This window comes from Stegostoma tigrinum, chromosome 22, assembly GCF_030684315.1.
Source record: "Stegostoma tigrinum isolate sSteTig4 chromosome 22, sSteTig4.hap1, whole genome shotgun sequence".
NCBI classification, from domain to species: domain Eukaryota; kingdom Metazoa; phylum Chordata; class Chondrichthyes; order Orectolobiformes; family Stegostomatidae; genus Stegostoma; species Stegostoma tigrinum.
In genome coordinates, this window is record NC_081375.1 from 52786643 (window position 1) to 53075000 (window position 288358).

General features: G+C 44.4%; 5 protein-coding genes across 9 annotated transcripts in view; 1 reads left to right on the forward strand and 4 right to left on the reverse strand.

Annotated features, from left to right (window-relative positions):
• Positions 1 to 3182: 3182 nt before the first annotated feature.
• pik3cg (phosphatidylinositol-4,5-bisphosphate 3-kinase, catalytic subunit gamma) lies at positions 3183 to 39203 on the reverse strand. Of its 3 annotated transcripts, none has more exons than XM_048555227.2 (11): positions 39065 to 39203; positions 32211 to 34238; positions 27463 to 27528; positions 27126 to 27351; positions 22550 to 22653; positions 16893 to 17039; positions 14922 to 15012; positions 14371 to 14501; positions 12335 to 12446; positions 7354 to 7511; positions 3183 to 5589 (listed from the first exon to the last, which is right to left on the reverse strand). In XM_048555227.2, exons 2-11 carry the CDS (start codon positions 34224 to 34226, stop codon positions 5308 to 5310), a joined length of 3333 nt encoding a protein of 1110 aa, XP_048411184.1. In that variant the 5' UTR covers positions 34227 to 34238; positions 39065 to 39203; the 3' UTR covers positions 3183 to 5307. The 3 variants fall into 3 exon arrangements, with proteins under 3 accessions (XP_048411184.1, XP_048411183.1, XP_048411186.1); XM_048555226.2 differs by having other exon boundaries at positions 32211 to 34241; XM_048555229.2 differs by lacking the exon at positions 39065 to 39203 and adding an exon at positions 38686 to 38736.
• A 13027-nt stretch (positions 39204 to 52230) lies between these two features.
• Positions 52231 to 99756, reverse strand: acox1 (acyl-CoA oxidase 1, palmitoyl). Of its 3 annotated transcripts, none has more exons than XM_048555159.2 (14): positions 99593 to 99756; positions 90063 to 90222; positions 77968 to 78128; positions 74697 to 74804; positions 73428 to 73547; positions 70063 to 70178; positions 68589 to 68758; positions 65340 to 65502; positions 63139 to 63329; positions 61685 to 61861; positions 59053 to 59158; positions 58263 to 58406; positions 56335 to 56541; positions 52231 to 55339 (listed from the first exon to the last, which is right to left on the reverse strand). In XM_048555159.2, exons 1-14 carry the CDS (start codon positions 99735 to 99737, stop codon positions 55289 to 55291), a joined length of 2019 nt encoding a protein of 672 aa, XP_048411116.1. In that variant the 5' UTR covers positions 99738 to 99756; the 3' UTR covers positions 52231 to 55288. The 3 variants fall into 3 exon arrangements, with proteins under 3 accessions (XP_048411116.1, XP_048411117.1, XP_048411118.1); XM_048555160.2 differs by lacking the exon at positions 77968 to 78128 and adding an exon at positions 80923 to 81083; XM_048555161.2 differs by lacking the exon at positions 99593 to 99756 and adding an exon at positions 80923 to 81083 and having other exon boundaries at positions 90063 to 90176.
• Positions 99757 to 113457: 13701 nt separating this feature from the next.
• evpla (envoplakin a) lies at positions 113458 to 185135 on the reverse strand. Its single transcript, XM_048554839.2, has 22 exons — positions 184802 to 185135; positions 159485 to 159572; positions 157124 to 157278; positions 154013 to 154136; positions 151306 to 151437; positions 149483 to 149524; positions 148022 to 148183; positions 146661 to 146768; positions 145493 to 145588; positions 142203 to 142328; positions 140998 to 141144; positions 135448 to 135602; positions 133282 to 133424; positions 132629 to 132804; positions 131378 to 131556; positions 130336 to 130474; positions 126660 to 126853; positions 124991 to 125141; positions 123921 to 124004; positions 122113 to 122223; positions 119686 to 119778; positions 113458 to 117257 (listed from the first exon to the last, which is right to left on the reverse strand). The coding sequence occupies exons 1-22, from the start codon at positions 184852 to 184854 to the stop codon at positions 113787 to 113789; spliced, it is 6129 nt and encodes a 2042-aa protein (XP_048410796.2). The 5' UTR covers positions 184855 to 185135; the 3' UTR covers positions 113458 to 113786.
• Positions 185136 to 208541: 23406 nt separating this feature from the next.
• srp68 (signal recognition particle 68) lies at positions 208542 to 260607 on the reverse strand. Its single transcript, XM_048554841.2, has 16 exons — positions 260482 to 260607; positions 259729 to 259795; positions 257835 to 257948; positions 255936 to 256131; positions 249243 to 249325; positions 246972 to 247081; positions 244903 to 244973; positions 243881 to 244021; positions 230638 to 230736; positions 226021 to 226091; positions 224582 to 224735; positions 222289 to 222383; positions 216517 to 216646; positions 214892 to 214967; positions 212471 to 212523; positions 208542 to 210412 (listed from the first exon to the last, which is right to left on the reverse strand). The coding sequence occupies exons 1-16, from the start codon at positions 260570 to 260572 to the stop codon at positions 210185 to 210187; spliced, it is 1779 nt and encodes a 592-aa protein (XP_048410798.2). The 5' UTR covers positions 260573 to 260607; the 3' UTR covers positions 208542 to 210184.
• Positions 260608 to 287951: 27344 nt separating this feature from the next.
• LOC125463741 (galanin receptor 2a-like) overlaps positions 287952 to 288358 on the forward strand; it is a 21426-nt gene continuing 21019 nt past the window's right edge. Inside the window, exon 1 of the mRNA XM_048555375.2 lies at positions 287952 to 288358. This exon is cut by the window's right edge and continues 843 nt beyond it. The gene's annotated coding sequence lies outside the window, so the exon portion shown is untranslated.

Sequence of the window (288358 nt, forward strand, 5' to 3'; positions counted from 1 at the left end):
ATGCATTCACCACTGATAATGGGAACTGCAGATCCTGGAGAATCCAAGATAACAAAGTGTGGAGCTGGATGAACACAGCAGGTCAAGCAGCATCTCAGGAGCGCAAAAGCTGACACTTTGGGCCTCGACGCTTCATCAGAGAGCTGTCAATGCCAGAGTTTAAAAACCAGGTGGGAAAACACACCGGCGCTTCATCAGAGACTGCACTGTTACCAAGCATGGTAACGAAACGTCTGTGATACTTTTTTTTTATTTATTCATTCACGGGATGAGGGCATCACTGGCCAGGCAACATTTATTGCCCATCCCTAATTGCCCAGAGGGTAGTTAAGAGTCAACTGCATTTGCTGTGGGTGTGGAGTCACATGCAGCCAAACCAGGTAAGGAAGGCAGTTTTCTTCCCTGAAGGGCATTAGTGAACCAGATGGGTTTTTCCCAACAATCGACAATGGATTCATGCTCAGCTTTAGACTTTTAATTCCAGATATTTATTGAATTCAAATTCCACCATTTGCCGTGGTGGGATTCGAACCCAGGTCCTCAGAATGTTCCCTGGGTCTCTGGACAGCACAGCAATAATACCATTAGACCATTGCCTCCCCGTAATTATGTTTTAATAACCATCCTCTCAACCTCCCCTGTCATCTTCAATGTCTTATGCATGTATATGCCCAAGTTCCTTTGATCCTGCACCCTTCTTAGAGTTGTAATCTTTCTATTGTCACTCCATGTTCTTCCTTCCAAAACTTATCACATCAGACATTTTCATGTTGAATTTCACCTGCCACCTATCCATCCATTCTCCAAACTTACATCTCTTTGCAGTTGCTACAGTGTCCTCCTCACAGTTTACAATTTTTCCAAGTTTTATATTATCTGCAGATTTTGAAGTTGTGCCCTGTACACCATGTTTAGATCATGAATGGAATGTCATTACAAATGAAAAGCATCCCATAACCATTATTTTCTAATCCTGTAACTCAGCCAAGTTTGTATCTGTGTTATAATCCACCCTTGTTAATTTTGTCCCAGATTATTATTTCCCACCATTGAAATTAAATTGATTGGTATTTACTTGCTGGTTTATCCTTACACCTCTCCAATGTCCATCTTTGGGGATCATGGACCGTGTCATGATCTTTAAGTTTTCTACACTTCTCGGCGTTCTTTTATTTGTTGTGCATTCAGTTGTTTTATTGGTTCGACTAAAACTCATTTGGCTAGTTGATTAGAATGTAGAATCAAACCAACAACAAAGATTCCAGATATTTATTGAATTCAAATTCCACCATTTGCCGTGGTGGGATTCAAACCCAGGTCTAACAGAGGGAGATGCTTATTGTGCTTTGTGAACAATAGTTTCTTTCCTTGATTGCTCTCTCCAAGGGCAGGTTTATTAATTTATTGTCACACGTATCAGAGTACAGTGAAAAGCTTTATTTATGAGAAGTTCAGGTAACTCATAGTAAGCAAGAATGCACTGCTCGCAGGTTGTTTAAAAAAAAACTTAGACAGAGGCATACAGGTTATGTTGCACAGGGTGTGCGCTAGGCTACAGAGTCACTTTAATAACAGCCATGAAGAAGCTCTTCCTGAACCTGTTGATGCGTGAGTTCAGGCTTCTGTATCTTCTGCCTGATGGAAGAGGTTGTTGGAGATCATTACTGAGGTGTGATGGATCTTTGATGTTGGCAACCTTTCTGCAGCTAAGATCAATGGAGTCTGTGGGTGGAGCGTTGGCTTCTCTGATGATCTGGGCTGTGTCCACCACCATCTGTGGTTTCTTATGGTCCTGGGCAGAGCAGTTGCTATACCAGGCCATTATGTACCCGGACAGTATGCTTTCAATGGTGCATCTGTCAAAGTTGGTGAGGATTCCTATGGACATGCCAAATTTCCTGGGCTGCCTGAGGAAGTAGAGGCATCGTTGTGCCTACTTGACTGTAGCATCTGCGTGGGAAGTCCAAGACATCATCGGTTATCGTCACTCCCAGAAATGTGATGCTCTCTGCCCTCTCAACCTCAGTTCCGTTGATGTAGATGGGGGCATGTTCGCCTCCTTTCTTTCTGAAGTCAATGATCAGTTCTTTAGTTTTCCCGACATTGAGAGAGAGGCTGTTCTCATTGCACCATTTCCCCAAGCCTTCTGTGTTTTGATATCCATCCTATTATGGTGGTGGTGTCAGTGAACTTGTAGGTGGCGTTCATTTGGAATTTGGCAACACAGCCGTGGATGTACAGGGAGTACAGTAGGGGGCTGAGAACGCATTCTTTTGGCGGGGGCAGGGGAGGTGTTCTAGTGTTGAGTGTTATCTTCTAGGAGGTGCAGTTACCTATCTTCACTGTTTATGGTCTGTAGGTCAGGAAGCTGAGGATCCGTTTGTAGAGGGCAGAGTCAGAGCCAAGACCAACGTCTCGGAGTTTTGGGCTCAGTTTGGAGAGGATCATGGTGTTGAAGGTGGAGCTGTAGTCAATGAGCAGGAGTCTGATGTAGATGGCCTTCTTGTCCGATATTCCAGGAATGAGTGCAGGGCTAGGGATTTGGCGTCTGCTGTGGACCTGTTATGTTGGTAGACAAATTGTAGGGGATTGAGGTGGGTTGAGAGACTGGAGTTGACGTATGCTATGACCAGCCTGTCGAAGTACTTCATGATTACTGAGATCAGAACCACTGGGTGGTCATCATTAAGGCACATTGCACGTGCTTTCTTATATACCAGGATGAGAGTGAATGTGGATGGGAATGTATATTGGGCTTATAATCATATCTGCCAAGATCTTAAGTGGGGGAGCAGGGTGGGGGAACCAAATAATCTACTCGTTGTTCCTTCGTACACAATTTGCTTACCATATACAACAATGAAATAACAACCCAGAAAGTGAGGTTAGTCGAGTGATAAATATTGGCCAGAAGATCAGGGAGACTTCTTCAAAATAGAACAGATGGGCCTCATTTTAACATCTCAAGCAAAAATCAGGAACACACATTGGGAGATGACAAGAAGACAGAATTAGCAGAAAATCAGGAGCTGCTTTTGATTTCCTGTTAGGTGTTCCCAAAGGCCGCACACCGACTATCTCAGACATCACAACAGGTTTTGCATAACAACTAAATACATTCTACTCCTTACATTTTCATCTTTCACTCATTACAAAGTAATACAACATATTTTAAAGCTGCTTTTATTTTTGGTTCATATTCTAACATATTTGCATAATTATTAAGGGAGGTCAATATTTATATTCTTAAAGACTTGCTAAATATTACTAATTGCTTTGGAGAATGAGGCATTGTGACAGAATCAAACTGGTCATTGTGCCACCTGATTCTAGGCAAACATGGCCCTAAATTGTTGATGGATTGTCCCCATTTTCAAGATTTGAAGGTTCATTACAAAGGAGGCATGTAGCAACTTACTGTGACTAGGGTGCAGAAAATGGGGGAGGAAAACACTCTGAAAGGCCCTGCAACCATTCTCCAGGGCTGCTGAAAACAACCCTGTGGGAAACAAGTTACTGTCTTTCTATTTCACCACATGCCTGTAGTAATTTTATTTTCTTTAAGACCATCAAAATATTGTCCATATTTTTCTGAAAGTATGGTTTTCTTTATACTTTCTTGGGTTGTAGGCATCACTGACATTTGTTACCCATCCCTAATTGCTGTTGAACAGATTGGCTTGTTAGACAATTGCAGAGGCCTGTTAAAAATTATCTGTGTTGCTGTGAGTTTGGTGTGGCGTGTAGGTCACACCAGGTAAGGGTGGCAGGTTTTCTTTTCTAAAGAACATTAATGAAGTAGATGGTTTTTATAACAAGCATTTATTGCGGTCTCCATTCTGAAACTTGTTTTATATTCCAGATTTATAATTTAAATTCCACCAAGTGGGATTTGAAAATGTGTCCCAAGAACATGAGCTTGACTTCTGAATCGAGTCCACTGACGTCACCGTTACTGTCTCACCGTCATGATTAAAAGAAATAGTCATAGAATCCCTACAGTGTGGAAACAGGTCCTTTGGCCCAACAAGTCTATACCAACCCTTGGAGCATCCCACCCAAACCCATTCCCCTATAACCCACCAAATCTACAGACCCCTGAACACTATGGGCAATTTTAGCTTAGCCAATCCACCCTAACCTGCACATCTTTGGACTGTGGGAGGAAACCAGAGCACTCAGAGAAAACCCACGCAGACATGGGGAGAATGTGCAAACTCCACACAGACAGTCACCCGAGCGTGGAATTGAACCCAGGTCCCTGGTGCTGTGAGGCAGCAGTGCTAACCATTGAGCCACCGTGCTGAACTTTTCCCAGGGGGTTCTCATTGTCTTATGTAACTTTGGAAGCCTTGGTCATACATGAACATCTATCAAAATTAAGGCAGGGAAGAGCGAGAAGTCCCAAATTATGGACTGGGTGACAATATTGCAAAATTGATTGACCCAACAAGGTACCTGAGTGCAGCATTCAGAATGGAGTTTAGAATGTGAGTGGATTGTGCAACGCTGGCCCACACTAAAGCAGCCTTGGGTTATGGCCAGTGGGTGGAGAATCAGGAAATATGTGCAAGTCTGCCATACTGGCACACTGTATCAGCACTGAAAGCTACGTGCAACTTGGGAAGCTGTGCAGGCATGTAAATTTAAACTGGCGGGTTTCCACCAAGGCCACGTAATCTCAGTAAAAATGGGTGACCAGTGGCTGCAAGAGAGCGGTGTCCCCCATAGCCAGTCTAATCACTACTTAAAACACAAGTTGGAGAATTGCTGCTGCTGGGGCCATTCAAAGCAAGGGTGTTTCCGTGGTGATGGGAGGGAGGGTTGGAAAAAAGAGAGATCACGTTTTGTGTGTTCATCTGCTAGTGAGAGTCTGGAGCTAAATGGATTTTGAGTCATTAAGGTTCCCGCTTTTTTTTGTGGCAGTCACGGAACAATAAACTGTCTAAAACAGATCTTCACTTGAGTCAGAGCAAAATTGCAAGCTTGCTTCTGTAACAATCACCACAGACTTCAGCAAGTGAATAATCCCTCTGTGTGAAGGGAAACTTACATTTGCATAATGTTGAGGGCTGAAATTGTTTCAGCCTTTCAAAGAGGAAATATCTTGCAGCTGAACGTGTTGGTCAGTGCTTTTGCTTTTTTTTTGGAAATAGTAATGCATTTCAAGTTTGGTTGAGGCAAAAAATAAGCTAGGTTCTGAGCTATTTCTGACTGGACAAACTGCTCTATGAATACTCTAGATGCCAGAGAGAAATGTGTTCCCACTTCCATGTCCTTCATTCTCCGTCTTGCCACTTTGAGCAGCTATGCAGAGTGTTTCTCAACCCCCTGTTTTATCCCAAGTACAAGGTGCAGGAACCAGTTGAACTGTACAGTCCATCCCTTGTCCCGACAGATCTCGATTTGATCCAGGAAGTGCTTCTTAGCCTCTTCCTCACTCTTGCCAACAGTCAGTGTCTCGCGAATGTATTCAATGTCCTCTTTGCTGGTTAATTGTGGCATCCCTGTCATCACCATCATGGAGAAGAGTATAATCAACAGGTTGGTGTGATGGCGGAGTGCAAGATAGGCCTTGACACAAATATCCTATGGAAAGAAATGAAATACACATCTATCTTCTCTTTTCCATTAAGGCTGCGTTTAACAGAAAATTCACTCTGTTGGTCACTGCTGGGCCTCAATACACAAAGGAGCAGGCAATTGCTTTAATTGTCATGCACAATTGTGCAGTGGTAATGTCCATGCCTCTGGGCACACTCACATGCAACTGGCCCCAGAGGTGTGTGTTCAAACCAATTGACTTAAAAAAAAATTAAACTGAATCCAGACACTCGGTTCTTTTCCTGGGGTTCAAAATATTTTTTAAAATGTCAGCAGGATTTCGAATAGGATTGATATGCTGTATTGTGAGGAACAGCACAAAAGCAACAAATGTTGGAAGGTCTAGTTTTTGTCACTGTCTGTTTAAAAAGCCTCCCAGAATGTGTCCAGAATCTCTCATCCGTCACTGCACAGAAAACTGAATTTGAAATTCATCCATAGATACTACTGCTGTGCTGTTGCAAATCCAAATGGTTACAGATCTTGGATGAGTTTTGTATTTGCCGAGTAATATATCTGTACTTTGCTGTTCAATAATTTCCACACTCCCTATTATAAGGAGGCCTTTTAATGTGTAGGAAACAAGGTGTAGGGCTGGATGAACACAGCAGGCCAAGCAGCATCAGAGGAGCAGGAAGGCTAACATCGGAACTGTTTGGTATTTATATTTATAGTTTGGTTCAGTGACACAGTCAAAGATGCTTTGTAGTAGCTCTTTCGGATAAAGTTTGAGTTCAAAATTTATAGGGATATTAGAATAGGCTATCAAAAGCTTGACCAAAGTGGTATGAAGTTAGAAGTCACAGACAAAAAGTTACAGTCTAACAGGTTTATTTGAAATCACAAGATTTTGGAGCATAGCTCCTTTGTCAGGTGAAGTGAGAGAGAAGCACATAAAACGTAGAATTTATGCGCAGAGAGCTCAAAAAAACCATACAAATGGTGTCAACTACAAAAACAAAGTTGCGGGAAAAGCTCAGCAGGTCTGGAAGTGTTTTGGTTCTTTCAGTTTTCATACAAATGGTGCGAGTGGAGTGCCGAATAATAACTTTTTTGTATTTACCTCTCTGCCTGATTTAATTGGATTATAGATCATCTCTTCACTTGTTATCCTGCAGTTGACTCCCTACACCGTCTATCACTTCAGATCACCTGCAGGGACTTAATATGCAGCACTCTGCTCACACCATTTGTAAGGCCTTTAGACCTCTCTGCCCTGGTCTCACCCTGCTATTAATTCTGTGCCTGTGTGCTTCTCTGTCACTTCACCTCACAAAGGAGCTATACTCCGAAAGCTCGAGGTTTCAAATAAATTGGACTGTAACTTGGTGTCTTGTGACTTCTGACTTTGTCCACCCCAGTCCAGCACCAACACTCCGCAAAGTGACATGATACCTTAAACAACGGAGCAAGGGGAGAAGAATTTCAGAGCTGAGGCTCTGATGGCTGAAGTCATGGTCATCAATGTCAGAGCGAATCAACTGAGGATGCTTCAGAGATCAGAGTTGAAGAAACAAGAGTTCCTGTTGGGAAGTAAGATGGGAGAAGGTCACCGAGATGGGGGAAGGGAGAGCCACAAAGGGCATGAGAAGGGAATTTTAAAACTGAGACACTGTTAGAAGGGCTGCAAGTCAAGAGCAATAAGCACAGAAGTGTTGGGAGAATGGGAGTTGGTGTGAGCTGGATGTGGGCAGTAGGCCAGGAGAGTCACTGTAATCTGTTATGTGATACAGCACTAGATTCACATACCTGAAATTTCTGGAAGTGTTGGCTTGTCTTCTTGCCAGATGTACCCATCACAAAGAGAAAGTCAGGAGTCAAAACAAAGGGCACTCTCTCTTTATTGATTCCCAGGAAGCTTTTATAGTTCCCAAGAATATGACCAAAATCAATATGGAAAAGATTTCCTGAATGGAACAAAGCAGAAACTTGTCATTTTTCCTACTGGTGCAAGTGTTCATCATACTCTCATGACTATTAATGAGGCTGTCAAACAAACCGGCAGGAAGATCAGTAACTAAATAACAATGATTTTAGAAGATTAGCAAAAGAACCACAGAAAGATAAGAATTGTTTTGAGCAACAAGAACATTCTTGAATGCATTGACAGACTGGTAGAAACATGCAATCATAATTTTCGGAAGGGATTTGGATAAATACCAAAAAGATCAAATTTGCAGAGCTAACTGGAAACAGTAGGACTAAATACTTAGCCAAATACCTTGTGCCAAATGACTTCCTTCGGTTACGCCTGACTCTTTCTACTCACAATGCCAGTACAATGATGATATCATCAGTGCTGCTTCAATCTCTTGTCCAGAATAGAAAAAAACGATGAATATCGCTTCTAATTTCCATTTTGCTCTCACCTTCATCTGGTTCATCTCTGACTCCTCCCTTCCCTTACTTGACATCACAGTTTCCATTTCTGGAGACAGGCTCACCATCAATATACACTACAAATTAGCCGACTCTCACAGTTATCTCAACTATACATCCTCACCTCCTGTTTTCTATAAAAACTCCAGCCTATTCTCCCAGTTTCTCCATCTTTGTTACATCTGTTCCGATAATGCCACCTTCTATAGCAGGGCCTCAGTAATGTCCACCTTTTTTCTCATCCAAGGAATTCCCACTACTGTGGTTGACAGAACTCTTAGTTGTGTCCGACCCATTTCCCACACGTCTGCCCTTGCCCCTTCTCTTCCCTCCCACAACACTGATAGGATCCCCTCGTCCTCACTTTTCACCCCATCAGAATTCACATCCAGCGGAATATTAGCCATCATTGCTTCCAAGCCCCCTTGCCCCTCTGACTGGGATGCCGGGACCAGACACATTCCCTTCTCCTACCTTGTCAGCATTCTGAAGGGGCCGCTTATTTGCTCAAGGATAGGCCAGTGAGCAAATGGTTTGAATCTTTTGGTCAAGATGGGATGGATTGGGAAGTTGATGGCTTAGTAGTACTGTTCTAGTTTATTAATCTGGAGATCAAGGTGATGGTCTGCAGACATAGGTTTATAACCTGCCATGGCTGATTCTTAATTCTAGATTTTTATTGACTTCAGAGTCTAATGATGACTCTGAAATTGTTGCCAGCAAATGCCCATCTCATTCACTAATGCCCTTTAGGGAAGGGAGCAATGTCCTTACCTGGTCTGGCCTATGTTTGATGCCAAACATACAGCACTGTGATTGACTCTTACCTGCTACCCCCCTCCCTCCCATGGCATGCAGGGATGGGCAATAACGCTGGCTTTGCCAGTGACATCCACATGCTGTGAATAAATAATCAAAAAATTCAAAAATGAAGGAAAAGATGGCATGCATTCATTTAAAGGCCACCGTCTCCCTGTTATTTCAGAGTATAAACAATAGGAGCAGGAGTGAGAGACTGACCCTTTAAGGCTGCTTTGCTATTTACTAAAATTATGTGTTACCTTCTACCTAAACATCACCATCCCACACAATCCCATATACTGTCAGACATACAGTTCTTAGGAGTAAAGAATTCTAAACATTGGCGATCCATTTCATGGGAGAAGTTTCTCCTTATCTGACTGGTTAATCTCATAATCTGAGACAATGACCTCCCCCAAACTCTAGATTTACCAACTGGGGAGAACACCGTCCCAGTTTCACTGTCCCTCTAGGGATTTTGCATGTTTTAATGTGATTAGTTGACAGCATCATCAATGTGCTTAGAGGTTTGTTCTCCTGCTCCTGAAAGCTATCTATGTTGCTGCTTAGTCACAAATATCATGTTATGATTTCCATATCTACCCTGCACTACTTTTCGCACGCATTTCTCACTTTGTTTCCACTGTAGTCTGTCATATCTTTCACACTCATTAATTAGCTCATGGAACAGTGCTGCCTGACATTTCTCATTTTCCACAGTTCTGCTTCTTTTAGGCCTGTGACCTACTCTAAGGTTCATCATAGTTTTGTGGGCAGCAGTAGCCCTGTTATACCACAACACTCAACAGCAGCATGTTTCTGGAATGAGCAAATTTACAGCTTTTAAGAAAATTTCTATATGTTAAATAGGCAATTTTCAGCAATTTTCAGTTCATCCACTCCACCTATCTGGACTCCATTTTCTCCCCTTTGGTCCAGGAACTCCCTACCTACGTCCGTGACACCACCCACGCCCTCCACCTCCTCCAGGACTTCCAATTCCCTGGCCCCGAACACCTCATCTTCACCATGGACGTCCAGTCCCTATACACCTGCATTCCGCATGCAGATGGCCTCAAGGCCCTCTGCTTCTTCCTGTCCCGCAGGCCTGACCAGTCCCCCTCCACCGACACCCTCATCCGCCTAGCCGAACTCGTCCTCACCCTCAACAACTTCTCTTTTGACTCCTCCCACTTCCTACAGACTAAGGGGGTGGCCATGGGCACCCGCATGGGCCCCAGCTATGCCTGCCTCTTTGTAGGTTACGTGGAACAGTCCCTCTTCCGCACCTACACAGGCCCCAAACCCCACCTCTTCCTCCGGTACATTGATGACTTTATCGGCGCCGCCTCTTGCTCCCCAGAGGAGCTCAAACAGTTCATCCACTTCACCAACACCTTCCACCCCAACCTTCAGATCACCTGGGCCATCTCCAGCACATCCCTCACCTTCCTGGACCTCTCAGTCTCCATCTCAGGCAACCAGCTTGTAACTGATGTCCATTTCAAGCCCACCGACTCCCACAGCTACCTAGAATACAACTCCTCCCACCCACCCTCCTGCAAAAATTCCATCCCCTATTCCCAATTCCTCCGCCTCCGCCGCATCTGCTCCCACGATAAGACATTCCACTCCCGCACATCCCAGATGTCCAAGTTCTTCAAGGACCGCAATTTTCCACCCACAGGGATCGAGAACGCCCTTGACCGCGTCTCCCGTATTTCCCGCAACACATCCCTCACACCCCGCCCCCGCCACAACCGCCCAAAGAGGATCCCCCTCGCTCTCACGCACCACCCCACCAACCTCCGGATACAACGCATCATCCTCCGACACTTCCGCCATCTACAATCCGACCCCACCACCCACGACATTTTTCCATCCCCACCCCTGTCTGCTTTCCGGAGAGACCACTCTCTCCGTGACTCCCTTGTTCGCTCCACACTGCCCTCCAACCCCACCACACCCGGCACCTTCCTCTGCAACCGCAGGAAATGCTACACTTGCCCCCACACCTCCTCCCTCACCCCTATCCCAGGCCCCAAGATGACATTCCACATTAAGCAGAGGTTCACCTGCACATCTGCCAATGTGGTATACTGCATCCACTGTACCCGGTGTGGCTTCCTCTACATTGGGGAAACCAAGCGGAGGCTTGGGGACCGCTTTGCAGAACACCTCCGCTCAGTTCGCAACAAACAACTGCACCTCCCAGCCGCAAACCATTTCCACTCCCCCTCCCATTCTTTAGATGACATGTCCATCATGGGCCTCCTGCAGTGCCACAATGATGCCACCCGAAGGTTGCAGGAACAGCAACTCATATTCCGCCTGGGAACCCTGCAGCCTAATGGTATCAATGTGGACTTCACCAGTTTCAAAATCTCCCCTTCCCCCACCGCATCCCTAAACCAGCCCAGTTCGTCCCCTCCCCCCACTGCACCACACAACCAGCCCAGCTCTTCCCCTCCACCCACTGCATCCCAAAACTAGTCCAACCTGTCTCTGCCTCCCTAACCTGTTCTTCTTCTCACCCATCCCTTCCTCCCACCCCAAGCCGCACCTCCATCTCCTACCTACTAACCTCATCCCACCTCCTTGACCTGTCCATCTTCCCTGGACTGACCTATCCCCTCCCTACCTCCCCACCTACACCCTCTCCACCTATCTTCTTTTCTCTCCATCTTCGGTCCGCCTCCCCCCTCTCTCCCTATTTATTCCAGAACCCTCACCCCATCCCCCTCTCTGATGAAGAGTCTAGGCCCGAAACGTCAGCTTTTGTGCTCCTGAGATGCTGCTTGGCCTGCTGTGTTCATCCAGCCTCACATTTTATTATCTTGAATTTTCAGTAAATTTGTGTTCCGAGGACAGAGGGCAGACATGTTACAGTGGAGTGCATTAGCGTGAACCTTATCCTATGTTCCAGATGTCCCCCCACACAAACTTTCACAAGGTTAATTTCCCTATTTCTGTCTTACTAGCCCAGGATTGACTGAAACAAATTGACGCGTCAGGAAAGGTTCACCATGGAGCAGAGGTCAAGGGAGCTTTAACTGTTCAAAATTTTGTTGAATGTTTATAAAGTAATTAAATAATGGCTTGAATTGGCCTGATGATCTATAACCAAAGGATTGAGATTTAACATAATTGTCAAAAAAGCCAAAAGAGAGTTGAGGAGAACTTTCTTTTTTTTAAATTTTGCAATGAACTATGTTGAACTGGAATCAGCTACCTACCTCATAAAGGTACTGAATTCGATAGTAATTTTCAAAAGGAACTCAGATAAATACTTGAAGGAGGAAAAGACTTTATAAGACTGTGACATAAGAATTGGACAGTCTGACTTAATCGAATGCTCTATCAAAGAACAAACATGATGTGCCAAAACATTTCCTTCATTGCCTAATGTTTCTTCAAATCCTCTTTCTTCCAATGTTGCCTTGAAAAATCAGTGCAGATTGACAATGGAGTGGAGACGAGTGTGTCTTAGTATCAATGAAGCCTTCTGAAGAAAACATTTAAATCATCCTATTAGACACTTCAAACTCACCTGACTCTGTGATCATGATGTTGTCATTGTGCCTGTCTCCTATTCCCAGGATGTAGGTAGCAACACAATACCCAGCGCATGAGTAAACAAACCTTTCAACAGCTGACTGGAACTGCAACATCAAAGAAGAACGGTTTCAGTTTGCACAGCTGAGGAGGCATTTCTGACATTAAACACCACAACAAAAGAGGCCAACCAGTACAGTTACACCAAAAAGGGTCAAAGAATTGACACACATCATCCAAAAATAAACAGTGCCAGACAAAATGTTGGTAATGATTGCTTCAACAGTTAGATGTTGTGATGGCAGAGAAGGCAGCAGACATATAATTAATAAGGCAGAATGGATCCAAGAAGACCCATAGACAGCTCATTCTATCTGATGGTCATTTTATTCAAACTCTATGAAATATCAACTTTGACATTAAATTGCAGCCCATATGGTTTTGGTAAGGTACCAGATGCCTGTCTGGTATTCAGTACCATCACCAGTGCATTGATACAATACCGGGGATAACACAGTGTGGACCTGGAGGAACACAGCAGGCCAGGCAACTTCAGAGAAGCAGAAAATTTCAGGTCGGGACATTTCTTCAGAAAGAAAATGCCCATTTGGTTCCCAGGAAAGCTGTGAGTCTGACTGGTTTCTAGTGTTTTTGAGCAAATTCAGTAATTCTCTGCTGGTCTGACATTCTTGAAATACTACAGCAACCTGCCCGCTACCTGCAAACAGTTCAATTCCTGCCATTCAGTCTGCTAGCCATGAACCAGTCCATTAGCAGTGAGCTGGTCCAGTACCTGGTCAACAGACCTATGCAACTAGGCCTGAGCAGAAGATGTTATTTTAACTTGACCGTTGTTTGGACAGTTCCATATTATATTTACTGTGGCCAGCTAATGGGGTGGCTCAGTGGTCAGCACTGCTGCCTCACAGCTCCAGGGACCTGAGTTTGATTCTACCCGCCAGCAAATGACTGTGTGGAGTTTACACATTCTCCCTGTGTCTGCATGGGTTTCCTGCCGTAGTCCAAAGATGTGCAGGTTAGGTGAATTGGCCATGCTAAGTTGTCCTGCAGTATGTTGGGATGTGTAGGTTAGGTGGATAAGTCATGGGAAATGCAAGGTTATAGTGTTGGAGGGGTGTCATGTGTCCGGGTGGGATGCTGTTTGGAGAGTTGGTGTGGACTTGATGGGCCAAATGACCTGCTCCCATACTGCAGAGATTCTATGAGGTCAAACTGCCATTTAAAAAAGAAATAAGACTGCCAAGCAAGCCATTTTGTAGTTATTTTAATAACCCTGTTCTGACACACCTTTGAGGCAGATGAGACTTGAACTTGTACCTTCTGACTCAGAGGTGGGTATTGTACTGTTGCACCTGGTATTCCTAGGTGGTCTTCTATCCAAGTACTAACCAGACCTGAGTTTGATTAACTTCTGAGATCAGACATCATAAGGCATTTTTGGACATTTGTGAGACACATCCTGCTCAGGTGAGACTTGAACCCGGACCTTCTAGCCCAGAGGCAGGGAGACACCACAATGCCATAAGAGTCCTTGGGCAGCCATTTTGTCTTCTGCGCTTAACAATCATTCAACATGTAATGAACAAAATTTACTGTAGAGTCACTAACCAGCCAGAAAGAAATGATTGAATAAGTACCATAATTATTCTGTAATTGAAGAATAATTAATTGATCAAGTAGTTATCAAGGTTGGGAGCATAGTGATATCTGTCAATTTAAATGTATAAGCTCGCAGCAGCAAGCTTTGCTGTGGGAACAGGAGTAGTCAGGTACTGAGAATGAACGTGTACTTTGTCCTGCTCATCTGGGGCAGATGCATGGTAAACACAGCAGGGATTTGCATGAACCTAGATAAAATTATGAGCTGTCTTTTATTTTCCTTTGCAGAGCAGTGGACACAAGTTGTCAAATCCAATGAAATTAAGCCACTAGAGCAATATTGGTAATGCTAATTCAGGAGATTAAAAGGACAGATAACGTAAATCTCTTGTAAAAGTTTATATCATTTACCTTTTCTTCAATCGGGCACTTCTCTTTCAGCCAGTGATTCAACACTTCATCTTTAAATGCCCCGGTGTTGCCAACTGTGCTCTGCTGAATCTTAGCAATGGTTGTAGCATCTTTCACAATCTGAATCATTCCTGTAGAAGTCCAACAATACTTTGGATTTGTGATCTTGGACAGAATTACATGAAACTGCTAAGCCAGGTACCTGTGCCTCAGATGGGTTCACCATTGTATGGTGGTAATATTACCTTCGCATCAGTGACTGGGCTCAAATTAGACACAGGGTAAATGACTGGTAACTAAGTAATGACTGAGTCTACTACACAGCTGTCTTTGCACATAAAGCAAGAGATGCTAACACTATGAACCTTAAATAGGACACTACCATCACTAACTCCTTTTCCCACATGAACCATTGACGATCATTGCGAATTCATTTCCATTGTGGTGACTTTGAATCTTGGTCCCACAAGCCAGTATGTGAATCATCCAGTTTCTTCAGATTAAAGAATAGGTTTAGGTGCCAGAAGCTAAGGTGAAGATAATTTTCTTACCGATTTTGTTTCCTGTTGCAATACACCCATATGGCAAAAGACAAAGATCCAAAGATTCTATCTCCCAGATTGAGTCCATAATTAGAAGGATCTGTGGATAGATAAAATTATTGTTTCATTTATTATAATAGTATTCAAAGCAGTAGCTCCATGCAGCATCATGAAGCAATTGTCATTCCAATACTGTTCACTTCTCACACATTACCAAGCTTTGTAGAGATGCCTGCTAAATTGGATTACCCTTTATACTATGAACCAGGTATGTCATTGCCCCTGCACTATAACATATACGGTAAACTCCTTTGGATCAGCTTATACTCTAAACCACTTTGTTTTTTAGAATAGAGAAGCAGAGGTGGAAAACTAGTAAATGCTAGTCATCAGAAATTTGGGTATCCTGGATCATGAATCACAGACAGTTGGGATGTATGTATGGTAAAGAATTCATAAGGCATGTGGTATTTGAGGTTTTTATTGCAAATGGGGTTGGAATATGGGGTATAGGAGCACAACTATAGGGTAGTTATGTTGAACTTGTATCAGACACTGGTTTAGCCTCAGCTGGAGAACTGCATCCAGTTCTGGGCAATATACTTTTGGAGGGCTGTGAATGCAATGGACAGGAGACAGAAACGATTCACAAAAATGGTTCCAGGGATGAGAACATTGAATTTTGTAAATAGATCTGATAAAGGTGTTCAAAACCATAAGGGGCAGTAGGAACTGCAGATGCTGGAGAATCTGAGATAACAAGGTGTAGAGCTGGATGAACGCAGCAGGCCAAGCAGCATCAGAGAAGCAAGAAGGCTGATGTTTCGGGCCTAGACCCTTCTTCATTTCTGGAGAAGGGTCTAGGCCCGAAACATCAGCCTTCCTGCTCCTCTGATGCGGCTTGGCCTGCTGCGTTCATCCAGCTCTATACCTTGTTATCTCAAAACCATAAGGGGTCTGGACAGATGTGTTAATGAATTGAGAACAAGAGAACACAATTTTAAAGTAATTGGACAAAGTAAGTAGAAGTGACATGAGACTGTTTTACACAGCGAGTGGCTGGTGTCTGGAATACGCTACCCAGGAATGTGCTTGAGTCAGATAATTAAACAAGGCAATGGGATGGTTCTTTGAAAAGGGAACAATGTGCAAGTTTGCTGAAAGGAGGTGCGATAATGATACTAAGTAAACTGTTTATTTGGAGAACCAATGAAGGCAGAGTGAGCCAGATGGCTGCTTTGGATGCTGTAACAATTCTATGGTTCTGTCCCTCTAGTAGTTTCAATGAATGAGGGATTATCTCATAGAAATTTGTAAAATCCTTAGAGGCCATAACAGGGTACATGCTGAGAGACCAGTCCTGGCCTCTCCACCAAGGAAAACAATTTCACATTAATAGGGTGGTTACTTATGTAAGAACTAGGAGCAGGAGTTGGCAATCAAGCCTGCTCCAACATTTAGTATGATCATAGCTGATCATCTTGGTTATTAAAAATCTGTCTACCTTCTCCATAAATTTACTCAATGTCCCAGCGTCCACTGCACTCTGGGTCAGTTTTCTGTGATTCCACAGATTCACGACCCTGTAAGAAAAGTAATTTCTCCTCATCTCTGTTTTAAACCTGCTGACCCTTATCTATCTTGTGAAGAGCTTTATGATATTTTTATTATGTTGAAGCCATTAATGTGATTCATTTTAAAGTCAATTATCTGCATTAAATTCCACTAGCTTTTCTTTTGCCCCATGTACCCAGCACACTATTCAGACTTGTACATGACGATTCAAATGACATTACCACTAAGTCACCACCTTCCCCAAACGAGGAGTGTTAGGTAGATCTGTGAACCTTATACTGAAGACCACTGAAATGCAGACCATTTAAGTGATCAGCACTGTGCGTGAGGCCCTTACAGTGAAGAATGCTGAGTTACAGTACTGGACAGGATCTAAGATTCATAAAGAGTATTTCTGAGCATCACCTGGATGATCAGCATGTCCTGCCTCAGGTCATCTCCATGTTTAAAGATGATCCCAATGGTGTCCTTGGATACAGAGGTGAGGTCCGCACACTTGAACTCTAGCCACAGGGGTTTTTTCTTTGAAGGCATGACCTTACACTTATCCACCTGCAAAGCAGTTAACAGAAAGCCAAAGCCGAGTCAGGTGATCTCTCTCGTTTTGCATTCTGGCAGCAATTTTAGTGGATACACTGATTACACAGATCAATTTATTTACGACTTGGTTCTAACAGTGTGATGTAGAGCACAGTATATTAGAAGAGACTGGTATTTGGATACCTTAGCCAGCACTTAACCACATCCGTCACAAACTTGTCAAAAAATGTCACGGGTGACATGAGTTTTAAGTTCAAGCTTATTATTTAGTCCTCAAAATATTATTCAAAGTTGTAATTTCTGAAAGACAGATCATTTAAGTTTCTGTGTATAATAATCAACCCATTATAGTGAAACAGTGTACTTCTGACCAGAGAGAGAGTCATAATCAAATCAACCAGCCCTTTATTCAGAGATCCCTGTTTGGAAAATGTACCTGAGTGTGTGTGTAAGGCACTTTAATGAGGTGCCAGAGAATGGCTGACAACTGTGAACCAGTATATTTAACAGGTCAATATTCATGCGTTGAATTAGACAGCAAAAGACTTTCAGAGATTTACAAGGGTTTTATTGTACCTCTACAGTTTAGCACAAACACCGGTTTTCACCGTTCCCTTTCCAGAAGCTAACTCCCTGCTGGGAAAGAACTCAGTTCTTAAAAATAAATTAGTTTATTATATATAAATGACAAAGAAATAAAAACTGCCTAACAGGACTCTATAACAACCAGAAATATTTTTTAAAAAAATCAATATGGGGGAATCCAAGGGGACTAAATCAAAATAGTGTTGCAGGAGGAAATGTTACACCTATCTCCCATCTACCCCAAAAAACTGGTGGACATTCCGTGCTCCCTTTCTGAGGACACTCTGTCACAAACATATCCATTGGAAAAGAGGCAGACAGGCAGGAGTACGACCCTCCTCACATCCCACTGCTAGGATATATTCATGGCCAGTTTAGCCAGGCCAAGGCCCATGGAGAAGTACTCTGATCTACAGCATCCTTCCATATGGGGGACCCGAAGATCAAGAAAAATCCAACCTTGTTTCTTTTCAATTAACAAAACCCACCACCAATTTATCAAATCACCCAATTAATCAAAATTACAAGCACATGTAACAAAAACACAACATGTTATCAAAGGAAACAAGGGTGGGTATAACAGTATTTAAAAACAGCTTTTCTTAAATTTTATAAACTTGCCAGCTAGTTTTCTAATCACCAAATTAAAAAATTGCAAACAGTGTACACCAAATGGCAGTGTGGAAATAAGATGAAGCAAAAAGGTGGGAAAACAAGGAAGAGGTTACAATAAAATTATGGGGAGATATGGCACTCCATCCCGTGTGGTGCCCAACTCCCTTTTCTAAATGCCTCACGGTGAATTCTACCTGCTCTCTCCCCACCCAGGTGTGAAAGTAGCCACCAGAAGAGAGGCAGCCAGTTAGGGGAAAAAGCTCAGCTCCTTCCTTTATAAATAAAACCACCAACAATTAGACCAATTACCCAATTAACAAATAACAAATTACAAACACTGCTACCGGATGTAATATTGGCATTCATTTCAAGAAGGCTAGTATACAAGAGCAGAGATGTACTCATCTTATTGTCACAATAATAAAAATGACAGAAACCCTCCTAACATTTAAAAAGTATTTAGATGTGCTTTTGTGATGCCAAAGTATATAAGGGTCTCAGTCAAGTGCTTGAAAACAGTATTAGAATAGGTATATTTGACCAGTGTAAACCATAAAATGTAGGAGCAGGTTTAGGCCTTTCGGCCCATTGAGTCTGCTATACCGTTTGGTCATGGCTGATATGTTTCTCAACCTCATTCTCCTGCCTTCTCCATGTTACCCTTGATCTCCTTACTAATCAAGAACATATCTACCTCTGTCTTGCATACTCTCAATGACTTGGCCTCCACAGGCCTCTGCAGTCATGAGTTCCACAGATTCACCACCCTCTGGCTGAAGAAATTCCTCCTCATCTCATTTCCAAAGGGTCATCCCTTCACTCTGAGGCTGTCCCCTTGGGTCCGAGTAGAGATGTCTTTTCCACATCCATTCTATCCAGGCCTCTCAGTATTCTGTACATTACAATTAGATCCCGCCTCATCCCTCTAAACTCCATTAAGTACTGACCTAGAGTCCTCAATTGTTCCTCATATAGCAGGCCCTTCATTCTCAGGATCATTCTTGAAAACCTCTGGAGCTCTAAGGCCAGCACATCCTTCATTAGATATGGGACCCAAAACCACTCTAAATGCAGTCTGACCAGAGCCTTATACAGCCGCAGTAGTACATCTCAGCTTTTGCATTCTAGCCCTCTTGAAATGAATGCTAATATTACGTCTGTCTTCCTAACTGCCAAGTGAACTTGTATGTTAACCTTGAGAGCCCTGAACTATTACTCCTAAGTCCCTCCTTGCTTCAGATTGCCCAAGCCTTTCCTCATATAGAAAATAGTCTACCTCTCTATTCTTCCCACCAAAATTCACAACTTCACACTTTCCCACACCACATTCCATCTGCCTCTTCTTTGCCCACCATCCTAACCTGTCCAAGTCCTTCTGCAGCCTCCCCACTCTCTCAACACTACCTGTCCCTCCAACTATCTTTGTGTCATCTGCAAACTTAACAACAGTGCCCTCAGTTCCTTTGTCCAGATTGTTAATGTATAATGTGAATAGTTATGGTCCCCACACAGACCCAAGCAGAACTCCACAAGTCAGCAGCTGCTGCCCCGAGAAATACAGTCTGCCAATCCTCTATCCATGCCAGTACCTTGCCCCCAACACCATGGGCTCTTATCTTATGTAGCAGCCTCCTATCCAACACCTTGTCAAAGGTCTTCTGTAAATCTGAACAGATCATGTCCTCAGGTTCTCCTCTGTCTAATTTGCTTGTTACCTCCTGAACCATGACCTCCCGTTCATAAAGTTGTGCTGACCCAGCCCTATTTTGACATGCACTTCCAAGTGCTCCTCAAGCTCATCCTTAATAATGGATTTAAAATCTTACCAACAACTAAGGTCAGGCTAACCTGTCTATAATATCCTGTCTTCTGCCTCCCTCCCTTCTTAAACATTAGCCACTTTCTAGTCCTTCGGGACCCTCCCTGACGCCAATAATTCCTGAAAGATCACCACCAATGCCTCTACAATTTCTGCAGCTATCTCCTATGGGGTGTAGTCCATCAGGTCCAGGTGATTTACCCAGCTTCAGACTTTCCAGCTTCCCCAGCACCTTCTCCCTAGCGATGGTTATCACACTAACCTCTGCCCTGACTCTCTTGAAGTTCTGCTGTATTGCTGATATCTTCTACTTGAAAACTGATGCAAAATACCTGTTCAGTTCCTCCACCCTTTCTTTGTTCTCCATTACTGCTTCTCCAGCTTCGTCTTCCAGTGGTCCAACATCCACTCTTGCCTCTCTCTTACCTTTTATATCTCTAAAAACCTCTTGCAATCTTCTTTTATATTACTCACTAGCTTTACCCAGATTTCACCTTCTTCCCACTTATTGCTTTTTCAGTTAGACTCAATGGGTTGAAGGGCCTGTTCTGTGGTGTAGACCTCCCTGACGCCATAACTCAGCTCTTAGGCATTTTTAAAATCAACCACTGCAGTGATGTAATGACACCACTCTGGAGGAGGTGGGACTTGAACTCAGACCTTCTGGCACAGAGATAGTGACACTATCACTACACCACAAGGACTCAGCTTTTCTCTTCCTTTACCTTATATACAGAAGTGTTCTTACTCACAACTGAATCTCCCTTTTCCCATCACCAAATCACCTGTCTAACTGATTAGACAAATAACAAATTACAAGCATTGCTTGCCTGGATTTAGATTATTGCTTAGGGTAACAAGCCAGGGTCATCCATCTGAACCAGCAAATGCTTGGTGGAAACTATGGGGTTCTAGAACCTCAAGGGACAACAGCAGCTTACAAACCAGACACAAGGCATCCTCAATTCCCAGGGGCTGACTAAGAGTTAGAAGATAGGTGGAAGTTCTTTTGGGAAGATGGTTTGTGTTTTCCTAACAACACATAAGGAAGACAGTGGATAACACCTCATTTCCTCTTTCCTATAGTCACATTGCTCATTGTGAACTGCAAATGGCAGGTTCCAACAGGCAATTAAGGAGGCAGGCAACAAGGCAGGTTGGCTTTGGGGAAACTAGCAGAGGACGTGTCCTTGGGAGATGACCTCTGCTACAAACCAGCAATGCCCCTTAAAGAATGTCCTGACAGTGACAGAAAAAGTGACCAAGTTAAACACTCGTTTCTGCCATTCTCTAAAGGCAATCTTGCATACAGTTAGTGTGCAAGTTAGCAATTCCAAGGCTGGTTTGGCCAAAGGCTGAAAGCAGACACAAAATTGGTGTTGTGCTGTTAAAAAAATTACCTGGATTTAGTCTGGATATAGCTGGCAATTTTTAAAATAATTGCTGATTGTCACGTCCCCGCTGGTGCTGAAACCAGTGCTCATGAAATGCAATTTCTCTGGATCTGCATTTGAAGCCTGCACACACACTCTCTCTCTCTCTCTCTCTCAGACACACACTCTCTCTCTTACACACACACAATCTCTCTCTCACACACTCTCTCTATCAGTCATTCTCTCTCTCTCAGACACTCGCTCTCTCTCTCTGACACTGTCTCTCAGACACACACAATCTTCTCTCAGACACTCTCAGACACTCTCTCTCACACACACACTCTTTCTCAGACACACACAATCTCTCTCTCTCTCAGACAAACACTCTCTCTCTCACACACACTCTCTCTGATACGCTCTCTGACACACTCACTCTCTCTCAGACACACTGTCTCTCTCTCAGACACTCACACTCTCTCTCTCTCTCAGATACTCTGTCTCAGACACACACACAATCTCTCTCTCTCTGACACACTCCCTCTCTGACACTCTCTCTCTCTCTCAGACACTCTCTCTCTCTCTCAGACTCTCTCTCTGTCTCTCTCAGACACTCACACAAACACAGGGGGTGTGGTTTGCATTGAATTTAGAGAAGCCAGAACCTGGCAGAATAGCTCCTGGAATTTATCTCCAGTGAATTCTTGACAGAGTCTCCTGAATGTCCTCTTAGAAACACCACAGAAAAGTAGACACAACGAAGACTGAGGCAAATAGCTATTTAGTTCCACCACCATTTCTTCCTTCTCCATGACTACTTCTCCAGCCTCATTTTCCAGCGGTCCAACACTTATTTTCATTGCACCAAAATCTGCTGCAACAAGTCCTGGCAACCAAAATGCTGTGAAACGTATTATTGAGTACTAGCTGATCATTCAAACAGAAAGCAGCCCTTTGGCAATTCTCTGGGTGACAACCTCTAAAGCATGTTTCAATTTCTTTACCAAGATGGGATCTTGCATTAAACACAAGTTAAACTGACACTTCAGCTGCAGACCAAACTTTGGCCGTTGCGGAGGGTCTTCAGTATGTGAAATATCCAGTGGGAAGCACTAATGTAAAGTTTAACCTACCACAAGAGCACCTGCACGGAGGCCCGGGTCATATGGAACTCGGAAACATTCTGGGAAACCAGACGATTGTAGCTTCTCAAGTTTGTGTCTTAACTGCGAGATCGCTACAAATAAAACAGATTCAATCAGGGGAAAAGAAATACACATCAGACACTTCTCAGCTTTACTGTAAAAGCCATGAACTCAGAATTCCCATGTCAGGCATGGCCCAGCTGGTAGCACTCTCACTTCTGAAGCAGCATGATCAGAGATTGAGCGCCAAAGTCCAGGCCGACAACCCAGAGCAATGATAGAGCTCTCTGATGGACTGCTGCTTTGTCAAGGATGCTATCCCCATAACGAGACATTAATCCCAGGCCCAAGCTCCCACAGATAAACTGAAAACATCCAACAGCACTGTTTTGATCCAAAGCAGATAAGTTATACCTGGCTCACTAGTAAAAGCAACAGATTATCTGGTGAAGAGCTGGATGAACACAGCAGGCTAAGCAGCATCAGAGGAGCAGGAAGGCTGACGTTTCGGGACACATCAGCGTTCCTGCTCCTCTGATGCTGCTTGGCCTGCTGTGTTCATCCAGCTCCACACCTTGTTATCTCAGATTCTCCAGCATCTGCAGTTTCTGCTATCTCTGAAACAAGATTATATGGTGATTGCTACATTGCTATTTGTGGGAGCTTGCTGTATGCAAATTAGCTGCAATTTCCTGTATTACCACCGTGACTACAAATATTTAATGGGTTGTATAAAAAAAAAATCCTTTGGGACACCTCAAGATTGTGGAACTTTCTATAGAAAGCCAAGTCATTTTTTTCTTCCACTTCATAGCTATCACTTCTCATCACTGTTTTACACTGCGTGTATTCCAGTGCCTTGATATCTTTTTTTCTTTATTTGATACCCTGGTCAATATTCCAGGTATCTTTACTGCCTTCAGTCCAAGGTGACACTGATTTGAGAACCAGAGGAACCCACTGGATCAGTCTGTACCACTGTCAGACCTCACCTTCCTCTGCTGTTCCTTGTCCGCTAACTCCAGGATCCACCCATGCAATAGTGACCCCTTCTCTCCTTCACAGTTGTCTCTCTCTTTAAACCTGTATCTTCTACACCCTCACTCCCAACGTCAAAAACAAGAAGTTTTGATGGAATTTTTGAGTCGTAGAAATAAACAGTGGTGACATGAGAAAATTTCGTTCTGTGCAACAGGTAGTTAGGGTCCAGAACGCACTGCTGGAGAGTGTGGGGGAGGCAGATGTGTAATTGGTGCTTTCAAAGGACAATAGCACTTGAAAAGAGAACACATATGAGGCAAAGAAAGGGACTAGCAGAGCTGTTCTTCAGATTTGACAGGTTGATTGCTTTCCTCTGCACTGAAAACATTTTATGTTTGAGAATTGAAACCTTTCATTTAGCTGCTTCTGCTCCTCCCCACCACCCCCCAAACTTATTGAATCACACTTCCACAAATACCCTGGCACAGAACCCACATCTCTCTCTAGTTTCCTATTTCCCCCTGTGCTCCTCCAGTTAACTTTCTTCATGGAATCCAGTGTCTGCACCCATTCCCAACATATTCCAGATCAACAAACTTTCCTCCCTGGCCCTCTTCCTACCTGACAGTGTAAATTTCCTTCTCTCTTCAGATGTTGCCCTTCCTATTTGCAAAACTGCCGTCACTCCCTCCTCAAAATAAATCACTTTTGATGCCTCAGTCCTTGCAAATCATTATCCCATTTTCAACCTTCTTTTCCCCTCTAAAATCCGTGAACGTTGAAAGTTATGTTCAGCTTTCCCGCAAATCCATCAATGAAACTCTCCAATTGAATTTTCAGCTGACAGCCTCTGAAAGTGAATGTCACAGGGGGCATTCTGTCTGACTGTGACCATAATGTATTAGCCTTCCACAGGCTTCTCAACATATCTCTAGTCTCTGATTTGGTTGACCAAGCTAAATACTGCTAACACTTTTCCATTGCCTGGATCAGTAGGATTGTCCTTGCTTAACCTTGTTTCTTATCCTCAAATCCTTATTTCCTTCTGCCCAACAACATAGCTTCATTAGCACAGCTGCCTCAGCGGCAGAGATCTGGGTTCAATTCCACTCTCGAGCCACAGTCTGTGTGGAATTTGCACATTCACCCTGTGTCTCCGTGGGTTTCCTCCGGGTGCTTCAGTTTTATCCCACAGTCCAAAGACGTTAGGGGGATTGGCTGTGCTAATTGCCCGTAGTGCCCAGGGATGTGTAGGCTAGGTGGGTTAGGTATGGGAAAATGAAGCATTGCGGGGATGGAGAGGGTCTGGATGGGATGCTGTCAGAGAGACATTGGGGATTTGATGGGCCAAATAGCATGCTTCCACACTGTAGGGATTCTGTGATTCTATGACTCTCTCCTGTTCCTCACCTACATGCTGCTCCTCGGCCAGCTTCTGCATTTTTACTGCTAACACTTGCAGTTATTTCTCCACTGCCACTTTGAACCCATGGTTTTTTTTATTATTGTCAGAGTGACAGTCTTATATTCAGTCTTGAATGAGACACCATATCCTTCAGTTCAACATTTGCGAACATCAAAATCCCCTGCAACACACTTTGTGCCCTTGCCACTGATTTCACCTCCCTCCGGGTATGAGGACTATATATTTTTATTGGAATATAAACTGGAAAAATTGAAGTTTAGACTTCACTGCTTTCAGAGAATGAACCAGTTGTGTTTTTGAAGAATGTGGTTGAAAAGTGAACTGTCATATTCACTGACTAATAACAGGTCATGTAATTGTGGAGATAACACGGTGTGGAGCTGGATGAACACAGCAGGACAAGCAGCATCAGAGGAGCAGGAAAGCTGATGTTTTGGGCCTAGACCCTTCTTCAGAAATGGGGGAGGGCAAGGGGATTCTGAAATAAATAGGGAGTGAGTGGGAGGCGGATAGAAGATGGGTAGAGGAGAAGATAGGTGGAGAGGAGACAGACCGGTCAAAGAGGCGGGGATGGAGCCAGTAAAGGTGAGTGTAGGTGGGGAAGTAGGGAGGAGATAGCTCAGTCCAGGGAGGACAGACAGGTCAAGGGGGCGGGATGAGTTTAGTAGATAGGGGAGGTGGGTGTGCCTTGAGGTGGGAGGAGAGGATAGGTGGGAGGAAGGACAGGTTAGGGAGGTGGGGACAAGCTGGGCTGATTTTGGAATACAGTGGGGGGAGGGGAGATTTTGAAGCTGGTGAAATCCACATTTCTCTGAAATAACTTGTGGAGAAGCTAGCTTTGAGGGATTTGAGAGATAAACTGACACCAGGTCTCTTTGGGTTGAAAACTGCCTAGCAACAGCTTTTGGATAGTTAGGTTCCGATTCGTCACAGAACTCTAGAAAGCCTGCAAGTCAAGACTTACACTGTCTCTCTCTCTCTCTACCCTTTTGAGAGTGGAAAAGAAACATCACTAAAAACATTCTGAAAGGAAGAACTTTAACTCAAGCAAACTCCTAGGTCTAACTGACCAGATACCAAATTGAGGATTACCACCATCAGTAATACATCATCACCAGAATCCAAAACAAACTGTGAGAAAGGCATTTTCATTCGATCTCATAGTTTGGTCTCTTAATCCACAGAATTTCCTGCTTTTTATCTATGTTTTCCACCAAATCTATTTCTGCAGAGCTCTCTGTTTTGTTCATCCTGTGTATTAACGAATATGTGCGTGTTTGGATTAAAGTGAACACCATTTTGGCCTTTATATTAGTAATTATTTGCTTGACTCAGATCCCAACCGCTACCTTCAGCATTCACTGTATTCATTCCCAAGGCACAGTGGCAGCAACATGTACAAGATACACTACAGTAACTCAGCAACAATGCCCACCTAGAGGGACAAGGACAGCAGATACATGGGAACACTACCGACTGCAAGTTCTCCTCCAAGCCACTCACCATCCTGACTTGGAAATACATCACCGTTCCTTCACTGTCGCTGGGTCAAAATCCTGGAATTCCCTCCCTCATGGCACTGTGCGAATACCTGTATCAAATGGACTGCTGTAGTTCAAAAAGGTAGCTCACCACTACTTTCCCAAGGGACAATTACGGATAGATATTAAAGACTGGCCTTGCCGGCCATACTCACACCTCATGGGCAATTAAACCTGGAACTGCATTCGGGTGAAAGGCCAGAGTTTAACATTGTGCAGATTCTGCAAGAATATTTCAGAGCCTTTATCTTAATGTTAATCCAGAAACTGAAAGAGCATAAAACTGTTTGATCCAAAGTAGGTAGTAGGGTGCTGTGATCAAATATCAAATTTTAAAAGTTTGTTTACATATTGACAAATAATTTAAACATGGACCCATATGTACGATACAAACAGAAGTCATCCCTTAAAATTACTAGAATAATTCCCAGTAAAATCAGGAACCTTCCTCCAAGTCAATACAAGTCAGTTTAACTTTGCAAATTCCAGCCTCCAGGGGTATGATTGACGGAGGGGCCTGCAGTAGCCGTTTTCCCCCTTATGGCTGTGACTTTGTGACATTCCCCACCTCCTAGCACCATCCAGCCCTTTTGCAGCCAGACATTTATAAACATACCTTGAGCTGAAACATCATATTTGTCAGCAGTGACATTTTTTATCTCCAGCGTGACTTTGTGCAGGGCCTCCATCACCTTGACTTGCCTCATGAAATCCATCAGCATGGCTTTCCCACAGCCCCGGAGGTATGCTTCCAGGATGACAGCGTAGCGCTGGCGATAGTGCATCGACTCAGCCACTTCACTTCTCAGAAACCAGAACAGAAAATGGCCAGTTCGTTTACTCTAGCAGGGAGGCAAAAGGTTTGGCAGGGTTTTCAACATGAAAATAACCTACGTACATGCTTTTGGGCGTAGATTAATCAAAATGGCCTTCCAATCAACAAATATACTCACTCTTAAAGCTCGTTTGAGGAGGAATCGGGCTAGGGCACTGTCATGGTAAGGCTCGAACTTGACTGCCTGAAATCAGTTTGAAATAATACATGATAAGTGTGTGTTGAGGCACATTGCAACATAAATTGGCATTTTTTTGGATGCAGGCATCACTTGGTCAATATTTATTACCCATCCCTAGTTGCCCTGGAGAAAGTTCTGGTGATTGGCATTCTTGATCTGCTGTAGGTTGACCCACAAGGCCTTTAAGGAGGGAATTCCAGGATTCTGACCCAGTGACAGTGAAAGAACAGCAGCATATTTCCAAGTGAGGATGGTGAGTGGCTTGGAGTGGAACTTGCAGGGGGTGGTGTTCCCATGGATCTGCTGCCCCTTGTCCTTCTAAATGGAAATGGTTGCAGGTTTCACAAAATTTGACTGTGAGCTGAATAAGGGCATATTGGGACAGATGGTCAAAGATTTAGGTTTAAGGAGCAACTTAAAGGAAACATGAAAAGTAGATGAAGAGATCTTGAGGAGGATTTAGGGTTATGGAAACTGAAAGCATTACCATCAGTGGTTGAGGAAGAGTAGACTGTTGATACCCATGAGACCAGGTTTGGAAAAACATTAGGGTCTTTGCAGTGTTATAGGGTTGAAAGAGGTTAGAGACCCAGAAAGGCAGAAGGTCATGGTGGGATTTAAACTTTGATGAAAAATTTTAAATCAAAGCGTGGTGAACCATTAACACTGAATTCAGGGAGCTCAGGAACAAGGCTCAGCCAACAGAGATTTAGATGAGATAACAAAGTGTGGAACTGGATGAACAGAGCAGGCCAAATAACATCCAGCCCGCTGTGTTCATCCAGCTCCACACATTGTTATCTCGCATTCTCCAGCATCTGCAGTTCCCATTATCTCTGATACAAGAGATTTAGATGAACCCAAGTGTATTAAAGTCAGGTTGTGGGTATATTGAACAGTGTGTTATATTGAGGGTATGGTGTACGTAAGGGAGTATTTTACAGTGAGAGTGTTGGTGTATATCGGGAAATGTCTTATCGTGAAAGTGTGAGGTGTGTTTGAAACTGTGTAACAGTGAAGGTGTGGTTTTTATCAGGGAGTGTGGTATAATGAGGACATAATGTGTTATAGAGAAAGTGTGGGATTTATTGATTAGGGCGGCATGGGGCTCAGCGGTTAGCACTGCAGCCTCACAGCACCAGGGACCTGGGTTTGATCCCACCCTCGGGTGACTGTCTGTGTGGAATTTGCACATTCTCCCCGTGTCTGCACACGTTTCCTCTGGGTGCTTTGGTTTCCTCCCACAGTCCAAAGTTGTGCAGGCTAGGTGGACTGGCCATGGGAAATTGCCCGTAGTATTCTGGGATGTGTAGATTGCGTAGGTCAGGGTGGGATGCTCTGAGAGTCAGTGGGGACTTGTTGGGCCAAAGGACCTGTTTCCACCTTGTGGGGATTCAATGATCTGTGATTATACTAAGTTGAGTGAGCGGGCTTTATCAGAGGATGTGAAATACTGAGTGTGTGGGGTATGTAAGAGAGACTGTTGTAGTGAGTATGTGGGGTGTATCAGGGAGTGTGTTTTAGTGAGGGTGTGGGCTAAATCAGATTGTGTGTTGTAGTGACATTGTAAGAGTATTTGTGTGTGTGTATGATATAATAACGGTGTAGATTAGTTTGGAGTGTGTTACAGTCTGGGTGTGGGGTATATCAGAGAATGTGAAATACTGATTTTGTCAGACATATGAGAGAGTGTGTTGCAGTGTGGGTGTGAAGTATATTAGAGTGTGTGTTATAGTGAGGTTATCGGGTGTATTAGAGTGAGTGTTATAGTGAGGGTGGAGTATATCAGGGTGTGTGTTGGATGGGGTACATTTGGGAGAGTATTATGCCCTACACCATCACTGTAGGTGGAAGTGGTTATGGGTTTGAAATGTGCTGCCTGAGGATCTTTGGTGAATTTCTGCAGTGCATCTTGTAGATAGTACACACTGCTGCTACTGCGTGTCAGTGGAGGGAGTGGATGCTTGTGGATGTGATGCCAATCAAGTTGTCTGCTTTGTCCTGGATAGTGTCAAACCTTCTTGAGTGTTGTTGGGGCTGCACCCATCCAGGCAAGTGGGGAGTATTCCATCACACTCCTGACTTTTGCCTTGTAGATAGTGGACAGGCTTTGGGGAGTCAGGAGGTGAGTTACTCACCGCAGTGTTCCTACCCTCTGACCTGCTTTTGTAGCCACTGTATTAATGTGGTGAATCATGTTGAGTTTCTGGTCAGTAGTAACCTCAAGGATGTTGATAGCGGGGTATTCAGTGATAGTAATACCATTGAATGTTAAGAGACGATGGTTAGTCTGTCTCTTATTGGTGAAGGTCATAGCCTGGCATTTGTGTGGTGCAAATGTCACTTGCCACTTGTCAGCCCAAGCCTGGATATTGTCCAGATCCTGTTGCATTTGAACATGGACTGCTTCAGTATCTGAGGAGTCACGTATAGTGCTGAACATTGTGCAATCATCGACGAACATCCCCATGTCTGACCTTGTGATGGAGGGAAGGTCATTTATGAAAATACTTGGGCCTAAGACACTCGTGTGTTATTGGAAGGGTGTGGGCTATACCAAAGAGTGTTCTTTTGTGAGGGTATGGGGCATATCAAGGAGCGTTTTATACCGAAGATGTTGTATACATCGGGGGGGAAGAGTGTTATAGCGAGGGTATGGAGTATATCAGAGTGTGTTATAGTGAGGGTGTGGGACATCTCTGAACATATGTTATAGGGAGGGTGCGGGTTTATAACAGAGTGTATGTTACAATGAGGGTGTGAGTTTTTTTATGCAGAGTATGTTATGGTGAGAGTATGGGATATATCAGGGACTATGTTGTAGTCTGGGTGTGAGTATATCAGACTGTCTGTTATCGTGAGGTTTTGGGGCATATCAGTGTGTTTTATAGTGTGGGTGTGGGCTGTACCATGGTCGTGAAAATCAAAGGTTGTGGGATGTATGAGAGAGTGTGTTACAGCGAGGCTGTCAGCTATACCAGGGAGTGTGAAATATGGAAAATGTACTATGAATTGCATTGAGGGTGTGGGCTTAGTTTTTATTTCAAAATATACTTTATTTGTTGAAAATATGCAGTTCGGTTCTGTACAGTAGCATATCAAGGAAACAAATAAGCATTAGAGAGTAACTCTACCCTGAGGGCATGGGTTTATAGCAGAGCATGTGTTATAGTGAGGGCATTGGTGTTTATCAGAATGTGTATAAAAGTGAGGGTCTGAAGTAAAAACAGAATCCACTGGAAAATGTGGCAGCATCTGTAGAGAGAGGCAGTGTTAACATCGTGAGCCCAATGAATCATTTCCAAAATTCAAAAGAGCTGGATTATTTTTAAACTGTTGACAGAGGTAGAGGAGGAGCAAGCATAATAGTTTGTTTGGGTAGCCAAAGCAAACAACAAAGGGAGTGCTGGAGGTGGTAAAGGAGAGATAGAAATGGAAAGTAGGTGCAAGTGTTAAGTGTGAAAAGCAGAAAATTCGTCCACTTTGCTGACAGCAAAGCCAATGGGATGTAAACAAGATACAGCCAGAGGTGGGGTGGGGAAAAATGGAGTGTAGAGGTTATACTCTGAAGATGTGAAGTCAATATTGAGTCCTAGAGGATGTGAAGTACCTGACTGAATGTTTCATTGGAATCCTGCATCAGGGCCTGGATGGAAATGTCGTTATAACAGAAAATAGATTTAATGAGATGGTGAGAAATTGGACAGTCAGAGCCATTCCTATACACAATGCAGAGTGTTAAATTGGTTTTGCTTTCTCAATCCCAAGGGCAGGTATTAGCACAGCAGAGGTGTGGATGGACTGGTAATCCAGAGTCCTAGGCAAATACCTCGGGAATATGGCAGCTGGTAGAATTTCAACTCAATTAATAAAAGCCCGCATTATGAAGACAGCCTCTGTAATGGTGACCATGAAATATCATCCATTGCTGGAAACATCTGGTTTCCCAATGTTCTTCAAGGAGGGAAACCTGCCACCCTTTGCTGGTCTGGCCCACATGTGACTCCAAATCCATTATGCTTCACTGTCAAGCACCTTGTGAAATAGCTAAGCAAACCTTTCAGTTGAAGGGCCTAAGTGATGGGCGGTGAATGTCGGTGTTGCCAATGATGCCCCATCCAGTAAAAGAGTGGCAAAAATCTTCCTTTGTCCCTGTGTTTTATTCCTTACCATTCCTGTTTAACTGCAGTCTGAGAGCAGCTGGTCTCAGTTAAATTCCCACTTTGGTTAGATTGTGAATTCTGTCTCCAACATGAGGGAGATAGTCAAGGGAAAATTATCCTTATGTAATGGGTAGAACAACTGCTGGTAATTGAGATATGCAAAAGCATTTCAATTGTCTTTTATTTTGCCCAGGCCTGTCCCCAGGGTGCTGAAAAGTCTCTTTTCTTAAGTATGAAATTAATCAGGAATTCCCTTTGTGTATGACAGCTTTGTGTTGGGGTGATGGGTTGACGTGGGTGGGCGTTAACAATGAGCTCAATTCCAGGCTCACGCACCAAAGGACACTGTAACAATGAGGTGGATGAACCCTGGGTGCACCTCTCTCCTGCCAAGGGCTGCTACATCTACCTCTGGCTCATACCTGGTCACAAAGTGCTGATTGGTTTAGGTCCATATAAATCTCTTCATAGTCAGACCTACCACTTTCAATGCACCCCATGTACAAAGGAAGGTTATTTTACCTGGACCAACTGTAATAGATATCGCAGCACCTCGCTATTGTCCAGTGTCTCCAGCTTTTTAACAGCCAGCGCCCGAACATGCTCATTAGAAAATCGGCAATCCAGAAGCTGCATTGCAAGCCCCACATCCAAGGGGCTGCTGTTCCACATCTCCTGTCTGTCTAAAAGCTGCTGAGTTTTCAGGACCACCTCCTGCTGCCCCCATTTTACTGAGCTAAGAAACTTGGGGTAGGCCTTAGGCTGCCTCATGCACTCGTGCCTGAAATGCCACAGTAGTTCTTTGTCCTCAGTGCTCAGCGGGTTCAGGGGGTCAGTGCTGATGATCTCTTCGAACTGCTTGCGGAGCTGACTGTGCATCTCGTGGCCTGACCTCTCGGGCTCAGCGTTCTGGCTCTGACAACTTCGCGGGAGAGCGATTGGGTAATTGTATCGGTCCAGGAGAATGCAGATCGCCATGGAGTTCTCCTTGTCAGGGTTAGTCGCTGATGTCAGCTTGTCAGCCTCAATTGTCCCTTGTTCTTCACCTTTATCAGGAATTTTCCACATGTGGAGTACATACTCTCCTTGTCGGAGGAGCGATCGATGATCAATCACCAACAGGTTAACATAATACAGCATGTGGCTTTTGCTCTTGGTGTCCCAGGCATTATCATCTTGACACTGGAAGGTAGACTTCATACTTTGAACTGGTGCTTTACCACAGTAAACCTGAAGATTTAGTCGTGCCCCTCTGGGTAGGTCCTTAACTTTAATATCAAACTCAAGCCAAACATTCCATAGTACTTCCTCCGTAAATGCTTTTGTAAGGGTCCTTTGTTGGGAAAGCACCTGCTGCCCATGCAGAATACTCGCTTCAACAAAGACAGTCAGTTCTGTGTTCCGTGGGAGTACTGGAATGTCAATCCCAATAATCTTGACTCGGAATTTTCTGTCACAGTCCCAGAGGGATATGGTGAAGACTTTGTCATGATCTCGTCCCTCTAGAGTTAACTGCTGGTGCGATCCAGTGACCCCAGTGCAGTCATCCACAAGGGGCCACTCTTCCTTCTGCACTTCATCCAGAGCTGGGTCCGGGGGCAGGTCTAGGACAAAGTGGATTTCCTCGCCATTCTTCAGGCAGTTTCTTACCCAGTGGAAATCCTTGATGGGATTGTCACCAACGATGTAATCCTCCCTGCCACAGACCCGAAGGACAAAGTCCTCCTCGTTATGGTTCTCTGAGATTTCCAGTAGACCTTTCTTGTTGGCCATCTTTTTGAAGAAGTTCTTCAGAATGCTTTGTGGTGTCTCGTCAATAGAAACCTTTATCGTTAGGCTTGTTGTTCCCCTGTGAATAATGATGAATATGTTACTGTTACAGATCTTATTGAGCAGGTATTCAGGCAGAGGCTTCGAGATGATCCAAGGATCCATGGAGTAGAGCTGCGCGTCCCTGGTGGCTACCTCATTGAGCTGGGGGGTGATCAGCTTCCTCCGAGTGAATTCCAGCTCATCATCATGTACATTGCTCACATCAGTGACATCGTAACCAATCAGGTAATTCAAATCATTTTGCAACTGCAAGGATTCCTTTGAGGCTTCTGTTTTCTGGACCAAGTGAATCTTGCCGTTGTTCCGCTGCAGCGTTTTCCAGTAGTTGATGCAGTCTAGCGTTTGAATCACCTGGTGCTGGTCATAAATCTCGTACCACTGGCCCTTCTTCTGGTACATCAACCTGAACTGGTCAGGGCTGAGCTTCCTGTAGAAGTCCTGGCAGGCGCTGATCCCACCGGCTTTGACCCAAACTTTGGCCTTCAGTTGCTCCACTGTGTAATTACCAGCCACCTCCAGGCAGAGCTTCTCGTGCACATTGTTGAACTTGTTGCGTGTTGGGAGGACAAACTCAATGGCCAGCTGCTCCAGTGAATAGTACTGCATGGCCGTGCTTGTGTTGGCTCGCATCTTGCGCCTTCTCCTCCTGTTTTCCTCTCTCATGACAATGGGATACTGGTCATTGTCATTCTTTGGCTGGTCCATGCCAGGGGTAATCTGCTGAGGAAACACAGTGAACAAAAGTGTTGATATGATACAGCACTGAAGCACCAGCTGAGTTACTGGTGAGATCCTGAGTTCAAATATCATAGCTCTGTCAATAAAACAACAGCCCACGCGTTAACTTCTTATTCCAACTCATCGTCCTCCCCTCTTCAAAAGACACTGACCTATTCTGGCATAAATGAGTGTAGAACTGGAAAAGCACAGCCAATCAAACAGCAACTGAGGAGCGAGACTGACAAAGGGTTTTGACCCAAAACATTGACTTTCCTGCTCCTCGGATGCTGTCTGACCCTCTGTGCTTTTCCAGTTCCACATTCATTGATTTCAGCTTCCAGCATCTGCAGTCCATGCTGTCTCCAATTCACTGACCTATTCTGGGTTCATTTCCAAAAGACTTTCTTTCATCACATAGGGTTGATCTTGGTTTGGTGAGTAGCGCTCTTTCCTTGGAAGGAAAGGGCTATGGGTTAAGACCCAGTCCAGAGCCTTGAGCCTGTAACACAGGATGACGTAGCGAGGCAGTGCTGAGGGATTGTGGCATTAGCAGAGAAGCCTCTGTCAAATGAGGCTTGAAACTGAGACCCAGTCTCCCCTCAGATCACTGTAATGACCAAACAATACAATTTCAAAGAAATTGCTCGTGTTTATATATTATTATCATCCTGATCCAGGCCATAGTGTTTTGCTGATACTAGCTACTGCATTTCCTACCTTACATTGGTGACTCAGACTAGATCCCTTTATCGTGGGGAGACCTCAATGGATCCCTATATTGTGGGGAGAGCTCAGAGGATCCCTTCACTAAGAAAATCACACTGGATCTCTTGACCATTTCACTTTATCAGAATACTCGAGTTGCTGAAGTCATGTTAAAATGTGATCTTTGTTTTGTTTCTGTATTCATGGCCTTTACTAAACTCGAAGGTTTGTAGTTTGTCGCTGAGTTAAATGTTTGCTAGATTACTTGGTCACTAGGAAGTTACGGTTTGTCCGAGCTTGCTTTGCAAAGATTAGCTGCGAAGTTTTCTACATTGGGTGTAAATCACTTTGAGACATGTTAAAAGGTTCTATAAATGTATGTTATTCATTCAGTTATTACCTACTTGCTACACTGACCATTGGCAATCCCCTACACGGAAATTTTAGTATTTCGTAGATTTAGATAACTTATGTCTCTAGATTGTCATGCCAGGTGTTTATCCACTTCTTTTTTAAAACTAAACTCCAGTGGGCATGCCATTAATCTTTGTTCCTGGATCCACAACAAACACTCATCAACTCAGGCAGTATTAGCAGAGAGACAAACAGGACGAGTGTTTGAGCTTTCATCAGAACAGATGCAGTTCAATCTGTCCTGTGGCTGCATCGAGCCTGGGGAACGGGAAAGGGAAAGGGAGACACTCCAATCCCCAAACCCCCAGAAGTGGTTCAATGTTACATCCAATACCAGGAGACAGTGGTAATGTTGCTGGACTAGTAATCCAGAGCTCCATCCAAATGTTCTGGGGAAAAGGGTTCAGTTCTCAACATGGCAGATGGTGAAATTTTAATTCAATAAAAACCTGAAATAAGAAAGCTAGCCTGAGACGGGTGATCGTGTTGTTAAAAATCCATCAGTGTCACCAACGCCCTCTTCCATACTGATCTGGTCTTCATTTGAATGTAGACCCACAGCAATGTAGAGTCAAAATCTCACACAGCATGAAAACAGACCAACACATCCATGCTGACCAGGTTTCGCAAAGGAAACTAGTTCCATTTGCCTGTGTTTGGACCCTCAGTGTGGTTGACCGTTACCTGCCCTCTGGGCAATTAGAACATAGAGCAGTATGGCACAGTACAGGCCCTTCAGCCCACGATGTTGTGCCGACCTATTATCCTACTAAGATCAATCTACCCTGCGTACCCTACACTTTACTGTCCTCCATGTGCCTATCCAAGAGTCGCTGATAAGTCCCGAAAGTATCTGACTCCACTCCCACTGCTGGCAGCATATTGCACACACCCACCACTCTCTGCGTGAAGAACCTACCTCTGACATCTCCCCTACAGCTTCTGCCAATCACCTTAAAATTATGCCCCCTCATAACAGTCATTAGGGGTAGGCAATAAATGTTGGCCTAGCAGTGGTTCCCGTGTCTCATGAATGACTTTAATTTTAACAATTATAGTGCGGATAGATTGACTAAACAATCACATCTGCAGTACCCACCCCTTCCTGACCTGTCTGGTTGGTGCCTCTTCCTGATCATCTCCCAATGATAAAAAGGTGATACCACCAATTCTCACCTGAAGCCTGAGAACTCTCCCCTCTGGTGAATGCACCCTCTCAATGGCAAAGGGCTGGGAGAATACGTGCAGTAAAATCCAAATGCAGATGGGTTTTGAAAGATTCCAGTGTGATCATTGAGCATCAGCAAGCCTTTCCTTCCCTCAGGGGAGATTTGTTTACAAGGGTTGGTCATGCTTTGTTTGATTTGCATGGTGTCAAAATTCAGTAGGCACTGTGCACTGCTGCAAACTACCTAAACAGCCAGTGCCATCAAGAGACAAATATGCCTTTACTTTATTATCGTGACAAAGTATTTGTATGAAAACTTTCCAGCGTCTTTCCCACCCGCCCTTTCCTCCATCCTGTATCTGCTCCCATAAATATTGCCTTAGTTTAGAGGCTTCTATTTAAGAAAATGTTCCAACTCACATTTGCCAACTAGTTTTAGTAACTTTTTCTTTGGTCTGGCTGTAACACAAAGTCTCCATTTGACTGGGAATCACTTTCCAAACCAAAAGAAGCAGAAATGCAAATAGCAGAGTTTGTTTCCTTCATGTATGTGCACTCTCCCCGCACAGACACACAGATCTCTGCCTTTGATCCAGAGGTGCAGATTTGGTGAGAGGTTTAGGAATGTCATAGAATGTGCGCGATACTAGTAAACTGTGAGCAGCTACAACAACAACAATGTTTATTCACCAAGACCATCGTTTCCATTACTTTCCGGCATCCAGTTCTGAAGAGTCATATTAGACTCAAAATGTAAACTCTGTTTCTCCCTTCACCAGAGCTGCCAGACCTGCTGAATTTTTCCAGCACTTTGTTTTTATTTGGCTCGAATGTTTATTTGGAGGACCATCGGAAGATTTCCCATCTCCAATGAAACTCCACCTTCCCAGCTCTGTCAGTAAGCAGGACTGGTTGGTCTCCGATGCCCAGTGAATGACCGTGGGGCTACATGGTACTGAATTACCATCTCTCTCACACTGAGAGAAACAGAACTTCAATTTATATAGCGCCTTTCACAAACTCCTGTGTTTTCCACTGCAATTCACAGAGGAGGCCGCTCGGCCCATTACACCAGCAATATAAGTTTACTTTTAAATATAGTCACTGTTGTTATGTCAGTAAAACAGTGGCCACAAAGAATTCCACAAGCAACCTTGCGATAATGACCAGATAATCTTAATGGACAGCAGCTTAAGGCCAAACTCCAGGGAGAGCTCATCTGCTCTGAACAAATACATTGGGATCTTTCATGTCCACTGAAAGGGCACAATGGACCTTAGCTTAATATCTCACCTCAAAGACAAGCTCCTTCAACAGTGCGACACTCCTTCTGTTAACCACATTACAGCGTCAGACTGGATGATGTGCCGTGGCCCTACAATATGAGCCCACAATCTTGTGAATGTGACTAATTGAGCCACAGCTGGCCCCTTAAGATTGACTCATGTGATTGACCGAAACTTGGACTGACTGCTTATTCTTCCCATCCCACCCTGCACTGTCTTAAAGTCAGACATTCTGTTCACTCCCCACCTAAGACGGTACATTACTGGCCACTGCTTCAAGGTCATGGGAGAGCTGCCCTCACATGGAACGAAGACCCAATGTCCTCGAGACAGGAGGAACATAAAGAACTCCTCTGTTGTGTGAAAGGGTTCTGTGGGCTAGAAGTGGAATTTGGGAACTACCTGCTAAGGATTGGAATTTCCCCCAAGAGCGACTGACTGGAGCTTTATGAGAAACATTTTCAGGATGTGGCAAGACCATTGTTATTGTCCGCCTTGAATTGGCAGGAATAATGGCCTCCTCCTAGATCAATACCTCCAATTTTCACCGTAAAATGACCATAACCCATGCTGGTGACAGATATCACTTAATGGCATACGGCAGAAAATTCCAAGATTTTGATTCGAGCCTAACTCTTTCCACTGAAATAGAGGAGAATGCTGATGGGAAGGAGTCATGATGAGCTGTTCTCATCCCTGGCGAAGACTGAGAACAGCAACAGCAGAGGCCTTGTGCCTAGTTCCCCTCTCTCCCTCCAGCCCAGTTAAACACTAGGGAAATGAAATGGGGGGCAGGGGGAGAATCAAAATTAATTTGTATTACTCCCATCATTGCACAGATTTGAGAAGATGGCTCAAGGCAAACACTCACATTTCTCGGTGCACCTGGTTTCACGGTAGTGGATTACTTCAGTGATCCACCACAAGATCTGGAGGGCAAAACAAAGCACACACACACAGACACACACACATATACACAGACACAGACACATACACAGACACATACACATACACACACACACACACACACACACACAGACACAGACACATACACACACACACACACACACAGACACATACACACACAGACACATACACACACACACACACAGACACATACACACACACACACAGACACATACACACACACAGACAAAGTGCAAAACCACTCCTCGACTTCCCCATTTTGAAACTTCTTTTCCGCTCAAGTTTGGAGGAAATGAGGCACAGCTAGAATAAAGACAACTTACCTCTGTGTCATGGGTCTGTGAGGGTACAAGCTCTCCTTACTCGAAACTGTGATGGCCAAGCCATGTTCATGTCGCCCTGGCCCTCTCTGGATGGTTAAACAGCATCGGCACTTTGTGGAGTCTTCATGATCATCTTGTAGTAGCGCCACAGAGGAAGTGCTGCAGGAGGGCTCAGGAAATGAGAGCAAACCACAGACATCGCAAACATTTGCACTGAGTGAATTAGGACATAGGAATTGTTAGATTATAAAACACCAAGCTCCATATGATTTGTTATCTAACATCCTTTTCTAACGATTCATTCAAGGGATGTCAGCGTCACTTTGTTACCCATCCCTTGAGAAGGTGGTGGTAAGCCACTTTTCTTGAATCACTGTAGTCCACGTAGCCTAGTTACATCTGCAGTGCTTTAAATAGGACCTTCCGGATTTCAGGTGGCTTGGAGGGGACCTTGCAGTGGGTACGCATTCCTGTGCACCTGCTATTCCCGTTCTCCTGGATGGTCGAGGCCACAGATTTGGAAAGTGCCGCTGAAAGACCTTTGGAAAGTTGTGCATTGCATCTTGTGGATGGTACACGTTGCTGCCACTCTGCATCAGTAGCAGAGGGGGGCCAATGTTTCAGGTCTAGACGGCATGTCAAACAAGCCATCTGATCTCGATAATCCATCGAATCCCTACAGTGTGGAAACAGGCCCTTCAGCCAAACAACTCCACACCAACCCTCAGAACATCCGACCCGGACCCATTCCCCAAACTGACCTAATCGACACACCCCTGAACACTATGGACAGTTTCCCATGGCCAATCCACCTAGCCTGCACATTTTTGGACTGTGGGAGGAAACCGGAGCACCCAGAGGAAACCCACACAGACACATGGAGAATGTGCAAACTCCACACAGACAGTCACCCGAGACTGGAATCGAACCTGGGTCCCTGTTGCTGTGAGGTAGCAGCGCTAACCACTGAGCCACCGTGTTGTCATGCTTCTTCAGTGTTGTTTGTAATTGCACAAAGCAATGATTAATGGAGACCTTGGCTGATCACAGAGATCAACCTCATCAGTTCAGGGTGCAGAATATCCTTCGAGGGGAAAGAGAACAGCAGGAGGTCAGCGTACACAATGGAACCAATGACAGAGGAAGAGAAAAGGGCAGGTTCTGAGGAGAGAATACAGGAAAATAGGCAAGAGGTTAAAAGGAGGTCCTCGAGAGTAGTAATATCTGAATTTCTCCTACTGCCATGAGCAAGTGAGAGTAGGAATAGGAGGATGGAGCAGATGAATGTGTGGCTAAGGAGCTGGTGCATCAGAGAAGGATATACATTTTTGAAGCATTGGAATCTCTTCTCAGGAAGAAGTGTCCTGTATAAGAAGGATGGGTTATGACTGAATTGGAAGGGCACTGATATACTGCTGGGGGTGGGTGGGTTTGGGGGCGGATTTGCTAAAGCTACTCAGAGGAATTTAAGCTCATAACGTGGGGGAACCCAGGGAGATAGTGAGAAAAGGGATCAGTCTGAGGCTGGTGCAGGTGGGAAAGGAAGCAAGTTAAACAGTCAGGGCAGGCAGGAGCAAAGCAGAGAACCAGGTAGGACTGATAAATTAAACAGCATTTATTTCAATGTGAGAGGCCTGACAGGTAAGGCAGATGGACTCAGGGCATGGTTGGGAACATGGGACTGGGATATCATAGCAATTACAGAGACGTAGCTCAGGGATGGACAGGAGTGACAGCTTAATATTCCAAGATATGAATCCTTTAGGAAGGATAGAAAGGGGGCAAGGGAGGCATGGAGGTGTGGTGTTTTAAATTGTGGATAACATTATGGCCGTACTTAGGGAGGATATTCCAGGGAAATATGTCCAGTGAAGTTATTTGGGTGAAACTGAGAAATAAGAAAGGGATGATCAGCTTATTGGGATTGTACTACAGAGCCCACCACCAGCGCCACCCCCCCCACCCACCCTACTCCCAAAATAGTCAGCGGAAAATTAAGAAGCAAATTTGTAAGGAGATTGAAATTATCTATAAGTATAATAGGGTGGTAATGGTGTGGGATTTTAACTTTCCAAACATAGACCGGAACTGCCATAGGGTTAAGGGATCAAAGAGAGAGGAATTTGTTGATTGTGTAGGATGTACCTACTAGAGAAGGTGCAAAATGTGACCTACTCTGAGGGAATAAGGCAGGACAGGAGACTGAGGTGTCAGTGTGGGAGCACTTTAGGGTCAGTGACTATAATTCTATTAGTTTTAAAATAGTGATGGAAAAGGATAGATCGGATCAAAGTGTTGGAGTTCTAAATTGGAAGAAGGCCAATTTTGATGGTATTAGGCAAGAATTTTCAATGTTGTTTGGGGGCAGATATTTGCAGGTAAAGGGACAGTTGGGAAATGGGAGGCCTTCAAAACTGAGATAATGAGAGTCGGGAGACAATGCGTTCCTGTTAGAGTGAGGAGCAAGGCTGTTAGGTGTAGGGAATGCTGGATGACTACAGAAATTGAGGTTTTGGTTCAGGAAAAGAAGGAAGCACATGTCAGGTATAGGCAGCAGGGATTGAGTGAATCCCTAGAAGAGAAAAAGGGCAGTAGGAGTGTATTGCAGGCAATACATATACAGAAGAGTATACAAGTAGCAGGAATATACTTAAGAGGGAAATCAGTACGGCTAAAAGGGGACATGAGATATCTTTGACAAATAGGGTTAAGGAGAATCCGGAGAGATTCTACAAATATATTAAAGATAAAAAGGTAACTAGGGAGATAATAAGGCCTGCTAAAGATCAGCAAGGCCGTGTATGAGTCGAACTGTGGGAGATAGGTGAGACACTAAATGAGTATTCTGAGTCAGTGTTTACTGTGGAGAAGGATATGGAAACTAGAAAATGTGAGGCAATAAACAGTGATATCTTGAAAAATGACCATAATACAGAGGAGGAGGTGTTGGATGCCTTGAGATGCATGAAGGTGGATAAATCCCCAGGCTCTGATCAGGTGTAACTTAGAACTCTGTGGGAAGCTAGGGAAGAGATTGCTGGGGTCTTGCTGAGATATTTGTGTCATCAAGAGCCACAGGCAAGGTTCCAGAAGACTGGATGTTGGCTAATGTTTTAAGAAAGGTGGTAAGGAAAAGCCAGGGAACTATAGACCAATGACCCCGACATTGGTGGTGGGCAGGTTGTTGGAGGGGATTCTGACGGACAGGATTTACATACACCTGGAAAGGCATGGACTGATTAGGGATAGTCAACATGGCTTTATGCATGGGAAATCATGTCTCACTAACTTGATCGAGTGTTTTGAAGAAGTGATGAAGACAAGCAGTGGCTGTTGTCTACATGGACTTCAGTAATTCATTCAACAAGGTTTCTCATGGTAGATTGGTTAGCAGGGTTAGATCACATTGGAATCCAGGGACAACTAGCCATTTGGATACAAAATTGGCTTGAAGGTAGGAGACAGAGGGTAATGGTGGAGGGCTGCTTTTCAGACTGGAGGCCCGAGACCAGTGGTGTGCTGGAAGGATCGATGCTGGGTTCACTGTTTATTGTTATTTGTATAAATGATTTGGACGTGTACATAGGAGGTATGGTAGTAAATTTCCAGATGACACCAAAGTTAGTGATATCGTGAACACCAAAGGAGGTAGCCTGAGTACAATGGGACCTTGGGCTATATCGTGGCAAATGGAGTTTAATCTAGATGAATGTGAGGTGCTACATTTTAGATGAGCAAATGGTAAGGTTCTGGGGAGTGTTGTCAAACAAAGACACCTTGGAGTGCGATTCATGTTTCCTTGAAAGTGGGCTCCCATGTAGACAGGGTAGTGAAGAAGGCATTTGGTATGCTTGCCTTTATTGGTCAGCGCACTGAGTTTAGGAGTTGGGAGGGTCATGTTGTGGCCACTTTTGGAATACTGCATGCAATTCTGGTCTCCCTGCTATTGCAAGGATGTTGTGAAACTTGAGAGGATTCAGAAAAGATTCACATGGATGTTGCCAAAGTTGGACAATTTGAGCCATATTTAAGACATCAAGAATTAAAAGGGTCCTAAATGTTGTAATTGTACCCGTCTCTACTACTTCCTCTGGTAGCTCATTCTAAGCCCGCACCATCCTCTGCGTGAAAAAGTTGCCCCTCTAGTTTTGAATTCCCCACCCTGGGGAAAAACACCTTGGCTGTTGATCCTATCCATGCCCTCTTAATTTAAAAACCTCTATAAAGTCATCCCTTGGCCTCCGATGCTCCAGGGTAAATAGTCCCAGTCTGTTCAGCCTCCATGCTCAAGGAAGTATGAACCTGCACCTTGGCTACCATTAAGTGTTTAGGCCCTGCCCTGATTTGCCTTTCCAAAATGCAGCACCTCACATTTATCTAAATTAAACACCATCTAGCACTCCTCAGTCCATTGGCCCATCTGATCGAAATCCCATTGTACCCTGAGGTAACCTTCTTCCCTGTCTACCTCCGGTTTTGGTGTCATCTGCAAACTTACTAATCATACCTCCTATATTCGCATCCAAATATTTTATATAAATACTTGTTTAGTATCTCCCCTATCTCTGGAAGTTCCACACATAGGCAGCCTTTGCTGATCTTTAATGTGTCCTCTTCTCTCTGTAATTACTGTTTTGCCGTTAATGCAGAGCTGAAGTGAACTGGGAAAGGGGCAGCATTTATGCAATAGTTGCGGGATGGTGGTGGACGTAGAGTGCTGTGGGAGTAAAGATGTTGATAGTTCAGGTTAAGTGATCAGATTGTGAGAATGGCAGAGCAATGGTGTTTCTAACTGCCCAACTTGAGAGGGCAGACAGTTGAACTGGGGTTTGTGGGGTGGGGGGGTGGGGTTGGAGGGGAGGGGACAGGGTGACAGAGAATGTAACAAGGAAGGCTAAAAGAAAGGGAAGGATGGTTCACAATTTGAAGGCATTGAATTTTATGAAGTCCAGTAGGCTGTTAAGTGAGGTGAAGATGAGATGTTGTTCCTCCTGTTTGTGCTGTGGTTCACTGGAACACTGAAGCATCTTAAGCATGCAATCACTGGACCCAAAGGAATTCATTGCCCAAGAGGTATTTCGAAGATATTTGGGGGATTTGCTAACTATATATGCAAGTTTATTTCAATAAATATCATTCTGTCACTTTAAAGTGTGAGGATGATGCTTTGTTTTCAAATTCATTGAAAATATTGGCAGTATTGAAGTGAGTAAAGACTGTTGAACCTCTTCGAGAGAAGGAGAATTTCCAAGAAATATACCTGAAGCTCTGACATTAGTCAGTGTTGGTTGAAATGCCCCTCAATTCTTCTGCAGTGTTCTATTAAATGCACAATCTGCTTGAGGCTCTTCTGACAGTGAGTGAGTCAGGTCATCTTTAGAATTTCCCAAATAATGCAGTCCAAATTAACATTACTGTTTCACCAGCAACAAGCCATCCATTCCCTCAAGTCTGTTTTACCTGCTTCATTCTTTCTTTAAACTTATTCATGGGGTGTGGATGTCACTGGCTAGGCCAGTGTTTATTGTCCATCCCTAATTGCCCAGAGGGCAGTTAAGAGTCAACCACATTGCTGTGGGTCTGGAGTCACATGTAGGCCAGACCAGGTAAGGATAGCAGTTTCCTTCCCTAAAGGACGTTAGTGAAGCAGATAGGTTTTTCCCAACAATTGACATTGGATTCATGGCCATCATTAAACTCTTCATTCCAGCTCTTTTATCACTATCAGATTTTATGAAATTATTGCCGATCTACAGTTTTCTTCCAACTTCTTACAGTAAAATCTATCAATCATAACTTTAAAATTGTCCCAGCATTCAGACCACAGAACATAGAAAAGTATAGCACAGTACAGGCCCTTCGGCCCACAATGTTGTGCCGTGGATTAATCCTAATCCAAAATAAAATAACCTAACCTACATTCCCCTCAATTCACTGCTGTCCATGTGCATGTCCAGCAGTCGCTTAAATGTCACTAATGACTCTGCTTCCACGACTACCACTGGTAAACTATTCCATGCGCTCACAACTCTCTGGGTGAAGAACCTCCCTCTGACGTCTCCTCTATACCTTCCTCCTAACACCCTAAAACTATGACCCCTCGTGGCAGTCAATCCTGCCCTGGGGAAAAGTCTCTGGCTATCGACTCTATCCGTGCCTCTCATTACCTTGTACACCTCGATCAGGTCACCTCTCTTCCTCCTTCTCTCCAGAGAGAAAAGTCTGAGCTCAGTCAACCTCTCCTCGTAAGACAAGCCCTCCAGTCCAGGCAGCATCTTGGTAAACCTCCTTTGCACCCTCTCCAAAGCCTCCACATCTTTCCTATAATAGGGCGACCAGAACTGGACACAATATTCCAAGTGTGGTCTCATGTTGGAGGAGTGAAGTCTACTTTTTCACTAGCCTATGTAAAAAGGTGAGATCATTCTGTATGATTCAGCTCTAATGTTAAGATTGTCCTCTTAGGTTTTGGACTCCCCAGTTGAAGACACATGACCAATATAAAAATCATGGCGGTCATGGCGGAAGGAAGAAAAAGAGCAAGAGTAGCCCATTCAGCCCCTTGAGCTTGGTCCATCATTCAGTATGATCACATCTTATCTGATCTAGACCTCAACACATTCCTACTGCTTCCTCATATTGAATCATTTAGTTGAAACATTTATTGCATTCAAGGTAAAACTAGTGAAAGGTGTGTACCTTCACCAAACACATGTGGCGCCATTCGCATTAACTTAGCATAAGAAACAAAAGGTAACTTGAGAGTGTCAAACTTTCCTTTCCACTGCTGCTGTCCTGCACCAGGCTTTCTATCCCCTTCCATGCCTCTGCCAGAGTCCCACTCCATAAACCGAGACTCTGTTATAATTCACTGATCTGATCTCTACAGCTCATAGGAAGTGAATTTCAATGATTCAAAGTTCTCAGAGAAAGGTTTCCTCACGACCATCTTAAACGATGGTACACCTTATTCCAAAACAACGTCCCTTAATTCTAGATTCTCTGGCTGACGCTCAGTTCCGAGAGGCACGGTTTGATTTGTGATAGTCAACATTATGAGGGGTAGATCATGCCTCGCAAACCTTATTAAATTCTTTGAAGAGGTGACCAAACACATAGAGCAGTGGATGTGGTATACATGGATTTAAGTAAGGCATTTGATAAGGTTCCCCATGGTAGGCTCATGCAGAAAGTAAGGAGGTATGGGATAGGGGGAAATGTGGCAGATTGGATACAGATTTGGCTGTCCATTAGAAGACAAAGGGTGGTAGTGGACAGAAAACATTCAACATGGTGCTCAGTGACGAGTGGTGTGGCACAAGGATCTGTTCTGGGTCCTCTTCTATTTGTGATTATGGTAAATGATTTGGATGTGGGAGTGGAAGGGTGGATCAGTAAGTTCGCGGATGATACGAAGGTGGGTCGAGTTGTGGATTGTGCAGTGGGCTGTTCTGGGTTACAAAGGGACATTGATAGGATGCAGAGCTGGGCTGAGAAGTGGCAGATGGAGTTTAACCCTGAAAAGTGAGGTGATTCATTTTGGAAGGACAAACTTGAAAGCAAAAGACAGGGTTAATGGAAAGATTCTTGGCAGTGTGGAAGAGCAGAGTGAATTTGGGGTTCAAGTCCACAGTTCCCTGAAAGCTGCCACCCAGGTGGGTAGAGTTGTTAAGAAGGCATATGGTATGTTAGCTTTTATTAACAGGGGATTGTGTGTTAGCTTTTATTAACAGGGGATTGAGTTCAAGAGCCGTGAAGTTATGCTCCAGCTATACAAAAGCCTGGTTCGGCCACATCTGGAGTATTGTGTCCAGCTCTGGTCGCCTCATTACAGGAAAGATGTGGAAGCATTGGAAAAGGTGCAGAGGAATAGAGGGAAGGTCTTACAAGGTTGAGAGAGCTAGGGTTTTTCTCTTTAGAATGAAGAAAGCTGAATTGACTTGATAGAGATGTACAAAATGATCAGAGGTATAGATAGAGTGGACAGCCAGACTTTTTCTAGGGTGGAGGTAGCTATCACGAGGGGCATAGTTTTAAAGTGAGAGGAGGTAGATATCGGGGGGACGTCAGAGGTAGGTTCCTTACTCAGAACGGTTGGGGCGTGGAATGCATAGCTGGAGAGGGTAGTGGAGTCGGCCTCATTCGGGGCATTTAAGTGGCTATTAGATAGGCATATGGATGATAGTATAAGGAAATGGTGGAGGTGAGATACACCTTAGTATTAGGGTAAAAGTTAGGCACAACATCATGGGTCAAAGGGTCTGTAATGTGCTGTACTGTTCTATGTACTCATCCTGACAAGTAGAAACATCCCCTGTAAACACTTCCAAAACTTTGCACATAAAGTTCCAATAAAAAGAAACACCCCATATTCTTCTGAACCCCAGTAAGTATACACCCAATCTGCTCAACCTTTTCTGATATGATCCCTATATCTAAATGGGGCATCTCTGAACCTCCTCTAACATATGTACATCTCCTTTAAATAAGGAGGCCTTATCCAGGGCTTATAATGGTGCCCGTTCTTGGAAGGACCCGGTCATTTATAACTAGTCGAGGGTGCTCTTTCTTTGCATAGTGTTCACCTAGCACTGAATGAACACAAAAACCATGCTCAACAGTACATTTGCAGGATTCCTAATGCACTGACAAACTGCTAAGTCAATTGTCACCTTGGAATTATCTTGAATGATGAGTTGTTATGGCCTTGAGACTTCACATACATACTGCACATACATAACATCCAGTTAGATTTACCTATAGCCCATGTAACTGAGCATGGGATGTTTTCTGCACAGTCTGGGCTTCTATCCATTATCCTTCCAGGCCCTCTTCCTTGGATCACAGGGACAATAGGAACCCAGGGTGCAATTTCATGTTGGAAAACTGATGTGGTACAACACTAGCTTCACAACCCACGCCATTCTGTTCTCCACTGAAAATAATGTCTTATTCTATATGGGATGTAAAACTTGTATTTCATCCAATCGCGTTAATCAAATTCATAAATAGGAAATCAAATTTATTCCCTGGGCTTCACAACAGCAAGATGCCTTTAAATTTTCCATGAAAATACTCAACTGAGAAACTGTAGCCTGAGTAGGTGGTGGACTTGATTCTCAACCAGAACAGCTTTAGAAGTGTACTTTACCGCAGCACTGTACGTTCTTCCCATCTCTTCCCATCATTGAACCACTGTCCATTTCTCTGCTTGGCAGTGGAAATGAGGTGCTGAGCTAACACAACATAAATTATCTTTGATCTACAGAGCAATTAGGGAAACCCTGGAATATACTCACTTGCCTCTTCAATCTGTCCAGAAACTATTTAGTCTCATGGAAGAGTGAAGTACCTTAAAGGAATTAGTCAACAGTATTTGCTGATACATTTTTTTTGGGGGTAGGGGCACGGTTGGCATTCATCTTATTTAATTTTGCAATCAAGGCCCATGGCACATGGTCATATTACAATTATATATCAGGATGTTCGTCATGGATCTCAATCTCTTCCAGTTGTTTTTCTCGGAGTTCAAATTTTGCATTCTTCTTCTAATTCGAGTCTTTGTTGTATTCCACATTGACTGTGGTGCTAAACTCAGCAACTGCCCGTATTTGTTCATTGTCTTTATTGTAGTTAAACACTTATTTTTGCAATGCAATAACATTTCAATGGCACAAATTACTTCAAACTCAGAAGGTAGATGGTAAAGCTCTGTTTATGAAGGGCTAGCAGCAGAAAAAAACAGCACTTTGAATCTCAAGGGTTACCTCTGTCTCCCCACCAAGTACAAAGGACTCTGACCAGCTGGTTAAGTAGGTGTGTAAAAACACTGTTAGGGTTCAGTTTCACAGCATGGGTTTATACCAAAAATCACAATCAATTGAGTCCTCACCCTCTTGCGCCACCAGTGGTTTCCACTCACCATGCTCCCTGCACATCTCAGGCTAATTCATTCAAATGAAGGCAAGCAGTGTGATCATTGCAGAAAACATGGCACATCTATTTCCCGAGAGCGAGGCCAACAAATGTATCCAAGTTCTTATAATTTTCAGAGGTGCATTCCTCAGGATTGTTTTGAGATGTTGGCATCACTGGCTTGTTACTCATTCTTTCTGACAGCAAACCTTTTTCTTGAATCACAGCAGCCCATAGAGTCAGTTTGGAAACAGACCCTTCAGTCCAACTTGTCCATGCCAAACAGATATCCTATATAGATCTAGTCCCATTTGGCCCACGTCCACCTAAACTCTTGCTATTCATGAACTCATCCAGATGTCCACACACACACACACACACACACACACACACACACCATCTCTGTGAAAACGTTGCCCCTTAAAAATCTTTCCCCTCTGATCTTAAACCTATGCCCTCTAGTTTTGGACTCCCCTAACCCTGGGAAAATTACCTTGGCTATTCACCTTATCCATGCTCATCCTGATTTTATAAACTTCTATAAAGGCCACCCCTCAGCTTCCCACGTTCCAAGGAAAAAAAGCTGATGGCATGATAAGGAAAAACATTTTTGCATAACCAATGGTGAGGATCTGCAATGTGCTGCCAAAGACTGATAGAGACATCTTAGGAAGATTGTCAGTTGTATTGTTATTTTATTAGTCATAGATATATGTTAATGTTTTACAATATCTAGTGCCACTTGGAAACATGACAGATTACACTGGCAAATCCAGGACAGCGCATCAAGAAACATCATCTCCTCCCGAGGATGGAGAAAATTCCTAGGTGAAACACTTGTGCAGTTTAATCTTTAAAATCATATTTTTTAAAAACAAGAAAATTATTTCCAATACTAGTGCCTTACAGGTAGGCTCGTGACAATAGTTTTCTACATTGGTTGAACAGCACATGGATCTGGCTCACCTCAAACACTCCATCACATGGGCAAGACTTGACCAATCAGAGCCACAAAATTCCTCAGTTTGTAGTTAGACCTCTGGATTGCCCAATTTCACTAACCTGTATATTTCCACACTGCATGCCCACCATTTCCACTCCCAGTCTGTAGTCTATATTTGCAAAGTCACCAAGCCCCTCTCATTATAGGACGAAAAAAAATTTCTTTTGTTACAATAGTTAGATTTCTTTCCCACTTTGATGGTGTGTGCTGACCATTCACACTTCTGCATCATCTTTGAAAAAGAAATTGAGTGAGAAGCGCTGACAATGTCAGGGACTGTTCCTTCAATCCAACATTTATTATAGATATTATTGCTCAAAAACTGAATCAATTTAAAACGGTGCTCCTTAAGAAGAGATCATAAGCTCAGAGCAGCCCACAGAGAGACAGAACTGACTCAGCACTGAATGACAGAACACCAGACATTGATATCCTGTTGACAGTAACTCTCAGGAAAGTAAACGTCACCACAGTGCTACAGCCACCATAGGCTGCTCCCTCATTACAGACACATGACCAGTGGTGAGATTAACTAGAGGGTCATGATGCATCAGGCGAAGGTGAGAGGTTGACGTGGGTCCTTCACCATGACCTCAGCCAGTGACCCCACGAGGATACTGAAGATAGCACTAGAGAAGCCCTAACCAGCCAGGGTGTCAGCTTCTGCAGTCTGACCCCGAGGACGGAGACTCCAAATGATTTCAAAGCCCAGTGAACACAACAGAAATTAACCAACTTTAAATGATTTTAATGCATTAAAATGGGACAGAATCATCCCTCCATCATAAAGAGGTTAAGCTGAGCACCTGCAGCTTATTCAGTTCACACTTGTATTAGAGAATTACAATAAAATCTCCCACAGCAAACAGACATTTATGATTGTGCTGCTTTATCACACTCAACATGAAGAATCTAATGAAAATATACTTCTTTGTAGTAATTCATTCCGTAAGATTTAACTTCTCAGTACATTGTTTTCTTGTGGTAGTCCACACTTTAACTGTTGATTTGGAAGGCAAAAGAATTAGAATAGAGTCTATTAGAAAATAATATTTCATTTCAGAATTACAAAAGCAGTGAGCTTTAAGAGAAACTAAATGAAAAGAGACATCAAGAATGAAAGAAAGAACAAGAGGGAGAGGGGTTGGTGGGGAGGCCCGGAGGGAGCGCGAGCATGCGAGAGAAGGACAGACGGCACGCAAATCTCTCAGACTGCAAAGTAAATGAATGCCCTGGTATTAATTTTCTAGTGCGGCTTTTAGAATTAAGATTTTACATTCAATGATACACTCCCTCCACTAGTTAAAAACTGGGAACAGTGCCAATGGTCAAGGCAAATTCATTACATACCTTAAAAAAAGATTTACCTGTTTGTTATAGCTCAGTGCATGTTGAAAAACTGGATATTACATTTATTTTTAAAAATGCTTCCTTTTCCCTTCCTCTTGTATCCTGCCCAACCCTGACGTTTATTTCAAACTAGTTAAAGTCTACCATGGCACATTCAGCAAGAACATAATTGAGAGAGAGAAATCCGGGCAGACAGGCAGCCCGAGACCAGTGATATTAGAAACAGAACAGGACTGAGGTGTGGATCACCAAGTATGATCCATGCAATTACCTAGAGACAAAATTTAGCATCAATATCAGAAACTAATTCAAAATTACGCTATTGCACCTTCTACATGGTGAAGTGCTTAGGAAAAGTGACAAGCGACTGACACAATATAAACCGAAGCACAAACCATTTATGAACTGTCAACACCATAGGAATATCCCAGAACTAAGTTATTCAGGAGTAAAAGTTAATGGGGTTATGAAACCAATGTTTTTGTAACTGATACAGAGTATTGAGGTCGGTTGGCTCGCCGAGCTGGTTTGTTGTCCCGCAGACGTTTTGCTTGGTAACATCCTCAGTGCAGCCTCTGAAGAAGTGTCGATGTGTTTCCCCGCCTGGTTTTTAAACTCTGGGGTCCATTGCGATGGATTGCCTCACTTCCATTTTTCCTCCGTAGTAGAATGTATATGGGTCGAGTTCATTGTGTTTATTAATAACATGCTTCGTGGAGTGCCATGTTTCCAGGAATTCTCGTGCTTGTCATTGCCTAACCTGACCCAGGATCTTGGTGTTGTCCCAAATGGTGGTTCTCCTTGTCCATGTGGATTGAGATCAGTGAGTATTGGTCGTGTCGTTTTGTAGACAGTTGGTGTTCATGTTCTCTTGTTAGTTTCCAACCAGTTTGTCCGATGTAGTGTTTCTCTCAGTCTCTGCAGGGGATCTTGTAGATGACATTGGTCCTATCCATGGTGGGGAGTGGGTCTTTAGTTCGGGTGAGCAGTTGTCGTAGGGTTAATGTGGGCTTGTGTGCCACTCTGATGCCCTGCAGTCATAGAAGTCTTGTGGTGAGTTCTGACGTGTTCCTGATGTCGCGTAGTGTGATGAGTGTGTCGAGGCACGTGGAATCTTTCTGATGCTGTTCCTGTAGGCATTTCCTGACCTAGTTCTTTGGATATACGTTATCCTTGAACACTTGGAAGAGGTATTCCTCCTCCTCCTCCTCTTGGCGTAGTTCCATGTTGCTGCAGTGTGCTGTTGCCCTTTTAAATAGTGTTCACACACAGCTTCGTTTGTGTGTGCTGGGATAGTTACTATTGAAGCTCAGTATCTGGCTTGTGTGTGGGGCTTTTCAGTGCACTGCCGTTTTAAAAAGTGTTCGCACACAGCTTCAACAGTAACCCTCCAATTATGACCAATGTCATCTAAAAGGTCCCCTGCAGAGACTGTGAGAAACACTACATCGGACAAACAGGAAGGAAACTAACAAGAGAACATGAACACCAACTGGCTACAAAAACACACAACCAATACTCACTCATCTCAATCCACATGGACAAGGAGAACCACGACAACACCAAGATCGTGGGACAAGCTAGCGAGACAAGCACGAGAATTCCTGGAAGCATGGCAATCCAACTCAACCCCAAACACATTCCACTACGGAGGAAACCTGGAAGTGAGGCAATCCATTGCAATGGACCCCAGAGTTTAAAAATCAGGCGGGAAAACACAACGGCACTTCATCAGAGGCTGCACTGAGGATGTTACCCAACACGGTAACGAAACGTCTGCAGAACCAGCTCGGCGATCCAATCAACCTCAACACCCACGACCCAAGCTACAGATCTACTCCAAAGCCTTAGTGATACAGAGTATTACAAAACATGATATTTTGTGACTATATCTTTAAATGTGTGGCTCATAAGCTGGGGCCGTCGGCCCTGTTCTGAAAGTCACTTAACAGTAAGTCTGAGAGAGTTGATTGTTTGAGATCAAAGGAATGTCTTGGCTGATTAACTCAGAAGAAGGTGCAAGATATTCACGTCTGGAGGCAATGGCAGGAGCCTGAATCTCCCAAAGTTCTAGAAAGGTACTGATGGAACAGCTGTACTGCAACTGTCCATTTATTTTTAAGATGAAAGGGAGTTGGGCTCTTGACAATAGCCAACTAGTATTTCTACTTGCATACCAGGCTGAAACACTTCACACTGTCATTAGGAAATAGGCAAAGGAAGTCAAATTTTGAGCTTAGCTTACAGACCACCCTACAAGTCAAAAGCTTCAGACAGCAATTCTATACATTCAGTAGAGATTAAAGGCCATTTGACTTTACAAGCCATCACAGTAGGTGCAAACTGTCTCTAGCCAAAGGAACACATCCTGTGACATTCTAGGAGATTTGTTCTGGTGTGGCCAAGAAAAAAAATCATTAGAATCAGCTTTACTGTTGGTGAACTTTTGAAACTCTGGAAATTAAGGACAAACGGTCACTTGAAGCTACTCCTCAGTGAAACAGAAATATGGCAAACATTGGAATCTGGAAACAACTGTGCACTGATTGCTACAAAGACTGACTCTGGACAGTGTGATGGGTGTAAAGAGGAATGTCACTTTCTGATGTTTAAAATACAAGTTGCCTCCAGAAATAAAACAGTGTTTTAGTTAACAATTCTTTTTCTAATTATTTTAGTAGTCAAGGTTTTAAAACAGAATCTTAAGGTGCCAATCTCAGTTCTAATTGCTTTTCAAAAGCATTAATCTCTGCAGAGACTGTAATGCTGCATTGATAATAAAAAGTGAAATCAGTGATTTACAGACGCTAAAAGGAACTGGTATCAATTGTCCCATTTCTAAAGGTAACCTCACTTATTCAACATGATCACTGGCCCTTTAATCTTGACGGGCCAGCTAAGATTGCAACCAGCAGCTCAATCAGTCATAAAAATGTTCAGTGTGTGAAAGCATCTAAAGTGGCACCTGTACAATACAACCTTCAGCTTTAAAAAATGAACTAGTGGCTCAGGTATATGCATCTTTTGGATCCAAGTTGGATCAGGTGAGAGTTCTGTTGGCTGTGTCTTGTACTCTAAATTAGCGTGGTGTATTGAAAGTAGTTTGTTTGCAAATATTTGTGGTTTCGGAGTGACTCCTGTATTTTTTCCCAATGCAGGTTACCTCGGACTATGAATATACTGTGTTTTTGAAGTGAATCTCTTAAAACTTCAGCCACTTTACAAATTCAGTCTGGGCAGACAGCCAAATCAGACATGCCCCACTAAGTACAGCAAAAAAAATTGCAGGTTGTTGTCCCACTTTCCCACCAAGACAGGATAGCAGTGTACTGAAAACCTCAGCTGCAGGAGACTTGGATCATACCCTGTTTAAATCAAAGGGGTGAACAAAGCCCTGGAGCACAACTAACTAGTACAGACTCTCTCCGGCAATTAGCATTATTGCAAAATCCTTCATATCTGTAGTCAAATGGTCATCTAATCTGGCTGAAACAACATAAACCCAAAGCCTGAATCCCTGATTATGCCCCTCCTCTAAAAAGCCTAATGCTAACGGCAGACCAGTTTCTGATCTCCTTCCCTCCCAACACCAGTTTAGGAGCTTTTGTCTTGAACATTTCTGCTTTGTCTTTGGTGCTGGCATTTAGATTCACTCTCAACCTGCAAATACTGCAGCAGCTTTTGTCAAGAGCAAAATTTGAAAGTGGTTCCTCTTAAGTGCTGCAGCATCATGGCCCACACACTTTGTAAAGCTCCACAGAGATGCTGCCAAGCTCACGCAGGGTGTGGCAGATGCAAATGTGTGGTTTATATATTTCCAAATCCAGTTCCAAAGTCCTATGACACAACCATACTAGTACATACTATGAGGGCAGGGACAGGAAAATCCCCACAATAGTGGAAACTGTTAAAACAGCTACTTCAATTTCTTAGATGGACAACATTCAGTTACAACTTCACAACTTGGACTGCAAAGGTTTCAGGTATTTGTAGAAAGACTGGTGAACCTAGGAAGAAAACGAAACACATCATCAGTCCTTAGAAACCAGACTTCAAACTCTCTTTTGTTCACACAATCACTGGTGAATTCTCACTAATAACACTCAACACACTCCTAGCAAATCAAGAGCGTGGGGCCCGACTATAACTCCAACAGATAGATAAGACCTCAGGGCTGATGGTGCAGTGATGGTGCTCCTGCCTCTGACTCAGAGGCTTGGATTCCAGTCCCAGCTGCCACAAGAGGGTTGTGGCATTTCCAAACATTCCAAAATGAACTTTAAACTCACAGTCAGGAGTTATCCATACTGACAAATAGCATACCTATGTCATGGTCTCACAAATATTGAGCTTCCTATAATACACATGCAAGGAAACAGAATTCCACTCCATTGGTCTTTGGTGCATGGGATGGAATGGATCTGCATTTCAGTCAGGGGAAGGACGACTGGATGCCGAGTAAAAGTCCCTTTATGGAGGTTTACTGAGGGATTGTTCCCAAAGGCCACAGACAATAAGTGGACATTTGAGAGGCTTGCTTAAAAAAAAAGAATTAAAAGGTGGAGGTACAAGAAAACATTCTCACACTTACGCCAACTAGGACATGGAAATCTCAGCCACAAATTGTTGTTGAAGTCAAGTCCAAAGGAGAGTGGAATATTAAGGGGAAGAATGGGATTAGCCTACATGGCAGACGAAGACAGGCAATAACGTCCTGATGGGCTGAAACATTTATCATCCTGTCCCTGCAAAGGTTCTGGGAGTGCCAAATGACCGATTAAAAATCAATCTCCCACAACAGCCACGATGTTAACAGGTCCGAGTGGGACAGCCAACTAGAGTGGACTGGGTCTTAAAGCAGTGATGAGATGGCTGCCTCAATCTGGAGCTAAATTTAGACCAAGCCCCAATATGACAACCCACTGTTCTAACAACTATCAACCCCACCAATGGAGAAATTCCAATATGCCTGACTGATTATCACTTGCTAGGCTTAACTTACCTCAGTTTTATTTAGAGGAGATCTCTTTGCCCACTCAAACATGTGCTCATAAACATTCCCATCGTAACGCCCAAGCACTGATGCAAGAACTGCATCAGGGTAATCAAAGGCATCGACAAGAGCAACGGCATTGGGTCGGATCACAGCAAGTAGCTCCTTCACACGCTGGTGAACCTGGGAAATCTGCAGGTCATTCAGGATCCCAGCCTGCACAGGACAACAGCATGTTATAAACTGCTCGCCAGCACCGCCCTGGAGATAGAACACTGGCCAACTCTGCCTGTGGTCCGGCAAAAGCCTATGTTTCAGCTAGTTGCTCCCAGGCCAAGCTGACAAAACTTCCTCTGTTTAATAACATCCGAGTCTGGAATTTCACGTTGTTTGATGGTGAGGCAGCATCCGATCTGTCCCTCCAACAATATGTGGTCAACAGTCAGTAACAAACCTTCAGCAGCTTTACATTTAAAAGGAACTCAAAATTATGATAAATTTAGTTGGACTCAAAAATACTGCAGTGTCACAGAAGCGGACTGATCATAGAATTGGACAGTGTTCCCAAATGTTGGGAAAACAACCTAATAAGAATGGTGTTACAGCAGAAGAAGTGGGAGTTAGATAACAGATAATCAAACGCAAGGACAAAGGTGCAAGTGTCTCCTATTTTAAAGTCATGTATATACATTGATAGAAAATTGAATCAAAGTTGAATAACAAAACTACATTAATTGGGAAGCTCGGAGGTCAAATGAGGGTACTGGGGTTTCTTTGGAATCCAGGCTGCAGGATGAAATGTTGGAACTATACATATGGGGATTTAGAAGTTCGAGAGTTGACCCCATTGAAATAAATAACATTTGCGAGAGCTCAACAATGTAGAGAATTATGGGAAATTTTCCTTCATTGCGGAGTCTGGAACTGGGGCAGAGGCATGGGTTTGGAATAAGAGCTGCTCACAAGGTAAAGACAGACTTTTGATCAAAGGAATCAAAAACAATGGGGATTAGGCAGGGACATACACTGGTCAAGATCATATCGGCCATATTCTTATTGAAGTGACTGAGCAGTCTCAAGGGGACTAAATGGTGTTCTCCTGAGCCTGTTCCTTATGTTAAGACAGATATGGTACTAGCACTACTACTGGACAAAAGATGTAATAACAGCATGTCAACATTATGTAGGCATCTTCCAATATAAATATTGACAACTGAATCTGTAATAGAAAAGATGTTACAGATCCATATTTTAATGGGTCATATATATAGGATGGTGATGGTAATGGTAACGGTAACTGGAGCAAATGCTAAGATTTTCAATGAATATCAGAGCCCTGATAGCTCAGTCGGTAGCATCAGACTTTTTATTTGAGGGTCCAGGGTTCAAGTCCCTGTTTGGGTGCTGCTTTGGGGCAGCATGGTGGCTCAGTGGTGAGCGCTGCTGCCTCACAGTGGCAGGGACCCGGGTTCGATTCCAACTTCGGGCAACTGTGTGGAGTTTGCACATTCTCCCCACATCTGCGTGGGCTTCCTCCGGGTGCTCCAGTTTCCTCCCACAGTCCAAAAATGTGCATGCTAGGTGGACTGGCAATGCTAAATTACCCATAATGTTCAGGGATGTGTAGATTAGGTGAGTTATAGCGGGATGGGTCTGGGGGGGGGAATGCTTTGACGTTCGGAGTGGACTGGTTGGGCCAAAGGGCCTGTTTCCACACTGTCGGGATTCTATGAAAATTGGATCTCAATCTCTTGCTCCATTCTTATAGCATCTTCCCTCAGTTTTGGATTTTGCAAAAGGCATCATATTATCAACGAGATGTGATTCCAGCCCCTTTTAAGTTCCCAGAGAGACTGACATGCTGCACAATGACTCTCGTGGTGTTTGTAAAGTCCTTACAGCTATATAACCGAGGCTACGATTTAGCATCTACTCACGTGCAGGAAATCTCCGGAGTTCTTACTAATTCCATACAGTGCGTACATCAGGCACAGAGTGCTAAGGACATCATAGATCGCAGTGTCCGTGATCTCAGACAGCTTGGCTGCAAACAGCTTCACCACCACGTGGTGGCAATGAGCCTAAGGGAGGGGAGAACAGGAGCAATTAAACAAACACACACTGTGGAACAGCCTACACAAAAAGAAATAAGACACAGAACGTGAATAGACAAGAATAAAAGGATGGGGTTTCTGAACTTAAAGGGCAGTACAACCCTCCTTAAGCACAATGTGTAAGGGGTGCCACCACCTTGCCCTAAACACGTATTTAAACATACACTTCCAGTTCGTCCCCAATCAAATAACACCAATGAAAGCAAGCGCAAAGCAACCAGCGTTGTGCAGCTTGAGCATAGTGTTAGGCCTCAATACGTTCCTTACAATCATTATCCAGTCCGAAGTCTAACGTTTCACTCGGCAGTGACAAGCCTGACAGCTTCATGACACATCACCTCTCGGCTTCATAAAGCAATTGCCATCTTAAAATAAATGCATGGACAGTCTACAAAGTTCTGCTGCGATTCACAGTGTGCCAGGTACAGGCATCCTGATTCACATGAACCCAGAAGGAAGGGAGTCACAGTCCAGCATAAAGGAGGGGAAGCGGAAATTTACCTTTGAAAGAAAGAGAGGAATGTACTGGGTATGTGGAGACAGGTAAGGGAGGGAAGGTAAAATCAACTTTTCCTCAGAAGAGGCGGCATCCTTCTAAACAAGAGCGACTCACCCCTGATGCTCTGACCAGGTCAACAGACGTGCTGTTCCAGGCTTCCTCTTTATTCTTCCTGCGTCCCAGCTCCATGCGATAATTCCGTGCAGCTGCTTCAACCAGGCTGAGAAGCACAGGAGAGGGTTGAGTAAGATGAATGATTGCACAAGGCATCGACAGGCAGAATGTATAACAGATACTTTACAAGTCTAGAGTCTCAAGCCTGACCTCTGGATGCTGGAGGTGGTTAGGGAACAGTGTTAGCCCAACGAGGCAGAGATGAGTGTGTGAAACGAAGACAAACCGAGCACAGATTTTGCAAAAAAAAACTTCAAATTATACATTTCTCACAGGACAAAGCTGTCTTTCAGGATTGGTCAGATGCAACGTGGATTAAGTGAAGGGCCAGGGCCGATGGTGCTGGCCACACGTAAGCCAGGAGGGATTGACTGACATATTTTTACAATCATTCCCTTGCTTCAAGAGAAAAGGGAGCAATGGTAAAACAAAAATGGTCTTGTGATCAACCAAGATACTGGATAATGTATTTGCTGCTCACAATGGCATCTCCCTTACACTGGCAAGACCAAGTGCTTTGGGGAATACTTCCTCTCAGTCCAGAGGAAGGTTTATAGGAATGACTCCAAACTTCCAGTTGCTTGTGATTTTGATAAACCACTTTGCTCCCATTCTAAAATTTCCATCCTGGGCCTGTTATCGTATTCCTACTAAACACAATGTAAGCTGGAGGAACACCACCTCATTTCACCTTTAGACAGCGTTTCGGACTCAATATCGAGTTCCACTTCAGAATATCCACGTAGATGCTACCCGACCTACTCAGTTTCTCCAGAAGTCGAAGAACTTAGGATGGCCTCTGTTGGAGAAGGAAACTTTAGGAAAGATCTAATAAAAGTGTTAAAAAGCACAAGAGTGTGGATAGTGAGAAACCAGTTGCATTGTTGAAGAAATGAGTACAAGAGGATACAGATTGGCAAGAGTCAATGGTGATGGGAGAAAAAGGTTTTAACTGGTTAAGGTCTGGAATCCACAGAGCGTGATGGAGGCAGAGATAGTCTGAGTTTTCAAAGAGAGAGTTGGATAGTTATATGAAAAGGCAGAATGTGCATGGCTACAGGGTGAAGACAGAGAAGTGGCATGAGGTGTTAGCAGAACCAGGACAGAATGATGGGCCAAAAGGTGTGCTGTAACCACTCTGTTACTGAGGACTGAGTGACTGATGCAGAAATTGATGAAATGAGCTAAATCAGAGAGAGCCGGTATAGATCTGCAAATGTTAAGGCACGTGGGATAAACTTGTCTGAATGCCTTTAAGACGTTACCAAGTAGTGGATAAACAAGACCTATGGATGTTATTTATAGAAGCTGCTTCCAGATGGCAATCGGAAGGCGAACTAGATAGAGTTTTACAACAATTGACAGTGGCTGCATGACTGGCAGTAAGGTAACCTCTCTTTTAATTCCAGATTTTTATTGAATTCAGATTTCACTGTCTGCTGCGGTGGGATTTAAATGCTTTCCCAAGAACATTAGCGAGCAGGTCTGTATTACAAGCCCAGTGACAATACCAGAATGCTACTATCTGCCCTCAGTGATTTTCCAACAAACTGATTCACTGCAACAAATCTTGGCAAAACAGGAGTTGTGCAGAAGTCAGATCCTCTTTTTAAGACCTATAGGTGTGAAGCTGGAAAAGCACAACCAGTCAGACAGAAAATTCTTCATTAGGGCTGGGAATGGGGAGGGGACCCCAGAAATAAATAGAGAGAGGGAGGTGGGGGGAAGGGGAGGGGAGTTGGTGAAAGGTGGATGCAGGTAGGGGGTTATTTGATTGGTCCATGGGAAGGGTGCAACAGGTAAGTGAGTAGGAAGATGGACAGGTTAGGTCAGGTCAGGGAGGAGGAGGGCTGGACATGGGTTAAGGCTGGGGTGGAGGGATTGTGAAGCTGGTGAAGTCGAAGTTAAGGCCCCGGGCTATATTTTTCCAAGGCAAAATATCAGGTGTTGTTTTTCCAGTTTACGTTTGGCCTCACTCTGACAGTGGAGGTAGCCATAGACGTACATGTTGGGAAGGGGAATTCCATCCATTTTAATTCCCTCTTTGAACCTTCTGAAGTTTCAAACTCTAACTCAGTGTTCAGCCTTTCTCAGAGGGTCCCAGATGTCAGGCAACTACCCAATGGCAATGTATATTTCCCAGACAGGTTCCACATAATATGGCAGGGCTTCTGAGGGGCAGAAGAGGAGGGTAATCTCTGACTATCCAAAAAAAATGACAGCCAAAAAAAAAATGACAGCCAACAATTGGGCAAGAACACAAATCTATGGAATTGAGAACAGCCCTTTGATGCAGAAATGGAATTGGTTAAAACAGAAGAGGCAGAAAGCAGGAAGTTAAAGACTGGACTGGTGGTATCCTGCAGGAATTGGCACTGGGAGCTTGGTTTTCTGCCATATTGATCAACAATTCGGATGAACCAAAAAAATAAAAATAACATCTCAAAGGGCTCGTAAGTGACGATGCTCTGATCCTGGACCATCACTCCCCTACAAAAAGGGGCAACAAACACAGACAATCCAAATTGGAAAACCTGGCCAGATAACCAAAGTTCACCTCTGTGGTACTCACTTAGCTGCTCGCAGTTGGTATGCTTCCACCAGCCTGCTGATATCATTAATGTCCATCACCATTGGCCGACTGGCCACCTGCTGGGGCTGAATGTGGCCACACAGGTCATTCAGATACGCGACAGTGCCCGATAACTTCTGACCAGACTTGGCCTGGGTATAACTCTTGAATAAGTACCTGCAACGCACCACGAAGCAGATAATCTATCACTAGCAACTCGGATGAAGAAAGCAATAAGCGTCAAAATAGTGCAAAGGGAGAGAAAAACAAATTAGCAGAGCACTGGATCATACCATACAGGAGGTGGTCATTCGGCCTTCAATGCCGGTGTCAGCATTTGAAAGAGCTAACTAATAGCTCCATTCCTCAGCCCAGTGACATTCCTGCACAGTATCACCCTGGTGCCAAGCACAAGCTGATTCCTTACTGCTGGGTGTAGGAGCAGCACTCCTTTATGAAACAACATGAGTGCTGTAATCGTTAGGACAGTGGGCAACTGACTGCCTACACATCACATGCCCAATCACTGCAGCAGCCAGCTAAGATCACAGGGCAATGAGTGAAGACTGAAGAGTCAAGTGAAACAAAGCAGAACAGACTTCCAATTAGGACTCAGGTTGCAGTGTGCAGAGTGGCAGAGGGGGAAACAGGATGTGCAGTGATACTGGACACAATCCATACGTTCAAAACTGCAGACTGGCAAGTTGAGATGACTTGGCTTAGTAGAACAACAGGTCAAAATCAAATCTATGAGCAATTCTACAAGAATAAAAATCCTGTCACAAGGTGAAACTAAAGCTTCAAGTTTAAGCTCTGCCATTGGCTACTTCTTCCAGATGCTTAAGAACCTGACTGTGGCAATATGTAACAACTTCTCTCTAGAGATGCTGCCGTACACGCAAAGCTCCTCAAGCACTTGCTTATTCAAAAATCACATTGCTAACATCCTCAGTATCTTGCTTTTGATATATAGCAAAGCCCTGGCCCCGTGTTGCTCAAACCTGCACTGGGCTTCAATTGATCTGAAGATATCTCAAGTTACTGAGACCAAGCGATCATATTTTGACTTGGGATTTATCTGATAGCAAGACAACAACGCAGAACATCCCACAGTAGGGCATAACAAGATAAACCTGGGAATTACAAAACTGCAGGGAGGACTCAACTGCCTGAGTTATGGAGAACAATCAACTATCAGGAACAAGTATAGACAGTGCTTGAGGTACAGTGACAAATGAGATAATCTCATTACTCTCAACAACTCTCCAAGGCGTGAAGGTGGGATGAGGGTACAATTGCCGAGGAGATGGCACCAGTGGAGTGGAACACTTGCACAATTTTAAAAACTGCAGGATTGAGTGGGAGACTTGTATTTATATAATGCCATTCTCAACCCTGGCAATACACGAAGCACATGGTCCGGTACACTTCAGTCAGAGCAGCCGATTCCTTACCTTGCTGTCTGCAGCATCATGACAGTGTTCTCTCCTTCATACGTGCAGCTGGGTGAGAACGTGACGTAAATATCTGGGAGACCACTGGACCGTGAGTACCCATGACCACCACAAGCCATTCGACATTCCTCAATGCCAGCACTGGCCACCCAGCTGGTGAAAGCTTTCAAGCCCGCAGACAGAGCGTGGAGCTGGAATCAGACAATAACAATGAGCACAGCAATTGGAAAATTGCCAGAGTGCGGAAGGCAATCAAATACAAATTTGGGAGCCATAGAAATTACAAGCTCCTTAAAAAGGTCAGAGTTATCTCGGCATTGCATTCAGTGCTGAGAAGTTACTTTAGGAAGTGATCCAGGAAACAAACAGGCTACATTTAGTCAATGCTCCCTTTAATTTGGGTGTGTGCATTACTGCATTGTGATTTCAAAAGGAAGCAGAAAGTCAACTGATTGCAACTGAAATGAAAGGCAACAGCAGCTGTAATCTCAGTTAACAGTGGAACAGCACAAGGGACAGAAAGGTGAACTCCACTTCGTAACTATCAATTAGCAAAGACACTGCACACCCAATATCAACATATCCCTGGTACTGAGATAACAAGATGTAGAGCTGATGAACACAGCAGGTCAAAGAGCATCAGAGGAGCAGGAAGGCTGACATTTCCGTCCTAGACCCTTCTTCAGAAAAACCCTTCATTTTTCCGAAGAAGGGTCTAGTCCTGAAACGTCAGCCCACTTGCATCTCTGATGCTGCTTGACCTGCTGTGTTCATCCAGCTCTACACCTCGTCATCTCAGATTCTCCAGCATCTGCAGTTCCTACGATCTCTATCCCTGGTACTAACGGTCTGGTCAGCACTGTAGAGAAGATTTTGTATGGTCTTCCAGACATTGACTAAAACTGATATTTTGACATAGTCAGTACAGAGGGATCAGGTCAGCTCCTGATCAAACCTGTCATAGGAGGTTCTTAGCTTTATGCTCCACTGGCTCATAACATTATATATGTAGGTACTGGCATTATGGTTTGAGGGAGTGTACCCAAAGTCATTACGCTGCGCTGAGATGGGAAGAAATTCAGCCCTTTCAGTTTCGACCATCAATTTTCTCCTGTGGTCACTGGAGTCAGGGAGATGCAGCATGAACTGTGCTTAGGGTTTGAGCGATTAGAGGACGGACCAGAAAACTGAACTGAAAAATGACACTGGGGCTCCCACAATGGCATCTCAGGATGTGCCAAGGTTAGTAATTATTATCCATTCCTACTTGCCCTTCAGAAAGTGCATCTGAGCCACCTTCATGCACTGAAGTCCCTCTCTCATGCTCTATCCTCCTCCCTTCATACCAAACCCCAATATCACGCCCTAGTGGATCCAATTCCACTCATTCCCAAAGCCATCAGCCCACCACCACCACCCACAGCACACACACCCACCCCTCACCAGGCTAGACTCACCTTCTTTTGATGTCCACTTACATCAGTTACCTGTTGACAGCAGCTGTCAAAGTGCCTGTCTGGACTTTTAAATTTCAGAATACAGCAGCTGGCTGCTGCAAAAAAGGGGCATTACTTGCCTTCTTCTGGCAGTTCTATGCTAAGGAACACTTGAGAGAACAGAAATGCATCTGTTTGTTTTGAGGGGAGTCATGGTGAAGTAAGGGAATCCCTTCTTGAGCTTTTAAAAAATGGCCAAGTGGCAATCTGCATAGGATTACCACTTCCCCGAAAATCTGTGCATTGTTTAAGAACGTGGCTGAGGGGTCAATGAACATGGCACTGAGGCATGGGGCCAAAATTAAAGTTGAAGGACAGCGAGTGAAACAAAAATGCTACATCTGGCTGTGTGCCTCAAACAACCTCACCATCTAGACTCTCAAGATGCTATCAGAACTGGGGCAAGCTGCAAAGGGGAGTAACCTGCCATAAAGCTGTACCTTCCACAGAGGCTAGAACTGTGGGTAGAAGGTGAATTGGTAAGAAATCTTAACCAAGGTATCAAAAGTAATTTGCAATTCTCTGTAACTGTGCATTCTGTACTTATGCTCAAAGACAGCTTACAGCAGAACGGATCATTGGACACCAGAGAACATTCTGGAGTGAAGCCGAACCACTAAATACCTCACACAGAACTGTTACATCAGTGGCTAATGCAGCACAGTGATCAGAATAATATAGCTCCCCCACACCTCACCCCCATACCTCGGGTAACTGGCTGTAGTCTCCATCATTCATGTCTGCGGTAATACGATGGTATGTATCCCTCATGAAGTTTCCAACAAATCGGAAGGCGTAGGCTGTCACCAGCAGTGGAAACAGCTTGTACTGTTGAGTCTGGTAATCCAGTATCTGGGGTTCAGGATCACTAGCAAAACCAATCACAGGCAACTCAAAATCCAATTACAATGCAACGCACACAAAGTGAAGCCAAAGCAAATCAAGTAACTTCTTGTCCTTATTTCTCATTTTCACATCTTGTTTTCTTGGGCTTAGGTCAGCCCTCTCTATTGTCCCATCATTAACTAAATGAATTCAGCAAAGAATCACAAAATCATAAAATCCCTACCATGTGGAAGCAGGCTACTTGACACGTCAAATCCACAGCAACCGCCTAAACAGCATCCTACCCAGATCCACCCCTCCTATTCTATCCCTGTAACACTACATTTCCCATGGCCAATCCACCTAACCTACACATCTTTGTACTGAGGGGCCACCCAGAGGAAACCCACGCACACGTGGGGAGAATGTGCAAACTCCGCACAGACAGTTGCCTAAGGCTGGAATTAAATCCCAGTTCCTGGCACTGTGAGGCAGCAGTGCTAAGTGAGCACTGAGCCAATATGCCACTCCAAAGATATCAAGGATCCCACCCTTTTATCCTACAGTATAAACTATTGCGATCATTTGGCTTTCTTGCATTTATCCTGATGAGAGCAAAGTGAAACACCTTGACAACAGGCCTGTCTTTTCCTCAGGTTTGACATAACCAAGTGATTTGGTACATCAAATGTATTTGGAGCTTGGAGGCAAGGCAGGTAAATGTTGCCATGACACCGATCAGGTGTAATCTAAGTGCCTGGCAGAGAGGGCTTAAGGGGATGGATCCTACGATGTTCCTTTGATTACCTGCATAAAGGCAAGCTTAAATCAAAGCTTCAGCCCTCCACTAAATAATTTTTGTCAGATTTGTGCTCCTTGTAGATGTCCATTAGGGACCTTTACTCATCCCATTTCTCAAGTGAAGGTGCTACAAGAATAGCCTACTCATGATAATATCGATCCAAACCACAGAACGCTTCCACCCAACTAGTACAATAGTCTATTTCACAGCTGAGCAGGCTCAAACAAGATCTATACAATCTCAGAATGAATTATCATTAACGTTGTAAATTATTGAAGGACAGCTGAACATGGACAATTCAGTCTTTGGAGACCAAGTAAGATCAGGAACTATGAAACGTCTCTCCTGCAGGTTAAGTAGTAAAAGGCTATAAGGACCATCCCAGAATCTGCACAAAATGTGGTGAATCAAAATAGCAGAGACCATATAGTCAGTGAAGTAAACAGCACAGAAAAAGACCCTTCGGTCCAATTCATCCACACTGACCAGATATCCTAAGTAAATCTAATCCCATTTGCCAGCATTTCGTTCACATCCCTCTAAACCCTTCCTATTCATGTACCATCCAGATCCCTTTCAAATGTGGTAATTGTACCAGCCTTCACCACTTCTTCTGCCAGCCCATTCCATACATGCACCACCCTCTGCATGAAAACATTGCCCCTTAGGTCCCTTTTAAAATGATCCCCTCTCACTTCAAACCCATGACCTCCAGTTTTGGACTCCTCCACCCCAGAGAAAAGACCTTGTCTATTCACCCCATCCATGATTTTATAAACCTCTATAAGGTCAACCCTTAGCCTTCAACACTCCAGGGAAAACAGCCCAAGCCTACTCAGCCTCTCCCTATAACTCAAAAGTTCCAAACCTGGCAACATCCTTGTACATCTTTTCCGAATCTTTGAGTTTCACAACATCTTTCCTGTAGCAGACAGACCAGAATTGAACAGAGTATTCCGAAAGTGGCCTAACCAATATCCCATACTGGCACAGCATGACCACCCAACTCCTGCACTCAATGCACTGACCAATAAAGGCAAGTGTACCAAACACCTTCACTATCCTGTCTAGCTGCAACTCCACTTTCAAGAAAATGTGGACCTGCACTCCAAGTCTCATTGTTCAGCAACACTTCCGAGCACCTTACCATTAAGGGTATGAGTCCTGCCCTGATTTGCCTTCCCAAAAGGCAGCACCTCACATTTATCCAAATTAAACTCCATCTACCACTCCTCAGCCCACTGGCCCATCTGATCAAGGTCCTGTTGTACTGAGGTAACCTTCGTCACTGTCCACGACACCTCCAATTTTGGTGTCATCTGCAAACTTACTAATCGTACCTCCTACGTTCATATCCAAATCATTTATATAAATGACAATAAGCAGTGGACCCAGCATCCATCCCTGTGGCACACGCTGGTCACAGGCCTCCAGTCTGAAAAGCAACCCTCCACCACACTGTCTTTTACCTCCGAGCCAGTTCTAGATCCGCATAGGCATTGCACCCTCTGCTCTGTGTGATATAACCTTGCTAACCAGTCTACCATGAGGAACCTTGTCAAATGCCTTACTGAAGTCCATATAGATCACGTCTGAAGCTCTGCCTTCATCAATCCTCTGTTGCTTCTTCAAAAAAAACTCAATCAAGTTAGTGAGACACGATTCCCCACGCACAAAGCCATATTGACTTTCCCTAATCAGTCCTTGCCTTTCCAAATGTACATAAATCCTATCTCTCAGGATTCCCTCAGACAACCTGCCCACCACTGATGTCAGGCTCACTGGTCTATAGTTCCCTGGCTTTTCCTTACCACCTTTCATAAATAGCGGAACCATGTCAGAGAACCTCCAGTCTTCCGGCACCTCACCTGTGGCTATTGATGATACAAATAATTCAGGAAGGGGCCCAGGAATCAGTTCCCTTGATCCCCACAGAGTTCTAAGGTACACCTGCTCAGGTCCTGGAGATTTATCCACCTCTATGCATCTTAAGGCATCCAGCATTTCGTCCTCGTTAATATGGACACTTTTCAAGATATCACTGGTTATTTCCCCAAATTCTCTATCTTTCATATCTTTCTCTTTCTATCTAAACACAGATGCAAAATACTCATTTAATATCTCCCCTATCTCCTGCAGTTCCACATATAGGTGGCCTTGCTGATCCTAATGGGTCCTATTCTCCACCTAGTTACTCTTGTTCTGGGCAATGAATGTCGACACTCCGCACTATAGCTTTACACGGCGTGAGAGGATTGCAATATTGGAGTGTAACATACCCACACTGCTGCTCTCCCACACTCCCAAATACAAAGTGCAGGACTTACCCAGGTTTCAGCTCTGACTGGTGTCGGACTGCACTATATCGGATGGCGATTGTACATGCTTGAGATAACGCACGTGCCGCGTCTCCTACAATCATTGAGCGTATAAAGACCATCGTGCCATAGGTCAGCTTGTCACTGGGCGGTTTCATGTATGTCCCATCTGGCATCACCTTGAAAACCCAATAAAATCCATTAATTGCACGTGCATAGCTGTGATGCACCTCCAGCGGTGAGGTATGAGTCAGGCAATGAGTCTCAAGTTATGCACTTACAGTCTGCAACAAGTACTCCCAAATCAGTTAAAATTTTATTTTCAGGAGGATCCATCTCTCTTTGTTCTGTCTTCCTTGAAAGAGTGGTTCTCTTTAACAGCAGCATGGCATTATTCATTGTTCCTCTGAGTCTGGCAGTGAGGGGCAATGTCAACTTAATGTGAACTCTGTGCAGCTACTGGCCCTCGGCTGAGCATTACGGCACCTCTGATTCACTGCTGCATTGCTCTCAAAGTTAAATTGAGCTTCCTCTCTGCTACGCAATGCCCTCTCTATATCAGTATCATACCAACTATTACATGTTAGAGTGCAGCAAAACAACTTTAAAAATAACTGATTCATGGAATGTGGGCTTTGTTGGCTGAGTCAGTATTTGTTGCCCATTCTTAACTGACCTTGAGATGGCGATGGAGAGCTGCCTTCTTGAACTACATCAGTCTATTTGGTGTAGCTGTTCTCATAATATTGAGAGAGAAGAAAGAGGGGAGGGTGTGGATTGCTTGCTGTAGGATTCCCAGATTCTGACCTGCTCCTTGTACCCAGAGCATTTATGTGGCTAGTCTTGTTTGGGTTCTGGGCAATGATAACTCCCAGGATGTTGACAGTGGAGTATTCCGAGATGGCAACATCATTGAACGTTAAGAGGTGATGGTTAGATTGTCTCATGCTGGAGATGATCTGGATATTGTCATGGAGTCATTGCATTTGAACATGTATTGCTTAAGTATCAGAGTGACAAATGCTGAAGATTTTGCATTGATGGCAGCAACATCCCCACTTCAGACCTTATGGCAAGGGGAAGAGAAGAGTCATTGATGAAGCAGCTGAAGATGGTTGGGCCTAGGACACTACCCTGAGGAACTCCTGCAGAGATGTCCTGACCAACAATTATAACCATCTTCCTATGTGCCAGCTATGGTTCTAACCAGGGGATAATATCCCTTCTCTACACATCATTCACCCCTCCCCCTAATGCATTATCAACAGAAGCACTGTTATTAACACTAATTATTCCAAGTGGCTTTAACAATGTTAACAATTAATTCAGCTCCCTCAATGCACTAAGTTCTGCTTTTAATTATGACTGAGTTGGTAGTGGAATGCTCAAGACAGAAGATTCAATGAGCAGAGAGTAAGTAAGACAAATCCTACTCACGTTGTCAGTCTCTAAGCAATTCCACATCCAATGTCCACTATATTACCTTTGCATATCGCATCAGCATGTTTTCACGTGGTACACGAACATTCTCCAACTTCAGGTAACCATTGTCAACCTCATCATACCCAAACTTCGGTCCAATATCACCCACCACTACACCTGACGAACAGAGAGCAAGAGGGAGGTCAGTGAAATAACTACAACCAATCCAGACTCAGTGCATTCACTCATGGGGTATGAGTAGTTGTAGCACAAGGTCAGCGTTTATTGGCCATTGTCATCAGGAAAGTGAGCAGTCAGGAGTGGTTTGCTAAGCCATCATAAAGGCAGTTAAGAGTCAACCACATCAGTAAGAATGGCCACCTTTTCACACAAACATTAGGTAAACCAGGTGGACTTTTAAATGACAGTGGTTTCAATTAATTCTCCAGCTGCTTACTGGATCTGACTCATGTATTTCTGATAGGTTCACCGAATATTAGAGAAAAGAGGGTGCGGGTGGGCAACACAGTAGGGGCAGGACCTGACAGCCCACTGGGGGAGTGTGTGCGTGTGCGCGTAGGAAAGGAAGAGGAGTTGCAGAAGCCAGTAAAACGAGGAGTGAAAAAAAAAATGTGAATGAGAGGGGAGTGAAGAAAGGCTGTAAAGGATAAGTGTAAAAGAGGAGCAAAAGAGGGCTTTCAAATACACTAAGTAGTAACAATATCTAGGTATGAAAGAGTTAGAGACAATGGAAACAAAATCAGAAATGACAGTGGTGGTGAATTGATTTTTTTTGGGGGTGGGGGGTGGTGGTGAAGCTCAACATCATTAGTCAAAGTCTCTAGATTTCTGATGCAAACCAACAGGCCACCATTCTTCAAATAAACAGGCCAACATTTGAGTGATAATGGGAACTGCAGATGCTGGAGAATCCAAGATAATGAAATGAGAGGCTGGATGAACACAGCAGGCCAAGCAGCATCTCAGGAGCACAAAAGCTGACGTTTCGGGCCTAGACCCTTCATCAGAGAGGGGGATGGGGAGAGGGTTCTGGAATAAATAGGGAGAGAGGGGGAGGCGGACCGAAGATGGAGAGAAAAGAAGATAGGTGGAGAGGAGAGTATAGGTGGGGAGGTAGGGAGGGGATAGGTCAGTCCAGGGAAGACGGACAGGTCAAGGAGGTGGGATGAGGTTAGTAGGTAGGAGATGGAGGTGCGGCTTGGGGTAGGAGGAAGGGATGGGTGAGAAGAAGAACAGGTTAGGGAGGCAGAGACAGGTTGGACTGGTTTTGGGATGCAGTGGGTGGAGGGGAAGAGCTGGGCTGGTTGTGTGGTGCAGTGGGGAGAGGGGACGAACTGGGCTGGTTTTGGGATGCGGTGGGGGAAGGGGAGATTTTGAAGCTGGTGAAGTCCACATTGACACCATTGGGCTGCAGGGTTCCCAAGCGGAATATGAGTTGCTGTTCCTGCAACCTTCGGGTGGCATCATTGTGGCACTGCAGGAGGCCCATGATGGACATGTCATCTAAAGAATGGGAGGTGGAGTGGAAATGGAAATGGTTTGCGACTGGGAGGTGCAGTTGTTTATTGCGAACCGAGCGGAGGTGTTCTGCAAAGCGGTCCCCAAGCCTCCGCTTGGTTTCCCCAATGTAGAGGGAGCCACACAGAGTACAGTGGATGCAGTATACCACATTGGCAGATGTGCAGGTGAACCTCTGCTTAATGTGGAAAGTCATCTTGGGGCCTGGGAGAGGGGTGAGGGAGGCGGTGTGGGGGCAAGTGTAGCATTTCCTGCGGTTGCAGGGGAAGGTGCCAGGTGTGGTGGGGTTGGAGGGCAGTGTGGAGCAAACAAGGGAGTCATGGAGAGAGTGGTCTCTCTGGAAAGCAGACAGGGGTGGGCATGGAAAAATGTCTTGGGTGGTAGGGTCGGATTGTAGATGGCGGAAGTGTCGGAGGATGATGCGTTGTATCCGGAGGTTGGTGGGGTGGTGTGTGAGAACGAGGGGGATCCTCTTTGGGCGGTTGTGGCGGGGGCGGGGTGTGAGGGATGTGTTGCCAGAAATGTGGGAGACGCGGTCAAGGGCGTTCTCGACCACTGTAGGGGGAAGTTGCGGTCTTTGAAGAACTTGGACATCTGGGATGTGTGGGAGTGGAATGTCTTATCGTGGGAGCAGATGCGGCGGAGGCGGAGGAATTGGGAATAGGGGATGGAATTTTTGCAGGAGGGTGGGTGGGAGGAGGTATATTCTAGGTAGCTGTGGGAGTTGGTGGGCTTGAAATGGAGACTGAGAGGTCCAGGAAGGTGAGGGATGTGCTGGAGATGGCCCAGGTGAACTGAAGGTTGGGGTGGAAGGTGTTGGTGAAGTGGATGAACTGTTCGAGCTCCTCTGGGGAGCAAGAGGCGCCGCCGATACAGTCATCAATGTAACGAAGGAAGTGGTGGGGTTTGGGGCCTCTCCACCTATCTTCTTTTCTCTCCATCTTCGGTCCACCTCCCCCTCTCTCCCTATTTATTCCAGAACCCTCTCCCCATCCCCCTCTCTGAAGAAGGGTCTAGGCCCGAAACCTCAACTTTTGGGCTCCTGAGATGCTGCTGGGCCTGCTGTTTTCATCCAGCCTCACATTTCATTATCTAGGCCAACATTTGAGGTTGGGCCTGATAAAACACTCTAGATTGTTCACAGCCAATAGATCCAGAGAACTAAAGACAAAACGTCCCTGTATCTAATATGGGGCTGAAGAGCACACGGGGCCTAAGTGAGCACTGCCTCATGGGCTATCTGATAATACAAACAGCAGCTTGTGTTGATGGCTTCCTTCATAAGCCCAGGGAACCAGGAGAATTGCAGGACGATAATAGGTCCTTCTGGCTTCTCTGTTACTGTTCCGGTAGTTACGTGAAACAGCAATAAAGGAGTTGCTAATGAATCATAGCAATTAATCCACAGCAGTCCCAGACATAACATGTATGTTCGAAGTGAAGAGGAGCTTCCAGAGTGATTGATCCCAAGTCACAAGCTCATCTGAAGCTGGCACCACTTCATTTAGACACAAAGGTCTGGTGAATGGAGCACTGAAATTTGTTTTGGTATCGCTCGGCTTTACTGAATTATGGCAATAATTAGTGCAATTATGGTGCAAAAAACAAAGTAAAAACAGCTTGGAGTCTTAGTGACGAATATGAATTGAAACCTGCTCGAACTGCCACACAATTGAACATCATGGCTAGATTAAACTATAAATTGCTTGTTGCTGAATGATAGGAACAGGAGAGATCATTCAGCCTCTGGAGCCTGTTCTTCCAGTTAGTTAGCTGATTAGCACCTCAATTCCATTTGCCCACTCTTTATTCATGTTGGGTGAGGGACAGGCAGGGAAACATTTGGAGATAGCTCTGAATCACGACAAATTCCATCAAACTTCTTACCAGGCAGAGGTTCATGTGTGCCCATCTTGCGAATTGGTACAATGAAAGCATGCAGCCCTTTGCATTGACCTTGGGTATAGAGCTGAGCCAGGACAATAGCATGGTTTGAGGTCTTTCCCACTGCGCAAACAAAAAGCAAGGGTTAATGGTGAGTAACAGGTACAACACTCAAGACAGGACTCACTGACCCAGGAAAGAGGATGAAACTAAGCTGAAAATTAACTGCACAAAAAGGAGCTTACAGCACAAAATAAAGCCATTTGATCTACTGTTGTCTGTTAGTTCTTCGAAGAGCTTTCTCCCACTTAGCCCTGCAATCGTATCCACGTAAAGTTAAATATCCAAAACCAATAAATTATATTCCACCATCTTTATAGCTTTAGGTTCTAGTGTTTGATTCACTGCTTCTAAAAATGAACTGAAGATCTCAGCAACCTTACCATTTATTTTTTTCTTTCATGGACATGGGTGTCACAGACAAGACCAGGATTTGTTGTCCATCCCCAATTGTCCTTGAACTGAGTGTCTTGCCAGGCTATTTCAGAGGGTATTTAAGAGCTAAGCCACAATGCAGTAGTCTGGACTCACTAGGAAGTCAGATTTCCCTCTGATTGTCCTAAAACAAAACTATCTGTTGTGTTTGTCATGGTAACCATTCTTGGTAACAACTCTATATTTGTTTTATTAATTGAATTGAAATTCCACCAGTTACCATTTGAAGTTGAATCCATGTACCCTGAATTACTAATCCTGTGACAGGGTACCCACTCACCATCTCCTTAAGGTTATGAATATTACCCAAATTATAAAGCAAGTGAAGGGAATGGAAAGAAAAATGGCCATGAATAAATGGAAACAAAAACAGAAATTGCTGGAAAAGCTCAGGTCTGGCAGCACCTGTTGTCAGAAATTCCGAGTTAAGTTTCCAGGTCCAGTGACCCTTCCTCAGAACTCATGTTCTGATTTCTCTCCACAGATGCTGCCCGAACTGCTGAGTTTTTCCAGCAACTTGTTTTTGTTTCTCATTTCCAACATTCGCAGTTCTTTCGATTTTTGCCAGGTGCTTTCATATATTCCAATCAAAAACAGAGCAGTTCTGAGTGGACTTCTTCAAATATCAGTCTATCAAATGGGAGCCATGATTTCAACTGTACTGAACACTGCAACATCTTGGATATTTGCACCACCCTCTTGCTTCCTGTATTATAATGTAATGGTCCCCATTCCACACAGTGGCAAACATTACACCCGCCTTACGTGCTCACTTACATCCTCCAGGCCACCATTTGATTGAGGTCACAGTTGGGCTGTTCAACACAAACTCTTGAGTTGATGGGTCATAGGTTGCTGTTGTCTCCAAGCCTCGGATGAATGATCCTGAAAGGAACAGAGAAGCCAAAATGGCAGCCACTTGACTTGCGCAATTAGTGCGCACAATAACGCAGACCACTTTCCTTGTTGTGACAGGCATTTAAAAAAATCTTAGGATGTGGGATGAAAGTTAAAGATTGTCAGGAGGTTGTGAACCTTCGCCCCGACCAATGAGGTTTGTGTGGAATGACATCCTATACCACTTCAGAGAACCACTCAAGGTGGGTGGGAGCAGAGGTAAACCCAGAACGGGGTGGCAAGGCATTATTGAACTAGCCCTCATGCCAATTTGTAAACTACCAGGTCTGGTGTGTTGAGTTTCCTGACTTATCCTTGTGAAGTCAACTTAGACCACTTGCCAACTCAAACAGAAATGAACACTGCAGGTGTTGTGTACCTGAGCTGATGCTAGTAATGCACAAGACATCTACTTAACATTCCTGGCCATGTTAAAAGCACAGGATAAAGATGGAGGGGCAGAGAACTCACTGAGTAAAATTAAATGTGGTTCCCTTCTAGCATTTTAGTGAACAGCACTAATCCGTACACTTGCACAAACAGATGTAGCACTAAAAATAAAATCCTGCATTCTATTTGTCTAGGAAGTTTTCTGAATAGGATCTAATGGTCCAATATTCTGAGACTTTAATTCATTTGATGGGAATTGCATTAAGACTGTGGAGGACAGAAAGAGAACTATACCTGAAGCCTCTCCAAAAAAAAGTCAGCTCCACACTCAACAATACCTCTTCTGCAAATCTACCTTTAAAGAATTCTCTTTTGAATGTCTGATAATTGGGCTTGACTTCAGGGATGATGTTAACTTGGCCTCTGGTGCCTTGCCAGCTCCAGGGAACTGGGACAGAAGTTCGGCTTGGTGCAAGTCCATAGCAGAGAGCTGCCTGGGTGCCTGGTGTAGGAAGTGAACTTATCACAAACAGGGTCCAAATAGAAGGGCTGGCTGCACAATAGAGGGTTTCTAGAAATAATGACTTATGGTATGGTCTTCTGTTGGAAATTAGAAGATGGGGAGTCAATCTGTGGGAGTGTGCAATGGGTTTCAGAAGGAACATCAATAATTGCAAGAGAATGCCAGTGCAGGAAAAGGCAATGATAGGCTCAATAGCTGTTACTTGGACAATAAAATGATGCTCTGACCAAGCCATTCACTGCTGATAGAAAAAGTTCCCCCAGTGATGAGTTAAAGCCATTAAACTGCTCCCACTTCATAGTTAAAAAGTTTGCAGCTTACATCACCATATTGCCAAATGACACAAACAGAGAGGGCGGCTCTGGAGAGATTATCCACTGCCCCATACTGATTGGGAGGAGGAAGGTGAGAGAAAAACAAGGTGGCTCTTTGGACCACAATTGTTTCTTTAAATATGATAGCCCAATGGGTGTACCCAACAGCAATTACTATGTTAAAGACGCACACAATAAGCGCACTCAAAAATGCTTAACACTCTTGTGAACTCTAGTCTCAAACAGATTGAAATAATGACTGGGTTGAGAGGTGTCTCTCAAGGGGCCAAGGTGTGTCACCTAAAGATTACATTAAAACAGCAGTCAAACATAAACTGACTAGCATTAGCTGGTCAGTTATCCAACTGCAGACCTCAAAGGACTGTGCAAAATCACCCCACACCCAGGGAGAAGGTTTGTGGTATAACTAAATTACCATAGACAGAGAGGAAGTTCTGAGTGGTCTGGCAGGTTTACAGGCAGATAAATCTCAGGGTCAAATGAAATGTATCCCAGATCCTTGACTGAGACAGGGTAAACAGCAGGGGCACTTGTAAAAAAAAAAATTTCAATTCGCTCCTGGCCAAAGGAATTGCTGGGGCAACTGCAGGATATCCAATGTGGAATCATTATTCAAAAAGGGAACATGAGATAAACCAGGACTCTACATACTAGGTCAGTCTAACCTGCCGGGAAATCTACTGGAAGCAATTCAGGGACAGAATGAATCTGAATTTGGAAAGGCAAGGATTAAATCAAGAGCAGTTGGTATGGTATTGTTAAGATAAGGACATGTTTGACTATCTAGAATTAATTTTTTCCATGAGGTGACCAGGACTGTAGATGAGGACATGCTTTTGATGTAGTCTACTTGGATTTCAGCAAGATTTTTGATGAGGTTCCGCATGGGAGTCTGTTAGTGAGGATCCAATCGATCAATAGAAATTTGGCAAAGTGGAATCACAAGTGGCTGAATGACAGGAAATACAAGAGTGATGATTGAGGGTTTGTGCTTTGACTGGAAGTCTGCATCCATTGGGGGTCACACAGAGGTCAGTGTTGGAGCTTTTGCCATTCGTGGTTTATATAAATGATTTAGACTTGAATGAGAGAAGGCTGATCAGTGAGCTCACACTCAGTTCAAAAATTGGGGTGGTAAATAGTGAAGAGCATGGCCTTAGGTCGCAGAAGAATATAGATGTTGGGTCTGACGGGCTGATCAGTGGCAAATGGAATTAAATCTAGATAAATGGGAAGTGATACACTTCAGCAAGGCAAACAAGGAAAGGGAATACATCAGAAGTAGCGGGACCTTGGGAAGTGGTGAGGATCAGAGGAACCTTGGTGTGCAATCCCTTATTGTGTCAGAACAGGTGAATGAAGTAGCTCAGAAGATATATATTTTATTATTCGAGACAGAGTTTAAGATCAGTTTTAACGCTGGAACTGCATAACACGTTTGATAGGCCACAGCAGTTCTGAAACCCACACTATGGGATGGATATGATAACCCTGAAGATGAAGAGGAGGTTTAGAAGAATGTTGCTTGAGCAATTATGAGATTGGACAGATTGGAGTTGTTTTCCTTGGAGCAGAGGAGATAGAGGGGGAACATGATTGAAAATGTATAAAATTATGAGGGAAATAGGCAGGGTAGACAGAAAGAAACTTCTCCTCTTGATGGAGGGAAACGACCAGGGTGGGTACAGTTTGAAGGTAAGGGGCAAGAGTTTTACAGGAGAGGTGAGGAAAAGCTTTCCCACCCAGGTGGTGGGAATCTGGAGCTCATTGTAAGGCTGGAGGAGGCAGAAACTCTGCTGGAAAAGGGGATTAGAATATTTAGGTAGTTGTTTTTGACTAGCACAAATGTTCTGACAGGATAAAGGTCAGAATTAAACTCCAACTCTAAATTTCTGTACTATACCATGGCCCATCTCAGTTTGGGCATAGGTGCCAATGATCTGCAGGTTCCAAGCTGGCATGAAGAAACGATCCTGTTGTTCAGGGGTGGCCTGGTTGAGGATGGTGGGTAGGAACATGCCCAAGTGGAGATCTAGGGGTTCTGGCCGCCCACGATGCACATAGCTGTGAAAACACAGGCAGGATTGCAGGGCCAGGAATGAGAAAGGTAAGGGGTGAAGCCAGAGGAAGGAAAAGGGGTGCGGGGTGGGGTAGCCAGAGGATGGAAAGGGGGGAAAACAGAAAAAAATACAGGTTGCATGTGAGATTTGATTACCCCTTGCAGCTGCAGCAATTACTGATCAATTATGAAGAAATTATGAGTGCAGTAAGTATTGAATCCACATCAATCAGAAGGTAATCAAGCTCATTAATGATACTGAGATGATCAAGCAGCCATTTGTGCATTCGCTATGTTGCATTCTCGCAAAAATACACATTAGATGTTGTGTTCTCAATCTATTTGAGATCTGCAACCACCTCCTGGTTTACTCTTTCGGATGGAATCCTAGTTTTTCCTACGAAACCTGGATGTTAGCATGACCGCACTGTATACCTGTCATCAGCAGGGCAGCTTGCTAATGACTAACCACAGAAAACCACCACTGAATTGTGTTTTAAAAAAACTCAGTGATGAGCACTTTGATCACAGATACTGACTGGCATTACAAAGAGGCTTCAAATTTTCATTTTAACATACAAGACTTTGTAATGGAAAAGACAAATGTCAGCAATAGTAACTGCAGACAGAAAGGATAAATAACAGTTGCCAGAGGCCCTTTGACAGCATTAGTCAGTCGCTCTATCCAAGAGTCAATCGACATGGGGTATTTTCCATTTCTGAGGCTTTAGTGCTCCTGTTTCCAATAAAAACGAGCGATATCACACCACAACAGTTTTCATCAACTTTGGGTGTGTGAGAAATTACTGAGGCTGTACTCACAAACAAGAAAACAAGTGGCGGGAAACAGAACATCTTCAAAACATTATCAGAGATAATGGGGACTGCAGACGCTGGAGATTCCAAGATAATAAAATGTGAGGCTGGATGAACACAGCAGGCCAAGCAGCATCTCAGGAGCACAAAAGCTGACGTTTCGGGCCTAGACCCTTCATCAGAGAGGGGGATGGGGGGAGGGAACTGGAATAAATAGGGAGAGAGGGGGAGGCGGACCGAAGATGCACTCTCCATCTTCGGTCCGCCTCCCCCTCTCTCCCTATTTATTCCAGTTCCCTCCCCCCATCCCCCTCTCTGATGAAGGGTCTAGGCCCGAAACGTCAGCTTTTGTGCTCCTGAGATGCTGCTTGGCCTGCTGTGTTCATCCAGCCTCACATTTTATTATCTTCAAAACATTCACTTCTTTGAGCCATTTTAATGGGCATGTTCTCTTTAAATTTAGCAATAAAAATTGAGATGCGCAGTATACATGGCACCTTTCTTCTGTATCTGGTCACTGCATTAAGTAGGAGGCAGTAACAGTCTACGATGTGAGATGTACATTTGCAAACTCTCATGTCACCAGTTCTTCATATCCAGATGTACACAATGGCTGGATTAAATGTTTTTTAAAAAAAAGGAATGGGGGATACAGGAAACAGATCAGAGAAGGGCTTTTTTTGCATTCAGTTATCAGATCCAATTTAATAAAAGCAAAAGCTGGGATTTACGCATTGGTTCACATTGTAATGCCAGTGCTAAAACAAGCCAACCACTCGTTTTAGGCAGAGATAGTAAGAACTTCCAATGTTGGAGTCAGAGATAACACAGTATGGAGCTCGAGGAACACAGGAGGCTAGGCAGCATCAGAGGAGCAGGAAAGTTGACGTCTTGGATCAAGACTCTTCTTCAGAAAATTTCTGAAAAAGGGTCCCGGCCTGAAACATCAACTTTCCTGCTCCTCTGCTGCTGCCTGGCCTGCTGTGTTCCTCGAGCTCCACACTTGTCACTTGTTTTAGGTATTGTTGCCAACAATTACCACAAAGATAGCAAGTCAAAAGCATGCATTTAAAATGAAGCAAAATCATTTATTGGCCAGCAACTGAAACAAAATGGCAGGCACAATTGAGCACTGACAGAATTAGTCAACAGTCATTCATTACAATGGGGGAGGGGGGGGGTGGTGGTGGTGGTGGAGGAGTCGGTCTAGGAATAGGGAGAGAGGAGAGGGGATAGGGAAGCGAGAATGTAGGGTAATGCTTATAGAATACCAGGTTTACTACTGAAAACCTCAAGAGACTCTCCTTGGTGCCAGAATGAACATGGGTGAGCTGGACAGGGTAAAAATAAAAATTTAATATCTAAAAAGAGTTCTACAGTACATCAGGAGTACCATAGAGTGTGGGAACGGTGCACAGTAGCTGTTCCCAAACCATTTAAAACTTAAATTAAGCCTGCATTGTAGAAATCCTTAAGTGGCAGAGTTGAGTTTCAGTTTCATCAGAATTTGACAAAAAAGTTCATCAATAAACCAGATGGAGATTTTCTGCATTTTTGTTTTAAGATAGCTCCAGCCATAATTTCTCCTTAACCCACTTAGCTGGATATGCCAGCCCACATTTCGTAAAACATCTCTATCGCTCTTTGTACTACTTGCTTGCCCTCTGCTAACCTTGGATACATGCCTGGCTCACATCTCCACCAAAACAAGGGCCAGCAAGTTGTACTCAGAAGTGTGCAAGAATGATCTATCAGCTTTCTCCATCATCTTCCTTGCTGCAAGGTCTTTACCTTGACAGCAACGTCAGGATGAGGAAGTCACCACACATCAGGTACCAGCATTCCCTCCCACCACATGTACCTTTGCCTTTGAGGGCACCCACCATTTTGAAGGGACAACTTGTTGGCCATGGTTAGGTTCACAGTTTGTAGCAGGGGGATGTCATGTGATCAAATACCCAATCGTCTCTTGAGAACACTAACCGTGGCCCAGTTCTGTCTGGGCATAAGTGCCGATGATCTGCTGGGTGTAAGACGGGTGCAGCCATTTCTCTTTCTGCTCTGAAGTGCACTGATTCTCCAGGGTAGGTATGAACATAGCAAAGTGGAGGCCCAAGGGTTCTACTTTGGATTCCAGACAAGTTCTGTAGGGTATAATGAATAAGTGACACGGGATATTGACTCACTATGTTACACAATATTCATTGGCAATGGTGTTTTACATACACTGTTCTGACGGCAGCATTATGTAAATGTTCACAACCAAATTTTCAGAGGTCTCAGAAACCCATACTGTCAGTGTTCTACACCAGACGATGACGAAAATCACTGAGCTGTTAAGGGTATTGGGTGACAGAAAGAGCTTTGGCCAGGTTTGGATTCACAGGATTTGCAGTCAGGACCTTGTCTCCTTGGATGAAACCTCTTCAGTAAATGCGGACCTCCTTCACAGAAAGTTTATATACACATACACCAGTCGTGCAAAAGAAACAAAATACTTAACAGCTTCAATTGTATAGTTAAGACTGCATCTGAAATAGTTTGAGTGTTTTGGTCTCATCTCCGGAAAGATATTGCCACCAAAGAGAGATTGCAACAAAAAGTCAGTATTTTGTTCCCAGGGCTGCCCTATGAAGAGAGGTTGGAAATACTGGGATTGTGCTCTTTGGAGTTAGGGAGAATGAGGGATGATCTCAGTGAAATTTACAAACAAAAACTTAAAAAGGGACATTCAAAACAAATGCAGGTAAGATGTTTCCCTGGTTGGAAAATCTACAACCGGCAGGGAGGAGGGGAGACAATACAAAATAAAGGGGAATGCCGTGTCAGTCTGAGATGAGAAGAAATATTTTTCATTCAACGTGGTGAATCTTTGGAATTTTTCACCTTAGACGGCTATGGAATATCAGTCTTTGAATATACTTAATGTGGAGGTTGACAATGGTTTATCAATCATGTATGAGATGGTGTACGCAAAAGTGTTTGATCAGCCAAATCAGTCTTAAATCACAGGACAGATTCAATGGGCTGAATAGCCTACTCCTGTTTCTACATTGCTAACAGGCGCCGGACAAGACCGGCAAAGCCATGCACAGTTTCCTCTTTATTGAGCAATGGGTCCCATGTGAACTGCAGTCATCATAATCTCTCAACATAGAGCAGCCAGATTAGGAAAGGCTAGGGATGCATAAATGGGGCATTTTCAAGTAATATTTTCCATGGCTCATGGTGAGTGTAAGAATTCAGTGCTAGAGCCTCAGCTAAATACATCAGAGTCATTAATATAGATTGAAGAGACGAAGTACTATATCAGCAAGTTGAGATACAAAGGTTAGGAAAAGAAAGAGGACAGAGGCTACGAAGACATATAGACAGGCTCAGTGGAAGGCAAGATGGTGGAATTATTTACTTTGGTTCGAGTAACAGAAAAGCAGAATACTACTTTCTAAAATAAAAGATGCAAACTAAGTTGTGTTGATGCTCAAAGAGATCAGATTTGCTCATTTAAGAAACACAAAAAGTTGGCACACAGGAGCAATAGGTAATCTGGAAAGAAAATAACCTGTTGGTCTTGATTGCAAAGGGTTTGGAGTACAAGATCAAAAATGGCCAGCTATAATTGAATAGGTGGTCTCTGATGTGACCGCATCTGAAATACTTCGCGCAGTTTGGTCTTGACATTTAAGGAGAGGCACATGTGCATTAGAGGCACAACAGCAAAGGGTCATCAAGATTCGTTCCTGAGATGAAAGCGTTACGCTATAATGACAGGTTGAGCACTTGAGCTCGGAAGGAGAGTTGGCCTCATTGAAACACACCAGATTCTGAAAGGGCTTGACACAGTGATTGTCGCTAGTGGCCAGGGAATCTAAAACGCAGGTGCACAGTCTCAGGAAATGAGAAAGGTCATTTAGGGCTGAGATGAGGAATTACTTCACTCTATAGGTCCTGAATCTTTGGAATTCTCCAACCCAGAGGGTGTGAAAGATGCAACATTGTACATACTTGAGACTCAAACAGTGTGTGTTTTGGTCCCACAGAAATTCAAGGGATATGAATAGTTGGAAAAGTGAGGTTGAATCCCATGGTCAGCAATGACTGCAGATGACTGCGAATGACAGAACAGATTTAATGGACTGAATGATTTTCTCTTGCTGTTTTATCCCTTGTGATTGTGTACTCGGGTTGGCTGGTCCGCACCGCTCTCAACTTTGCAGCAGATATTCTAATGATGCCCTCACTGAACTACGCCCGATCTTCTTCCAAACAGATCTACAGAATTGATATTAGTGGGTAAAACATGCCTTCTAGATAATACTGTTCTATAGTTGTACTATAAATTTTCCATGAACCTCTGGCATAAATGTTATCCCAGAAAAGGAATACCAAATCAGTGTTTGTTAAAACTGTTTGTCATATTATAAATTGACACAAACTTCAGTGATGCAATAAAGGCAAGGTTTTGTACTGGACCAGTACAGTCAGTTTGTGCTGTCATCTCCAGAGATGGAAACAAGAATACAAAGGGGATGTCATGAAGCGTATACCTCAGTCTTAAAAATGGCTCAACCACACAAAGCAGCTCTGTGGCCTAAGTTGACCCATTTTGTCTGCAGGCTAATGAACGATGAATGTTATATGGTTACGTGCTCCGTCATGAGAATGCTCATGAACTAGGTCACAACAGCCCAGGGCAGCGTCCTTTGATCCTAGTCCAGGATCAACAAGTAGATGATCGGTGTGGCACTGACATCAACCACATCAGAGCCAGAAGGTCAAATTCAGGAAAAAAATGTTGTCCCTCTTACATAACCACCAAGAGAGGCAATGAAACTATCCCCGCTGTTATTGTTCAGTTAGTTCAGGAGCAGTGTCATCTGGAGGAGTGTACTTGTAATAAAAAGTGCCAAAGAAAGGTAACATTCCACTGAAACAAACCATAAAAATAAAATCGACACCCACACCTTACCTCTCACCCCAAATCTCTGCCCATGTAAGGGGCACATTAATTCACATCACTGAAGTACTGCATTAAGTGACGAGGCCCACCTAGCAAGTCATGCAGCTCTCACAAACCGCTTTCCTACAGTATTGTGGTGACAACATTTCAAAACCTTACTGGTTGCAACCAGTAGACATCTTCAGACATCCTGAGCTCAAAGTAATTAGATAAATATACTTGTCTTTTCTTTACCATCTAAATACATTTTGCATACAATTTATCATCTCCTTTCTCTCCTTCCACCCAGTCATATCAACACTCTCCTTCACATGTACTCCTCTCACTATTTAGAGCTAAAGTAGCCAGGTCTGCTCATCTGATGAGATGTAGCTTATACTCTATATCATTTTCCTCCAGCTCTATTTCATCTCAGCCCAGCAACAAATCGGCTAGTCCTTTCACCCTTATTCGCCTATCAAGTTTCTCCATAAATGCTTCTTTTCTATTCTCTTCCTATTGGACAGGAGATTCCATACCCTAACCACTTCTGACTAAAGAAGTTTCTCCTGAATTTCTCACTGAATTTATAAGTTAGTCGCTATCTTCAATTTACCTCTAGTTTTAGATTTACCCACAAATACAAAGCTTTCCGGAAATGGTTGTTCGGGAGATCAAAGGGCAATTATTTACAGGGTTTTGCATACACTGACATTCACGTTTTTTTTTAAATTGTTCTTTCATCAGATATGGATAGCACTGACTGGGCCACCATTTATTGCCCATCCCCACTTGCCTAGGAAAAAGGTAATGGTGAACTGCCTTCTTAAACCATTGCAGTCCACGTGGTGAGAAGGAATAGCGATGAATTTCCAAGTCAGGGCAGTGAGGGACTTGGAGGAGAACTTGCAGGTGGTGTTCTTATGTACCCGCTTTCCTTATCGTGACAAAAGATCGTAAACGTAATATTGTGATACAGTGCGATGAGATCTGACTTCATATGTCATGAAAATAAGAATCTCACTTTCAGAATCGCCCTGGGTTCTCCCTTTCCTCTCGAATCCCTGCTAGTCCCATAACACTCCAAGGTATCAGAGCTCCTCAAACTCTGGTCTCTTGTACATCCCTAATTTTAATCACAAACTCTAGAATTTCCACCCTAAATCCCTCCACCTCACTTCCTTCCCTTAAGCTACTTAAAAACTTATCACTTTCACCAAGCTTTCAGTCAGGTGACTTATTATGTCATTTCATTTTATAGCATTTGAGAGAATGTTTTATTTATAAATATAAAGCCCCTTTAACATTTGTTAATGGATCAAACAGGACAAAAAATATTGATGAGAAAACAATCTTGTTAAAAACATGAACAAGTTGTGTCAACTCTAAAATGGAATCAAAATCTTAGTCCAGGGGACCTCATCATACAAATGTCAACTTACTTTTGCTAAGTATGAACAGGATCCCAGAGAGGGATGTAAATTTAAAGACTCTGACATTTGAACATTGCCTGTACCTATGAATGAACATCTTCTATTTTCCTGCATTGCGCCCTGACTAGATTATAAATTGACTTGTGAAACAACTCAGGATCAGAACCTGTTCACAACCCCGGGACTGCCTGCATCAATGATGAGAACAGCCTGCACAGTTTGGTAGTGGAACTTATGGCGAGAGGTGTTTGCTTTGTTTTAACAATTTTTTTCCATGTGCTTACGAGAAAGAAAGATTTGGGGGGGGGGGGGGGGGGGGGCGAGGGAGCTTTGTAGTATAGGGGTTCCTAGAAAATACAAACTGATAGCAACAGACTTGTATTTTTTTGCCGCTTTACAATTACTCGCAACAGCTTCAGAGGTTATGTGCTCACACGGAATTGAACTTAAGCAGCCAATATCAATGCCTAAATAACTAATCTTTGGGTGAATTTCCAAGATGGGGCTCATTGGAGGGCCTTAAAATTATAGGCTGAATCGAAGGAAGAATTCTTTGACTTAACGTCTGCCATCATTGAAACCATAAGGCCGGCAATACTGACCCTATTAAAAAAAAACCTTCAAAATTGATAAAATTTGGCTTTGCCATTGAGAATTTTGCAATTGTAAGAGCAGATGTGTAGATAAAAAAGATGTTACTTCCTCAGGGATTGATCCATCTAGCTTAAACAAATGTCAAATGAATGTTCTCTTGATCTTGTAGCCAAAAACATTAAGAAAGTTTCAAGATGGATTTAGTTCATTTGAAGAGATTCTCCGTGTAATTGTTTAGTTCAGAGAAAGACAAAAAGGGCATTTTATACTCAACAGCCTTGGGGGCCAACTGCATTACAATAAAAACCTGTCTGATTGAGGGTTTTCGTGTAAGTTTTATTTTGTCAGGTGCCTTTTAAAAATGGTGCAAATGATTTACTTGCTATAATGGGCCGGTTGCCAGAGGCTCTACTTACTTACAGTAGTTTCAGACATTCTGGTTACCATAGGCTTTCTAAGGTGTTAGAGGTGAAAATGGCAGTGAAGATTTCAAGATAGTTATGCTAAGACAAAAGGTGACAGAAACAAATTGACAACATCATAATCAGTGTAACAACAAAACTGTTCACCATGCCGCCTACATGAAAACCGTCTCATCTGTCATTAAAAGTCAAAGTCTGGGCCTGAATCTGTTCTAATAACACTTTGCATTTCCAATTGTCAGTTCCGCAGTCTTTAAGATTAAAGGTAAATTGGTGAGATTCAGACTTGGATATTTTCACTGTGATCAAGAATATTAACTGAATGCTGCTGTGGGAAAACTATATTTCAACACTAGTACATAAAGACTAACAAACATTAATTTACCAAGGACCTTTAATAGATCAAATGGAAGAAACATTAATCTAAAATGGCTGCAGTGGTCATGTGGCCATATACTGCGAACCATATGCATAAAACTAAACTGTATGGTACTGAAATTACCATTTTTAATGCAAAAACTCGAAATAGGAAACAGAATCGGCCTTATGAAGTTTGCCATTTAATTCACATGTGATGTCACTTTTGGGAGATTAACTGGCAGGCAAGCCTTTCGTCAACCTGGAGAGGAAATGGAGCCAGATTCCAGAATACACACTGTCCCTGTTTGAGTGGAAGAGCAGAGAATGTTGAGGAAACTAAAAAATGTACAGAGGCCAGGATTGAAGAAACACAGATCTTAGAAAGTTTAGGGTTCAAGGAATTTGCAGAGGTAGGTTGAGGCAAGTCATTAAGAGATGTGACCATAAGGTTTAAATGGGGTACTGGTTAAGTCAAAGAATACCCGTGGGCACATGTGTAATGGATCTTCTAAACAAGTATATGAAAACACCGAATCATTGCTTTCAAATCACTTAACTGAGATCTTGCATTGTTTATTTTCTCACATGGTCAATTAACCAGCTGAAAGTAGAACAAATATTTATGACACTTTTCAATCAAACTTTGATTGGGATAATATTAGCAAAGCCAGAATTATAATTAAAAGATATAGTAATACTTAACAGCAAGGCTTGACCTTTGTAATCAAGGTGATCATGTAAGAAAGTGTGAGCTCTCGATGCAAAGGATCCATGAGTGATATAACAGTTCGCTTACTTGAACAATTGTAGATGGTAGTCTTAGCTGGAAGTGAGCTTAATGAATGGGTTGACTCTAGATTTTATACAATACTTCACAATACTCACTTTAACTCCAAATAACAAGGGCTATTTTAATCAAATTGATTTACTGGGAGCCATGGGCAGCACAGTGGCTCAACGGTTAGCACTGCTGCCGTACAACGTCAGGGACTCGGGTTCAATTCCAGCGTTGGGTAGCTGACTGTGTAGAGTCTGCACATTCTCAAGTGTTTGCTCCAGTTTCAATCGTGAACTCTGGTGTCCTCCCACAGTCTGAAGTTGTGCAGGCTAGGTGGACTCACCGTGTGAAATTGTCCAAACTGTCTAGGGATGTGCAGCCTAGGTGGATTAGCTATGAGAAATGCAGGCTTACAGGGTTAGGATGGGGAGGTGGCATCTGGGTGGAATGGTCTTCGGAGGGTTAGTGCAGACTCGATAGGCTGAATGGTCTCTATCTGCACTGTACAGATTCTATCATACCACAAATCAAACAGTGCCATTAACAGTCAATAACCACCCCAAATGCCTGGCTCAAGTTGCTAAGACAAGTGAGAGACAGTACTGAAAGACTTACCATCTTTCCAGTTGAGAGTTAGTAAAGAGCCAAATTAACCACTCTCCCACAAAGGAGCCTGCTCTCCTTACGAACTATATGGCTTAGTCCTCAAACATCTCCATTTCTCTTACTGAACAGAAGTTTTACATAATACACATGGACTGCAGCCAATCTCCATGACTCAGTACAAAGGAGCAAATGTTGACATGTTACGGAACTTAGGGTTACTGAGAATTTGACTAATCATTAACTAAATCAATAGTTACCTGACTTGGAACTGTTCAAATAACAGTTCTGAAGAATTACTGAATTCAAAACACAAATCTCTCTCCACATACTCACAGACCTACAGAGTTTCTCCAGCACCCTCAGTTTTAATAAAAACTATAGGAGAATAATTTTCTATCATACCGCACATTGCAATGTCAATTTAGCTATTAAGGTTGCTTGTTTTGTCACCATGTTTTGTCACCATTAACAAATTACTGTACATCCAAGATAACAGTGCTGGGCCCTTGGTAAAGAGAAGCTGGCTTAAGATTCCAGGTAGTGAAGGATCATTCATTATAACATGCAGGCAGATCCTGGAGACTATATGGACAGGAATTAGCCATTCAGCATCTTTAGCCATTTTCCAATTAGACTAGTAAATAAAGAGTAAACCATTTAGAAGAGAGGAGGACCCTCCTTAGATTGGTGAAACTTTGGAATTTTCAACCCCCAATGTTTTTGATATGTACAAGCTTGGGACTAATGCATTTTTTGATTCGGGGAATATAGGGATGTGGGAATAGGGCAGCGCAGTTAAGGCTAAACAGCAATCACCATCACCCTAAATTATGGAGAGCGCTAAAGGAGTTGTACAACCTTCTCCTGCTTCTATTGTGAATGACTGATTGGCACCTCAATGCCACGTACCCATTTTTGGCACCACTAATACCTTTACCAATCAAAATCTGTTGAACCCAGGTTTAAAGTCTCCAATTGCTCACCACCTACAGGTGGTAAGAGTTCCAAATTCCCAGTACACACACTGTACAAAGCAAAGAGCTTTGCTATTCTGCTCTTAGTCAAGGTCCCATTCCAAGAAGATATCCTCTCATTCTTAGTGACAGCCATTTTTAAACACCTCAAATGATTGCCTACATTTAAGAAAATACAAGCCAAGAATTCTCTCAAATTCCCAAAATAAATTTGTTTTCCATTGTATTACCAAATTCAGGAAAGGAAACAAGTCACATTTATAATTTGTTTTCTCTTTTTACTCATTCATAGGACGTGGGTATCATTGACAGGGCCAGCAACTGTCACCCATCTGTATACACCTTGATCAGAGTGGCCTCCTTGGCCATTTCAGAAGGCAGCTAAGAGTTTATCACATTGCTGTGGGTCTGGAGTTACACATAGATCTGACCAGGCATGGGCTGCAGATTTCCCTCCCTAAAGGGCAATGAACCAGTCGGGCTTTTACAGTAATCAGTAATAAAGGAAGTGACAGCCTAGTGGTATTATTGCTTGACTGTTAATCCAGAGACCCAGGAAATGGGGACCTTGATTTGAATTCTATCACAACAGATGGTAGAATTTGAATTCAATAAAAGTCTGGAATTTCGAGTCTATTTATGAACATGAAAGGATTGTCAGGGGAAAAGCCCCATCTGGTTCACTAATGTCCTTTAGGAAAGGAAACGGCTGTCTTTACCTGGTCTGGCCTACATGTGACTCCAGACTCTCAGGAATGTGGCTGACTGCTAATTGCTCTCTGGGTAATTGTGGATGGGCAATAAATGCTGGCCTAGCCAGTGATGTCTCACATTGTGAATGGATTAAAAGAAGGTTTAAATGATCTCCATTACCTACATTCACTTTCAATTCCAAATTTATTAGTGAAATCAACTGTCGCTGTGGTGGGATTTGAACTGCTGGGTTTCTAGTCCAGTGACATTACTATTACCCCACCATCTTCCCATATGAACTAACAAGCTTTCCACGGCACACACCTCTTAAACCACATGATTTCCTCTGGATTCGAGATGGCATGCTCCCTGATCTTCCTCACCATCAGGGCACTCTTTTTTACTGCCACATCATATCGCTCGCTGCGAGACAAGAAGTTCAGGTCTTCGTGCTGCAGCTCAGGATCATTGAGCATGAGGGCTTCTAAAACGTAAAAAGAAAAGAGCTTTGTGAAATCAGCCTAGGGCAGAACAGTCAATCATCCCTCTCCCATTACATCTTCTGCCAAGCACAGGTTGTGATGGTTCACTGTAGGGACTTCCAAACACCACACCGAACAATTTCGGTCATTTTATATTCTTCAGCAAACCCCAAACCGTACTCAGTCTACACACTGACCACAATTGGTATCTGAGCCAGATGCTTATGTTCAAGGTCCACCTGCTCCAGAGGAGTGTAATAATATATATGAGAAGGTTGACTTGAATCCTGAATGCCCAACTTAAATGTGGTCTTTAGAGTCCAACCAGAGCGGTAGTGCAAAAGGATCAAAAAGCACAGATACTCAAATCATTAATAGCAATGCAGATTTTTTTTTTTTTAAGAAAAGCAAACTGAAGCTCATTTCCTTTGCAACTGAATTTTAAAGCATAGAAATTATTTTCATGTTAGAATATTGATGTAAGCTGTAGTTCTTAAGTGGTTTAAGAATGACTTTATGAAATGATTAGTAAAGATACACTCAATACTGTCAAAATTCTGCAAATTCCTTCCACATTTTCAATTATAAAGTTCATCACATCTCTGTTAAAAGGGATGAGAGAGATTTTCTTTTTGACATGGCTGCCCAATATACTGAATATTCAGGTGACATGCAACAGAAATATATTTTCAGTTGCAAGGTAATCCTACACGTTCAGCAACATGCCCATTGAATATTTAAACACAATACTCCAGCAAGAGCAGGGCAGTGTAAGATTATGACCAGCAGCTCCTGTTAGTGACATCAATACTTCTTCAGGTATAACTCTTCACCACCTGCTTACTCAGTGCACAGTTATGGAGTGTCTCAGAGTCATTGAATCCTAAAGGTCTATAGTACAGAGAAAGGACCTTCAGCCCATTGCACTGCCAGTCAAAAACTAACTATTCCAACCCCAATTTACCAGCACTTGAGCCTTGGCATCGCAAGTGTACACCTATATATTTCTGGAGTACAGACGTTATGAGGGTTTCTGCCTCGACAGCCTTGACAGGCATGGAGTTCCAGATTCCCACCACCCTCTGGGTGAAAACATTTTTCCACACATTTCCCCCAAACATTCTGCTCTTCCTTAAACTTATGCCCCTCGGCACTGATCCCTCCATCAGGGGGGAAAAAAGTTTCCACTCACCTTCTGCCTGTTCGCTGGCTGGGGCATCACTAACCCACTGTCTGGTCTGCCGTTAAGACTCAGGCAGTAACTGCAATTATAACTTCAGTCATTAAACCATTATCATCGCTGAACTTAAATGTACAACGCTCAGCTCTATTGTCATGCTTACCCTTCCCATCCGCCACTCCACTGTCGCCATCACCCTCACACTGATGTCCATTCTCATCGTCTTTGGAGCTTCGTCTCCAATCTCGGAATCCCCAGTCAAAACCAAGTCATTAGGTTCCAGAGATGACATGGGTGCAGGATGTTGAAATTCAGTCTTGAATAATGTGAAGTGTATGGCATTCAAGAAGAATAGTGAAATAGGTAAAGGTGGAAGGACAGCATTGCTAATCAAGGATAGCGTTAGAGATGATCTTGGTTCAGGAGATCACGATAGAGAACAGCTATGGATGGTGATGAGGAATAGTGCAGCATAGATGTCGCTGGTGCAGATGGGGTACAGGCCTAATAGTAACTACAATATGGGACAAAGTATACAAGACAAGGTATTGGGTTCTTGGGATAAAGGGACAGCCATACAGACAGCGTTATACAGTATGGAACAGTTCATTCCACATATCAACCCACCTGTGTGAAAAAGTTGACCCTCAGGACCTTTTTAAATCTTTCTCCTCTCACTTTAAAATTATGCCCTCTCCTAACCTAAGAAAAGACCTTTGCTACTTACCTTATCACTGCTCTTCATGATTTTATAAACTTTTAAGGTCAGCCTTCAACTTCCAACACTCCAGTGAAACAAGTCCCAGGCTATCCAACCTTGCCTTATTTATCAGACCTTCCAGTCCTGGTAACATCCTAATGAATCTTTTCTACACCTTCTCTAATTTAAGAATGTCTTTCTAATCAGGGTGACCAGAATTGTTCACAATACTCCAAAGGTGGCCTCACCAACACCGTGTACAACCAAACTTAACATCCCAACTTCTATCCTCATTAGTGCTCTTTCCTTAATTGTTCAGGCCAAACACCTTCTTTACTCACCTGTCTACCTGTGATGCACGTTCAAAGAACCATGTATCTGAACCACCAAGTCTCTGTTTGACAACACTCCCCAGGACCCTAACACTGGGAACTTCACTTTCAGTTTGAGAGAGAGGAAACTCCCTATGTCCCAAAAGGCTGATACTTTGAAACTGTCTGCCACAGAAAGCAGTGGGGACCATGTCACCGAATATTTTTAAGATGGGTACCAGTCAAAGGTCATCAGGTGTAGATTGTAATCGGAAACACAACAGATCTGCCATGATCTTACTCAATGACAGAGAACACCAGAGGGGCCAAATGGCCTACTTCTCTTAATTCATATGCTCTTATGCCTTGGCACCAGCATGCATCTGACAAAGTAAACTCCTTGGTGCCAGGGCTCCTGACTGAATATTGTTCAATTGGGTTAAGGTAAACCAGATTATGCACAAGTGCATCTGCCTTAGCCATGCCATCTCATCTCAGCAGCCAGCTTCATATGCTATAACTCACTCTCCCAAAAACATGTGTAAACTCCAAGTCCAGAAACACGCAATTAGCAACACCGAACAGGACCATGCACTGGTCTGATCTCTGCAACACAAGGAAGAACTTAGCTATAAAAGAATATTACTGCAAAATGACCAGTAGGAATTGAGAGGTTCTAACCATCAGACTGGGTTGTCACCACTCTATTAAACCGATTTAGGAATGAACTAGTGGAGATCTATAAAATTCCACAAAGTTTTGTTGGGTGAACACAAAGATTTCCACTTGCGGGCATGTCCATAACAAAGACCACAAATAAATCAAGTAAAGAGTGCACAAGAAATCTCTTTACCCAGAAAATGGATAGAATGTGGAACCTGCTACCAGGTGGCATAATGGCAGTGACCAGCACAGAAATACATATGGAGAAGGTAAATGCAAGAGAGGACTAGAGGACTATGTTGATGGGAGTAATGTAGTAAATGTGTGCTTCCAAGTTGACCCTGGAAATTCCTATTTCTGCCTGGGTAAAACCTTGGCTCCACACCCAAGCCATTCTACATTATGCAAAGGGACTCACTATCAGCTTTTCTTATACAGTCTCTGCTCTCTTGCCTTCATTGGCATTGCAGGCATTCCTCCTTTTATCCATCAGGGAGCTGCAAAGTGAGTGTTGCATGCAAAAAACCCTGCCAATGAACAGTTAAGCAATCGCTGGGACTCCTAATCAAACTACATGCTAGAGCTGGGGAGAGGTTGACGCTCCTCCTCCAGCATCAGAGGGACTGCTGCAAAATTTCACTCCCATGCTTCCAATCTTCAGTCAACCAGCACCAAAAGGAGGCCAGATGTATCAAGCAAGCTCTTCTTGGCCCCACCTTTGGGCCTGGAGGTGGCTAGGCAGCCAGTCGGTCCTTCAACCTGACTCCCCGTCGCTCTTCTGCGGTTGTGTATGTACCTAGGTGTCAATGGAGAAGGGAGTATACGGTGTCCAATGGTAACCTTGGGACTTCTCTCAACAGTGGACACTGGGAGGGCTAGAGTGCATCACCCACCACAGATATACCATTTTAATTTGGAGTTACTAAGTTTCTTTTTTTAAAAAAGTTTTTCATTGTTATTGTGGGGTAGTCGTTATGGGTTCCCCAAAAGAGGCACAAATATTGTTACGTTTGGAGGTGCTTGTTTGTAGTTTGTGTCTCATTGTTAACAAACTCTCACATGCTCCATCCTTTGCTGCCTGGTTATCGGGAATAAAACATATGATCAATATTCGGGACAGTGCAGTGTGAAGTGAGTAGTTACAAGAACCTGGAAGGTCAGCAATGGCATAAGACAGAAGAATGTTAATGGAAGTTAAAACATATAAAAGGTCTGGTCAGGCAAATTGGAAGACGTGCAAGACACACCAGCATCTCAACGAACATGTCACAGTCATATAACAAAGAAATAGGTTCTTTGGCCCATCATGTTTATGCTGACTAACCAACACCAACTACACTAATCCATTTACCTGCACTAGGTCCAGAGCCTACAGAGTGGAGCTGGAGGAACACAGTTGGTCAGGCAGCAAAGGAATAAAGTCAACGTTTCAGGTCAGGACCCTTCATCAGATCTTCTTCAGAACTGACGAAGAGTCCTAATCCAAAACGTCAACTTTCCTGCCCTCTGATATTGCATGGCCTGCTGTGTTCCTCCAGATGTTGCTGACAACGACTCCAGCATCTGCAGTTCTTGTTACCTCTGGGTCCATAGCCACTGTGCCCTGGCATTTTAAGTACTTATCTAGATGCTTTTTAAATGTTACAACAGCACCTGCCTCCACCACCCTCTCAGGCAGCACATTCCATATTTCTATCAGGCTCTGGGTGGAAAAAAAATTCTCATCTCTTCTAATCAACTTACTCTTCACTTTAAAAACTTAAGCCCTCTATCTGAGATATTGCGGAGATTGTCTTCTCTTTATTCAGAAGCCTGCAGTATAATTTTACCATCACAAACAGAGGTATATTGTTTCTAACCTACTACCTTTAACCTACATTAACGTGCTTTGTCTATGATTTCACTGTGCTCTTTAACTTTGAGGCAGAGTCAGTCATGTACTGAATGTGACTTATACCCAGATATTTTTTAAAAGACTGTAGAGCTCAAATACAATGGCATAATCAGACTAAGTGAGGCATTCAAGCAAATATCTGGAAAACAATCAGATACATCAAGAAGCTTTTGACAAGAAACTCCTCACTTAACCTACATACACTGTATAGCAGATTTGAGGAATTTGACTGGTTTTCAGTAAAATACAGAAGTTGCATTATCTTGAGTTCAGGAGATTGAAAGGTGATCTCAGAGTTAGTTAACAAAAAGGAGTCGCCAGGGCAGACACAGAGAAACTAGTTCTTCTGAAGGGGGAAATCTACAAGGGGACATGACAAAATTAGAACTATACTTCTATTAGTCCAGCTGTCAGGCCTCACGTTATTAGAGAAAACAATCTTTTATTCAGACTTCTCTGACAATCATAACATCTCAATTCCAGTGCTTTCACCAGGGCCTTTATATCCTTTCTGTAATACAGACACCATGAGCTAGTTTTGGACTGCATGTTTTAAGTAAGATTTTGTACAATAAGTGCATCCATATAGTTTAAGCAACCAAACTAAACTCCGTTATCTGGAATGCTTGGGGAATAGAGGGTGCTGATTAATCAAAGTTGTTGAGTAATAAGAAAGTATATCACTCCAAATCATGCTGCTGGGCTTTGAAGGGAAGCAACTGGGCCATTAACATGGCACCACTAAAACATCCATAACTGGACAGTTTTAGAGAAGTATCACTGGATCTGAAGCTTTAACTCTGTTTTCACAGATGCCACCAGGCTAGAGTTTCTCCAGCAATTTGTAGCTTTTAGTTGTGGTTCAAAAACACAATTCACATGACAACCTCCAAGTCAGCTTTAAAATGAATGGTCAGTCTCTTTGCTTGGGGCAAGCAACAGCTTTGCTCAGTCATAACAAAAACTGACCCAATAATTTCAATGTAAAGCCAAAAGAACTGCAGGTTCCATCAATATTTGCATAGTGAGATGTTTTCCTTAAAAACTCATCACCTGAACAAAGAAATTAACCTTTTCTTCAAATAAAAAGCACAAGCTGCCAGAAAAGCTAGTTACTAAAGAAGTCTGGTTAACTGTGGGCCAGATGACACAAGGTTTCATATTATCTAGTCTCATGTCCCTTCGATAAAGATCTTGGACTCCCACCTTCAACTATCACCAACCACCCTTCTCGAAGTATCCTGTATATATGAGCATGATTTGAAACTTTCCATACAAATGTGCAGGAATCTCCCTTGATAATGAAGTATGGTGTGGGAGGTAAAGTACTGGCACTTGGTCAAAATGTGGACAACGTGCCAAGAGAAAAAAAACAGGAGTATCAAAGGCTGGTTCTGGAGCTTTTTCAATATGGGGAGCATATTGTGAGCGTGTACAGTCCAGGTAACTGTGGGAGACAGTGGGATTGACGACATCATTGGTGCTGCTCTCCTCCCTTTCGCTTCTAATTTGCACCTTGCTCTCCCTTTCACCTAGTCAATCTCTGGCTCTTCAACCCCTATTTCCATTTATGGGAATAGGCTGGCCACTGATATCCACTACACTCCCAGTTACCTGGAGTAGACATCTCACCCTGCTTCTTACAGGGACTTCATCCCATTCTCTCCATTTTTTTCATCTCATCAGTTCTGATGATATTGTCTTCTGAAAGGGGGCCTCAGAAATGACCATTTTCCTCAACCGTGAATTTCCCACTCACCACTTCTTTTGGGGCACCCTTGTCTGCTCCCAAGAACCCCATGACACCTTCCTATGCAATATCAGAAGATAACTTTCTCGGTCCTCACTACTGAAGGTGCCAGACACACCTTCCAAACGAAGGAGGACTTTACCTGCACTTCACCCAATACAGTCTACTGTATATGCCACTCCTTTACACTGGGGAGATGAAATACAGACTCCGTAACCATTCTGCAGAACCCCTACATTCTTTCTATAAAAACAAGCCAAAGCTTCCAACTGCCTACCACTTCAACACACCACTGTATTCCCTGGTCAACATTTCAGTCTCAGGCCTGTTGCAGAGCTTCAACATGACTTAATGCAAGGTGGAAGAACAGTATTTCATCTTACACCTAAGGACATTACAGCCTTCAGTGCTCAAGGCTGAGTTTAATGAGTTTAGAGCATGGACACTTCTCTCCATATCTATTAAAACCCATCCATCCCAGTTCCCTTCAGCACAGACAACCCATTATTAGATTAGATTAGGTTACCTACAGTGTGGAAACAGGCCCTTAGGCTCAACCAGTCCAGACCGCCCCTTAAAGCATCCCACCCAGACCCAACCCCCTATAACCCAGAGATAATGAGAACTGCAGATGCTGGAGAATTCCAAGGTAATAAAATGTGAGGCTGGATGAACACAGCAGGCCAAGCAGCATCTCAAGGGCACAAAAGCTGACGTTTCGGGCCTAGACCCTTCATCAGAGAGGGGGATGGGGTGAGGGCTCTGGAATAAATAGGGAGAGAGGGGGAGGCGGACCGAAGATGGAGAGTAAAGAAGATAGGTGGGGAGGTAGGGAGGGGATAGGTCAGTGCAGGGAAGACAGACAGGTCAAGGAGGTGGGATGAGGTTAGTAGGTAGATGGGGGTGCAGCTTGGGGTGGGAGGAAGGGATGGGTGAGAGGAAGAACAGGTTAGGGAGGCAGAGACAGGTTGGACTGGTTTTGGGATGCAGTGGGGGGGGTGGGGAGAGCTGGGCTGGTTGTGTGGTGCAGTGGGGGGAGGGGACGAACTGGGCTGGTTTAGGGATGCAGTTGGGGAAGGGGAGATTTTGAAACTGGTGAAGTCCACATTGATACCATTAGGCTGCAGGGTTCCCAGGCGGAATATGAGTTGCTGTTCCTGCAACCTTCGGGTGGCATCATTGTGGCACTGCAGGAGGCCCATGATGGACATGTCATCTAAAGAATGGGAGGGGGAGTGGAAATGGCTTGCGACTGGGAGGTGCAGTTGTTTATTGCGAACTGAGCGGAGGTGTTCTGCAACTTGGCCCCACACCACCTCCCTCACCCCTATCCCAGGCCCCAAGATGACATTCCACATTAAGCAGAGGTTCACCTGCACATCTGCCAATGTAGTATACTGCATCCACTGTACCCGGTGTGGCTTCCTCTACATTGGGGAAATGAAGCGGAGGCTTGGAGACCGCTTTGCAGAACACCTCCGCTCAGTTTGCAACAAACAACTGCACCTCCCAGTCGCAAACCATTTCCACTCCCCCTCCCATTCTTTAGATGACATGTCCATCATGGGCCTCCTGCAGTGCCACAATGATGCCACCCGAAGGTTGCAGGAACAGCAACTCATATTCCGCCTGGGAACCCTGCAGCCTAATGGTATCAATGTGGACTTCACCAGTTTCAAAATCTCCCCTTCCCCAACTGCATCCCTAAACCAGCCCAGTTCATCCCTTCCCCCCACTGCACCACACAACCAGCCCAGCTCTTCCCCCTCCGCCACCCACTGCATCCCAAAGCCAGTCCAACCTGTCTCTGCCTCCCTAACCTGTTCTTCCTCTCACCCATCCCTTCCTCCCACCCCAAGCCGCACCCCCGTCTACCTACTAACCTCATCCCACCTCTTTGACCTGTCCATCTTCCCTGCACTGACCTATCCCCTCCCTACCTCCCCACCTATCTTCTTTACTCTCCATCTTCGGTCCGCCTCCCCCTCTCTCCCTATTTATTCCAGAGCCCTCACCCCATCCCCCTCTCTGATGAAGGGTCTAGGCCCGAAACGTCAGCTTTTGTGCTCCTGAGATGCTGCTTGGCCCCCTATAACCCACACACCCCTGAACGCTACAGGCAATTTAGCATGGCCGATCCACCTAGCCTGCACATCTTTTGGACTGTGGGAGGAAGCCAGTGGAAACCCACGCAGACACAGAGAGAATGTGCAAACTCCACACAGACAGTCGCCTGAGGCGTGCCGCCCCAAACTATCATCTAACTAACCTTGTCCCTTTTCTGGTTTACTATCTACAATTCTTCTGTTTGAGGATCTTTCCCCTCTCTTTCCAGGCTCCCTCTCCACCTATCCACTCACTCCTTTCCCCAACACCAGCAGTAAACACCCTTACCTAGCTGCTATCTGCTCTGAAATAGAGTTCATTGGACTCAAAACGTTAACTCTGCTTCCTCTTCACTGATGCTGATAGACCTGCTGAGTTTCTCCAGTAATTTTATGCTTTTGTATAAGTAGTGAGTTTGTCAAAAGCAGTGACAAGTGTGGAGAGGTGTTATAGTTGAGTTTTTGTGAAATAAAAACAGAAGTTACTGGCGTTTTTCCAGCAGTTCTAATTTCTGATTTCCAGCATGCACAGTTGTTTGGATATTTGGTCTCTGCGTAGGACAACAGGTACACAGACAGCTCGACATCATTGTACAAATAGTGACCATTACCCCACAGGACTGACTGTCTGTGATAATATCCACCAATCCCTAGCTACCGATGGCCCGCGGCGGCCAGTCGGCCTCAGAGCCCCGACAACGCAGCGCAACCGCCCTCAGCGCCCGGGCCCTGCGCCACACCCTGCTCCTTTCCGCAGCCAGTCTCTCACCGATCTCCCTCCGACGCCGAGTTTTCTCTGCCCCTCCATCCAGGATGTGTGTCAGGGCCTCTGTGTGGAAACTCGCCAACTCGCGCTCCTTGCGCAGCTCCGGGTTCATAGCGGCGACACCGAGCCTGCAGGACCCACAATGCATCGCGCCCTCGGCTCGGCTCGGCTCGCCACGCCACGCCCCCGTCTCCGCCACGCCCCCTCCATTACACCCGCATCCTCAGCCCGCCCACCGGGCCTTCGCCCCGCCCCCGAACACAGCCCCGCCTCCTCAGCCCGCCCACCCGGCCTTCGCTCCGCCCCCGAACTCAGCCCCGCGTCCTTTGGTCCAACCCCGTCCATACCGACCAAATATCCGAAATTAATCCAGTCCCATTTGCCAGCATTTGGCACATATCTCTCTAAACCCTCTCAGAGACAGGAGGAACTTGCAGATGCTGGAGAATCCGAGATAACAAAGTGTGGGGCTGGATGAACACAGCAGGCCAAGCAGCATCTCAGGAGCACAAAAGCTGACGTTTCGGACCTAGACCCTTCATCGGAGAGGGGGATGGGGGGAGGGAACTGGAATAAATAGGGAGAGAGGGGGAGGCAGACCGAAGATGGAGAGTAAAGAAGATAGGTGGAGAGGAGAGTATAGGTGGGGAGGTAGGGAGGGGATAGGTCAGTGCAGGGAAGATGGACAGGTCAAGGAGGTGGGATGAGGTTAGTAGGTAGGAGATGGAGGTGCGGCTTGGGGTGGGAGGAAGGGATGGGTGAGAAGAAGACCAGGTTAGGGAGGCAGGGAGGAGCTGGGCTGGTTTTGGGATGTGGTAGGGGAGGGGAGATTTTGAAGCTGGTGAAGTCCACATTGATACAAGTGGAATATGAGCTGATGTACAATATGAGGTCACCTGAGGTGATGAGGTTATGGATGGTTTAGGAGATGATGGATTGGTGCTCAGGGGTTGGGCCATGACTCGCAAACCATCCACAACCGCATCACCACAGGTAACCTCCCACCCACAGCCTGCAACCTCATCGTTCCCCAATCCCGCACTGCCCGCTTCTATCTCCTTCCCAAAATCCACAAACCTGCCTGCCCTGGTCGAGCCATTGTCTCCGCCTGCTCCTGCCCCACCGAACTCATCTCCACTTATTTGGACTCCATTTTTTCCCCCTTGGTCCAGGAATTCCCTACCTACATCCATGACACCACCCATGCCCTCCAGCTCCTCCAGAACTTCCAATTCCCCAATCCCCAACGCCTCATTTTCACCGTGGACGTCCAGTCCCTATACACCTGCATTCCCCATGCACATGGTCTAAGGGCCCTCCGCTTCTTTTGTCCCGAAGGCCTGACCAGTCCCCCTCCACTGACACCTCATCTGCTTAGCCGAACTCGTCCTCACCCTCAACAACTTCTCTTTCAATTCCTCCCACTTCCTATAGACAAAGGGGATGACCAAGGGCACCCGCATGGGCCCAAGTTATGCCTGCCTCTTTGCAGGTTACATGGAACAATCCCTCTTCTGTAGCTACACTGGCCCTAAACCCCACCTCTTCCTCCGTTACATTGATGACTGTATCGGCGTCGCCTCGTGCTACCATGAGGAGCTCAAATAGTTCATCCACTTCACTAACACCTTCCACCCCAGTTCACCTGGGCTATCTCTAAGACCTCCCTCACCTTCCTGGACCTCTCTGTCTCCATCTTGGGCAACCACCTAGAAACCGATGTCCATTTCAAGCCCACTGACTCCCACAGTTACCTAGAATACACCTCCTCCCACCCACCTTCCTGCAAAAATTCCATCCCCTATTCCGAATTCCTTTGCCTGTGCCACATCTGCTCCCAGGATGAGGCATTCCACTCATGTACGTCTCAGATGACCTTGTTTTTCAAGGACCGCAACCTCCCTCCAGCAGTGGCCGAGAACGCCCTTGACGGTGTCTCCCACATTTCCTGCAACTCATCCCTCACACCCCGTACCCGCAATAACAACCAAAAAAGAAACCCCCTCATCCTCACATACCACCTCACCAACCTCCAGACCCAATGCATCATCCTCCGACACTTCGGCCATTTGCAATCCGATCCCACCACCAAAGACACTTTTCCCACCCCACCCTTGTCTGCTTTCCAGAGGGCCCACTTTCTCCATGACTCCCTTGTCCGCTCCATACTCTCCTCTAGCCCCACCACACCTGGTACTTTCCCCTGCAACCGCAGGAAGTGCTACACCTGCCCCCACACCTCCTCCCTCATCCCCACCGCAGGCCCCAAGAAGACTTTCCACATCAAGCAGATGATCACCTGCATATCTGCCAATGTGGTATGCTGCATCGCCGTACCCATTTTGGCCTCCTCTACATTGGGGAAACCAAGCGGAGGCTTGGGGATCATGTTGCAGAACACCTACGCTTGGTTCGCAATAAACAGCTGCACCTCCCAGTCGCGAACCATTTCAACTTCCCCTCCCATTCCTCAGATGACATGTCCATCCTGGGCCTCCTGCAGTGCCACAGCGATGCCACCCGAAGGTTGCAGGAACAGCAACTCATATTCCGATTGGGAACCCTGCAGCCCAATGGTATCAATGTGGATTTCTCAAGCTTCAAAATCTCCCTTCCCCCTACTGCATCCTAAAACCAGCCCAGCTCGTCCCCGCCTCCCTAACCTGTCTTTCCTCACACCCATCCCGTCCTACCACCTCAAGCTGCACCCCCATTTCCTACCTACTAACCTCATCCCGCCCCCTTGACCTGCCTGTCCTCCCTGGACTGACCGATCTCCTCCCTACCTCCCCACCTACACTCACCTCTACTGGCTCCATTCCCACCTCTTTAACTTGTCTGCCTCCTCTCCACCTATCTTCTCCTCTATCCGTCTTCGATCCACCTCCCCCGCTCACCCTATTTATTTCAGAACCCCCTACCCCTCCCCCTTTTCTAATGAAGGGTCTAGGCCCGAAACGTCAGCTTTCCTGCTCCTATGATGCTGCTTGGCCTGCTGTGTTCATCCAGCTCCACACTTTGTTATCCCTGTAAACCCTTGCTATTCATGTACCCACCCAGATACCTTTTAAATGTTGTAATTGTACCAGCCTCCACCACTTCCTCTGGCAGCCCATTCCATACACACACCACCCTCTGAGTGAAAAAGTTGCCCCTTAGATCCCTTTTAATTCTTTCCCCTCTCACCCTAAACCTATGCTGTCTAGGTTTGGACTCCCCTATTCTGGTAAAAATATTTTGGCTATTCACTCTATCCGTGCCCCTCATGAGCTTCTCTAAGGTCACCCCTCAGCCTCTGACGCTCCAGGGAAAATAGCCCCAGCCTATTCAGCCTCTCCCTGTCGCTAAAACTCTCCAACCCTGGCAACATCCTTGTAAACCTTTTCTGCACTCTTTCAAGCTTCACAATATCTTTCCTATGGCAGGGAGACCGGAATTGCATGCAGTACTCCAATTTTCAGCTGTACAAGATGTTGCTCTGCTCCTTATATCTAGCTGTTGGAATACATTCTGGTTCACTTTCAGGCAGGAAGATATGCAGAGAAATTTGTCCTGTTCAAAGGATATATCAAATGTTAGCAGCAATAAAGTTTGCTTGTTAAACCAGTAGCCAGTAGCTAGTACAATCACCACTGGTGAGGCAAAGGGATAATGACTCCTCTTTCAGATTATGGTCTTTGAGTGTAACAAGGAAGAAATTCTTCACCCCAAGACTCAATAATCTTTCCCACAGAAGGCAGCAGAGGCTGGGATATTGAATACATATGAGGCTGAGTTAAACAGATTTTTGAAATCCAACGGAGTCAAGGGTCAAGAGTTATGCGAAGAGTCACGGGGGGTGATGCAGACAACTAGTGTTAAGGTCACAATTGACTCAGCTATCATTTTATTGGCACAGAATACAAAATCTAAGTGGTTTTGATGAATCTGTATAAAACAGTTTAATCCACTGTGACTGTGGTTTCTAAATGTGGACACCTAAAGATGTGAGGAGAATGAATAAGGCACCCAGAGTAAGGCAAAGACTAGGACCTATGATTTCTTGTGATGGATCTGACCTCAGGCTGGGGGGGGCATCTGTTTCTGTAATGTCAAATGGGCTGTTGACTCTTTTTCCTCATGCACCTCCCAATTTGGATCGTTCCTGACTGTTGCCAGAAATTGGTGAGAAGGGAGATTTTGCTTTTTGCCCATAGCCCCAGCAGCCACAACAACGCTTTTTATTTCATAGCTCTCCTGGTATAACTATGGGAGGCAATGGCCTAGTGGGATCATTGCTAGACTGCCGATCCAGCGGTCTCAATAACATTCTGGGGACCTGAGTTCAAATCCTGCCATGGTGGGATTTGAATTCATCTTTTTTTAAAATCTGGAATTAAAAATCTAATGATGACAGTGAGCCAATTGTTGGAAAAACCCATCTGGTTTACTAATGCCCTTTAGGGAAGGAAACTGTCATCCTTCCCTGATCTGGCCCATATGTGACTCCAGACCCACATCAATGTGGTTGACTCTTAACTGCCCTTTGGGGAATTAGGGATGGGCAATAAATGCTGCCTGGTCAGCAACACCCTCATCCTGCGAATGAGTAAAGGAAAAAAAAATTAATTGTTGACTGAAATGATCAGCAGTGGTGAAGTTTTAAGATATCTTTGAGTTCTCAGTGAATGGCTGTTTTCTCAATTTCCTGGTTTACTAGGGCACTGTTTTTGAAAGGGTGGGAGAAATTAATTTCTCTTCCCATCTGCTCTGCAGCTCAAAGCAACTACTGAAACTACTATGTTTAAGTATATCCTTCTGTGTCTAGTTCCATAGTCTTTCTAAGCTGAAATGTTAAAGGCTGGCCTTTCATGTCTCATGTGTGCAATACAGTGTACAAGTGTGAACTAAACAGGAGACGGGAATTTCTTAACATTGACTCAGCTTTAGGTAAAGTGCAATTTCAGTGCAGCCGATCTTCTTTACTTCAGGAACAAATTACTATAGATACTGGAATCGGTGCTGAAAACAACAAATGCTGGCGATCACAGTGGATTAGGCAGTAACCATGGAGAGGAAGAAACCTAATGTTTCAAGTCCAGATTTAAATTTAGATTTAGATTTTCTTGTCACGTACTCAAGTACAGGGTGCAAGAGTACAGTGAAAAGTGTACAATGTTGGTGCATAGCTCCATCTTAGGTACAAAGTAGGACAACAGGCTGACAACAAGTGTGGAGGGTGCAGTATTTATGCAGTAGTCAGTGGGAGTTGCGGGGGAAGAGGTGGAGTGCTGTGGGAGAAAGGATGTTGATAGCTCAGTTTAAGTGCTGGAATGTGAAAATGGCAGATGGTGTGTCTACCTGCCAGACTTGAAGGAACAGATAGTCCCGCGTGGGTGAGGGGAGGGTGAGAGTACATGATGACAGGGAATGTAACAAGTAAGGCTCAAAGAAAGGGAATGAATGGTTTCACAATTTGTAGGTGGTGAGCCCAAAAATTTATAAAGTGCTTATCCTAAAGATGAAATGTTGTTTCTCCAGTTATCTTTACTTCACACTGGTTCACAAAGCTTAGCTCAATCTGTGTCTGGTGATCACAATGGCATTTTCATCCAGTATTTGCCCTTTTTAAAATTATTTTAGACAATGAAAGGCTTTGACTATAACAATCAGATGATGGATGCTATAATTTGATGGTCCACGGCTACCACTGTCAGAACGTTGTCAAATCTCTGTTCCACTGTATACTATCAATTTCCCATTGGTCAGCTTCAGAATATCTCTTTGCCTAATCGCTCTCTTTCAAATTTTCAGGGAAAAACTTGCTTGTGTAGTCTGAATGGAATAATGTTGGTCCGTTTTCTAGTATCAATGTTCAGCTTCAGATTTATGGTGAGGACTACTCACCCTCTTTCTGATCTGGCTGATTGGATGAATTTGTATCCTGTGGGAGCTGCTGTATCCAGACATTTACTGTAGATGTCAGGTACCCGAATCTCTTTGCACTTCCAATCATCATTGTCTTTCAACATTTGGAATGTTAATTTCTTTTGTTTCACACTGCCTTTGTTGCACTGCCTTTGATACTATGTTTGCCCTTATTGGTCAGTGCACTGAGTATAGGAGTCGGGAGGTCATGTTGCAGCTCTACAGGACATTGGTTAGACCAATTTTAGAATACTGTGTTCAGTTCTGATCTCCCTGCCATAGGAAAGATGTTGTGAAACTTGAATGGTTTCAGAAAAGATTTACAAGGATGTTGCCAGGGTTGGAGGGTCTGAGCTATAAGGAGAGGCTAAATAGACTGGGGCTATTTTCCCTGGAGTCTCGGAGGCTGAGGGATAACCTTATAGAGGTTTATAAAATCATGAGGAGCATGGATAGGGAGAATTACCAAGGTCTTTTCCATGGAGTGGAGTAGTCCAAAACTAGGGGGCATAGGTTTAAGGTGAGAAGGGAGAGATTTAAAAGGGATCTAAGGGGCAACATTTTCACACAGAGGGTGGTGCATGTATAGAATGAGCTGCCAGAGGAAGTGGTGGAGGCTGGTACAATTACAACATTTAAAAGGCATCTGGATTGGTATATGAATAGGAAGGGTTTAGAGGGATGTGGACCAAAGGCTGGAAAATGAGAATAGATTTATTTAGGATATCTGGTCAGTGTATACAAGTCGGACAAAAGGGTCTGTTTCCATGCTATACAGCTCTATGACTGTATGAACATTTCTACATGTCTGTTACTAGTGCCTTTGCTTTCCAGAAGCAGTACAGTTTGATCTGTTTCTTTTTGGGGTGTTGTCATCTGCTTTACCTTCTCTCTGTGACTGTCTGCAGTCATCCACTGCACCACACCTTTCTCTTTCTGGTGTGTTCACTCTTTCATGCATGTTCACCTTTCCTTTGACTTATCTCTTGGCTGCCCATTTGGATTGTCGTCATTATCTGCTAATGGCAGCTCCTGAAATATGCTTCAGTGTATATTTCTGTGTCTAACTCCATTGTCTTTCTAAGCAGAAATGTTAAAGGCAGCTCTTTAATGTTTCATGTGCATAATATATCACACAAGTATGAACTAAACAGGAGATGTGAATTTCTCTATGTGAACTTGATATTGTCCTTTCTAAGCAAATCTTCTTATGCATCAATGAGTGCAGAACTACAGATGACTGATCTGCCACTATTTATTCATCTATTACCTTGAGTTTACACGTATTAACTACATTTCTCAATCTCATGCAGAAATGATCAACAGGTTTACCTGATTCCTGTGTCAGTTTCTGAAACTTACATCCGTGGATCTGATAGTTTGACTTTGGCTGAAAATATAAGTCAAAATTCTCAAAAACCATGCCTGGGCTTCAGTTATTATTGTCACTCATTTCCCAGATATTGTAAAAATTGCACCACCATCACCATGCTACACCTTAGGGTTTCAAATAATCAAAATAGTATGATAATAGCTGTGGCTTCTGCTTTTTTTTAACTTTTGTTGGGTGGGGGAGCTTAGAAAGGGAATAATGGTTCCCAACTGAAGCAGCCCATGTCCAAATGCAGCAAGATTTGTACAACAATAAATCAAATCAAATCAAACATTCATGCTGCGCAAGTTCCAGACAATGACCATCTCGAACGAGAGAGAATCTAATCACCATTCCTCGACATTCAATGGTGTTACCATTACTGAATCCCCCACTGTTTACATCCTGGGAGTTACCGTTGATCAAAACTGGACTTGTTACCATCACTGAATCTCCCACAGTCAACAGCCTGAGGGCTACCACTGACGAGAACCTGAACTGGACTCGCCACATAAATACAGTTGAGCAGATGATCCTCACTTTCAGTAGCCCTGCATGAAAGGGTGTAGTACCTCAAATCTATCACCCTCAGAAATAAGGACTGCTGGTTTTTAGAGCTTTCCAAATTTTAGGTTGGGAGCCTCAAGCTGTGCAAGGTTCAGCCAATCTAGGACAGATGGGGCCAAGGGTCATTTGGAGGGTGGGAAAGAGTCAATGGCGAAATGATGAAATGGTAACCAGTTTGGAGCCATACCATTCCAATGAAGCCCATTACCAAATTGTCCAGGTAACTTATATTTTTAAAAATCTTATTCAATTATAATTGATGCCAAAAGTCTCTCGTTTTCAGATAAATCAGATTTCTGGGTTGCTAGATTTGCGGTAGACTACCAGTGAGGCTTTCAGTTATAATAAAAATCTATCACTGTCAAGATGAACAAATTCCATTTGCAGAAGAAGGTATCAAATTTCTGGTTGACTTTGCATGTACAAGCAATTGAGACTTTCACTTGAAATTATGGCGCACCACAAGTTTCATTGAAAAATCACAAGGGTGCAGTTGAAGGAAATGCATTAGATGTTGTACCTAGCAATTTCCATTTTATAATATACCTCAAGAGACAATTACAAAAGTTGAGCTGACTATAAGGTTATTGCCCGCCCATTGATGTGGAGGATTGGGGTGGGGGTAAGGGGTGGGGAGGACAGTGCACTGAACAGAAAGAGGATTCAGTGTATTTTTGCACACAATATTCGTAGAACATAGATTAGCACAGAACAGGAACAGACTCATTCGCCCATGATCTTGTGCCAAACATGATGCCGAAATTAAACTAATCCCTTCTGCCTGCCCTTGATCCATATCTGTCCATTCCTTGCATATTCATGTACTTATATAAAAGTCCCTTAAATGTCCCTATTGTATCAGCCTCCACCACCACCTATGGCAAAGCGCACCATAATCCTACCACTCTCTGTGTAAAAGAATTGTCCATTATATCTCCTTTGAACTGACCCCCTCTCACCTTAAATGCATGCCCAACCAGTATTAGACATTTCAACTCTAGGAAAACAATTCTGACCATCAACTCTATCTATGCATCTCATAATTTTATAGACTCCTATCAAGTCTTCCCTCAGCCTTAGAGAAAACAAGCCAAGTTTTTTTAGCCTCTCCTTATAGCTCATACCCTCCAATCCAGGCAGCATTCTGGTAAACCTCTTCTGCAATCTCTCTATAGCCTCCACATCCTTCCTGTAATGTGGGACCAGAATTGAATGCAATACTCTAAGTGTGGCTGAACCAAAGTCTTATAAAGCTGCAACATTAAACCTGCAGTAACAAGGTGTGGAGCTGGATGAACACAGCAGGCCAAGCAGCATCAGAGGAGCAGGAAGGTTGACATTTCAGACCTAGATTCTTCTCCCTAAACATCAGCCTCCCTGCTCCTCTGATGCTGCTTGGCCTGCTGTGTTCATCCAGCTCTACACCTTGTTATCTCAGATTCTCCAGCATCTGCAGTTCCTACTATCTCTGAAATATTAAAGCCTGGCTTGGCCTCCTCCACTCTCAGAGTGAGGACAAATATAAATTGGAAGAACAGCGCCTGATATTTCTTCTTGGAAGCTCATAGCTCAATGGCCTGAATATTGACTTCACCAACTTTAAAATCTCTCCTCCCCCAATCTGCCCATCTTCCAACTCACGTATCTGCTCCACCTTCCAACCACAATTAACCCCTACCAGCATCCACCTACCTCTATTCTGCCTACCTTCTCCCCAGCCCTACCCCCTCTATTTATTTCTGGGCTCCCCTCCCCTCCCCAGTCCTGACGAAGGGTTTCTGCCTGAAACATTGACTTCCCTGCTCCTCGGATGCTGTCTGACCTTCTGAGCTTTTCCAGCTTCACATTTGTTGATCCTGACTCTTGTGTTCAATAAAGGCAAACATGCCATATGCCTACTTTACCACCCTATCTACTTGTATGGCCACTTTCAGGGAGCAACGGACTTGAACCCCCAGATCCCTCCATACATCAATACATTTGATCTCCCAAAGTACCTCACACTTAGCCAGGTTAAACTCCATCAGCCATTTCTCCGCCCATATCTGCAACTGATCTATATCCGGCTGTATCTTTTGACAACCTTCTACACTGTCCACAACTCTACTGATCGTTGCAGTTAATAGAGTCCGAGAGAACTTTTGCTAAGATTTTGTGCAATGCTCCATTTACAGAACTGAGTTGTGACTTGATGCATGAGGAATGGGATCTAAATTTGATAATGAAATCAAATGAGAGTCTATGACAAACAGTGAGGAAGAATGTAGCAGAGCAGAGGCGTGATTGCGGAGTGGCAGATAGGAGGCAGATGCCGTTCGACGCTAATGATGTCTTCTGCATATAACCCAAATGACCAAGCTCTTAACAAAATGGAAACGTCCAGAAAACGACGCACAGGAGCCTGGTTTATAGGACAGGAGGATTGAAAGCAAAGGAATTTCAGGGGCCATGATTGTAAAATTACTTCAGGGCTAATCACACTCCCTCCTTTTGACTGCAGATAGATCTGTGACAGCACTGGCTTAGTTGGTAACATCGACTCCTCAGGACCACAAGATTCCATCTTCAAGTCTCATGCCAGGGCGTGGACACAAAATGCCTGGCTGGCACTCCAGTGTAGTATTGAGGGAGTGCTGCATTGTCAGAGATGATACCTTATTGACCAAATGTTAGGCTAAGTCCTGTTCATCAATCAGGAGACTGGATCTTAACAGAAATCCTATGGCACTGCTGTTAAGAGGAGCATGGGAAATCTTGAGGTGATTGGCCAAGATTTATTCTGAAATTTGGCATTGGCCCTAGATACCAAACCTTCCTTTGAGATTGTGTGGCCTGCAATTAGAGACAACTCCAAGGAAATTCCTTTCGTGCCCTTTAGAATGGTAGAGAAGTGTTTCCTGTGTAGGCTGCTTTTGCATGGTCTTCCTTTCTCTGTTGTTCTGAACTTTTTATTTCTCGATTTTCTGATTTATTCTTACAATCTGTAATGTTGGACTGCTTATTTCTTTATTTTACTATTTTGTTTTCTAACAACTTGTGTTGAAGAATCTGAACCTATGTACTTTGTGCCTAAGATAGTAAGTGATAACTTGTACACTTTTCTCCATTCTCATTTGAGTACAAGACAATAAAGTTAATTCAGTTTAATTCCTCACCTTTATTCCCTGCTCAAATATGCCTAGAGGCTTTTAGAGACCAGTAGGGTCCACAGGGGCTGGAGCGTATAGTGATTGTAATAAGGTTAGCCAGATGGACCTCATTGAATATGAGTTCCCTGATTGGGTCTATTAACCTGGTCCAGTCAGGGAGCCCTGGCTGACGGATATAAACAGGACTGTCAGAGGTTCTATTCACTCTGAGAGTAGGATCTGAGGGAGCTGGGACAGTGTCAAGGACTCTCCCTGTGTAAATAAAGGGTGACTTGCTGATGGGATACTGGCCTCTGTGGGGTTATTTCTGAATACAGCATCACTGTGAGAAATAACAGTTTAATTTCATCTCAATAAGTTTCTGTCTCAGTTCTGTCAGCTCCCATGAACTGTGTGAATTTTGTTTTTGTTACAGTGTCCGAGCGGACTTGTTTAACATTTACCAAAAAAAATGCTTTTTTTTCAAAAAGAAAAGTAATCTGATGGTAAGACAGGTTATTTGCAAACCCTGTTCTACGTGAACAGACAGTCCCCATTTCCAATGCGTCACTGAGAATGACAAGCTGGCAAGGAACTTCAAAGGAATTGCCAAGGTGGAATGATATATAACATCCTCCTCAGAGAGGATGACAGATTTCTACTCCAGAGAGTCACTGCCCCTCCTCAGGGGAATCAGACCAAGGACATCTTGCTAGAAACCCATTAGCACAGTGCAATCCGCAGCCACGATGGAGGCAGTCTAAACTTGTGCTGGAATACATTGACCATGACTTCATAGGAATGTAGAAACTAGGAGCAGGTCTCTCAATCCCTCGAGTTTCCTCCACCATTCAATACAATCACGGCTGATCCTCAATCTCCGTCTGAGCTTCCAATGCTGCACATATGACAATGGAAGCTTCTATATCACTTTCAGATACTGCATCCAGGAGGGGTTCACAAGTTTGTGATTGGAGTTGACTGTCTCTTCTAGGCTAGAAAGGATGGTCCCAAGGTTCAGTGTAGCAGTCTGTGCTAGGTGTCTCCATGTTCCTCGGGTTTAATAGCATGCTTTCTGGTATGTTCCTCAAATACATGTGTTCTTCTGTAGTCTTTTTTCTAATTCATTCTTCAAATGTGGGCATTGCTGGAAAAGCCACTGTTTGTTACCTAATTGCTCGTTGATGGTGATAATGAGTCATCTTTTACAACTCCTACCATCCATGTACATTAGGTCCCTCACAGTGATATTAAGGAAGAGAGTCTGGGGTTTTGACCCACTGACACTGGAAGAACGATGATGTGTATTACCAAGTCTGGACCACGAGTGGCTCAGAGGGCAACTTGCAGGTGGTGGTCTTTCCTCGCATCTGCTGCCCCTGTCCTTCCAGGTGGTGAAGGTTCCACGAATGGAAAATGCTGTCAAAGGAGGCTTCATGAATTGGATTTGGAGGGAATGCTTGCTCTTCATGGGGGAATCAAAAACTTAGGGGGCCACTGTTTAAAAAACAAGAGATCAAACAGTTAAGACTGAGGTGTGGCAAAAAAATGTTCTCTATTAGTCATGGAACTTAGGAACTGTCGTCTTAAAATGATGGTGAAGACTGAGACCTTGAAAGTATTAAGGCAGAGATGGATGAATGTTTATCAGGGAATGTGGGAACGTAAATTGTAGCTCTAATCAGATCAGCCATTTTATTGTATGATGGAGCAGGCTCTGGGCGGTGAATTGGCAACTCCCACTCCTGACAGCCTAATCAATGTCCTCCTTAAACCAGGAGTATCCAAATTTCTGGTTGGGACACTTTGTGGGGAGGGGAGATGTGGAACGTTCCTCAGTGAGTGCTAATGGCCAGGAATTGAATCAGTATGAAGACACCATGGGTTGGCAAGTCAACTGAGGACGGGTTTCAAGGTCTGCTTCACATGTGGTAGAGGTAGTGATCAAGGAGGTACAGGGTGAGGCGAGCTTCTGGTTGACTTTCAGGGTGGCACGGAGGGTCAGTGGTCAGCACTGCTGCCTGTCAGTGCCACGGACCCAGACTCAATTCCATCCTTGAGCAACTGTCTGTGTGCAGTTTGCATATTGTCCCTGTGTCTGCATGGGGTTATCTCTTGGTGCTCTGATTTCCTCTCACAGCCCAAAGCTGTGCAGTTAGTTGGATTGGCGACACTAAATTGACCCATAGTGCCCAGGTATGTGTAGGTTAAATGGATTAAGCATGGGAAGTGCAGGGTTACAAGGATAAGGTGCTCTTTGGAGGGTTGGTGTGGACTCAAGGGGCTGAATAGCCAGCAAGGATTCTATTCTACTCTATCCTTAGAAAAGACCCTGCCTCCATTATTTGGCATAGCCTCCAGGGTTGGACAAGATGGTCTGCTCTGTGTACTGGGACTTTGCGTCTTCTCCTCCTGCAGTCTGTCAGTTATTTATTCATCTCAACCCACTTTGTCAGGCGTAGTTATGGATCAAATAGCTGCATATTTGGTGACATATCAACAGTTTATTTTCCAAGGCTATTAGATATTTCTGAAATATGTGAATGAGAACAAAATCTTTATTTCTTTCACAGTGTTCATAAACAAAAGATTTATGGAAACAAAACCAGAAGTTGCTGGAAAAGCTCAGCAGGTCTGGCAGCATCTGTGAAGAGAAATCAGAGTTAATGTTTCAGGTAGAGTGACCCTTCCTCAGAACTGATTTGTTGAATCTTGTTTGCAACAAGGGGCTATCAGTCAGGTTCAAACACACCATTGGCCAATTCCATTGGCTGTCATCGCAGGTAAGTGACCTTTGATCCTTTCTATGCAATACCATAGGGAGGAAGATTATGTTTGCCCCAAAACAAAGTAATTCCCATTCAATTTAAGAATGAACTCAAGATTTAGCCATCTTAATCACATGTTTGTTTATTCAAACAGTTGTGCCATAATAAAACAAACTCTTTAGGACATAACGATTCACATCCTGCTCCTTACAGATCTCTATATACTTAATGAAGAAATGCATTGCAGTAAAGAGAAAATGACAGAACATTAACATCCCCTTTATAATCTACGTCTACCTTTAAATATAAAAGTAAACAAGATTTGAGTAGGATAGCCTTAAAACCCATTGGAGAGTATGCAAGGAGATCAAGAACTTGAGTGACAAACAGGAAGTTGAGCCTACAAATGATTAGAAAAGACAAGAATAACACTCAGCGGTATCTATAGGCAGTGATTAGTATGCATTGTAATATGGTGAGTAATGGGACCTGTTATCAAACAAGCTTGTTGATTCATAGTTGGAATATTGACCAGGCTCTGAGTTGACTGGAAGAAGCAGGTGGCCAGAGACTTCATCTCTCTGGCAGCGATTCATTAGCTCTTTGTAGTGGACTTTCTCCTTTGTAATCGGGTCAGTAAGATTCTTGGGATAGTTGGCTTCGTCCTGCAGCATCCGGGTGATGTTGCTGTCGATCATTTGCGTCTTCAGAGCATCTGTGAGGGACACGCGTCCTGAATGGTTGGGATCCACGAGGCCCCCGGTGAGGTACTGGGCCTCCAGATACTGCTGCGCACTTTCTGTGGGTAACCAACCCTTCTGGACAGCCACCCCTACGGAGAGACGCTCTTTAGTGACAGGGTCTTCAAAGCCAGTGAAGGCCTTTTGAGCATTAATTAGCCGTTTGTGAAGGGTTTTGCTCACGAGATTCCTCTCCATGGCCTTGTGAACCGAGCACCTCTCCCTGGTTACCACATCAATAATCCCTCCTGTGGCTGCTTGTGCTTCCAGCAGCTTTTGAGCAGTGATGACATCTAGTAACTGCTTGTTCATGGCGTTTGTGATGGACAGCCGTGAGCCAGTGGTGTTATCATAGACTCCAGCTATGGGGAGCTGATCCCTGTCAGTATGGGCTCTGTAAGTGGCATAGCCTGGGCTGGAATAGTTTGATGTTTGATACGTGGGACTGATTGGTGGTGCTGCATTTAACGAGCCTATCTTCAATGAAGTTGGTTTCTCTTCACCTGCCACGAGCAGAGCAAACTCTGATATTGGAAGCTTTCCTTCCCTGTAAAGTTGCAGCTCCTCTTTAGTGATTCTCCGGTCTTTTAAGGCAGCTTCAATGGAATACTGCTTCCCGCTTTTCTTGTCTCGAAGGACACTGGTTTCCCTTGATGGACCGTGAGTGGAAATCTCTTCCCAGTCGCATTCCAACTCCTGAAGGTGGATGTACTGTGCCCTGTCGATTATGTTCCGTTTGTAAGCTTCATAGGGTGATAAATCCTCCCCAGTAACTGGATCCACTATGGATATCTTTGTCGACAAATTGGTTTCTCTCATCTTCAAGTCTTGGTGACGAGCCTCTTCCCTGCTGAGCTGTGACTCAAGGTCTCGGATGGTGTACTCCTTCTCATGAATTCTATCCTTCTCCTTGATGATCTCTCTCTCTATCCAGGCCAGCTTAGCATCCAGCTCATGTTTCTTCTGCTTCGTTTTCTCATGGTGCTGGCTCAGGCGTTTGAATTCCTCATCATGCATCAAGTTCTTCTGCTGTTTCTCCGCCTCAAGATTCTTCAGGTTTTCCTCCAGGGAGGCCCTCTCACGGAGTGCGGCGTCCCTGGCCTGCCTCAGCTCAGATTCCACCCGCGACCGCGATGTCATCAAGTCTTCCAATTTCTCGTTCCGGTCTTTAATCCGTCTAATTTCCTCCTCCAGATCCAGCCGGGCGTTCTTCTCCTTGTTGTATAAGTCCCGAGCTCGGGCCCGTTCTTGCTCCAAAGCCTTGTCTTTCTCGATGCGGATCACTTCTCTGCAGATGAGCTTCTCCTTGGATTTCTCCTTGTGCAATATCTCCAATTGGAGTTGCACTTTTTTAATCTCTTTGCTCAGGTTCGCAGCTTTATTCCTTTCTTGGTCCAGTTGCTGACGCAGGCTCCTGGCTAGTTTTTCAAGTAATGGGTCTTTTTCCACTTTAAGGACTTCTTCAGTGACAATCTGCTCTTCCATTGGCGGAGGGTTCGATTGTAACTCAGTTATCCTGTTTTTGATGTGCCTGGCCTCATTCTCCACTTGCTGCCGGATACCCTTCTCTTCCTCGAGATTCAGCTCTGTCTCTTTATCCTCCACTAACGCCTTGAGGTGCTGAACCTCCCGCTCGAGGTTGCGCCTCTGTTGGCGTTCTTCATCCAAGGTTTTGCCCAGGTTATTATGCTCCATGGCCAGTTTGGGATCCTTCTCCAAACGAACCATTTCCTTAACAACGACCTTCTCTTCTGGTTTCTGCCTTTGCAGCTGTGAATACATGTTCTGCAGGTCAAAGACCAGCGATTCGATATTCCGTCGTTTCTCTGATTCCTCACGGACTAATTTCCGGAGGCGAACCATTTCTTTCTCCAGAATCGGATCGTCTTCGTATTTTGTGATTTCCTTGGTCACTACTTTGGTCTCGATCTTAGACTTCTCCTTCCGCCATTCATCTCGTTCTGTCTTCAACCGTTTAATCTTGCCTTGCAGGTCGCTGTAGTCGTCGTCCATTTGAGGCAGTTGGCGTTTGAGCTGATCTATCTCTTTGAGCATTTCTGGGCTCTTTTGAAGCTTCACAACCTCTTGGGTGATGTCTTTGTACTGGATTTGAGGTTTCCTATCCTTGAGGACTTCCAGATCTCCCTGTGCGATGGTGATCTCCATCTCCACATCTCCCCTTCTCTTTGCAGTTTCTCGAATTTCCTTCTTTAACTTTGCTATCTCTTGCTCTGTTTCTGGAAGGACACAGAAATTCTCACGGACTATCTCCTTCATTTCGACTTTGGGTTTCTGGTCAGCGATGATTCTGTATTTCGTCTGCAGATCCCTCAGCTCTTCCTCGAGCTCACTATTAACCTGACACTCTTCCTTGTAAAGGGTTTGGAGTTTGGCCAAATCTTTCTCCAGTTGTGGATCACTTTCTACCTTCTTGATCTCCTTGATCAAGACCTTAGGATCAGTCTTCCCTGTTTTCTTCTCCAGAGTCTCAATCTGGGCTCTTATGAGGCGTATCTTCTCAATCAGGGACTGCCTCTTCAGATTTTCATCTTCAATCTCATTCTGGAGACTTCGCGAAGCCTTCAGCATAACTGGGTCCTTTTCCACCTTGACCTTTTCCACCGTGACCACCTTTTCTTTGACGTTGACCGGTTTCTGCTCGAGGACGGTGACCTGTCTGGTCAGTCGGTCCCAGTCGCCAATGGTGATTTGCTTCTCTCTTCTCAGAGTGTCGATCTCACTGCGTAGATTTTCAGCTTCGACATCCAGTGCAGGGTTCCTCTCGATTTTTTTCACCTCCTTGATGACCTGGCCAGTTTTGGCGTTTCTTACCTCATCTTCCAATTGGCTGATTTTCTCCTTTGTGGAGTTGATGTCATCCTCTGTTCCTTTTCTTTGTTTCCTCAATTCATGGATTTTGTTCCGCAAGGCAGTGAGGTTGCTTTCAACCTTGGGGTCCCTGTAATACTCCACCACTTCCTTCTCTTCTGTTCTGTCCACAGGTCTTTGTGACTTTAAGAGACTAAGCCTTTTGGTGTGCTGCTGTAGAGTAGCTTCTGTTAACTTGGTCTTTTTCTCTTCTTCTTTAATCTGGCTTTGCAGGTCAGTACCTTTCCGAGCGAACAGTGTGTTTTGTGACTGCACGTTTGTTTGCGAGACCACTTCGTTCACTGGGCTTTCTTGTTGCTTGGGAGAGAAAAGAAGAGGTTTCAGAACTTTGATGTGTACTGTACACAAAATTTGCAGCCTAGCAGTAACTGGCCATTCGGCCCAGTGCAAGCCACCTCTGAGCTGAATTCATCTCAGCCCGCACTTTCAGTCCTCTATCCTGTGGAAGAAGGCCATTCAGCCCATCAAGTCCACACCAACACCCCCACCAATAAAAAAGCATCCTACACAGACCCACCTCAGTAACTCTGCATTTCCCATGGCTAACCTACACATCCCTGGACACTACTGGCAATTTAGCATGGCCAATCCACCTAGACTGCACATCTTTGGACAGTGGGAGGAATCCCAGGCAGATCCCCAGGGAAAATCTGCAAACAGTCAACTGAGGGTGGAATTGCCCCGCGTCCCTAGTACTGTGAGGTAGCAATGCTAACCACTGAGCCACCCTGCTGCCCGAAGATACCCTTCATCGCAGTGCTTCATATGAAACCTGATGGCACGCTGTCTCATGGTGCCAGCGACCTGGATTCAATTCCGGCCTCGGGTGGCTGCCTGTGTGGAGTTTGCACATCATGTCTATGCACGGTTTCCTGCGGATGCTCTGGTTTCCTCCCACAGTCCAAAGGTGTGCAGGTTAGGGTGGATTGGCCATGGGAAATTGCCAATAGCATCCAGAGATGTACAAGCTGGGTGGTTTAGCCAAGGGAAATGCAGGGTTACAGGGATAGGGTAGAGGGATGGTTTTGGGGGGTGGGGGGGTGGTTGCTATTCAGTGGGTTGGAATGGACGTGATGGGCCAAATGGCCTGCTTCCACACTGTAGGGATTCTATAACACTCATCTGCAATGTCGACACTTGATAAGAAACCTCTCATTCAGCGATGAAGTCACTTGGTACTAGGGCAATCAGACCTGTCTGTTACCAAAGCAAAAAAAAAACAAAACTAGAGGCAGCTGGAAATACACGGCAAGGCAGGCTGTGTCTGTGGAGAAAGTAACTGAGTTAAGGTTTAAAGGCAAACAAACTATTATCAGAATTCTGTCTTGGCTTATGTTTGAGGTGTTTGTCAAACATGTTCCCATTGTTGTGCAGTGGGTCTCCATGGAAGTGCCCACATATTGAGTGTCAAGTTTCCAAACTGATCCAATTCCGGATCATGGTAACAAAGTGTGGAGCTGGATGAACACAGCAGGCCAAGCAGCATCTCAGGAGCACAAAAGCTGATGTTTCGGGCCTAGACCCTTCATCAGAGCTCTGCATAGTGTACATTGAAGAAGGTTACCTCAGAATGCAACAGGATTTGATCAGCTGGGTCAACGGGCCAAGGAACGGCAGATGGAGTTTAATTTAGAAAAATGTGAGGTGCTACGTTTTGGAAAGGCAAATCATGGCTGGAATTATACAATGGGAAGGTTCTGGGGAGTATTGTTGAACAAAGAGACCTAGAGACCTAGAGAGCATGTCCTTAGTTCCTTGAAAGTGAAGTCGCAGGCAGATAGGACCGTGAAAAAGGCATTTAGTATGCTTTCCTTTACCGGACGATGATTATTTTGGAATACTGTGTTCAATTCTGGTCTCTCTACTATAGGAAGGATGTTGTGAAACTTGAAAAGTTTAGAAAAGATTTACAAGGATGTTACCAGGGTTGGTGGGTTTGAATTGTAGGGGGGTGCTGAATAGGATGGGCTATTTTCCCTGGAGTGTCAGAGGCTTGAGGGGTGACTTATAGAGGTCTATAAACTCATGAGGGGCATGGATAGCCAAGGTCTTTTCCATGGAGTGGAGTAGTCCAAAACTAGAGGGCAGAGGTCTAAGGTGAGGGGAGAAAGATTTAAAAGGGATCTAAGGGGCAACTTTTTCACACAGAGGGTGGTGTGTGTATGGAATGAGCTGCCAGAGGAAGTGGTGGAGGCTGGTACAATTACAACAGTTAAAAGTCATCTGGATGGGTATGTGAAAAGGAAAGGCTCAGAAGGATATGGGCCAAATGCTGGCAAATGGAACTAGATTTATTTAGGATATCTGGTTGGTATGGACCAGTTGGACTGGAGGGTCTGTTTCTGTGCTGTACAACTGTATGGCTCTATGTATCTCTCAACCAACATTGCACAAACATATCACTACTGCTTTGGGATTTGTGGGATCTTGCCATGCACACATTGTCAGCATGTTTCCCGTATTGCAACAGAAACTGCACTTCAAACCCTGAGGCCAGATCAGGCGATAGATGAAGGAAGTCCTTTTGTTACGTAGGGCTGGGATATTCCCAGGGAGCTGTTTGCCTCCATGTAGCCAGCTATGAAATGTCAGCTGGGTGTGGGAAAACCACTGTAGGTACTGTGCATGATCCCAGAACTGAGTGAGGTCGGTCTATAGTAAGGAGAATCCATGAGACGTGAATGACTGAGTTATAAAACCACAGGGCCAGTGTCAGTCACATTACCTTTCGCTTAACTTTCGCCACAAAATCCAGCTGGTTGAGTAATTGTTCATTGGATGAGGAAACTTCAGCAAAGCGTTTAACTGTGTCCTTCTCCTACAAAAACACACAGAACACACGCTGTTACAGAGCTGTAAGAATTCACTGGAGTCGGCAGCTAGGAATATGTGGTGGGTGAGAGGGACAGAGGAAGAGAGAGAGAGAGAAGAGGAGCTGTGCAGTTGCAGGACATTTGGCCCATTTTGCCTGTGCAAGATCTTTGAAAGAGCTCTCAGGCCAATTGTCCTGCTCTTTCATAGAGTCAAAGAGAACAGAAACAGTCCCCTCTGCCCAACTAGTCCGTTCCGACCATGTTTCCCAAACTAAATGAGTCCCACTTGAGTGTGTTTGGCCCATGTCCCTCTAAACCTTTTCCATTCATATAGCTGTCCAAACGTCTTTTAGATGTTGTAACTGTGCCTACCACGACCACTTAGTCTCAAAGTACATTCCACATTCTAACCTCTCTGTGTGTAAAAAGTTGCCCCTCAGATCCCTTATAAATATCTCCTATAACACCTCAAAACTATGCCCTCTAGCTTGGAACTCCCCTACCCTTGGAAATAGATCTTGGCCATTCATCTTATCCATGTCCGTCATAATTTTATAAGCCTCTGCAAGGTTGCCCCTCAACCTCCTGTGAAAAAAGTCCCAGCCTATTCAACCTCTCTTCATAACTGAAACCCTGCAGTCCCAGTGATATCCTTGTAACTGCATGCAGACACATGGGAACACCACCACCTTCAATTTCCCCTCCAAAGCACTCACCATTCTGATGCAGAAATATATTGCCGTTCCTTCAATGTTGCTGGATCAATAACATGGAATTCCCTGCCTAAGGGCATTGTGGGTCAACTCATAGCACATGGACTGCAGCGGCTCAAGAAGGCAGCTCACCACCACTTTCTCAAGGGCAACTAGGGATGGGGAATAAATACTGGCCAGCCAGTGATACCCGCATCCCACAAATGAAGAAAAAGCTTTGCTGAGCCCTCTTCAATTTAATAATACCCTTCTCGTGGCAGGCTCCTAGCTCCTTAAACATTTGATTATTGAGTATACCTCCAATTCCCGTTTGAAACATATTGTTCAAGATTCTTCTACTGCCATTTCAGACAACAGATTCTGGATCAGAACAAATCACTGCAGAAAAATAATCCCCTACCACTCCTCTGATAATTACTTCAAAATTCGATTCTCTGCCAGTTATTGATCATTCTGGTAGTGAAAACAGTGCCTCCTTATTTACTGTGATGATCCTTCGTAAATACTTGACAAATATACCCTCTTGATGCAAAACCAACTGGACTGAGCTCAGAGCTGTATGGTCAAGCACTGGCTACTTGTTTTATATTGTGATTAAGCGGACACCTGAGATCTCAAGTTAGCTACACATCTCCTGCACGTCACGTTTTCGGGACATTCAGTGGCTTTTGAATGGTGTTATATAAATGAAAGTTTTTTATATCTATTATCTCTCCCTTAAATGGAGTTATGCGGTGGCGAGTTTAACATATTAACAACTTTCTGGATTAAAAAAACTTTCTTATGTATTCCCTGTGGGTTTTATCAGTGACCAAAGAGTGCAGGTACGTAGCTCCCTGAAAGAGGTGTCCCAGGTAGACAGGGTGGTGAAGAAGGAGTTTGGCACACATGCCTTCACCATTGAGAATAGGTGTTGGCTGTCCATGGCATTGGTTAGGCCATGTTTAGCACATTGTGTACAATCCTGATCACCCTGCTATACGAAGGTGTTGAACTGGAAAGGGTGCAGAAAAAATTCACAAGGATGTTATTGAGACTGCAAGGTTTGTGTTATAAGAAGAGGCTGGAGCAGTTTTCCCCTGGACCATAGAAGGCTGAGGCATGACCTTATAGGGGTTTACAACATCTTAAAGGGCAATGGTAAGGTGAATAGCTGAGGTCTTTTGCCCAGCATAGGGAAGCCCATAATTAGAGGGCAATGGTTTAAGGTGAAAGGGGAAAGATTTAAAAGGGATCGAAGGGCAATTTTTTCACATAGAGGGTGGTGCACATATAGAATGAGATACCAGAGGAAGTGGTGGAGTCTGGTATAACTAAAATATTTAAAAGACAGTTGAACGGGTCCAGAATAGGAAGGGTTTAGACAGATATGGACCAAATGCTTGCAAATGGAACTAGTTCAGATAGGGATATCTGGTTGGCATGAACGAGTTGGACCGAAGGGTCTGTTTCCGTGCTGTACAGCTCTATGCCTCTATCTTTCGCTTATGGTGACTGGTTTTAGTTTCGCCCACAGGTATACTCCAGCAAAGTCACCATCTTCAGGAGAGGAGTAAGAGGGACCAGGGAAGAAAAAAAACACAACATGTGCTGGTGACAGTCTCTACCCATACTTGTTGCCTTTACCTGTTCATTGATGCTGTCTTGCAGGGTCTGGGTCCTCAGTTTTTTCACATTAGATGCGCCAGTGGCAGGGTCCAATGAGGCTCGATATTTGTCGTTGTTAGCTTCGTAATCCTTTAAAAAGGAGAGGAACATTACTTCTTTGAATTACACTGGCTTGGAGCGTGGCCTGTAATATCCTGATGTCCTGACCCATCCTCCAGTCTGAGAGGCAGGGCCTCTGGCTGACCAAGAGTTTCCCTTTGGAGGATAATGGGAACTTTCTTAACCTGGCGTGTGTACGTCAAGTGAGGTGAGGCAATATGGCCTCCAGTGAAGTATGGACCAGACCCATTGTTGAGTATAGCAACAGTAATGGCTTGAACTGTCCTACTGAGTGACCCCTTGCTAACGAGAACATGGCTGGGATGGGGAAGGATGTCCTGGGAAATTCACAGTTCAGACATGAAGATGTCAATCCATCCCCATGGAGCATGTCTATTTGTTCATGGCTGATCCACACCTGAACTCCATTTACCTGCCTTAGTTCGAAGCACCTTGATGCCCAACAAAGATCTGCCCATCCCAGCCCTAAAAGCCCCAGCTCCCACAGTGGCACTGTGGGAAGAGAATTGCAGAATTCCTTTGGCCTGTGCATGGGCACTAGAATATGTGAGACCACAGAGAGATTTGATCACCTGATCACTGACTCTGGTGGGTGTCGGCACTGTGCTGGACAATTCAGTCAGAACCAAACTTGGGAATGAATGCCAGAAGGTAGGAAGGAGGGAGAAGAACTGGAGTCACATTGAGGAGGCAATAAAAATGGATCAATGGTGCTTGAGTCTACAGTCAAGAGCAGAAATTTGAGAATTCATTGCTCTATGAGTTCCCATATAACGGAATTTCATTCATATCTGATCATTGATCACATAGTCGTTACCACTCTGCAAATTTATTCTTATCACCTTCAATGGTAAGGTCTAATTTACTGTGATGATTGCACATTCATGAGGGTTTCAATGAAAACAAGCAAACTGCAATCTCGGATCCCCGCTCACTATGACAAAATCAACATTTGATACTTCACCAGCCAACATCAGCAAGGATTTCCTGACATAGACGTGTGTTTATACAATGCCTTTCATAATCTCAACAAAACTCTTCAGGGCCATTAAAAAAAAGACTTTTGAAACGTAGTTACTGTGTACAGCAAGCTTATAGAAACATCAATGTGATCATCAATGTGACCAGATAAGCCAACTTACTGATGCTGTTTGAGGGATCAATATTGGCCAGGATGCTGCGGAGGATTCTCCCACGTTCTTCTTCAAAATAGGATCATTTACTCCCATTTTACAAGAACCAATATGGCCTTGGTTTAACCTTTCCAAAATCCAACATGCAGCACTTCCCTCAGAACTGCACCGATGTTGTAGCCTAGGCTTCTGAGCATGTAACTCAGGAATGGAACTTTCGAAACAGGATCGGAGGCAAGAGAACTCACTACTGAGCCTTGTATTGCTATGTATCTGTACATTTAAAGTAGGGCCCATCTCCTTTCACTAGATATATGTCTTATCCATCCTAATGAAATACTATGACCATCTCATACCTCCTTCTTGGGTTAATTGCCATGAAGTTTTGAATGGTGATATCTCTGACAGGCTCTTTGGACAGTCTTGATTTTGTGAGAGGCAGTAGCTAAAGGCAGGTTAATTGCTTTTTAACCTATTATTGTCATAGCTTTGTGATTTTATGTTTACATTGGCGAAAAGGCAAGGCTACAACTGGTAGCAAGTACAACCCCAGAGACTGAAATCAGCACCAACCTTCAGGGTCGCATGTAGGTCATCGGAGAGATTAATGAGAGCATCCTTTTCCAGTTCCTTCTTTTTGATGTCGTCCACTACTCTCTGTGAGGAAACAGATGAAGACAACTCAATGAGACCAGGCATATCATTTATTGGCTCAGTGGTTAAATGCACTTTCCATTTGTGTGTGTGGAGTGCTAACTTCAGTACATTCTGAGGTGTCCCAACTCTCAGTGTACTGCAGTGAGCTGAGCATTGCCCACTGGGGGGAGGGGGTGAAGGCTTGTGGCCTATGATAAATTGGGTGCCAGTGCCTTGTTTTTGGCCCCTCTGTGCCTGCATTGGTTGGGTTTGTCTTCTGTTTTTAATCTCCCTTTGAAAACCTTCACCGTCCCTTCATTTCCCCCTTCCTTGCTCATCTGTTTTCATCTCTCTCGTTCATCACTGAGACTTTCCCTCCATCTCCTGAGGGTTTGCTGGGGCAGCACAGTGGCTCAGTGGTTAGCACTGCTGCCTCACATCACCTGGGACCTGGGTTCGATTCCACCCTCAGGCAACTGTCTGTGTGGAGTTTGCACGTTGTCCCTGTGTCTGTGTGGGTTTCCTCTGGGTGCTCCAAATTCCTCCCATTCTCTGAAGATGTGCAGGTTCGGAATGTTGGCCACGATAAATTGCCTCTTGTTGTCCAAAGATGTGTAGGTTAGGTGGATTAGCCATGGGAAATACGGGGGGTGGACCTGGATGGGATGGCCTTCGGAGGGTTTGTATAGAGTCAGTGGGCCAAATGGACTCTAACTACACTGTGGAGACTCTATACTGTAGAGGGAAAGCCGCGGGAGTGATGAGAGGGCAGATTGGAAAATAATGGCACGCCAAGACTCAAGCGCCAACGTAACGGTTTGAGAGTGTGAACCACCAAGAGGAATACCCCGGTGTCTGAACTCATCACATGTCTATGGTCAAAGCTCATAGGAAACATGGAATGGATTGCTGTAGACCAAAAACTGAATCACGGGAAACACAGGGACGATAAAAATGCAGTGTGAAACCATTTGGACTCCTGGATCATAGATGTTGAAAACACCCACCTTCTGAGATTCGAGTTTGGCGTTGACTTCGTTTAGGCTGGCAGTGGGCTTCACTTCGTTGTTAGGAAGTTTACTCATCCAGGTATTGAGTTCTTTATGAGCAGTTTTATAACGCTGGTACGTTGTGTCAGCATTCTGAAGCATGTCTTCTCTGAGAGGAATTAAAACACAGTGTGAGTAGGTAGAACAAGAGATGGAAGAATAGCAATGAGGGAGCATAGTGTTAGAAAATCGAGTCTTTATATAGACCTGCTCGATATGGACAGCTCCCAGTATTGGGTCTCCATCCACTTCCTCCTGGTGGCTATGCCTGGGCTGACTCGGCAGTGAAAATATTGTCAGCAATAGAGAAATTTGGGGATGCATGTGACCTTCCCACCAACAAAGGTATGAGAACATATTCAGAGTGCTGTCCTGTCAAAAGCACCATCTTTCAGATCAGCCATTGTGCTGAGACTTAACCCTCCTGAATTAACATTCAAGGACATGGGACAAGTGCAGGAAATTGGGATTAGTGCAACTTTTGTGGTAGTTATTGTCATTGAAGACTCAATGGGCCCAAGGGCCTTTTCTGTGCTATATGTCTCCATGACTCCCTGCTCTCCCAAGTGGATACATGAGATCTACTAGACCACTATTTGGAAGGGGAGGAATGGTGGGGGTGGGGGTGTGAAGAGCCTCCTGATTTTGTCCTGGCCAATATCTGAAACCACCACTGTTTGCCCTTCATGAGGCTCAAATTATCCACATGTGGCATCTTGGAGTGCATTTAACGGCCAACATTAATTCCCTTGGACTGAGCGGCTTGTTGGGCCAGTTCATAAGGCAGTTAAGAGTCAACAGCATCGTGGTGGGTCTGGAGTCACATGTAGGCCAGACCAGATAAAAACAGCCGATATCCTTCCAAGAAGCACATTAGTGAACCAAGTGGGATGTTATAACAATCGATGTTACTTTTCATGGTCACCATGGCTGAGGCTCAGTGTCAATCCAGACAGCAAGCGTTAAGAGCTGAGTTCAAGAAGTGCCCACCTTTGAGCTACCTGCCTTCGAAACCCACCCAGAAAATCAGGTGAGTCGATCGGATGGGGTGCGGAAGTTGGATGCCAGCTGTGCCCACCCAAAACCCACAAAATCCAACAGGACAACATCTGTTTTTCTGTGCCATTAGCGAATGAGACGCAGCAACATGAGTTGGTGGGAAAAGCCCACAGGGAAAGGGAGAGGCAACGGGACTTGCGTATTGAGTTTCACAAGAAAAGAAATTACAAATCAGACTGTTGGCTCAGGTCAAATGGTCATTCACTGTAGCAACTTGCCAAGGCTCCTTGGATAGCACCTTCCAAAGCTGTGACACTTCAATTTAGAAGGACAAGGGCATCTGATACATAGGAGCACCGTCCCGCACAATTTCCCCTCCAAACCACTCTCCATCCTGACGTGGAAATATATCGCTGTTCCTTCAGAGTCACTGGGTCAGAATCCTGGAATTCCCTCCCTAAGGGCATTGTGGGTCAACCTGCGACACATGGACTGCAGCGGCTCAAGAAGGCAGCTCCCCCTCCCCCACATTCTCAAGGGGGCAATTACAGATGGGAAATGGATAGCTAATTTTGACAGCAATGTTGACATCTGACTAGCCAATAGTTAAAAAAAATGGAGAGCCTACCTCAGGTCGAGCTGGTCACTTGCATTCTGAAAGCGTTTATTCAGCTTCTGCACCTCGGCCTGTTGTTTCTTGATGTCAGGGCAGTATTCCTGGAAGTTGAGCTCCAGAGGTTTGCAGCTGTCCTCAGTCCTTTTCATGTCCTGGTTCATCTTCTGCAGTTTCTCCTGGTTGTTGTTTAGGTCCCGCCTCAATCTCTGAAAGAAAAACAAAGTGGACTAATGAGAGAGCTGGAGTGCAAGGGATCTTGCGATGTTCTTTCGATTCCATTTTACTTCCACTCATTTTGTCTGTCCTGTTTCAACTCACCGTAAAACAGAACATACTTCAGTCCATAAGAGAGGGAAACACAATCCCCTTGCCCTGGTAAAGCTGCCAAGTAATGGAGAGCGAGCTGGATAAACTTACTGCCAACAATAACCTCCCTCCTTCTTGAGGTTGCTTTCGACAGGTAGAAAGGACGGTATGGTGGCTCAATGGTTAGCACTGCTGTCTCACTGTGCCAGGGACCTGCGTTCGATTCCATCTTCAAGTGATTGCATGGGTTTTCTCTGGGTGCTCTGATTTCCTCCCATAGCCCACAGATGTGTAGGTTAGTTGGGTTCGCCATGCTAAATTGCCCCATAGTGTCCAGCGACGTGCAGGCTAGGTGGATTACCCTTGAGAAATGCAGGGTTATAGGGATAGGGTTGGGGGATGTGAGTCTGGGTGGCATGCTCTTTAAAGAGTCAGTATAAACTCAGTGGGCCAAATGGCCTACCTCCACACTGTAGGGATTCTATGTTTCTATGAAAAGTGAAGCTTAGGATCAGTAGACAGTGGAATTCTCTCCAACAGGCACCACTAGCTTATTAGGGGTGACAATTGCCCAGTGGTATTTTCATTAGAACAGTGATCCAGAAACTCAGCTAATGTTCTGGGGACCTGGGTTCAAAACTTGCTGTGGCAGATGGCAGAATTAGAATTCAAAAAAAAGAGTCCAACAATGACCATGAAACCATTGTCAATTGTCGGGAAAAACCCATCTGGTTTGTTAACTTAGGGAAGGAAATCTACCATCCTTACCTGGTCTACCCTACACGTGACTCCAGACCCACAGCAATGATTTTGACTCTTAACTGCCCTCTGGGGCAATTAGGGGTGGGCAATGAAGGCTGGCCTAGCCAGTGATGCCCTGATCCTGTTAGAGAATAAAAAAGACCTCAGAGGACAAAGACTACCTGTAATACCATCGATAACAGCCATGCTAAGGGCAGACAGAGTGTCCTGTTGTAGTGGTGATGTGCTCTGACCTTTACATTGCTTCATAACCATGGCCAAAGCCCAGGATTTGCCTGACAGAGGACAAGTGAGCCTCACAGGATTAACTTGCTATTTCTGACCCCAGTGAATTGAACTCCTGAGGATGCTCTGAGCAGGAATAAATTCTTGGCAAATGACCCTTAATCTCTACAACTCATTCATTCTACCTCACGGCTGTAAATTGTAGTTTTTTTCAAAATCTCTTCAACAGCAATGAAAGGTCAAACATTACATAACAGCAGGGATGTTGCTAGGCAGCTTTCCTGCTCCTGAGATGCTGCTTGGCCTGCTGTGTTCATCCAGCTCCACACTTCGCTATCAGGGAGTAGTCCAACAGGTTTATTTGAAAACACAAGCTTTCGGAGTCTCGCTCCTTCTTCAGGTGTCAGTGAGAGAGGTAGCTTTGGACACAGAGTTTATAAGCAAAAGATCAAAGAGTCATAGAACGGACATGGTGTTGAACAAATCTAACATGACTGTTAAATCTTTAATCAGTTGGAAAGGATTAATATGTAAATTACTGAATTCCTTCCAAGTCACTGCTGCCAGATAACTGAAAGTTTTAATAGTTCCCTCAGTATACCAGAGGTGACATCCCAAGTCAGAAAATGCATTTTAGGTGTGAGGCCTTGTTTAGAATCTGTCTGTCAGACTGGGTTTATTTCCAAAGTAGGATTTTATAAAATGTCACATTGATAGTTTCTATTTTGTTCAAAAAGTACACAATCTGCAATTACAAATCTGCAAATGCAAATTCACCCCATAGATTTATGTATGCGTGTGAGGCGGGGGGGTTGCTGGAAGAGAGGGAGAGAGTGAGTGTGGGAAAGAGAGTGTGTGTTTGTGTGTGTGTGTGTGTGTGTGTATGCACACACACGTGCTTTAGAGAGAGTGTGTATGTGTGAGAGAGAGAGACTGTGAGTGTGTTTGTGTGAGAGAGAGAGTCTGTGAGTGTGTCTGTGTGTATATGTGTGTGTGTGAGAGAGAGAGTGTATAGTGTGATGGGGTCACTTGTAGTGTGACAAGAATCTTCTATGACCCTTTGATATTTTGCTGATAAATTGTGCGTGATGTCACTTCTCTCCCTGACACCTGAAGAAGGAGCGAGCTTCCGAAAGTTTGTGTCTTCAAATAAGCCCATTGAACTATAACCTGGTGTCATGTGATTTTTGACCTTGGCCACCTCAGTTTAACACCAGGACCTCCACATCACAGCAATAAAAAAGGCACATCAAATCCTCTTATAGATAAGGCCTACCCATCTTACCCCCCTGGGCAGGCCTATCAAAACACAATGGAAACCAAATATAACCTCTGGTTGTTAGGGAGTTGGGAAGGGGTGCCAGAGCCTTGCATAATTGAAAAACTACATGGTTGTAATTCAATTGAATTCTTCATTGTGTCATTATTTATATAAGAAATGTATTTTGACAAGCTGAATTATTTAAACAGTGGGATTTCTCCACACTCCAAGCTGGGCATTTAGCATGACACTGCCACCATTGGTGGGCAGGTGTAATGACAGCATGACACACCACATGTGCAATTTTCATTTTAAATGTTGACATAGGAATTCACAATGGGAACATTTGACACAAAATGTGTGTGCAGACATATAATTTTGAATACATTGCATAAGCGTAACATTTAAGAGGCAACTAGAAGAAACTGCATGATTCCATCTTGGTAAAGAGCTCTTCTGCTCAGGCAGAAGTCACTCCCCTCAATTTGGTATCTTCAACACTGGCATCAGGAGCTAATCAGGAACATTCAGCACTGCAATTGATTCTTTGATCTGAGCATAGCGTTCTCACAATTTTGGGACTCATACTTCTGGTCAAGGTAAAAGCAAATTGAGCACAAAGTCTGTGAAATTGAGGATAGATTCCCCACAGTATGGAAGCAGGCCCTTCGGCCCATTGAGTCCACACTGACTCTATGTAGATCATCCCTTCCAGATCCACCCCACTACCCTATCCCTGTAAGCCTGCATTTCCCATGGCTAATCCATCTAGCCTGCACATTCCCCGGATGTTATGGGCAACTTAGCATGGCCAATCCACCTAATGTACACATCTATCGACTGTGGGAGGAACCCATGCAGACATGGAGACAATGTGCAAACTCCACACAGACACACCCACAAGCACACCCACACACACACCCACACACACACCTACACACACACACCCGCACACGAGGCTAGAACTGAACCCAGATTCCTGAGGCTGTGAGGCAACAGTGGTAACTACTGAGGCACCATGCCACCCGAAAGTGGTGAAAGGTTGGAGTTGAGAATAATAGGTAAAGGGTCAACAATTCCCTTTTAGTTCATTCCAGAGTATGCAACGTTCCTTTATCTCTCCAGGATCAATACCTGTAGCTCAGTCTTCCTCTGCTGCATGGCATTCGGACTCTCAGGAATCACTGAGTCATTGGCCAGGTCAGATTCAATTTTCTTGAGGGCTTCGTCGACTTTCTCAATACTGTTTTCCAATTCCAGCTGACTCTTGGCTCTGGTCAAGGTAAAAGCAAATTGAGCACAAAGTCTGTATCAGTTGTCTGGCTCTCATTACAGAGTGACACCCAGCAGGCCCGCAGCAGGCAATCTGATCCTGAGCGCAAACCAGCCCACTCCAGATCCATCCTGCGATGGAATTGCAAAATTCAAATATCACAGCAATCACATGCTATACACAACACTTAAACAGTGGGGAAGTCACTAGGCCAACAATCCAGAGGATCTGACTAAGATACTGGGGATATGGTTCAAATCTCATCACAACTGCTCCTGGAATTTTAATTCAATTAATTAATCTGGAAAGCTACAAAATTCTAACAAGACTAGACAAAGTGAAAACAGGAAGGATGTTCCCGATGACTGGGGAGTCCAGAACCAGGGAATCACAATCTAAGGATACAGGGCAGGCCATTTAGGACTGAGATGAGGAGAAATTTCTTTACTCAAAGATTGGTGAGCCTGTGGAATTCTTTAACTCCGATAGTGGTTGTTGCCAAAACATTGAAGGTATGGTGGAAGGAGTTACATATCATTCTTAGGGCCAAAGGGAACAAAGGATATGGGAGAAAGTGGGGACAGGGCACTGAGTTGGATGAACAACCGTGATTGTATTGAATGGCACAGCAAGCTTGAAGGGCTGAATGGACTAATCCTATTTTCTATGTTTCTATGAAATCTGCCATCCTTATCCATTCTGGCCAATGTGTGCTGCAGATCCATAGCAACGTGAAGTGGCAGAGAAAACTATTCAGTTCATGGGCAGTTAGGGATGGGCAACAAAGGCCAGCCTTGCTAGAGATGGCCAAAACGTAAAATTCTACTTCATATTTTCCCATGTAGACAGAGGGTTAATCTGCAGGAATGTGATTGGCCGTTATGGTAGGCATTATGTACTCACTTGTTCTGGTATTGTTCAGCCAGTGAGGTGACATCCTTGTACTTATTCTTCACATTGTTCAGTTTGGTTGGAAGCTGCGATGAGGAGGCATCTGCGGGTTTTTTTGAGAGGAACGACTCACACTCTTGCTGTACGGAGTCCTTCTCTGCTCCAATCTTCTGCAAGCACTTGTTTGTGGTCTGGAAAAGAGTCAGAAGGTGATTTCACACTCTGTGTGACACTTTGACACTGATTCTTCATCACTGTTGCACATGAAGTGAATCTCTGCACATAACCCCTAGCGGTAACTGATCAAACTGTGCACTCACTCCAAACCTGGACCTCAACAGGATGGCCAGCATCCCTCCCAAGTTCTGATGCTGGTTTAATTCATAAGCCATACCTCACAAAGATACTGCAGGAATACACATGTCATCACTGTGTTCCTGATTCTGATGATCTTGCTGTTTAATTAGACAGAACTCTGAAATAACTACATTGTATCACACAGGAGGCAGTGCTGAAACTCTACAATCAGGCTGTTATTTGAAGGGGAGGAGCAGACATGATGGGTTGAATGGCCTCTTTCTGCACTACTGGGATTCTATGAGTAGGCCATAGGGTGGCACAGTGGCTCAGTGGTTAACACTGCTGCCTCACAGCGACAGGGACCTGGGTTTAATTTCAACCTCGGACGACTATCTGTGTGGAGTTTGCACCTTCTCCCTGTGACTGCGCGGGTTTCCTTTGGGTGCTCCGGTTTCCTCCCACTGTCCAAATTGGGTGGGTTGGCCATTCTAATGTGCAGGGTCACTGGAATAGGGTAGTGGGGTGGATCTGGATGGCACGCTCTTTGGAGGGGGTGACATGGTCTCGATGGGCCGAATGGCCTGCTTCCACATTGTAGGCATCCTATGATTTGGCCCTTTGACCCTACTCCATTGTTCATCAAGATCATGGCTAATTGACTTCACTTTGCTGCACTTCTCTTCAAATTGCACCCCCTTCAACCTGAGAACACGAAAATCTATGAATGAATGGGCACAACTCCTGGGATTGGGGTGCTCCAGCAATTCATCCCCCTTAAGTGAAGAAGCTTCACCTCATGCAGTTTCCAAATGGCTGACCATTTCTCCTGAACCTGTGGGCTGAAGTGCTTCATCACTGGAATTACTCCCAGCGGAAGTATTGTTACGATTTTCAAACCAGTTGAAATGGGTGAGTTTCTGAGTAAGTAAGCACTCCTTGCAGGTTCCCACAAGGCAAGCCTACCTCATGATCCCGTAGGCGATTGGTGATGTCCTTGTTGGGAGCACTTTGGTTGATCGGTACACGCAGTTGGGTGATGATCTCTTTCTCCGCCTCTCCCAAGTCTCCGTGAATCTTGTCCAGTTTGGACAGGAGCTCTTTACTCCGGGGGTCATCCTTGGCTGAGGCAGGGCTGTAGCCTGCAAAGGGACAAGGGACAGTCAGGAACTGCAGAAGAGAAGCTGGCAGCAGAAACAGGTTGGAACGATCAAGTGGGGTAAGGTCTTGGGGGTAAAACAGGCCCAAAAGAGGATTGTGCATGTCTGACGTATATCAGCACAAAGACCGTGAGTGCTACAATACAGTAAAACTCCGTCTACATTGTCCCCCACTTCAAAACCTCCCAGGACAGGGGCAGGTTGGACCCTAAAACTGCAGCCTTACAGTGTGACAGATCATGAGTATGAAAGGGTAAGATCTCGGGGCTGGGTTGCTGGTTCAATGTTTAACGAGTGTCCAAGGGATTTTTAGAGATTTTCCAATTGACCTGCTCAGAGATGTTATGGCACGACATGAACCCAGGCCTCCAGGGCTCAGAGGTAGAGACACTACCACTGTGTTACAAGAGCAACGTCACCCCAGCCAGGCCTCCAGGGGTTTTATCCACCAACTCTCACCTGGTGAAGCAGACTGGTTCAGCAAGATGCTCTGTTTGTTTGCATACGGTTGCTTCATTTGGTTCAACTCATTGTAACGGTTTCTCAGATTGTTCTCAGTGTCTGACCGTTTCCTCTTCAAATCGTCTAAATCCTTTGCCAGCCTACAAACAGATATCACACACAGACAGACCAGTCACTGCACCTGGCAACACCACGATGGGACTTTAACAAATTCAATCAAAATTCAATCTGAGACTTTCAGTGGCTGATGGCTGATGATAGAGGGATCGAGTTCCGGAACCAAGAGGTTATGCTGCAGCTGTACAAAACTCTGGTGCGGCTGCACTTGGAGTATTGCGTACAGTTCTGGTCACCGCATTATAAGAAGGATGTGGAAGCTTTGGAAAGGGTGCAGAGGAGATTTACTAGGATGTTGCCTGGTATGGACAGAAGGTCTTACAAGGAAAGGCTGAGGGGCTTGAGGCTGCTTTCGTTAGAGAGAAGAAGGTTGAGAGGTGACTTAATTGAAACATATAAAATAATCAGAGGGTTAGATAGGGTGGATAGGGAGAGCCTTTTTCCTAGGATGATGACGGCGAGCACGAGGGGGCATAGCTTTAAATTGAGGGGTGAAAGATATAGGACAGATGTCAGAGGTAGTTTCTTTACTCAGAGAGTAGTAAGGGAATTGAACGCTTTGCCTGCAACGGTAGTAGATTCGCCAACTTTAGGTACATTTAAGTCATCATTGGATAAGCATATGGACATTCATGGAATAGTGTAGGTTAGATGGGCTTCAGATCGGTATGATAGGTCGGCACAACATCGAGGGCCGAAGGGCCTGTACTGTGCTGTAATGTTTCATGTTCTATATGGCACAGTGTAGAGGGAGCTTTACTCTGTGTCTCACCCTGTGCCGTCTCCGTCCTAGGAATGCTCGAGGGGCGGACAGTGTGAAGGAGGCTTTATGCCATATCTAACCCCATGCTGTCCCTGTCCTGGCTGTATTTGATGGGGGACAGTAGAAAGGGAGCTTTACTTTGTATCTAGCCTTGTGTTGTCCCTGTTTTGGGAGAGTTTGATGGGGACAGTGTAGAGGGAGATTTACTCTGTATTTAACACCATGCTGCCCTTTTCCTGGGATGTCTGATGGAAACGGTGTAAAGGGAGCTTTACTCCATATTTAACCCCCGTGCTGTGCCTGTCCTGGGAGAATGTAGGAGAGTTTTACTCTGAGTTTCACACTATGTGTGGAAGTGAGGCGGGGGAGCAGTTTCTGTAACTCACTAGAAGTGCCTTTTAGGTGGGAGATGGCACCTTACCCTGTTTAACAATGTTTAATCTCACCAAGAATTCCATTGGGGTCTCTCCTGACAGGACGCCAGAACTTGGCAGAAAAGTTGAACAAAGTGTGTAAAGGGAGTTCTCACTGACCTTTGACCCACTGGGCCGGGGGCCGGGAGGAATTGCTCACGGAAATTTGCCTGGAATTGAGCCTCATTCTGGTGCTAGTTGAGACTCATTGAGTGATACCACAAGGTGATGGTGGGTACACCATGGAAGTGAGCAAATGGGTTGGGGTGATGGGAAGGTTAGGAAGTGGCATTTCCACACTGCTGAAAATGGATTCAATTCCCACAGGAAGGCCCTGGATTTGCTGCTGGAATGACTTTGGGAGCACCATAGTGAATGTCAGTGCAAATCAGCCACTTGCTAGAACAGAATTTGGGCATTTCTAAATAAAGACACATTTTGTTGAAGCTTTTCACTTTACCCTCATCGGGATATTTTGGAAGAATTCCAATGAAAGAAACAATAAAGTCAACATTTATACTGTATGAGAGGAGAGTTCTGAGTTGGTTGGCAAATTGACCCTGATTGACAGAGCAGAAATGGAAGCTCCTCCACCAATAAGTGCCCACTTGATAACCAATCATAACCCTCCTCTCATACAGTACTAACTTCTTTTCCCCTTTATTGGTATTCTTGCAAATTGTCCTGCTAATCACAAAATGAAAACATATATTTTTTGGACAGTACTCAAGCTTCAGGTTATTGAGGGAGGCTTCCCCAGACTTGGCCACTATCAATTGGTTATCCCTCTCTCTCCATCATCCACATGGTGAGCATTCTACAAGCAAATACCCATGGGAGAGGGAACTCAGGGTTTTAAAGTGAGCTGACCTGGTTACACGAGCCGTAGCCTCTGGGTCAGGTGGAGGGATGTTGAAGCAGACTCCGGGGACACGTTTGGTCTGTTTGTCGCTGCTCACCACCACCCAGTTCTCACTGTCGGCATTGTTCTGAAGGATCATCTTTTCACCTCGGTTTACGTCGTTCTGCAAAGAACAAAAAAAATTCTCCTCAAGTTGGCTGGACTGTCAGCTCGGCAAAGTATCTCAGCCGCTTACAGAATCAGAATGAAATGTGATCCTTCAAGCTGTTGATGAGTCAGTGAGCTCAAAGTTTCCGATTGTACAAGGGCCTGAATAGCTATAGAGTCTAAAATGCTACATACAAAGTCCGAAACACTTCACAGTAACATAATCTGACCAAAATTGACATTGTGCCAGAGGTCTGGACCAGAAACATGGTCAAAAAGGTAAGGGTTAAGAAGGGTGTTAAAGCAGCAGATAGAGGTTCGGGGTGGTGGGGGTGTGGGGGGGTGGGGGTGGGGGGGGGGGGCGATATCCCAAAGCTAAAGGCAGGGGGAGCTGAAGACATGGCCACCAGTAGAGGGATGAAGGAAATGAATGTCATGCACAACACTGGGGTAAGGCTTCATTCTGACAGGGTTGTTGTGCTGCAAAAGGGTAAACAGGTTTGGGTGCGAGGTTAGGAAATACAGCAATGGGAGGGGAGATGAACAAACAGGGCTTGGTGTAAGTCAGGATATGAGTGGGTTTAGTTTTGTTTATTCTTTCATGGAGTGTAGGTTTTTCTGACTGGAGAAACACTATTGCCCATCCCTAGCTGCCATTCAGATGGCGATGGTGGGTTGACTTCTTTTATTTTATATATTTGGAAGTTGCGCAGTGTGGAGGTGTGTTTATATGTGCGTGTGTGTGCATGTGTGCGTGTGTGTGTGTGTTTGTGTGTGTGTGTGTATGTGTGTGTCTGCATCTGTGTATGTGTGTGTGTATGCGAGTGTATCTGTATATGTGTGTGTGCGAGTGTAGCTGTATATGTGCGTGTGTGTGTCTGTGTGTGTCTGTGTGTGTGTGTGTGTGTGTGTGTGCGCGCGTGAGTGGGTGTGGGTGAGATTTTGCCTGTGTGTGTGCGCATGTGTGTGTGTGAGTTTTGTGTGTATGTGCGTGTGTGTGTGTGTGTGTGTCTGTGTATGTGTCTGTGTATGTGTCTGTGTATGCGAGTGTATCTGTATATGTGTGTGTGCGAGTGTATCTGTATATGTGTGTGTGTGTGCGTGTGTGTGTGTGTGTGTGTGTGTGAGAGATAGAGAGAGAGAGAGAGAGACAGACAGACAGACAGACAGAACCAATAGATGGAGGTTATGTGAATGTCTAAAAGCAATTTGCCAAAGTGCCACCCAAAAGGTTATTGCACAAGCTAAGGGCTCATGGTGCTCTGAATACTATATTATTGTGGATAATTATCGGGAAATAGAGGGATAAGTGCATCATTTTCAGGTTGATAAACCGAATGCCACAGGGATCAGTGCTGGGGCCTCAATTATTGACAATCTACACTGATGTTGTCAGATGCAGAACTGATGGCTGTGGGCGGAATTGTTTGCAATATAGGGATAGGTAGAAAAGCAAGTTGTGAGGAGCATTGAAAGAACTTGTAAAGGGCTTTAAATTGATAGGTCAATGGGAAAGAAACTGGTAAAGGGTGTATAATGTGGGAAAATGCAGGGTCATCCATTTCTCGGGGAAAAAATAGAAGAACTTACATAATGAATGCTATTCTATATTTTATAAAGAAAGCTACTCTGAAATAATCACAAACTGTCTTACAAAATGGTTCCCAGAAGGCACTAACTCCCCCCATACATTCACCTGGCTTTAGAACCAGATCATGTCAACGCAGGGCGGAGCTGGAGGAACACAGCAGGCCAGGCAGCATGAGAGGGGCAGGAAAGTCAACGTTTCGGGTTGGGACCCTTCTTCAGGACTGGGGAGTGGGAAGGGAGCTGGGAAATCGATCGAGGGACGAGGGGTGATAGATGGGGAGTGGGAAGGGAGCTGGGAAATCGATCGAGGGACGAGGTGTGATAGATGGGATGGTGTTAGGTGGATACAGGTAGGGGGTAGTGGGGATTGGTCAGTGGTAAGGTTGGGGCGGATAGGTAGGAAAGAAGATGGAGAGGTAATGTCAGGTCAAGGAGGCAGGGATGGGGGTTGGGGTTGGATATGGGATGAGGCCGGGGGTGGGGAGATTGTGAAATTGGCGAATTCCATGTTTAGGCCATTGGGCTTGTGAGGTGCAATATGAGGCGCTGCTCCTCCAATTAGTGGGTGGTGTCATTGTGATACTAGGGGAGGCCCAGGATGGACATGTCACCCAGGGAGTGGGACGGAGAGTTAGAATGGTTAGCAATCGGAAGATGTCGTCAATTATTGTGTACAGAGCACAGATGCCTTGTGAATTGGTCACTGAGTCCGTGCTCGGTCTCACTGATGTAGTGGAAGCCACATTGGGAGTAATGGATACAATAGACACGTTGGAGGGTGTACAGGTGAACACCCTGTTGGATGTGGAAAGTTTGCTTTGGGCCTTGAATGGAGGTGAGGGTGGAGGTGCGGCGGGGGTGGGGGGGGGGGGGAAGGTGTGGCACTCCTGTGGTTGCAGGGAAAGGTGGCAGGATTAGTCGGGAGTGTGGAGCAGATGAGGGAGTCACAAAGTGAGCGGTCCCTACAAAAGGCAGATAGGGGTAGGGAGGGAAATATATCTTTGGTTGTGGGGTCGGATTATAGGTGGGGGAAGTGGCGGAGAATGATACGTTGGATGCGGAGGTTAGTGGTATGGTATGTGAGGACCCGGGGATTCTGTCTTTGTTTTTGTTGGGGGGAAGGAGTTTGAGGGCAGAAATCTGGGGAATGCAAGAGATGTGGTTGAGGGCATTTTTAGTCACCAAAGGGGGGATGTGCGGCCTTTCAAATAGGAGGACACCTGGGATGTGTAGGAGTGGAATGCCCCATCTTGGTAAAGGTGGAGGAATTGGGAGTAGGGGGCACATTCTTGCAGGAAGTGGGTGGGAGGAGGTGTAGTCCAGGTAGCTGTGAGAGTCGGTGGGTTTGAAATAAATGTTGGTACTGAGACAGTTACCAGAGATGGAGGCAGAGAGGTCCAGGAAGGAGAGAGAGGTATCAGAGATGGTCCAGGTGAATTTGAGGTTGGGGTGAAAGGTGTTAGTAAAGTGGATGAACTGTTCAAGCTCCTCGTGGGAGGTGGTGCTGATACAGTCATTGATATAACGGAGGAAGAGGTGGGGATGGGGCAAGTGTAGCTACGGAAGAGGCACTGTTCCATGTATCCTACAAAGAGGCAGGCTTAACTTGGGCCCACGTGGGTACCCATGGCCACCCGCTTTGTCTGTAGGAAGTGGGAGGAGATGAAGGAAAAGTTGTTGAGGATGAGGACGAGTTCAGTTAGGTGGATGAGGGTATCAGTGGAGGGGGATTGGTTGGGCCCGTGGGAGAGGAAGAAGTGGAGGGCACTGACCAATCCCCACCACACCTTGCCTGCATCCACCTCCCAATATCCTGCCTGCCTTCCCCCAGACCCAACCCTCTTTCCCCTATTTATGTCACAGCTCCCTTCTCTCTCCCCAACCCTGATGAAACGTCCAGGCCCGAAAGGCTGACTTTCTTGCTCCTCTGAAGCTGCCTGACCTGCTGTGTTCCTCCAGCTCCACATTATATTGACTCCGACTCCAGCATCTGCAGATCTTGCTATTTCCAAGCACCAGAATTATACTTAGTTCAAAAGGAATTGTAAGAGATATTTTTGAGGGTTAACAGAAACTCATTGATCAGTACTTCCCTGGCATTGTAAATAGCACTTCTGATCTCACTGAAAAGATTTAGAGCCATTCAAGTTCATAGTTGAGCAAATTAAAACGTTAAGTACTTTGTCTAAAAGCCAATAGATAGAACTATGCTTCAGACTTGGGCAAAACCAATGCCTAATACAGAAGGTTTGCCTCGCATTGCAATCTCTCTCTTAAATATTGTTGGAACCCAATCAGGTCAAGTATCAGGATTTCACACTGACTGTCATCTAGATTCACATCTGATTTAAGGATCTCATCAATTCTACGGCTGTTAGTATCTCCTGCTCATCAACACAAGGTTCACTGGATTGTAATCCTTTGAGTTTGGACTCATGTTCCACCATGGTGTTTTTCTTCTTTCATTTGTTTAAAAACATTTCCATCTTTTCAGAGTTGTACAGTCTCATCCATCATGTGATAGATTGGGGACTAAGGGGATGTGCAGGTTAGGGTGATTGGCCATGCTAAACTGCCTGTAGTGTCCAGGGATGTGCAGGCTTAGGAGGGTTAGCCACGGACAACGCAGGGTTACAGGGATAGAGTGGGCAGGTGTGCGTCCAAGGTGGGATGCTCTTCGGAGGGTTGGTGTAGATAAGATGGGCCAAATGGCCTGTTTCCCCGCTGTAGGGATTCTATGATGATTTTATGAGAAGTTAATTCTGTATTGCGGTTTAGTAGTTACCAGTTTTACCATTTATTGAATGAATAAGCTTATTTCTAGTAAACATACTGTTTTGCATTAATTTCTGGAGCCTGGTGGGCATATCTTTTATGGGTAACAGTAGAGAAGAGAAATAAATTGACTTTCTTGGTGATTAAATAAAACAGTTACACTTTTGGTACAACCTGTGAAGTGTTGGGTATTGATTTTCAGCGCATTCCTCCTGAGTCTGTAGTGCATTTGAGCCTCCCCAGGTAGGGATGTATCTTGCTTTGGAGATAACACAGTGTGGAGTTGCAGGAACACTGCAGGCCAGGCAGCATCAGAGGAGCAGGAAGCTCAACGTTATAGGCCTGGACTCTTCATCAGGATTGGGGAGGGGGAAGGGAGCTGGGAAATAAATAGAGGGGGGGGGGGTGGGGATGGGGAGGGTAGGCGGGATGGTGGTCGGTGGATACAAGTAGGGAGTAGTGGAGACTGATCAGTGGGAAGGAAGGGGCGGATAGGTGGGACAGGACATTAATCTTTGGAATTGTCTTTCCCAGCAAGCAGTAGAGACTGGGTCATTGAATATATTCAAGTTGGACAGATGTTTGATCAGCAAAAGCTTTGGGGCAGATATGAAAATTGAGTTCAGGCCACAATCAGATCTACTGTGATTGTATTCAAGGGGCTGAATGACCTCGTCCACCTCCAAATTCTCCTGATTTTAGGAAGGGAGGGGCTTGGCTCTTCAGTAATGAAATCAGGAAGTGAATGCCAACAAAGGGGTCAGAAACATCAACCTCAAGACTCTTCAGTCACTGTGGGCACCCTCCATTAATTCTCAGGATTGAGATGAATAAATTGAGCTCATCAAGGGATGTGGAGAAACGACCCATTGGAGGACTGAAGGTGAGCACAGCAGGTTTGAGGGGCTGAATGGCCTGCTCCTGTTCCTATGACTGTCCTCTGAGCTATGTCTGAGGATACCTTTCACTGGTTTGGTTTCAGATTTATTGGACTGTTGATTGTAAAGGAAATCCATTGCATGGTGGGTTGCCTTTCTCTGCCTTACCTGGCCATCAACCCAGTCACACAGGGTGTCCACCTGCAGGGGTTTAGAGACTGGGGTACGCCGAGCCTTTAGTGGCACAATCTGCTGGCTCCGCCTCTTCAAATCATTGATATCTTTGTCCATTTGGATGATATTCTTTTCGTCATTCTGTGTGGGCAGATAAAAAGGTAGGAGTGAGTGATCGTCGTCAAGCAGGAGAGTGGGATCTGAAAATCCTTTACCCGTAGGATCCTGAAAGAGTGAATGCTGAGAGAATCCTTCCTCTCATGAGGAAGAGGCCATCAATAAAAGATGGAGGGCTATAAATCCAATTGTGAATCCAGGCCGTTGACGGGAAATTTGACGGAGGAATTTGAAATCAATGGGGAACCAATTACCCTTGGTGGAAAAAACAACTGGAAGATACCATCTTAAAATACTTGACAAAGGAGCCATAGGGCCATGGGAAAATCTTCTGCACAGTGAGGGCTTAGAATTGGGAGTATTTGAGAGCGTAACAGAGGCAGATTCAGGCCCGTTTTGAAAAGAGAACTGACTAGACAAGTGTCTGAAGAGAAAACATTTCCAGGACCACCAGGAAGATGCAGAGAGTGAGACGTGTTGAGCTGAGTCATCATGTCTCCAATTGGCTGATGGTCTCCTTCAGCCCTGTTATTTTTTGATGAAAACACACAATTTTGCAATTGTGTCCAAGTGATTCTTTAATTAAGATTTTTAATCAGGATGGGAAGCTACACATATCACACATTTGCAGACACTGTGCCTATTCCAAATCTACAAAATATGGAATGGTCTTCCACTTGTTTATTCCTCAGGTCGATGCCTTGGCCAATCAGAGTCAAGCTGCCTCATTTAAATTTAAACATACTCGGCAGTTAACTGCCAATCATCATCTAACTGGCACAATTTCTATGGCAGTGATTTCATCAATCCGAGCCCACTTGCCAACCAATCAGCGATCTGTTCTCATATAAAATGTGAATTGTCCTGATGAGTACTCAATGAAAAACTTCAACAAAATGTGTTTCTGTTTTTTTGAAGGCAATGCTCAAAAGATTAATTGTTAATACTGGACACTCCGAGTGAGTTTGCAGCACTAGGTTTATTCCTGCTTCCACCTGTCCCATCAGGGTTATATGATGGTGAGTGAGTAGACTTGAAGAGAAAGTGATTTGATCCTTGGGCTTTTGCATCCTCAGACTCACCTCCAGCTGGTGAAGCAGGTCAGACACGAGACGAGGATTATCCCTGTTGTATTTTGAGAACTTGTTATCCAGATCTGTATTGTGCTTTTTAATGGACTGAGCAAGGGTGTCTGCGTCATACTGGAACTACAGAGGGGAAGGGGGAGAGAGGAGAAATAATTATGCTCATCTACAGACACAACTACAACAACAACTTAAATTTATATGATGCCGTTAATGTTAGGAAGTCCCTCAAGGTGTTTTACAGGGTCTGCAAATACAACTTAACACTGAGTCAGAGAACTGCCGATGCTGGAGTCAGAGATAACACAGTGTGGAGCTGGAGGAGCACAGCAGGCCGGCAGCATCAGAGGAGCTCCCCTGGTGCGTTCCTCCAGCTCCACACTGTGTTAACACTGAGTCACTCCAGGAGGTACTAGGATAGATAAACAACATTTTGATCAAAGAGGGAGTAGACTGGACAGGCTGGGACTTTTTCACTGAGTGTAGGAGGTTGAGGGGTGGCCTTATTGAGCATGGATAAGGTGAATAACAATGGTCTTATCACCATGTGGGGAAATTTGCAACTAGAATTCGAATTGGCTTTATCGTCACGCTGTACTGAGGTGAGTATAGCTAAAAGTGTACAGGTTACTGCTTACCATGCCATCTTGGGTACAAAGGTGATAGGCACAGCTTTTTCAGTTCAAGTTCTTAGTGACAAATGTGTAAGGTAAGAGGAGAAAGGACATGAGGGGCAATGATTTTACGCAGAGAATGGTTTGCATGTGCAGTGAACTTCCAGAGGAAGTGGTAGATGCAGGTACAGTTATGACGTATAATATTTGGATAAGTTCATGAATAGGGAAGGTTTGGAGTGATATGGGCCAATCGCAGGCAAGTGGGACTAGTTTAGTTTGGGAACAGGTGGGCTGGTTGGACTGAAGGGCCTGTTTCCATGCTGTATGACTCTATGATTAATCCTAAGGTGCATCTTAAATACAAAGGGGCAGGGATAGAGTTGATGGAGAGGTGTAGTAGGAAGGTGCCAAAGCATGGGACCTAAGCAACTGAAAGTCTAGTCTCCAATGCTGACATAATTAAAACTGGAATGCACCAGAGAGCAGACAATGTGGGGGAGATCAGCACCTACAGCAGGTTCAGCTGGTTTTGGGACCTGGCTCCTTAACCTACCCCAATGGTGGAGGTGACAGTGAGGAGGATCTGACCTGTGTCAGAGAATTGATGAAGAAGAAGCTAGAACTGGAGAACACCAACTGCTCGCCTTCCCCTCCCCCATTTCTGAAGAAGGATCCGGACCCAAAACGTCAGCTTTCCTGCTCCTCTGATGCTGCCTGGCCTGCTGTGTTCATCCAGCTCCACACTGTGTTAGTTCTGAGGTCAGCGATTTTATGGGGATAGGAAGCAAGGGAGATGTTGGAGAGATTTAAAAACAGAGATGAGGATTTTAAAATTGAGGTATTGCTGGTCCAGGAGCCAGAGTGGTTATAAAACAAGCACGTAAACTAGCTCACCAAACCAGTGTTGTAACACAATTAAATAACGCTGATAAATAATAATCTGGAAGAGGGAGTGACAATACAGCATTGTGTCCCAACCCCACTGCTCAAACTAATTCAGATGCAGGGTTACTCCCTATTGTGTAAGAGGCTCTGTGGTTGGGTGTGGTGTGGTGTGTTCTCAGGTAACAGGTAAACACAATCCTCCTCCACAATTGTGTTCAGTCATTAATGAGAAGCACAATGACAGGGGAAGGCAATCATATCAGAGATGGTGGAAAAAAGGGCAGCACTTTACATCTAGTGACTCAGCCTTAAGAAATGAGAGCATCAGGGCCTTTAAAGGTCCGACCTTCTGTGTAGGCTTGGTCATAGATTCTGACCTGCCTGGGTGGACGTACAGGAAGGGCCGGATGTATGTTTGTATGGGCTGTCCTGTTTAGAGATTGTAAACACTTTGATACTCAGAGTAACCCAACATCTGTAAATCTCCTTGCACCAAGCCCCAGGGATTGCAGGGTGGGACAGTACAGGCACTGAGCAAATCGATTGAAATCGGCTACAGGCGGAAAGAAGCGCCAGCTACAGTCACTGAGAGTGCTGTCCAGTAAGACTGTCACATCCCCACAGTGCTCAAATACATTTTCACCTGATTCTACTCGAGTCATTGCTAACGGGAGAGAGTTCTTCTTATTATTCAGCCGTAAGGACAGCATGGTGGCTCAGTGGTTAGCACTGCAGCCTCACAACGCCAGGGACCTGGGTTCAATTCCACCCCCAGGTGACTGCCTGTTTGGAGTTTACACATTCTCCCCGTGTCTGTGTGGATTTCCTTGCACAGTCCAAAGCTGTGCACATTAGGGTGGATTGGCCAAACTAAATTGCCCATAGTGTGCAGGCTAGGTGGATTAGCCATGAGAAACAGAGGAGCACAGGGATAGGGTAGGGGAGTGGGTCTGGATGGGTTGCTCTGCAGAAAGTCACTGTGAACTTGATCGGCCAATGGTATGTCTCCACAAGGTAGGGGTTCTACAATCATTACACCCAGCACCTTTACATCTGCAAGCACCAACTGAACTGAGTGAAAGTGTTTTGTAAAAGGAAACTTAAATATTTGACACCATCTTTTTCAAAAATGAATTATTTTATTAAATCTTTACTAATTATCATTTTTCTTGGTAAGTAACACAGGAAGGCCCATAGGCCTCCACCCAGCAGTGAGCTAGGTCAGGGCTGATCTACACTTTAACTCCATTTCTCCATCTTTGGTCATTATCCCTGGGTGTTCTTACAAATAAATCCTTTTTCATTTATCCCACATATTTAACGCACATATTCCGACAATAGTCATGGGTTTTCCTGATCCGAGGATGGGTTAAGACTGGACATTCCGATCTACTGAGAGGATGGTTCCTCTGATCTAGAAGTAGGGATCACTGTTTAAAAATCAAGGGTAGCCCCTTTAAAACAGAGATGAAACACAGTTTTTGTTTACTGCCAGAAGATCTTTGCAATTCTTGTCCTGAAAAGCTGGTGGGAACAGAGATCTCGAATATTTTAAAAGCAGTTGTGAGAGGGTGAAAGGTTATCAGGGGTACGGGGTGGGGGGAATATGGAATTGAGGTTGTCATCGCTGTGGTTACAGCCATGATCTTATTGAACAGCAGAGGAGGCAGGCATAAGGGGCTGAATGGCCTATTGCTGATTGGTATGCTCCAACAGATCAGCCCACTCCGCACTGCACAAGGGGTTAAGCTCAGAGCCTCTTGGAGCTATCTGCCAGTTTATTACCTTCTTGTAATCCTCCACGTTCTTCAGGTGTGCCTCCTGGCAGATGCAGAGATTCAGAAACTGTTGCCATTCATTCTTCACAGCATCCTTATGGGCCTGAAACACAGACCCCATACATGTTACAACCTCTGTGCAAACACGTGGCAAAGTACAGTCATAGGGAAAAAGGTCCTTCAGCCCATCACGTTTTGGGAACACTGGTTAGACCAAAGGGACTGTTTCCATGCTGTATGACTCTAATGCCTAACTATTATAATCTCCTTGAGGAGTTTGAGTCACTAATTGTCTGCTGATCATTGCGTTAAACCTGAAAAAAGGCTCAAGCACCATGAAGCATCTTCAATGCTGTTTGATTTTGGGGCGGTAAAGAACGAAGCCGTGTCCGATATGAACCTAATGTTCAAACCTGTCATGGCTCAGCTTCACCACTTTCCTCTGTCCCCAACCCTCCCTCTATTAACCCCCTATCCCCCACCACCCCAAATCAAACATTAAAGTGAGTTGGGGTGAATTCTCCGGGAGGTACAGCATTATTAAGAACAAGCCAGATTTGGATGGTCCAATCAGGGGAACAATAACTGGGTACTGACTGGCGGTGAGCTGCTGGAAGGCGATCGTTTCCGTCCAACATTGCCCCTACTGTAGGACTTGTTCCTCTCTTTTGAACCTGATGGTGGTACTGCTGCACATGTGCGCTAAGAGCTGGGAGTCAGGCTGACCCAGGTGGGGGAAAACCTGGGACATTTTTTGACTGAACAGGGTCCATTGCTGCCATAGCATCACCAGTTAGCAATCAGGCTGCCTTGGACTGGTTTGATTAATTTTTACTCTGAATCAATTTACTCTGGACCCGGTTTGCTTTCACGGTCTACCTAGGGGTTCTTGCGAATTTTGGCAAATTCCAGTCTGATTGCCGAAAACGCAGGTTGGTTTGGAATGGTTCAGTTGGGTTGGGTCGAAATGGATCCATTTGATTGGTTCAAAATGGATCAACAATCCCTAGCCGTAGCCCCCTCACAGGTCTAACCTGGATCATTCGGAAAGACTCAGTTTGGGTATAGAACCTGTAAATGGGTTTGAAATGATTGGTTTGGAAGGTCCTGTTTGTTGGCCTTGCCTGCCTAGTTTATTTTCACCTCCCGGTGTGTGGGTGTGAACGGAATCCTACCTCAATTGTTGGACTGCCAGGGTGTTTCAGTTTGATCAATCTCTCCCCGTCATCCTGAATCCGATTAACCGCTGTTTCTTCCTCCAACAGCCCGTTGTCTTTAAAGCTCTGCAGGGAAATGCAACAAAGGATTAGGAAATAAACATGGTTTATACACCTCAGGTGATCTGTGAAAGAGAAGAAATAACATTTTCAGGTTGACGGCCTGTATCCAGAAGATGCCATCCGTGTAGATTTTCACTGGAAATGTTACAGAAACAGAGAACTTTAAGCTGCAGTGATGCAAGAAGTGAGAAGCTCTCTTTAAATAAGAGCAATTATCCCATATGTTCATGTTGAACACATTCTTTCAACAGTGAAAGGGAGAAAAAAGATAAACTTAATCAATTTAATTAACATGTCCAACAAATGCCGATGGTTGCTTATAAGACGAGAGCTAGGAGGGTCAATATGAACAAAATCAAATTTGCTGGAAAAGCTCAGCAGGTCTGGCAGCATCTGTGGAGGAGAAAACAGAGTTAATGTTTCAGTGTCCCTTCCACAGAATCCAGACCCAAAATGTTAACTCTGTTTTTTCCTTCACAGATGCTGCCAGACCTGCTGAGCTTTTCCAGCAACTTTGATTTTGCTCCTGATTTACAGCATCCGCAGTTCTTTCGGTTTTTATTTAGTGTCAATGTGAAGGTATTAATCGATTATGATAGTCTCTACTGTTATACGTCATTGAGGTTACTGTGTAAAAACAGGCCCTTTGGCCCAAGTTGTCCATGCTACCCAGTTTTCACAATTAATCTAGTCCCATTTGCCTGCGTCTGATCCCTATCCCTCAACACCCATCCCATCCATAAACCTGTCCAAATGTTTCTTAAATAACAAAATTGTACTCGCCGTTACCTCTACCTCTGGCAGGCACTCACCACTCACTGTGTGCAAAAATTACACCTCTGGGTGTTTTTGTATCTTTCCCCTCTCACCTTAAACCCATGCCCTCTAGCTTTAGACTCCCCTCCCATGAAGAAAAGCTGTGCGCTAATCTGCCTTAACTGTGCCACTCATGATTTTATAGACCGCTATAAGGTCACCCCTCAGTTTCCCCCGCTCCAGGGAAAAAAGCCCCAGTCTACCTGGACTCTCCTTATAATCCAAACCTTCCAGCCCAGGGAGCATCCTGGTAAATCTTTTCTACACTCATTCTAGTTTAATGATATCCTTTCTATCGTAAGGCAACCACAACTGCATACAGGACAGCAAACGTGGCATGAACAACATTACACAAAATCATTTCAAACCCTTCACTGTACTGTTGAACATTCACTACATGTTCATAACTTCATAATAATATCTTCAATGGTCACACACACCTCGTACTGCCTGCGGACCTCCTCTGGCACCAGCATTTTATCACTCCAGTCTTCCTTGATGATCTTTTCCTGTTGGTCATTCAGGAGGACCAGCTGTTTGGTGCAGTTCTGCATGTAGTCATAGAGACTGTCCAGTTGGTGCTCTCGCAGCTTAGTGGATTCCTGAATAAAAACAAGTGTAACTCCACCAGACAACAGCACTCCCCAAATTCAAAGCCTCTACCACTGAGAGGGACAGGGGCAGCCTATACATGGGAACACCACCCCCTGCAAGTCCCCCGCTGAGCCACTTGGAAATACATCGCTATTCCTTCAGTGTGGCTGGGTCAAAACCTGGAATTCCCTCCCCAAGAGTATTGTGGGTTACAGACATGACAAGGGCTGACGTGGATCAAGAAGGCAGCTCACCACCATCTTCTCCAGAGCAATTAGGGATGGGCAATAAATGCTGATCTCATTAGCGATGGCCACATCCCAAAAGCATGGGGCAGCATGTTGGCTCAGTGGTTAGCAGTGCTGCCTCACGGCACCAGGGAACCGGGTTCGATTCCAGCCTCGGGAAACTGTGCAGAGTTAGTATGTCCTCTGGATGCTCCAGTTTCCTCCCACAGTCCAAAGATGTGCAGGTTAGGTGGATTGGCCATGCTAAATTGTCCTTAGTGTTCCGGGATGTGTAGGTTAGGTGGTTTAGTAGGATTACAAGAATAGGCTAGATGGGTTGGGTCTGGGTGGGATGCTCTTCAGAGGGGCAGTTTCGGCTCAAAGGGCCAAATGACCTGTTTCCACGTGTAGAATAGAAGCCTGCTCTTTGTAATTCAATAGAGGAATGGGTGATGATAGCTTTCAACAAGCATGCATTGCCAGAATTAACAAGCCAAGGAATCTGACCAGTTAAGAGTTTTGAAACGGACTGGAGACCAGAACCTAGGCGGGGGAAGGTACAGCCGCGGGGCTTTAAGAGGAGAGGGATCCAGAGGTCCATGCACGTTAAAGACACTGAGTCGCAAGCCTGACGCACCAAGGAGGAGAAACCATGCGGAGAGTCTTGTATCTCGTTCGGAAAGTTAAGCTGACAGAGGTGACGTGAATCCCAGGAAGTCAAGCTGAACGACTCTCTAACACTAGAAAACTACGCGAAAAACAGAGAGAGGAGGATAGAGGATCAATGGAGATAAAGAGAGAAACAATCTGAAGAGAGAGGTTCCTCACAAGATTCCCAGCACTAGCATCTTTAGCCTCAGGCAGTTTGAGGCAATGGATAGCAAATCACTAAACTGATGGTAAACATTGAGTAAACATGTAGAAAGGAGTGACATTACACGGGCCTGCAAAACCTGGAGGACTGGGCCATCAGGAAACCTATTGAATTCATTCTGCCTGTACTGAGGGGTATGCAGGACAGATGGAGCCTGAACCCATGGGTGCTATAAGCTCGCTCATGAGCAGCTAATAGAAACTCACCACCAGGTTCTTGTATTGCTTCTGGACAGAATTGAGCTCCTTCTGTAAGGCAAAGACAAGACATAATTTCTCACATTACTTCATGAGTTGTAAGCACTTGTCACCCACCTCAAGCTACACACAGAACCTCATGCATCATTTCAGAGATGGCTAAGAGTCAACCACCTTGCAGTGGGCCTGGAGTCACATGTAGGCCAGATCAGGTAGGGATGGCAGATTTCCCTCCTGAAAGGCCACTGTGCGCCAGATGGGTTTTAACAGCAATCACAATCACATTCCAGATTTATTTGGTGAACTTAAATTCTGACAGCTGCTACTGAGGGATTTGACCCCACGGTCCCACAGCATTAAGCTGGAACTCTGAGATAACCAGCTCAGTAACATTACCTTTGCACCTCAAGCTCCCTCCATCTTTCTGCCTGTTTCACCAGTTGGTTGATGTGAAATGTGCAGTTTTTCACAAAGCTGACTGGCTGTTAAACCTGATCCCTATCTGACTGGGACAGAAGTCACATATTTGGCACATATTGCTGTGCTCCATTCTCCAGTGTGAGGAGGATCCAACAACAGAAATAACAATCATCTAGCAGTAATGCTCCTCAGATGTCATCAGTTCAAATGCCGCTATGTCCAACTTTTAAAAGCAGCTGGCTGTATTGATAGCCAGCACTAATGGGAACTGAATCAATTCCTCAGCCCAGATCAATCCTGACTCCCAGCCATCAATCCTCACCTTGGCTGTCAGTAATTTTATACCAATTACTATTGAGCCACTGTTCAGGAGCTTTAAAATGGAACATATCCTCTTCCTATTTCTGTTCAAATTGGCACAAGACAATCCTCAGAGGCACACTGGGAAATCTCTGTGTCTGACACAGTTTTGGTTCAGGTGGAACAGGAGTCGCAGACAGACAACACAAATAGTAAGTCTGTGCACTCATAAAGACCAGCCCCAACCAGCAGCAAACTGATCCATTCCTGTTTGACTCAAAGCACAAACTTACCAATACATTCACTACAGCATCCAGTCTGACACGCAGCACGAGTGTGTACAAGGTTCACGTGCTATTTTGAATGTGTGGTTAACTCAGGCACTCCAAAAAATTAATTCCTCATGAAAATGAGCCTCCATTTAGCATCTTAGTTTTCAAAATGCAGTGCTTCTTCAGTATTGACCCAACAACAGTGCGGCACTCCCTCAACACTGACACACCGACAGTGCGGCACTCCCTCAGCACTGACCCTCCGACAGTGCGGTACTCCCTCGGCACTGACCCTCTGACAGTGCAGTACTCTCACAGTGGTATAAATGTGGCTGCCTAGATCATGTTCTCTATTCACAGTCATGCAGAAACAGACCCTCTGGCCCAGCCGGGCCATTCTGACCGGATTTCTTAAACTGAGCTGCTGCGCTCTGATACAATGGTCAGTCATTAATGATGCTCACAGGTCAGGAATTCTTCAATGCTGGCTCACATGATGGTACTGAGGAGCTAACGAGAGACTTTAAGGGGACTCTGTGGACCCAGTCCTTACCTGCTGATATTCGAGCACTCTCTATCGCTCTCTGGTGCTGGGACTTGCCAGAATAGAGTTGTCCGGAGAGGGAATTTTGCCTAGTAATGACACCTCACCTGCTGAGCAGTACACGCCAGGGTCAGACTCTAATCCTGTCTGCTCTGGGATGTAGCTGGAAGAAACATTTCTGAAGTAGTGCCAATTACTAATGGAAGTATCATTGACAACACTGGGTTCGAACAATGACTGTGGCCCTCTGTAGTTTGTAAATGTTGGCTTTGCCCACGCCTAACCCACTCCTTTACCGTGTCTTTGATGGACTGGCTGTTGATCTGCGGGCTGTAAGCTTCGATCTCTTTGCTCAGAATGTGGTGACTTGCAATCTGTCTCTCCAGCTCTGACAACTGTGGTCCATATCCGCCATTATTGACTTCCCTCTGTGAACACAGAAACAGAAGGTGGTGACGGGGGTTAAAGCATGAGGATAGAGGTGACGGCAGAGCAATGCAGACAGCTGTAGAGGCAAGGTTATATCTGGAACAAAAACAGAAGCTGCTGGAAATGCTCAGCAGGTCTGGTGGCATCTGTGAAGTGAAAAATTCAGAGTTAACATTTTGGGTCCGGTGACCCTTCCTCAAAACATAAGATGAAAGCTGGAGTGCATTGTAACCAGTGAATGGTAACTTTGAGGCATGGGGAGACAGTTATGTCTCACACACTTTGTTCATTTGCTGGTGATGTACAGTCATAATGCCATACAGCATGAAAACAGACCCTTCGGCCCAACTAGTCCATGTCAACTAGGCATCCCAATCTGACTTAGAGACAGTTGGAACTGCAGATGCTGGATTCTCTGAGATAACAAGGTGTGAACTGGATGAACACAGCAGGCCAAGCAGCATCAGAGGAACAGGAAGGCTGACGTTTCGGGTCTGGACCCTTCTTCAGAAAAAGGGTCTGAAGAAGGGTCCAGATCTGAAATATCAGCCTTCCTGCTCCTCTGATGCTGATTGGCCTGCTGTGTTCATCCAGCTTGACACCTTGTTATCCCAATCTGTCCAGGCCACACTTGCCAGCACTGGTCCCTGTCCCTTCCTATTCATGTACCCACTCAGTTACTTTTTAAAGTTGTAATTGTATCTGCCTCTGTGAGAAAACGTTGCTCCTCAGGACCCTTTAAAACCTTTCCCCTCTCACCTTAAACCTATATCCTCTGAAGTCAGAAGTCACACGACATCAGGAAGTCGCTTCACCTGAGGAAGGAGCGGCACTCCAAAAGCTTTTGATTTCAAATAAATTGATTGGACTATAACCTGGTTCCATATGACTTCTGAATTTGTCCACCCCAGTCCAACACCGGCATCTCCACATCTATACCCTCTAGTTTTGGACTCCCCTACCCTGCGGAAAAGACCTTGGCTATTCACCCTATCCATGCCCCTCATGACTTTCTAAACCTCCGTAAGGTCAACCCTCAGACTCTGATGCTCCAGGGAAAATTCTATTCAGGCTGTACCTGTAGCTCAAATCCTCCAACCCTGGCAACATCCTTGTAAATCTTTTTTGAGCCCTCTCAAGGTTAACAACATCCTTCCTGTAGAAGGGCAGCCAGATTAGTGTGCAGTATTCCAAAAGGGGCCTCTCCAACGTCCTATATAGTCACAAAATGATGTCACAACTCCTGTACTCAGTGTACTGAACAATAAAGGTAAGCATGACAAAAGCCTTCTTTACCATTCTGCCTACCTGTGACTTGATTTCCAATGAACTGTGTGTCTACACCCCGAGGTCTTTTTAGGTTTGGAGTGTTAAGCATGCAGTCAGGCCCATCCCTACGGTCACTTCTTCGGAGCATAATCAGACAACATTGGACAGTGAGGAAATCGTAGCAAAAGCAAAGCCAAGGAGCAGGAATTGGCCATTCAGCCCCTCATACCTGCTCCTCAGTTCACAGCTGATCTCATGATAACCTGAAACCAACAAGCTCTGTGGATACTGAGGAAACCTGAAATGAAAATGAAAATAGAAATTTCTGGAAATACTCAGCACCTCTGTCAGCATCTGTTGAGAGAGATACAGTTCAGGTTCACTTTAGAAACATCAAGAAAAATAGAATCATACAGGCCACAGTGGCCCACTGAATCAGCACTGCCAAACATTCTTGACCTGAAACATTATCTGTATATTTCTCTCTGATGGGTATTTCCAAGATTTTCTGTTTTGTTTGGAGAAAATGCAGAAGTGATTTGAAAGAATGTTACAAAGGAATAAGAAACTTGAGTGTTGAGGATAGATTGAAGATGTTGGGGAGTGTTCTCCTTGCAGAGAAGAAAGTTGAGAGGAGAGTTGATAAAATCATGAGTGGGTCGGACAGCGTGGACAGGGAGAAGCTGTTCCTGGTCATAAAAGGAACAAGAGTGAGGTGCAATAGGTTTGACGCGATGTGCAAATGGGGAAACATGAGAAAAAAGTTTTGACACAACAAGAATTGGGGTCTGGAAATGTGTTTGGGGCAATTGAGACATTCAAGAGGGTCATTGGATGGTTATTTGGATAGAAATGGTGTGCAGGGATATGAGGGAAAATGAGTTTAGCATGAAGGTATAGAGTTGGTGCAGGCCCAGAGGGCCGAATGGCCTTTTCCTGAGTCATAACAGTTCTAAGACTCTGTGTTTACATGGAAGGGAAGACGAAAAATGGCAGTTTGAAGGATGGTGGATGAAGAGGATGAAGAGGAGTTAGGGAAAGAAATCCAGGTGCAGGCTATTGAGGTCACATACAGAAATGGAAATGAGAATGTGCAGTGACCTCTGAGGACTGTGGACCTCAGGAGGTTATGCCACAGCTGGAGACAGAGGCCAGAGCTGATGCTGAAAATGAAGGTGAGGATTTGGATTGGGGTAACTTCTGTCAGTGTCAAGAGACAGAGCAGTATGAGTTAGCATGCAGGTCCTCACAGAGCTTGTGTTGTATACGGGGAAGGGAGCTATTGGAGGGAAGTGAATACTATACCTGTTTCTGTGCCAGGATGTCAGACCAGTCCACAGAATTGTCTCCTTTGGGAATTTGCAGCTTCTCGTAGAGGTCTCGATAAGCTGAGCACTGTTTAGCCCAACGCTCATGCATTCTCTTGATACTAAACAGACATGAAACACACAAAATACTGATCAGGTTCTGACTGGCTAACTTTGCAGTTATTTCTAATGCCACATTGATGCCAGCCAATTTTTAATTGTCAGCTGTGCCAACACAATACAGCCTCATTGAATCTCCTCTTCATGAATCCCCTCTTCACTGAATCCGCTCTTCACTGAACCCCTCGATACCATTCCAGTCTGTAACTCACTCCCACTGTCTGTTATTCTGTATATAAACTGCACTGAGCCCTTCGATTAGATTCCAGTCTGTAACTCACTCCCACTGTCTGTTATTCTGTATATAAACCGCACTGAGCCCCTCGATTAGATTCTAGTCTGTAACTCACTCCTGGTATCTGTTATTCTATATACAAACCACCTGAAACTCTCGATTTGATTCCAGTCTGTAACTCACTCCCGGGTAATTGTTATTCTTTTGTGTTTTTAAATTAGATCTCAGCCTGTACCTCACTCCTGACCATTCTCTGTATAAAACATCTGATAAGTTTCTGGCCTGTAAAACAGTCCCTGACAACCATCGTTCTGTAGACAATCATGCTGAATTCAATCAGGAACAAAAACAAAGTTGCTGGAAAAGCCCAGTGGGTTTGGCAATATCTGTGAGAGAAAAAACAGAGTTAATGTTTCGGGTCAGGTGACCCTTCCTCAGAGCTGGATTAAATCATTGCCTATAAGTTATTTCTTAGCAGATAACTTTCCAAATCACTGCTCAATCTGTTGGTCTTGCTCCCTTGAGGCAAGTTTCAACACATTGGGCTGTAACATCCCGTTATGTAACCCCTGCATTTAAATAGCGCCTGAAGTTTCAAATTATGCTGACCCTGAACACACACACAAACGCAGCGCAAGTATGCAGTAAGTCCATTGTCACTATTCCCACATCCTATTCAAGGATTCTTGTTTTCAAATATCCAGTTAATTCCATTTAAAAAGTACACCCCAAATTTGTTGTTCAGGCTAATCCTTGTCATGAAGGATTCTTTATTTGGAAAAGATCCCTTCCCCTACCCCAATGGCCCCCCCACCCTCATTCTTTTGCAAATTCTATGGACAGAAATTCCAATACCCAAGGATATTGGGTGGCACCTGGATCTATGTGTGTGTGTGTGTCAGTGGATACATTGAAAATGAGATCAGGAAAGCCATGTGGCTTGCCACAAGGGAGCAAGACCAACAGATTGAGCAGTGATTTGGAAAGTTACCTGCTAAGAAATAACTTATAGGCAACGATTTAATCCAGCTCTGAGGAAGGGTCAGCTGACCTGAAACACTAACTCTGTTTTTTCTCTCACAGATATTGCCAAACCCACTGGGCTTTTCCAGCAACTTTGTTTTTGTTCCTGATTGAATTCAGCATGATTGTCTACAGAACGATGGTTGTCAGGGACTGTTTTACAGACCAGAAGCTTATCAGATGTTTTATACAGAGAATGGTCAGGAGTGAGGTACAGGCTGAGATCTAATTTAAAAACACAAAAGAATAACAATTACCCGGGAGTGAGTTACAGACTGGAATCAAATCGAGAGTTTCAGGTGGTTTGTATATAGAATAACAGATACCAGGAGTGAGTTACAGACTGGAATCTAATCAAGGGGCTCAGTGCAGTTTATATACAGAATAATAGACAGTGGGAGTGAGTTACAGACTGGACCCTAATTGAGGGGCTCAGTACAGTGTGTGTGTGTGTATGTCAGTGGATACGTTGAAAATGAGATCAGGAAAGCCATGTGGCATGGTGGCTCAGGCGTTAGCACAGCTGCATCACAGCACATGGGATCCTGGTTCAATTCCAGCCTCAGGTGCTTCAGTTTCCTCCCATGGTCCAAAAATGTGCAGGTTAGGGTGGATTGGCTGTGGGAAATTGCCTGTAGTATCCAGGGGTTTGCAGGCAGATTAGCCATAGGAAGTTGCCCATAATGAGCAGGTTTAGTGAGATTAGCGATCATAATGTGGGGATAGGGTCTGGGCGGGATGCTCGTTGGAGTGTCAGCACGGGCCGAATGGCCTGTATCTGCACTACACAGATTGTATGGCTTATGGGAATTGTCAAAATTCTGAATTAGAATCTATCTCATCACCCATTTTCATGCAGCCAGCTCTCTCAATCACTTTGAGGAAAATCCTAGGATCTGAACCAGGTCTATGTGGGTACAAAACCTGAGAAGGTCAAGCCACATGGGGCTAGAAATGCTTAGGACCTAAATAAGTTTCAAACTGACTCAGTTGAATTACTTTTGCATGCCTCTCCCCTGTTTACAGTTCAGCACTATCAGTTTGAGCCCAAGTTTGAAATTAACTTTATTCATTCTCAGGGTGGGCGATGACATTGCTGGTGGGTGAAGCACATTTATTGCCCATCTCTGATGGTCCTGAGGGAGTGCATGGTGAGCTCAGCCCATCTGCACATCTGAAGACCACTGCAGAGAAGTGTCAATGTTGCTTTTGAACTGGAGTCACATGTAGGCCCAGACTGGGTAAAGGACAACAGGCTTCCATGGTGAAACAAAAATCAAAAGAATTGCAGATGCTGTAAATCAGGAACAAAAACAGAAGTTGCTGGAAAACCTCAGCGAGTCTGGCAGCATCTCTGAAGAAAAGAAATCAGAGTTAATGTTTCCGATCCAGTGACCCTTTCTCAGAATTGATGGCAGCCGATGGGGAGGGTGTAGGGAAGGGGGGGGTCACCCCAGTCTCTAGAAGGTTAGGGAAGGGGGACCCGAAACGTTAACTGATGTTTTCTTCACAGATGCTGCCAGATGTGCTGAGCTTTTCCAGCAACTTCAGTTTTTGTCCCTGGTAAAGCAGTTAGGTTTTTGGGGACATCATGCTCATTTTTGCAGACAGAACCTTTTCATTTTCAGGTTTTCTAGTATGTAGATCATCAAGTTGTCCAAGAGAGACTTTAACTCGTCCTAATGATGAGGGCATCCACAAAACAGCAATGTCCCGTAATATTCAACTCACTCAAGTTCGATATCGGATGCCTGGGGATGTTTCAGCTTCTTTGCCTTGTCTGCATCCAGAAAAAGATCCTTAAGCAGTCCCTCTGACCGAGCCAGATTTTCATTGTTCACAGACTCGTATTTGAATGGGCGTTTGTTCTGGTAATTTATAGTATCCTGAAAATTTAATCAAGAGAAGCAAATATAGTCAATCTATCAGAACATATCATGCTTGTGCACACAGTTTGTCAAGAATTTATCCTATTGTCCTATTATACTATCCGTGGCATTTTGAGTCAGCTTTTAAAATTTCCATCACGTTATCTAACATAGCCTGAAAATCTACAGAGACTTGTCTTCCTCAACTCTGTGGCAAACTATCAGACTGATCATCCAAATATCAACCAGAAATTTCCTGCAATTAAGAACTGGATAGACTGAAGTCACTGTCTTCAAGGACTCTGTTCTCCAGCGACTGACTCATCCTGGCTGCACTCTGAGCCTGAACGATATCACAAAGCCAATAAAACTTAGCAGCAGAAGTGTTACATTCAGCCCACCGAGTCTGCTCCATCATTCAATGAGATCATGGCTGATCCTCACTTCCACTTTCCTGACTTTTCTTTGATTCCCTCACTGATTAAAAATGTGTCTATCTCAGCCTTGAATATACATAATGATTCAACCTCTGGCCTGAAAGAAAAAGTATTAAATTCTTTATTGAGGTAACAGTAGGATAGATAAAGGGGAACCATTGGGTGTAATAAGGTTAGATTTCCGGAAGGCATGTGACCAAACACCACAAGTTAAGCAACTTATAAAGATAAGACCCTATGGTATTGGGGGTTAGATATTAGTATGAATGGAGGTCTGGCTAGACAGCGAATTGTCTCAGCGCATTTTCAGGGTGATAAATTGTAACCGGTCGAAGTGGTATATGGATAATAACTGGGGCCAATTATTTATGATATATTAATGACTTGGATTAGGAGAGTGAATATATTAAATTCAAGAAAACTAAACAACCACAGATGCTGGAAATCAGAAACAAAAACAGAAATTGCTAGAGAAACTCAGCAAGTCAAGCAGTATTTGTGGAGAGAGAAAGTAGAGTTAACATTTCAGGTTCAGTGACCCTTCTTCTGTAATATTACCTCTGCTTTCTCTCCACAGATGCTGCCAGACCTGCTGAGTTTTTTCTAACAATTTGTGATTTTGATGCAATAGCCGATGACACAAAATTAAGTGGAAAGGCGAAAGATGAGGATGATACAGAGTGTTTGCAGAGGGGTACAATCAGGTTAAGCGAAAAGTTGACAGATAGAATATAGTGTGGGAAAGAGTGAGTTTATGCACAGTGGCAAGAAGAATAGAGGAGCTGAATGTTATTTAAAGGAAAAAGGCTTCACAAAGCTACAGAGGGATTTGGGAGTCCTCGTGCATAAATCACGTTATGTGCAACCTGGGGGACAAGGCTGACTCTGAGAGGGACTACCTCCACCATCACATTAGCTCAGCGGTTAGCACTGCTGTCTCACAGCACCAGGAGCCAGGGGTTGATTCCAGTCGTGGGTGACTGTCTGTGTGGAGTTTGCACATTCTCCCCATGTCTGCATGGGTGTCTTCCAGAGACCAAATATGTACAGGTTGGGGTGGATTGGCCATGCTAAATTACCCACAGTGTCTGGGGAGGTGCAGGCTAGGTGGGTTAGCCATGGCAAATCCAGGGTTAGAAGGTGGCAGTGGGTCTTGATGGGATGCTCTTCAGAGGTTCGGTATAAACTAAATGGGACAAGTGGCCTACCTACACACCACAGGGATTCTATTATCCCAGGAGCATCTATCACCAGCTTGCTCACCACCTGAGCTCATTCTTTGACCATGACTTCATTCCCTCTGAACTGGACTTTCTCCAGCACATTGCTGACCACATCCTTTCCTCCATAAACTCATTCCAAACTCTGCGGCCCATATCCTCACTGTTCACCCTAACCCTGGCTTCCCTCTCTGAAATAGATGTTGATTAGATTATTCCAAAGAACAACGTGTGTGTGTGTGTGTGTGTGTGTGTGCATGCACGCACGCGCGCGCTTGGTCTCCCGGCCAGTAGTAATCCCTTGGTTTATCTACAGATATATCTCACTACTGACCATGGGGTCTTGCTGAGTGCAGGTTGGCAGCACCAGGTTTGATGGGGTCTCCACTTTCAAAATGCTTAATGTGTCAGAAAGCTTGGTGGACTCCGGAGCAATTGTAAAGTGTCTGATATTGATAAAGCTCCTCCCTGTTCAGCCTGACCTACCCTCCCAGCCTTACCAGTTCTGTTCATAACCTGCACACCAAGCCCTTTCCCAGCGCTCACAGCTGAAGAAATCCTACTCACAGCTCGCAATTTTTCCTCTGTATCCAGAATATCCCTTTCCACCTGGTCGCCATTCTTCTGCATACGGGAAATCAGCACAGGCAACTCACTGAAATGGACAAGACATTGTCACACACAGAGAAAGGCAAAGATTACAGCTACTGTACATACAATCATCAACAGGTACAGCACAAGAGGCTATTTGGGCCATCATTCCTGTACCAGCTCTTCATGGTGAGAGTTATATAATCTTCGACTGTATTCATTGATCTGTCAATCTTCATGTCACAAATCAACCAGATGGCTTTCTGAAATTCACTGAGAGGGAATGCATTCCAGATCATTACAACTCACCTGGTTGCTCCTCAGAGATAGGAGGAACTGCAGATGCTGGAGAATCTGAGATAACAAGGTGTAGAGCTGGATGAACACAGCAGGCCAAGCAGCAACAGAGTAGCAGGAAAACTAATGTTTCGGGCCTAGACCCTTCTTCAGAACTGACCCTGCTCATCGTCGTCTCTCTCTCACATGCAGGTTACTTTAAATCCAGTCACCAGCAGTGACCCATCTGAACCCTGTTTCAAATTGTTACTCACTGACCGATCCTCACTCACTGACTGACCCTCATTCACTGACCGATCCTCACTCACTGACCGACCCTCACTCACTGACTGACCCTCACTCACTGACTGACCCTCATTCACTGACCGATCCTCACTCACTGACCGACCCTCACTCACTCACTGACCCTCACTCACTGACTGACCCTCATTCACTGACCGATCCTCACTCACTGACTGACCCTCACTCACTGACTGACCCTCATTCACTGACCGATCCTCACTCACTGACCGATCCTCACTCACTGACTGACCCTCACTCACTGACTGACCCTCACTCACTGACCGACCCTCACTCACTGACTGACCCTCTCTCACTGACCCACCCTCACTCACTGACTGACCCTCATTCACTGACTGACCCTCACTCACTGACCTCACTCACTCACTCACTGACCCTCACTCACTCACTGACCCTCACTCACTGACTGACTTTCACTCACTGACTGACCCTCACTCACTGACTGATCCTCACTCACTGACTGACCCTCACTCACTGACCGACCCTCACTCACTGACTTCACTCACTCACTGACTGACCCTCACTCACTCACTGACCCTCACTCACTGACTGACTTTCACTCACTGACTGACCCTCACTCACTGACTGACCCTCACTCACTGACTGATCCTCACTCACTGACTGACCCTCAGTCACTGACTAATCCTCACTCACTGACTGACCCTCACTCAATGACCGATCCTCATTCACTGACTGACCCTCACTCACTGACCTCACTCACTCACTGACCCTCACTCACTCACTGACTTTCACTCACTCACTGACCCTCACTCACTGACTGACCCTCACTCACTGACTGACTTTCACTCACTGACTGATCCTCACTCACTGACCGACCCTCACTCACTGACCGACCCTCCCTCACTGACTGACTTTCACTCACTGACCCTAACTCACTCACCGACCCTCACTCACTGACTGACCCTCACTCACTGACCGACCCTCACTCACTGACTGACCCTCACTCACTGACCGACGCTCACTCACTGACTGATCCTCACTCACTGACTGACCCTCAGTCACTGACTGACCCTCACTCACTCACTGACCCTCACTCACTCACTGACCCTCACTTACTGACCCTAACTCACTCACCGACCCTCACTCACTGACTGACCCTCACTCACTGACTGATCCTCACTCACTGACTGACCCTCACTCACTGACTGATCCTCACTCACTGACTGACCCTCACTCACTGACCGACCCTCACTCACTGACTGATCCTCACTCACTGACTGACCCTCAGTCACTGACTGATCCTCACTCACTGACTGACCCTCACTCAATGACCGATCCTCATTCACTGACTGACCCTCACTCACTGACCTCACTCACTCACTGACCCTCACTCACTCACTGACTTTCACTCACTCACTGACCCTCACTCACTGACTGACCCTCACTCACTGACTGACTTTCACTCACTGACTGACCCTCACTCACTGAATGACCCTCACTCACTGACTGACTTTCACTCACTGACTGACCCTCACTCACTGACTGACCCTCATTCACTGACCCTCACTCACTGACCGACCTTCACTCACTGACTGACCCTCACTCACTGACTGATCCTCACTCACTAACTGACCCTCACTCACTGACCCTCACTCACTGACCGACCCTCACTCACTGACTGACCCTCACTCACTGACTGACTTTCACTCACTGACCGACCCTCGCTCACTGACTGATCCTCATTCACTGACTGACTTTCACTCACTGACCAACCCTCACTCACTGACTGACCCTCATTCACTGACTGACCCTCACTCACTGACCCTAACTCACTCACCGACCCTCACTCACTGACTGACCCTCACTCACTGACTGATCCTCACTCACTGACTGACCCTCACTCACTGACCGACCCTCACTCACTGACTGACCCTCACTCACTGACTGACCCTCATTCACTCACTGACCCTCACTCACTCACTGACCCTCACTCACTGACTGACCCTCACTCACTGACCGACCCACACTCACTGACTGACCTTCACTCACTGACCGATCCTCACTCACTGACCGACCCTCACTCACTCACTGTCCCTCACTCACTGACTGACCCTCACTCACTCACTGACCATCACTGATCGACAAGTTGTCCCTCTGCCAATCTCCTGGAATTCCCTCCTTCACCACCTTGTGGATGTCCCTGGAGCACATGGCCTGCAGCGGGTTGTTGCTAAAATGAAGCCTAACCCATGCCCACCATGTTGTATGACTGTCCAGTCTGGCTGCTGCCATCATCTCTTTCCTGGTGGGACTTGGCCTCACATAGTGGAAAAAAAACCCACTTGGTAGCCATCAAAGCCCGTATCCCACTAACAAACAAACAATGCCAGCACTATGTAGTCTGCAACATTTTCCCAGAAATGGTATCGGAGCTGGGAAGCTCACTGTCCAAGTGGGTCCAGTTCAGGTCATGGAATGGCCCATTAAGGCCAATTAACAGAGGTCAACCAAACTTTTCCAATTGGCCTGTGCATTTTTTGTGATGTTGGGTACTCGGCCGAATGCCTGGAGGTGGCCTACCTGTGAGAGATAGCTGCAGGTCAGCATTCCAGGCAGGAGGCCAGGATGTCCCTGTGCAACCTGGAGGTAATCCCACTACAATGGCTGGTGTGGACACCCACCAATTGCATTTAAAGTTGGTGAGAGTTCACCTCAAGGAGCAAGTTCCTGCTCTCTGCCTTCCTGCAGCCCTTTCTGAGCTGACCACCTCCTCGCTCCGAGAGCTGTTGCCGGGTGATTGCGTTCTTCAGCCACTAACTGGTCAGTCTCGGGTCAAATATTATCAATTGTTTCTCACATGACGTGGGGTCACTGCCCATCTCTGACACTGTTGGCCATCCTGCCCACAAACCCAAAATCCTGCCCCCACTATATATACAGATAGGAATAGACCATTCAGCCCATCAAACCTGCTCCATAATTTATGATGATGCTGGATGATCAATCATTTCACACTACCCCCATTCGCCTCTTCTCATTAAGAGTTAAAAATGTATAAACCTCTACTTTAAACAAACTGAAAGACTGAGCTTCCACAGACCTCAGGGGGTAGAGAGTTCCAAAGAGTCACCCCCCCAAGTAAATTTAATTGCCTTCATCTCAGTCCCAAATGGCATTGCCCTTATTTTAAAATTGTGCTTCTACTCCTAGACTCCACAAACAGGGGGAATGTCTTACCAGCATTTCCCCTGTCTACACTATGAAGAATTTTGTAAGTTTCAATTTAACCACTTCTGACTCTAGAGATAACAGCGTGTGGAGCAAGAGGAACACAGCAGACCAGGCAGCATCAGGAGAGGAGGAAAGCTGACGTTTCGGTCAGGACCCTTCTTCAGAAAAGGGCCTCCGGAGGAAGGACAGCAACTTCTTCAAGGTGGGCATCCCTAGAAGAGGCTTCACAGTGGGGTTATAACTCACTCAGAGATAGTAAGAACTGCCGATGCTGGAGTCAGAGATAGCACAACCCATTTCTGAAGAAGGGTCCTGACCCAAAACGTCAACTTTCCTGCTCCTCTGATGCTGCCCGGCCTGCTGTGCTCCTCCAGCTCCACACCGTGTTATCTCTGACTCCAGCATCAGCAGTTCTTCCTACTTCTGACTCTAGAGCCCAGTTTGCCCTTTGTTAGGGTAGTCCCTGTATGACAATTGTATCTTCCTTGAGGCAAGGTGACCAAAACTGCACTCAGTACTCTAACTAGGTTCATATACAGTTGAAACCAGATTTCTCTACTCCTGTCCTCAAGGTCTCTTGCAATAAAAACTAACAATCCATCAGTCTTCCTTATAGCTTGCTGTATCTGTCAATTAGTATTACCTAACTTCAGTAAATTACTTACAAGGGGATTGACGTCTCTTTGTACCTGTACACTTCCCAGCCTCTCACCCCCAGATAAGATACCTCTGTTCCTACCAAAGTAGACAACCTCACATTTTCTCACGTTATATTCCACCTGTCATGTTCTTGTCCGTTCTGCCCAAATCCTGAAAACATTTTACACCTTCCTCTCACACACGTTCCTTCTCAGCTTTGGATCATCTGCAAATTTGGAAATGTTATATTTGGTCCCTGAATGTACATTTTGAATAGCTGGGTCCCAAGTGCTGATGCTTGAATTACTTCACTTACCACAGGTTGCCTACATAAGAATGACCCTTTAATCCCAGTCTCTGTTTTCTATCCATTAGCCAATCATTAATCCACACCAGTATTCTCTTCCTCAAACAACGGTCAATGTTATTTCGATTGTTAAATTTAAATCTGAGCTGGATGGATTTTTATTAACCAAGGGTATCAAGCGATATGGGCCCAAGGCAGGCAGGTGTCGCTTTCCTAGGGTGGGGGATTTCAACACTAATGGGGCATATGTTTAAATTGAGGGGAGAGAGATTTATAAAATACATGAGGGGTAGTTTTTTTTTGACACAGAGAGTAGGTCGTGTGTGGGATGAGCTTCCAGAGGAATTGTTGGATGCAGGTACAGTTACAATGTTTAAAAGACATTTGGATAAGTTCATGGATATGAAATGTTTGGAGGGATTTAGGCCAAGCGTAGGCAGATGGGACCAGTTTAGTTTGGGATTATGTTCAGCACAGAATGATTGGACCAAAGGGTCTGTTTCTGGTTTGTATGATTCTATATGGAGTTAGGCCACAAATCAGCCATAACCTTACTGAATGGTGGAGCAGGGTCAAGGGGCTGAATGGCCTACTTCAGTTCCTATGCTCCTAGTCCGTATTAAATCACTGTACAGGGTGTGAAGGAAATTGAAAGAAATTCCCATTAACTCATCTGACTTTGCAAGCTTTCTTGTCACCCCAGTCTGTTCAAATTACTCATCACAGCTCTGAAGCGTCTCTGATTTTTGTCCTATTGTCTGCCCAGTTAAGAATGTTGTCCTCACAGTAACCCCATTGCATTGCAGTCCCCTGTGGAACTCTCCCTCTCTCTCTTTCTCACTCTCAGCGTCAATTAATCCGCACTTAGTGATGTTCCCCATCATACCTCAATTCCTCAGCAACTCACCCTCGATTTCCCACATTGATCTGGGAATTAAAGCCGCCCCTTGATTAAAAGGAGAAAACGTGTATTAGCCCATTGCTAATTTGGATAATTGGAGTGGGGTTGAGAAATGGGAATAATGTCAGGGTGGTGGTCACTGAGGTGAAAGGGAATTGAATGACCCGTTCAGACCGAGAGTGGGTTGCAATGTGTATTGAGAATGCTGATGAACTGAAAGGCTCGTGCCTAGGTCTGGTATCATGTGTCTATTGGGCCTTCCCCAAGAAAAGGAAATTATCCCCCAATTCGCTTACAACAGCACTTTCAAAATTCCAAGCACCTAGGCTTTGGTCCTCCATTCACTGATGTGCTCAGGCACGACCTCAACTCCAGCTTTGATAACATCACCCTCAGCAAAATCAGTACTCCAGTCATTTCCCCACTCCCCCCCCACCCCCAACCCCAACATCTCCACTTCAGTAAATCCAAAGTTTAAAAAGATAAGGTGGATAACTGGTTCAAGCATTCACTGCTAAATCTGGCTGGAGCTTATAAAGCACTAGCAGTTCCTTGCTGCCTTCCATTCACACTGCTCATTACTCCAAACACAACCTCTAGATTTTCTCTGTGGTAAACAGTCTTTTCTATCATCTCCCCACTCCATCACCTCCTCTACCCCCTTGTCTCCAACCTTAAAGACAAGGACCTCATGAATTCCTTTGTCACTAAGATCAAACAGCTTTCTATTGATCAGCTTCTGATACTCAAAAACGGAAATTGCTGGAAATGCAGTTCTGAGGAACAGTCGCCCAGAACCTGAAACGTTAACTCTGATTTTCTCTTCACGGATGCCTACAGACCTGCTGAGCTGTTCCAGCAACTTCTGTTTTTGTTCCTGGTTTACAGCATCCGCAGTTCTTTCAGTTTTTAATTTATCTTCTGATAGTCACCCATCCTGCCCCTGTCCTAGTCCTGAATTCTCATCTTTCTCTTGTTTTTCTGTCTCTATCATTTCCCCTTTTCCCCCTGTCCAAGTTCATCTTGTTCTTGAGGCCCCCTGCTTCCACTCTCTCAACTGAAGCGTCAGTGATCACTTCTGATGGATAGATCATGTTGCTTCAAACATGCAGCGAGGGTACAGAACCAAGACAACACCGAACAGGGAGAGCACCACGATTCTGACAGCAGCTTAAAGCAGAACCATTGGAGTGAGCCCATTGGTCATTGACTGGGCTGAAGTGGGGGTGATGGGGTGACTGCTGTGTTCCTCCAGCTCTACACTGTGTTATCTGTGGGGTAAGTTGCTGTTGTACTCGGAGCCGCGTGCTACTGAGCTCTGACACAGTCCTCCTGCTGTGAGTTCACGCACTCGCCGGGGCTGGGCACCCAACGTTCGGAACTGGTCCGACTGGATCGGTGGGATTTCAACGTGCGGACGGGAAAATGCAGCCAAGCAGCATCGTGTTTCGGTAGCCACACCTCCCAGTCAGGCTCCTTGGTGACAGCCAGCGAGAATATGATTGGGAAAGGAAGGAATGCTGCTCGCTCAGTACTGAGGTGTGTCACCATTGAGACAGCAGCTACACGGGGCAGGGGCAGTGAGAGAGGAAGATGTGCATTTTTACAGCGCGTTACAGCCAATATAGTCTGCTTTGAAGTGTGCTCAGGGTTGTAAGGTGGGAGATGCAACAGCACAGTTTGCACAGAACCATCTCCTGTGAAGAATAACACGATAATGACATGATAATCTTCATAAATGATGTTGGGTGTGGAATAACCATTATCCCAGAAACAACTATCTTTACTGCTTTAGAATAATGCCATCAGATAACAGCGACACAAGAGGGAGAATGATACGTGTGAGTGATAATGGAAACTGCAGATGCTGGAGAATCCAAGATAACGAAATGTGAGGCTGGATGAACACAGCAGGCCCAGCAGCATCTCAGGAGCACAAAAGCTGACGTTTCGGGCCTAGACCCTTCATCAGAGAGGGGGATGGGGTGAGGGTTCTGGAATAAATAGGGAGAGAGGGGGAGGCAGACCGAAGATGGAGAGAAAAGAAGATAGGTGGAGAGGAGAGTATAGGTGGGGAGGTAGGGAGGGGAAGACGGACAGGTCAAGGAGGTGGGATGAGGTTAGTAGGTAGGAGATGGAGGTGCGGCTTGGGGTGGGAGGAAGGGATGGGTGAGAGGAAGAACATGTTATGGATGCAGAGACAGGTTGGACTGGTTTTGGGATGCAGTGGGTGGGGGGAAGAGCTGGGCTGGTTGTGTGGTGCAGTTGGTTGAGTTGACAAACTGGGCTGGTTTTGGGACGCGGTGGGGGAAGGGGAGATTTTGAAGCTGGTGAAGTGCAAATTGATACCATTGGGCTGCAGGGTTCCCAAGCTTGGGGACCTCTTTGCAGAACAGCTCCGCTTGGTTCACAATAAACAACTGCACCTCCAAGTCGTAAAAAATTTCAACTCCCCCTCCCATTCTTTAGATGACATGTACATCATGGGACTCCTGGAGTGCCACAATGATGCCACCCGAAGGTTGCAGGAACAGCAACTCATATTCCGCCTGGGAACCCTGCAGCCTAATGGTATCAATGTGGACTTCACCAGTTTCAAAATCTCCCCTTCCCCAACTGCATCCCTAAACCAGCCCAGTTCGTCCCCTCCCCCCACTGCACCACACAACCAGCCCAGCTCTTCCCCCCACCCACTGCATCCCAAAACCAGCCCAACCTGTCTCTGCCTCCCTAACCTGTTCTTCCTCTCACCCATCCCTTCCTCCCACCCCAAGCCGCACCTCCATCTCCTACCTACTAACCTCATCCCACCTCCTTGACCTGTCCGTCTTCCCTGGACTGACCTATCCCCTCCCTACCTCCCCATCTACATTCTCCTCTCCACCTATCTTCTTTTCTCTCCATCTTCGGTCCGCCTCCCCCTCTCTCCCTATTTATTCCAGAACCCTCACCCCATCCCCCTCTCTGATGAAGGGTCTAGGCCCAAAACGTCAGCTTTTGTGCCCCTGAGATGCTGCTGGGCCTGCTGTGTTCATCCAGCCTCACATTTCGTTATCAGGGAGAATGATATGTCAGTTTAATGTTTCTAACTAATTGATGATTCCAATTCTCTGACTGATCTCCCAACCTTCTATATATTTGAAGTCACCTTAAACACTGCAGGCTATGTTTTAGCTCACTGCAAGTTGTTAAGCCCAACCCCTTACCAGTCCTCTGTTTGCTGGCTCCCAGTAAAATGAGATCCACATTTGTAAATTCTTATTCTAGATTTGCTATCCCTCCATGGCCCGGCCTTCACTGTCCCTGTAATCCACTCCAGACCTACCGCCCTCTGAGGCATCTTGTATATCCTCGATTTTAATTCCTTGGCCCTGCCTTCTCTTGGGATTTCCCACCTGTTTTGGGAAGCGATAGCCTAGTGGTTTTATCGCTGGACTGTTAATCCAGAGACCCAGATGTTCTGGGGAGATAATGGGAACTGCAGATGCTGGAGAATCCAAGATAACAAAGTGTGAAGCTGGATGAACACAACAGGCCAAGCAGCATCTCAGGAGCACAAAAGCTGACGTTTCAGGCCTAGACCCTTCATCAGAGAAGGATCGAGGCCCGAAACGTCAGCTTTTGTGCTCCTGAGATGCTGCTTGGCCTGCTGTGTTCATCCAGCTCCACACTTTGTTATCTAATGTTCTGGGGTCCCTGGTTCGAATCCTGCCACGACAGATGGTGGAATTTGAATTCAATAAATGTCTGGGATTACTAATCTCATGATGAGTGTGAATCCATTGTCGACTGTTGGGAAAACCCACCTGGTTCACTAATGTCCTTCAGGGAAGGAAACTGCCATCTTTACCTAGTTTGGCCTACATGTGACTCCAGACCCACAGGAATGTGGTTAACTCTCAACTGACCTCTGGGCAATTAGGGATAGGCAATAAATGCTGCCTGACCAGAGATGCCCTTGAATGAATAAAAACAAAATTCTCTCTCCCCTTTAAAAACCCAGCTCTTAATCCCCTTTTGGCCCTCAGTGAGGAAATCAAGAGTTATGTGGACAACATAGGAAAATGGACTCAAGGATTATCAGTTCAACCACGATATTATTGAATGACAGAGCAGTTTTGTAGTCTATTCCTGCTCCAATGTCTGGTGGTGTAATGTCATCTCTGGCTCAGCATCATTCATTGTTTGGTAATGCTCCAGTCAAACACTGCATCGTGTGCCCTTACACTAAACCAGTGCTATGTAAATGTACTTTTGTGTTGTTATTGCTATTGCATTATCTGAAAGAAGGCACAAGTGGAACCTGATTCTCTGTACTTACCCAATCAAACCGGTCACTTTAAATGCCTCAATCAGATTAGCCCATCAAGCTCCTGAACTCACTACAAGTGTTTCAGACTGTCCACAAAATCCAATAAAAACTGAAAGAACTGCGGATGCTGTAAATCAGGAACAAAAACTAAGTTGCTGGAAAAGCTCAGCAGGTCTGGCAGAAAGGTGACTCCGGTGACTATTTCTCAGAGCAGATAGGAGCTGATGGACGGGTGGTTAAGGAAGGGGCGACACCCCAGTCTCGGCGGGGGGAGATTAGGGAAGGAGGACCCAAAACGTTAACTCTGATTTTCTCGTCATAGATGCTGCTAGACTTGCTGACCTTTTCCAACAACTCTGTTTCTGTCCCTCAGACTTCAATCCCTGATTGCATTCTGGCCCATTGCACTAACTTCTCTCACAATGTGGCTGTTTTCATCTGGATCTTTCAGGTGAAGAAAATTCTTGCGCAGCGAGCTCCCACAGGGCCATCTGTTGTGTTTAGTGTTGGCCAAGTCCTCGGTTTAATGACGCACCAGAAAGAGAACACGTCTATAGCATTCCCTCAGTGCTGGAATTTCAGCCTGGCTTTGACTCTTGAGCCTCTGGAGTGGATCTTGAGAAACATTTTAACACAGAGGAGAGGGCACTAGGCCAACACAGTGTTTCCCAAATATTTTCCCACTGTCTTGAGGCTTAAAGCTTCAGAAACACTGCTCGATGAGCAGTGGGGGAGGGGCCATTAGCCTACAGACTCCAACTTTAAAAGGGATCTGATAATCCTCATCTTCACTTTCCAGCCTTTCCCCCAAGGACCCCCAGTTCCCTCACGGATTAAACATCTGTCCATCTCAGACGTGAATTTACTGAATGACCCAGCCTTGACTGTTCTCTGGAATTCCACAGATTCGCTCCCCTCTAAGAGAACAAATTCCTTCTCAAATCTGTCTTAGATGAATGACAATTAGTTCTGACATTACACCCTCTGGTCCTAGACCCTACCACAAGGGGAAACTACCTTTCAACGTCTCTCCTGACAAATCCTGCCAAGAATTTTGTATCTGAAGCAGGGTGCGTGTGGGGCGGGGGGGCAACAGATTGGTCCTTGCTGCCTGGGTGATTGTGATCCTCAAGCTTCAGCTCACAATACGGCCTGGAGCCCTTGGAAGCCCTGCACTGGCTGAGACTTTCTAATCCCAGTCACAGACACCAACACTGACGAAGGAATGGCCACTGGTTCTGCAGAATCCAAATAAAAGCCCTGCATTTTCTGTGGCAAATCCAGTAAAGTCCAGTTTGGTGGTCACAGTGTAAAAATCAAGTCTCTGCAATAAAGAGCCACAGCAATGAAAGAAAACCACAGGCTGGAGTTGAGGATCGGACTGGCACGCGACTGATGAAGAGTCCCTGAATTTCAAATATTAACTGTTTTACTCTGTCCACAGACACCGCTGCTATTCTCCAGCATTCTCCGTGTTTGATTCAGATTTCCAGCATCCACAGGGCCTTGCTTTTATTTTGTGAGATGACAGACACTGTGTGTGGTCTCCTCTGGGGCTGACAGTGGCTGATAATGTCAACATCAAGTTAAAGATCAAACCCCACAGCAAACACATATTATAGCGGGTACATCACTTCAGGGGCAAGGGTGGGTCAGTGCTGAGGGACGGTCAGTGCTGAGGGTGGGTCAGTGCTGAGGGTGGGTCAGTGCTGAGGGAGGGTCAGTGCTGAGGGTGGGTCAGTGCTGAGGGAGGGTCAGTGCTGAGAGAGGATCAGTGCTGAGGGTGGGTCAGTGCTGAGGGTGGGTCAGTGCTGAGGGAGGGTCAGTGCTGAGGGTGGGTCAGTGCTGAGGGATGGTCAGTGCTGAGGGTGGGTCAGTGCTGAGGGTGGGTCAGTGCTGAGGGAGGGTCATGCTGAGGGAGGGTCAGTGCTGAGGGTGGGTCAATGCTGAGGGAGGGTCAGTGCTGAGGGAGGGTCAATGCTGAGGGAGGGTCAGTGCTGAGGGAGGGTCAGTGCTGAGGGTGGGTCAATGCTGAGGGAGAGTCAGCGCTGAGGGAGGGTCAGTGCTGAGGGTGGGTCAGTGCTGTGGGATGGTCAGTGCTGAGGGTGGGTCAGTGCTGAGGGAGGGTCATGCTGAGGGAGGGTCAGTGCTGAGGGTGGGTCAATGCTGAGGGAGGGTCAGTGCTGAGGGAGGGTCAATGCTGAGGGAGGGTCAGTGCTGAGGGAGGGTCAATGCTGAGGGAGGGTCAGTGCTGAGGGAGGGTCAGTGCTGAGGGTGGGTCAATGCTGAGGGAGAGTCAGCGCTGAGGGAGGGTCAGTGCTGAGGGTGGGTCAGTGCTGTGGGATGGTCAGTGCTGAGGGTGGGTCAGTGCTGAGGGAGGGTCATGCTGAGGGAGGGTCAGTGCTGAGGGTGGGTCAATGCTGAGGGAGAGTCAGCGCTGAGGGAGGGTCAGTGATGAGGGAGGGTCAGTGCTGAGGGTGGGTCACGACTGAGGGAGGGTCAGTGCTGAGGGACTGCCACACTGTCGGAGGGTCAGTGCTGAGGGAATGTGGCACTGTCGGACGGTCAGTGCTGAGGGAGTGGGCACTGTCGGACGGTCAGTGCTGAGGGAGTGGGCACTGTCGGAGGGTCAGTGCTGTGGGAGTGCTGCTGTGTCAGATCTTTTAGTTAAGCATCCTCGGCCTCAGCTGGATGTGAAAAATTAATTCCCTGTTCTAGAAGATTGGGGGTGTGCCCATTCCCCATTAACTTCACAATTTTGGCCTACTTGTGACTCAAGACCCACACAGCTCACTCTAACAGCCCCTGAAATGGATGATTACAACATTCAGTTCAAGGGAAAACCAGGAGGGGCATCGAATACTGGGCTTTACGAAAAATACCCACATTCCACTAATGAATACACAGTGCTAGAGCATTAAAAAAGGAGAGTAGCTGGTTCTTATGACAGTGCTGTGTGTGGGACCCTGCTGTGACCTGATACAAGAATGGCTGTACTTCTATAGGACTATTATTGGCTGTAAAGCACTTTGAGATGTCCTGGTGTTTCGAAGCATCACTTCATAAATGCACATCTTTCTTGCTTTGTCTTCAAAAGTGACATTCACAAGAGTATTGGATGGTTATTTGGATCGAAATGATGTGCGAGGATATGGTGGACAGGCAGGAGATTGGCCTAGTTAATAGACTTGGTCCAGACATGGTGGGCTGATTGCCTCTCCTGCACTGTAACTATTCTGTGATTCTGTGGTGGTTCTGTTGATACTTATCCACCATCCCAATGAACTAGAATCACTGGAACAAATGATCTTGCCATATTTATTTCCATTGCCCAACAGCGCTGTTTGTGGGATCTTGCTGTGTGCACATTTGCTGTGGGCGTTTCCTACAGGGAGACAGTGACGGAACCTCAGCGGTTTTAGAGTGCCCTTGGAATGTTACAGAGGACACAGGATGAATCAATGTGTTGCTCTAACAAGTGACCTCTGACCAGTCCCTCAGACTGAACGGGAATTCTTTGTCACAGTGACGGTGAAAGGGGAAGTCTGTTTCAAACTGCAGTGACATTCTCACAGCTCACTTATCCTGCCTTTCAACCATCCTGAACACATGATGTTCTGGCTATCACTGCGGCTGGCTCCTAACTACCCAACACTGTGTGGGCCTAACCTCCAGGATTACACCTGGCTCCTGTTAATGTATCCTCCTGTGAGAGGGACTGGAATGAAGGACACAGTTTACTCATTCACAATGGAGGTAGAACAGTATAGCACAGGAACAGTCTCCTCAGCCCACAATGTGGAGAATGTTTCCTCACTCAGACGGTTTTGAGTCTTTGGGATGCTGTTCTCCAATGGCTATTGAAGGCAGGGCTGATGATTATTTTTCAGATTGAGTAATATAGATCCTCGGTCCATCAGGTGGCATTGAAGACGATCAGGCTGGGCATGGGACAGAGTGCCGTTGAGGTCACAATTAAACCAGCCGTGGACTTATTGAATGTAGAGCAGGTTCAAGGTGATAAATGGGTCTCTCTCTCCTAATTCCCCCGTTCAATGCTCCATTGTAAACATGATTGATACACCTTGTAAATTATAAAGGCCAACCTCCAAAAGGAAGGAACTCTATCCATGATGTTAACACATACTCACCAGGAACAAATGTTCCCCTGTGCCTCCCTGAGGGAAACTGCTCTGTGGCCTCCAACATAAATCAAGCTGTGTCTTACCCCGAACAGAGAAGATTAAGAAATGACCTACTGGAGGTGTTGGGAATGAATGAAACAGTTGAGGTGGATAAACAAAAGGTATTTCCTCCACAGGAGCACATGATTAAATTCAGGTTAGGTCACATAGTTCGGGGCGATGTCACTTTGTACAAAGGACTGCGGGAGCTGTCTCCCTTAAAAGAGCTGTCGAGGATCAACGAAAAGTTTAAATTTGAATCTTTTTCTGTGTGGGTGAGGGTATTACCAGGTGGCTAAAAGGGACAGATTGGCCAGGAATTTACCGCATGAAAGAAAGGACTTGAGGGTTCAATTGGCTCTTCTGGCATTTAGACGTTTTGGGGCTAGTGAGACCACTGTTTGAAATCTAACAGGATATCGGGCCTAGAGCTGTGAGTTCCACTGGAACAACAGCATTTGTCTATTCTCATCCCACTGTCTGAATCCACGTTAATAACCGTGCGATTTCCTGGAGGAGGCCACGTGTGGTTCACCCACAGGACTTTCGCTGTTTTCCTCCTTTGCCTGGAAGGGAAGATCTGTGAGGATTTGTCTTAATGACTGAGCTAATACTGCTCAGTGGGAGTTCTGGTGGATAAGGATTTTGCCAGTGTGTTAGGTACAGGTAGTTATAAACTCACACGGCTTCTGGAATTAGCCAATCACAGCGGGTAGCACTGGCACACTGATACAGAAAGTCACTTGGCCAAGTGCCTGTCCCAGCACATGTCTGATACCTCAGCAACCTGCAGAGGGACAGCCACACAGTTGGAGGTGCCTGCTGTTGGGTGCCAATGTTAGACCAAGTCAGGTGAAAGTAACACACCCTGCTGGGTTACTTGAAAGCGAGCAGCAGTGTCATGGACAAGTTTCACAAACTGTCATCACACTGTTGTTTCTGTGGAGTTTGCTGTACACGGATTGGCTCCTGCAGTACCCAATTCACAACTGCGACTGCACCTCAAATGTATTGAAATGCATTTGGAGATGTCCCGGGATTGTGAAAGGTTCAATATGAAAGCCAGTCCTCCCTCCAAAAGATCTCAGCTGGGACACAGATGGGGTGTGACAATCAGTCTCATCGCTCGAAGCTAGGGAGAGGAGTAAAGAGAAACCAGGTTCCTGGTCTTGATCAGTACCTAGTGTGTGTCTGCATGTGAGGGCCACAGCAGTAGATAGGCCCATCTCAGACACCATGTAGAGCCCTGTGTGACAACAATTTCTGACAGATGACTGCCCCAGTGAGGAGCCCACAGATATCTCCCTCAGGAACTTCAACAGAGAGGACTTCGAAACAATCCACTGCCCTTTAAATAAAAAGGGCAGATTTCCTCTGGTGAAAAAAACACAGGAGAATGGGAAAGACCGTTGCAGTTCCAGGGGCTAGCCTCGGCTTATCCTGTGGGATAGCGTACCACTCAGTGAGTGAGCTGGTGGTGCAGCGGTAATATCACTGAACTCACTATCCAGAAGACCTTGGGGGAAATGGGTTTGAAACCATTTAATTAAGAGACATGGAATTAAAAACTAGTCTCAATGATAGTGGACGTGAGGAGTGTTAGATCAACCATGATCCTATTGAATGGTGGACCAGGCTCAAGGGGCCGAATGGCCTACTCCTGCTTCCATTTCTAGTGATGATGATCATTAAATTATCATTGATTGTTGTGAAGACATATTTGGTTTATTTAATCTCTTTAACGAAGGAAATCTGTGATCCTTACCCAGTCTGATTGACATGTGACTGTAAGCTCATAATTTAAAAATAAGGGGTATGCATTTTTCTAATTCATTAACAGGATGAGGCCATCGCTGGCTAGGCCACATTTAATGCCCATCCCTAATTGCCTAGAGGGCAGTTAAGAGTCAACCACATCACTGTGGGCCTGGAGTCACATGTAACCAAACCAGGTTAAGATGGCATTTAACCCTACTACATTGGTGAGTCCAAGCAGAGGCTCGCAGACCACTTTGTAGAACATCTGCGCTCGATTCATGACAAACGACAACACCTTCCAGTCGCCAACCATTTTAACTGCCCCTCCCACTCCCTGTGTGACATGTCCATCCTGGGCATCCTCCAAGTGTCACAACGACACAACCCGGAAGCTCCAGCAGCAGCGCCCCATATTCTACTTCGGGAGCCTACAATGGCCTAAACTTGGATTTCACCGGTTTCAAAATCTCTCCACCCCTGGTCTCATCCCATGACCAACCATCCCTCCCATCCCCAACTCCTTGACCTGACACAACCTGTCCATCTTCTCTCCCACCTATCCGCTCCTCCCACCTCACTGACCAATCCCCACCATTGTCTATCTCCATCCACCTGTCACCATCCCACCTACCTTCCCCACCCCCCCACCCATCCTCCCTCTATTTACTTCCCAGCTCCCTTCCCCCTCCCCCATTTCTGTAGAAGGTCCTGACCTGAAACATCAGCTTTCCTGCTCCTCTGATGCTGCCTGGCCTGCTGTGTTCATCCAGCTCCAAGCTATGTTATCTCTGACTCCAGCATCAGCAGCTCTTACTATCTCAAACATGACAAATTTCCCTCTTTAAAGGATACTTGTGTATTTACAACAATTGATGATCATTGTCATCGAGATGAGTTTTGTCTTCCAGTTATAAATTAATTTAATTTTCTTCAGGTGCTGTTGTGTAGCCTGTGCTTATGTCCTCAATGTATACATGTGGGAACAGCAGCATTTCATTAGTAGCTGCTCAGTCCCCAGAACCCACAGGCCATGCAATAGACTGTGGGGTTCATTATCATTACCTACTCATGAGATCAATCAGTCCCCAACCATATCCCCTGCTACAGAGATAGCAGGAACTGCCGATGCCAGAGAATCTGAGATAACAAAGTGTAGATAACAGTGTGGGGCTGGATGAACACAGCAGGCCAGGCAGCATCTTAGGAGCATAAAAGCTGATGTTTCAGGCCTATCTTGGATTCTCCAGCATCTGCAGTTCTCATTATCTCTGATAACAAGGTGTAGAGCTGGACGAACACAGCAGGCCAAGCAGCATCAGAGGAGCAAGAAGACTGACATTTCTGGACATTTCTGAAGAAGGGTCTAGGCCGAAAACGTCAGCCTTCCTGCTCCTCTGATGCTGCTTGGCCTGCTGTGTTCATCCAGCTCTACACCTCGTTATCTCTGGACCTCTTTTTTTCCCAGGTTTGAATTACAGTACCAGCTGAGTTAGCTGATTCTTGACTGGGCTGCAATAGAGTTGCTGCAGTTGGCCTCAGTTCCCTTGGATTGTGAAGTCGGGAAGGGATTGCCATTTTGTGACCATTATCAATTGTGAGCATGTTGTGAGCAGCTGTCACGTACAGGCGGAGCTGTAACGGCTATCAATGTTGAATAGCTAGTCAACACACTTTGGTCAGACTTGGGAATTATGGTTACCTGGGCAACTGTATGAGGGTGATTTGATCCCGTGGGACTTTGCCGAAGAAATGATTTGTGCCTTGAGAAGCAGTGAGGAGCACAAGAGGAGGTGGGATTTATAATGGGGGGAGAAATCACTCCCAGGGTAAGGCTTCTACATATGCTGGCTACTGACATGGAGAAACTCGTGATTATTAAATATTATTTATTGCTGCTTACTTTGTGAAACCTTTATGATGTTTGCTCTGTGGCAGTGGTCCAGCACCTTCAGATTAAAGTGATTCTATCAAAAGGTGATGTTTACTATGGAAATGATTGTACTCATTAAACCCTGGGAGTCCCCACCTACAGCAAACAGCGATTCTGAACTGACTAACCCTCTCTGCTGGTAACGCACCACAAACTGGTGGGGTCTGTCCCACCGCTCCGATAACACCCTCTCCAGATAGCACCCAGTCTGACTCGCCTGTGATAATTACAGTTAATAACGCTGATCATTCTATTCCATCAGAGGAATGGGGTGTAGACTTCACATTGCATTTGTCCCACCCTGAATTCTTGGCATTCTTGCCTGCCCTTTCAAAGTCAGGTGATTGCAGTCACCTGTAAATATTGATGAAATAAAACAATGTTAAAAGTGGAACATTGGAAGAAACATTAAGATATAGAAACTAGACTAGGACTTTCAGCCCCTTGAGTGTGCTTCTGCCATTCAATCGGATCATGGCTGATCCGACATTCCTCATGTCCACTTTCCTGCCCTTTCCCCATTACTGTAGATTCTGGGACTGATCAAGAATCTCCCTACCTCATCTTTAAGTATACCCAAGGCTCAGGCCCCATTACTCTCTGCAGCAAAGAGTCCCAGAGAGGGATAAGGGTCAAATACTGGCAAATGGGACTAGGTTTATTTAGGATATCTGGTAGGCATGGACGAGTTGGACCGAAGGGTCTGTTTCCGTGCTGTGCAGCTCCACGACTCAGCCATCTGAGAGAAAAAATTCTTCCTCATTTCAGTCTTAAATTGGTGCCCCTTTATCCTGAGACTAGGCCCTCTGGTCCTAGGCTCTCCCGTGAGGGGAACATCCTCTCAGTATACATCCGGTCAAGGCCTTCAAAGAGATTACCTCTCATTCTTCTAAACTCTGATGAGTGAAGTCCTGGCCTGTTTAGCCTTTGCTCATAAAGACAATACTGCCCATGCCAGGGACCATTCTAGTGAATCTTCTCTGAACTTCCTCCAATGAAGTGACACCTTTTTTTAAATAAAGGGACCAAACCTACCTCAATATTTCTTTCATAGTCCCACCAGCACCTGGTACAGTTGCAGTGAGATTTCCCTACTTTTATACTCCAAACCCCTTGTAATAGGAGCCAACATCCCAATAGCCTTCATGATAACCTGCTACACATGTGTGCTAGCTTTCTGTGTTTCATGTACTAGTACCCCCAAGTCCCTTTCTGATGCAGCTCTGCAGACTTTCTCCATTTAAATAATTCTGTGCTTTTGTTCTCCCTTACAAAATAAACAACTTCGCATTTTCCTACGTTATATTCCATTTGACAACGTCTTGCCCACTCACTTACCAATACCTCTCCAAAAACTATATCCCTCTTGCAACGTGCCTTTCTACCTATTTCTGTGTCATCTGCAACTTTGACTACTGTACATTTGCTTCCTTCCTCCAAGTCTTTAACATGTATTGCTAACAACAACGGCCCTCGCACTGATCCCAGTTCAACCCCATTGGTCACAGATCGCCAACCTTAAAAAGAGCCCCTTATCCCCACACTGTTTCCTATCCCTCAGCTAATTGCTGGGAATACTTTTGAAAAGAAGTAATTTCTCACCCACGGGAAATCTATTGGCCAGCATTTGGGGAACAAGCTGAGGATGTGAAAGGTGCTATCTAAATGTAAGTTCCATCTAACCATGAAAGTGCCTCAGATTTTCCCCTGAAACATGCCATTAATATTTTTTTCGGTGAACCCTCTGGTGGTTCCTTGTACATTGTATTGTTCAGTGCTCCCTGGCACTTTTAGTAGGAATCAAAATGGTAAATGGACAAGTTGGTGCCTTGTTGGAAGAGTACATCCATCTCTAAACGAACCTCCCCTCCCAGTCCGGCTCAGTCATAGACCAGAGAATCCCTACAGTGTGGAAACAGGCCATTCAGCCCAACAAGTCCACCCAGAACCATTCCCATACATTTTCCCAAGTCTAACCCACCTAACCTAACCTATATATCCCTGGGCACTACAGCATGGCCAATCCACCCAAACCTGCACACCTTTGGACTATGGGAGGAAACTGGAACACCCGGAAGAAACCTGCACAGACACAGGGAGAATGTGCAAACTCCACACAGACAGTCACCCGAGGGTGTAATCGAGCCCGGGTCCCTGGTGATATGAGGCAGCAGTGCTAACCACTGAGCCGCTATTAGATGGTTAGATGGAGCTTACATTTATATAGCACCTTGTACATCCTCAGCTTGTTGCCAAGTGCTTCAGACAATGTATTTTTTATCAAGTACTCTTGCAGTTTTAATGTGGCAGATTCTTCAATCACGTTAATACCCCCTGAACAGCAAATCAGGTGAAACATGCATCTGGAACAACATCTATTGAGAAAGAAACTCCCCTTGTTTCTCTTCAAATTGTTCCCTAGGAGTATTTCCAGCCAGCTGAACAGACAGACAAGAGGGTCTTGGGCTGGGGAAGTAGGCCTTTGAGTGCAGCAAAGATACGTTCACCCTGAGTTACCTACTAGAGATCTTATAGGGACCTTGGATCATTGACCAGTCTGACAATGGGATTACAACACAGACTAAGCCAGGTTGTATTGATGAAAGACCTTGTCATTATACAGCATTCCTGCAAACTTAAACCCAAGGAGCTTTATGACCAATGAAGGAAAGTCATTCAGGAAAGACAGGAAACTCGGCAGACAACTTCTGCACAGCAGGATCCCAGAATCTGCAAGGCACAGACCAGACCACCTGTGAGGGTACAGTAGTGGGAGAAACTCTCTGCTATTCTTTGAGTTGTGCACCTTGATCATAAACACTGACCTGAGAAAGCAGTAGGGTTTCTGTTTAATACCTCACATGAAAGGGGGTATGTCAGGCAGAGCAGCACTCCCTCAGCGCTGCAATAGAACATTAGCCTGAAATGGCAGCCTCTCATCCAGCGGCAAATAGTGTTCTGACTGAGCCAAGATGCACAAAATAGTAATCGGTAATTTATTCAGCTACCAGCTATGACTGAGCAATATAACAAAGTGTGGGGCTGGATGAACACAGCAGGCCAAGCAGCATCTCAGCAGCACAAAAGCTGACGTTTCGGGCCTAGACCCTTCATCAGAAAAGGGATATGGGGAGAGGATTCTGAAATAAATAGGGAGAGAAGGGGAGGTGGACCTAAGATGGAGAGAAAAGAAGATAGGTGGAGGGGAGAGTATGGGTGGGGATGTAGGGAGGGGATAAGTCAGTCCGGGGAGGACGGATAGGTCAAGGGGGCGGGATGAGGTTAGTAGGTAGGAAATGGAGGTGCGGCTTGAGGTGGGAGGAGGGGATAGGTGAGAGGAAGAACAGGTTAGGGAGGCAGGGAGGAGCTGGGCTGGTTTTGGGATGCAGTGGAGGGAGGGGACGAACTGGGCTGGTTTTGGGATGCAGTGGAGGGAGGGGACGAACTGGGCTGGTTTTGGGATGCGGTGGGGGAAGGGGAGATTTTGAAGCTGGTGAAATCCGCATTGATACCATTGGGCTGCAGGGTTCCCAAGCAGAATATGAGTTGCTGTTCCCGCAGCCTTCGGGTGGCATCATTGTGGTACTGCAGGAGGCCCATGATGGACATGTCATCTAAAGAATGGGAGGAGGAGTTAAAATGGTTCGCGGCTGGGAGGTGCAGTTGTTTATTGCGAACCGAGCGGAGGTGTTCTGCAAAGCAGTCGCCAAGCCTCCACTTGGTTTCCCCAATGTAGAGGAAGCCACACCGGGTAAAATGGATGCAGTATACCACATTGGCAGATGTGCAGGTGAACATCGGCTTGATGTGGAAAGTCATCTTGGGGCCTGGGATGGGGGTGAGGGTGGAGGTGTGGGGGCAAGTGTAGCATTTCCTGCGGTTGCAGGGGAAGGTGCCGGGAGTGGTGGGGTTGGAGGGGAGTGTGGAGCGGACAAGGGAGTCACGGAGAGAGTGGTCTCTCCGGAAGGCAGACAAGGGTGGGGAGGGAAAAATGTCTTTAGTGGTGGGGTCAGATTGTAAATGGCGGAAGTGTCGGAGGATGATGTGTTGTACCCGGAGGTTGGTGGGTGGTATGTGAGGACGAGGGGGAGTCTCTTTTGGCGGTTATTGCGAGGGCGGGGTGTGAGAGATGAGGTGCGGGAAATGTGGGAGACACGGTCGAGGGCATTTGCACATCATCCCTCACACCCCGCCCTCGCAATAACAGCCCCAAGAGGACCCCCTCGTTCTCACATACCACCCCACCAACCTCCGGATACAACGCATCATCCTCCGACACTTCCGCCGTCTACAATCCGACCCCACCACTAAAGACATTTTTCCCACCCCACCCTTGTCTGCCTTCCGGAGAGACCACTCTCTCCGTGACTCCCTTGTTCGCTCCACACTGCCCTCCAACCCCACCACACCCGGCACCTTCCCCTGCAACCGCAGGAAATGCTACACTTGTCCCCACACCTCCTCCCTCACCCCTATCCCAGGCCCCAAGATGACTTTCCATATTAAACAGAGGTTCACCTGCACATCTGCCAATGTGGTATACTGTATCCACTGTACCCGGTGTGGCTTCCTCTACATTGGGGAAACCAAGCGGAGGCTTGGAGACCGCTTTGCAGAACACCTCCGCTCAGTTCGCAACAAACAACTGCACGTCCCAGTCGCAAACCATTTCCACTCCCCCTCCCATTCCTTAGACGACTTGTCCATCCTGGGCATCCTGCAGTGCCACAATGATGCCACCGTAGGTTGCAGGAACAGCAACTCATATTCCACTTGGGAACCCTGCAGCCCAATGGTATCAATGTGGACTTCACCAGATTCAAAATCTCCCCTCCCCCCACTGCATCCCAAAATCAGCCCAGCTCGTCCCCGCCTGCCTAACCTGTTCTTCCTCTCACATATCTCCTACTCCCACCTCAAGCCCCACCTCCATTTCCTAACTACTATCCCACCCACTTGACTTGTCCATCCTCCCCAGACTGACGTATCCCCTCCCTTCCTCCCCACCCATAATCTCCTCTCCACCTACCTTCTCCTCTATCCATCTTCAGTCTGTCTCTCCCTCTCTCCCTATTTATTTCAGAACCCTCTCCCCATTCCCCTTTTCTGATGAAGGGTCTAGGCCCGAAATGTCAGCTTTTGTGCTCCTGAGATGCTGCTTGGCCTGCTGTGTTCATCCAGCCTCACACTTTGTTATCTTGGATTCTCCAGCATCTGCAGTTCCCATTATCGCTGATGACTGAGCAATATCCTTTGTTTTCACTTTTATCTCCTGTTCTAAAATGAATTTGTCAGTTCAGGTCACAACTGCTCCAAAGGTGTGCAATAAATCTCTGAACTGTTTGATTGAAAAGTAACTCGTAATGTGTCAAACATCCAGATTACAGAACTGGAATGAGTTGTAATGTGTTGTAACTCAGATTAAATGAACTGAGAAGCTTTACCTTATCTTCTGGGCCCACGTTAAGATCAAGAGTAAAGGGACGGTGTTGTTGTATGCTCTGCATTTCTGCAGGAGTTGTGTTAACAGTACAGCTGCTAGTCTGAATTCACCAATATCCAGAACTTTGTATATATGGAAATGATATGGATAGATATCAGGCTTCTCTCGAATCCACAGTGCACCAACAACACAGTCCCCATACAGAGACTGAGATACGTCTGTACACGCCCAGTGTTATACTTCTAAACGTACGACTCCCCGAAAGAGCTCTCGTGGTGCGGTGGTAGAGTCCCCACCTCTGAGCCAGGAGACCTGGGTTCAAGTCCCACCTTGTGTGTCATGACATCTCTGAACAGAGTGATTAGAAGATGTCTACAATTCCTCAAAAATCACATGCCATGTAAGTGAATGGCTTATGAACAGCTGTCACAAACAGATGGGACAATTCCAAATCCAACAGCTCACAGATGAAGCCAACTCTCAGCTCCCAGATTCTCCTCACCCCAGGATCACTCCCAGATTTGTTTCGATTTGAAACCCTCCGAATCCCAAAAGCTCTCTGTGTTAATGCTCAGCATCAAATCTCTTCACCTCCTGAACCCTGTGGTGATCTAGACTAAGAACTGTCAGCACAATTGAAAATAGGAACAGTGTCATTACATAGCGATAACAAGGTGTAGAGCTGGATGAACACAGCAGGCCAAGCAGCATCAGAGGAGCAGGAAAGCTGACGTTTTGGGTCTAGATCCTTCATCAGTGTCAATACGTGTTGCTCTTTATTGGGATTTTCAAAAGCTCTTGGGTTTCGTCTGTTGGTGCTGTTCCATTTCTGGTCCTTCAGGTTTGGCCATGACTGTGGAAGTGATTCCAACTGTCATCGACAGAATTTCCAGTCCATTTTGCAGAAACCACTCAGCAAAATTCCAAAATCACTAACTAACTCAATGGCAAATGTGAAGAACCAAACTCCTTGGACACTGTGAACATCAGCTGCTTAGTTGGGGTGCAAGGCCCTAAACATAGAGCTGTTGCAAGGACTGTGCCGCATTTGAAGCAGCTTCTGCACTTATCCCATTCACTTTGGCTGTAAATAGTTTGAGTGGCCCAAGGGCTGCGGCCAATTCCCAGATGGCCAGAGGGTTTTACCTGGTATAGATGTAGCTGTGGCAACCTACTGAAGTATTTACAAAGTTTGAGAATTATGATGGAGAGCAGGATGGTGGATTTGATATCTCCAGCCTGAAACTAACAAAACCCTTCCTGTTGTTTGTGTGCCTTGCATTGGCATATCATAAGATTTATACAAGATAAAATATTTAATGGAGGGGGCCTTGGAGAGAGTTGCTTCTCTGGCATAGTTTCCTTTTCCTTCCTGGATTATTTCTACCTGATGCAAGTTATTTTTTTGTTCAGAGGAAAGACAGGGAGTTTTGATAAGTTATTCAGCCGCATAGCCATGTCACCTCTGTCAGCCCGAATTAAACTCTTCCCCTCCTCACCAGTCCCTACGTGTCGCATGATCACGAAAGTCATTGACAAAATGTCGTGTCACAGCCCAGCTTCCTAATCTGAAAACATATTTAAATTCAAACAATGTCTGACTTCTGCTTCCATGCAGTATTCCTGAATACTATCAAAAAGTGTTCATTAAAATACATGGGTTTTAGTCGAAGATTCAATGTCCAGGAGATGGCATGTATCCAAAAGCTAGTTGAGCAATATTTGGAAAATTTTCAGATTTTACTGCTGCAAATGCTACTTGTAAATCTTTCAAGACCGGTTTTAATTGCTATCATGCCACATTTCGCTGGAATATTTTGTTTTAATGCTTAACAATACACTCTGCATTAAAGCCAAAAATCAGCGGGAATTGAATATCATTCTTTCTGCATTTAAACAGTCCTGCCTTCTCTGCTTATAATTAGAGGACTTCTGTGCAGATATTCACCACCATCAATCACTGACAATCCCATTCCGGACATTAGTGCCATTCGTTGAAACGGGTTACCAAGACTAGGATTCTTACTCACCTCGATGTCTTGCTGCTCTGGGCGATCTTAAATGTGTTCTTTTTCGAGAACATGTTGCCAGAGTGTTGACTCTGACGGCCAGCGAATCCTTGTTACTCCAACTCTGCCTTTTATGATATCTCCCTGCCTTTTTCTTGGATAAACACCCACTTGCAGATACGCAGACTTGTGTGTGTCTGTATGTGCGTGAACACGGCAAGGTCCAACTCTCGCTGAAAGCTGGGCTTCGAGGGAGGCTCCTTTTCAATGACAAGTGATCCAAGGAAGAGCAAGTACAGAGTTTCAGGTTGGTGTGAAACTTGCACAACTGGTTCAGAAGGGAATGTAATTGAGAGAAGAAGCCAGCTACTCCACCCATCCCAGCCCAATGAATCACAAAGGTATACAAAGTCCAATTGCCAGGGAGCTGAGCTTTTGGGCAGACAGTAATTTAAAAGGACTTTTGAGTAGCATTTCTGTTCCCAGATGGAAGGGTTCCACACTGAGTGGGGAAGTGAAGGGTTTGGTGGAAGATGGGGATGGCAGAGGGAGAGAGAGAGAAAGAGGAAGAAAATGAAGCAGTGAAAGAGAGAGGAGAGAATGACAACAAAAGAAAGAACAGGGAGAGAAAGAAAGTACAAAGGAAAGAGAGAAGAAGGATTGAAACAGAGAGAAAAGCAGAGCAAGAGAGATGAAAAAAATGAGGAAAAGCGAAAGAAAGAGAGAAAAAAGACAGAAGCAGCAGGAGAGAAAGAAATAAATAGAGCAAGAATGAAAGAGAGAAAAAGAGAGGCTAAAAGTCTCCAACACAGTCACTGTTGGATGGTTCTATGATTCTCATTCTGTGATTCAGGACGTACTGGAGAACTCAGCAGGTCTGGCAGCATCTACGGGGAAGGAAACAGAGTTATTAACATTTCAAGTCTGGTATGACTTCTTCAGAACTGAGTCTCCAGCATCCACAGTAATTTGCTTTTATCACCCAAGAGCACTGCGAACCCCATCGCAAAATAACTTCATCTACGCACTCCTGAGCAGAGGAAGCAGGGTCTTGAGTGAAAGATGGTATTGTTGACTGTATCAGAATGGCAGCTTGAGCTGTTGGAGTTATGACAGATCTCATGATTTTATCAGATGCTGAGTTTTGTATGTGGCTTGGAAAGGGTTAATCCTGAGGTGTGCCATAAGCACCGCCCACTGTAATGATGTCTTCTGACCTTGTGGGTAGAACAGTTGAGGATCTCAAAGGAGCCAGATGGAATACCCAGGTCCTTTTGTAGGCTGTGCGTCAAACTGTAATGTAATGTAATTCACATACAATAAACAATATCTTATTAACAACAAGAGAACCTTATAGTTGGACCAGGTTCCCTCCCACATGGGCCCATGCAGGCCCTGGAATATCCTAACCTAAAGAGAATGGTAGCAGTGCCTCTCACCATGAACTCACACAGTGTAGTGAGGGGCACTGGCCATCCAGCTCTGAGCAGCTGATTCTGCCCATCTCAGTGTTGAGAATGAGATGGTTTAATCTGAGCAAAGTGCTACATAAGACAGATCTAACATGAGGAGAAATGCTCATTATCCAATAGGTTATGATGGTTCCGAAATCTCTATTCCAAAGGCTCTGAACACTCATACATTAGTTTGGAAGGATCTCAATGTTCAGTCATTGAGCACTCAGTCACAAATGCTGTGTTATGAACTTCCAGGGGAAGTTGTGGGCATATGCTCAGTTACAACATTTAAGAGACATTTGGATAAGTATATGAATAAGAAATGTTTGGAAGGATATGCGCCAGGAGCAGGCAGGTGGGACTAGTTTACTTTGGGATTAGGTCGGCATGGACTGGTTGGACCGAAGGGTCTGTTTCCATGCTGTATGACTCTATGACTCAAAATGCTCAGTCATTGAGGACTTTCAAGACAGAGATCAGTAGATATTTGGGCACTAAAGGAATCAAGGATTATGGGATAGATAAGGGAAGTGCTATAGAGGTCAAATTTCATCCATTAAGTGGCAGAGGAGTTTCAAGGGCCCGAATGGCCCAGCTGACCCTATTTCCTACGTCTTTATTCCCGCAGAGAGCTAATGGCTGGCTTCACAAACTAACAGAAACCTCGGTGCAGCAGGGTGAATTGTGTGAGGCCATTTGGGATGTTCAAGTGAGGGAGTGCCACAGAGCAGACACAGTGTTAATCTGGGAACCGTAGCCAAGTACTTGCCTTTCAGCAAAATATACTTTACTGATAAAACATCTAAAATTACATTCCCAAACATTTCAAATTAGACATCACGTACAGTGCAATAAGAGAAAACTTTTCTCTATTGAACATGTTACACCCTGAGATATTGCTTTAATTGTAACAGTTATAATGTACATTCAGTGACAAACATGCAGATGCTTGGCGCACCATGACTGAAAGGTCTTAGTCAGTTGCATTTCCACACTGCCCCTTTGCAGTGGCTGCCCCCAAATACATTGTTCTGAACATTGGAGTGTGCCAGCCTGCAACACTCTGTTAAGGACAACTTCTTTCACTGGGAAACCAGCAAGTTCCAGATAAACCAAACAGCGTCTTTCGCTGAGTTGATAGTCCTCCAGGCACAGTTAATGTCTGCCTTGCTGTGCATCCCTGGGAAAAGCCTGTAGAGCGCACACTCACAGCGTTGCTCAGAATGATCCCCTTCCACTGCCTCTACCTCAGACCTTCTCTATAAAGACACATTCCAGAAGGAGGTATGTGATAGTCTCTTCATCGCCACAGCCGAATTGAGGGCAGCGTGTAGTAACACAGAAAGTCCAGGTGAGCACCAACGTTTTGGCAGGGAATGTCCTTCTCGCCATCAGCCCAGCTACTCCTCGGAGCTTGTTTGAAAGTGTTGGTCATGAGGGATTCTGCCAAATGATTTTGATATTTTGCTCCGTGAATCACCTGGCAGGATCCACCATCTTCCCTTCCCACACAGCCTCGAGGACATGTGCTGTTTATTACAATTTCCCAATTACTAGAATCATAGAATCCTTTCAGTGCGGAAGCAGGCCATTCAACCCATCAAGTTCACACCATCCCTCTGAAGGACATCTCACCCAGACCCACACCTCCCACCCTATCCCTGTAATTCCACATTCCCCATGGCTAATCCACCTAGCCTACGCATCCCTGAATACTATGGGCAATTCTAGCATGGCCAATCCACCTAACCTGCACATCTTTGGACTGTGGGAGGAAACCGGAGCACCCAGAGGAAACCCACACAGACACGGGGAGAACGTGCAAACGCAACACAGACAGTCACCGGAGGGTGGAATCGAACCCAGGTCCCTCGCACCATGGGGCAGCAGTGCTAACCACTGAGCCACTGAGCCAACCCACTGTAATTAAACTACATTTGGTTATAGGCTCTGGGTGTAAAGAGTCGTAGAGTCATTGAGATCTATAGCACAGAAGTAAGTTCTTCTGCCTGTCCAATCCATGCCAGTTATAAGCAATCACCTAATTATTCTAATCCCATTATCTAGCACTCAGCCCATAGCCTTGGCTCACAAGTGCACATCTAAATACTGCTTCAATGTGATAAGGGTTTCTGCCTGTAACACTCTTACATGTAGTGTGTTCCAGATTCTCATCATCCTCTGGGTGAATATCGCTTTTCCTCACATCTCCTTTTAACCTCTTGCCTCTTATTTTAAATCTATGACCCTGCTCATTTCCCCACAAGGAGAAAAATTTCTTCCTGTCTGCCCTATCTATGTCCCTCATAATTTTATACAAACTTAAACACACACTCCAACAGGTTCAAGAACAGCTTCTTCCCAGCTGTTATTAGACTGCTGAATGCACCTCTCAAATTTCAAACCTAATATTGCTTATGCTTTTGCACACCTCCCGTGCAACTGTAACTGTGTATGCCTTGTTTTGTTCAATCACCCTAAGATCTGTACATCTTTGAATGGTATGATCTGCCTGCACTGCTTGCACAACAAAACTTTTCACTGTACTTAGGTAGATGTGACAACAACAAATCATATCAAATGAAATCTCAATCATATCCCCTCTCACTGTAAGGAAAACAACACCATTCTATCTAATTTTTCTTCATAACTGAAACTCTTTAGACAGGGCAACATCCTGGTAAATCCCCTCTGCATCCTCTCCAGTGCTGCCACATCCCTCCTATAATGTGGATTCCAGAACTGTACACTGACTGTGATTTGAGAGTCCTACAGAAAGCTGTTTGAATGCAGAGAATGTGGTTCTCACTCACTCACACACATTCCTTACATAGTTCAATAGCTGATGCATTGTCGCGACTTTGATGAAGAAAGACAGAGGCGTTCAGTGGTGGGAGTAAACAGAATGTGAAATAGAATGTAACAGTGAAAGTTAGAGTCAGTGTAATGTATATGTATTGTGGTGTACTAGTAGAGTAAAACGAAGGGTTTTAAAAATGAAAACATTTTTTCTATATTGATGGTTCATTTTATTTGAAAGGGGGAAGGTGTGATAATGCTGTCACTTTGTCCTGGGTTTATTTTGAAGAGATGTCGTAAGGGCTGAACTGGTCACTGAAATCGGTTTAAGCAAATAACTTAAGGGGCCTGAACAGTGGAAGGGGAATGGCCAGCCCTCACAGATCAGGCTTCCTGGTTTTCCAGTTGGGGCAGCCAGAAGCTATTTGGGGCCCCAGAATGATTGGAAGATTCAGTAAAAGATTCCTAGCTGCAACATTATTGCGGTCTCTCTCAATGCTGTTTCCTCCTGGATTGGAAAATTGGATGTAAGAATCTGTGTCTGAATTTACCTTTTTTGCCAACGGGTGAGTTTATGGGATGTTACTGCAGTGGAGCAGTTAATTAGTAATAGGGACTGTATCTATTATTTAGTTAAATTTTCCAATAGTTATTATAGATTTCTCTTTCTTTTGTTTGTACTTTAACTATAGTGATTGAATAAATTGTGTTTTGTTTAACATCGAGTAGTTTGACGAGTCAATTCACATCTGGAACATGTATTTCATATCTACCCTTAAAATAAGAAAAAGGAGGGTCTAGGCTACCTTCTTGAAATATTTTGAGGGGACCTTGTCTGGTCTGTAACTTGGGCGGGCGGGAGTTACCCTGGAACCGAGCTCCCTGAACAGGGCAGAATCCAGCCAACTCTTCCATTGCCTGCGGGATCCTACACTGCAAACTCTCTACTCCCTACAGACTAAACCAGGGTATTACTGTTTAATATTTCAACTTGTATTAAACACTCTGTCATTTCATGGAGCATGCATAATAAAAGATCACAGGAAGCTGAATGGCTGTGAGAGTAAACTCCAGAGAAGTTGTTCTTCTCTGTAACCTGTGACAGTGTTAGGGTTTGAATTCCTGACCTGATTACAGCTCACTGAGTCATTGCAGAGCTCCTGCCTTGTGTCTTATTGAGTATATGAGGGTGGGCTGTCCACCGTTGTCTTCTCAGTTATACACACGGAATTACCTGGCTGGGGGCCACCACAGTCAGGAAAGTGGTGCTCCCAGGACCAGTCTAAGATGAGAACATTCATCGTCCTCAGAAGATCTCAATATAATCCCTGGATCGTGATTGCGAGCAGGATTGTTGGTTGAGCTGAGCTGCAATTGGTGGGTCTTTACGCAGCCAAACACCAACCAGATGGTCTCTGTTAGTGCCCACACACCAAGCCAAGGGGGTCCACAATACAGTCAGGGTGACTCTGAAGAAGGTAGAGGAAGGATCACTGGTCAACGTGAGCAGAATCCTCCTGGATTGCTGTGGGTTCCGAGCAGCAAATACTTTCTGACTGCAGGATTCACCAAGTGAGGGCTACACTGATGTGCCCTTCAGGAGCGTGAAGCAGTGTGAGCATCTCCTGAAGGAATTTGAAGAGAAAGGAGGTGAGACTCCCCTCTCTGCCCTGTCTGGGCATCCCCAACCCTCACCCCAGGAAGAACCGGATAGCTACCTCAGTGCTGAGAGCATCCACCACCACAGGGATGCAGGGAGTTCCCCCAGTGACAAGATTGTGGGTAAATGGACATTGGGTCTAGGGTTAATGCTATAAACTCTCTAAATGGGTGTTCAACGTGCCAGCATTAACACGTGTAGCATTAAATCTGCTACTTGACATGTCCCCACGTTGCCTTACTTGGCCAATGTCAAAGCAGCCCTCCTGTTTCTGCAGGAGTGTGTGATACTGCACCTCAACCACTGCAGGAGATGGTCAAGCTTGTGGCCCCATGGGCCTTTGGTTTGGTCGCAGGGTTGGGGGGCGGGGTGCAGGGAATGATTGCCTTTCCTCTGGCCTGGATATTCTGCTGCAGGGAGGCAGCTTCACCATCTCCGAGGTTAAAGAGGTGCAGAGCGGGCACCTCCTCATTACAGACGTTACGTACAGAAACATTCTCCTGAGACTAATTACAGTGTCCGCCTGGTAGTACAGAGTGAGCAGCTCCCACTGCTGCTGGTGACATCCAGGCTGGCCATTCTGGCCGGAGACTTCATCCGCATCATCGATGCAGATGGACCATCCAGAGCGACTGACTGCGAACTGGACACCACGTGCAGCGCCCTGATGGAAACAATTAAAATAGATGTGGGTCGACGTCACGGAGCATCTCCGGGAGGTGAAGAGCCGGCAAGACTCGCTCTCTGCCTCAGAGGCCTCCAAGATAATCTCCTGGTCCAGGATCTGCTCTGTGGAGCAGGATGGGACGGGCTCGCGTTTCTTCCTCCAGAAGGTGCACAGGGAGAGCTCTGTGCTCAGCAGCCTGAAGGAAGGAGTCGGCTCAGTAACGTTATCTCAGCCTGACATCCTGAGGATCCACTTATACCAGGCTGTATGACACAAAGCCCACTGACAGCACGGCCTCCCAGTCATTTCTGTCGTCTCTCATGGAGGTCTTAGATGACAGCATGCAGGAGGGGCTGGGCCAGCCGTTATCTCTGGATGAGCTGAGCAAGGTCCTTGAGTCCTTAGAAAAGAATAAAACTCCCAGAAGCAATGCCTTCCCGGCCCAGTTGGATTCGGCTCTGTGGGACCTGATTGATCAGGACCTGCTGGTCAGTACGACTGTATGTTTCTGGCAGGTTGCATGTGTGATTCCATGAGGAAAGGTAACATCACCCTTATCTACAAACGAAAGGGGAGAGGGAGGAAATTAGAAATTGGCGGCCAATATCATTTCTGAATGCTGTCTACAACATCCTGTCTAAGATCATAGCCAACAGGGTCAGGTCTGCTCTGGGATCGGTAATTCACCCCAACCGAACCTGTGCTGTACACTGGTAGGATGATCTCTGAGAGCCTCACACTCCCAGGGAATACGATCGCCTATGTACAGAACAGACGGTGGGGGGTGGGGGGATGGGGAACGGTTGTGTGCCTGCTCCATCAGCCTAAACCAGGAGAAGTCCTTTAGCAGTATATTGCATGAGTACACGTGGGATGTGCTTTCCGAAATCGGCTTCGGGGAGGAGATCCACAATTGGATCCAACTACTCTACACCAACATCACTGGCACAGGCTGAATCAATGGATGGCAATCAGAAAGCTTCCCAGTCAGTTCAGGAGTCAGGCTGGGCTGCCCATATATAAATATTGAACATGTAAATGCGGACCCAGTACTAATCCTTGTGGCACACCACTGGTCATAAGCTTCCAGTCTGAAAAAAAAGTCTGGAATTAAAAGCAATGGTGACCATGTCAATGGTCACCCTCGACCAATCAGCTGCCTTTCACCCCACTGTTCTTCACTGAAGACCATTCTGCAGCTGTTCAATTGGATTCGTTCTATGTTTTCCTAACCTGTTATAGCCAAGACATCATATGCAATGGTCCAGTGACTAGTGAATAAGGATTGTAAATTGATGCAAAATTAATTGCAGCATCTGCAGTTCTTTGGGAATTTCTTTGCAGTTTGATGTTTTGAGCTGACGGCAATTATTAGGAACAGACGATATAGAGTCATAGAGTCTTACAGCGCGGAAATGGGCCCTTCGGTTGTCCTCGTCCACACTGATCAGATTATCCTAAATTAATCTAGTCCCATTTTCCAGCATTTGGCCCATATCCCTCTAAACTCTTCCTATTCATATAGCAATCCAAATGCCCTTTAAATGTTGTATTTATACCAGACTCCACCACTTCCTCTGGCAGCTCATTCCATGCTCAGTTTTGTAGAATTCTTAAAAAAGCAGCATGGTTAGGCTTACAAAAAGCCACTCATAGATAACACAGTGTCGAGCTGGAGGGACACAGCAGGCCAGGCAGCATCAGGGGAGCCGGAAAGTTGACGTTTCGGGTCGGGACACTTCTTCAGAAAATCTTCCGAAACATCAGCTTTCCGGCTCCTCTGACGCTGCCTGGCCTGCCGTGCTCCTCCAGCTCCACATTGTGTTATCTCAGACTCCAGCATCGGCAGTTCTCATTATCGCTGAAAAAGCCACTCAGCTGTTCCCCTGCTGTGAGCATCTCTCCGAGGTCGGCTGTGAATTCCACTGTTTGTGTATTTATCTGAGACCGAACACCGATGTCCAGAGATGACTGAAACTAAACAGACGGCTGTGAAAGGTCACACACTGGTCAGCGGCTGTGGAAGGTCACTGCCCGGTTGAGGGGTGACGTTATAAAGGTTTATAGGGGTATAGATAGGGTTTTGAAGGGTATAGATAGGGCTTTGAGAGGTATAGCTAGGGTTAATGGTTGGTGTGTTTCCTCTAGGGTGGAGAATTTCAAGAGTAGGGGGCACATTCTTAAAAGCGAAAGATTTTTAAAAAGATGTGGGGGCTGTTTTTTGCAGAGAGTGGTTAGTGTGTGGAATGAACTGCCATTGGAAATGGTGGAATCAGGTACAGTTACACATTTTAGAAGACATTCAGGTGAGTACATGAATAAGAAAGTTTTGGAGGGATACAGGCCAGGAGCAGGCAGGTGGGATAAGTTTAGTTTGGGATTATGGTCAGTATGGGCTGGTTGGACCGAAGGTCCTGTTTCCATGCTGTATGACTTGACTGGAAGCTAAGATGAAAGTGAACTCAAAAGTCATTTATAGATATGTAAGATATTAAAAGGTAACAGCGACAGAACTAATTTGGGTCCAAAATGGGAATTTATATAAGTAGCATAATTGGAGTTTTAAATGTACAGCTTGTGTTGGGCTATATAAGTGTTGTGTTGCCATGGTGAGAGAGGTTAATTCATACACTTGAAAGGTTTAACATTGCCAATGAGGTGGTATTGGGTAGACTGAAGGTCACATTGACATGACCACTTTTATGATGGGACATGTTGGTCTAATTATTGCAGCTCTTTGAGAACGTAACAAGCGATGTAAACAAAAGAGAACTTGTGATTGCACTTAATTTTCCATCAGGAATTTGACAAAGTACCACATCACAGATTATAACACAAAGCAAGAGGCCATGGCATTGGGATAATATGTTGGCATGGATAGCTTTTCACCTTAAGAATGTGCCCCCTGGTCTTGAAATTCTCCACCCTAGAGGAAACATACCTACCATTAACCCTAGCTATACCTCTCAAAACCCTAACTATACCCTTCAAAACCCTATCTATACCCTTCAAAACCCTATCTCTACTCTTCAAAACAGGAAATCGAGAGCAGACATAAAATGGTCATAAATTTAGGTTCAAAGATATAACACCCAGCATGCTACAGGGATCAGTAGTGGGGCCTCAAGTATTTATGATTTTTATAAAAGACTCTGATGAACAGACCAGATGTTGCTAAATTTGCTGATGTCACAAAAATATGTAGGAAACTAATCTGTGATGAGAATGTAAGGGGTCTGGAAAAGAATCTAGATAAATCAAGCCAGTTGATGAGAATTTGAAGGATACAGTATAATGCGCAAAAAAGTGAACTTGTTCACTTTGGCAGGCAGAATAGAAAAGCAGCATTATTATTGAAACAGAGAGGGATTGCAAAACTCAGAGGAACAAAGGGAGCTGGGTGGTGTGTTAAATGAATCACAGATAGTATACAGCAAGTCATTAGGAAGGCAAATGGAATGTTACCTATTGCAAGGGGGATGGAATATATAAGAAGGGATGTTTATTACAGGCGTACAGGGTAATGGTGAACCACATCTGGAGTCCTGTTTGTGGATTACTCAAGAAACAACACAAATGTGTTGGAAGTAGTTCAGAGAAAGTTCACTCTACAGACATCTGAAATCTGGAATTTATCTAATGAGGAAAGATTATCTGGGCCTATATTCACTGGAGTTTAGAAGATTAAGAAGTGATCTTATTATGTACAGACACACAAACAAGGAACAAGAAGAGGCCATTCAGCCCTTCAAGCCTGCTCCATATTCAAGATCACAGCTGATCTGATCTGAACATCATCTCTACATTCCTGTGTACCCCCAATAATATATCGCCCTCTCAGAAATCAAGAATCTACCTACCTCTGCCTCATAAGTATTGAGAGATTTTGCATCCACTTCCTCTTAAGGAGAGGAATGATTAAAATGTAAAGATGGCAAAGGGACCTGGACTTGTGAAGACATGGTGGGGGGTGGTGGGGGGAGGGGAACTAGGCGGCACAGGTTAAATTAATCCAGAGGAGATTACACATCAACATAGAAAGAAGCCTGGCAGTTGGCTGTCTGGAAGAGAACACAAGATATATAAATGTGTCTTTGTCCGATTGGCAGGATGTGATGAGCGAAGTCTGTTTGGAGCATTAACTTCTTACAGTTTATATCAATAGTCTTAGATGAAGGCAGCAGGGGCATGGTGGCTAAATTTACAGATAACAAAACATAAGTAGTGAAGTATGTTATGAAGAGGACATGAGGACGATCGTGACAGATATAGAGATAATAAGAATTGCCGATGCTGGAGTGCTCCATCCCAGGCCCCAAAAAGACCTTCCACATCAGACAGATGTTCACCTGCAAACCAATTCAACTCCCCGTCCCACTCCCTGGGTGACATGTCCATCCTGGGCCTTCTCCAGTGCCAATACGACACCACCCGGAAACTGGAGGAGCAGCACCTCATATTCTGCCTCGGGAGCCTACAACCAATGGTCTCAATGAGGGTTTTACTAGTTTCAAAATCTCCCCACCCCCAACCTCATCCCATGACCAATCATTCCTCTCATCCCCGCCTCCTTGACCTGTCCGTCTTCTCTCCCACATATCTGCTCCTCCCACCTCACTGAGCAATCCCCACCGCTACCTACCTGCACTTGCCCATCACCATCCCACCTACCTCTTCCCCAGCCCCACCCTCTATTTATTTCAGAGCTTCCTTCCCCTCCCCCAGTTCTGTAGAAGGGTCCCAACCTGAAACATCAGCTTCCCAGTTCCTCTGATGCTGCCTAGCCTGCTGTGTTCATCCAGCTCCACACTGTGACAGATATGGTTTGGTTAGGCCAATGGGCAAACAATCTGCTAGATGGAGTATAATGTGGGAAAATGTGAAGTTCTCTTTGACAGCAAGAATGAAAATGTAGAGAGAGAAAAAAAACAAGATATCATCTGCAGAATTCTAAAGTGCAGAGGGATCACAGTGTTCCAGTGTATGATTCACTAAAGATTAGTACACAGGTACATCAGAAGGCTGATGGAACATTATCTTTATAATGAGAGGAATTAAACATAAAGGTGAAGTTGGTATACTTTATTTATACAGGGCATTGGCAAGATCACACCTCTATTACTGTGGGCAATATTGGTCTCCATATTTATGGAGGTAAATGTGTGATTTGATTTGATTTATTGTTGTCGCATGTACTCATGTACAGTGAAAAGCTTTGTTTTGTGGGCAGTGCAGGCTGATTGTAGCAAACCAGGATATACAGATCATAGGCCGTTTAGACAGAGTGAGTCATACAGGTTACACTACACAGGAAGATCGACATTAGCAAGGTCAACATTATTTGAAGTTAAAGAGGGTCCATTCATCAGTCCAATAATGGCAGGGAAGAAGCTGTTCTTGAACCTGTTAGTGCATCTGTTCAAACTTCTGTATCTCCTGCCTGAGTATTACTAGGGTGGCAGGGGTCTTTGATGATGTTAGCAGCCTTTCTGCAGCAGTGAGAAGTGTAAATAGAGTCCATGGATGGAAGGTTGGCTTCTGTGATGGTCTGGGCTGTGCCCACCACCGTCTGTAGTTTCTTACAGTCTTGGGCAGAGCAGTTGCTGTACCAGACCATTGCACCCGGATAGAATGGTTTCAGTGGTGCATCTGTAGAAGTTGTTGAGAGACCTTATGGACATACCAAATGCATTAGAGGCAGTTCAGAGGAGTTTGGTGGATCAATACTGTAATAAGCAGGTTGTCTTATGAGGAAAGGTTGGACACACGGGGTTCATTTCCTCTGGAGCTTGGAAAGTGAGGAGAGATTTAAGCAAAATATATATTGAATGGCCTTGACAAGGTGGGTGTAGAATGGATGTTTCCTCTAGTGGGTCAGCCCAGAAGTAGGGGGGTTCTGTTTTAAAATTAGGAGCTATGCTTTCAGCTTAGAGCTGAGGAGAAATTGTGCAACTTTTAGAACTCTTTGCCTCAGAAGGTGATGGAGGTGGGTCATTAAGTGTTTGTAGGTGGAGATGTATAGATTCTTGTTTGAAGGGAATCAAAGGTTATCAGGAGAGGGTTGGAATGTGAAATTCAACACACACACAGACCAGACACAATCTTATTGAGAACAGAGCAGTTTCGAGGCACCAAATTGTTTACTTCTGCTCCTATTTCAAATGTTCACATAAGCACCTTGGACATGAGTGTTCATTCATTAGGAACTTTGCATCTGAGAAGGCACGGCAAGGGCTGGGAATTGTTGGGCAAGTCCTGAAAGAGAACAAAGGGATAAGCTTTCAGTTTGCATCTCCCACGCAAACACAATCTCTTTCCAGACACACTTTTTTTTGCCCCAGCAATCTCAGTTCAGATTTCCAGCATTGTTCAGGACAGTAGCTACTGGGAAGCAGGAAAGGAGATATATCTGGGAGTCTCTCTGCAGTGACTGCGAAAACCGTCTGGTTGTAACATTGTTCATTTGATATTTGTACTGCATTTGTACTTTCTATTAATCTGTCACCTAGAGATCGGTTAGAAACTTCACTGCATCGATAATACATTGACAGGTGAGGAATGAAAATCTGTCACAATTGTGCACATTGAAAGACAGACTCCCAGACTTGCATTCATAAAGCACCTGTCACAGCCTCAGATGTTCCAAAATGCATTACAGTTTCATTGCTGCAATATAGGAAATGTGACCGCACATAGCAAACTTCCAAAGAAATAATGGACAGGAAATCTTTTAAGTGGCTGCTCAGAGAGAACCTGGGCAGCATGGTGGCTTAGTGGTTAGCACTGCTGTCCCTTAGCATTAGAGACCTGGGTTCAATTCTAGCCTTGGGTGACTGTCTGTGTGGAATTTGCACATTCTCCCCGCGTCTTCCTCCCACAGTCCAAAGATGTGCAGGGTAGGTAGATTGGCCATGGGAAATACAGGGATAGAGGGGTTGGTCCTGGGGGGGGATGCTCTTTGGAGGATTAGTGTGGACCAGATGGGCTGAAGGTCTGCTTCCACGCTGTGGGGTCTTGTACTTCCAGCTGAGAGAACCCCTGTGCCCCTCTGGCAGTGCAGTACTCTTTCAGAACTGCATTGAAGCATCAGCCTGTACTTTGTGCCGGATTCTCTGAGCCTTGTCTTGAACTTCAGACGAGAGGGCCGTATACTGAGAGCTCTCACATGTGGAGATATACAGAGGCGTATGTTAACGGTGCATATGTGAACCCTTCAGGTTTCTGTAACAAGAAGTTTGCAACATTCCTCGCAGCATTCCTCAGTTTAAAAAGCCAAAGTGGGTGTGGTTCCAGAACTGCTCAGGTAATATATGATATCGCACCCCATAATGGGAAGAAAGCCACAGCGCCCATCCCTGAAGTTTTGCAATTTCACAAACAGCTCCAACAAGTATCACTAACACTGCCAATTAACCATTACATCCTCACAACGAACCCGCTACAACAGGAACAGGTCATGAAACCAAACACCAGGGTGAGGCTATTCCCAGGGACAGTCGAGAACAAAACTAATTATTTAACATCATTCACAATCTCAAGACAGCCCAAGGCACCCAAATTAAGGTTGTCTTTAAAAAAATTGTCATGTGGGAAATACAGCAGATCCATTCTTTGCACAGCAAGATTCCACTAACAGCAATGACATAATGACCACAGAGTAACTTTCAGTGATAACTCAGTGTGGAAAACTGCAATAGTGAGAATTGTCGATGCTGGAGTTAGAGATAGTACAGTGTAGAACTGGAGGAACACAGCAGGCCAGGCAGCATTAGAGGAACAGAAGGCCCCCGACCCAAAACATCAGCTTTCCTGCTCCTCCGATGCTGTTGGCCTGCTGCGTTCCTCCAGTTCTACACTGTACTATCTCTAACTCCAGCATCGACAATTCTCACTATTGCAGTTTTCAGTGAGGTTAGTTTAGAGATGTGGATCAAAATGGGCCTGAACCCCACCCCTAGAGCCCTCCTGGGCTATTCTTTGATTTGCACTGTGAAATCTTTACATTCAGCTGACAGAGGGTCCTATTCATCAGGATAAACAATTCTGCCTTTGTCAGTGGAAGTTTAACTCAGAGAAGACCATAGTCATCATCTTCCTGCACTCTGTGGTCTTGGTAAAACAGGCTGAAATCTTCATTCTTCAAGCCTTACTGAATCTCATGAAAGATTGACATAAAGTGGCTCTGACTACCAACGGGTACAGATTACTGCAGCAGATTACTGAAATCACTTTATGTCTTATCCATGATTTTACTCAAGAGAACCAGAAATGATTTAGATAAATACAGAGTTTAACAGTAGAACAGAGGGAGCTTTACTTTCAGGTTAAAGGGGGAGAAGCAGCTTTACTCTGTGTCTAATCCAGCGTTGAACCAGCCTGGGAGAGTTTGATAGGGACAGTGTAGAGTGTGCTTTACTCTGTATCAAACCCCATGCTGTCCCTTTCCTGGGAGTGTTTGATGGGGGACAGTGTAGGGGAAGCCTTACTGAGTCTAACTTTGTGCTGTCTCTATCCTGGCAGTGTTTGATAGGGACAGTGTAGAGGGAGCTTTCACTGTATCTAATCCTGTGCTGTCCCTATCCTGGCAGTGTTTAATGGAGACATCTGTGTAAACATTCCTGCCTCAGAATGATACTGGGTAAACAGTACATACAGGGAATGGAGGGACATGGACCACATGCAGGCAGTTGGGATTAGTTTAGAATGGCACCATGATCGGCACAGACATGGTGGGCCGAAGGGCCTATTCCTGTGCTGTACTGGGCTCTACTACAGAGCTCACAGAGCACCTTTAGCCCAAGTGGTTTATGAAGTACATGAGCCCTGTCCTGCCCCTCTTTTATCAAACTCCATTAGCACGTCCCCTGTTCCTTTCTCTCCCGTCTATTTGTTGTGGGTTTATAGTAGATACTGCTGTGGCCTTTACAGTCTTACGACTCTCTGGTGAAAACTTTCCGCCTGCAATCCCTCCAGCCACTGCCCTAGTTCACAACTTCAATTCCGGTCTCGCCTGCAGCCACATCATTGGCTTGGGATTTACAATGACCATAGAGTTGTTCTGTAACCCAGGATGGGGATAGCCAACAAGGGCCATTCTGTCACGGCCAACTCCGAGGCAAAGGCTGAGAAATTGAAATTTACAACTGACTGTGCACCAGTGTCTGGAAACCTCCGAAAAAACCCACCTCGAGGCCTCTGACTCTGTTAAGTTTCACAGCCATACAGGAAGTTTTAAAGGATTTAAGAAGCTGCTCTACCTGCACAACCATTAAAATATAGGCCCAACTCACGACTGAAACCTGATCCCTGACACCACCTCAGACATGACACCGATCCACCCCCACAAACACCTTTCAAACCGCAGGCACAAAGCTGCCCACCTGACATAACCCTGAACCAACGCAAAATCCCCCCTCTCTGTACCCAATCACCCACCTACCAGCTCATTCTGAGACCACATCGGTCCTACTTCATTTCCCGGCCTGACTCTGCCACAACAGGCCCCATCCCCCTCCTCAACAGACCACCCCGTCCTCCGACGCACTTAACACCCTGCACACCCCTCCAGCCTACCCCAAGCATTCACCCACTTCCCTGCACCTCACTGGAGTTCATCATTTCGAGCCACCCCAATGTTCTGCTCACTGTGATCAGTACGTGAAAGGCTGTGGCAGCCTCTGCTGTGCATGGACCTAGGAGGCCTGTGCAGGCTGTAAGAAAATCAGTGGGAACACTGAACAATAACAAATGCAGAATCGGCCAAATCACTGTACAGGCCTTTTTAAAATTTTCATTCATGTCATCTGGGCATCACTAGTTGGACAAGTGTTTATTCCTAATTGCCCTGGAGAAAGTGGAGGTGAACTACCTTCTTGAACTGTCGCAGCCCTCCTGTTGTGGGTTGACCCAAAATGTCATTAGGGAAGGAATTCCAGAATTTTAACCCCGCGACAGTGAAGGAAAGGTGATATATTTCCCAGTCAGGATAGTGAGTGGCTTGGAGGGGAACTTGGAGGTGATGGTGTTCCCATGTATCTGCTGCTTTTGTCCTTCCAGGTGGAAGTGGTTGTGGGTTTCGAAGGTGCTGTCAGAGGATCTTTGGTGAATTTCCGTAGTGCATCTCGTAGATGGTAGACACTGCTGCTACTGAGCGTCGGTGGTGAAGGGAGGGAACGTTTGCGGATGTGGTGTCAATCAAGTGGCTGCTTTGTCCTGGATGGTGTCAAGCTTCTAGAGTGTTGTTGGGGCTGCACTCGTGCAGGCAGGTGGGGAGTATTCCATCACACTCCTGACTTGTGCCTTGTAGATGGGGGACAGGCTTTGGAGAGTCAGGGAGTGAGTTACTCACTGCAGGATTCCTAGTTTCTGACCTGCTCTTGTAGACACTATGTTTACATGGTGAGTCTGGTTGAGTTTCTGGTCAATAATAACCCCCAGGATGTTGATAGTGGGGGGCTTCAGTGAGCTAACCCTATTAAATGTCAAAAAACGATGATTAGATTGCATTTTGTCAAAGATAGTCATCGCCTGGCATTTACGTGGTGCGTATGTTATGTGCTAATTGTCAGCATAAGCCTAGATTTTGTCCAAATCTTGTTGCATTTGAATGCGGACTGCTTTAATATCCAGTCGTGAATGAACATTGTGCAGATATTGATAGGGATCAGCACTTCTGACCTTATGATGGAGAGAAGATCATTGATGAAGCAACTGAAGATGGTTGAGCAATGGACACTATCCTGAGGAAATCCTGCGGAGATATCCTGGAGCCTGGATGACTGACCTGCAACAACCACGATCATCTTCCTATGTATCAGGTATGACTCCAACCAACCGGAGAGTTTGTTCCCTGAAGCCCATTGATTCCAGTTTAGCCAGGGCTTCCTAATGCCACACTCTGTCAAAAAAGGAGCTTTAATGTCAAGGGCTACGACTTTTGTCCATGTTTGAAGGGTCTAAGCCCAAAATGTCAGCTTTCCTGCTCCTCTGATGCTGCTTGGCCTGCTGTGTTCATCCAGCTCCACACCTTGTTATCTCAGATTCTCCAGCATCTGCAGTTCCTACTATCCCTGGCAAGCCACTGTTTACAGGCTTGTGGGAACAGGCCAATAAATGTGACATCCATATCCCACAAACAAATAAAAAAAAGTCTAATTGAAACACCATCCTGCTTCCTATTTACAAATACCGTTCCTTCACTGTTGCTAGGTCAGTATCCTAGACTATACCACATAGCCTCATTTTGGGAGCTTGAAAGGCGCAGCTATTGGAGAGAAAAGCCCCACTACCATCTTCCCAGACCAAGTAAACATGGCTAATAATTCAAGGCATACCACATCCACATTACAGAGAGAATGAAGTACAAGAATCAAGTCAGAAAGGTCCCAAAGAAAATAAAACAAGGGAGAGTTTATTGTGAGCATATCCACATTGAAGGTTACTCAGATAGGGCGAAAAACACCTTCAAATTTAAGGAAGAAAAGACAGCAAATAGAGGGATTGGAAGTGACTGGTACCAACCAGCAGCATGGAACCAGGCTGGGCTGAAGGCAGGAACACCAATCGAACTGCCAGAGTACACAAACAAATTAATTCCATCACCTGGTCTATCTGACTCCTCTGTTTCCATTTCTGGGGATAGACTGGCCACTAATATTGACTATAAATCCATTGATTCCCATAGCTACCTGGACTAGACATCCTCACATCCTGCTTCCTGTAAAGACTCCATCCCATTCTCCTAGTTCCTGTGTCTCTGTCACAGAAGTTCCAATGAGGCCAACTTCAACAAAGGAACATCCGAAATGTCCAACTTCCTCCTCAACTGATGATTCCCCAGTACTGTAGAAGGCAGGGCCCTCGACCGGGCGCGACCCACTTCCGCACTTCCTCCCTCACCCCATCTCTTCACTCCTGCAACAGCTGTTGCACTCGCCACACTGCGTTTAGCCATATATCCTGCAAAGGACTGAGTCCACTCTTAATTTCATATTGCGATTATCTTTATTGGTTATAACACAATAACAATTATGCTACAAGCTAACAATATGATAAATCTAACAACTAATACTCTGAATATAAAAGTCAGTATCTTGTACTTTAACTTAACGTGGAATGATCAAACATCACCACACTAGACCTTGGCCTTGATCCACATGGCGATGGTCATCTGGTCTTCCCCTCCCAGTGGTTGGTCTTGAATGGGTCTTGGGTGCTGTTGTGGTGACTCTTATTCTTGGAAGCTTCTGAATCCCTTAGGGATGATCTTTGATTCCCACCAAAGGATCCATCAGGAATCGATTACCCTGACTGATCAAATTCAATCATTTTAGGGCCTGAACTCTCCCATGTCCCAACCCCTTACCCCATACACAAGGCCTTGTTATCACACAGCTTGCCCTTACACACGACCTATTGCTAGCCACTAACAGTCCCCATTAACAACTTTCCACCCTCCCCGTCAGATCGTTATCCATCCCTTCGTCTGTTCTTCTCTCTCTTTGGGCTCTATCCTATTTTTAATCCTCACCCCCACCCCCATCATAACTTTTGCATATAAACTGACATTTTCTTAGCTACCATCAGTTCAGAGGAAGGGTCACCTGAGCCAAAACATTAACTCTGATTTCTCTCCACAGATGCTGCCAGACCTGCTGAGCTTTTCTAGCAAATTGTTTTTGAATAAATTAGTTCACAAGCTTTCGAGAGCTTCTAGTAAATGTGAAATAGCCATTTCAAGCTGACGACTAGAACAATGCCAGTATTTTCCGAGAAGATATCTATTGCACAGGGATGAGAACTAAAATTTACCCATCACCTCCAGCAGTAACATCACAAAGCATACTATTATCCCAATTCCCATTACTATCCCATACCAAAAACTACTTAACATATTGAGATATCTCAAGACACTTCACAGGAGCATTTTTGTAAAACAAGGAGTGAAACTGAGCCATTTGGGAGATGTTAGGTGAGATGACCAAAAAACCTTGGTCAAAGAAGTATCATTTAAGAAGTGTCTTAAAGTAGGAAAGCAAGGTAGAGACAGAAGGATATAGGGAGGGAACAACAGAGTGCAGGCCTGAGGCAAGTGAAGGTGTGACTACCAATTGTACAGCAGGTACATCATTGGGAATGGCAAGGCTATCAGAAGTAGAGGAGTTCAGTCAACTCAGAGGATTGTGGGGCTGGAGGAAATTACAGAGAAAGGGAAGGGCACGACTGTGAAGAGATTTGAAACGCAGCTGGAAAACTTAAGCATCATAGTTATTGGTTGACTGAGAGACAACATAAGTCAGTGAGCATGAGAGGTGGTGGCAGGGAAGAAGTGACAGGTGAATGAGACTTGCTCCTAGATACGACGTGGACAGCTCAGTTTCTGCATGGCTTCAAGTGATCCGAGGGTAGAAAGAGACACAAGTCGTGGCTGTACTAGAATCGTGGAGTCTAGAAGAAACAAAGGTATGTTGAAAGTTTCAAGTAAGCTGAACTTGCACCATATTATGGAGAGACAGCAGTGAAGCTAAAGGAACAACAAGAAACCAGAGTTGCTGTGGATTTTAAAACGTGCATTGCTTACACCGATTACAGAAATTGAGAAGCATAACGGCAAATAGTCAGTCATGAGCTGCTGAAGAAACTCAGGCAAACTCATACCCCCAGTGATAATGGGAACGGCAGATGCTGGAAAATCCAAGATAACAAAGTGTGGAGCTGGATGAACACAGCAGGCCAAGCAGCATCTCAGGAGCACAAAAGCTGACGTTTCGGGCCTAGACCCTTCAGAGCTCTCTGATGAAGGGTCTGGGCCTGAACGTCAGCTTTTGTGCTCCTGAGATGCTGCTTGGCCTGCTGTATTCATCCAGCTCCACACTTTGTTATCTTGGAAACTCATATCCCCATTTTCTTTAGGCATTTTAAACTTTCAATTTCATTTATCATCGTAATTTGCAACTGGCATGACATAAAATCAAAATGGTCTTTGCTAAAGGGGTCACATTAATCAAAACATTTTGTCTCCACAATGGAAGTGTAAAAGTCTCTATTAAAAATATTTTAAAAACTTCCATTATATGGTGCCTTTCATGCCTGAGAACATTTCAAAGTACTTTACAGCCAATTAAATATTTCAGATTCTACATTCATGTTGTTGTGAGAATGTAAAAATGGAAAGCACTGCAGTCTTCTTAAACAGAGCAGCATGATCATGACCACAGGCCCAGCTGGCTCTGTTGGCTAATTGGCTGCTCATGTTGCAGAGTGATCTCACCAAGAGTTCAATTCCTGCACCAGCTGAGGTAACGAGGAGTGTCCTCAACCTCCTCCTCTTGCCTGAAGTGTAGTGATCTTCAGGTTAAACTCACCAACAATAATTTCTCTCTCTAATGAGAAAGTAGCTCTATGATTCAGTAAGACTATGGCAATTTTCCCTTTTTACTTGGTAGAGCAACAAACATCATCAAAACAACAGGGAAATACCACTCCTCTGTTTGTCCCGGGATCTCTCGCGTTCGTTGGAGAGGCAGGACTGTCGATTTTGTATTTAATCTGACCAATGGAATAGATACGACCAAAATCAAGGGTTTATGGAGGTTACAGAGCAGCAGCCGAGTTGACATATAAATTACCCAGAGATCTTCAGCACAGGGAAAGGCCACCTAACTATTCTAACCCCATTTTCCAGCACTTGGCTGTAGCAATGACTTTGCAAGTGCACTTCTCAATGCCTATGAAATATTGAATAGTGCAGGTTACTGCTGGGTCAGACAGCTGTCTAAGTTTCTTTCTCCATTTGAATCAATGCCCATGTGGTCACTACCTTTGTCTATCTGCCTCCTTTTTAAAATGCTGTTGCTTTGATCTTTTTCTCCCCCCACCCCCGCCAATGTTCGAAAACAATAGAACACCTTATAAAACAGTAATTACTGCTCCTAGGATTCGAGGAAATCAGCTCCAACACTGAAAATACCTCCAAAAAGCGGCTCCTACAGCCACAATTTTTCTCGCCCTCCATCTTGATTACCCAGAATCCTTTAGTACAGGAAAATGGTTCAGGGGGTTATGGGCCAAATAGGACTAGATCAGATTGGGATATCTGGTAGGTGCAGACAAGTTTTACCGAAGGGTCTATGTCTGTGCTGTGAGACCCTACATTCCACCCCCCTCAGTCTCCACTGTTGTAAGGAGAATAACCTCAGTCTGTCCAATCTCTGTTCATAACCAATAGTCGCCAGCCGAGGCCCATTCTAGTACATCAGGGGCTTGAGACGAGAGATGTGAAAAACATGTGCTTAACCATCTATGTTTGTTCTTACTCAAATCCAGCTGAATGGTAGAACAGGCTCTTACTGACAATCTACTAAAAGCCACAGAATGATGGCCAGCAACGGAGGGCAATTTACTGTATGACCACACTTATTTCTGCAATCTGACAGAATATAAAAAAAACCCAAAACGTACAGATAATTGGCAATAATTACAAGCTTATGGCTGCAGAATTAAACAGAGGCCATGTTTGGCTTCTCAGGCAGATACCAGAGATGCTATGACATACCCAGGACAAGCAATGGGTTCTGGCTGATAATTATCCTTCAAACAAAATCATAAAAAACTAATTATACGGTCATAATCCCATTGCTGTTTGTACTGTCTGCAAATTGGCCACAGCTTCTTGTGTTATAAAAGTGCCTGCACTTCAGAAGTGTTTAACTGTAAAACACAGATAGCTGCTAGTCATCAAAGATGCTACAGAAATAAGTTTTCTTCAAACTCACTGTCAATAACAGATTACCATCTGCAGGAGGAAACTAACTACCACACCTCTTGCTTTTATTTTGGTGTGGCTTCCCAGGCCATTTCAAAGCATTAATCACCTTGCAATGTGTCTGGAGTCACTGTGAGAGACATTAAACAGTGCCTACAACTCAAATGTAGTTGACTGGCCAGCAAGCTGATATTTGATGATAGCTGACTTGATTGTGCTCTCACCTTCCGCACAACCTTGCCTCCACTGCCCCCCTCACAGAATTTTAGAGTCTAACTAATCTGAGGAAATACCTCTCCATCTCCATCTTAAATCTTATTTTTAAATGGTCACCCCTTGTTCTAGGCTCCCTCCTAAGAGGTATGACCCTCAGCTTCCACATAGTTAGGAACTCTCAGGATCATGCATTTAAGCTAGACTGCATGAAAGGTATCATACAAAGGCAACTGTTAATAAAAGTTGGAGGCATTGAAAAAGGAGGAAGAAATGAAGTCACTCACTAGTTGAAATAGTTGGGATTTGGTTTTGAGGAGCCTGGTAATATTCTTACCAGGTGCCAATCTTGGCAATGCATTTAACTAGATCCACTAGTTTGTCCAGACAACTATTACTTTTGCTAGACAAGCAAATAAATCTTGTACACGCAGAATATGGGCAGGTTCTTATGGCATCGTCTTCTTTGTAGAAACAACCTGCACTTCCCATGGCATTAGCTGATTTACAGTACAATGATTGCTGCTGTATTGTTTGCTATTCATGCACAGATCAAGGTGCGACAAAGAGCAAAGGGGGGGAAAAAATCACTAGTCAGTCTGGGGTGGCATGGAGGTTAGTGCTATTGCCTGAGAGCCCCAGGGACTTGGGTTCAATTCCATCGTCTGGCGACTGTCTGCGTGGAGTTTGTACATTGTCCCCACACCTGCATGGGTCGTGTCCAGATGCTCTGGTTTCCTCCAAAGACATGCAGGTTAGGTGGATTGGTCACGGGAAGAGCAGGGTTACAGGGCAGGATGGGTCTGGATGGAATGCTCTTCAGATGGTGGGTGTGGACTCAACGGGCCAAAGAGCCCCCTACCACACTGTAGGAACTCTGTGATTTTGGACGATATTAGTTGAGGTAGGAATTGCATAGGGATGGGATCTTGAACGTGCCCTTTAATCACCAGGGCAGACAGAGTGGATCATGTTAACACCCAATCCACAAGTATACCACCTGCAGCAATCTGAAGCATCAACCTAAATGGAGTGGTCTTAAGTCCACAATATTTCCACTCAGAGGTAAGAATGGCATCAAAACTGAAACCATATCTAGTTCGCCAACTGCCCAGCATACATCTATTTGTTTTGGATGAAGTTGTTGACCCTGTTACCATGCAATAATTGAAGGGTTAGTTCAATCAATTGAAAATGTTCACTGGTGTTTTGTCTTTATTTCAGGATCTTTGAAGCAAAAAATAAAGTTCCTATTTTCTACTTTAATTCATTTATAAGAAGTGTGTGTTCAAGACGAGGCACAGTATAACGGAAACGGCTCAATGTTCATCAATTTCAAATCTTGGAAGATTTTAATTCCAGTTCATTCAGACACAATATGGGATTCTTCTCAACAGGTTAAAACTTATTTTTAAATCTTTTCCTGTGGAATGATTCCAGGTTGCACTCATTTTAACACAGACTCAACAAACTCATTTGTTTGAGTTATTTGCCAAGATCTTCAGCTTTGGAGTCAGTGGTATTAACTAATTTGATGAGAAGTTGCTGACAGCAGACGCACACAGCAGACTGAACTGATTGCAGCATCAGGCTCATTCATGTGCTGTCTACAGACAGGCAGCAGCAATCGTGAACTGTTTAAAGCACTGGGAAGCTGGTATCGCAGGAATCCTTAATTCTTCACTTTCGCAAATGTCTGTCTATATGCAGCAGCAATAAGGAGAAAGGAGACAGGCACTTGTGGGATTGGCAGGTTCCGTGTGGCTGTGTGTCACGTTAGCTGGCTGTAGCAGATACAACATATTGCTTTGGGAATCCCAGCAACCGCTTTGTATTGCATGCCCTGTTTGAGAACATGTCAGAGGGCTGGCTTTTGCACAGACTGGAAGAGAATTTGGGTTGGAGGCAGGTTGGTGTCTATCCAACCGAGGTCTTCAAACATAACAGGTTGCCAAATCTGACATCAGTTTACCAGACTCAAAACCAGGGACGCAATGGCAGGCTAGATAAATAACTGTGTGAAACAAAGCTCAACCACCACGGCCCACATGAAAGATCCAGACCCTCAACAATAAGAGTTTCTCAAAACCTAATGGTTATAAAACTGCAACATAACGAAGCATATGGTAGGAAGTAAATGTTGTGCTATGCACACATACTATTGGCAGTCTGTTACATTACTGCAAGGCACTCCTCCTTCTGGGGAGAGAACATGCAATATATTAAACAGTTACCCCAAGTGAACTTCATCTGGGTATTTTGCAACTTAATCACCTTCATTGCCACATGTAATACAAAAGGGGAGGTTACACCAATTTATAACATATTCTAAATTTTTTGTTGGTCCTGATCAACAGCCAGGATGAGGAGAAAGAGAAGCAATATATTAGAGGCCCTGCTGTTTCCTAGGACTCTCATTATTGAGGGGGGTACCATTGAAATGGTAGAGCATTTAACTTGGGATTGCCTGCAAGGAAAAACAAAATGTAAAGACGAGTCTTAATTTTATTGTTTCAGGACACTATACATTACTGATTTGCTTTCTTCAATTGCCACAACAAGAAAAAGAGATTGAGGCCATAATAGGTACTTTCATAAGTAGGTCAATGGGTAGGACCGGTCACTCAGCATTGATGGGCTTGAATGGTTTGCAAAACCCAGGAGGATATAAGGAAGGATCTTGTGAGGCTGCATTATTGTTCAGTTCAGTTTGCTGTGCGTCACGAGGTATCTCCACAGTTTCTGATTACATCTGAAGTATTACACTCCATTCAGAAATACTGAGTATTCAGAGCAGGACATGGGCTGGTAAATGGTACAAAATTGTTTTAATCCTTTCCAAACTTCAGCCGCGGAAGCCAAAGAAACCTTTGATGTAGCCAGTGAGGCCTCCTCGTCCTTTCTGCTCCACTTTGTCCTCCAAGGCAGGAAATGTCGCATGGTTGAGAGCCAGGTCAAAAAACAGAGGCTTACAGGGGATTGGCTGGAATTCCGGTGGAAAACGCACCAGATTGGCATGTTTAGTGACCAGAGAGGGATCGATGCGAAACACGTCCAAACATTCACTGAGGGGCTGTGAGAGAAGCAAAATCAAGTTACATCCAGAGCTCTAGCATGCAAAGATACAGTTTAAACAGTAATCACCGGAGGGACCATTATCACAACGTGAACTGGTGAGATCAACTATCCTGGTAAGTGATCTGGGTTACGTACCAGACTTTAGAATGTCACTTCAGTGCTTTCTAAAACCACACACTTCATGTCCGAAAATTTCTACAATTTTTAATCCCACTCTCGAACGATGGCAATTCATTAAGTTACAGTTCCACGATGCACGTTAGTGGAACTGCATGCAAAGACAGCTGCCTTTGCATACCAATTTGGCCATGGGTCAGTCCTGTCCTTAAAATGTCTACTCACAGGCAGCCACTGAGAGCAGGATCTTGGTTTGCACTTCTTCACTCTTGCCTTGCTCGCGGACAGTGAAGTCAACCGCAATGCCACACGTCATTCCAAGTTGGGATAAACCGATTCAAGGCTGACTGACTGCGGTCTGCATGGCTCACCCAGAGATTTTACCCACTAACAGAGTAATTGAACACATTCCAACACGTTATGGAGATGACACTGATAAAACCTTGTGAAAGGAGAATTTTTTGATGTTGAGTCTTATGATCTGGAATGCACTGCCTGAGCGCGTGGTGGAAGCAGTTTTGAAAGCAACTTGCAAAATGTAATGCTCTTAACTTATCAAATGGGGAAACACAATATACAGGGCAGTGGAGAAACAGTTATGGGGAGGGCTGTGGTGGGAAAAATGGCAAACTACACTTGTGAATATATAGTTGATCTTAGTCACGAGGATGGTCAAATTACATTCAGCATCTTAGGCAGGCTGGTGCTGGAAGATCCCATTTACAATTGGCAAACCATTTTAGTTGATATTCAGATCTCCCAGACTGGATTTAACCCCCCTGTGAAAGGACAAAGTCCTCAGCTCAACATGCAGCAAGTTACTTTACTAAATACAAGTGGATAACAAAAAAAAAGCAGCTCAATGATGCACCGAAGGCTGGGAGGACAAGTCGTCGTCAGGACTAACTTCCACTTGAGACGAGGCAAGGTTCATTTTTAGTTTGCAATGAGACTAACAATAGAAGCCTGGATCACCTTAAACAACCTCTAATTAAACAGTTGCTACAGCACACAACACACCTCATCCATCATTCAAGCTAACGCCTGTATATTTCACTCCAATATGCTCTTCTGTTTATTCCCCTTGTCCTTGAATGTTCCTCTTTCTCACACAAGCTTTAAATGAGATCTATGCAATCTACTCCATCTCAACTAGTTACAAAATTCCACACAATAGGCATTCCTCCTGAAGAGTTTTATTTTCCTAAGACATCCTTTAATTCTTATATTGCTGATTTTAAAAAAAGGCATGTTGAAAAACTCAGCTTGCACTCATTAGGACTACATAAGAAATACCGAAGTAAAAAGAAAACAACATTGTATATATGAGAAGGAAGTCCTGACAGTTAGATTAGTAGATCTGTTAAAATTTTAAACCAAGCAGGTTGACAAAAACTTAGCAGTTAACTGTCATTAGTCATCAATGGATGTATTCTCCATGACACATTTCTATTAATAAGTCAGTTAGAAAAAGGATCTTCACATACCGTATAAATGTCATTTTCCCGTTACATTATCAATCCTTGAGATCTGTCCCAATGAGTGAAACACAAAAAGCTGTGCCAATAATGTACATTTCTCAACAATACTTGAATTCTGTACTAGCAACGAATTCTTGTGATGATCTTGAAATTTACATTCTGATTAACAAAAAAGCTCTCAATGTAATTCTTCATAATTTTGGCAATCCCAAAGGAACCACAACAGATATTCATTGAGCGGTTATCTACACGCAGCAGAAATGCTTCCTTGTGATGATCCCAACTTCAGTCTTAAGTTGGGGGTATATTCTGCCAAACATTTGACACAGTTAATTTGATTAACAATTAGTGATTTACAATGCTGTTTGTGCTCATTCTAATAATTTGTTTGGATTTGAAGATGCGATACAATTTTCTCTAGTGAGATGTGCCATGAGTGTCTGGGAAACCCTTACCTTGTTGTCTTTGACTTGAAGCTGTGACACCATCTCGGAGACATCCTCATTGTCTACAGAAGGTGGTTATGAAAAAATAATTGAATTTCATAAACAATTTACAATTCCCCCACAATGGACAGTAACAAAGTTATACAGGTCTAAATATCCTCTATTCTTTCAGGGAACATGGGCATTACCGCTAAGATCAGCATTTCCTGCCTATTCTTAATTATCACTGAACTGAATGAATTGCTTGGTCATTTCACAGAGCAGTTAGAGTTGATCACGTTGCTAGGAGTCTGAAATTGCACACTGGCCAGACAAGGTATGAACGCCCAAGTTACTTCCCCAAAGGGCATCAGCAAACCAGATGGATTTTTACAAGAATCAATGATAGTTGTCATGGTCACCCATTACTAAGGCTAGCTCTATATTCCTGATTTATTTGAATTCAAAACCCACTATGGTGGGTAATGGCAAGATGGCATCAGGGTAAGATGCTCCAGTTGGAGCTCCTCTGCTCGCCAGTTCCTTTTCCTATTTTTATTTTGCCTCCACTTTACAGTATTTTTTTCTTCCTGCTTCCTCCCACCAATCCAACCTTTTAACTACCTCTAACTGGAGAGGGAGTCAAGGGAGACAATTCATGACTGGAGACCAGGCTGGTGGAGCCATTGAATGGTGGCCACTAAGAACATTTCACTGCACTCCAATACTGGAGTACAAGTGGCAATAAAGAATATTCTATTCTATTCTACACAAACCAAAGTATCCAGAGGATTAGCCTGGGCTTCTGGATAACCATCCAACAATATTACCACTCCACCACCATCTCTCCAATTACCTTCAATCTGTGCCATCAGATTCTCAATCCTTCCACCAACAGGAACTAGTTTTCCCATCTATTTTTTCCAGACAGATTTTAATATCTCCATCAAATCTCCTCTTTTCTCCAAAAAAAAGTCCTAACTCCCCCAACCTACATATTTGATTTCCATCAGCCCTGGAACCATTCTTATGATCTTTTCTGCACTCACTCTCTAATCCCTTCAAATCTTTACACAACAGTGATACCCAGAATTGCTTGTGTCACGCTAGTTGGGGAAAGGGGACAAAATGATTTTCACAGATTGTAACATACATTCCTTGTTTTTGTAATACATGTTCCTACCAAAGAATCTCAAGAGGTCATATATTTTACAAATAATACTCTCATCCTGCTCTACCACCCTCATTTACATACATTTGCATTAAGGTCCTCTACTTCTATACCCCCTTTACCATTTTACCCTTTACCTTGTATTGCTTTTAGTACTGCCTACCAAAAAAACACTTCATGCATCCCGATATTATATTTTTTCTACTACTTCTGCATCCATTTCACCAACCTATGTTCTTTCAAAATTCTATACTAGTTTATAATTTATAATGGTTCCAAGTTTTGCATGATCTGTAGATTTTCAAATTGGGCCCTGTACACCAAGATTCTAGTCATTAAATACATCCAGTGTTAGAAGGATCCGAATGCTGACTACTAGGGAGCACTGATATAAGGCTTCCTTTACAGATATTGCTATTGTTCCTTTGATTCAATGAACTATAACTTTACTGTGCAAATATGCAAAGAGTAATTAGCCAGCCAAGCCACGCAAAGTACAGACAGTGACACTGCTGCAGTACCTTCTGCTGCTGGGTGGCTAGTACCCATCAGTACAGAGAAGGGAAATTTCTTTCACAGAGATCAAATTACCCTCTCTGTTAAATAAAGGGATCCCGTCACTCTTACCAACACAAAGCAAAGCCTTTCTAATACACACACTACAAATAAGCCCACTATCTCTTCATTACACACACACTTAAACAACCTCCCATCATATGCACCATTAAAGTAGTAAGATGCCTCAAAGTGTTTCAGATAAGCGATTAATGACCAGAAGTTGACACCGATTTGTATAAAGGGATCTGAGGACAGCTGATTAAAACTTGGTCAAAAAGAGAGCTTTAAGCAGTGTCTTAAAGGGAGACAGAGGCAGAAAAGCAGACACAGATTTAGTCAGGGAATTCCAGAGCTTTGGGATAGGTACTGAAGACCTGTCCACCGTTGGTGAAGGGAAGATGTGCAATTGGTCTGAACTGGCAGCGCAGAAGTCTCAGCTATTTAAAGACTCAAAGATAACAGAGGTAGGGAGGGATTTAAAAACAAGAATGAGTACTTTCAAATTGTTGGACTGTTAGACTTGGGGGTTTGATGTAGATCAACAAGCACAGGTGATGAATAACACAACTTGATATGAATTAAGATAGGAATAGCAGAGCTTTATACAAGCTCAAGTGTATAGAGGGGGCAAGGTGAGAGATTAGCTACAACACCATTGGAACAGAGAGGTCTGAGGGTAACAACAGAACGAATGAGATTTTCAGCTGAGCTAGTATACTCACCTAAAATAGCAGCTGCCTGTACTGAGTACTTCTCAGCATTGACACGTGCAACCAGGTCCTTCACATCAGGCAGATCCTGCAAGGAAGTAACATAATATTAACCAAATGATTCTGTACCAGTGGTCAGGAGTTAACTTTGTGGTGTTCATATAATTTTTTTCTCAGCTATTTCAAAGCAGTTCTCCTTAGCACAGTTTTTATACTGTAATGCAGACACTGTATTTGCACACAGTTGCAAGATCAGACATTATGCTTACCTGCACAGATTCAATTGTATGTACCATTTAATACAGAGAGATATTAAATTTGGAGATCATATTAGCTCATAGTTTTGTATGACTGTATTTTGCCAAGTTTCCTTGTTTTATGTTTCAATCAAAACTGTTATTGGAGAAAAGTTTGCAATGATTTTATAAAGACATCTTCAGGTAAGATATATTTTAAACACAAGTTTGAAGAGCAAGTTCAGCCTCCTGTCTAGCCCCAAGCTGCCTTGCTTAAGCAGCCGTTTGAAAAAAAAGGGGCACCATTTACCAAAAGCACAACATTTGAATTTCCTGTCATTAAATAACCATATTCATGTAGGAGTTTTGAGAATGAATCTCAGTAACCTAATCGATGATGGCAGGCATCACAATGGAGCCTGTTCATATGAGTATCTAATATCCACACGCCAGAAGAGATCACAGGATAGCCACCAGGAATGATAAACTGGCTGATTTACACATACCTTCCCGAGGGAATAAAAACCACATCAAAATCAGGGTGTGCCAGTAGAACGGTTTTTAGGAGACAAGGCCTGACTGAGAAATCCCACTCTAAAGCATGCTATACACTGAGGCATCAGTCTAGTCGCACCTGACATTTCAGAAGGCTTCTTTAATAATTAAACTGTCTGTATGGAGTTTTTTTTGTTACTCAACGCTCTATATAGATTTGACAAACAATGCAATTCCAGGAAAGAATACATTATTCCCAAAGTTTAGATACCATCCACCAAAAGTTTTGATGAGACTGGAAGTTTTACAATGTTAGCAACTGATGAGATACAGAAAGGAAGTTGTATTGTCAACAACTTCACTCAAGATGAGGGTGGTGTAAAGTAATAAGTGCTTAGACCAACTTAGGGTAACGCTAAATAGACCAGGTTTAGGAAGAATACGGTGACAAGTGGATAAGGTAACAGGAGAACTTCTTTAGGTTTCCTTCTATCCGTAAGATTCACTAAAGCAATTCACAGTCAGTTACTTTTGAAAGGCAAATGTTATTGTTTTAAAGGAAAATGCAGCAACTGACTTGTGCACAAGTTCCCAGAGAAGTAAATGAGAGAACAGAAGAAATGGCTTGGTGACACAAATAGCCTTTTCCCAAAGGTGACATCACCTTGCATGGAATTTGCATCTTTGTTTGATAACCCATGTTGTCTACTCAACAATATTGGGGCCCAGGTAAAATAGCAAAGGAAAAAGTATGAGCTGTCTGATCTCCCCAACGTACGTATTTAGATATCTTGAATCAGCCAGTGGAAGCAATGTTCAAAATAACTGCATTATTTATGGTCCTTTTGCCAATGTTAATAATCTATAAACACTTAAATGACAAATGTTGCGTCTAGAACACAATACCTGTAAATCGTTTGTAAATTTTAAGGTCTGAGTTTGTGCCTCAGAGGTGTATTTAAGGACCCGCTCATACAGGACCAGGGCCTCACTCCACTTCTTTACAAGTACATAGGACTGGGCAATGAAGAAGCACCTGGAAAAGAGAGGACACTGAGACCAATGCAGATAAAACCCTTTCCCAGACCACAACATATCGTACAATTCTGAGGCACACCAAGAAACAAACAAATGAACAACCCTGATTCAAAAGCTCCTGATGACCGCAAACTGCTTCTGTTTCTGACACAGCAGTGTCTGGGGGAGTCACTTCAGTGAAAATAATTTGAACTTATGAAGCACCATGGCTCTGATAGTAATGCCATTAGTTTGAAACTCACTAATTTATGTTGATTAATCAGTGAGTGTACACAAGGAGATTCCACAAACGACAATCAGGTTTTTCAGCCACAAAAGCAGTTGCCAGCATCCAGAGTATTTTGAAATTCCGTAGATTGCTCTGAACGGGTCAGTTCTGAAGAGGAGCTTAAAAGCCGTTTTGCTTGATTGGCCAGGCCACTGTACTCATCTGCTCTTTCCTAGATCCCTCCAGTCCCCAATTTTTTGGCAAAATCCCAAAGTGTCCAATCTCTCAAATGTATTTGCTTGACGTAGCTACGGTTTAATCCCTCATTCAAAAGATGATCCTGCCAACAATGCAGCAGGAGTGGATTAATGTCTGCTAATGGAGTGGGCTTGAACACACAACCTTCCGAGTGGTACTATCAGTGCAGCCTAGCAGATATCAGACAGTTCTGGCTCTGACATTTCTAACGTAGCAGCACAAGTTGGCCAGACTAGCCAGGGTCTCCGATGAGAACTAGTTATATCGACTGCTTTTCTTCTTGCTGCCTGTAAATGCTGTTGGAACTGGTATTCTGATGGAAATCGACTAAAATCAAAATTTACAAACAGCATATTTCCAACCTTGTTTTGAAGTTCTGAAGTTCTTTGGTATAACACCCAAATGACCCTCCCACTTTACAGCAGCAAGGTGCCTCTGGTAATTCCCTAGCTCATTGATGACAGATATCTGGGGAATGCTGACAGTGGGGCAGCTGCTTAGTGCTATCCATGAATGGGACCCCACCCTGACATTTGGGATGAGGTCACAGCAGACCAACAGGCTGAAGCCCCACCTACCCTGTCATACTTAGTGACAGACCAGTACCTCAATTTAAATTACAGCCATATTCAACTTTATTTGCTATTCACCTGGGAGCGTTTGTTCTTTAGGCGGGGCTGCCAAACAAGAATACTGCTTGCTTAAATTTAAATCCACCTTTGTTCCATGATGCATTTTTAAAATGATCTTTAATCATTTACTCTACTGTTGCTCACTACATGCTATTGCACAGACAAGATTGAAAAGAGCTAGATATTTTCTAATCAACCTGTTCAGAGACTTTATTATGCACCTCTGGAGCAGGTGGGGCTTGAACCCAAGCCTCCTGGCTCAGAGACAGGGACACTGCCACTACTTTACAATCACACTGAGTGACTAAAGTGGCAAATTATTTTTAAACCAACCTGTTCAGGCATCGTATAACGCATATCTGAGGGAAGTGGGACTTGAACCCAGGCCATTTAGCTTTGGAACAAGGACTCCCGCCATTGCACAAGAGTCCTCTGTAATGAATAATTTTCCTAATTTCTCTCTTTTCACAGAGATATCATCATCTCTGGAGCAGGTGGGACGAGGACCTGGGTGTCCTGGTTCAGAGGTAGGGATACTAACCACCTCATCACTACAGTCCCTCGTGACTAACAGGGCTACATAAGGCCTGGCTACAGGCTACAGTGATCTATAAACAGATTCAATTACCTCACCATAAATAAAGTGCACTGTGGAAGCCACATTCCACGGACAATAGCCCCCGAGGGATAGTGGTGGCTGAGGAACCTGACTGGGGAAAACAAAACTTATTCTTTATTAATTATTCAGTCATAAAGGAAATACGATTGAAAGGTGATTGACTCTTTAGTGGAGAGAAAACAGTTGAGTGATATTTCAGTAAATACACCGTCCAACTCGGAATGGCTGCGTACTCCCGGGCTTCAGAGAAAGAAATCCTGAAGGCCCAGCTTTGTCTGTGAGGGTGACCTGTAGCCACCACTGACAAAACAGGTGACGACTAGTCATCAGATTTTAAATCAACAGGAGTAATTCTATCCTGTACAGCCGTTCCATTTGGATGAATAGTAATTCGAAACCTGAAATAAAACAAAAAGCTACAAGGAATATACTGAATATTTTGAATAGAAGCTTCAACCAAAATTTCACCATGTGAAACACTTGGATGCTGTGCACTTTTAAGAATATTCCACTGTTAAAGAGAGCCTAAATGGGTATTTAGGGATTTTCTTATGGGGAGAGATTGAGTAGGTTGGTTTGCACTGGAGTTTAGAAGCACGAGAAGACCTTGTTGAAATACTTTAGAGTTTGAAGGGGCTTAACGGGATACACGCAAAGGGGCTATTTCCCTTTGTGGGAGAGTCTACGGCCAGAGGAAATAAACTGGAGAATAAAGGAATCATAAAAAGACAAAGACAAAGAAAAGGAAGAATTTCTTCTCTCAGACAGTAGTGAATCTGAGATATTCTTTATCACGGAAGGTTTTCGACGCTGAGTTGGTAAGTTTTTCCAAGGCTGAGACACGGATTTTTAAATCAGTAAGGGAATCAAGGGCTATGGGGAAAAGCGGTGTTTGGATTATTAGATTAGCCATGATTTTTCAAACAGCAGAGCAGACCCAACAGGCTAAAAGGCCTACTTCTGCTCCTGTTTTATAAAACTTTGCACTCCACAAGCTGTGCAACAGCAAGGGGTCTTTCATTTTCAACGTTCACCGCTGTGTTGTACTTAATTTAGAAACACAGGCTCATTTGAAATCCCATGTTTAAAACGGAAAGTCTGGAATTTAGCTTTCAGTTTTGTCTCTTGTGTAAAACACAACCAAACCAATGTGGTTTCTTACTAGCAGACAGTGTACGTAAGTAAACAAAACACCAAGTACAATCAAGTGCTAGAACAACTGATGTCAGTCAGTGGTGACTGTGTGATGATATCACTAATTAGAATCAAAGTAACACCACTGTCAATGAGGTTGGAGGTGGGAGGTGTGGTGCAGGATTTAAATAAACAAACTAAATCTATTTACAACAGCAGGAACTTGAAATTATTTAGTGTAATTAACACCATAAACATTCCAGGAGACTTCACAAGAGCATTATAAACATTAAGAGCAAGTCACATTGGGTAATTCAGGTAGATGGCCAAACTTTGGGTCAAAGAGGTAGCAGGAGGGAGATGTAGAGAAAGGAGAAGTCAATGGAGGGAGCTTCAGAGTCTGGAGCCTTGGGAGCTGTGCTGAAATTCCGGGCTGGAACTGGATGGGCACCCATGTCAGAAGACAGAGGGTTTGAAAGAGTTTGCAGAGATAGAGAAAGGCTTGGCCATAAAGAGATATTAATCAGCACATAAATGGGTAATTACATACATGCCATTTAGCCCACTGTGCAGGTCACCCATTCAAATGAATATCTCACATGGTATTTTCCTGATTTATCCCTGTAACCTGAACATTATTCTGTTTCAATTAACATCTAATTCTATTCTGAAGCTGGTTCCAACCACACTTTCAGACAGTGCATTCTAACCAGTTATTATATGAAAAGAAAATTTCCTCATCTCTTCAGTTTCTCTTACTAATGGTTGAAATCTGTGACCTCTTGTTCTGAACCTTGTTACGAGTGGGAACATTTTCCTTATTTAATCTGTGCAGTTGCTTCAGGATTTCGAAATCTTCAATACATTTCCCCACAGCCTTCTATTCTTGAAGTGTGCTTTTGTTAATGTATTCACTGGATGAGAGGCTCACTGGCTAGACCAACCCTAATTGCCCTTGAGGTAATGGTGGTGGTGAGCTGCCTTTTTGAAATGCCCCTGTCCACATTATGTAAGCACACACACGTTAAGATTGGATTCCAGCATTGAGATTTGGCGCTATATCTCCAAGTCAGGATGCTGAGTGGCTTGGAGGGGAACTTGCAGGTTTTGGTGTTCCCATTATCTGTTACCCTTGTCCTTCTAGATGGTAATGCAAATGGTAGAGGGGCAAGGGCAGCAGATCCATTTGGAGCACTACCAGCTGCAGGTTCCCTGTATGTGCACAATACAAATTAATTATTTCTTCAGAAAATTGCAGCAAGTGGACAGTGGTTACATACCAGTTCTGAGTACACAATCAATCACAAAGATTAACAGCAGTGCAATCTCACGGAGTAAGTGATATAAACTTGCAGTCTAGAACAGTGGTCTCAAATTCAACCAAATAGAATAGTGGCAGCACTTGACAAACACTACAAGCGACTATGGCTATGATTTAACACATGTCTTGGGACTGGTTTATATTCTGACAGCAACAAACTGAAAAGAAATTTGCCTCACCAGCAAGAACACGTGCCTAATCCGATGAAGGTAATTAAAAGGAAACTGAAGTCCTGCGCGAAGGTGCCACCCTCTTGGGGTGGCACGGTGGCTCAGTGGTTAGCACTGCAGCCTCAGCACCAGGGACCCGGGTTCGATTCCAGCCTCGGGTGACTGTCTGTGTGGAGTTTGCACATTCTCCCCGTGTCTCCGTGGGTTTCTTCCCACAATCCAAAGATGTGCAGGCTAGGTGGATTGACCATGGGAAATTGCCGTAGTGTTCAGGGGTGTGTGGGTTATAGGGGAATGGGTCTGGGTGGGATGCTGCAAGTTGCAGTGTGGACTTGTTGGGCCCAAGGGCCTGTTTCCACACTATAGGGAATCTAATCTAAATCTAAAAAGTTTATCTTTCAATAAAATAATTTGCAAGGAAAGACAAAGAAATTCAATTGGCTGATTGTTTCAAAGTGCAGCATTATAAGGAATGGTTTTAAAAATTGTATGTTCAAGCCATCTACACAGCATATTTTTAAATCAACCTATTCAGGGATGTTATTACACACCACCTGTACCCAGGCCTCCTGCTTTGTACAGGAAGCCCCTAGAACAATGCAGCAATCAAAAGGGTATTCTGTAAATGCCCTTTTGGGTATGCTGTCAAAAAACACTTTGTAAATAAGGCCTCTTGTCAGCTCACAGGCTTGGCTCTGGAATTAACTTTTGTACTGGTGGAAGTTATTTGGAGAATCCTGTAACAAACAGTATAAGTGAATTACATTGCAGTGCAACACATGGCACTGGTCATACATGTATCTAGCATCCCATAAGGTCAGGCATGTTCACAAACAGCTACAGGACATCAGCTGACATGTCAGTCAACTAAGAACATTAATTTATGTTTCCAGTGTTATTACAAAGATATCATTTTTTTGGGAGGACATGGATAAACCAATGTGTGTTTGCCCTGTTGTACAAAAACAAATCTCAATGAGTAATTCATTTACACACTTGTTCTTCTCAATTAACCTGTACTTTCTCAAAAGGTATTGACGGATTCATTCTAGGGTACGAAGGCCAGTCTTCCCTCAGGTGTGCTGAGCAAATTAAGGAAAATATATGCATTTGGACACCACAGAAGGATGGTAATATGACGGACAAAAATGTCTCACTACCCTTCACTATCAGGTGAAGGAAGATTCTTTGCATTAAGGCCTGCCAGAAGATAAGCAAGCAGAAAAACACTGGAAAATTATAGCCACAATTGTTTAATAGAGGGTGGTGAGAATGAGCCTGCTGTCCTCCATACCTACCTGTAAGCCTTGTAAACCAAAGTCTTCAGCTCCACCTCTGCCTGGAAAGTTTTATCATCCTCCAATCCTGACAGCTGGGGCAGCTCTGACAGATTCTGTGCATGAACACAATGTCCAATGTTAGAAACACTCTACTACATTTCAACCAATGGATATTTGGAACTGTCCAGCTCAGAACTGTCAAGCAGTTCAAACTGCAAATGTGGCATCAGAAAGGCTACTATTCTTTTCCCAGGTTCAAAGATCAACATTCCACCTTATCAATACAGTGTGCATATGTCCCCTTTAGCAATTTAAATGGGTCAACTGCATGTAGTCTGACTGGGGACTCGGAATGCTGCAAAACAATAAGTGCAGCTTGAAAAGAACATTGTCCAAGGTGCTCATTTACATACATCAAGACTACCCCAATTCCTGACAGTATGTCCCAGTAGCTACTTGTAAGCTCTTACTGCAAATCCTATACCTGACCGTGCACTAGATATTTGAAATTGCTTTTAAAACATGAACTAGCTGGAAAAGAAAGTTGTTAAATGCTAATAGTGCTCAGCCGCCACCCAAGTTTTGGTACTACCAGTTACTGCATTTCTAGGCACCACTGACAAAACAGTGCTGTAGCAGACTATCCCATTTCTTTCACAGGCAAAAACAAAATGATTCTCACTTGCTTAGTTTGATTTTTCCTCCACGTACCCTTCGCCATCCAAACTTGGTCTCTTCCGAGCTGCTTTCTCTTCTGTATGTTTCCTATTCACTCTTTCAATTCCCTTTTTCTCACAACTCCTGCATTCTCTTTGGGGAAAGTCCAGACAACGTGGAAACATTTTAGATTACAGGGAGAGAGGGGCACACCCCTCCTTCAGAAAATCAAGAAGGGTCCCGACCTGAAACATCAACTTTCCTGCTCCTCCGATGCTGCCTGGCCTGGTGCGTTCCTCCAGTTCCATAGTATTATGTGCAACCATCCTTGTCCAGATGAGATTCCTGTCACTGTTGAACTGCATCCAGAACTACAACTGTTCTCATCTTTGAAAGTGGCTGCGTATCTTACACAGGCTGGGAAAAGGATAATGAATTGGGATATACAGGGAGGAAATGGCCTAATGGTTTTTTGCTACACTATTAATCCAGAGACCACGGTAATTATCTGGGGTCCTGGGTTCGAATCCCATCATGATAGATGATAGAATTTGGATTTAATTAAAAATCTGGAAGTAAGCGTCTAATGGTTGATGACTGTGAAACTGGTGTCAATTGTCAGAAAAAAACCATCTGGTTCACTAGTGCCCTTCAGGAATTGAAATTTGTTATCCTTACCTGGTCTGGCCTACATGTGACACCAGGCCTACAGCAATGTGGTTGACTCTGAACTGCCTTCTGGGCAATAAATGCTGACCTAGTCAGCAACACCCACAGCCCATGGAAGAGTAAAAAAGAAAGCTCAAACCCGAGGGGGATCTGGAGCTGGCAATGCAGCTGTCAGGGCAGGTAGATAACAAGGTGTGCCTCCGGCCATAGCCATACTCATTACATTCAGAAACCATGGTGAAAAGAATGCTGAGAACTCTGTGGTCTAGTGAACTGGAGTGGTTTTCCGTTTGACACTCAGAGTAAACTCTTCACCAATGGGAGTGCTTGCCATTCTTCAGTCACATCTTGTTAGCAGCTCATCTCCAAACAGTGTTTTGGGAAGCTGGGGTGCTCAAACTACTCAAAGCCATTCAGCCACCTCAATTACACCAGGCAAGTGTTTAAAGATACATCACTCATCACAACAGATTAATTCCTCCATTTAATAATGAAGCATAGCAATGGTTACATCTCTAAATGAAAGCAAAAAATACTGTGGATCAGAAACAAAACAGGAAGAGCCGCTGAAACTCAGCCTTTAAATCCAATAATCTTCTTCAGAGACAAATGCTGAAAACTTTCAGCACTATTATTTACTTCTACTAAGCCAATGTGATCATATGGCCCAAAATGTCACGATGATATAACAACACGTTGCTGACTGATGTATCTGTCCTTCCCTGTGTAATTTATTAAAGAATTAAAGTTAGGAGATTCTGCTGAAATAATAATACTAGTATAAATTACAGGAATTCATAATACGGTCCCACTCTTGTACAGATGTCCTCATCTCATGCCCACCCCCTTTGCATGTCCTTTATCAGCAAACCATTCCTAATCAACTTAGTTCAATAGAGTTTTGGTTTAAAGGAATAACCAACTGTGCTTGAGGTCCCAGTAACAGCATCAGTGGGTCTTCAAGAAAACAAACTGCTGCCCTTACCTGCAAGATAATGTCATACAGTCGGATCAGGTCTTGCGGCCGCAGCACTCGCTTTCCCTCATCTTTTACCGACTCGCTCATCTGCTTCTGCAAAGCCTCAGCCATGGCAACATTGCGTTTTATCGCAGTGGAAAGCTTAATGTATGTAAGATAACTGCATGAGGGGAAGTAATAATGAGTATACAATAACCTATAACCAAACAAAGCCTCTTTCAAACTTTAAAGAACGCATTTAGGATGTCCAGACCATTAAAATGCAGTACATACAAAGGAAGTACTTCCGTCAGTGGGACGATTGGAACTTTCAACACAGAGACAGATAAGAGTTTTATTAAGTAAGGGCTTCAAGAGGTAGACAAAGGTGGGAGTTTACAAGATATGGATAAGATATCAAAGAATCCCTACAGTGGAACAAGAAGCCATTCAGCCCTTTGAGACTGTAGTGAACTCTGAAGGGCATCCCACCCAGGCCCAGCCCCCTATTCGCATAACCCCACATTTACCACTGCTAGTCTACTGAGCCTACACATCCTTAGACACTACAGACAATTTAGTGTGGCCAATCCACCTAACCTGCACATCTTTGGACTGTGGGAGGAAACCAGAGCAGATACAGGGATTACATGCAAACTTTACACAGGCAGTCACCCAAGGCTGGAATTGAACCCAGGTTCCTGGTGCTACGGGACAGCAGTGCTGTCACCATGTGATGTGTCATACAATCTGTGATACGATCTAACCAAACAGAAGAGTACGCTCAAGGGTCTCCCGTTCTCATTTCTAAACAAGTACATTACTTATCAAATCTCAACTCTAAGATCCAGCTTCCAACCTATCATTGCGTTGGACAGTCATTTATAGTTCTTGGATTATCAGTAAACCCACTGCTGGATCTAGCCAAATAATATAAATGCAAACATTCTTGTGGGAATAAGTTTTATTTTGGGTTGGTTGCTAGCCATATGCCTGAACTAAATACTAATATTCATAATCCCTCCAGAGTTTCCCTCAATTATCCCTCCATAAAGGTGCAGACTGAGAAACTTGGCCTGTTTCACCAAAAGTAGCCAGTGGAGAGGTGACCTTATGGAGAAAGACACAAGTTGGTTGGTTCTAACTTAAAAAAGTTTGAGCAGCACGAGAAGACAGGTTCAAACAAAAGGAAATATTAGAACTTAAATCCTTTTCCACACAGAGGAATTAAGCATTAATAGCAGGCTTTGCCAGTCTGTTGAACAGCAAGTCTTCACAGATAGAACTGATCCTTCATTTAAACACACACAAGCATTGCTGAGTTATAGCCCCTGCTTGGGTGCAATTAGCCAACTCAGTACGTATGGTCAAAGATCCTTCTTTGTGTATGTAGTTCAGCTGCTCATTGCTTGAAGTAGCTAAGGCTTTGACTAAGTTTTTGTTTACACTATAAGTATGACCCATACCTGTGAAGATATTGTAGACTGGACACCTTTCCTGAATCAGGCTCCAGAGAACGTTCTCGCTGCTTCTGTGCCTGAATAAACAATAAATAAAGAGTTTGCAATGTTATGATTTTCTTTGTTAATGTTACCCTACACTATTCTCTTTCAGAGCCCTTATAGTCCATAACCAACCCCTGCTCGGAATACCCAAACTGAACCTGACTCTATCTGTACAGATGTGTGATTTCACTTTAATGGGGACTGCTTTGCAGAACGCCTACGCTCAGTTCGCAATAAACAACTGCACGTCCTATTCCTTAGACGACATGTCTATCCTAGGCCTTCTGCAGTGCCATAACGATGCCACCCGAAGGTTGCAGGAACAGCAACTCATATTCCACTTGGGAACCCTGCAGCCCGATGGTATCAATATGGATTTCACAAGCTTCAAAATCTCCCCTCCCCCCACTGCATCCCAAAACCAGCCCAGTTCGTCCCCTCCGCCCTAACCTGATCTTCCTTTCGCCTATCCCCTCCTACCACCTCAAGCTGCACCTCCATTTCCTACCTACTAACCTCATCCTGCCCGCTTGACCTGTCCGTCCTCCCCGGACTGACCCATCCCCTCCCTACCTCCACATCTATACTCTCCTCTCCACCTATCTTCTCATCTATGCATCTTCGGTCCGCCTTCCCCTCTCTCCTTATTTATTTCAGAATCCTCTTCCCATCCACCTTTTCTGATTAAGGGTCTAGGCCCAAACAATCAGCTTTTGTGCTCCTAAGATGCTGCTTGGCCTGCAGTGTTCATCCAGCTCCACACTTTGTTATCTCGGATTCTCCAGCATCGGCAGCCTATATCTGCTGATTTCACTTTCTTCACTTGTAGCTAAAATTCAACACTGCTACATCGAATTTGTCATCCAACCTATCCAGCTCATCCAAGACAGAATTAATCTTTTATTAGGTGTAGCTTTACAGATACAACACACCCTACAGCAGGGGGCAAATTGGAGAGTGTGGGGGTAAAGGGAAGGAAGCACGAGGGGGAGTAAAAGAATGTGAGAAGGAGGGAGGGGGAAAGAGAGTGATGGGAAGAGGACTTTTGGATACATTTTTCAAAACAATGCTTCATACAATATTTGTTACATTCAGGTTTAATTTATTTTTGTAACTTAAATCAGCAAGCAATGCACAGGACTGTATGAGTACAATGTTTCTTAATATTTAAGATAGCTTGATTTGCTCTTAGATCTGTATTCGCTGTCCCTTTGTGTCCCCATATTAATAACTTGTTCGTTGTATTTTCCCCCTCTCTTTGATTCATTATAAACTTCCCAAATTTGGACTCCAGTCGGCACTATTCAGTTTAAAACCTGCTCTACTTTCTAGTTATGCAATTCGCAAAAACACATGCCCCAGTACAGTACTAAGGATTATTACCTGAGAACATAGAACATAGAACATTACAGCACAGTACAGGCCCTTCGGCCCTCGATGTTGTGCCGACCTGTCATACCGATCTCAAGCCCATCCAACCTACACTATTCCATGTACGTCCATATGCTTATCCAATGATGACTTAAATGTACCTAAAGTTGGCGAATCTACTACCGTTGCAGGCAAAGCATTCCATTCCCTTACTACTCCGAGTAAAGAAACCACCTCTGACATCTGTCCTATGTCTTTCACCCTGCAATTTAAAGCTATGCCCCCTCGTGCTTGCTGTCACCATCCTAGGAAAAAGGCTCTCCCTATCCACCCTATCTAACCCTCTGATTATTTTATATGTTTCAATTAAGTCACCAGTCAACCTTCTTCTCTCTAATGAAAACAGCCTCAAGTTTCCTCATAAGGTCTTCCCTCCATACCAGGCAACATCCTAGTAAATCTCCTCTGCACCCTTTCCAAAGCTTCCACATCCTTCTTATAATGCGGTGACCAGGACTGTACACAATACTGCAAGTGCGGCCGCACCAGAGTTTTGTACAGCTTCACCATAACCTCTTGGTTCTGGAACTCAATCCCTCTATTAATAAAAGCTAAAACACTGTATGCCTTCTTAACAGCCCTGTCAACCTGGATGGCAACTTTCAGGGATCTGTGTACATGGACACCGAGATCTCTCTGCTCATCTACACTACTAAGAATCTTACCATTAGCCCTGTACTTTGCCTTCCGGATACTCCTACCAAAGTGCATCACCTCACACTTGTCTGCATTAAACTCCATTTGCCACCTCTCAGCCCAGCTCTGCAGCTTATCTATGTCTCTCTGCAACCTACAGCATCATTCGTCACTATCCGCAACTCCACCGACCTTAGTGTCGTCTGCAAATTTACTAACCCATCCTTCTACACCCTCATCCAGGTCATTTATAAAAATGACAAACGGCAGTGGACCCAACACCGACCCTTGCGGTACACCACTAGTAACTGGTCTCCAGGATGAACATTTCCCATCAACTACCACCCTCTGTCTTCTTTCAGCAAGCCAATTTCCGATCCAAACTGCTATATCTCCCACAATTCCATTCCTCCGCATTTTGTACAATAACCTATTGTGGGGAACTTTATTTTATATGTTTCAATTAAGTCACCTCTCAACCTTCTTCTCTCTAACGAAAACAGCCTCAAGTCCCTCAGCCTTTCCTCGTAAGACCTTCCCTCCATACCAGGCAACATCCTAGTGAATCTCCTCTGCACCCTTTCCAAAGCTTCCACATCCTTCTTATAAAGCGGTGACCAGAACTGTACGCAATGAGGTTCTGTTTTCTCTGGCGCTTCGTTTCTCAAACCGGCTATGCAGAACTTCTTTCCGATTACTACCTAGGTCAGTGGTGCCTAAAAGGACCATGATAATTGGATCTTCCCCTTTTCCACTGCAAGCTCATCTGCAGTTCAGAGCAGATATCCTGAACACTGCCACTGGGAAGATAGTGCAGCCCCCTCATGCTTGTTTTTGCAGTGAACAGTGTCAATCCACCAACAATGCTGTTTCCCACTACCACCACATTCCTATTGGACCCCCATGCCTTAACGGCTTCCTGCAGCATGATCATTTCACTCCCCCATTCCACAGCCCACTGCTCTCACCTAAACAAGCTAACAGAACATCAGTCCTGTCGAACAATTGCAGAAGTTAACCCTCCTGCACTCTTGGTCTCCTTACCTGCTCATTTGCAGTTGCACCTTCCCGCCCCTGACCACATCAGAACACCCTATCCTAAGAGGTGTGACTACCTCCTGGTAAAAAGAATCCAGGTAACTTGCCCTCTCCCTAAAGAATCAAATTCTCCAGAGTTCAGCATTCAACTCAATCTGACTAGGAGTTGCTGGAACTTCAAACACTTACTGTAGATCTGGTTGCCTTGAGCCACATAATACAGACTTGACACATTGCATGCACTATCATTCTTAATGAGTTTCATATTATTGGTGTTATATTATTCACATTTTTTTTGTGCATTATGTTAATTTTACCAGCCATGTGCATGATATGTTGTAACTTGAGTGTAGAATAGGCTTCAACCAATTAGCAGATCTTCTCTCCTGATAAATAACCATGTGGTGAGGTCTAACGTTAAGTTTGACTTTCCTGCCTTCAAAGGCTCCCCTTCCATTACCAAACAACGAATTTACAAACTTTCTGGGATGTCACACTTGCTGTTTTCAAAAAGAACTGACTGCAAGCCACACCTCTCAGACTGACAATAAAAAAATGTCTAAGTTGATGCAAAATAACAAAGTGTGAAGCTGGATGAACACAGCAGGCCAAGCAGCATCTCAGGAGCACAAAAGCTGACGTTTCGGGCCGAGACCCAGTGGCCCAATAAGTTCACACCGAACCTCAGAACATCCCACCCAGACCCATTCCCCCTATAACCCACCAAAGCTACACACCCTGAACGATGTGGGCAATTTAGCATGGTCAATCCACCTAACCGGCACATCTCTGGACCATGGGAGGAAACCGGAGCACCCAGAGGAAACCCAAGCAGACATGGGGAGAATGTGCAGTCAGACACTCAAGAATGGAATCGAACCTGGGTCCCTGGTGCTGTGAGGCAACAGTGCTAACCACTGAGCCACCCCACAATTTGGCAAAGACATCTTGGTTTTGAAATGGGTGCAGCACAGATTCACTAGAAGACTAATTCAGCTTAGTGGGTTTAATTATGAGAGTAAGATACTTAAAGATGGCTTTCCTTGAATGTCAGTAACTGAGAGGTGATCTGATTGTGGCATTCATGATGATTAAAGGATTTCAGACTTCAGACACAAAGAAACTATTTCCACTAATGAGGGGGCAATCTAACTTAAAGCTGAGCAAAGTTTCAGGAGAAGAATTAGGAGGCACAGTTTCAAACAAGGATTAACAGAAATGTGAACACTCCCCCGGTGGGTTTTCTGAGTTTTCAAGACAGAGGTTGATCAAATTTTGTCAGGTAAGGGTGTAAAGTGAAATGGAGTCAAGGTGCAGCTGAACTCCCAATCAGCTATGATCTAGCTGAATACAAGAGTGAGCCTGAAGAGCTGAATGGCCTCACCAGGTGAAAACCATACAAACACCAGGTATTATATCAGCAACAATAGAGGTGTGGTCAACATTTGCTCCCACATTTTAACATTCGCTTACCGGATCAACTCTCAGCTCCTCACGAACTGCCTGGATGGCATCACGGCACTCACTCAACAGACTCTCATACAGTCGCTCCTTGGCCTCAGCAGTTGTAGTCTGCAAAACACACCACCAAACAGTCAGAACACAAATTACAGCTGCCTTCAGGGAACAGTATACCAAAACACACAGCTGGAACTTATTTCATACCTAGTAGGGTGCTCATTTGTTGTAACCTTTAGAATAACAGGTGCATGATAGATACGGTATGAAAGTGGCCCTAGGTTGAACAGTCTGCTGGTACTCATCACCCACTGTTGTGCGTGGTGGGTGGGTGGGTGGTTGGGGGTAGCAGGGAGAAGAAACGCCAGCCAGCAAGGTAGAAATAAGTCACAAAGACAAGAGAAGAGGAGATAAAGTTCAAAAAGAAAGACCCTAGCACATGGTCATTCCCTTTTCCTTTAAGTTACCACTTTCTCAATTAGCCTTTGACTGCCATCTTTAGAAAAATTACCAAATCTATATTTAGCAACAGTTTGTGGTAGACACTTCCACATTCCAATCATCCCTTTCATTTTCTTTTGCCCACTATCTCAACAACTGGTGAAAACAATTCATCACAACTTAGATTTTTTTGCAGCAAGATTCCAGCCTCAATGCATCACAAAATACCATCCCAACAAGATCAGCATCAAACAAAAGTGCTTCAGTTCAACTCATCATTCTCCAAAAATATAAATGCCTGGCCCCATTTAGCAGTCTCTACAACATGCTGGAGTCCTGGCTTCAGTAACTCCTCTGACAGCTTATTCCAGATGGTGATCACAATCTTATTCAAGGAAACATTTGCACAGTCTTCAACGCTCGCTCCTTTTTGTACAAATGAGCTCTTGGGATGTTTATGGGTTAACTTGGCATTGTTGCCCATCCCAAGCAGAAGGCAGAGATAACAAGGTGTAGAGCTGGATGAACACAGCAGGCCAAGCAGCATCAGAGGAGCAGGAAGGCTGATGTTTTGGGCCTGGGCCCTTCTTCAAAAAAGTTTATCTGAAGGAGGGTCTAGATCCAAAACATCAGCTTTCCTGCTCCTCTGATGCTGCTTGGCCTGCTGTGTTCATCCAGGTCCACACCTTGTTATCTCAGATTCTCCAGCATCTGCAGTTCCTACTATGTCTCCCAAGCAGAAGGCAGTTGGGAGGGATGTTGAGCAAATTAATCTAAATACTGAGGTGGTATTGAAGATTTTGGTGTACTTAAAAGTCAGAAAGTCCCCAGGTCCAGATGAGTAATATTCAAGACTGTTGCGGGATATGAGGGAGGAAATTACAGGGGTCTGATCCAAAGTTTTAAAATGTCTGAGTACAGGGGAGGTGTAAGTGCTGTGGTTCCACTTTGCAAGAAGGGTGGGAGAGTTACAACAGAGAACCACAGACCTCATTTGGAGAGCTGCTGGAGAAAACAGTGAAAGAAAAAATTAATCTCCATTGAGAGGGGTAAGGTTTGATCAGGGATAGTCAGCATAGATTTGTCAGAGGGAGGTCATGTCTAACAAATTTGGTGGAATTTTTTGGGGTGGTGACCAAGTGTTTAGATGAGGGTAGGAAAGTTAATGTAATTTAAATGGATTTCAGCAAGTTCTTTGACAATCTTCCAAATAGGAAACTTATTGATAAGTAAAAGCTCATGGGATCCAGGTAAACTTGGCAAGATGAATCCAAAGTTGGTTGAGTGTTAGGAGACAGAGGGTGACAATACGAGTCTGTTTGTGTGACTGAAGCCTGGTGTGAAGTCACGTACCACAGGGATTTATGCTGGATCCCTTATAGTTTGTGATGTTCATGAATGATGTAGGTGAGAATGTGGAACGTTGATAAATAATTTTGCAGGTAGCAAAGGCTGGTTGTGCTGTCGACATTGATGAGGAGAGTGCTAAGTTACAGAAGATATAAACAGATGGTCGGATCAGTGGCTGAAGGAATTTAATTCTGATAAATGTGAGGTGAGGAAGAGGGGTCATGAGAAAATGCTGGCAGGTAAGATTAGGGAGAATCCCAAAGTATTCTGCAAGAACTTCAAGAGAAGAGGATAACCAGGGAAACAGTAGGGCATTCTATTTTGGGAAGTGGAAACAAGGTAAGGGAGTACACAATGAATAGCAAGACACTAATAAGCTCAAAGGGACAGAGGGGTCTTGGGGCGCTTGTCCACAAATCCCTGAAAGTGGTCAGATAGGTTAACACGTTAGTTAATGCAGCATAGAGGATCTTGCCTTTATCAGTCATGCATAGACTATAATAGTAAGGTCTTCATTTTGGAACTGTCCACAACTTTGGACAGGCCATAGCTGGTAGACTGTGTGCAGCTCTGTTCACTGCACTTCGGCAAGGGTGTGACTGTACTGGAGGGGATGCAGAGGAGATTCACCAGGACGGAACGTTTCACCTATGAAGAGAGGCTAGATAAGCTTGGATTAGTTTCTTTGGAGTAGAGGTTGAGGGGGGGAGCCTGACAGAAGCATATAAGAATATGAGCGGCATGGACAGGATGAATAGAAAGCAACTGTTCCCCTTAGGTGAAGGGTCAATAACAAGGTGGCATAAACTTAATGTGAAACACAGGAGCTTTAGACAAGGTTTGAGGAAAGATTTTTTCCACCCAGATGGTATCTGAAATGCACTGCCTGGGAGGGTAGTTACGGAGGAAATCCTCACAATCTTTAAAAAGCACTTGAATGAGCATTTGAAATATCATAACATTCGAGATGTAGGCCTAGATTGGGAAAGTGGGACTAGTGTGCATAGATGATTTTTGGCAATAAACTTGACAGGCCGAGTGTTTTCTTCTAATGATTCTACGCTTCTAAAAATTCTTCAGTTCTTCAAATACAAGTGATTGCCAACATGGAATGTCAACATTTCAAACACTAGACAATAAAGCACTATCTCCATGAGAATACATGTACCACTCATTTAACATTTCTAATAAATGCAGCCACTAAATTGTTGTATACAAGGAAAATTGAGTTAGTCAAGGGCTTTTGTAATGTTGGCTATATAGTTCAGTAGGTTTGTAAGCAACCAAGTGCCCAGCCCAAAGAAGGTGTTTGTACCTGAATGTTGAATAGCCTGTTGTACTGGTTAGCAGTATACCTGAAAGGTATTGGCTACTGGACTTCCACACGGGATCTGTCAGCAAGAGGTGCTTATCAACATAAACAAAAACCCTCCCCTCACTTCAGTAAATATTGATCAAAAGTATAAAAGGGTGGCAGTAAGCAATTTGGGTCTGTAGTCTGGAAGGCAATTCTAAGTCGGACTGCGGACTTACATAGATAAATTAAAGAAATAATGAAGAACGTGCAGGCTCATGAGGAGCTGATGGAATGCAGCACTCTGAACTGCTCAGATGAACAGTGGTAACAGAAGACACAACGTGCCATGAAAGGTCTTCTCCTGTGCTGCAATCATTGAGATACTGTGGAAACCCAGTGAATGGGCATGTCTGACTTTTATTAAATAGTTTGAAATTGCCAAAAGGAAATCTGGATGATACAACATGGCAGCACTGGTGGGATGGAGAAGGAACTTTCAAAATCAGAAATCAGCTGAAACTCAGGAAAATATTTTGGGCTGTATGCAGCATCACCTGGAAGGGAGGAGCCAGCTGGGCCTGTCAGAATCACTGCTGGATGTTACTTGGAAGCATAGGTAAAGTTGCTTCCGCAAAGTGCTGGGGATATTTCCTAGTTTGGGTGTCAATGCTCATTTCTCAACCAACACCTCCAAATAAAAACATCACTGATTATGTCTCACACTGGTGCCTGTGGGGATTCAACAGAAAGATCAGTTGGCACATTTGCCTACAATAGAAATGACTGCAACTTAAAACCAGCAATAAATCACTTTGGGGCAATCGGGATAAGAAACACTATCATAAATGCAAATTCCTTCCTGCACAAAGTCAATTTTCTAATTTATAGTGGAGACATGGCGAATCCATTAGCAATACTGCTGAATCCTGTGAAAGTAAAATGAACAGGAAGACCGAGATAAGAAAAAACTCTGGCTACAGAAACATAGGTAAAGTTTCAGGTTGATGACTTTTGTCATAACTTAACCACTATCAAAAGGGCCATAGCAAGGGTAACCCTGTGACAGACAGCATTAATGATGCCCACTTCGTGAGAAACTGGTGTTCCAACTTTATGAACTCCAGTGATTCTAAACACCACAGACATTGCGTTTTCAACCAACTCGATACGCTCCAAATTCAGAAAAACCAGGAAAATTCTGGCATGACTAGTTACTGCCCTATCAGTCTACTCTCAATCAATTTGGGTTCTACCAAGACCACTAGGCTTTCGACCTGTTTGATTCCAGGGGTGAGATGAGAGTGACTGTTCTTAACATTAAGGCAGCATTTAAGAATAAAAGAAATAGGAGCATAAGTAAGCCATTCAGCCCTTTGACCCTGCCCTGCCATTCTATAACATCATGGCTCATCTGCACCAGTTCTCATAGCCCTCAACTTCAGCAGCAGAGCCAGGGACTCCTGGTTATGATTGCGGTATGTCCGGGGCAGGGTCTTCTCATTATCAGCAAGGCAGATGAAAGATTTTTTTAAAGCCACCTCCAATGCAAATACACCCTTTCATAAACAGAGTGGCCAAACACAGTGCTCCAGATGCAGCCTCACCAACAGCTAGTTCAGTTGTAACAAGATCTCCCCATTTTTAAACTCCAATCTCCTCATAATAATGGTGAAAATTCCATCTGTCTTTTTAAAATTACTTGCTAGATCTGTATGTTGATGCTTTTGGTGTACAGAAACACTCAGAACTGTGGGCATTGCATTTTTTTTGAGCTTCTCTCCATTTAAATAGTAGTCTGCCTTTCGATTCTTCCTACCAAAGTGCAGGACTTTACACTTTCTTAGATAAAACTCCATCTGAAAATTTTTGCCCAGTCACTATGTTGATCCCTTGCAGATTGCTTATATCTGGATCCTCATCCTGCTCTTGTAATCTCAGCAACTTTAGATAAATTACACTGTCCCCTCTTCCATGTAATTGGTATAAACTGTAAATAACTGAATGCCGTAGGATATTTCTTGAGGCATTCCACTAGTTACTTCCTTCTAACCTCTCAAAGATCCATTAATCCCAAAGCTGTGTCTTAACCAATCCTCATTACCCTCAATAATGTGAGCGCCCCTATTTTGTGCAATAATCTTTTATGTGGCACCTTTGTAATGACTTCTGGACATCCAAATGCATCAACTGGTTCTCCTTCAACTGCTTGTCGTACCCTCAAATAACAGGCAAATTTGTCAAACAATTTCCCTTTCATAAAACTATGTTGATTTTGTTTGATTGCATCAAGCTTTCCTAAGTGTCCGGCAATTTTTTCCTCAGATTAGCAGTTTCCCAACAGATACGACCAAGCATGACATCAAACAGCACTGTCGATGGGAAATCAGGATAAACACTCTCCACTGGTTGCAATCATACCTGCACAAAGGAAGAGTCATTATTAGTCCATTTCAGTCCAACTGCTGCTAGGGTTCCTCAGGAAGTATGCTCAGGCCAACCATCTTCGGCTACTGCAATGTCAGAAGTGAGAATCTCCCTCTGACTTCCAATGCCATTCAAATCATCAAATCTTCCACTGTCATCACTCTGGGGAATTATGATTGACCAGAAACTGAACATGGCCAGCCATAGAAATACCGTGGTTAAAACAGCAGATAAAAGGGTAGGAGGAGTCCTGCAGCGAGTAACTCACCTTCTGAATCCCCTAAACATGTCAGTTATCTACAATGCACAAGTCAGGAGCGTGATGGAATATCCTTCATTTGCCTTGGTGAGCGCAGCTCCAACAACTCGGGGAGTTCAACACTAATAGAAGACAAATTGAATCGCAACCTGCCCACTATCTGAAAACATTCACTTCCCTTCACCATCAATGCACAGAGGCATTGGTGTGTACCACGCACAAATTACATAGCAGTAAGTGACCAAAGCTCTTCTCACAAAAGCTTTCAAACATGTGACCTCTGACAGCTTGAAGTAAAGCGGCAGCTGATGCACGGAAAGACCAAGATCTACCAGCTTCCTTCTGAGCCACACACCTCCATGACTTGGAGCTACACCACTGTGCCTTTTCTGTCACTGGGTTAAAACCCTGGAATGGCCTCCATAATAGCAACATGGTGGATCTACAGCACAGAGACTGCAGGGATTTATGGAGACAGCTCACTATCATCTTCTCAAGGGCAATCAAGGATGAACAATAAATAATGGCCCAGCCAACAAAACCAAAATCCGGTCAAACAATTATAAAAGTATAATGCTTATTAAAATAGGCTTAAAAGAGGAATAAAAAGGCTGGATAAGGCACGAATGTCACAACAGCAACTTCTAGTAATGCTCAGCACTTTTAATGACATCTCCAGCATCTCTGGCTGAAAAATGTTCCAACAACCTCCCTTGCAATTTCTGTTTTCTAAAATTTATTTTCTATAAAGCACACCATGTCTCAATATAGACCATTTAATATAGTAAAAACACCAAGAGATAACTTCTCAAGCATGGTATTAAGATATTATGAGGCGCCACGTAGATCTGTATTACTTGGTTTTGATCAAGACTGGATTATTCACTCTTTCTCTTTGGGAATCTACACTAATCGTTGTTCATACATCAGGATAAAACTTGCAATAATATTGTGCCTTTCACAACAGCAGTACAAATTGCTTGACTGCCAATTAAAAATTTCCGAAGTAAGGTTGTTATTGCAAAATACCCAATGCAGCAACCAATTTGCATACAGCAAGCTCTCACATGCAACAACATGATAATGAGGCAATAACTTGCTTTTGTGTTGTTGTTTAAGGGGAAACATACTGGTCAAGACACCAGAGATAGGTCCCTCTTCTTCTGGCCTGCCTCTGCCTCTGCCACACAGACAGAACGTCTGATTGTACAAAACTCACTCAGTGCACAAGCCCCAATTTTTGTGGAGCGGGACTTGAACACAAAACCGGCCAACTGGACCACTTTCATAGATTATTTCAGAAGGAAACAATACAGAAGAGAGATAGGAGAAGGACTAGGCTCTGGGGCACAAATGCTTCAACAGGCAACATATGTAGTGTAACCAGGGGATACGTATCCCACAAGTGTGCCAACCCAGCAATCCACAAAAATCAAAACATTACCTTCTATGTAAAACAACACGAGAGGAGGTTGAAATAAATATTTTTCTCTGTTTTCAAAGTACAATTGGGGGCAAACCCCTAGGATGAACAATCTACCATTGAGTCCCAAGCCACCATTTTACCAACTGCTAAAAAACTTGAGCTCAACCCCAACCGACATTACAATGGCTAATATACTCAAGGAGTGCTGCATCAATAGAGGTGTCGCCTTACAGATGGGTATCAAATTGAGGTCAAGTCTTCCCCTTCAGGTGTATGACAAATATTCCACAGCACTGTTTTCAGGACAGGGGAGACTGCTCTGAATCCTGGCCCACATTTATTCATCAATTCCAAAGGCAGATTAACTGGTCATTTATTGGTATTGTTTTCAGATCCTGATATGCTCAGATTTGAGACTGTATTTCTTCAATTTCACACGTGGCTGTGTTTTAAAAGCACTTGAAATGTTTTGAGATGTCTCAAAGAGTGGAAGTACGAGTTTTCTCCTTTTTTGTGAATGCAGTGCGCGTATTCACAGGCCAGTAATCCATTATAGAAAAGGCAAAGTTTAAGGTTTTATCTTTGCTTCCAGAGTTTGCGCTATTCGGAGTGGTCAACCTTACAGCAAGTGTACGGACAAAGAACACCATTAGTTTGCTCAGGGCCACAGCAGCATTCTCATGTTCAATGCAATAACTGAACTTTGACACCGTTCAATTTGATTAGAATGTGTAATCTGACTGGGGCTTCCAAAGTACGTGTCACAATTAGTGTAGCAAAAGGTGTCACACAAATACACCACACCCTCATGCGAATGACAGGATTGCAATGAATCCTCCCAAGAAAGCACAGGAACCTAGAAACTTACAAACAAATATGGGAACTGTCAATGTAAACAAACAGTGTTGGCTGTTTTCAACAGATCCTGCTGTTACTATCAGGAACTGCCAATTATTTAATGAGTCTGGTAATGAAGATCCATGATACTCACCTACAGGTAAGTTGCATTTCTATATTAACAAAGACTCGTCTGTCTCGAGAACTACGTAGAAGATTTTGGAATCTGACAAGTTAATTAAGGAAAAGATTGCAACCTTTCACAACTTCAAGAAGTCTCAAAGTACAAAGTTGAAGAAATCATTTTTGAAGTTTAGTCATCGGTGTGGTGTGGTGTAATAAAAGCTGCAGCCAATTTGAACACAGTAATTTTCCCATAAACAGCAGCATGATAATGACCAGGCACTATGTTCATGTGATGCTCTTTGTGGGATAAATACTGGTGACGAGGGTTAAAAGATTTGGGGGAAAGAGGGAGAGAAGAGAGAGCATGCGAGGATGTGTTTGAGGTGTAGCAAGTGCGAGGTAGTAACATGCCCCAAGTGTCCAATGTGCTGAAAGCTGCCACTGGATAAACTGTCCTTCAATGCTCTCTTTCCTATGAGGAAGGTGTTAAATTCCACTCAAACACATTTTCATCATCGCTCAACCTGTATTGATGGCACAACAGCACTGGTAAAGTCATATTAAGGCAAACCTCTGCTATAAAGGGTGGCATCAACAGGTACAACAACTTGCTTTTGTTGCGGGCACAGTTCAAGTTGAAAGACCTTCGGAAAGAATGGAGATGTATTTAGAAGCACCCTTCACATCATTAAGACACTCAAAAGTACTTCATAGACAACTACCTTTGAAATACAGTCACACGTTAGTTTGGGAGGAAACAGTCAGATCAGAGATAGTGGGAACTGCAGATGCTGGAGAGTCTGAGATACAGTGTGAAGCTGGATGAACACAGCAGGCCAAGCAGCATCAGAGGAGCAGGAAAGCTAGACGTTTCAGGTCAGGACCCTTCCTCAGAAAAGAGTCAGAACTGCCTTGTTTACACGAAACCAGATAACTCCATCAAACAAAATATTCAGTGGCACGGAATGAAGTTAAGGTGGCAGACGTGAGAAAACAATAACAAATGGGTCAAATTTCATTATTGTTGGTTTATTAAATGACAATCACAGGTTTTTCCTCACTCCCTATATTTAGTTACTGGAGTTGCCTCCAACTTTGCCAAATAGTTCAGGACAGGTATTTGTAGACATACACCTCAACCTCCCTTATTAGGCAAAGTAAAGTTGATCTTCTGGGTGGGATGCTCCGAGGTTTGGCGTGGACTTGCTGGGCTGAAGGGCCTGCTTCCACACTGTAGGCATTCTAAGGATTCTTACAAGGCTGCAAGTGAGAGTTACCACTTGTGACAGGAAGTTCAATCATGTAGAAGGTAAAAGGCATACTCTAAACAGAGTATCATCTTTTAAATCTGAACCAACATTCCTTTGTCCTCACCACATTTTAGTGTCTTGTTAAGCAGGTAAACTGCATAGCCAGGTAATGTAGTCATACCTACTCCTCCTGGGCTGGAGGGCAGTTTCCCCCCTTGCCTGTTTGAAATAAGCTAGAAACCAGTTTCACTTCAACAATGGTATTGCAAGGAATTTTCAACCTGAATTTCAGCATTGATAACACATCCAAACTGCTGACGAAACATGCTCACTACCATGGCTACATAGTTGGGCTTATAAGCCATGCCTAATCATCCTTTCATGGCACATCCTTGCTCCTTAGTTCTGTGGATTTTAGTCTATGGGCATAACTGGCAAAACAACTATAATCGCCCAGCTCCAGAAGCCTTAAAAAAAAATCACATCATCCTGCCTTGGAAAGATGTCACTGCTCCTTCAGTGTGTCTGAGTCAAAATCCTGGAACTCGGAGCATGACGGCATTATACAAGTCTACCTACAGGACATGAAATGTAGCAATTCAGGTAAAACTAAATGCACCACAGTCCCAGAGGACTAGAGGGATGTTCTGTCATTGGAAAGACATTACTGGTGGTGAGTTTAACCTGAGGGCTACAACTCAGGTGAGGGATGAGGTTACGAAAGCAGGACATGCACGCTGACATCAGCTAGTACAGGAACTGAATCCGCACTGGTCGGGTCACTCTGCATTGCGAACCAGCCATCCAGCCAACTGAGCTGGCTGACCCACAGTAGTTCAAGAGGCAGCTCACCATCACCCCTCAAGGACAAGTAGTAGACAACAATAAATGCTGGCTAGGCCAGTGACACCCAATCCTGTGAATTACTGAAACAAAGCCAATGATCCTTCTACAACAACCTCTACTGCTGAAAGTGCTCTGCTAGTGCTGTTATGGGCCTAGGGGAATGTAATCACATGAATAATGAGGCAGACCTAGGCCAGTAAGAAAGCTTTTTCCAAATTGAGTTCTACACTAAATATATTTTCCTACTCCTTCTCCTCTGAAACTTGCTGGATTAAAACAAGAACACTGTTCCATGTTTTTTTAAACTTATTTCAGCCATTACTCACTACTGCTACCTTGTTTGTCATGGCCCAATACTTGTCCCATTTCCACTTCAATTCACAGGCTTTAAAAATTCCAAACTGAACAATATTGATCGCTCTTCTTTCTTAAACCGTGCACTTTAGTCTTCCAGTATAGAATGGTGTGTTAAAGGATCAACAGCACCTTCTACTGACAGGAATCTATATTGTGATTCCCACGACTATAAAATAATTATTCGTGACTTCAAAGGGTCTACCAATGCAGAAAGAAAACCTCAACACAACAAAGTCATTTGAAAGCTCAACAGGTCTGGCAGCATCAGTTGAGGAAGGGTTACTTGACCTGAAACATTAACCTGATTGCTCTTCACAGATACTGCTAAACCTGCTGAGCTTTTCCAGCAACTTCTGTTTTTGTTCCCGATTTAAAGTATCTGCAGTTCCTTCAGTTTAATAAAATAATCACATTTACATAGAATTTTTTTACAATTACAGAGGAATAGAGTCACACAACACAGAAACAGGCCGTTCAGCCCATCTGATCCACACAGACCAGTTTTCCCAAACTGAACTAGTCCCATTTGCCTGCATTTGGCCCATGTCCCTCTCAACCTTTCCTATCCATGTGCCTATTCAAAGGTTTTTTTTTTAAGTGTTGTAATTGCATTCTTCTTCACCATTTCCTCTGGCAGCTCATCCCATATATGAACCACCAGGTGTGAAAACATTGCCCCCTCAGGTCCCTTTTAAAATCTTTCCCCTCTCGCTTTAAATCTATGCCCTGTAGTTTTCAACTTCCCTACTCTTGGGGAAAAGGCCTCGGCTATCCACCTCATCTATGCCTCTCGTGATTTTGTAAGCCATTATAAGGTTATCCCTCAGCTTCCCATGCTGAAGCGAAAAACATCCCAGCCTATCCAGCCTCTCCTTATAAAAACAACCTTCCATTCTTGGTAACATCCCTGTGAATCTTTTTTGCAATCTTTCCAGTTTAATTACATCCTTCCTATAGAAGGGAAACCAGAATTGTATGCAACACTCCAAATGTGATCTCATCGATGTCTTATACAGCTGTAACATGACGTCGTAACTCTTGTACTCAGTGCTCTAACTGATGAGGGCAAATGTGTCAAACACCTTATTCAACACCCTGTCTACTTGTGGCGCCACTTTCAAGAAATTATGTATTTGCAACCCTAGGTGTCTCTGTTCAACAACACTCCTCAGGGCCCTACCATTAACTGTGGTCAGTTGTACCCTAGCTTATCTTACGAAAGCACAACAGCTCACATTTATCTGAATTAAGCTCTGTCATTTCTCGGCCCACTGGCCCAGTCGATCACGATCCCGTTTGTTTTTAGATAAACTTCTTCACTGTCCACTATAGCATCAAGTTTAGTGTCATCTACATTTTCATCCAATTAGTTTGTAAGTGATGGGCAACAGTGGACCCAACACCGATCTTTGCAGCACAGCGCCGGTCACATGCCTCCAGTCTGAACAACAACTCCCACCACCGCAATTAAATTTACAACTTCTTGGTATTTTGGTACAGAAGACAAAGGAAGCACGATGAATGGAAAATAAAAACAATAGCATGTTTCACTAAAGAGGAGGATCTAGTGTCCAATCTATCCCCTATCTATCACACAAACAACATAAAACAGGACAACAAGACATGGGACACAACAAAACAAAGAACAGCAGATGCTGGACATCAGGAACCATATAAAAATAGCTAGAAAAACCCAGCAAGTCTGACAGCAACTGTGAGAGAAAACAGAGTTCACATTTTGGGGGAAGTCTTCATGACCTTAAGTCAAAGGGTTAGGAGTAGGTCATTCAGCCCATTGGATCTAGTCTCCATTCAATACCTGATCAGAAAATCTCAGCTCCACTTTCCTGCCCTTTCTCTACAAGCCTTGATTCCATTCCTGATTAAAAAGCTGCCGATCACTGCTTTGAATACACTTAATGATGCAGCCTCTTGATCCCAGTGGTAAAGAATTCCACAGATTCACTATCCTTAGGAAAAATTCCTTGCCTGTCTTAAATATACAACCTCTTACTGAGATTACGTCCTTTGGTCCCAGGCTCCCCATAAGGGGAAGCAACCTCTTCACATCTACTCTATCAAGCCACCTAAGAATTTCACATATTTCAATAAGATCTTCTCTTATTTTTCTAAAATTACATGAGTACAGGCTAAAGCTAGTTCAATCTCTCCAATGAGACAGTGCCTCTGTACTTGGCATCAGCCCAGTGAACCTTCTCTGGACTGCCTCCAGTGCCAGCATATCTTTTCTTAGATACAGGGAACCAAAACTGTTCACAGCATTCCAGCTGTGGTCTAACTGCATAGTTTTAGCCAGACCTTCTCATTTTTATTCACAAAAGAACATTTTTGGATTAAATGATGCTGACTGAGGAATAAATACTAATGATTTTCCATAAGAGGAAAATCCACCATTGCCACCAATCTAAAGAAAAGCAATGTGACATTTTCTTTCTACCCATGATGGCAGGCACTGACAAAATAAAGTGTTCCTGGGAGAACAGAAGCAAACAAAAACACAGAGGTTTGGTTAACAGAAGCATGGCATAGCGTATCAACTGCAAATTCAATTCTTTCTTCAAATCCACCCTACAGCTTCTGTTTGAGCATCTTTACAAACACTTTCCTCCAGTATAAAGCCGTACCTGTGCAATCGCAGCCTCGTTGTCTGCCAGTCCAAGGAGGAAGATCCGCACTTTATCGATTTTCACTGGGATGACCCGGCCCCTCCACTTCACTTCACTCATAGTGGCAGCATGCTTTGCTCTTGTCTGTGTTAGCAGAGACTTTCAAAAATGCATACAAATTAATGTCAGAATGAATCAAGGCTCAGAACAATATTCTTAATATCACTTGATCTCAACAACTTTTTTGCATGCATGAAACAGTGAGTCACCGTGAAAGTTGCTCCAGGATGAGTTAACTTGGATGTAGTGAGACAAGTGGGCTTGGTGCTGTAAACACCTATTGTTTTAACGATTGGTGACTAAGCACCAGAGCAAGCCATGGATGTTTACAGCACAAAGCCTACTTGGCTCATTATATTCAAACTAACCCATCAGTAAAACCAGGGATATAACAGCATTATCTCAGGTGGAGCTCCAGCAGGGAAAGTAACGTGATTAATCACCTAATATGAGTTAATGAGCCAACTGTTTACCTGTGAATGTGGATGATAAAATTTTTGCACACTATCAAAAACAACGGCTCAAAATTAGTGATACTGGGCTGCCAGATTGTTGAGAGTGAAAGATACGGTTTCAGTCAATGATGTCAAGCACAAGAGAGGTTCTCACTGGCAGCAAAAGTCCTGATTAGAGTTGTGGGTTTCTTAATTCAAGTTTACAGTGGCAGCCCAAGGTTCTCATTGTTGACCACAGTATCGTGCTGCAAGTTTAGCTTCTCTGCTGGACTACCCCAGCAGCATATGATAATCCAATACGCTCACAATTCTATATATCTAAAACTTTAGCCGCATTTTGAAACTGCAGGAAGAGTTCTGGTTTAAGCGATTGCACATTCCCTTCTCTCTCTCAACCCAAACAATTTGCAAAAGAAAGAAACCGAACTATGAACTCTGGAGGCAATCAATCAGAAAAGGCAGGAATTATAACCAATGAAATTTACCCCAGTCCATTACAAAGTGATTATAAATAGTACTCCTTACATCCAGCAACCCTCCAGTCTCTCCCGATTTCATTCGCATCTGAATCAGTTCTTTCATTGCAGACTGGTCACCTGTCAACAGAGAAACATTTTCTCCATTAATATGGGCTTCACACTTTAACACTCACTGCTATTCTCAGATAGGCTGTATTGTAAGACAGTTGGTGCATCCTGCAGTAATACTTCAATTCCTGATTGCTCCACACAGATCCTAGTTTCAGGGTGCAAAAAGTAAGTTTTAAAGGACATTAAACCACCGAATCCTGCACTGAGGGAAAAGGGTGGCAAAAAGGAGGGAATGATGGAGCAAGAAGGCTGGCATATGGGAGGGTTAGGAGAAGCAGTGAGCAAGGGGATCAAAGACAGATGTACCAAAGAAGCTCACCGAGCTGCCACTGTGCAGCTGCTGCATCTTGAATAGCAAAATACTGTGGTAGCTGAAAGGGTGAATTCAAGAGCAGTTATGGCACCATGTAAACAGAGACAGTAGAACACTCACTGCCAGTACAGTTCAAAAAGCCAAATACAGTATATGCTGGAAATCAGAAATAAAATGTAAAATGTAAAATGTTGGAAATACTGGTCAATGATCTGAAACTTTAATTCTGTTTCTCTCTCCGCAAATGCTGCCTGACCCAAGAAATGCCAGCAGAGCGTACTCTTAGCTTGCACTGTCTCATAACTCAATTCATCTATACTTCTAGTACTTGAGATTTTACTCTTTCAATGACTGAATTTATTTTGAAGTCACCAACAACTGGCATTAAGGGCCACATGGCTAGCGACAGTATCATTTTATATGTGAGGGTATAGGATTTGTACCAGATAAAGGAAGCAGTTTGCATGGAGGTCTCTCTCAGGACATCACAAGTCATTTCAAATCCATTGAATCAGTTTGGAAGTGTGGTCACGGTAATTAAATAAAAACAAGAGTTCTAGAGAAACTCAGAAGGACTGACAGCATCCATGGAGAGAAACCCCTAATATTTTGAGTCCAATTAACCTTATGGAAGGTTAATGTTTCAAACCTGATGTGGCTCTTCAGAACTGGTTTACCTTTCCATACACGTTAGCTGTCTTGCTGCGTTTCTCAAGCATTTTCTATTTACATCTCAAATTTCCAACAACTGCAGGATTTCCCTTTTATCTATTTTGTTTACATCGGTTGAAGTGTAGATACTGGGCAGGGCACTGTGAAGAAATGCCAAAGGGGTCCAAACATTTAATACAAAAGCCTACTAAGGTAAAACACAAAACCATTCCTTCATATGGTCCTTGTCCAAACCCAGTTTGTGAAGCTGGAAGAAACAAGTCTCAACATCATAATATGACAGAGACAAAGTGCTTTCAAGGTCATTGCCTGGAGTGGGGGCTGCATCCCTGCTTTATAAAGAGCTTCTGTCGATGATGTTACGCTGTGAGACAGCTAATGATATTTCTCTTCACCTTAGATCAGTTCAGTTGTGAGAACCTGAAAGCCTCAAGTAACAAGCGCAATGCTACTGCTGAACCCCCTTGAACTGCTGCGGAATTCTCCCTGCTCCTTGATGAAATAATAGGCATCAAGGGGAGTACTTCCCACTTCAGACTATGGGACATATTTAACCATAACAAAGTAGATTGTTGCACTTTGGGCATGTTTGATACCACAAACTTGAAACAGAAAAATGTTTACATCTGACCGTCAGCTCAGAAACCAAGACATGGGGGTAGCGTCTGAGAGAGACTAGGAGCGAGTGAGAGAAAGGAAATTGTGAGAAGTTTCTTTGCTAACCACTCCACCAAACATGAAAAAATCATAAATTTATGACAGGGACAGCAAGAGGAAAAATTATTGATCAGGAGTTGCATAGCACCACTTCTGAAGAATGTCCACTTGCACAAGTTATTAAAGACCACTATGGAGATCCATGGAGCTCCTATCTAAGCACAAGAGCTTCAAAAAAGGCATAGAGATTGGTGTATCAACACATGCCTAAAGGAAGTCTAGGAATAGGTCAGCTTGTTAAGTTGAAACCTTCTGACGTCACTGGGACTTTGGATTTATCCCACAAGTGTTCATGATCTTACCTATATTATAATCGCAGTAACGTATGTTGGGTGAGATCTCTTCCACACGCTGATGGTATAGTACTGCCTGTTCATCTGTAAATGCGCTAGCTAACTTTTCATAGATTGTCCTGTCAAACACAAAGGAAAGTTAGGGTCAAAACTTCCAAACTCCATTTAGCTTGGCACTGAAGAAGTGCTGCACGCAGACATGCAAGAACTTAACTGGTCCTGCTTAATGATGGATATAACAGACTGTCACCATTACGCAACTTTTGACACTGCTTATTGCTTTTCACCAACAATCTGCATCAATACAGTGCTCTAAGATGGTAAAACTCTGCAGGATGCTCCAGTTGGGTAGTCAGACAAAAAAAAACTGATACTGGGAGACCAGACTAAAGAGAAAAAGTAAAAACTGTCTTTTGTAAAGTGACTTGTTTCACAAACAACGGGAAGGTAGACTTGAACGTAAACTTTTAAATACGAGGGAGATAAAGGGACACAGAGATTAGAGAGAGAATACCAGAGCTTGGGGCCAAGATGGCTGAAGGCATAACAAGCAATGGTGGGGTGAGGCAAATGGGACGTATTGCTTATGTACATACATTGCCTGAGAAAGATTTTATTCCAGTTGAATGCAATGGTTTTAATGATTTATTTTGCACGTTCAAATTGAAAAAAAAAGTCAGCACGATGTGAAAACTCTGATCAAAAAGGTCTGTGGACAATGAAATGGTACTGCATGGTTACACTGTACCAGTTTTTATTCTCACCATTATATAGAATACCATAGCTGTGAATAAACAACTGGCAGCACTGGCCACAGATCTGCTGGACGACCAAGTTTTCAGCTTTGGTAGCTCAAGGAGTAGATTTGTCAGCTATCCTTACTTCCAGAACAAAAAAAACTGTTTCATGTTAAACTGTCTATAGTAAACAGATTAAATCAAGGACATATCAATCTGTAGATGTTAGCATATTAATCCGCAGATGTTAGCAGTACCTGCTGCCAGTAGATAGACTGGAAAAAAAACAGGTAATTATCCCTTCTACTGAAACTTCTAAAAAGGTGATTCAAATGCACACCTACCCCCTTCCTCAGTGTTTTACTGGAATGCACCGTCTGAGTGTGGGGTGGGGTACGTTACGGTAAACCAAGGTTTTCAAAGGGAACTGAATTATTAACAGTAAAAAAAATTACAGAGCTATGGTGAAAAGGCAGGGGACTGGTTTTGCTGAATTGCTCCTTCAAAGGGTCGGCATTGATACAATATGCTGGATGATCTCTATTCATGCTACAACCGTTTACTATTCTAACATCATTCACGAGAAATCCTGTCCCACCCACCTCCATACTTCAGATTAATGCCAACTTTGAAATGAAGAAGCATTGAAGCGATTGCTACCAAAGACAACAGACCTTGGTCTAGGCATTGAGTGTGTTTTTTCAAGTTGTTTAGAATACACAACGCCTACATTATTCAGGGAAATACCTTCAACAGCCATGGAATGACTTGGTTACCATCCAGGCTTGGACTACTGACTACTAAGGAACAAACATCTCAAGTGAAGTTCTGAACACTTTTCCAAAATTTCCACAAGTTCCCTGTCTCTCCCAACATCTTTATAACGTGCATCACCACTAACCAGGTTAATCAATAATGTAGCTGGAATGGGGCATGGGTTTGACTTCTGCAATGTGATGTCAGTTGATAAGCCACTCAATGTTCCCCACAATATGAGGCTCAAGTCAGAACGGTACTATTATAACAACCCAAGAAGGTTAACACCATTCAATTGGTACATCTGCAAGTGACGTGCACCTAGTCTTGCTGTCACTGCAACACACTGGCTGTAATATGACTGACTGACTCACTAAGCTGACTTTAACAACACTTCTCTACCCTGCAATATTTATAAATGAGAATAAAAACAGCAATAACATGAAAATCCATTTTTTTGAAATTACAGACAAATCCACTGGGACAGTTATGTTTTCATTGAATAACCAGTTTAACCCTGTTGTGGATTGTCATCAACATAAAAGCTGAAGAGCTACCAGGCGGTATTTCATCATCACCATCTCTGGAAACTAGAGATGGCAAGAAATGCAGAATGTCAACAGTGGCCACATTCCCAGAACCAATTAAAAAAACCTCTAACTCAGAACCAATAGAAGCAAAACCATGGCATGTTATTGACAGGGAAATGGAAGGCATAGAAGAGAGTCACACATTGAGATGATGAACACAAAGGAGTGCTGCTATAAAGATGAAAAAAATCACTCACTTGCATTTATGCAGAGCCTGCATAGCACCTTTCCAATCCTGTAGCTCGAAACTCAGCATGCCCTTAAGATAGGCAGTGTATGCCTGAAATAAATGCAAAGCAGTCAGCACAGGAAGCATCCGCTATGATGCAGCATCAAGCAACAGAGCAATATGAGACTTTAGTCCATCAAATCAAGTAACAAAACAGAGATCACAGGCAAAGTGTTAACAGCAGCTTCACACTGCTGGGTGGTGAACATGAAGGTGCACAATACACAGAATCAACAGCAGACAGACATGGTGACACCACTGAATCTGCGTGCTGATTCCATGCAGGCTTTGGTCTCTTCTGACCAGGCACTGATGTCTCTCCAGGACCTCTCACTCATGTCTGCAATAAGTCACCCCCCTGTCACATCATGGGACAGACATACCTATCATAGAACCCCCACAGTGTAGAAACAGGCCATTTAGCCCAAGAAGACCACACAGACCTTCTGAATAGGATCCCACCCAGATCCATCTCACAATTCCATTCCTGCATTTTCCATAGCTATTTCCCTGAACCTAAACATCCCTGAACACTATGGACAATTTAGGATGACCAATCCACCTACCCTGCACGTCTTTGGACTGAGAGAGGAAACTGGAGGGCCTGGCAAAAACCCATGCAGACATGGGGAGAATGTGCAAACTCCACACAGTCACCCGAGGCTGGAATCGAACCCAGGTCCTGTGAACTGTGAGGCAGCAGTGCTAACCACTGAGCCACCGTGCCGTCGACAACTTATTTCTGGACTGGCAGCTCTCGTGGCGGTATAAACTATGCCAGCACGAATCCACTGTCTAACAACTGTGTCTTTTCATTTTTTTGTGCTTTAAAATTTGTGTAGTGAAATAAGAAAGAATTGTTTTAAAACTGGCGGTTTAAAAGTAGAGTTGCATGGTTTGAAAGTAACCTGATTGCCACAACAAGCATCATAAATAGCTGCTTCTAAAAGTAAAACGGATTATAAGGGGATTACAGTTTTAATTAGTAGTGTTAAACTCTGATAGTTTATGATGGTTTATTTGTATTATTAAATAGGCATCCTTGTTCAGTACAGAAACCTGATCTGAGCTCTCTATCAACCTAGGTCTGAAAATCAGGTAAGTCATATACTTGTCATTAAATCTTTAAATTTTGTGATAAATCTGCAATAGCAGGTTGACCCTTGTGAGTCATGACAACAGTCATCTGACAATTCTGTAGAGTTACAGTCTCCTGTTTGAGAAGATGGGGTGCATCCCTTAATGTAGAAAGGGTATCCTTGTAGTCTGCTTCACCACGACGCTGTCTGGGAAGTGTCCTACTTGACGGGAAAAAGCAACGAATGACGAATACGGATGGAGGGGAAATATGGAGCGGGGTAGGGAAGGATGAAACAGAGAGGGGGGAGATGGAGGGAATATGGAGCAAGGGGACGGGGAGGCAAAGGGTGGTAGTGGACAGAAAATATTCAACATGGTGCTCTGTTACGTGTGGTGTACCATAAGGATCTGTTCTGGGTCCTCTTCCATTTGTGATTTTTGTAAATGATTTGGATGTGGGAGTGGAAGGGTGGATTAGTAAGTTCGGGGACAATACGAAGGTGGGTCGAGTTGTGGATTGTGCAGAGGGCTGTTCTAGGTTACAAAGGGACATTGATAGGATGCAGAGCTGGGCTGAAAAGTGCAGACGGCGTTTAGCCCTGAAAAGTGTGAGGTGATTAAGTTTGGAAGGACAAACTTGAAAGCAGAATACAGGGTGAATGGAAAGATTCTTGGCAGTGTGGAGGAGCAGAGAGATCTTGGAGTTCATGTCCACAGTTCCCTGAAAGCTGCTACCCACATGGAGAGTTGTTAAGGTGGTGTACAGTGTGTTGGGTTTCCTTAGAGGGATTGAGTTCAAGAGCCGTGACGTTATGCTCCAGCTATACAAAAGCCTGGTTCGGCCATATCTGGAGTATTGTAGATAGAGACAATGGGAACTGCAGATGCTGGAGAATTCCAAGATAATAATGATGAAGGGTCTAGGCCCGAAACGTCAGCTTTTGTGCTCCTGAGATGCTGCTTGGCCTGCTGTGTTCATCCAGCCTCACATTTTATTATCTGGAGTATTGTGTCCAGTTCTGGTCGCCTCATTACAGGAAATATGTGGAAGCTTTGGAAAAGGTGCAGAGGAGATCTACCAGGATGTTGCATGGAATGGAGGGAAGGTCTTACAAGGAAAGACTGAGAGCGCTAGGGCTTTTCTCTTTAGAATGACGAAGGATGAGAGGTGACTGGATAGAGGCGTACAAATTGATCAGAGGTATAGATAGAGTGGACAGCCAGAGACTTTTTCTTAGGGTGGAGGTAGCTATTACCCGAGGGCGTAGTTCTAAAGTGAAAGGAGGTAGATATCGGGGGAACGTCAGAGGTAGGTTCTTTACTCGGTTGTAGGGGCGTGGAATGCATTGCCAGAGAGGGTAGTAGAGGCAGCCTCGTTAGGGTCATTTAAGTCGCTATTAGATATGCATTTGAATGATAGTATAATGTAGGGATGGAGGTTAGATAGACGTTAGGTTTAGGGTAAAATTTCAGCACAATATTGTGGGCTGAAGGGCCTGTACTGTGCTGTACAGTTCTATGTACTATGACATCACAGAAAAACCACTGGTCTTACCCTACTGCCGGAATTGAATCTCCAAGGAAGAGAGCTGCTTTATAATTAGTAGGCAAGGTCAGGTAAATCTTTACAACTTTTATTGCTTTATAATTTCTAAGGGCTGCATTCTGTAGTAACAAGGAATACGGGAAAAAGGGATTCTGGAGAAATTGATACTATTTCTTGTTCCAAAAGGGTTGAGGTTAAGTCATAGAAAGAAAGTTTAAGCCCGCAACGTGCTCCTGCTGCTCCATGTGGAAAGCCAGGCACATTTCCAGTGCTTGGGACCAGCATGCGGACAGCTCGTGTCTCCAGCTGCAACTCCTGGAAGTCTGGGTTTTGGAGCTGGAGTAGCAGCTGCAGACACTGTTGACTATCTGGGAAGTTGAGAGAATCATGAACAGAGAAGTGGTCACACCAAAGGCTAAGACTCCACAGGCAGAAAGGGAATGGGTGACCACAGCAGAGTAACAGCACTAGGCAGACACTGCAGAAACCCTCTGCGGACACCATCATGAAAAACAGATATATCACTTTGGATACTGTTGGAGGAAACAGCCTCTCAGGAGAAAACAGGAACAGCCAAATTCAAGGCACCACAGTTGGCTGTGCAGCACACCGGAGGAGCAAAAGTATGGGAATGCAATAGTTAGACGAGATTAAGTTGTTAGGGGAATTAATAGGCATTTCTGTAGCCACAAACAAACTCCCAGAATGGCATCTTCTCTCCCAGGGTGTCACACGCTAGTCACAGTAGAAATAGCAGGATATATTGGATGAACATGTGGCTAAAGAGTTGGTTTTTGTGGGTGGATTTCAGATTCCTGGGGCATTAGGGCATAGCGGTGGGGAGTTGGAACCAGTACAAACTGGACATGTTATACCTGGGCAGGGCTGGGACTGATGCCCTGGGGGGGTATTTGCTAGAAGGACTGGGGAGGATTTAAACTAAGTGGGCAGGGGGGTGGGAACCTATGCAAGGAGTCAGAGGAAGGGTACAAGAACAGAAGACCGAAAGGGGAATAAGAGAAGTGATACAAAGAGAAAACAAAGGCCAGAATCAAACAAGGCCACAGTAAAAACAAAATGGTGAGAATGGGAGAAGGCACATTTAAAAGATAAGCTTGAAGTTTGTGTGTCTGAATGCATGGGGCATTTGAAATAAAATGGATGAATTTATCATAAAAGTAGATATAAACCGGCATGATTTAGTTGGGATTACCAAGACATATTTGGGAATGACAGACAAAAAAGGAAAAGGCAGTGGAGTTGCATTACTGGTTACAGAAGATTTAAACACAATATATGTCAGCTCAGACAATGTAGAATCTGCGTGGGTAAAAGTGAGAAATACCAAGGGACGAAACTCATTGGTCGGCGATGACATACGCTCATTGAAGTGTGGTGATGTTGGAAACGGCATTAAGCAGGAAATCAGAGATGCACATGGTAATGGAACATCTGTGTAATTATGGGTGACTTTAATCTGTATATAGATTGGATGATTAACTCAGTCACAATACCATAGAGGAAGACTTCCTGGAGTGTATATGGAATGGTTTTCTGCACCAATATGTCGAGGAACCAACGAGAGAACAGGCCATCTTAGACTGAGTATGATGTAGTGAGAAAGGAATATTTGGTGATGTAGTTGAGAGACACCCTTTGGAGATGAGCAGCCATTACATGATAGAATTCATCAAGAAGGAGAGGGAAGTGGTTGATTCTGAGACCCAGGGATGTTACTGAAAGGAATGACAGTGGATAGGCGATGGCAAACACTCAAAGAGAATGGGTGAATCATAAATATTGTTTATTCCTGACTGGCACAAAAGTTCCTGTCTGGTGCAAAAGTACAAACAGAACATTGACCAAACCACAATTTAAGAAGGGAGCTTCTAAAAAACATACAAAATGGTAAGGGAAAAACAACAGACCCAAGGATTGGAAACAGTTTGGAAATCAGCAAAAGAAAACCAAAGGCTTGATTAAGAAGGAAAATAGAGTCTGACAGTAAGCTTGTGGGGAACATAAGACCTGACTATAAAAGTTTCAACAAGGCGTGTCAAGAGAAAAGATGGGCAAAAAAAAACATAGCTCCCTTACAGTCAGAAACAGGGAATTTTATAATGTGGAACAAAGAAATGGCTGACCAACTAAATTCATACTTTACTTCTGCCTTCACAAAAGGAGGACATGAATAACGCACCAGAAATGATGGGGAATGCAGGCTTTAGCGAGGAGGAGGATCAAGCAAATCTATTTTAATAGAGAAATCGTGTTGGGGAAATTGATGGGATTGAAGGCTGATAAATCCCCAAGGCCTGATCAATCCAAATCCCAGAGTACTGAGGAAATGGCCCTCAAAACAATGGATGCATTGGTGGTCATCTTCCAAGAGTCTTTAGACTCTGGAACAGCTCCAAAAGATTGAAGGACAGTTACTGTAACCCCACTATTTAAAAAGGGAGGTAGAGAGAAAACAGGGAATTACAGACCAGTGAGTCTGATGTTGGTAGTGGGGAATATGCTACAGTCCATTATCGAGGATTTTATAGCAGAGCATGTATAAAATAGCAGCACAAGTCAGACACAAATAGCATGAATTTACAAAAGTGAAATCATGTTGACAGATCTAGTTTGTTCGAGGATGTAACTAGTCGAGGTAATTGGGGGAGCCAGGGGACATGCTTTATTTAGACTTTCAGACGGCTTTCGACAAAGTCCCACCTGAGAGATTAAAGTGTAAAACTAAAGAACATGGGATTGGGGGTGAGTACGTTGAGACGGATAGAAAATTGGTTAGCAGGCAGGAAACACAGAGTGGGAATGACAGGCAGAGACCAGTGGAGTACTGCAGGGACTGGTGCTAGGAACCCTAGCTACCAACAATATATGTTAATAGTTTAGGATGAGGGACCTAAACAAAATATCTCAAAACTTGCACATGATACAAAGCTGGGTGAAAGGGTGAATGTGAGGAGGCTACTGCGATGTTGCAGTGTGATTTGGACAGGCTGAGTGAGTGCACAAATGCATGGCAGATGTAGTATAATGTGGATAAATATTACACACTTTTGGTAGCAAAAATAGGAAGGCAAGTTATTTGAATTGCTGTAAATTCAGAGGGAAATACTCAATGAGATCTGGGTGTTCTCGTGCACCAGTGAAAGTAAGGCTGCAAATGCAGCAGGCAGTAAAGGCGGCAAAACATAGGCCTTCACAGTGAGAGGTTGAGGACAGAAACAGGGATGTCTTGCTGCAGCTGTACAGGATATTGATGAGGCCACATACTAAAATACTGTGCGAAGTGTTGGTCTCCTTATCTGCGGAAGCTTGTCCTTGCTGGAGAGGGAGTGCAGCAAAGATTTACCAAATTGGTTCCTGCTTTGACAGGACTGACATTGAGGAGAGATTGAACTGGTTAGGAGTGTATTCACTGGAGTTTAAAGGATGGAGGGGGGGAATCTCAGTAATCCATAAAATTCTGCCAGACTAAACAGGTTAGGTGCAGGAAGAATATTTCCAAAGGTGGGGCAGTCGAGAACCAGGGGTAAAAGTTTAAGGGTAAGGGGTAAACCTTGAGACTGAAATGAGGAGAACCTTCCTCATCCTGACAGCGGTAAGTGGACAAAATATTTTGTGTTTTCAACGGGATGGATGTAACCCTTATGTCTAAACGGCTCAAGGGATATGGGGGAGGACAGGATTAGGGTATTGAGTGCAGAGATCAGCCATGATCAAAATGAATGGCAGAACAAGGAGTCAAATGGCCTTCTCCTGCTTCTACTTTTTTGTTTCTATGTAGAGCAGGGCAGGGAGGCTCTCTGTTTAATGAGAGCTTGAGCAGGGATAAAGAAACTGGCTGCCGGAAACAAAAAAAAAGTGATGCAGACAGCACAGCTGTTAAACAACATCAAAATCCTCCCAAAATATAAAAGCTCTGAGACCTAAGGACTAAACCGCCACTGCCTCCCTTGAAAATGAGATAAACTGCTGAAGCTTTGACTCCTCAGAGCTGACTCCCTCCCCTATTCAGTTTACCTGTGCTTCCAATTTTGTTTTTGCATCAACACGGTCACTCTCACACAGACGTTCCAACTCCTCGGCGTGTTTGACAGCTTTCCGGAGCCGAGAGAACAGATGGAAGCGCTTACGTGGTTCAGTATTCGCCTCCTGTTTTAACTGCATGGCATAACTCCAGGCACGCTCAGCGTCCATTAGAACTAGCAGCAAATACCTAAACACAGGAGGGGCTGGATTAGATAGGGCACTGCACATCCATCAGTAGATTCAACATAGTCAACATCCACAACATTAAACACTACTCTAACTATAGCTACTCGCACAGTTCTTAAAACATCTGCCACAATGTATAGTTTAAGCAGTAATCTGGAGCTGGGCGATCCACGGAAATTCCCTCAGCCCCATCTTCGGCAGCCATTCCTGCTCGAATGTCTGGATATGCCTCCTTCTAAATTGCAAAAAATTTACAAAACATCTCCAGCTCTATCCTTCAGTTAAGGTTCTCCTTAAAACCTCTCTTAATTACCCATGCTATCTTCTTTGGACCGGTGTATATTCTGGACCAACAGCACTTTAGGGAAGCGTTTTGGATGTTTTTTAGTTTCATGGGCAACAAGCCACAGGTATTGAAATCAAAGTAATTGGCAAGCAAATGGCTCATCAGAAGGTCTGCTAAGTGACTAGCCAAGATACAGATTGTTGCAGTCCTTCACTCTGAGGTACATCCATCGTTAGCCTCGATAAACTGATGGAATATATTACCACCAATACATCAAGTGCGTATCCAAGGTTTCTATCCTCATTGCGCACGCAGCATGGAGCCACAAAAACAACAAATCATACATCTATGAATTAAAACATTTGTTCATTTGCAGACAGTTCAAGGAACATCAGCAACAGATTGTGATTTGAGGTTGATTAAACAATGAGGCAACAGCACTGAAGCAGTTACTTCAAAATCACCCAGGCTGTGGTAATTTGAACGAAAAACAAGTAGGAAGTATAACATCAGTAAGATTGTATTTCTTGGCTGTAGAGAGTCGGATCTCCAGGGAGAGGTTGTCCGAGGGTCTACGGTTGAACACCTACAGCCCCAATGTTGTTTTACTCAAAGATAACAAGGTGTAGAGCTGGATGAGCAGGGCAAGCAGCATCAGAGGAGCAGGAAAGCTGACGTTTCAGGTCTGGACCCTTCTTCAACATGCTTTCTTCCCCCTTGCTCAGAGATTTAGGAAAGATAATTATTTTTCTCAGCTCTGCTGCCTCAGCAATGGATAAACCCTACATCAAAACCTCAGTCCCCATCAGGTTACTTTACCCACTGTGTTTAAAACAATTAGAAATTTTATTTGGGCAATGACTTCTGATCTGAATTTTTCCAACAGCTGTATTACTGGTCACTTTGCAGCAGACATGGTGGAATTCACTGGTGGCAGTGTCAAGTACTAAGAGTCCTAGTAACTCTCTAGAAATGAGCAGGTGGAACTAGGGGAATGTGTTCTGCCAGCTTGCGTTAATTTCCAGCAACAGCAAAGCATAGCCACACAACAGTTTATTGTGCACAGCTCCTTATAAAACAGTAAATACTTCCTTGCTCTGGAATAACAATATCTCTGTAGAGAGCGCTTTTTAATTCATTTCAAACAAATGTATTTGTGCAGACGTGCTAGCGTATCGGCCATATGAAGTACTAAATTAGCTCCGTTCTATCTCAGCAAAGTTGGATGTACCTGATCATAGTGTCTCACATGGAAATTGAGGAGGAGATTGGAAGCATCTCAGGTTATTCACCGAGAGCCACCAACAATAAAAACTACGCAGCCAAAGGTTCCCTCCAGCCCGGCCCAGACTCTAGCTTTTTATGGACACCCGTCTACTGGCGATGAAAACAAGATTGATAGTTTTACAGTCTCTTACCTGTTATCTGACAGGATTTCCGTCGTGACCTTCTTGCCTGTGAACTTATGTTTGTTTCCCATTTTAAAGCCAAGTGCCTTCCTGAGGCGGCGGAGTCTGCGTGAACAGTAACCCCTACAGGCAAGCACAGAGAAGCAGTTAGTGTAGGCACAGCCAGCCCTCCAGCATAAATCCAGAAATGGTACAGGAGCTGCTGCCAAATAGCTGACCGCAACACTAATGCAGATGTGCATACACAACAATGGAGAATAACCACAACACCTCCAGGGGTGGAAGAGGGGCAAATAACTGAACCACCATTAACTCACAGCATAGAACAGAGTCACACAGCCCACCCAGTCTGTGTCAGGTTTTTGACAACAATTCAATCCCCACTTTTACACATATTTACATGGGTTTTTGACTCCAGCAACTTCCTCACATTTCAGAAGTTAGCTGTAGGAAAGAAAAACAGTTTTGAGTGGATTATTGACATACAATGGTATATCCCAATTAATAGAAGACACATGATCATTGTCCTCAACACCTCCAAAAATTAACAGCCTCAAGGTTAAAGCACATTGAGTGAGACCGGCCTGTACATGGCTAAATATAGAGAATTGTATGCTCACATACATGAAGCCAAAAATTATGCCCATCCACCAGAGGATTGGTGGTAAACGTTTGCAAGTGATGAAGGAAAAGCATGGTGTAAGCCAAATGCCCAAGCAGATTAAAGGAGGAAGCAGGGGCTTTTCAAACGAAGTGTGGAAAGCTGAGAAAGCCTTTGGTCTTCAGCACAAAGAAAATCCCTGCTCAATTTTAGTTTAAAAATAGCATTTAGGTTCAACTCAGAAGGTTCACAAAATGTTTAGTGCTCAGACCAATCAGGCTCTCAAATCAATTCAACGAGTCAGATCATGGTTGATCTGTGCCTCAACAGCATTTATCTGTCTTTGGTCATATACCTTCATAACTTATTCAGGTTTTGACCATGAGATTTCTATTTACAAGGACAAATCAACGATCATTCTAAAGCATAAAAGGATTGAGAAAGAGTAGCACAAAGTATGAAAATACTTTAGCTGAATAGTTTTTTTTCTGTACTGTACAGATGCTACCATTCTATGCAAATAAAGATCACCAATACTAAGCGATGGCACTTCCCACAATACCTCCGAAGTTTGAGTGTGTCTTTGGGCTGCTTATCAAACAAAGTGAATTAGCAAGATCCTAAATTTCTGTAATTTAATTGGCTTTGGAAGGAGGGAGAGGCATATTGGTTTAAGTGGGAAGTCACTGGCCTGTAATGTATGGTCAGTTCCCATATCAATACATAATTTCAGAAATGGGAACAGAGGGCGAACCCTTCATTGGAGAAGGATATATCTCCCACTCCTAGCACTCCCTGTCCTTCTGCCCCCTTGGCCTCCAACGCACTCTGGGCACTGACACATAATCGTTCTTCCAGGGACAGCTCTCCCCTGGGGTTTCTCCGGGCCCTGAATCGGGACGGGAATCAGTGGTTCACACCCCATGGCCCGGCACAGCAGCGAGCTCAGCAAAGGATACTATTTACATGCAAAGGTGGAGAATGTGCTCCATAGTACTTTGTCACAAAATCTAGCTATTCTAGTAAAAGTATATGAATCAGGCTACTCTGTAAACTCACCACCCCAAACAAACAAAAATACAGTTGGGCAATTTTGGGGAGAGTGCATCAACATTATGGTATTTTTCTATACCATTTGCACTGCAGCAAACTGTGGCTGACATTTCCTTACATGATAGATCCCTGCTGTGCCAATTTGTCATATAGATATAACTGGTCACACAACGTAAAGCCAACTTCTATATCCTGTAGATACAGCTATCCTGTTTACAAACAAGCATCAGAGTGTCATAATCCAACCACCTGTATCTTTGGTAGTCTTCATGTCGCAGGCCATGTTGTTGCTGAGAGTCCTTAATGATCTGCAGGACTAGAATCCAGACATTGAGGAAAATAAGATGTGAATAACAAGTGTTAGCTGCTTCACTCAAAAGCAGCAAAACGCTGAAAGTAATCTACATAAATGAATGAATGGTGCCAAGGAACGTATGCCAGGAAAGTCTTTTCTTGAAAGCATATTTGATCCGGTCTTGCTGTGGCAGCTGTACAAGGGCTCCAGCTGAGGGAGGGACATCATTTTCCAACCACCCCCAAGTCCCTGCCAATGGTCAACCTCTCTGCACTCCCTCCATGGTTTACCCACCCTCTGTCACATCATCTGGTTCTTCTTTTGCCATCCCCTTCACCCCACCCACCGGGATTCTCTAACTCTCCCTTTCCCCACGGGGTCGCCCCTTCGCCACCTCCCCGCCAGGTTCTCCCCCTCCTGCCCCTTCCACAATTAGGGGTGGGGGGGGGTGATACCCCCTGCATTCCTTTCCCCATCGGCTCACCTCCACTTCCACCTCCACCTCCTTCTCTCCTCACTGGCCCACCCCTTCTCGCCCTCCTAGCACCCCCTGCTCCCGCGGCCTCCAACCCACTCTGGGCACTGACACGTAATCCTTGTTCCAGGGACAGCTCTCCCCTGGGGCTTCTCCGGGCCCCTGAATCGAGACGGGAATCTGCGGTTCACACGGCGCGGCCGGACACAGCAGCGAGCTCAGCAAAGGATACTTTCCAGGCTCAAGGTGGCTCCCAGCTCCACCGCTTGACTATCCCTCTCGTCGCCCACATCTTCCCTCGTTGTGGCCATGTTCACGGGCATGACGGGACGATAGAGGACCGGCCAGTTCGCGGCACGCCGGGATTCCGGAGGGCTGGCAGGCCGCGCGGCACGCCGGGACGTTGGAGGAATTATCGCCTTGCCCTGGAATTTCAAGATGTCGGTGATTAAGCTTCTGGCTGTTGCTGTGACAACAGGAGAAAAAACCCTGAGGATATAGAAGTGAATGTGTTTCAGAGTTTTCTTTCGACTTTTATGAGCAAAAGAAAATGGTCTGTGTGAAAAGAATGTCCTAAAGCAGCAGAGATAACAAGGTGTAGAGCTGGGTGAACACAGCAGGCCAAGGAGCTGCTCAGAGGAGCAGGAAGGCTGACGTTTCGGGCCTAGGCCCTTCTTCAGAGATTCCTGAAGCAGCAGCCAGTTTACGCACTGCAAGATCCCATAAATTCACAATGTGACTGACCACCAGATTGTGAGTGATTTTGTTTGAGGGTTACATATTGGGCCCAGGATATTACCACTGGAACAGACGAGCACAAGGGGAGATTTGCTGCAGTTTTAGTCTTTCTTTGATTGAGTGAATGGGGAATGACAGTATCCACTATTAGTATTTTAAAATTATTTCCAAAAAGTGAGATGAGAGATTACAACTAATATTTCCACATTGTAGGATTTTCCTACCTTTTCCCATCCTCTTAATTTTCACATTTTTAAGTTATGAGCATTTTCTTTTTCAGCATAGGAGTTATGCCAGAACAAACTGCAGAATTCACAACATCATTAAAACTTTAGTGATGCAATGATGGAGAGATTGGCAAAAGGACTGCCATCGGTATTAATGTAATATTGTAGAAGAACCGCAAAGCCTAGTAACTTAACAGACTTAAGCACACAGAAAAAAAATCGTTGATTTTCAGAAATGCGTGGCTATTGTGTGCTGTGTCTGGAAAGTTGCTGGCATATAAAATGATGTGGAGGTGCCGGTGTTGGACTGGGTGGACAAGGTCAGAAATTCCATGACACCAGGTTATAGTCTGACAGGTTTATTTGAAAACACAAGCTTTCGAGCCTTTGTCCTTCTTCAGACATCTGCCATAACTGCATTATTGCAGGAATAGATTCGTATGTATTGCGGTGAAGACAATTTGAAAATTTGCTCAAAGGTTTGAAAACAAAATATTGGCTAACGTGGGATACAGCAACTCATTTTTTGCTTGGGGACCTTGCAGGTTCTTGATTCAATATCGAGTTTGATAATTTTAGGGCCTGAGCCCCTTCTTCCATGTCTTTACCCTAACCCCACACACCAGGCCTTGTAGGCTGCTATCCACTGTCAGCTACTGTTGGTCTCCATTAGTTGCTATTGATTCTCCTAGGCTGACTTTTACCTGTTCCTTTGTCCAACAATTGTTTTCTCTTTCTGGGCTCCACCACCTCCACCACCATCCCGTCTTCAGCATATACCAACATTTCCTAGCTACAATCAGTTCTGAAGAAGGCTCAGTAGACCTGAAATGTTAACTCTGCTTTCTCTCCACAGATGCTGCCAGACATGCTGAGTTCCTCTAGCAATGTATGTTTTTGTGGGATTTTTTTATGTTAGGGAGAAACATATAAAATTATGCTACATGTTGTTGGGAGAGAAGGATTGGAACTGAAACAACTTTACGTGAGAAAGGAGGCAGACAGAAACTACAAAATTATAGGCCAGTGAGCCTGACATTTGTCATAGGAAATTTGCGAGAATCCATTGTTAAGGTGGATACTAAGGTGGAAAGTCATAATGTGATCAGGTGGAGACAAAATGGCTTTGTGAGAGGAAAATTGTGCTTCACTAATATTTTTAAAGCTCTTTGAGGATTGAATAAAAATGGTTTAATATAAGAGAACCAGTACATCTGGTAGAATGGATTTTCACTGTTATTTGAATATGTGCCACAGAACTAAGAATTAAGGGTCAGTTAAATGAGTGGGAAAAAAAATTGGCAAATGGAGCTTAATGTGAGGAAATGTGCACTTGTCCACTTTAGCATGAAGAATAAAAAAATCATGGAGTAATATAGTGCAGAAATAGACCCTTCGGTCCAATTCGTCCGCACCGACCGGGATTCCCAATCTGACCTACTGGCATTTGCCAGAATTTGGCCCATACTGTAAAACCGTCCTATTCATATACCCACCAAGATGCCTTTAAAATGTAATTTTTACCAGCCTCCACTGGCAGCTCGTTCCATATGCACACCACCCTCTGCGCGAAAATGTTGCCCCTCAGGTCCTTTTTAAATCATTCCATTCTCACTTTAAATCTATGCCCTCTCATTTTGGACTCCCCACCTGGGAGAAGATGTTGGCTATTCACCCTGGCCATATCCCTTATGATTTTATAAACCTCTAAAAGATCACCCCTCAGTCCCTGACACGCCAGGAAAAAATGCCCCAGCCTATTCAGCCTCTTCCTGTAGCTCAAACCCTCCAACCCAGCAACATTCTTGTAAATCTTTTCTGAACGATCTTAGGTTTAACAACATCCTTCCAAAAAATGGTGACTAGAATTGTATGTAGTATCCTTAAAGTGATCTTACCAGTGTCCTGTTCAGCCACAACATGATGTCGCAACTCCATCGCCAAGCTATGACCAATGAAGGCAGGCGTACTAAACACTTTCTTCACTACCCTGTCTATCAGCAACTCCACTTTCAAGGACCATGCACCTCCAACATTAGGCCTCTTTGTTTAGCAACACTCCCCAGGGCCCAACTATTAACTGTATAAGCCCTGCCCTGATTTGCCTTACTAAAATGCAACACTTCATATTCATCTAAAACTCCATCTGTCACTCCTCGGCCCATTGACCAATCCGATCAAGATCCCTGTTGTACTCAGATAATCTTCTTCGCTGTCCACTACACCAGTTATTTTGGTGTCAATGGAAAACGTTTGCAGAACCTGACAGTCTAGAGACATCTGGGTGCCCTGGTAATTGAATCGTAAGAGTAGGTATGCAGGTTTAGCAAGTGACAAGGAAGAAAAATAGGAGTGTTGTTTAATGCAACAGGAATAGAATGTAGGGCCAGGATAGATGCAGAGATGCATTCCCTTTGTGGGAGAGCCTAGGAGTAGAGGTCATAATCTCAGAGTATAGGGTTGCCCATTTAACACAAATGAAGAGGAATGTCTTCTGTCAGACGGCAGTGAATCTGTGGAATTCTTTACTGCAGAGTGCAACAGAGGCGAGGTTTTTAAGTGGAGCAAACATTTGCTATCTCATTTGCTATGAGACTCGGGTTTTTTTTTCTTTTTTTTTCTGAAGAATGGTCCAGACCCGAAACGTTAGCTTTCCTGCTCCTCTGATGCTGCTTGGCCTGCTGTGTTCATCCAGCTCGACACCTTGTTACCTCCTATGGGACTAGGAGTGTGCCACATGATCAGATATTCTGATTGATCAAGAGATCCACATAATCAGTGTAAAAATACGCAGTAAGTAATAGAAACGTGATGCAGGGGGTATACACATCACTGTGATACATTACTTACAGCATAAATCACTTAAATAATAAAGGTAATTTGCCTTAAATAAAACTTACTGGCAGAGAGCCTTCTCACTCACAGCCTCACCTGACTACTCGGACATCACAATAGTATATGAAACTTTCCTAGGGGTGGTACAGTCACTCAGTGGTTAGCACTGCTGCCTCACAGTGCCAGGGACTTGAATTTGATTCCACCCTTGAATGACCATCTGTGTGGAGTTTGCACATTCTCCCCGTGTCTGTTTTTTCTTCTGTGTGCTCCGGTTTCTTTCCACACTCCAAAGAAGTGCAGGCGAGGTGGATTGGCTGTGCTAAATTGCCCAAAGTGTTCAGGGACATGTAGATTAGGTGGATTATAGGGGGAATGGGTCTGTGTGGGATGCTCTGAGGATTGGTGTGGACCTGTTGGGCCGAAGGGCCTGGTTCCACATTGCAGGGATTCGATGATTCCTGTAATTTAGGTATATAATTTTTGCCAGTTTATCGAGAGTGCCAGTTCATAACGCTCTGGTTAAAACAAAGATTGTTGTATATTTAAGCTGCGATTTTCAGTCTGTAAGGCAATCAAGAGTTACTGAGAAAAGGCAGGGAAGTGGAGTTGAGGATTACCAGATTAGCCATGATGCCATTGAATGCTTCTGTTCCTGCAACTTATGGCCTCAAAGGGAAAATTCACTGCAGCTTGCCAATTGCCAAGACCTCATCTGGAGCACTGTGTAAAATTTGGGTCTTTTCATTTGAAAAAGGTTCTAGTGGCATTAGCAGCATTTCAGAGAAAGTTTACCCAGCTCATTGCTGAGGGGAAAGCTTGTCTTATGCAGAAAGCTAAACAGATGAAGCCTGTAAACATTGTAGTTTAGAAGAGTGAGAGGTGACCATATTGAAACAATTAAGATCCTGAAGGGACTTGCTAGTGGATACTGGGATGATTTTTTCTTTTCTAGCAGATGCTAAACTAGGGTCCTGGTTAAGATTAAGTGTCCCTGTTTTAAGATGGAGATGAGGCAAAATGATTGCTTTCAGAGGATGATTATTTTTTTCCTTTGTTCATGGGATGTCAGCATTGCTGGCCAGGCAGCATTTATCACAGGTTTCCCTTTCTAAAGGGAATTCCTGAGACGGATGGGCTTTTTGTGACAATGCTTACAGGAATATCCATTTCAAGCCCACCGACTCCCACAGCTACCTAGAATACACCTCCTCCCATCCACCCTCCTGCAAAAATTCCATACCCTATTCCCAATTCCTCCGCCTCCGCCGCATCTGCTCCCAGGATGAGGCATTCCACTCCCGCACATCCCAGATGTCCACGTTCTTCAAGGACCGCAACTTGCCCCCCGCATTGGTCGAGAATGCCCTTGACCGCGTCTCCCGCATTTCCCGCAACACATCCCTCACGCCCTGCCCCTGCCACAACCGCCACAAGAGGATCCCCCTCGTTCTCACATACCATCCCACCAACCTCCGGATACAACGTATCATCCTCCGACACTTCCGCCATCTACAATCCGACCCCACCACTCAAGACATATTTCCATCCCCACCCTTGTCTGCCTTCAGGAGAGACCACTCTCTCCGTGACTCCCTTGTCCAACCCCACCACACCCGGCACCTTCCCCTGCAACCGCAGGAAGTGCTGCATCCCAAAACCAGCCCAGCTCATCCCCTCCCCCCACTGCATCCCAAAACCAGCCCAGCTTGTACCCACCTCCCTAACCTGTTCTTCCTCTCACCTATCCCTTCCTCCCACCTCAAGCTGCACGTCCATTTCCAACCTACTAACCTCACCCTGCCTCCTTGACCTGTCTGTCCTTCCCAGACTGACCTATCCCCTCCCTATCTGCCCACCTATACTCTCCTTTCCACCTATCTTCTCCTCTATCCATCTTCGGTCCACCTCCCCCTCTCTCCCTATTTATTTCAGAACCCTCTCCCCATCCCCCTCACTGATGAAGGGCCTAGGCCTGAAACGTCAGCTTTTATGCTCCTGAGATGCTGCTTGGCCTGCTGTGTTCATCCAGCTTCACACTTTGTTATCTTGAATTCTCCAGCATCTGCAGTTCCCATTATCTCTTACAGGAATGATGTTTGGTTAACCTTTCTTTTATTGAATTCACCCTGTTGTGGTGAGATTTAAGCCCTCATCCTCAGAACTATAGCCTGGGGATTTTGGATGTTGCCTCTAGGCCACTGCCCTACACATCCCAATAGTTTGTTGTGTCATCTTCTCCAGAAAGCAGGGGATATTCTTGGTTGATAGACAAAGGAATCAACGCTATTGGGATAGGCAGGAAAATGAAGTTTAGGCCACAGTCTTATTAAATGGCAAACCAGACTCGAGGGGCTGAATGGACTACTCCTGCTATGACATTCAGTATTCCAAAGGAGGTTGCTCAGCCCATGAAAACTGGACAGGCTCTCTGCAAGTATCTTTTGCCACGGCCCTGCACCCTTGACTCCCTCCACTCTTGCTTTGTGGCCCTGTTTTCCAAGGAACAAACAACAGATGCTGATTAAAGACTGAGTCGTGTGATAATGCGAACACACCAGCTTCAAAATGAAGTGAAAGCTGACCAAGTGAGACGCTATGGCACCCAGCTGCTTCTCAAGACTGAGCATAAGTATCTGCCTGCCAGCTGTAAAACCAGTGATTCAAGGCTTTGTGACTCAGATTGTTGCTTACTCAATATTCATTTATTGACAATGAAGCGTGAAAGAGAGAAGTGATCATATGAAGGAAAGTTTGAAATGTTGATCTTTTCTTGAAAGTGTAAAAAGAGCATATAAGGTGTGCTCTTATGGGCTTTTATCAATGCAATCACACACTGTGCTTCTGGAATATAATGGGTTAAGTACAGCTCTTTACTGGAGTAATGTTTGCCAGCTCACCACTGTGACTTATAGAGCTTTCATTTAAAAGGTCCGCAAAATGTTTCAGGCCGTTCTGTTGCAGTCAGCTACATACCCAATATTGGAGAGGCCGTGGGTTATGATTTGGACCAGGTGACACAGAACTAAAGAAGGGGGGGGTGGTGTCAAAACTATAAACTATCAAAATATAACTGCTCTTTAAAACTCTAACCCTTATTAAACCCCTATGCCACACACACAGACGTAGACAAACAAAAAAATTCCTGTTATGGATGGAGGGGAAAAGACTGGGGGAGCACAGTTCTATAGCACCAGTTCACAGGGTTCAATAAGATGTTGTTTTTGTTTCCCAAGACTTTCTTTGATCCTGTTTTTTTTTGCCTCATTATAGGAGACAGAGGGCATTGGCGTATTAATTACAATAAGGAATGGTAACAGGAGTAGGCCATTTGGCCCTTCAAGCCTTCTCTGCCATTCACTATGATCTTGGCTGATGCAACATTCCTCACATCCACTTTCCTGCCCTTTTCCATTACTATTAATTTCCGTAGTGATCAAAAATCTAACTATCTCAACCTTCAAGATATACAGAGACTCTGTCCCCACAGCTATCTGTGTGTGGCAAGGAGTTCCAAAGACTCACAACCCTCAGAGAGAAAAACAAAATCCTCTTCATCTCAGCCTTAAATTGGTGCCCCTTTATTCTGAGATGATGCTGTCCTAGGCTCACCAATAAGGGGAAACATCTTGTTATTTATCCTGTCAAGCCCCTTAAGAATCCTATATCTCCTAAACTCCAGTGAGTCGAATCCCAACCTGTTTAGTCTTTGGTCATAAGACAATCCCTCCATACTGAGGATCATCCAAGTAAACCTCCTCTGAATTGCCTCTAATGAAATTATATTTTTCCCTAACAAAAGGAGACCAAAACTGCTCACAGTACGCCAGCTGTGATCTCACCAGCACCTTGTACAGTTACAGTCAAAAGAGGTGATGGCCGAGTGGTATTATCACGAGACTGTTAATCTAGAGACCCAGGTAACGATCAGGGGTCAGAGTTCAAATCCTGCCATGGCAGATGGAGGAATTTGAGTTCAATTTTAAAAAAACTGGAATTAAGAGTCTATTGATGACCATAAATTCATTGCTGATTGTTGGGGGAAACCCCTTCTGGTTCAGTAATGGCCTTCAGGGAAGGAAACTGCCATCCTTATCAGGACTGGCCTACATGTGACTGCAGAGCCATAGCAATGCGATTGACTCTTAACTGCCCTTTGGGCAATTAGGGATGGTGCAATAAATGCTGCCTGGCCAGTGAGCCTACATGCTGTGAATGAATTTAAAAAGAGAGTAAGGCTTCCCTACTGTTATACTCCAACCCCCTTGAAATAAAGGCTAACATTCCAATAGCATTCCTGATTACCTGTGTGCTAGCTTTCTGTGTTTAATGTATAAGTACGTCCAAATCCCTATGTGTTTTAGTGATTTTCCATGCTTTGGACACTTTGACCAATGTATTTATTAAAAATACTTTACCCAAGTGCTCTTGTGGATAAGGCGGAGAAAAGGACAGATTTTGATTTGTGGTTCAACTCAATTTTATTGACAAAATATTCTTTATTAAAAACACCACATGAACATTTCCCAAATTTCCTCAATATTTACTGTCTAACTAACTCTGTCCATCTGAGAAAGGATGCAACGATCCATGTGTTTGAGTTAGGCCATTGGAAAGTCCTTCCTGTCCAACATAGGGCTGGTTCTCTTCCACAAAGGTGGTCTCACAGGGATCAAGATATCTCTCTCTCTCTCTCTTTCGAGGTGGTCAGAGCTCTAGTACTCAACCCTCAGGCTGCTTGTAACTGGTTCACCTTGAACATTTGTAAGCTCTGTGATCTTGGTTCCACTATCTGTAGCCATAGCTGCTGGTCGCTGTTTAATTTAGTTTGGATGTTTTCTGTCAGGCCAGATTTCTCTGGCTGTGGGTCAATTTTGAATACAAACTAAAAAACCGTGGGTGCTGTAAATCAGAAACAAAAAACAGAAGTTGTGGAAAAGCTCATCATCTTTTAGGTTCAGTGATCCTTCCTCAGAACCTGTTTTTCCATTTTTCAGTTTCTAGTACCTCTCTAGAACCGAAGGATCTTTGGAAAGTTACAACCAGTGCAGCCACTATTTCTGTCGCTGCTTCTTTTAGGATCTTAGGATGCAGGTCATCAGAGCCAGGGGTTTTATTTACCTTTCGCCCCATTAGTTTGTCTGTCTACTTCTCCAGAGATGGTGATGGTATTTAGTTCCTCCCCATACTCTACTACTAATGAGATGTTCCATGATGCAAAAGTATTATTTTATTTTCCCTCTCTTTATTATCTTTTTAGCCCTCCTTTGCCAGATTCTAAATTTATCCCAGTCTTCTGGGCTAACACTGACTTTTGCCTCCCCATATGCTTTTTCGCTCAACTTTAAGATTCTCCTTGATGTCCTTAGTTAGCTATGGTTGGTTTATCTTTCTCCCAGAATATTTCCTACTTGTGGATATGTATTTTTGCTGAGAATCAGGAATGACCTCTTTAAATGTCTGCCTTAGTATTATTCCTATTTGCTTAGTATCATCACTGCTAATCTATCTGCCCTGTTCACTTCAGCTTAATCTATCCTGATTTCATGGTAATTCTCTTTATTTAAGTTGAACGCAATTGTTTCTGACCTAAGTTTCTCACACTCAAAGTGAATATTAAGTTTTATCATGTTATGCTCACTACTTCCTAGGGTACTTTTCCCCTGAGGTCATTTATTAAACCTGTCTCATTATCCTTTACCAGATCTGATGTAGCCTATTCCCTGGTTGGCTCCATGACATATTGCTCTGGGAAACTGCCCCTAATGTACTCCATCAATTCATTATCTGGCTACTGTCTCCAAATGGATTGAAGATTAAAGTCACTCATAACATTTTGCTTTATTCCTTTCACATGTTCCCGTTATTTGTTAATTAGCAAAATGGTGGAACACAATAGCTGGCTTTCTTTAGGCTTCAGGTACTTTCAGTCTGTAGAGATAGAAACACAGATCTTGCTCTTCCAGCAATCCAAAGGTTTCTCTGTCCTATTGTAGACACTCAAGGTGTTCAGCTGCCCATGAGCCAATCAAGGGGTCTCATCAGACGGAAGCCATCCTGCATCCATAACTGGTCACACTTATACAAACCAATCAACAATCTGTTGCTGGCTGAATCTCAGTCTCCTGATACACCCCACTGCAACGCCATCTTGTCTCTCCTTCCCCAGTGATTGAATAAAGCTGCAGTATAAACACAACTCTTAATCAGCCCTGCACATCGTTTGAAAGGCCGCGGCAATTCTTTACACTTTCCACAGCCCTTAGTTTTTAAAACTGTCCTTCCTCACTTCAGTCAACAATCACAAACAAAGGAAAAGTTTTAAAAAGTACAGTTTCTACAAGTTTTTTGGAGGAGAACCTGAAGTGGTAGCATTCCCATGTATCTGCTGCCCTTGTCCTTCTAGATGGAAGTGGTTATGGGTTTGGAAGGTGCTGTCTGAGGATCTTTGGTGAATTTCTGCAGTGCATTTTGTAGATAGTACACACTGCTGCTACTGAGCTTCGGTGGTGGAGGGAGTGGATGTTTGTGGGTGTGATGCCAATCAATTGGGTTCTTTGTCCTGGATGGTGTCACATGTCTTGGGTGTTTTTGGACCTGCACTTGGGACCTGCACAGACAAGTTGGGAATTTTTCATCACACTTCTTGTGTCATTTAGATGGCATGATCTGATTTCTCTTCACAGATGCTGTCAGGCTTGCTGAGCTTTTTCAGCAATGTCTGTTTTTGTTTCTCATAGAATATGAGTCCCTGTTAATCTGGTCCAATCAGGGAGCCTTGGCTGGCAGCTATAAGCAGGAGTATCAGAGGTTCTGTTCACTCTGGGAGCTGGCTGTGAGGGAGCTGGATCAGTGTCAAGTACTATGCACATGTAAATAAAGGGTGACAGAATTTTGTCAGAATTTCTGATTCCTCTCTTTCAGATGTATCACAATAAATTTGTACCTTACAGTGGAAGAAGCTATTCTGATGGTGGTAGAAGTTGAAATCCAAAAACATAATGAGCGAATGATGGGAACAGCAGGTTAATGTAGCTCACGAAGAGGATTAAAATTTGTCAACTTCCTAAAGTACAGAAACAAAAGAACAAAAGAGACGTAAAGCTCAGGAACAGGCCATTCAGCCGTCCAAGCCTGTGCTGATCGTGATGCCTCAACTAATCAAACAAAAACAAACCTTCTACCCTAATTCAGTCTGTATCCTTCCATTTATGAAACCATCCAGATGTCTCTTAAATGTCACCAGCATGCCTGCTTCCACCACTTCTTCTGGCAGTGCGTTACAGGCTCCTACCACTCTGCATGAAAAACCTCCCTCGCTCATCTCCCTTAAACTTTCCCCCTCTTAGCTTGAACCTGTGTCCCCTTGTAATTGCAACTTCAACCTGGCGAAAAAGCCTCTGACTACTCTCCCTATCTATGCCTGTCATAATTATGTAGACCTCTATCAGCTCTCTTCTCAGCCACCGTTATTCCAGTGAAAACAATCCTAATCATTTTAAACTATCCTTATGGCCAATGTGCTCAAGACCAGGCAACATCCTTGTGAACCTTCTCCGCACTCTTTCTAAAGCTTCCACGTCTTTCTGGTAATGTGGCGACCAAAACGGCACACAATACTCCAAATATGGCCTAAGAAGGGTTTTATTTAGCTGCAACATGTTTTGCCAACTCTTGTAGTCCATGCCCCGCCCGATGAAGGCAAGCATGCCGTATGCCTTTTTAATCACTCTAGCCACCAATGTTGCGAATTTTAGGGACCTGTGGACCGGCTGTCCCAGATCCATCTGTGTGTTAGTGTTTCTAAGGGTTCTGCCATTTACAGTATAATTCACATCTAAATTTGATCCTTCAAAATGCATCATCTCGCATTTGTCTGGGTTAAACTCCATCTGCCATTTCTGTGCCCAAGTCGCCAACCTATTTATATCATGTTGTATCCTTTCAAAATTGTCAGCACTATCAGCAACTCCTACAATCTTCATTTCATCTGCAAGCTTACTAATCAGATCACCTACATTTTCCTCCAGATCATTTATATATACTACAAACAATGGAGGATAGATTCAGGGAGAGATCCCATCTGGCCCTGGAGACTTGTCTACCTTCATGCAATTTAGGATACCCGAAGTTTCTTCCTTCAATATATTGACAAAAACACCAAAACATCACAGGATGGGCCAACACAAAGCATCTTTTCGAACCTTGAAACTACAAGTTACTATTTTAAATGTGATGTTATTAAGGCCAGATATATAAAAAGAAACTATCCAGCTTTATCCCATTAAAGCAACTTTTTCAGGATAGTGTGACATTTCCTGAGAATGTGTAGGAGTCAAAAACAGCAATTGAACCGAACAAGTAGTAATGCTTACATACACATCTTACAACAAGTTCCTTAGAGGAAAACCAGAACATCAAGACTTTCTTTCATTAGAACACATATCATGGTATGTTGGGTGACCTTATCGAAGGGCACAGATAAGATGAATAGCAAGGGTCTTTTCCTTAGACTAGGGGACTTCAAAACTAGAGGGCATAATTTTAAGGTGAGAGGACAAAGGACCTGAGGAGCAAAATTCTTACAAAGATAGTGGTGCAAATGTGGTATGAACCATCAGAGGAAGTGATAGATGCAGGTACAGTCACAACACTTAAAAGTTATTTGGACAGGTACATGAATAAGAAAGGTTTAGAAGGATTTGGGTCTAGTTTAGTTTGGTAAACCGGGTCAGCTTGAATGAGTTGGACTGAAGAGTCAGTTTGTATTGTGTATGATTCTAAGTCAAATACTACTGATCAAATCTGACCAAGTTAACAGGAGTACTGGGGATGAGGGGCAGCGGAACGTGATGTAGCCCTGGTCAGGTAAAGCCTAATGGAGAGGAGTTGTAAATCAGTGTTAAGAGGATTACTTGATTCTCTCCCTCCAATTAATGGTAGATGTAAGTAAATCCATAATTTTGCTCTGAATGCCATTTGCCTTTTTCCACTCTTCCAATTGTTCTGTTCCCTCAATGTTTTCTGTTCACAAAAAATTCAACTCATCCTGTCTCCTCCCTGACACATGAAATTAACCTCCCTTCTAGGATGGTGGCCTTAGCGAAGTCCTCCTCCCAGCAGCACCACTATCCCTTTATGCCTTGACATCTGACTGTCACGCTTAGCAATTACTTCTCCTAAGACTCCTCCTATAAACCCATCGGTGTCCTGTAATTTTATTATTTTCAACTCATCAGATCTGATCTTCCACTTTTTTGAAGTTGTCTGTTTTAAATGGATCCAAAACAATCAAGAAAAATTGCACTTCTTCCACCAGTACCAGGCAAGATTCTTGAAGAACATTTGGCTGCCCATCATATTTATTTATAGAATTAACATCTTGTTCAAAGTGTGCTGTTATTGTCATTAAACACCCACAATAAATCAATTCAGTGAAATTATATTAAATACTCTGCCCACATTATGTGAAGTATAAGCTGTGTATGAAATATTAGCAACTGTATTATGTACAGACACCTAAATACATGTTACATGTACCTGCTGACACCATTCTGCACCAGCAGGTTGCAGCCGTTGACATTGTGGTGCAGCCATTGCTCCTGCTTCCTGTTTGCCATGCAATTCTCCCTTTCACCTGCTGCCCATATCCTGCTGCTGCCCTGGATATTTTCCTCATTGACCCACTCCAAGATATCCTCACCACCCCCTCTCCATTCCCCTCTCTGTCACTCACATCCTCCTCTCTGTAACTCACATTCCCCCCCTCTGTCACTCACTATCCCCCTCTCTGTCACTCACTATCCTCCTCTCTGTCACTCACTATCCCCCCCTCTGTCACTCACTATCCCCCTCTCTGTCACTCACATTCGCCCTCTCTGTCACTCACATCCCCCTCTCTGTAACTCACATTCCCCCCCTCTGTCACTCATTATCCCCCTCTCTGTCACTCACTATTCCCCTCTCTGTCACTCACATTCCCCCCTCTGTCACTCACTATCCCCCTCTCTGTCACTCACTATCCCCCTCTCTGTCACTCACATTCGCCCTCTCTGTCACTCACATCCCCCTCTCTGTAACTCACATTTCCCCCCCTCTGTCACTCACTGTCCCCCTCTCTGTCACTCACATTCCCCCCTCTGTCATTCACTATCCCCCTCTCTGTCACTCACTGTCTTCATCTCTGTCACTCACATTCGCCCTCTCTGTAACTCACTATCCCCCTCGCTGTAACTCACATTCCCCCCTCCGTCACTCACTGTCCCCCTCTCTGTAACTCACATTCCCCCCTCCGTCACTCACTGTCCCCCTCTCTGTAACTCATATTCCCCCCTCTGTCACTCACTATCCCCCTCTCTGTCACTCACATTCCCCCCTCTGTCATTCACTATCCCCCTCTCTGTAACTCACTATCCCCCTCGCTGTAACTCACATTCCCCCCTCCGTCACTCACTATCCCCCTCTCTGTAACTCATATTCCCCCCTCTGTCACTCACTATCCCCCTCTCTGTCACTCATATTCCCCTCTCTGTCACTCACTATCCCCCTCTCTGTCACTCACATGCTCCCCTCTGTCACTCACTATGCCCCTCTCCCCCTCTCTGTCACTCACATTCCCCCCTCTGTCATTCACTATGCCCTTCTCTGTCACTCACATTCCCCCCTCTGCCACTCACATCCCCCCCTCTGTCACTCACTATCCCCCTCTCTGTCACTCACTATCCCCCTCTCTGTCACTCACATTCCCCCCTCTGTCATTCACTATCCCCCTCTCTGTAACTCACTATCCCCCTCTCTGTAACTCATATTCCCCCCTTTGTCATTCACTATCCCCCTCTCTGTCACTCACTATCCTCCTCTCTGTCACTCACAGTACCCCCTCTGTCACTCACTATCCCCCTCTCTGTAACTCATATTCCCCCCTCTGTCACTCACATTCCCCGCCTCTGTCACTCACTATGCCCCTCTCTGTCACTCACATTATCCCCCTCTGTCACTCACTATCCCCCTCTCTGTCATTCACATTCCCCCCTTTGTCACTCACTAGCCGCCTCTCTGTCACTCACATTCCAATCTCTGTCACTCACTATCCCCCCTCTGTCACACACCGTCCCCCTGTCTGTCACACACTATCCTCTCATTCACTAGCACCCTCTCTGTCACATTCCTCTCACTGTCACTCACCCAATCCCCTCTCTGCTCCATTTGCTAATCCAATTGCCAATGTGCTTGCGGTTCCACTTGCTCATCTATCTCCTTGCTGCTGTATTCCTTACATTTCCCTCACTGCCCACTCCCAACACCTCTTCATCACTCCCTCATAAACCATTGACTCTTCCACCACTCATAGTCTCCTTGTTTCACACCTCACCACCCTACTGGATGCTCCCTCACTGCCCATACCATGAGGTGAGGCAATGGGAGCTCAGGACTGGGAGGAGGTCTGGGAAAATTGATTTGAGGGGGCAGTGAGTGGGAGTTGAGCGAGGCAGCAAAGGACAGCACAACAATTGACAAGCATCCAAACAGGCCAAAGTCTCAATTTGAGGACTAATGGAAATAGGAAATACATATCTAGAGGACAAGGAATTGTGATAAAATTGTAGGAGGTATTACTAGTGGCGATATACATAATCAGAACTTCTCCTGGAACAAGTGACACAGGAATAGGAGTAGGTCATTCAGCCCCTCAAGCCCTGTTTCACCATTCAATGAAATTAGATGGAGTTTAATTTAGGGAAGTGTGAGATACTGCACTTTGGAAAGGCAAACCAGGGCAGGAATTACACATTTAATGGTACGACGCTGGTTCAACTCCAGTGATATCAGCTCAATGGGTCCGGGAGGAGATGTCTAGTGCAGTGTGGAGGGGTGGAGGCTATACAAAGCCAAACAGAATTCAAGGTGTTGGGATCATTTGTTAAACTTGGTTCTCCCTCAGAAAGGCAAGATTGTGATGTAGGGATATCAGAGTTCAGTTTCTCGGAGACGGGTTTGCAATTCATATTCCGTGCACAGCACAGCACTGAATCCAGAATTAACAAAGGGTTTAACCAGCAGTGCATAACCAAAACAAGATCATTATTATGTTCAGAGAGGCAGCGAAGGGATTGGACTATGAAGCATCCTGTCTATATTCAGCAAAGGTGAGGTGGGGGGTTAGAGTTAGAAGAATAATTTATGTCAAAGAAGGAGGCCATTTGGCCCATCTTATAAATGCCAGCCGATAAAAACCCATCTAGCCTGATCACAGTTTCCACGTTGTATCTTTGTCATGTATTCAAACTGAAATGAATAAGAGAACTAATCTCCACTTGGAGACATAACATTTGATCAGGGATTGTCAGCATGGCTTTGTCAAAGGGAGGTCATGCCGAACAAATTTGGTTGAATTTTTTGAGGAAGTGACTATGTGGGTAGATGTGACTAGTGCAGTTAATGTAGTTGTTTGTGAATTTCATCACAGTCTTTGACGAGTTCCTACATGGGAGACAAATAAAGAACATAATAGCATATGGGATCCAGGGTAACTTGACAAGATAAATCCAAAAATTGCTGAGTGAGAGGAGACTGAGGGAGGTAGTAGAAAGCCATTTGTGTGACTGGAGTCTGGTGTCCAGAGATTGACCACAGGGCACAATGTAGGGTCTCTTATTATTTATGATGTACATAAATGATATAGATGAGAATGTGGGGGTTGATGATCAGTAAGTTTGTGGATTATGCAAAGATTGGCCGGGAGGTTGACAGTGAAGGAAAAGGCCTTCAGTTACAGGAGGATATAGATGGTTTGGTCAGATGGGCAGAACAGAGGCAGATGGAATTTAATCCTAATCACAGTGAGGTGATGCACTTTTGTAGAAGTAACAAGACAAAGGAGTGCTGAAAGAATGGCAGGACATTAGGAAGCTGACATGAACAGAGGAACTTTGGGGTGCTGTTCCTCAGATCCCTGAAGGCAGCAGGACAGGTTAATAGGGTAGATTAGATTAGATTCCCTACAGTGTGGAAACAGGCCCTTCGGCCCAACAGGTCCACACCTCCCTTTGGAGCATCCCACCCAAACCCATCCCCCTATAACCCACACACCCCTGAACACAATGGGCAATTTAGCATGGCCAATCCACCTAGCCTGCACATCTTTGGACTGTGGGAGGAAACCAGAGCACCCGGAGGAAGCCCACGCAGACACGGGGAGAATGTGCAAACTCCGCACAGACAGTCGCCCGAGGCTGAAATCGAACCCGGGTCCCTGGTGCTGTGAGGCTGCAGTGCTTACCACGGAGCCACCGTGCTGTTCCTCAGATCCCTGAAGGCAGCAGGACAGGTTAATAGGGTAGTTAAGAAGACATATATGACACATGCCTTAATTAGCCATAGCATAGATTATAAGAGCAGGGAGGTTATGTTAGAGCTGTACAGGACTTTGGTTAGATCACAGCTGAATAACTGTGTGCAGTTCTGGTCCCTGAAGTATAGGAAGGATGTGATTGGACTGCAGGGCATGATGAGGTGATTCACCAGGATGTTGCCTGGGATGGAGCAGTTTAGCTATTTAGAAATGTTAGACAAGATTAGGTTGTTACCTTACAAGCAGAGAAGGCTGAGAGGGGACCTGACAGAGGTGTATAAGATTGAGGGTCATAGACAGGGAGGATAGGAAGTAGCTGTTCCCCTTAGTTGAAGGGCCAGTAATGAGGAGCATAATTTTATGTGAAGGGCAGGTTTAAGGGAACTTGAGGAAATATATTTCCATCCAGAGAGTGATAGGAATCTGCAATGCACTACCTGGGAGGATGGCTGAGATATTAAACCTTACAAACATGGCTGAGCACTGGAAATGTCATAAAATTCAAGGCTGTGGGCCAAGTGCTGGAAAGTGGGACGTGTAGATAGGTTAGTGTAAACCTGATGGGCTGAAGGGCCTCTTCTGTGCTGTATGACTAAGTTTTCACTATCACATGGGCTGTGGACAGAGTGCATAGGGAGAAATTGTTCCTGCTCATAAGAGGATCAAGAATGAGAGAGCACGGATTTAAAGTATTTGCAAGAAGAAGCAAATGTGAGGCGAGGATAAACGTTTTGACTCAGTGAGTAGGTAGGGTATGGAATGCACTGCCTGGAAATATAGTGGAGGCAGATTCAATTGAAGCATTTAAGAGGGACACTGGATGGGTATTGAAGTAGAACCAATGCTCAGGGATACAGGGAAAACACAGGAACTTGACGCTAAGTCAAAATGTTTAGAGAGGACATAATGGATTGAATAGCCCTCCTCTGCACTATTATAGTTCAGTAATGAGGATTGTATGTACATATGATGAGTGGGAGAGGGGTGTTTACAATGTATAGAGCTGTGAGCCAAAGAAGTAATATTTATTTTACATTTTACCTGAGAAAATGCTTGAAGGTCATCAATTTATTTGTCAGGTTTTTACTTGGAAACCATTGTCCTAGGTCATCATCATCTGAAGTGAAATCATTCTGCCCCAGCCTGTGTCAGTTCAGGTTCTTCCATGATCAGAATATCTTGCTAACTATCCTCAAGTATTCTTTTATACCTGTCCATTAGAACTCCCTGACAACAGCCATTTTATTAAGAAAGATCCCGAAGACATGAGTCATTATAACATATGGGCCTAAGGAACATGAATAATATTCCTTTAGTCCATCCAGTGTAGGTTTGAATAATTAGGTGAGGAGGGGCATTAACCTGGAAAAGTCACTAACATGTGAAACTACCAGAACAAAGCCAAAGAACACATGTGAGTGCTCGTTGGTTGCAATTCGTTTCTAAATTGAACTGTAGATATGAGACTCATTTCCTTTAAAAGACCTTTTGTAAAATACTGAGAAGTTGCATTTTCGAAACAGCTTAGGAGACTTACTTACAATAAATGAGCAAAAAAAATCTAACTTATACACTTCAAATTAGAAGCTTCTTAAAATATGTGTATGTATGTGTTGTTAGAAAGTTAGGTAGAGTATTCATGATTTGGAAAGCAGGAAGTTAGAATCTGTCAGTAAAAATGATTGTGGGGAAAAGAGTATGGTGCTTTAAGAGCTTGATCTTGGAAGTTTATAAATGCAGGTGCACAGAGAGTGCCCGAATGGAAACATTCTGCATAGAACAGCCAAGCAGCATTTTTCCCAAGACAACAAGTTTGAATTTGGCCAATAAATTTAAGCAAAACACCTAAATACAGAAAGCCAATTGAATTTCAATCTGATGGTGTTGACAACCTGAAACCAATCATATTATAAGAATTTGATTATGTCATTATGGGTATAAAAGTCGAGGGCATTTGGAAAGTCAGGGAGAGCCAACCACTACCTGCCAGAGTTAGCACCATTCAGCTCTCAGTGAAAGCCCATCTAATTAATCAAAGGTACCACAGTATTTTAGCTCAAGGTCCTCATTGAAGAACTTATAGAGATAAAACATCCCTGACAGCAGAATTAGCAGAAGAAAGGTGTCTATGAAGAGATTGGAGATGACAGAATATTCCAGAAGATGGTCTGTGTGAATTTGGAGAGACTAAGTTATATCTTATTGCTTCTTACTAATGGGATTTATTGTAGTTGGTTGGATCACTGAGCTGGTTCATAGTTTTTCAGACATTTCATTACCTTGCTGGGTAACATCATGAGTGTAGCCTCCGATGAAGTGCAGTTGTGTTTTCCCACCTGGTATTTAAACTCTGGGGTCTGTTGAGCTGGATTACCTCACTTCTGGTTATCCTTCACAATGGAGTGTTTATGGTGTCTAGCTCTGTGTTTATTGATGGCTTTCTTCGTGGAGAACCAGGCCTCTCGGAATTCCCGTGCTCGTCTCTGCTTCGCCTATCCCAACCAACCACAACATCCACAACCCGAGCTACAATTGGGTTTATATTTGTGGGACTTGCCTTTATTTAAACAGCATTCCAGCAGAATTTAGTTTAGTTAGAGAGTAGTTCATATAAAAAGGGGAATTGGTGGTTTGTTAGTAATTTTGTTAATTTGTCCGTTGTTGAGTTAAACAAATAAGTTGTTACTTCTTACTTGTAAAGTGGAGATCAGGGATTTTCTTTCCTTTAACAGATTACAAGGGGGAAGATAAGCTTCTCAGGGTATTTTGGGGGTGTAATTATTAGAGGGGGACTTCTTCTGTCATAACAGATTGGGGCTTGAGTTTTAGTTTTATTATCAGAGGGGTTTGGCCAATTAATGTCATAACAGTGTATAGCTTTATAATTTATGCTACCTTGTCTACCTAAAGATGAAAACCCTACTAAAATCTGACACTTACAGAACATATAATTAATTGTCACTTTATGGATAAGTGTAGTTCTAACAAAACTCAAGAAGCTTGACACCATCTCGGACAAGGCATCCTGTTTTGATTGTTACCACATCCACTACTATCGACATTTACTCCTACACACTTCACAGTGGGAGTGTCATGCACCAAGTTGTATAACTTTGTCTAACCTTCTTGCTTTCAAAATCATTTTTTTGTAAATTTCTCTTGATCACTGTGTTGGTATGAATATTTTGGAAGGATAAGCTTCAATGCAACACTAAACGTGTGTGTCTAGGATAAGGAAATCAGCTATAAAACAATAATTTAATCATTTACCTAGCCACCCTCGCCAGTTAGTCGCTTGTTCACCAGCACCAACCCCACCACCCCCCCACCCCCAGCCACCATTCAAGTCACTCATATCCTCACACCAAGCTGTTACTTTGAGTGTTGCAATGGTATGAAGAATGGTAGTTACTCAGTGTCATGACATGGAAGTCTCTGTGCCCCCTCGTGGTGAGGAACCAAATGTTAAGTACCCCACCCACACAGCCTCTGTCTTACCCTGTTAGCTGCTGTCTTCAACTGGAATGAGAGAAAATGAAGGATTGAGTGAGATGAAATTGGGTGGCATAGCAGTTACTGCTGGAGTAGAGAAAGGTATTGAGATGTCCCAAGGGAGCAAGTAGGCAGTGCAGAGGGTGTGCAGGGTTTAGCAGTGTGGAGGGGTGGGTGGGTGACAGCAAGTGAGGGAATATATTGCAGGCAATGGTAAGAGTGATGGAGCATGAGCCAGAGTTGGTGCCGTAGCAGAGACAGAGTGAGTGTGTGGTGATTGAGAGAAGAGTCTGACTCTTAGCCTGGCACAGCAGAGAAAGTCATTGACCTTCTTATGGCTAATGACCATTCCTCAGGAACCTGGAGATAGCACTGATCTCAGACCAGGCTATCAGGGGCCAGTGGCCCGGCCTCCTCCACTGGTCCTTCTCTACCTGCATCAGGACATCTAGGTCACTGTCAGAGAGTTGTTGTGCCATCTTCCTCTCTCACTTCTCCTCTCTGACATATTGGGGTCAATGTTAGAAGCTATTATTAAAGATGTTATAATAGAGCACATGGAAAAGTTCAAGGATAAACTTTTTCACGCAGTGATTAGGTTCTGTCAAAGGGAACTAATTTATTGGTGTTCTTTGAAGAAGTAATGTGTGCTGTCGATAAAGGAGAAACCAGTGGGTTACAGATTGGTATGAGTAGAAGATTGACTGGCTAACAGGAAGCAGAGAACAGGAATAAGTGGGTCTTTTATTAGGCTGGCAGGATGTCACAAGTGGTGTGGCACAGGGCTCAGTGCTGGGTCCTCAACTCTGTACAATTTATAGAAATAATTTGGTGATTGAGGATATGGAACTAAATTTGCTGATGACATAAAGATAGGTCAGAAAGTGATTTGTGAAGAGGCTGAAGGAGCCTGCAAAGGCATATAGGTAGGTTAGAGAATAGGCAAAGATCTGGCAAATGGTATATAATTCAGGAATGTGGGAAATTGTCCATTTTGGTAGAAAGAATAAAAAAAAGCATATTCTCTACTTGATGAGAGGTTGCAGAGCTCAGAGGCAGAAAGAGATCTGAGTGTCCTCATGCATGAATCACAGAAGGTTAGTGTGCAGGTACAGCAAGTAATCAGGAAAGCTAATAAAAGGTTCTGGTTATTGTGAGGGGACTTGAATGCAGGAGTAGGGAGGGTATGTTTCAGTTAGACAGGGATTGGTGAGACTGTGTCTGGAGTACTGTGTACTGCACTGACTACTGTACTTACAGAGGGAAGTTAATGCATCTGAAGAGGTTCATTACACCAATACCTGGAATGGGCAGATTGCCTTATGAGGGAAGGTCACACAGGCTAGGCCTGTATACCCCAGAGTTTAGAAGAGTCAGAGATGACCTAATTGAAACATATAAAATCCTGAGGGACTTGACTGGAAAGATACTGAAAGGATGCTTCCTCTTGTGGAAAAATCTAGAACTAGGGGTCATAATTTAAAAATACGGGATTTACCATTTTATACAAAGATGAGAAACTTTGTTCTCTTAGACAGTTGCGAGCCTTTGGAATTCCCTTCCTCAAACATGAATCTTTAAATATTTTAAAGGAAGTGATGGATAGATTCTGTCCACAACTGACATGGAACTGAAAAGTTACTAATTTATTTCCTCTATCATTCATCGATAATCGAGCGACATGGATTGGATAATTATCAACTGGTAATTACTGAATCCAATGTTCAGGAAGAATATGGCCAGTTTCCTCCATTAACATCCTGGGCTACAAACCATTGAATCCTGGAGATCTGTCAAACTTTAATAAGATCAATTCATCCCTCAGCTTTTTAAGACTTAAATTGAATCTAATTACTCCCTCTCCTTTGGTTTCTGTTTAATTTTAGTTGTATTTTTGGTATTTTATTCTCATCCCCTGCCATTTCCTGATCTCAAACTGCAATGCTACCTGTAACTGTCAGTAAGGTGTCTATGCTCACAGTATGCTTATACTACCCTTTCATGAAAACCATGACCATTGTCCCTAACATCCCTTACATGCTTCAGTGTATGTTCCCTTTGTGCCTCTTACCATTTCTTTTGTGTTGTTTTGCTGATCTTTATGTCTCTCCCAGTGGACTGATCATTATATGAGACAAGAAGAAACTGAAAATAAACTCAATGAGGGGAGAAATGATTGTTAGTTTCAACAGCGAAATAATTGTATCAAATCTTTATCGTGCTTTGTGCATCAATTCACGTGTACAGTTAAAAGCCTAAAAGTATACCTTCTAAGAATCTACATTTCAAATGCCTCACACCCACACAAAATGTTATATAATATCCTTTATGTTTCTTTCATTGACAGTGTAATTTCCTTGGCATTTATCTTCTAATTTCATATAATGTCTAAATGTGAGATCAGATTGGTATATATGGTGATTGTTAATCTGAACACGTCCTGAGATCACTGTTTCCTCTGAGCTGTGAGGCTGTACAGTTACCAGTTATAGGGACGTTCCACTCATGCAAATTGGCTTCCACTTTTAGAAGCCAATGGCATGCACAGACCTCAAGGAACCGCAAAATAAAAGAAAAATAATGAGAAGAAACATTGGACCTAAATGTACCTGTTCTGCAAGCGAGGTAGAACAGTACACAGGAGCTTTACTCTGTACCTAACCCACAAGCAATCAGCATTCGCCTCAGTAGAGTGGTTTTCCCCTTTATTGGTATTCATGCAAAATCTATTGCTGAAGTCAAAATGAAAGGCTTCAACAAAGTTGTTTTTTCTGAGCAATAATTAAAATCTCGACAATTCCTGTACACAAGGACCTCCTTTTACACTCTGTTTACACAACAAAGCCAATGTAGTTAGATTTAACCCATATCAATAATATACTTTCAAAAGACATTATTAAACCATCTCTTGCCCACATTGCGGTCAAGTTCTCATGGTTTGTCATCTGTTAGCTGATTAACGTTCCAATGTTAGCTCCTGTCCAATGAAAGGGAAAGATGGGAACTTGGCCCTTGATGTTTCACTCTGATTGAATCAGGGTCTCTGAAACAGAGACATTTATCATCAAGCAGACTTGCAGAAAGCTGGCTGTTTTCATGCACTACTGCATTCCTGCTGAACTTTGCCTTTTCTGGATCCTTTATTTCTTTCAGACCAAGCAGACACTCGATGTACAATGAATGGATGTCCAAATCCCATTGCCAATTTCATCCATCACCCATCTTTATTCAGAGTGTATCACAAACAAGATTTACAACACAGTTCAACAAATATTCAACATAATGTGAAAATGTGAGTTGGAATAAAAGAGTGGTTCAATATCATGATGTGCCCATGCTGGAGTGATGCTGGACTAGTATACAGGGAGCTTATGCTTTCAATAACTCATGTTGTCCCTGCCTTGGGAATGTTTGGTGGGGACAGTGCAGACAGAGTTTTGCTCTGTATCCAACCACAAGCTGTACCTGTCTTGAGAGTGATGAGAGAGTATAAATGGAGCTGTATTTGTATCTAACCCTGTACTGTCCCTATCTGGGGAATGTTTGATGGGGACAGTATTGGGGCATCTTTACTTTCTGGTTAGAAGAGTGGAGACAGCTTCACTTATGTTTAAAATAGTAGAGTACTTCAAGTTCAAAAGATGAGAGAGTTCTTAACTCTGAAACTAAACCAGTGCTGTTACTGTCCTGGCAATGTTGGTGTGGGCAGTGTAGAGGAAGCTTTATTTTCGGCTTACATCACGGCTTGCCTTGTCCAACCAGCTTTATTCTCTCTGCATGGAACCATTCTTGTGTCTCTTGTGGAAGAGGCTGACAGGTTTGGCTCTGAATGGGCCAAGTTTGGAGGTTGTTCTTTTGGCGTACTCTGACGATGTGCTCTTCCTGTTCATAGATCCAGTTGACCTGCGGGGGATGCACATGTGCCAGGAGGTCTACTCTGTGGCTTCTTCCGTGAAGATTAACTGGAGCATGTGTTTGGGATTTCTGTTCAGTTCGTGGCAGATGGACCCCCTGCTGGGGGAGCTCCAGTGCTTCATGTGGAGCACCACTCATTTCCATTACCTGGGATTCCATCTTTGTCCTGCCCAGGAATCTTGGCCAATGAGTTGGCACAAGTTGGAAATCAGTGTGACCACTCACCTAGCATGCTGGACAGGACTGTTCCGGGCATTGTGGGTCCAGCTGGTCACTTCCATCTCGCCCCTTGGCTTTGTCACTGCCATGCAGAAAGTGCTTGTCGGGATTTTCTGGGACAGGAGGCAGCACTGTGTCGCTGCTGGGGCTCTGACTCCCCTGCTTGAGGATGGTGGTCAGGTGCTGGTGTACTTTCGCACCCAGGTAGCAGCTTTCTGTCTTCAGACCCTGCAGCAATACCTTTATATAAGCCTCTTCCAAAGTGGTGCGCCCTAATGATGCATTGCATCTGTCTCTGTTAGGACACACTGTTCTTGTTTGTGGAGTGGTCCTGGCCTTGGGTCTTCTTTCAGGAATTGCCTGTCTCCTATCTGGACCTGATCGCTGCCAGGACACAGTTGGCTCGCACCGGAGCTCTCCCTGTACGGAATGGTGGCTCTTGACAGGGAGCTATTGCTCAGGACCAGATTCCTCCTCAAGCACAGCTTGCGCAGGCCAAGGGAGGAGAGAGTTTGGCATGTACCCAGGAAAACGTTGGATGGCAGAGGAGTGGGCTAGGTAACACTGGCACAGTTGACTGCAAGGCCATTGGTCCACCTCTAGTTTGCGGCCTGGACCATCCAGAGCCTGGCGGGCAGTGCACTCAACCCCGACACTTTGTGTGCACTCAAGATCGCTCAAGCGTGCGGTGGGCTTCTGGAAAAACTGACCCCTGTCTGTCCAGAACTTGATATCAGCCCTGCACCGCACACCCTCCCCTGTGACATTGTGCACACATTCTGAGCTATCTCAGGGATATCCTTCTGAAGCCCTATCGAATGTCACAAGAGGCGTTATTTTTGCAGGTTGCTGCAGTACCCTTCCCACTGCCGTAACTTAACCCACCACCTGGACACGCCTTGGTGTAAAGTTTTGACTCCCACCCCTCCCCACCCTGGCAGTGGAGATCCCCAGTGGAGGGCCCTCTACGAAGAGAATCTCCCTTCCTCCATTGGCAATCTGGGTGGAGAGGAGACTGAGTAAGCTCACCAATTCATTGGTTACGTCCATTTTCCCATGTCTTTGGAAAGGGAGTTTGCGGTGCTCACTGGCACAGTTGAGGCCTTTCGAGACCGTTGTGTACCACAGGAACTGGAGTGCACCATCAGACGTTTTAGTCTAGTCAGTTTCTGTTTCATTATACCGTGTTCTGTTCAAATGTTCATTTGTGTTTGATTTTGTCACGGTGCCCCAGCAGGGGCTGTTACATTATTATTTTTGATCTTGTGTTTATAAAGAGCAAGGGGAGCTTTTGTCTGTATCTTGGTCTGTGTCAAGCTACATGCTGTCCGTGTCCTGGGAGTGTTTGATCAAGACAGTGTTGATGAAGCCTTACTTACAGTTTACCTTCAGTTTAAAAGAGAAGAGGAGCTATTCTCTATATCTAATGCTGTGTTTCCCTGTCCTGAGAGAGTTTGATTGGGCCAGTGTTGTGTGTGCTTTACTCTCAGTTTAAAAGAGTTGAGGGACATCTAATTTCTGTTTAAAAATGTAGGGGATGTTTTACTCCGTATCTAATACCATGCTGTCCTTATCCTGGGAGTGTTTGGGACAGTGTAGAGGTAGCTCTACCTTCAGTTTAAAAGTGTAGAGGAAGCTCTACTCTGCATCTAATATCATGCTGTCCCTGTCCTTAGTGTATATATTTCTTCTGATCACGCCAGCCCTGAGGCTGGTCTTTCTAACCAATGTCTGTACCTGGCCAACCTGACCAATAGGAGACTGATTGGTCAAGACGATCAAGAACAGAGTTAATCTATAGTAAAAAAAACTACATCCATCAATCTCACCATTGGACGTTTACGCTCTGACATTGAGAGTATACAGAGAAGGTTGGTTTCATTCATGAATTAATAGATAAATGAGGTTATAAACTCCGTTCTAGGCCCTGTGCTGAGGGGATGTGAGACTGCAACAGGAATCATACCGAATAAAATCCACAATGCTCTATGTAACCCTGTGCTGTCCCTGGCTGAGGAGTGTTTGGAGGGGACATTGCAGAAGAGGCTTTACTCTGTATCTAATCCCCTGCTGTCTGTAAGTTGGGAGTGTTTGAGGGAGACAGTGCAGAGAGTTTTATTTTCAGTTTAAGAGTAGTGCGACCTTTACTCTGTGTTTGCCTCCATCCTGGGAGTGTTTGATCTGGACTGTGCTGGTGAAGATGTACTTATAGTTTACTTTCAGTTTAAAAGAGTAGGGTATGTCTTACTCTCTGTTTAAAAGAGAATTTTAACTAATTAATTTTACTGAATACTGTTAATGTTGGCTGCAATCATTGTCACTGGCTCTCCCTTTCTTTGAAGATAATTCTATTCCTGACCTGTCAGTACATAGATTTTTGAGCCTCACATCTTTGGGCACATGGGGCTGGGGAGAGAGTGGGATCTGGAAAGCAGGATTCACTTCCCTTGCTTTCCCACTGTGCTAAACTCCCTATCACCCAGGCTGCCTTCCCACTGTTCAATGGGCCAACCTGGAGCTGTCTCCAATTTTATGGGAATGTTATTGACCAGTTAAAGGTTGGTTGCTGGCTTCTTTTCCAGTCCCCTCCAGAATCTGTCACCTCACAACCCCCTTAGCACACCCACTACTGTACACCACCACCCACCCCAACACACAGACACCCTCACTGTCTCTCTCTCTCACTCACACAAACACATACACACACCCCTCACACACACACACACACACACACACACACTCTCTCTCTCACACACGCGTGCGCGCACACACACACACACGCACACACACACGCAGTCTCTCTCTCACACACGCGCGCACGCACACACACACACACAGGCACACACACTCTCTCTCTCTCTCTCACACACACACACACACACACCCTCTCCTTCTCTCTCACACACACACCCTCACTCTCCTTCTCTCACACACACACACCCTCTCCTTCTCTCTCTCTCGCACACACACACACGTGCATGCATGCACACACACACACACACACACGCGCCCTCTCTCTCACATACATGCAAACACACGTGCACATACCCTCACTCTCTCGCGCACACTCTCACACACACAAGCACACACACACATACACACTCACTCTTCCTCTCTCTCCCACACACACACATACACACCCTCTCCTTCTCTCACATACATGCAGACACACACATGCATTCACCCTCACACACACACACACACACACAGGAACACAGACATAGAGAAGACAGTACACACGGAAACACTGTAAGAGGAACACAGACACAGACAAACATACACACACACAAATACACACAGCCAAGCTCAACACTGATCACCAGACTTTCCGA

What these genes read in the sequence shown, in the direction of transcription:
- evpla (XM_048554839.2), bottom strand. Translation starts at nt 184,854, where the DNA reads ATGTTCTCGAAAAAGAACACATTTAAGATCGCCCAGAGCAGCAAGACA. An exon ending in CAGAGCAGCAAGACATCGAG is followed by an intron (nt 159,573 to 184,801) that starts GTGAGTAAGAAT and finishes TGTCCATTTCAG; the next exon opens with TGAGTTGCCTGTGCTGATTT. An exon ending in ACATCCTGGCACAGAAACAG is followed by an intron (nt 151,438 to 154,012) that starts GTATAGTATTCA and finishes CTGTGTTCACAG; the next exon opens with AGGGAAGTCAATAATGGCGG.
- acox1 (XM_048555159.2), bottom strand. Translation starts at nt 99,737, where the DNA reads ATGCATTGTGGGTCCTGCAGGCTCGGTGTCGCCGCTATGAACCCGGAG. An exon ending in ACCTGGTCAGAGCATCAGGG is followed by an intron (nt 58,407 to 59,052) that starts GTGAGTCGCTCT and finishes CCCCTCCCTTAG; the next exon opens with GCTCATTGCCACCACGTGGT. An exon ending in ACTCCGGAGATTTCCTGCAC is followed by an intron (nt 56,542 to 58,262) that starts GTGAGTAGATGC and finishes TGTCCTGTGCAG; the next exon opens with GCTGGGATCCTGAATGACCT.
- srp68 (XM_048554841.2), bottom strand. Translation starts at nt 260,572, where the DNA reads ATGCCCGTGAACATGGCCACAACGAGGGAAGATGTGGGCGACGAGAGG. An exon ending in CAGGCTCTGCATAAATGCAA is followed by an intron (nt 247,082 to 249,242) that starts GTGAGTGATTTT and finishes TGTGTTTGACAG; the next exon opens with GACAATCTATGAAAAGTTAG. An exon ending in TGTATGACATTATCTTGCAG is followed by an intron (nt 222,384 to 224,581) that starts GTAAGGGCAGCA and finishes GTTCATGCACAG; the next exon opens with AATCTGTCAGAGCTGCCCCA.
- pik3cg (XM_048555227.2), bottom strand. Translation starts at nt 34,226, where the DNA reads ATGGACCAGCCAAAGAATGACAATGACCAGTATCCCATTGTCATGAGA. An exon ending in TCCTCAAACGAGCTTTAAGA is followed by an intron (nt 27,352 to 27,462) that starts GTGAGTATATTT and finishes CCTCCCTGCTAG; the next exon opens with AGTAAACGAACTGGCCATTT. An exon ending in CATCATGATCACAGAGTCAG is followed by an intron (nt 7,512 to 12,334) that starts GTGAGTTTGAAG and finishes TGTTCCATTCAG; the next exon opens with GAAATCTTTTCCATATTGAT.